Below are 232069 nucleotides of genomic sequence, written 5' to 3' on the forward strand. Positions count from 1 at the left end.
TCACTCTTTGAAGTCTTGCTCTAATCTCACTGTTACCAAGAAACTGTTCCAGATATCCCTGGTAGAAATCAGTCTTTGTCTGATTGCCAAGCGACATTTGTCCCTCTGTTCAACCCTAGGTCTGAGTATATCAACTTCTGCTTCTAATTTGTCAGCTTTTAGGGGCTGTGTCTAAGTTCCCCTGTCTCCCCAGGCCCTGTGCTACATGCTTTGAACACTTCATCTCATTTTATTCTCTTCAAACCCTACGAGGGTTGATGCGCTAACAGTCACATTGCAGGCAAAGAGGCTGTGCTCCAAGAAGCTGAGTAGAGCCAAGATTCACAGCCAGGAGGCAGAACCCAGAGTTGAACTCTTAACCACAATTTGATTCCATCCAGTACATTTTCTACCTACCGAGCTATAGTGCCATTCTAACTTGGGTCATTTGAGAGCAGGGGTCCCGATGTTTCACATGACCACCCACTGAAACATCACTGCATGCCCCCTCTTTGTTGAATGTGGGCAAGGAAGCCCAGGAGAGGAGGCTGAACGGGCAGGCAGGGGTTGGGTTCTAGGGGAAACACAATGTCAAGCTTGGAGCCTCCACCCTGGAAAGGATTTTATTTTTTTAAGTTTAAAATAAAGTCTATTAAGACTATTTTTTCAGAGGGTAAGGGGGGTGGGGGGTGGGAGATGAGGGTAAGGGGGATCAAATATATGGTGATGGAAGGAGAACTGACTCCGGGTGGTGAACACACAATGGGATTTATAGATGATGTAATACAGAATTGTACACCTCAAATCTATGTAATTTTACTAACAATTGTCGCCCCAATAAACAAATAAAAATTTAAAAAAAATTATTTGAAAAAAAAAGACTATTTTTTAGAGCAGTTTTAGGTTCACAGCAAAATTGAGCAGAAGGTGCAGGGAATTGGGGAACACCTCCTGCCCCTCACCCCCAGCCTCACCCATCATCAACGTCACCCATTAGAGAGGGACATCTGTTATAATGATGAACCTACGTTGAAACATTGCAACGACCCAAAGTCCATAGTTTACATTTTGGTTTACTATTGGTGGTGTCCATTCTATGGGTTTTGGATGAATGTATAAGGCCCTGTATCCACAGTTATAATACCTATCGTGTAGAGTAGTTTATCTGCCCTAAAAGTCCTCTGTGCTCCACCTATTCGTCCCTCTCGCCCTCCTCACCCCTGCAATCACTGATCTTTTCAGTCTCACAGTTTTGCCTTTTCCAAGATGTCACATAATTGGAACCATACAGTATGAAGCCTTTCCACATTGGCTTCTTTCACTTAGGAATATGCTTTCAAGCTTTCTCCATGTCTCTTCATGACTTGATAGTTTGTTTCTTTTTAGTGTTAAGTAATAGTCCATTGTCTGGATGGTCCATAGTGTATTTATCCTTCCACTTATTGAAAGGTATCTTGGTGGCTTCCAAGTTTTGGCAATTACGAATAAAGCTGCCATAAACATCTGTGTGCAGGTTTTTTTAGACATGTGTTCTCCATGTCTCTGGGCAAATACCACAGAGCACAATTACTGGGTTGTGTGGTAATTCTCTCTAGAAGTTTTCAGCAGTGTTGTGACATCCAGACCCACAGCTACCATTGTCAGTGCCTCCCTTGGATGGGAGCCAAAGAGAATCGTTTTGTTCCCTCTTCTGGAACCAAAGGTGAGGCCTTGCTCCTTCCTGCAACATTCTCTCCCTCCCAAGTTGAGAAGGGTGGGATGCAGGCCCCTGAGCCATCAGCCCTGCCTCTGGATTCTGGTCTTGAGGGTCGAGGATGGCAAAGGCTCAGCATGAGTGACCGTGGGAGGGGCTTCTCTGGCTGTCCCTCTCATGAGCACCCCTGCCCTGGAAGCCACCCTGTTTCCCTGTCTACAGTCCAGCTACCCACTCCAATGCCTCCTGCCCTGGGTCACACCTGGACCTGCTGCAGCCTGTCTCCTTTCAACGCACCCTACACATCACCTGCCAGAGAAAACTTCCAGAAACGGAGATTAGCTGAGATTGTCTGTCTCCTGCTCAGAAACCTTCCATGGTTCCTAGTACCTAGCTAATTGATTCTCAAAGTGTGGTCTGGGGGTGCTTTCAAGGGGATCCACAAAGTCCAAGCAAATTCCAAATCAATATGAATCTATTGTTTGCCCCTTCCCTCTCATTCTCCCACACGTGTAGAGCAGAATTTTCTAGGCACTCCATGGCATGTGATAATGCGACAGATTGAAGGCAGAGCTGATGTGAGAATCCAGCTGTCCTCTATTAAGCCAGTCATAATAGGGAGTTTTATAAATGTAAAACAGAGTCATGTTTCTCACTAGGGATGTTTATGGAATGTAAAGTTATTTTTCATAAAAATATGTCGTTTTGTTAAAATGCAACGGGCTTATTATTGTTATTTTTAAAAGGGATCAATAAATATATATTTTTAAAATTTCTCAGGGTTAGTTTCTTTTATGGCAAATACGCGTATCGATGGATGGTATCCATATAGACAAAAGCTCTTTGAGGTCTTCAATTTTTTAGAGTGGGCTAAGAACAAAACATCTAATTCCTGGCTGAGAGGATCATATCTAAACCACCCCTGCATGGTATTCAAGCCCTGACCCCCCTTGAACCTCACACATTTATGCTACAGCGGCGTCCAGGGCTTGTGGGGCCCCAGGTGACACTAGGTTGATTCTTACCTCTTGGCCTTTGCTCTTCTGGTCACTTCTGCTTGCAACGCCCTTCTTTCTCTCCCTGTCATCCTTTTAATTTCAGCTCATCAGCACCTTCTCTCGGAAGCCTTCCCTGACTGCCCCTTACCTCCTGTCTGGGTCAGAGCCCCCTCGTCTGAGTCGTTTTCTCAGCACTCTATTGTCTCTTCCCCCAGGAGGCTGTGTGCCTCTGTGACGGGAGCAGGTCCCTCGCTCAGCCCCTTCCACAGGAGTGGCACATCGCAGGAGCACAGCCCATGCCATGCTCAGTTGCTTCAGTCACCACGGAACTGCGCAGCACACAGCCTGGCTTAGCTAGCTACTCAACCACCTTCCTAATTTTAAAAATGCATTTTATTTCTTGCATAAACATTAACACAGAAATGTGTCAACCCCCCACAAGCAAACTTTTGTCCAATTTCAGCATCCCTTTTGAATTTTATCCCCCAGTTCCAGTTGTTTGTATCATTGTGGTTCCAACAAAGCACAGTTTTGAGATCTGTGGGTTTTTCGACTCAGCTGTAAAACACGGTATTTCCCAACATAAAAAAAAATGTTCAAATATGGTTGAGTCATATAACTGACTCCTCTACTTTGGGTCTTTTGGCTTTTCCAATGCGATGACGTTTATTCTAGCCCCATTCAAAGAGCAAATATTTAAAATAAGTGTCCATCTTCTGTCAAATACTTGCTGAAATGTATACACACTCTCATGGTAGGGTAAATAGAAAGATCCGGTTTGGTAAAAAATTCTGTGATGTGTTCCTGGGGTCATAAAATGTTCCAAGGCATAGAGTTCATAATTCTGATCCTGAGATGTTATCCTGAAGGATGAAGCAAACATCGGAAAGATCCAGCACTTATTTAACTGGATTAAACCTTCAAAAGAGCCTGCACTAGATTTTGGCACTCTAGTTTCTGGATGACTCGGGGTCCACTCAGGTTTTGCCTTCTTTCTTCCCATATATTCCTTTATGGAGGACATCTGCTCACCCCTCTAAGTGTCCTCCTCTTCCCTGAAGCCTCCTTCATGGGGTGCCACCACGTCCAGGAAACCCTCACCTCTTTTTGAGGTCTGGGTCGAGTGGGCGAGAAGTTGGTCCAGGCTGTGCCAGGCTCACAGCGGGAGAATGCTCCCTCCCTTCTTCACCGGTCCCCTTTCCCCCTCGTTAGCCTCATCGGTCAGCAGTGGGACCAAATAGCCTTGGCCCCACTCACCCTATGTCCTGGCTGCGCTCACCGAGGAGCCATGCATTTGGTCCATAGCCCAGCACTTACGTCCTCAATTACCAGGTATCTGGCCCTGGTTAACAAAACATAGTGATAAGTTTTCTATACCTGTCACCCCAGTCCTGGGTTACTAGAATTTTCCTGTTCATCCACCCAGTCAGCTGCCCTGGAGATGGTGTCTGACTGTGTACAGTCAAGAAGAGATTCATTCATTCATTCAACATGAGTTAGTACCTGTACTGCATCTTGTCTTTCTCTGGGCACTGGGGCTACTGAGAAGAAGGAAGTACCTGCCCTCAAGGATCTCACAGGCTTGTGGGGCAGAGAGATGAATAAGAAAGGTGAAAACCATGATAATGAGAGCTGACACTCTCTTTGTGTTGAACAGTAATGACAAGGGAGCTTGGTTAGACCCACAAGTCAGGAAGCACAGTGTCCTTTTTGGGGAAACATTGATGAGTAGCCCCCACTTAACTGCAAAGTGATTCTGATAAGCATGGTCCTACAGCTGACAAGGATTTAGCCAGCTGGGGTGGGAGAAGGAAAGGTGTCCCCAGTGGGTGGAACCACATGGACAAAGGCTTGCCACTGACTCAAGTTGGTTACTGCCTAAAGAAGCCCTGAAATTTGAAACCTCCTTGTGTATTTTTTTGTGGGAGGTGAGATTGTCACAAAATGTAGTCAGAAGGGTAAATTCTCTCCTTTCTTCCTTGGCTAGCAGGGTAAGCGCCAGCTCTGGATGACTTTGGATTAAGTCCAGCTTTGTCTCTGACCAGCTATGTGGCCTTGGGCAAGTCACTTCACTTTTCTGAGCCTCAGTTGTCCAAACACTGTCCCCCAAGAACCATTCACTGTATCACTCAGTAAAAATCAGAATTCAGTGGGATAATGTGTATAAAGGTTTAATACAGGCTTTTTCAACACTACTGACATTTTGGCCTGGGTGACTCTTTGTTGTGAGGGGCTGTCCTGTGAGTTGTAGGATGGTTAACAGCATCCCTGGCCTCTACCCACGAAATGCCAGTAGTACCCCTCGCCCAATTTATGACAATTAAAATATCTCCAGACATTGCCAAATGTTGCCTGGGGGGCAAAGTCACCTTAGGTTGAAAAACAGCAGTCTAATACAGTGCCTGGCATGTAGTAGGAGCTCAATAAATATTTATTCTCTCTTTCCCCTTTAAATCTGGAGAGAGCATTTGACTCTTGCCCTCTTGGAGCAGGAAGGGCCTTCAGGGGTCACTGTGCAAATAGGGAAACAGGACTTAGGGGAAGTTAGCAGCCGAATGTCACAAGGCATGTCATTGGCAGAATGAATTAGGTAGAACAGAGACAAAGCAGCCTTAATAAGAAGACCCCAAAACACAATGGTTTAAATAAGCTAGTTCATTCCTTTCTGCCAGAGAGCCTAGATAGGAGTTGTCAGGGGCTGCTGGAGCATCTCTGCCATTCTCAAGGCATGGCTTCTACCTCTGGGTCTCAGGCAGTTGTTCCACTTGTTCCCATTTCTAATTGGAGAGAAAGGAAGGAGGTCAGGAGGAAGTGGAGGGACTCCCCTTTCGTTTAAAGCACAAAATTGAATTTGCAGTATTACTTCTTCTTATATGCTATTGGCCAGACCTTAGTCACATGGCCACACTTATTGCAAGGGAGTCTGGGAAATGCAGGACCATGTGTCCAGCTAAAACCTGGGGCAAAAAGTGGAGAACGATCACTGGGGGACAGTCTTACCATAAAGACAAGGTGAAAACCCAAGATTTCCTAGGACTACGGTTCTCTTTACCACATCAGGGCTTTCATTAGTCAATCAACAAACATGAGGGTGGTCGTTGTAACAGTAAGTTCAGCATGTAGAGGCGGACATTCATCCTGTGTTCACTAGGTGTCAGGCCTTGGTTCAACACTTTCTACTCTTTGGCTTCTGTAATCCTCACAACAGCCTAAAGAGGGAGGTTTTACTGTTAATTTCATCTGACAGGTGAGAAAACACGTTCTGAGACGTGAAATAACTTGCTCAAGGTTTCGGGGCTAGAAAGCGGCAGGGGCTGACTCGAGCTCAGATATGCCCAACTCCTTGCCTCACCCTGTACCCAGCAGTCCCCTGGCATAACCTGAACTGAGGTCCTCACAAGAGAGCTCAGGAGGGCTGGCTCAAGGCCCCTCCAGGTCACCCCAAGGGTCCCCTGAAGTGATTTGACTCCGTGAGGCAGCCTTCTCCAACGGGGAGGCCCTTGGGGGAAGTGGCAGCTGGGTGCGAGCCTCTGTGTGGCCTTGACCTCTCTGAAGCTGAGTTTCCTGTGGAGACAAGAGCAATTGTGCAGAGTAACGAGATGACTGCTTGGCAAAATGGGCAAAAATTCTACGGACCTCTTGGCAGGAAAGTCAGAGGCCCTCTTGGAACGGGGAGGCTGCTGGGATGTGGAGGCAATGGCGAACATTAGTGTGTGGCCCATGCTGCATTTCGGCAGAGGTGAACGTGACTGTGGGGAAGGGGTGGTGTCCCCTTCCCTCTAGGGCAAGGGGGAAACTGAGGGCCTGCACGTGGGGAAGGAGGAACAGCCTCAAGTGGACCTCATCTGTCCTGAGCAGAAGAAAGCAGGGCCTGCTGGGGTCTGGGGAGAGGCAGGTAAAGTTTCTGGGAGCTAGGATGTCACCTCTTTGAGCAAAGGATCTCATAGCTGTGGCTCAAATCCTGGCTCTGCCCCTTGCTCACTGTGTGACCCTGATGAGTCACTTTGCCTCTATGAGCCTCAGTTTCCTCACTAGTCAAATGGGGACAAGAATGGTATCTCCTGGTATTGGAGTGTTGTGAAGAATTAATGAGTTCATGTGTGCCGGCAAAAGCAGCCCTCTACAATGGTGGTAGCTTTAGTATAAGCAGAGTAATGCTGTCTTGACTATGGCCTGGCACAGCCTGGGTTGAGCTAAGTTCTGGGATGTGGATGGAGGAGCCTTGGGTGGAGAGAGGGGCTGGTCTCCATGGACAGTTGAACCAGGGCCTTTGGACTCACCAGGCAGGCAGGGCTTTCATGCAGCCTGGAAGGTGGCACACAGGCTGTCAGGGCTGGGGATGGGAGAGACGGGTGAACCCTAGAGGCTGGAGACCATGGTGCTCTGAGGCACTGCTTGAAGAGATCTTAGCTGCAGTGGAACCCTAGCCCTCAGAGGACATGGAAAGGCAGGCTGGCATGTGGCCCATGTTCTGCCCCATACTCCTGGGTCCAGGCAGATCAGGTGTCCCCGGACCCTCCACAAGGCGTCTCAGAGTCCCTGGAGGGGAATGGAGGAAAGCACCAGGTAGGGTTGTTCCCAGAATATGACTGTCCTGTTCCCACTGCCTGCCTGGCCCATAGTAGGTGCTCACTATACACCCGCTGAATGTGTGAATGGATGAATCAAGGATTCTGCCACTGCCACAGACTGGCTGTGTGACCTCGGGTCAGGTTTTGGCCCTCTGTGCCTCAGTGTACCCATTTGTAAAGCAAAAAGATGGGCTGGATAGTCACAAATGTCCCTTCCATCTCTGGATCCAGGTCTCTGCCACCCTACTTGCACCCTTTACCCTCTCCAAATCCCAAATGGAAGGAATGCAACAAGTCACACAGGAAGATACAGAATTGGCCTTTATTGCTGGGGGCGGAGGGTGATGAACATAGAAACCACTGTCTTGACTGAGGAGAAGGAGTAGCTGAGAGGGGCCCTTCAGGCTGGGCTCAGGCTTTCATTCCAGTGGAATGGTAGCAGCCTCTTCCCAGAGGGAGATGCTACAGGAGAACACGGTCAAGCCACTGGGAATTCATCTAGAAAGAGATCGCAGGGTGTTAGGCCATTGACCATAAAGGAGGCCCTTATGGGCACCTGCTAGTCACCAGCCCCTGCTGTCCAAGCTCTTTCCCACAATACCCTGCAGGCTCTAAGGCCTTGGAGAAGGGACTGGCACCTGTGCTTTGGGGTCTTTCTCTGGCACCTGGCACTGAACCATCCTTACCCCCTCACTCTCCACATCTCTCACCTTTGGAGCAATGGCAGATGTAAAAAGACTGATCAGAGGCCAAGACTGGAGCCAGGGTTCAAGGCTCAGTATCTGGTCAGGATCGTGGATCAGTCTGAGATCAAGGTCAGGTCTCAATCTATGGCTAATATCAGGGCTCAGTCAATAACTGAGGTCAAAACTCAGTCTGCGACTAGGATCTGGGCTCAGAGTGTATGTGTGATGAAGGCTCAGGGTTCAGAATGTAACCAGAATCAGGGCTCAGCCTGGGACTAGGGTCAGCGCTCAGTCTAAGACTGAGATCAGGACTCTGCTGCTAGAAAAACAAGAGAATCTAAGCTTGCTTTGGCTTCACCGTAGGCCCCTGAGAGGGAGCCTCACCCTCCCTCAACATGGGTCACAGAGCCTGGCCTCTCACCAGCTAAGGGCATCACAGTGGTCCTCTTCATCTGCCCTCTTCAGGCAAAGATTTGTGGGGTTTGTCCCTGCTGAAGTTTATCTGGAGGAAAAAAATCAATAGCAGGCCTCAGTCTCCACGAAATAGAAACCAGACCCCGATGACTACCACTCTCCAGTGGGTCAGTCTAACAGCCATGGTACCTCAGGCATGTCACTCCATCTTTCTGAGCCTCAGTTTGTTCATCTGTAAAATGGGTACAATGATAGTACCTACCCCACTGGTTTTGTTGTGAGTATCTAATGAGATGGTGTCACAGAGCACAGAGTAATTGCCCAAGGAGCTGGATCTGTGACTATTTCCATAGAAAGGCCACCTCCAGGACCCTGACACATTCGTATACCTCATCTCTATTGCTCCAGCATCCCCAGCAACACCAGCCATGCCTGAAGACCCACAGGCCAAAGAAATCCCTCAGTGGCTAGGGAAGCTCCCGCTTCTCATAAGAAGGGAAAGAGAAGGGAAGGTGTTTCTTAGCAATGCCCATTGGATATTAGGCTCTTTATGCATTTTCTTTTAATCTACTCCTCAACCCCACAATCTTGTTTTACCTGGGAGGAAACCAAGTCTCAGAAGGGCAGAGCCACATGACCAAGGACCCACAGTTCTTAAGTAGTAGAGCCAGGATTTCAGCTCAGATCTGGCTCATCTTCTTTCCCACATCAGTCTGCCAGGCAGCTTCACAAGTTTACTGAGGGATGATGGTAGAGAGCTCTCAAAGGCCCACAGGACCCCCTCCATTCAGCAGGGAACCCTCCAGCCACATTCTCCCAACTTGCTCAGGACATTGGGTTTTTCTGCTTCTCCAGGGTCTCCTGACCAGACCTGCCTGTGGCGCAGGCACAGAGCTGCATGCCTTCCCTGGGGAGGCTGCACAGGGAACACCCCCACTTCCCAAGGCTGTGACTTACCGATAATGTTCTGAACAAAATCCACATCCAGGGTGGAGGCGAAGATGCGGACCAATGGGCACATCTGAGAGGGGGGAAATAGAGAGGGAGAGAAGAACCAGAGAAGGAAAAAGGACAAATCCATTATCAGCTGGGCACAAACTGCCAGCCACTCACGGAGATGCTCATCTCATGGGCTCTTAGAACCTTTGAGCTTTAGAATTCCAGAACAATGGAAACCTGGAAGTCCGAAATCTGAGAACCATAGGACACTAGAATCCTAAAACCATAAAACATTAAATTTTAGATTCTTGCGAATCGAGTGTTAACCTCCTAGAACTCTATACTCTCAGAAACCTTGAACTAGGAACCCTGGAATTTGAGAGTCAGATGGGGTGCTGGGAACTGCAGGGCAGTGTTCCTCACAATTTGGTGTGCAATTCCCTGGGGATCTTGTTAAAATGCAAACTCCAATTTAGCAGGTCTGGGGAGGGGCCTGAGAGTCTGCATTTCTAACAAGCTTCCAGGTGAGTCAGCCAGAACTGCTGGCTACAGGACCACAGTTTGAGTAGCGAGGTTCTAATTCAGTGCATCACAGAGCCACCTGCAGGATTTTTCTTCCATAAACCCAGATTCCCAGCCCCCTTCCAGAATGACTAATTCGGAATCTCTGGAATTTGGGACACACAGTATATACAGTTTTGTATGATGCCCAGGAATTCTGCACATGGTACATAAGATTTTGGATGATGTGCAGATGAAAAAACCTATTTTATAGGTCTGTGTTTATTTTTTAAATTAATTATATGATAAGTGATGGTGATTTCCATTCATGGCAGGGATTTAAATTTCCTTTTGAAAATAAATGTATTTAAATAAGTTTAAGTAAGCAAACTCTGTTGATTAAAGAAAACTATTAGCTAAAAAGCACATTGGTAGTACATGGATATGGCAAGTGCCTAAAGATCGGGACTCAGTGATTTCAGCTGTCAGGCTTCTGCTCCCCAGCCCTTCCCCCTACTACCCATCCCTCCCCCTCCCCCCAGGTCCCTCCAGGCTGAGTAAAGGAGGGCAGGTTCCAGCTGACAGCCCAGTGAGAAATTTACACTTCAGAAGGAAAGAGGACCAGAAAGCATAGCCAGGCCTGCAAATGTCACATTGACTCCCCACCACCACCACCACCACCAGACCTGTCTCTGGGCCCCCAGGAATGGAGGAGCACGCACCTGCTTCTGTACCAGGAAGGACACGGTCTTGCTCAGGAAGCTGGCCATCGAGTCCGCGACCTTTGTGGTCACATCACTGTGGCTGCAAAAGAGAGGGAACTCATCAAGCACGGTCAGGTGGGCAGAACAGCTTAGCAGCGGGGGTGGGAGAGGGTGGTAGATGGCAGAGCACCTTGAAGACGGGTAAACAAACCCCAGGCACTCTGAGATGCCTTTATAAGCACAGTGTCTCTATCCATCACTTAGAACCGTATGTCTGACCAGCCACTCACCCCAATACCTCATGAGAGTCTTATCACAACCCCATTCATTCATCAAACAATTATTTATAGAGCAGCAACTATGTGCCAGGGACCAAGCTAGGCGGAGACATGGGGTGGGCAAAGCACCAACTGGTACCAAAACATTAAACGAGTCTTGTTAAGCCTGGCTCCTTCCCACTTTCAGCTCTCAGCATAACTGTCATCTCCTCCGGGCAGCCCTCCCTAACTGCTCACCTCAGGGAGGGCTTTGTATCATAGTTCCCTGCTAAGTGTGCTTGAGGGCTCTTTATTGATGGACTGAATGCTTGCCTGTCTGCCTTTCTCTGAGGATAATAAGCTCCACAAGAACAGGATCCTTGTTGTTATCAATCAGTTCTACAGTGCTCAGAGCACTACCTGCCTGGTACATAGCAGGTGCTCAATACAGTTTTAGCTGAAAGAATGAATGAAGTAAACATACAATTAAATATATAATGATAACGTGTGACAAGTATTCTGTGAAGGGTGAGAGTAGACACCTTCGAGACTACTCTCAAAGAATCGGAGGAAACTTGTTTTAGATCCTAAAGGATGAGAAGTTTGTGGAGTGGGGTCAGGGGGAAGGTGTTCCAGGCAGCCAGAACACATGTGCACAGGTCTGGAGGTGGGAAAGAGCAAGTTAGAGGCAAGAGCAAAGGCCAGCCTGTCTGGAGCAGGGTGAGCAAGGGGACAGTGTAGTGATATGAGGATGGAGCCAGACCATGCAGAGCCTAAGTGGCAATAGGAAGGGCTTAGGATTCCATCCAAAGTGGAAAGAAAAGCCCTGAGAGGATTTGGAGCAGCAGAATGGAATGCCATTTTACAGATACACACACTGAGACCCAGAAGCAGCGTCCCGCAGGGCTCATGTTTATGAAGTTTCATCCCAGTCTGTCCAAACTAACATTAGGCCACGGAGCTTTTCTTTAGTTTTAGGGAGATCTTTAGGCAACAAGTGATCAGATCCCTTGTGGGGGTAGGGTGGATTAACTGTGCTCATGGCCCAGCCTTATTCTCTGCCAAAGCCAACCTGCCCCAGTCCTCAGCTTCCAGAACATTTCTCCTCTCCCAGCCACAGCCAAGGGTGCCTTTTCTCCCTCCACCTTCTTCCAGGAACCAAACCTACTCTTTCAATCGCATAGTTTAAGATGTAGATTTTGTGGATTAACAGGGATCAATGATTTAAATGAAGAGGATTAAGTTTTCAAGGTCTCATTTCAGAAATTTTCCAATGGGTGGAGAACGATCTGGGTACAATCTGCAATTAGAGTCCATGGTGAGCATGTACTCCGCTTCCCCCGTCCCAGCTGGAGGCAGAAAGGTAAATACAGGTGTTGTTATTGTTGATGAGGGTGATAACTGAGAATATTACATAACAATGAAGGGGTAATTCTTCAAGAAGACATAGCAATCCTAAATACGCATGCACTTAACAACAGAGCTTCAATAACCAAGAAACAAAATTCTGATAGAGCTGAAAGATGAAATAAGCAACTTCACAACACTCCTGTCTCAGTAATGGAAAGAACAGGGAGACAGAAAGTCAGCATGGATATTATTACTGAGAGCTTAGTATGTACCAGGTTCTATGCTGAACACTTGTATTTTCTCATTGGGTCAGCTCAGCAGCCTAGTAGGTATTACTGTCATCTTCAGTTTACAGATGTGAAAACTGAGGCTCCGAGAGGTTAAGTTGGTTACAAAGTTATAAGGTAGTGGCAGAGCTGGTATTTGAACCAAGATCTGTCAGTTTACAGAGCCTAAACTCTTTGTCACCACTGTGCCACCTCCCAGGCATAGAGATAGGGGTCCTCAACTCCTCCGAGAGCTCAGCTCTACCAAAACGGATGGACCTTACCTGCCCTGCAAGGTGATCGAAATGCTGTCTGAGTCACTGCTGCATTCTCCCAGGACCACTTTAGAGACGCCAGTCTCGGCATTGGTTTCAATTGTGATACCAGTCAAGAGGTCCAAGGTAGCCTTCAGGTTGACTGTCTGGCGAATGAGAGGCCTGCAGGAAATAAGATTCACAGTGAAGACGGTTCTAGAAGGACCTTCACCTTGCTAACATGGGTTCTTCCACCTGTGTGGACATTATCCAAAATATCTATGGATCATGTCAACATTGTCCATATTCTTTATGGGATTAACATATTTACATTAGGGGCTTCTTCTCCTGACTACGTGGGTTTGGTTTATATGAAATTTTTATATAGCACCACACTAATAATTAAAATTATAATAATAGTTAACATTTATTGAGCACAAATTGTGCATTAGGCAGTTTTAAAAGGTATTTTACCTGTATTAATCCATTTAATCATTACAGTAATACCATGAAGGAAAAGTACTATCATTATCTCTATTTTCAGAATGCGAAAACATTGGTATAGAGAGGTTAAGTAATTCTCCCAAGGTCTCAGCTAATGAATCATGGAATCAAAATGCACTTAATTTATAAAGGTTTTATCCACAGGTGCTCATTTTCCTATCTCTGTCTTTTACAGCAATTACTATACTTTAAAATTCTATTTTTCATGCATGCCCTTTATGGTATACGATACATTACTGTATGCATTTATCTGTAATGTCTCTGCTATTTAAAGAGCATTTTGAGAGACAAAATAATGCTGGAGAAACTTTGCCAACAAATTATAAGTGTTCATGTCTTCTCAATTTTTGCAAATTTTACAATTAGATAAATGTTTTGATTCCAGATATATATCTTTAAACATTTTTAAAGGTTAGAATCACAAAGCAGTGTGGAAAAGTACCTGATTCCAGTGTGGAGATCCGTCAGCTATGCTGCACTGCCCCCCACCCCACCCCAAACCCCAGATTCTCACGCATACTCACAAGACCAAGGTGACATCAGCGGTGATGGGGAGCCTCAGGGTAAGGCCGTTGCCGTCTGGAGTCAATTCGGCTTTGACATCCACAATGTGGGCATTGCTGATTTTCAATCTGCAAAAAGCAGAATTCCCCCTTGTCACTCCTCATGACAACCATTTGCTGAGCACTGCTTTACGCCAGTCTTGTGCTGGGCATTTGGGCCTCCCTAACCAGGCCTACTTTGGTCTTTCCCACAGCCCTCTTCAGAGGCTTGGTTGGCTCCATTTTATGGCATGGCATACTGAGGGTCAGAGAGAGGTGATTTCCCCCAACATTCGAAAGGGGAATAATTGCCAGAGCCATAATTTGAACTCAGAACTGTTTGACTCCACGTGTAGAGCTAGCGGGTGTGAATTCCAGTTTTCTCTCTCCTGAGCAGATTCAAGCTTTTATTCTCAGCTATATTTGGAGAAGAAAATCTCATTACTTGGAAAATGGAATTCAGGCACCAGCAAATAGATGGAGGTGAGAGTGAAGAGAATCTTCACCCTGGCCCTAAAATTACAGAACGTGGAAGTTCAAACCTATGCAGTGCCCAGACTGGCCCTGTGACGCTGCCTTTAATTTACTCAAGTTCTGGTGGACGTGGCCTTAGACCAACCTTAGCTCTGGAGGAAAAACAAGGTTTGTCACCTTTTTGTCTTTAATCTTAAACTTACATATCCCCACCAAAGATGTGTGTTCCATTTTCTAGGAGCAAAGATCTCCACCACGAAGCACCAACTCACCCCAAAGACTTGTACTTAGATGAAATGATATTAGAAATGGCATCGTTCACTGTTTTTTCAACTTCCTGGAACTTCTGCTTGGCCAGTTGCCAAAGCTTGGATTCCTGAAGCTCGGACAACTCGACCTTTAGTTTCCCAAGGGCAGCTGAAAAAACAATTGCTATTTAGCATTAGGCACCACTTATGAAGCAGTTACTATGCGCCAGGTACTAGATAAGACTATTTGCCTATGCTATTTCATTTAATCTTCATAACAACTTGATGAGGTAGGTATTGATATTATCTACATTTTACACATGAGGAAATAAAGAATGAGAAGTTTAAGAAATGTGCCTGAAGTCACACAGCTATGGAACCCCTGTTCCTTCCATGCTGCCTTCATATTGACATATACTCATTATTCATCAACAAAGTAATGAATCAATTGACCAGGAAATTGATAATGATTGTACACCAGATTCTAGTAGTGACTTGAGGAACTATTGCTTTAAATGAGATGTCCACTCTAGTTTGAAAAACTAAGTCAAATGAAATGGGAGAGTAAACTAAAATACAGAAAATCTAGAATCAAGGAAAAAATATGGCTCTAACTCATAAAAGTGGGAGTCCCAGGATAAATGCTTTGCAACAGGCCCAGAGAGCAATAATTCATACAGGAGCGGGAGGACATAGTGTCTTAATGGGAGGTCTCCAGAGAAAAGAGGGAGTAGATAGAATAAATGACATGGCAGATGTAAAATGGTGCATATGAAAAGAGTTAATGATATGTGTGTAAAATAATTCAAGTGAGAAACAATGAGGCAATTACTAACTCGAGGAAAAACAAAAGACCATACAAGAAAAGATACGTAATCATAGTACTGCAACTTGGCTCTGCAATGGACAATATCTACCTAGTCATAACGAAACAAATAGAAAATGCCAATTTAAATAAAACTATGTCTGGTCCTATAACTCACTAGGTGACCGTGACCCAGACACTTCTGTTTCTGAGCTCAGTTTTCTCAGCAGTGAAAATGAGAGAGTGGGTCCCTTCTGTATCTTTGAAGGTTGACTGAGCCCTGACAAGATTTGAAAGACAGTCACTTACAGAAGTTACTATAAAGGATGCTTGTCAATGTGCTGTTAGTATTTCCAGAAAATGAAAAGAAAACAAAGTTATTTTAAGAAATCAGAATAAAAAGGAGATACAATTAAATATAAAAGTAGGTATACAGTTACCTAGTCTAGGTAGAGTTAATTTCCCATTAGTTAAAACAAATCAATAAAAAAAAAATATTAAACAACCGGACAGGATAATATGCTAAGAATATGAACAAAATGTTTGTTAAAATATGTGAAAAGCTAAAAAATATTTTTTAAATGAGTGGATTCTTCCATAGAGAAATGTAAAGTGAAATGAATTACGATCTTTCATCTATGAGACTGGCAAAACCCTTAAAATGTCCATACCAGTGTCAAGGGAGTAGGAAGAAAAGTACTGTCATAGATTGTTGAAGAAAATGATAATTTAAGGGATCCTTTGTCAGCATCTACTATAATTTAAAATGTGCGTGCCTTTCCAACTTTTGAAATCTCACTTTTAGGAATTTATCCTATGCATATATTGGAAAAAGTTTACCATGATATAATATGTAAGAGGATATTTATTTAAACATTGTTTATAGAAAAATAATAAGTAAATCAGCCAGGAACTGAATAACTAACCACCTTTCCCAGGAAATCACCCATACAGGGCAGCCCCTGGTAATGCAGGCATAGTATCTAGAAGGCCGGCTTCTGGGTGACACCTATCATCACCCTTGTTGACTCACCGTCCAGTGTTTTGTCAATGGTCTCAAGTCCTTTATCGAGAGAAGGTCTCACATGGCTCACAATATCATCCAGTTTGTTGCCAAGATCCTCTAGAACAGACCCCGAGGTCCCCGTGAGCAGGCCGCACAAAAGAACAAATTTCCAAAGCTGAAACATCTTGTCCTGACACCTGGACATTCATGGGAGAAACAGGAGTGAAAATTACCCGGAGGGAAAAGGAATCTTCAATGAGCACTTACCACTCTTACACTTAACATTCCTTTAAGACAGATGTCATTGTCTCCTGTTTTACAGATGGGCAGGCCAGGTAAGAAAGCTAGAGAAACTTGCCCAGAGACACACAGCCAGTGAGTGGAGGAGCTGCGATTGGAAAAGTCCCACTTGACTACAAGCCCATGCTCTTTACACAAAGGTCCTTTCCACATGCTGGCTTCTTTGCCTGAAACATCTGTCTTTTTCTTTGCATTTTTTACCTAAATTACTTCTTATTGACTCTCTGGCTTTAGTAAGACATCACACACTCTATGAAGCCCATTCTAGACCCCTCCTCAGAGCTTAGGGTAGGGGGCTCCATCCCACCACTTTTCTGCTTTTGTTCTCGGATCAGAGTCCTGCATACCAATTACCTGATGACCTGTCTACCTTTTCCATTAGGCTGTGAACTCCTTAGAGGAGGAACTATGAGTTATTTCACTGTTGAATCCCCAGCCCCTCGTAAAAAGCCTGCACCTAATACAGTACAACAAATCACTATTTGCTGAATAAAAGTATGAACAAATAAACGAGTACCATATCATGACCCTGCATTGCCCATTAGTTTGACACTTCTCTGAATATAATCTGTATCTATCTCTTAATTTTCTATATTCAAAATATTAGCAATCCAAGCAGCCCTATCCCTCTGCCTCTTGCCCTCAAAGCCTTCAGAAGACCACGTTGTAAGGTACCATCAGGGGGAAGCCCATCACTCACAGGTTTGGAGGAGGATGCTCACGAACACTTGTTCTTCTGCACGGTCTCCTGGGATTCTTCTAGGTGGTGGTGGCCCTTATATTGGTGGCTACAGGATGGGAGATTGCCCATGGAAGCAAGCCCTGGTTCTGGGGCCATCCAAGGAGAGGCCAAAGAAAATAACCCCTGTTCAGGGTGAGCAGAGAGACTTCCATCCAAAGGTCACCTAGGATGCTTGAATTGAATGGATGGATATGGGGAGGACTTTCTGCCAAGACTAAGACCGGATTCTCATGGAGCCTCCATCTGCCAAATTGGTGGCCATTGCGGGTGAGGGTTGGGGTGAAGACTAAGAGTGGACAAATTAGAGAATTGTTAGTGAGAACCTATTGTGATCATCCATCTTAATTCTATCACCATTTGGAAACTGAGGCTCAGAGAGGGGAAGCAACCAGCTTGAGGTCACCCAGCAAGACATGGACAGAGATCGGACCAGAACTGTGACCCACAGAGAGTCACGGTCAGCAAGCAGAAAGGTCATTCTGCCCCATCCTTCTCGGTGTCTGTGTGCTTTCTATAGCATCTCTCACAGTGGAGCCAGCCTCAATTTGAATGTTTGCAATGATGGGGAGCTCACTACTCCTTAAGCCTGCCTATTCCATCGAGTTGGTAGAGTTCCTCCTGAGAGTGAACAAAATCTGCCTCCACTTTACCTCCATATGTGGGCAGCAATGAGGCCCAGAAAGGTTAAGCACCCTGCCTGAGGCTGCACAGCCAGTGTCAGGAGACACACACCACAGCCTTATCCCTGGTGTCCGTCTGCACACTTGCCCTATCCACTCTGCTCAACACAGCAGCTAGAGGTGTGTCATTCAGCTTAAACCCGAAGTCCTACCATGCCCTGTAGGAGCCTGTATCATCTGCTCACTGCCTCTCCAAACTCATCTCCAACTTCTTCCTCCGGGCCCCTACCTGTCTTTCTTCTATTCCAGAAGATTCTGACCTCTTTCCTGCTTTGGGCCTTTGCATAAGCCGTTCTCTCTGCCCAGGACTTTCCTCCCCAACTGTCCCTAACTCTTGTTGTCACCTCTTCAGAACCTCCCTGACTGCTGACCTGAGGTGGCCCCTCCCTGTTATCCCTGATTTCAGCTCCTCGATGGCTTCTTTCATAGCAAGTCAACACAATTTGATTTTTTTAAAACTTTTTAAAAATTGATTTTAAGTGTGTTTTTCCAGGACCCATGAGCTCCAAGTCAAGTAGTTGTTTCAATCTAGTTGTGGAGGGCGCAGCTCACAGTGGCCCATTGGGGATCGAAACGGCAACATTTTTGTTAAGAGCACTGCACTCTAACCAACTGAGCTAACCAGTCACCCCCACAATTTGATTTTTTAAAAACTTGTTCTCCGCCCTCAGCAAATTGTTACCACTCTGTGCTCTGAGGCTTTCCTCATATGTAGGCTTCAAAGACTCTGATCTGTCTCTAGAATGTTCCAAACCTCTCTCTAAGGCATCCTATAAAACCAGTCACTACTTGGGAAGGTGGTGAGGTCCCCATCACCAGATATGCTCAGAAATTGAAATAGATAACTGCTAAGCTCCTGTGGGACTTGACGTGACTATGAGCTATGATTCTAAATTGTCTTGGTCTATTGTTCAAAGACCACTGTGGCACATTTTTATGATTCTTCTTCTCAGGTTTTCTTTCTACCTGAGTCCAGATGGATATCTTTCCCTTAGGCTTCCTATATCTTTCCTTTTCTCACCCTCCCAACCTCCCAAGACCCCAATTTCGACATGCTGTGGCCCCCTGGAGCCCCAGAGTGCTGGGTGCTGTCTCTCAGCACGGACCACGCCCCGAACAAAGCCAGCATCTCCCACTGGCACTGGCTGCCTGCCTCACACAGCCAAGCTTGAGGTAACACTAATTAGAAGTTCTCATTACCTGGCCATGGGTCTGGGAAAGAGGAACCTATCCTCTCACACGCAGCTCAAAAGTCCTGCTATCTAAGTCGCCATTCTCAGTGTCACCCACCTCTCTGCAGCTTCACTGTCCCCAGCTCACATGAAGACAGGACTTTTCCACACCCTCAGGGGCCCCCGTCTGCTAAAGCATTTGGGTGACCCCCAAGTCTGGTCTACACTAGGCAAAGCTCCCAAAGTGGGGAGAAACCTTGCCCCCTTCTTCCTGAGGTCCTCTGGATCCCACTCCTCATAGTGTGTGTGGAATTCTTGAACAAGCACATACATACTGACACATATGTATATGTGCATGTCCACACACATGTGTGCCCATGCATGCAGGTGACCAAGGCAGTAAAGCTAGACTCATAGACAACATCTCCCTGCCAACAACGAGGAGAACTTTTTACAGAATCATGGAGACACGTTACCACTGTTCTGAATGGAAGGGCTCCCTACCCACAAAGGCGGATTTGGGGCTTCCCAGATTGCCTGGGTCTGTTTTTCCCCTTAAATACTTTAGATACAATTATCTGGCAAAGCCCATTGGAGAATGAAGCAAATACTAAAGAAATGAGAAAATATATCATTCAAGTGCCTGGATATAGCTTTGCCCAAAGTCATGTAACCCCAGACTTTTCACTTCTAATACATTTCTCCCTCCCTCTTTTTTCATTGTTGCTTAAGCCCCTGTGGATTGGATTCCTGTCACCGAAACCCACAGCAGTCCTGACGCACCCATTTGTAGACTCACATCAGTCACCTCCCTTCTGACGGCTGCTCGAAGTTCGTACACGACACTGGAAACATCGCAGACACCAAAGCCAGAGGAGAGCTTAGAGTTTATTAATTTAACCTCCTTGCTGGGAGGTTTGGGGAACCTATAGCTCAGAGAAGGAGAAAGGCTCATCTAAGGCCACACAGTGACCTTCAACCCCTCTTGTTTTTCTCTTTTATTGCATAACTTTTAGTTTTGTTGGAATTTTCTACCCTGGACTTAAAAAAAAAAAAAAAAGATTGAACAGAATTACCTAGGAAACTTGTTTAAAATACAGATGCTTGCACTCCAACCCTAAATAATTTGGGTCAGAGGCTCTGGGAGCCCAAAAGTGGCCTGTGTCCCCTGGGGGTTGCCCCCTGGGGGTTGTTGACCAGAAATGGGAATGACTGGACTAGATGACTCAAAGGTGCCTTCTGCCCAGAGTTCTATGAGCTGTGACCCCCATCCCAACATCTGGAGCCCCAGCTCAGCCTAGACATGATCCTCATAACCCTGCAGCCCATGTGCACAGCACTTTACAGTGTAGCCTGACTGACCCATAAGAGCACACTATTAATAATAACAACTGCCATTTATTTGGTACCTGCTGTGTACCAGGTGTTTTTCCTACTTCACCTGGTTTCATCCCCTCATAACCTTGCAGGGGATGTTACTGTCCCTGTATTTTGGATGAGGAGCTTGAGGCTCAGAAGGGAAGGACAACTTGCTCAAGGTCATGCAGAAAGGAAAGAGCAGAGCTGGGAAGGAAAAAAATAAAAATCTTCAGCCTGGCAGATTGAGAACTGCTATTCCAGCTCATGGCCTTCTGGGGGCAGCAGCGAGTCACATTCTTCTGCCCCCAGTGCCCGGAACCCAGAAGGTGCCTGGTAGGGCCTGGTGCTTTAGGTACTTTCGCCATCAGTCTTCACGACAGACAACCTGTGAGGAGGTTTTGAGCCCCATTTTCCACTTGAGGAAACTGAGATTCAGAAAGGAGAGGTGGTTTGCCCAGGCCTCACAAGGACAGAAACTGGACATTTGATTCCATGGCCCTTCCCCCCATGTCACACTGAGGCCAGCTGGCAAGACAGGAAAGTCCTTGGGCTTCAATATCCTGTTTATCTCCCGGCCTCTGCTGTTTGAGTTGGTTGTAACGCCTGGTGCATTGGGCCCAAGTCAACCTGAAACAGGCCACAGGAAACTCAGGTAGGTGCCCACTTGGCATTCAGGCACACTGGCAGAGAGCTCAGGAACATCCTGTGCCTGTCTCCTCTGCTCACCCACCTGAGACTCAGCAAGGACCAGGTGGGCCTGTCCTTCATACAAACGTGGGCAGGGCAAAGGGTGTGGTAGGACTGGTGGCTCGGGAACTAGCTTTCCTCACACTGACCATGTTTCCACTATTAGAGCACAGAGCAGGAAGAAGGCAAAAGCGTGGCTCCCCAAGTCAGGGCTAGGACCTGGAGAACCCAGTTCAGTAGTCTTACTTGGTGGTATTGGACCAGTCATCAAGACTCTTCCCTGGCTACATGGCACCCAGTTCCACAGTGTCTGAGGCCCTTCTTCCTCCAGGTGTCAGGCGCAGAGCTGAGGGCTATGCTGAAATCTTGTGAAGAGAGTTTTTCCCACCCCAGGAACACAGCCCAGGGGCTGAGTGTTATGTGGTGATTTTAGACCTGGTGTTGGCCCCAGGCCTCAGTTGCCCCATCTGTAAAATGGAGTCAACACCCCTGTGCCTGGATTCCAGTGGCAAAATGGAAACCAAAAGGGTGCCCAAAGGGATCTGAGGGGGGTGGTCAGAGCCTGGCTCTCGGGTTGGGTTCGAATCCTTCGTTCTCGCTGTTGTTGGCTGTATGACTGGATGAGGGGTGTCATCTCGCTGAACCTCAGGTTCCTTATCTGTGAAATGGGAAGAGCAACAGGACTTACTTCCCAGGAGTGTTGTGAAGATGAGGTGTGATAATGCTTGTGGAAAGGCTAGCACGTGGTAAGCCCTCAATACACGTTAACAACAATGATGATCTTATAATTATTGTTGGTTTCTGGTCACTTCACTTCTCTCCACCACAATTTTCCCATCTATATGTCAAAATTAAATGAGACAGGCATCCAATATGATTAGTGTTCAGTTAACAGGAACTACACTTCTCATTTTTGTGTGAAATGAGGACCTGATGAGCTAAAATGGGTCAGGCCTCCGGGATACCAGTGTCCACCAATTTTGACTCTATTAGCTGCTGGTGTATGTGTGACCTTTAGTAGGCACATTTCCTGAGCTTCAGTTTCCCTCCTGGGCCAAGTTAGGGAAGTCTGAAAACTGTGATCTCATGCATGACTGTGATTGATTGCAGGGACTGGATGGAGAATGCTCCTGGGCTTGGAGGGAACGATTGATTAGTGATGTCTGCCATGAGTTCAGGGGAGAGAGGAGAGAAGCACCACTTTGTCAGTGCCGGACTAGGGGATCTCTAAAGGGCCCTCCAGCTTGGTGATGGGCACATCTACACTGCAGGCTCGTGGACGGTAGGACTCTGATGCTGGGGGATGGAGGAGGAGACCCCAATCTGGATTCCAGTCTTGGCTCTGCTAATAACCTGCTTTGTGACTCGGAGCAAGACGTTCGTTCTCTCACAGGGTTTCAGTTTCCAAACTACAAAATGAAGGGTGCACGCAGAATAGAAGTTCCCTGCTAGACAGCTGACTCGTTGGGCTCTGAGAGGCAGTAAAGAGCATCGAGGGGCTACTTGCTGTGCTCCCACCACCCCGAGGGACCCCACGCTCTTGCTCTGGGCAGGAATGCCACCAGCTCCTGGGGCATGACCCCTTCCTGAGGCCCTGAGAGCCCAGGCCACAGGGCCTCATTCCCAGGGCCTGGCATACAGTACACACTCAATAAATATTTATTACAGCCTGCAGAAGCATTTTTCCCCTTATTGCGAATTAATTTTAAATGGACACATTACTTAATCTGTTCATTTTATAAGCCTGATTTTAGAGTTAGCGTTGGGGATGTGTCCCAATCTTACTACCCCTTGTTGGCTCTGTGACAATAGACAAGTGCCCTAACCTCTTTGAGCCTGTTTTTTGTTTTTGTTTTTTACCATAAAAGGAAAATTAAAATGGTTTCTACCTCACAAGAGCTGCTGTGGGGACTAAATGAGGACATGTCAATAGAAAGCCCAGCCCAACCCCAGCTGGAGAAGGTGCTCCATGAATAATAGCTACTATCATTGTTATTATTACTGTAATAAATAGTAGTGAGTAGTTACCTAGCATAGAGTTTAGGAGCCCAGGGAAATCGGGAGGGTGACAGGGGCAGCGTGTGCAGTACTTACAAGCATGACAAGCCTGGGTTCAAATCCTGGCTCTGTCACTTACTCGCTCTATGACCTTCCTCAGAAACTCAGCTTACTCATCTGTATAGTGGGTGCAGTGAGTATACCTACCTCGTAGGACTGGTCTGAAGAATACACACGTTAACATCTATAAACCCTGGTAAGCATTCTCTAACGATTTGTTATTCTCATTCTCCCTCTAGAATGTTTTAGTCCCTGCTGTGTCCTCAATGCCATAGCAGTGCCTTGTTCAATAAATGCTCATTGAGTCGTGTTTATTATTATTATACATGGACTAAGGACCTTGCCCACAGGTGACTTCCCTCAAGGGAGAGTGCTGTTGCTGTTTCCACATATTTCCATGCATTCCTGCCTCTCCCCAGACATTGGGCTCTTCCTTTGGGACCCACCTCTCCTTTCCCTCTCTGGTCCCTCCTTATTCCTGGCGACCCTAAGTCTGTGTCCTGAGAACATGGACTTGGCTGACCAGGCGTGCTTCTGCCCTCCCCTGGGTGGCCTTGGGGATCCCTAGCCTCTCTGAACCTGCTGTTTCTCTGTTCTGGGTGCTACTGCCAGGCCCACTGCTTGTCCAGTTTGCTGTGCTGGTGCGATGAGAGGCAGCCAGTCTGCGTCTGACACAAAGCTGGGCTGCATCAGCGCCCCTTCCCGCCCAGACAAGGGTGCACTCTCCAGACCCTCCAGGACCAGGGTGTGGGAGACCACGGAGGCTCTTGGTGGTGGGTGGAGAGGTTGGTGCTCTCAGAGGTCATCTGAGGTGTAGCCCGGCTCATCTGAGTCATCCCGGAAAGAGAGGCAGCGGCAGCTCCTCGTGCGTTTCACCCCTCTCCCCGCTCCAGGATACGGGCAATCTCCTGTGCGAAAGGGATTTGCCTTTCAGGGACAAAGGCCCCAGCCATGAGGGTCGTGGGATGAATTTCTCATTGAAAATCTCCAGCGAGGCATTAAAGATTTACTGTTTCAGGCGTGGGACATGCTAATCTCGGTGTGACACCTCAGAGTGACTGTTAATCCCCAACTGTGGCAGCTTCCTGGTTCCACTGACGCAGCCCTTAAGCTCTGAACTGGTATCTTTTTCCAAACATGGCTCAGCTTCCTGGCAAGAAAGGTCCATTAAGGTCATCCAGTCTCCTGAGACCAGAGAGGGCCAGCGAAGGGGCTGAGTAAGCACAGGGGCAGGTTCACGGCTGGGCTGAAGCTCCGCCTCAGGACCCCCTACCCCATTCCTTCTCCACGATTACAGACAGATAGATATGCCCCCACCGCCCGTCCATCCAATAAAATTTCTTTATTTTACTATAAAAAGTCTGAAAGGACTGTCACTTTGTTTTTTAAATCAGTCAGTTACAAATAATTCATCCAATTTATAATAGGCCTCACTTTCTCACAAGTGAGCTGCGTTCTCAGGAATTCTTGGCAAATAAGAAAGATCAAAAGAACAAGTGTTTTCAAATATACTGTCATTTTTATGACTGCTGCATATAACAATTAATAAAGTTGTCATAATGTTACAGCCTGAAGATCTTTAATTAAACTTCCAGAAATTTTGACATTGCCATTTTCTGATTTTGGAGGTAACACATTTTGTTTTTTCAACTCTCAAACATTTTCCTAAGCCCTGAGCTCTGCATCTAGAACACTGATTAGGTTAAACAACTCCCTCAGGTCCTGGCCCCTAGTAAATGGGGAGCTACTTCCCATGGCCTGACTGATGGACAGAGGGTCTTGTCCCCCCTCCACTCCTAGGCTGGGGGCTTCTTTCTCCTGTTCCATGAAATGTTCCCTGAGCACTTGGCCCAGTCTCCCAGAGAAAATTCAACACACAGTTGGAAGCGTCTGGCTCTTTCCCTGAGTATTTGAGGTCTGGACACTTTATTTTTTTTCACCTTGGGTCCCCCAGAGCTGACATAGAGTCTGGGCTAAAGTAAGAATCAAATGATGTTGGTGGGAAGAAAGAAGGAAGAGTAGATGGAGAGAAGGAGGAAAGAATGAGAGAGGAGAGAGGGAAGAAGAAAGAGGGAGCAGGAGAGGGAGGTCAGCTGTGTCCCACCAGACCAGAAGATATCTGAGGGCAGAGACCACATATTTCTGAGGTCCCAGTGCCCAGTGCAGGACCTGGCTTGACTAACTGGCATTGACTGACCGTCTATCTGTCTGACTGACTGATTGAATGAATGAATGAATGAATGGGCAAAACAGTGAGATCAGCAGCCCCTTGACTTGAGCAAGCTCTAAGTCCCTCCTGGCCCAGCTGAGCTCCCAGAATTGGACCTCTTCATCTGTCCTCACTCTGCGTCATACTCCAGATCCCTTCTGCAAATTGATCCAGACCTCTCATCCATCTATCTCATCCCTTCATTCATTCCCTCATTTGTTCATTCATTTAACAAATGTAAACTATTTTGTTCTGGGATCATTCATCCATTTGATAGTCATTTATTGGGCACCTCCTGGGTGCCATGTCCTGTGTTAGGGTCAAAGATGAGTGGATCTTGGTTCTTGTCCCAGACATGGGCCACTGTCCCAGGTAGCAGATGAGACACTGTGATCAGCTCAAGACTGGTAGGAAAGCATCGTCTCATCATCTACTCCTTCAAACAACTGAGACAGGTAGTATCCCCATTTTATAGACAAGGAAACTGAGGCACAGAGAGGCAAAGTGAGTCACCTATGGTCAAACACCTATAAAGTGGCTGAGCTGGGAAGTCTGGTCCCAGAGTCCATGTTCTGAGCCCCTCATATTATACTGTCATTTATATCCTGATAACTGGCATCCCCCTTGGCCTGTGTGAGCCCTTCAAAGATAGGAAGCATTTTGATTCATCTCTGTTTTCCTAGCATCACCCAGGCCAAGACCTGTGTCAGAGGAAGGACTTCATAACAGTGCGTTGGTTGAAGAAATGTGTGTTAGTCCTTTCTCCTCTGCTAAATTGGGTTTCCTCAACGTTAGGTATCAGGCGCTGCCGTCTTTGTGTCTCTAAAAGCCAGCCTAGGTGCTGGTTTGTGGTGGGTCCCAACAAACACTCTTTTGAATTAAAGTGAAAAGATTAAGTTAATTGATAGGCTGACCAACTGGCTGAATAGATGAATGTAAGGGATGAAACCCAGAATCCAGCAAGAAGAATCCAGAATCCAGAATCCCATCCATCTGTCCTCCCTCTCTCTTCCTTCCTTCCTTCCTTCTTTCCTTCCTTCCTTTCTTCCTTCCTTCCTTCCTTCCTTCCTTCCTTCCTTCCTTCCTTCCTTCCTTCCTTCCTTCCTCCTTCTCTCCCTCCTTTCTTTCCTTCCTTCCATTCTTCAGCCTTCCATTCTTCCATCCATCTGTTCATCCCATCATCCATTCATTCATCACATATTAAATATTAATGGAGCTTCTGTTCTGGCCCTGCCCCATGGCAGGCTCTGGGCCCCAGAGAACACTCATATGTGCATCCACCATCGACCCCACCAGCAGTGGGTGGACGCAAACATACACACCGACAATAACTTTCCACAAAGCAGGTAACGTTCTTGAAAATGTCTGCATGTTGAAAACCCCATGCAAATGGTCAGAATTTTCCCTCTTGCTGCTTCAGCGTCTCTCCCTGGCACAGAGCCCAGTTCTGACGAAAACCCTTCATAAACACTGAATTGGTTTGAATTGAGCACTTTGAGACTTGAAAGAGGATATGATATGACATTATGGTGTAGCTGAAGACAGATAATAATGAAAGAAAAAAATTGGCAAAATTCCCAAAGTTGGGGTAGCTCTGAGTGTGCTTGTCTTGCAGGGGCTTTTGGTAATTTCAGACCTCAATTTGAATCCTAACTGCTGCTTTCTAGCTTTGTGACCTTGAGAAAGTTACGTCATCTCTCTGAGCTGCCAGTCCTCATTTGCAAAATAGAGATCCTGATAGCCCATTTGCTAAAGTTGGTGTGAGGATTAGATGAGATTTAAGCCTGGAAAGAAGTTAGCCCAGTGCCTGGCACATAGTAAGTGCACAATAAAGATAATTCAACAGCGCCATGCCCGGGGGGAAGGATGAAGGGTAGGAAACAGCACAGGGTCTCTATCCTGACCTTGCTTCTTACCAGCTATGTAATTTTAGGCTAGGCAAGTCAGGTCTCTGAACCTCCTCTCCAATCGAGTGCTGATCCTAGCTACAAGGGACTGGGGGTGCATTAAATTAAAAGAATGCAAAGAGTCCTGGAGTGTTAGGTGAAAGCCATTCAATTAAAATGGGGGGAGAAAATATGAAGAAAATAGCGGAGCTCCCTGCCTTTCTTTGCAGGACTCAGGTCTTGTGGGATCTCTACTCGCCACCATTCTCAGGCTTCTCTGTGTCTTCTGGACCATCCTCAGGGCCTGCTCTCTGACCTCCCAGACCTGCTTTGCATCAATTCCTCCCAGTGCCCAGAGCCAGGATGTCACACCCCACAAATCTCCCCATCCTTCAGTGTGCCTCTTATAGGAAGCCCTCCTTGACTCACCCAGCTGGCCCTTCTCACTTTCTGCCATCTGGTTTTTGAACAGGTCTCTTCCTTGCTTACACACACACACACACACACACACACACACACACACACACACACGATTGTCAATTTTGGGAGGCCAAGGTCTGTCTGGCATTCATCTCTTACTTCTCACTATGGCCGACACAGAATGAGGTGAAATGTGTTTGTCAATTACATCTGTCAGGATTATTTGGGTTGCTTGTAATGGAAAACACGAGCCAAACTGACTTAAATGTAAAAGGAAGCCCTTGCCTCATGTAACTTGAAGGTCCATGAATTTCAGGCGTGGCTGAATCCAAGTGCTTAAAAGAAATCTCCCGGACTATGCTTCTGTCCATGACTTGGCTCTGCTTTCTTTTTCATTGGCTTCATTCTCAAAATGACACCCCCCGGCCCCCAAGGGGAGGCAGAGATGGCCACCAGCAACTCCAGGCCCACACCCTCTTTTTTTTTTTTTGAAATCAAAACTCTATTTTATAACTACAAGAGGTTATTTTTTTTAAAGCACAACAACATATTTATCATTTGTTTTTGTTTTTATTAGTTTCAGGTGCACAAAACAAAGTAATAGTTAGACGTTTATCATTTATATCCCTCACACTGTGTCAACCCCCCTCCCCCATCCACTACCCCTCTGACATCGCACACAGCCATTATATTATCTTTTAACGGCTCTAGAGAAAGAAGTTATCTCATTGGTCCAGCTAGGGTTGCATGCTGAGCTCTGAACCAATCACAGTGGCCGGGGTAAAGGAATACACTGAGTGGCCAATATGAAAACATTATCCCTGCAAAGAAGGCCGAGGTGCAATGGTCAGAGGGGCAGGAGGACAGGCAGGGGAGCATGGCCAAGGGAGGAACTGGTTTCAAGGAGGGGGAAGAGGTGTCTGTACTGCAGTCAAGTAAGATGAGGTTGACAAGGTTCCACTGGTTTCCTGAACATGGAGATCGTTGAGGATCTGGTGAGGGCTGGATTGTGGGGTGACCTTTGGAAACCAGGTGGGTGGAGGGCTGGACGTATCCAAAGCAAGCGTCCTGCTCAACGGGTGACCCATGGACCAGTAACAGCAGCCTCTGCAAAGGGCTTGTTGGAAATACAGAATCTTGGGCCCCAGCCCAGAACCGCACCAGAACCTGCATTTTAACAAGGGTTCCAGATGGCTCTTGTGCATGTTCAAGGGTGAGAAGCACAGGTCTGGGGAACTTGGCTGTGAAGGGGAAGAGAGAGGGAAGAAGGGAGCTGGAGGGAGTGTGGCATCAAGCGAGAGACCTTGATTCTTCCTAAGAAGAAAGACTGGAGAGAGTTTAGCTGTGCGTTCTTAACAATGAAAAAATTTAACTTTTTGCTCACAATGTGAAATTTCATTAATATTTTGCAGGACATTATTTCAAATTTGCATAAATCAGATTAACATCAAATGTGTTCTGAATGTGTTTATTGTCTGAAGGAATGAATGTCTTGGTGGGGATGTTTCCTGACAGCCTCCCACTGCAGATGCTTTGGCAACTGGAGGTGTCCCCAGGGTCATTGGTTCACTGGACCTAGGACACCAGGTACCGTGGGCCCTGCCCAGACTTGGGTGAGAATGCTGAAGTTCGCTCCACTTCCCTCTTCTCTCCCTTGTTTGTCCCCCCACATGGCTCCACGCGACTCTCCTCCAGGCCCACAGGGCCCTCGGGTTTTTCACAAGGATGGTTCTGGTAAAGGACATTGAGAAAACAAAGCTGTCATATGTGAGACCAGCCCAGCATGGCCTTGTGAGCCACCACAGTCAGCGTGTCCTCAGGCCATGGGCCCCCATGACATAAGGGAGGCCTAGAGAGGACTGAGCTCTGGGGTCACTTTGTGCAGGGTGTGGGGAGACCCTGTGGGGCTGGGGCTGGGGCCCTCCTCTCACTTGCAGGGCTCCCCACGCCCCAACCCTGGCACCTCTAGGATGTGGTCTCTTGTCTGTCCCATTGTGAGTTTCTCCCCAGGGCAGCCATAGAACCAGATTGGTGACAAAAGGCCCTTGTGTCATGTATCCCAATTCCTTATGGTTTCAGTGGGGAAACTGAGGCCAGAGTAGCACGGGGGACTCAGCAAGGACACGGTAGGGCAGTTGTAGGCCAGAACAAGAACCTAAGATGTCTCTCTTCACGGGGGCCCTGGACACCCCACGCATCCTTCTGCTCTCTGTCAGGAGACCTGGGTTTGAATATCGCCTTGCCTCATTCTAACTGTATGGGAAGGGGCTAGGCAGCCAACCTCTGTGAGCCTCAGTTTCCTTATCTGCAAAACCGGATATTAACAGCCACCTCCTAGGGTGGTTGTGAGGACCACATGAAGTGATCCATGTCAGGTGTATAGCACAGGGCTGGACATAGAACAAAAATAGTTACTAATCATAGTTAGTAGACTTTAGCTATTTGTTTATTTATTCTTGTCCATTTTTCAAATGGGGAGACTAAGGCACAGAGTGGTTAAATATCCTAGTATGTTGAAGAACTGGGATTTGTGCCCAAGAGTTCTGACTCCCCAGCTCACACATTTGGTCATAAGCACTTCTCTGAGCTTCAGTTTCCCCATCTTTAAAATGGAGCTAATGAGGGATGGCTTTGAAAATTAAACGAGATCATGAAAGCCACATGCTCAGCACAATGCCTGGCTTAAAAGGTACTGCTTTATTCAAATATCTTCGTAGTCTCAGTGTAAGAAACTTGGATTAGCAGCGTCATGGCTCCACCTTGTGGTGTCGTTTGGGAACTGCGCTTCCATCACCCAACCCCTACCCACCCTGGGAGCCTTGCCTTCTTCTTGTCACTCCTTCTACATGGCGGTGGAACCCCAAGGCTTTACACCTGTTTTGGGGACCTTTGAGAAAAAAACTACTCAACACTGAAGGATTCGGGGACAATAGGGATGGGTATGAGAAGAAACAACTTACTTTTAATCAGCCAGTTAATTAATTCCCAGCCAGGCTGGGAAGAATTTGTCCTGGGAAAAACAGAAAGCCCACGTTAATTGAGCACCTACTGTATGCCAGGCTCTGTGCCTCTCATTTAATCCATGCAACGACATTGTGATACAGGGATTACAGACAAGGAAGAGGAGACCCAGGGATGTGAACAGCTTTGCCCAGGTCGTACAGTGAATTGGTGGCAGAGCTGTTCCTAAAATCTGGACTCTTGACACTGACCCTGGACAGATGAGTGCTGGGAGGCAGAGGAGCTGTTGGTCCCAAAGTGCCTGAAGTTCCTATTTTGTGGAACAAAACACATTCCCCCCTATTCAGGACTTTCCATGAGTCAGGGGGGTGGCAGGCTTGTGTTAATCTTAGAGGAATCTCAGAGTTGAGGCCACCATGTGTCCCAGCATTCTGGGACCCCCATGTAGTGTGATGCCAAGAAACTAACTTGATTGTTTGTTTTAAATATTTAAACCAAGGGCAAAGGGAACAAACCACTAGTTTTTGAGTTTTTTTCTCTGTGCTGGACAAAAATCCAGACATCTTCTTATCTAATTATTATCCTATATTTCCTGCATACCAAGATACCATTGATTAATATACACATTATTTAATTTTACAGTGAGCTTTCAGAATTTAAAAATCAGGAGACTTCACATAAGAATTCAAATTTCAAATTTAAAATACAGAAAACTTGACAAGACTGAGCCCAGCCTTCTCACATGGCCACAAGAGGGGCTGCCCTCTTCAGATGAGGCATATGCTGTCCAGTTTGCCACAGTCCCCACTACTCTCTATTGCTTCCCTAAAATTGAAATTGAACTAAAATTGAAATTTTTCCTAAAATTGAATTTGTATGTTCTATTTCTCTTAACCAAGGCCCTCTTACTAAGTTATGCTAACTTCCTATCCCTAACAGACATGTGAGTTTGTGATCTCTGTTCTAAGGCATTGGGTTCAGAATCTGGGAACTAGAAAGCATTTCAGATACCAGGCAGTCGGATTCTCAGGCTAGCTTGCCTATCTTTTAAAACCCGTATTGAAATTGCACTGTAGGACTCCTTAGTGACGGCATCTATCTGTAACTTACAGCCTCCTTCTCAACAATGAAATAATGACCGCAGAGATCATCAGTTAGGTGGTGATTGAGTTCCCAGGCCAGACTGCAGACATTTTTTAAAGAATGAGCTGCTTGAAATACAGCACTACAGAATCTGATCAACCTTTAGCTCGTTGCTCTTAAATTAAGTAAGCATGCCGTTTTAGACCTCGTCTAGTGAAGCAAGCTTAGGTGTTCAGGGTAATCCACAAAAGTCTTTCTGATCCATCAATTTATCCTGTCACCCTTCGAGCCACCCATACTTCTCCCACTTATTCTCCCATTCATCTATCCATCCAACCATCTACTCATCCTTCTCTCTCTTATCCTCCAGTGTATCTCCAGGAACAACACTGCAGTGGCTGGCTCAATATTTGTTGAATAAATAAATGAACAATGATAGGTATAAGGCGGCTTCTACTCCCACAGAGCTCACATAGGCGTACGTACTCAGTTCCCACGTAGTGTGATGTGATGTGACAGAGATCCGCCCAGGATCTCTGCCCAAGACAAGGGGCCACGCAACCCTCTCTATAGGCAGAACGACTTTCAGAGATGTGTGCTTCTAGTGAGAAGCTATCCTCTTGTTTAGAAACCTAAGTTCCTTGAGGGAGAAACTTGGGCAGAGGTTGAAGTAAAAAGAGAGATGCTATGGAGGTGTGGTCTGCTGGTATCCTGGCTGTGGCCCCCACTGAGCCTGGAAACCACCACTGTGCCTGGCACTGCCCCTAACTGCACCCTGCGCGGCACGCAGCACTCCCCACACAGTGTCTACCCTACTCGCGTGTGGATCCCAGAGAAGACAGGCTGGCAGTTCTGTGGAGTGAGTGAGACTTGGCCTGACCTCGTCTGTGGGAGGGCTACGGGAGACCTCGATGGTGGAGTCCCTCAGGAAGCTGAGCAACCTGGACACACAGCAGTCGGGTCCCTGAGTTTCCAGGGAACCTCCAGAAGAGTACTAAGTATGAGTGGCCTGGGAAGTCCTGGCCAGGGCACACCTGGGCCCCAGGCCAGGCCCAGGGGCAAGTCACTAGGCTCACCTTCTCTACCTGTGCAGTGCAGGCAACCCTCTCCTCCCAGAGCAAATATTTAGGCCTCTTCCACCAGCTTCCCTCAAACTTGAAAACAGGCATTGGCATTTGTGGGTGAGAGAGGTGACCCATACATGTATTTTTTTTAAATGATGCCTGCTGTTCAGTATGTATTTTTAACTTATTTGTTTTTGAATATATATAAAAAAGTAAGTTAAGTTCTTTGGTTTAATATATTTTTGCATAGGTAATACAATTTCGTGGTTCAAGATCCAAAAGAAGGAGAAAGTACACAGGGAAAAGCCTGCCTCCCGCCAATCCACCCAGCTACCCAGAAACCCTGTTAGGATATGTGTGAATACATCACCTATGTTTCTTATGCCTCCTTCCAGAGATATTATATGCACATCCACATACATGCAATTTCTTTAACTTCTCTGAGTTTCTGCTTCCTGTTCTATGAAATAAGCATACTAGCAGTACCTACCCTCTAAGGTTATGGTGAAGAATATGAGATAATTCATAAAAGCCCTGAGCATGGTAGCTGGAATATCAAGCACACAACAATATTAGTTATCTTTTTATCAACATCATCATCTCTTTGGAGGACAATTTGGCAATATTCATCAAAAGCTACAAATTACACTTCTGAGAATTTCTAAGTAAATAATCGGAGATATAAACAAAGATTTATTAGTGAAGATGTTTACCACAGAGTTATTTATAAGAGTGAGAACTGGGAACCATCCAATTAAAAGAATGGTTAAAATGTATCATGGTACATCTCTGTGATGAAATATTTATTGCCATTCAAAATGGTGCTGACAAAGTCTGGAAAGAAGCAAACTGAAATGTCAATAGCCATTGTCTCTGGGTTGTGAATTTGAGTTTACACTTTAATTGTTTCCCCCAAGTTTGTTACAACAAAACATACAAAAAATGGCAGGAAAAGAACAGATTTACTCTCACATCTATCTTACTGTTAGCCATCTCTCAAAAGCCTCTGTGTGTAGGCAGATATTATCAGGAGTTCCTGGCCAATGGAGAAGTAGCCAAAGGGCGTTTTGCTAGTTATTTAAAAACTGCCGACTATCTCCAGGAATTTTCTTTTATCTCCCCTTCTCCAGCCATAAACAAGTTACTTATCCTGGGAAATTGGTAGTGGGAAACTGCTGTGAAAGTCCAGTTGGAGGTTGGATAAAGAACAGACCTTCCAGATACCTGGACAATGTCAACAATGATTTTGAGCCTGCAGTATCGGAAGAACGAGGGGAAGTGAAAAGGCAGGAATTTCCAGTCTCCTCAATTCAACACTCAAACTGCGACGGGGCCTTTCCTCCATCCTGGGCCCCTCCCGTCCTTAACCCAGATTTCCATTCTAAGTCCCATTCCTACTCATACTAGACCAGGAAAGCATTAGCCAATAACTGAGATTTTTTTCAGTTCATTAAAATGCTGAAGGAAAAAACTTAGCGAATTTGAAGCTTCAGTTGCTAACAATGGTGTTGGCTTACAGCACAGATGCTGTTTTAATCACTGGGGTAGTAAATAATAACTAAGGTACCAGCTGGGAAATGCTTCTGCTGTACCCTTTCTTGGTGCTAGTTCAGTAGAGGCTTGTCCAAGGGGGTGCTGGCGGTGGCTTCACAGTTTGGAGGAGGGCGCAGTGCCTGATGGGGCCTTCCAATGTCAACTTTCCACACTGGTGAGTGAGACTCTGACGCTCACAGCATAAGTGGTATCTTTCAAACACCTGGAACCTTCACTAATCAATGCATTTTATTGCTAAAGGACACAAACTCACCAGCTATTGAATTTCCCAAAAAGAACTGTGCTCTTCAGAACATCATTGATGCCAACAAGACTCCCATATCCACGGACGCCCCCCAGAGAACGCTTGCAGAGCCGGCTTTCCAAAGCCAAGGACCCAGATGCCTCCAGGAGGTGATCTTTGCCAACAGGTAAGGTCCTGTTGCCCAGGAGGTAAGCCTTTCCCTCTTTCTAACGAGATTCTGGTTGTTGAGAATGATGGCTCCAAGTAGCCCTTCCTGAGCCGGAAGTCTCTGTTGAGGGCATTTGTTTGGCTGAGAGGGTTTCCAGACCCCATTTTGACATATTCTCATGGCTCTGTTGAACTGGGGGAGGCAGTGCACTGCCATTGACTGGACTCCTATGTTGGGGAGCCCTGCCATCCACTGTGCTTTTCACGGGGCCAAGGTCTCCAGATGATGCTCCGCCAGGGGACCCGAGGGGTCAGGAATGTCACGTCAGAATGACCATGACCTAAAGATGACCCAGCCTCAGACTTGCCATAATCATTATGTGACCGAGTTCCAGAGTGACCATAGCCAAAATATAGTCCAGCCTCAAACTGACCAGAATCTATGGGTGATGCAGTCCCAGAATCAGTATAATTATTAGCTATCTTTTCTGCAAGCGGAACATTTTCTCCTGATGACCTAGCCCCAGAGGGAACATAGCCATCAGACGGTCCAGAGGATGACCATTCATTGACCCAGCCGCAGACTGACCCATTGTACCAGACGACCTGACTCTAGGCTGATCCGTTCTATTCATTGATCTAGTCTTAGGTTCACTAAAAGGACTAGCTGACCCCTACCCGGGTTGGCCATATCCTCCAGATGATCTTACCTGAAGCCGACTGTCACCAGCAGATGTTCCAGGCCCAGGATGACTTTTCATTGACTTTGCTCCAGATTGAGCATTCTCTCCAGATGACTCTGTCCCAGTTTGAGTATACCCACTAGATGACCTATCCCCAGTCTGCCCACTCCTTAACCCCATCCCCGACTGACCAAAACCAACCGCTTTCCCCGACCCAGGCTGATCACCCAGTAACACTGCTGTAGACTGATTATAACCACCAGCTAACCCAGGCCCGGACGGACCAGATAGTAACCCCGCCCTAGACAGACCATAACCACTAGATTACCTAGGCCCAGTGGCTCCACTCATTGACCCTGCTCCAGGTTGACCCAAACCTCCAGATGATCCATGCCTCCAAATGACCTGTTCCAAACTGACCTTGGCCACCAGATGACTCGGCCCAGTTGGACCATAACCATTAGCTGAGCTTTTGCCAGTCTGACCACTCCTTGACACTGCCTGAAACTGACCGTACCCTCCAGAGGACCCAGTCCCTAGCTGACCATCACCATCAGATGGCCTATTCCCAGTTTGACTATAACCCCCACACAACCCAGGCCCTGACTGACCAGTTAGTGACCCTGTCTGAGACAGACCACAACCACAAGATGACCCAGGCCCAGTTGGACCCCTCACTAACCACGCTCCACATTGACCTAAATCCCTCGATGACTCAGACTGACCACACCCTCTAAGCGACCCAGGCGCTAGCTGACCATCACCGTCAGATATCCTATGTCCAGTTTGACTGTAACCACCAGATGACCCAACCCCAGCCTGACCAGGCATCGCCACCCTAGACCTGACGGCACTTCCTAGAGAAGCCTCCACAGGATGGCCACTGCCTGAAACACTCGTACCCCCCACACCTAAAATGCCACGTTGGTTTGATGACACGTAGTCAGAGTAACCAGGGCTCTTCATACCCTCTTGAAGGTATCGCTTTCCAAAGGGGGTCACTCCTTTGTGGCCTAAGGATCCTCGACTGACCACATCACTTTTGTCAGCAGAGCCTTGACCACTCATGTCACTGTGACCAGAGTTACCCATAGTGACCTGCTTGGCCACATGGGTTCTCACGGGTGGAGCAGGAGTAGGCCCAGCTATTCTGACTGGGGGTATGGTCAGCAGGTTGGGTTTCCAGGGCAGGGCTGGGAGCATACTGGATTTCTCAGGCTGGGCACTATACTCAGTGGACTATTCAGTGTCAAAGTCCTTCAAATAAACCTACTCCTGGTGATTCTCAGGGGAGTTCTGTTCGTAGAAATGGGCAGCTCCTCTGCTACTTGAACTGCGGGTGGCCCCAGCGTCTGCTTGTTGCTACTGAGAAGGCCCAGGCCAGCCACACCACCATTGCCAAACAGCGGGCTATGCTACACAAGGCCTGCTGCCCAGGAGACCTCCTTTTACTGTCTGCTGGGACAGAGACGCAGGGCTGAGTCCAAGGCCATACCCTCCCACTAGAGACAGAGGAATGAGGAGCTCAGCCCAGAACCAGCTCTGTGGTCACACCCAGAAACCAGGATAAGAATTACCCTTGCAAATTTAGAACTTGCCAGTTGCGGGAACTTGAATGTCCCTCCGCGTCTCTGGGTCTCCGATTCTTCCCAGGCACTGGTCCTGGCAGTGCCTCCCTAATGGGCAGGGAGGGTAACTTGCAAACTGTAAAGGGTGGTGCCCACTGAAAGGTTTTTGTAGCCATGAGAATAGGACGGTTGGTTTTTCTGTCACCATTCACTCAACCTCAGTGTGACTCTTCCAGGGCCTCTCCTGGGGTGAGAGAAATGGCATTGGGAGAGGAGGCCATGGCGCAGAGAGGCAAAGGGGCTTGGCAAGGTCACAGAGCAAATCGGTGCTAAATGAGGAGAGACCTGGGTCCCCTCAGCCCCAAGGGTCTCTCCCAATCCCGCTCGCTCGTCCTTCCGAGGCACCCAGGCTGTACAGAGTGCCCTCAGGGAGCCACTGCTGTGGGAATCTGGAGTCAGTTGCAAGGTGACCAGACCAAGGGGTGTGTGGGCTGGGCAGGCTGTGTGGGGAGGGCTGGTTAGTCTCCAGCCCTGCCTGTAGGCTCTGTGCCCATTTCATGCCTCCCTCAGCAGGAGGAAGACAAACAGCCCCACTGTGTAGGTGATGCAGGCCTGAGAGACCCCGTGTACCAGGCTGGGTCAGGGCTGAGAGCGCTCAGAGCTAATGAGCCAGGGTGGCCCCTGCGTAAGCCCCTTCCACTCTCAAAGCGTCAGTTTGTACCATCTGTGAAACAGGCATATCAGGAGCTAGAGACGTACATCTGGTGGGTGGGGGAGAGTGGGGGAGGTGGCAGGAGGTTTATCTGCTGCAGGTGGGGAAAACAGCCTGGCCAGTTCTCACCCCGACCTGCAGCCAGATCTTCCCCAGAGTCTGGAGGGGGAATCTAAGAGGCCCTCTTTTCTTTGACTGTTCACAGCCTCAGGGACATACGCAGGGCCTCGCCCTAGAGCCTTGGAAGACACACTATGACTTTTAGTCAGAACAACCTCTGCCCGAGTGGACTCCAGACATTTTTGTTTGTACTGAATAACAGAATTTTTACAAACCACATGCCTCTCACATCTTCTTCCCTTTAGCAGGACATAGGTACATAAAGGACAGAAATCATAAGCATAGAGCTGGAGGAATTTGTATAAAGTGAAGCTTTCTGTGGGGCGTGCGCTGAATTGTGTCCACCTGCTGGATGGATATGTTGAAGTCCTAACCCCCAGGACCTCAGACTGTGACTTTATTTGGAGATGAGGCCTTTAAGGAGGTAATTAAATTAAAATGAGATCGTGAGGATTTACCCTAATCCACCACGACTGGTGTCCTTATCAGAGGAGGAGATTGGCACTAAGCGGGGAGAAGGCAAGCCAGGGAGTATGAATGGTTCAGAGGAAGGGGGAGAAATTTTAGATGCACAGGTGAGAGGAGGCCCCACTGAGAAGGTGATTTAGAGTAAAGACTGTGGGAGGTGAGCGAGGCGGCCAGCACTGTATCTAGGGGATGAGCTGCCGGGCAGAAGGGACAGCGTGCACCAAGGCCCTGGGGTGGGAGAGGAGCCAGTGTGTTAGAGGAATGGTTAGAAGGCCATCAAAGATGTCACGAAGTTAACAAGTGGGAAAAGAACAGGGGACAATGTTGGACAGACAAGGCATCAACACTATGTATGTTGATTAAAAGTGTTTTCAAATCTCCTTTGACCACAAGGCACTGTGTATTTATAATCATCTTTTCGATTGTTATCATTACAATTAATGGTCATATGCAGTCTTTAAAATTGTAATAATAATTAAAAACAAAGTTGTATTGATTTGGAAGTGGGTGTTTTAATGAAGCGGATGAATTTTTTTCTAATTGGTTCTTTTACCTGTGAGTTAATTTACTCATTGCTGGAGGGAAGCAGGGTTCGGCACCCATGAGAGACTTATTTTTCATTTTTAGAGACCTAAGAGCTATGCAAAACTTTCTGCTTATTTGCTTCCCAGCCTCCCTCGCCTCTTCTGGTCACTCTGCAGGACCCCAGGTCTGACTGGGTTTGAATGTCACCCCCTCGTCTCTGTGGCTTAGGTTAGATGCACGTGCTCTGAAGTCAGGACAACCTACACTGAATCTTAGCTCTGGGAGGCCTCAAGTCACCTCTCTCTGAGTCCCAGTCTCCTTGTCTGTAAAGTGGAGTTAATGGCGTACCTGCTACAAAGGGCGGTTGTGATGGCCGAGTGAATTATATGCCAAGAGTTTATCGTGATGCCAGGTACCAAGTAAACTCGATCCACTGTTGCCGTGATTAGTGCAAAGAGCCCTGCAGGCGAGGTCAGGAGGCCTGGGTTGTCATCAGACGCTGCCCTGTCCTCACCAGGTGGTCTTGGCAAGTCACACCCTTCCCATGCCTCAGTTCCCCTATCTGTGAAGTGGGAATCCCACTTCCTGCTTTGCCTCATGGCTCCCAGATGAGGGTCAAATGAGATCACAACAAACATGCTTGGTAACCCTCCAGTTGGGAGAGGGGTTTGCCCAAGTCTGAGAAGGAGCAATGGGGCTTGCACCTGGCTCCCTGGCAGGTGATAGCAGCCCAGAGGTCAGATGCTGGGTGGGGGCCGAGATCCCAGGACCCACGGCCTTGGCAAAGGTTTCCAAGCTCAAACATGACCCTCCATACAATAGAGCTGCCTAAATTCAAAGGATAGTAGGGAGGGGCCGCTATCTTACTCATCCTATATCCTGACACACAGTAGTTACTCAATAAATAATTGTCGGATGAAGGAGCAGACCTGTGGCCCACGTGCCATCTGGGCAGGGACAGGAGCTGGGAGACTTTTCTGGTCCAGAAAACCAGGGAACGTGGTCCTGAACCAGGACAGTGACATGGTCTTAGCAACTTGGAGGGGGTGGCTGTGGCAAGTCTGGGTCTGAAGGCTCAGGGCAGGTAGAGGGAAGACAGAGAGAGCTGTGAGGATGCAGCCTGAGACACTGGGTGGGTGGAAGGGAGTGATGCAGAATTCCCCGGGGGGGCAGATGCATGCTCAGGCCAACAGGTGAGATGTCAGTATTCAAGTGGGACAGAGTGGGAAGAAGGGTCCAGAAGGGTCAGCTCAGGGCTCAGAACAAGGGCTCCTTGGAACTGGGCCCCTAAGGCAACTGCCAGGCTTGTTTTTCATCAAGCACAGGCCATGCCAGTTTCCGCATTTGCCCTTTTCCAAGGCACCTCTTGCCTGGGAAACGACTGGGGCTGGGAGTTGACAGCTGAGCTGACTGTCACAGTTGGCTTGTGCCTCAATGCAGAGCAGATGGACAGACTCCTGGGGCTTGGGGGTTCCCTTGAAATACTCTACAAGTAGGTCACACCCAACTGGGTTCAGAGCTGAGCACCTATAATGTACCCAGCACCCCACACCAGGGTTTTCAGGTTGACTGTATCCTTGAGTCACAGACACTAAGTTCACTCCAGAATCGTGTACAGATCCTTTGAGAGCAGGCATGGGTACCTTGCTGGAGTGCCTGTGTCCAGTCAGAGAACGTGAGGTGTGGCAGAAAGAAGGCGGCAGCTGGGAGCTCAGGGGCTCCTCTGTGCCTGAGCGCAGACCTCAGGGCGTGCTGGTGGGGAAACTCAGAAGTCCAGGCCTCCAACTGGGTGGGCACGTTCTTTCACTTTTCACAAACCCTCTGGGCTTTCCTACGTCTGTACCTCTACTCACTGTGGTGAAGTGAAAGAGAACAGGTTCTAAAGTCCAACGTGGGCCACGTTGTCATTCCTCCACTTAGTTGCTGTGTGGACTTGGGCAAGTCACATAACCTCTCAGAGTCTCACATCCTCATCTGTGACGTGAGGAGAATACCTCTTTATCCTCCAGAATGGCTGCGGGGAGTTCACAAGATAATGGGCAGGAAATGCCTGTCCCTGCTCCTGGCACTTGTGAGGCATTTAATACCTAACAAGTGGAGGCTTCCCTGTCCATCCTCCTTCCTCTGTCAACCGTGACCTGTGTGAATGGGTTTAAACTCAGAAGGTCAATTCTCCGCTCCATGCTTTGCCTGACCCAAAGACCAACCCAATACTGCCAGAAGTCACAAGGTTATTTTTATCCAAGGAGCCCTGGGCTGGGACTGTGGGTCCTGCCTTCTCTAAGATTCCCAAATGGCTTTGAGAAGACTGGGGCCATTCAGGAGGATGAACAGGGCAGAAAAGGTTTTGGGACGTTTGTACTCAAAGAGGCTCTCTTGGGCTGGGCTGGTGCTGGCACAGGGGAGGGAGGGCACACTTAGAGGAGAAATACTCCTGTAGCTGGAGCGGCACAGAGTATGGGAGCCATGGCCAGGGAATTGGGTCCATCATGAGGTTCACTGCTTTCCAGATGAAATCGTTATCTTGTCAGCAACCTCCCAGGTCACCCGCCAATGGATGTCCCACCAAATGGACCAAATGGACCACTGGAATATAGATGACCACCACCTCCAGGCTGAGCCAACATGCAGAGAAGTGTGTGGGGTCTCTCTCTCTCTCTCTCTGTCTCTCTGTCTCTCTCTCTCTGTCTCTCTCTCTGTCTCTCTCCCTCTCCAGCCGTCTTCTGGCTCTGTTTGTTAACCCCCATAAGACCACCACTGCCACCACCCCAGCCATCACCACCACCTGCGTGACTAGAATACTGCTTTTTCTGGTAGTCAACTTACAATTGAGCTTTTAGGTGAGGGGTTGAAGGTCAGGGTAGTGAAGCTAGGAAGGAATGATGTGAACTTCAAGAGGCAGTAGTCACTCACAGGGCTCCAGGGCATTGTGACAAGCCATTTCGATGGAGCTGGAAGGGCCTTTGACTAAATGAGTGTAACATAAGTGACACTATATGACTTCCAAACCTACATCATAAAAATGCCATGCAGCTTCCATTTTCTACCCTTGGGATGTTCGCTTTTAGAACCCAGCACATGTACAGGCCACGTGTAGGTGTTCTGGCTGACAGCCACCATCAGCCACCACATAGGTGCGTGAGGAAGCCTCCAAATGATTCCAGCCCTGCCATCAAGTCACCCCCAGCTGTTCTTCCCAGCTGAGGCCACAGACACACTGGAGCTGAGATAAGTTGTCCAGAATCTGGGAAGAAACTGAAATTGTGTTTTATGCCACTGAATTTTCAGGTGGTTTGTTACTCAGGGTTAGCAGCAGAAATATCAAGTAAGTGAACTTTTTAAGGCGTTTCTAGACTGTTTTTTGTCAACTACAATAGAAGTTGGACATTCGTGGGGTTCGGTGAGAAGTCTCATTGAATGTCCTGCCATGATATCTGCGGCCCCCCAGGCCCCCCTCACTCGCATACAGACCTGGAACCCCTGCAAGTTTGAGAAGCAGCCCTGGTTTATCAGGGAAACCTCTGTATCCTCCAAAGCTGGTGCAGATGTTTAGTAGAGGTTCTTCTCCCTGCTCAATTTAAAACAACTATTCATTTGGTTTTGTCATTGTCACCTCAGGCTGCAGTGATGGTCCGAGGCCTTTCGTGGGTCAGCAGCACAAATCCCATCAGGCCTCAGGCCTCTGTTAGTACCTGTCACTGTCCCAGAAGTCCAAGCATTCTAGACCATCTATTGTCCTTTGGGCCCTCAACCCCATGCTATTCTGTCCAAATTCTAATTGACCCAACTCTGGCTCTTCCTCTTTCTCTAGTCTTCCCAATCTTTCCATTTTCTCTCTTTGAAAGTAAACCTGAGCATGTCCTTTGACTTTTCAGAAATCATAGCCAGTGGAAAATGAAATGAATTCTGTAACCCCAAAATTTCCCCAAAGGTTTTTAAAATCTTTTCAAAAATTGAATAGCAGAAAACATTAAACGTGTTGAAGGATGTGAGTGCATTTCAGTGTCTAGGAAGAGGGGTGAGGAACCGACGGAGGGCTCCTCCCCCACCAGAGGACCAGGGTACAGAGGGAGCTGGAGAAGGGGCTGGGGGTAGACCCTGCAGGGCTTGTGGGCAGAGGTCTGGATTTTGCTGTGGGTGCCATGAAAAGCCCATGGAAGGGCTCGAAACAGGAAAGGGAGGTGTTTGAATGTGCAATTTAAAATCCCAACACTGTGACTACTGAGTGGAGAATGGAGAGTAGGGGAAAGAGAGGAAAAGGGAGGAGGCTGGAGCAGTGGTCCAGGGGAGAGATAATAGGAGCAGGAACAAGGTGGAGGTAGAAACAGAAACAAATGGGTGAATTCATGCAGATGTATAGAAGGTGGTTCTAACATAGTAGAAGTAGGGCTAGCTCAACCATGACCCACTGGCCTTGGAATCCAGTTCTGGGCTTTGTCCCCATATGCTGCCCTCTAAGGTGGGACTTCCTCCCCACTAGCCCTTCTCAGGGCAAGCTAGACAGGAAGTCCCACCCTACTTTTCTCTGAGCCCTTTAAAGCAGCTACGGTTTGGGTGTTACCAAGGAGACCAGGGAAGACAGAAACCCCAGACTGAGGGAGAGGTGATTGACTGGAAAGGCCCCTAGAGGGGACTCTAATGATGTGTTTCCTTCTCAGAAAGGTATTCCCTGACCACCCAATGGTGCCTCTCCCTCCCCGGCCCCTCCCTGATATGTGTCCCTGTTTATTCCCTTTATAGTCCTCAAGACAATCTCAAAATAGCCTCTTTGTTTACTTACTTACTTATTATTTTCTTTGCCGTTATTGTTTAAAGTCTGTCTTGTGGACTAGAATCCAAGCTTCATGAGGACAGAGTTGGTAGGCATTCGATGAATGAATGAATGAATGAATGTATTGAACCAGACAACCCAATCGTTTAGCCCCCTATATTTAAGTGACAAGAAAAAAAAACAAAACGAGGAGGGGGAAAAAAGTCTTTTTAAAAATCACTAGAAGGGAAAAGAAATATCTTAATTGTGTAAAAGGGACTTTACAAGTCACAGTGTTAAGCACCTCAGAAAAAATGATCTCATTTAAATATCCTCACACTCATCTTAGAGTGTGATAATAATAATAAATTGTGTTTATTATTATATTACAACATATTATATTAACATTGTAACATTAATGTATTATGGTTATCGTGATCCGTTTTACAAATGGGGACATTGAGATTCAGAAGGCTGAGGACCTCATGAAGTTCACCAAGTAACGGAGACGGAATTTGAACCCATCCTCCTAACGCCAAAATTCTTGCTCTTTAATGACTTCCTGATGCCACAGTTGTGCCCAGTGATGTACAAGACTGTCCTGCCGGCAGGGGAACCTCTCTGTGGAATGCTGTCTGATTGTTTTTAATATGAAGAGACTGGCTCGTTCTCTCACTACCTGGCAGACAGGGTTCCCAGGAGTCTTGGGACGGGGGTTAGGGCAGGGTTGCTCTAAGCAGACAATACGTGGCCAGGGTCTAGGTTTCACTGAATGTACAGTCACTGGGCTTTATTTAGAAAATAAGGACATGCTCATAAAGAACTGATTTGGGAGCCTTGTTGTTCATTTTCTAGGCTGCTGCTGCATCTGTGCCTCCCCAGCTTGGACCGGAAGGCATGAGGTGCCTTGTATTTCTGCAGAATCTCTACGGCAAGAGGAACCTCACCCCCCTCGGCCACAGGTCCAGCCCCCCCCCTACCTAGAATGACATGGGAAAGTGAGGAAGACATTACTTATGCTCACCAGCATACTTGGTTTTCATCCCCTTCCTGGGCATAGGAGAGGATCACACTTCCCTACCCCTTGAGGTCAGACAGGGTCATGTGACCTGCTTTGGCCAATGAAATGTGAGCAGAGTGAAGTGCCTCTCTTTCTAGTAGAAGCATTGAAGTGCTGGTGCATGATTCTCTCTGTTTCCTTTGTTCTGGGGACTGCACAGCTTTGGGGCCAAATTCAGCCTAGGGCTTCCCTTGCAACTTATGAACAGAGGCAGGGTGGTGAATGGTTAGGGCATGGGCCTTGGAGTGAACTCATCAGATTCAAACCCCTGCGGTCTCACTTTGCAGCTGTGTGACCTTGGGCATTTCTCAGTGCTTCAGTTTCCCCATGTGCCAAATAGGTTCTGGGACCTACATCATGGTGCTCCCATGAGGTTAAACGAAGATCAAGTCCCAAAACCTCAGAGCAGAATTCAACAAACATGAGCGCTCTGGAGGATGGGGCAGAAGGCAATCTTTGCCCCTTGCACCTCTCCCCTGGGACCTGGAATGCACCCATTCACCCTTCTGGACCTGAGTAAGTCACACGCTGGGAACCAGAAGAAGAGGGGATGGAGAGAGGGAAATTGAAAGCTGAGAAAGGAGAGGAGACCCTTGTCATCATGGCACACAGGAGTTAGGCTATAAGAAATCCCTCTGGCAGTGGAAACCTGATGATTTTGAACTTGTAGCTTCTGAGTCCTGGTCCTTCCCATGTTCTGAGGAGTGGTGGGGGAAATTGAGGCAAGAGGTATCAGCCAAGTTGAGCCCTGAACAAAGGCAGTGAGAAGTGAATTCAAGCCCCCTCCTGCCTTCGCAGGGCCCTCAGAGGTATCTAACATTTTTCAGTCATAAACTGAACCAATTCTCCATCTAGTTGTAGCTTCAACTGCTAGGTGCCCCCTGTGCAGCCATGGAGGGAAGAAACACCCAGACACTGAGGGCGGGTTCTTCATGGAGACATGTCCCGACTGCAGGGAAAGTGGAATCTTTTATTGAAAGCGTAAAGTACACAATGTAGGGTCCAGCATGGAGTCTGAGAGGTCTCTGTCCTCCAGGTGGGCTCCCTCCCCCTGGGGGCTGCTGACCGTGGGGTGACTGTGGGTGGGATTGTTTGCCAATGGGAGCAACGGCTGGATCTTTTCTCGGGGTGGGGCAGGTAGGCAGCGGGTTGGAAGGCTGGGGAGGGATCTCTTGTGGGGGCTGAAGGGACTTGGGGCCAGGGACTGGGTCGGGCCAAGCCTTTCCAGGGCTGCTTCTGCCTTTTTCTGGGGATGCAGCTGCATCTCGGCTTCTGTCATTCAGGCACTCAGCACCAGAAGGTCCTTGGAGGGCAGAACAGAGAGCCCAGTTAGTGGGTGGGGTGGCTTCTGGCTGCGGCCTCAGCAGTCACCTGCCTTTGGATCAGGCAAGTCACATTTCTGGGAAGCCGTAACTCTGAGCAGGGAGACGAGTGGGATCCAAGGGGCCTGAGGATCACCCCGGCCGTGCCATTAGCTTGCCCTGTACAGGGGACATTGGGCAAGACACTTCCTTCCCTGCCCCTCTTCCCATCTCCTTCTTCCCCCAAATAAGAAAAGCAGGCCTGAGCCCCTCACCACACTCTTCCAAACCTCAGTTTTCATAACTAAAATATCAACAGCAAAACTAATAATAAAAGTAATAGATTTGACCCATAGACCAAAAGAAATACCCATGAGTCTGCACTCATGGGTATGACATACATAAGTGAATAAATAAATAAATGAGGAAGAAGCGACAGCTTTTTCTTACAGCAGAATTCCAGCTAATACATGTAAAAGGAATTATAGAAATAGAAAATTTCTATAATTTTCTAGAAACACCCCAGTAATAACTTGCAGGCAAACACCCCAGTAATAACTTGCAGGCAAGAACCACGAATGAATGCAAAAATTAGTGGGAGAAAGTGTGATGAAAACCAGGATATTTGTATAGTCTGAAAGTATCTACCCAGGAGATATTAATTACAAATAGAAAAATAGTAACTTAGGGGAGAACACCTGTCAGGAGCCACCGTAACCGCATGGTCAAAGTCAGCGTCTCCAGAAATAAGACGAGGACATCATGTGCTCCAATATGGTGCACTGAGAAGGGCACAGCATCACTTTGGTGGCGTTCTTGCCAGAAATAGAACCTCAGTGTAATCATGAGAAATATCAGTCAAATCCAAATTGAGGGACATTCCCCAAAACAGGCCAGACTCATCAGAAATGTCAAGGTCGTGAAACACAAGAAAAGCTGAAGCACTGTCATAGATTGGGGGATACTAAGGAGGGGTGACAATCAAATGCAAAGTGGGATTCTGGATCCTGAACCAGACAAAGGACATTAGTGGGAAACCTGGTGAATAAGGGCCGCCAATTAGCTAATACAATAGCTTAGTACCAGTGTTTGTGTCCTGGTTTCGATCATTGTACTCTGGTTATATAAGATGCTAACACTAGGGGAGGCTGATGGAAGAGTATTCTGGAACTCTCTGTACTATTTTTGCAATTTTTCTGTAAGTCTAAAATTATTTCAAAATAAAAACTTAAAATAAATGACTCATAATAATAATAATAATAATAATAATAATAATAATAGCTACCATTTACAGAGGTCCTACAAGACCCTCTGAGTCTTTCTTTAAATCAGTGGTTCTCCACCTTTCAGACCCAACACCCCATTTTACATTTTATTACATGTCCTTGTGTTATCTCTTTTATTATACTGAAATAAAATTCATAGATTATATGATCTACTTACACATCTATTTTAAAAACCAGTATAATTCCCTTACTGGAATACAAAGAATAAAAGGTAAGTAATTTCTAACAAAACATGTATTTTGAGCTGAACTACTCAAGCATGATTATTCAGGAAAGAAAAATTCATCCCCACTAATGTCAACAAGGCCCTCGGATCGGGGAGGGGGCTTGTAATACAACGCCAGTTGAGAACCACTGATTTGAGCTCCATTATTTCAGTGCAAACCCTACCTCTCACCAGCTGGGTGACCTCGGACAAGTGGCCTACGCTTTCTGATAGCCAGGTCTTTCACCTATGACGTGAGGGCAAGCATCAACCAGGGTCGTGGTAAGGCCCAAAGGCATATGAAACAGGGCATGGGGCACCGCACATGCTCAGTAAATGGTAGAAATCGTGATGATAACGGTGATGATGATGCATTTGTGCCAGTCCCGTTCATCTTTCCTAACCTCCTTATAAAGATGAATAATAACAGTTAACACTAAAATGCTGTATCTCATTTAATTTCTCACCAGAAACTCCATGAGGTAGGTATTGTGTTTCCCCATTTTCAGAGGAGGAAACTCATCTGATGGGTCAAAGCAGTGCTGAGGTCCTGCAGGAACTCAAGAGAAGGCACCAGGACCGGACCCCTGTGGACTGTCCCCGAGCCTGCATGTGACACCTGCCCACAGGGCCCATCTAAAACCACTGCCACCTTCCTTGTTTGCTCTCCTAAGGTGGTGGGAGGTCAGCCCCTGAGCCAGGGCCAAACTTGGCCTGAGTGTGTGGAGCAGTGCAAATGGTGCCACCTGTTGGAAAGGAAAATGTCAGTCTCGGGCAGAGGTTTGTTCCACTTCTGGGACTGTGTTTCAAGGAACTAAATCCTGAATCCAGAAATCGTTTCATGAACCAAGATGTTCACTGCAGCATTCTTTATTATAATGAAGGCATTGATAGTGATGGACACTTCTAGAATGCCTACTATGTACCAGGGGCTGTACACAGCACTTTGCACACAGAACCTCATTTTATCCTAAAAACTGCCCTATAGGTAAGTACTATGGTTAGCCCCTTTTTACAGAAGAGAAACTGAGACCCATAGAAGTTAAGTAGCTTGCCCAAGGTCACCCAGCTGGAAACTGGCAGACTCAGGATTTGAAACTCAGGTCACTGGGCTCCCGCCAGTGCCCTCATTCTTTTATCCCAGTGCTCTACTGACCCCCTGATCAAAGCCATGTTTAAAAATAAAACTCCAGAAAGATGGGAATGAAAAACAGGAAAATGATCTAAGTGGTAATTATTTCTGGGTTGCAAATATATATATAATCTTTTCTGTATTTTCCTGAACACATGTTTTTATAGCAGAAACAAGACCACCTGCATTTGAATTTCAAGGAAGCAGCCACAGTCATAATTAGCAATTACTTCGGGAATATTTACCCAAAGGCCCATCTCCCCACTGGCTGGGAGAGCTTTGCAAGGGCCAGGATTATACATGTTTTGTTCACTGCTGTATCCCCAGCCCCTTGTTGGTTGGCACACAGTAGGTGCTCATTAAAAGTTTTCCCAATAAACAGCATCACACTTCAATTTTGGGCACACCCCTCGTTGCTCTGAGTCTTAGTATTCTCATCTGTAAGATGGGGCAATGTCATCTGTTGTGAGGACTAGATGAAATCGTGGATGTGAAAACTTCATTTGAGGCTTCTTAACAGCTTTATTTCTTATTCCTTCGGCCCCATCCTTTGAAGGAAGAGGCCCCTGTTGCCCCACCCTTCCCTTCCTTTTTCTTCCTCCTCCCAATTCCTAAGGGTGGAGGGGAAAGAAGACAAAGTTTTATCTCCTCTTACCTCCAAGACGTCAATGTCTGCATTGCTGAAGTCGATGTTAAGGATTTTGGGGAGAGGGACACCAGAGCCCAGCACAGCTGTGGAAAAAAACCCAAAAACAGTCAGGCATGGTCAGCGTGGCCAAGAGGTGTCAGCCTATGGAAAGCCGCCAGGATTTACAAGACGACTAGACATTTCATTCATGCCTCTAGGTGTTCGTCCTTGTCCTTCCTCTTGCCCAGAGGACACTCCCTCACCCTTGCCTGCCTGCTGAGATCGGAGTCTTTCCCAAGACTCTGTTTGGATGTCACCTCCTCTATGAAGCTTCCTCCACCTCAGGCCAAGCAACTCTGGGCTCCTGTTGCTCCTCCAAAACAAACAACTCATCACAGAAATCACAAAATAATAATTCTGCGTCTCAGCATCCGTCGCCTCTACTAGACTGTGAGTTTCTGCAGGCAAACACTGTGTCCCCAGAATCACCCAGCCAGCCCTGGGCCAGGCACTGCAGAGAGAACAGAAGCTTGCTGAATGAAGGCATGGAAGGACGCACCTGGGGCCCCAACAAATGACGGCTATGGGATGTACTGTTTGCTTTTAGATGGTCAGAGCCTAGGTAGACTGCTAGTAATATTCTAGGGAAAAAAAAAACTACGATAGAAAGAAGAGGAAATGAGGAAGTGAGGCAGGAGAGGGTAGGTGGGGGAACTGGATTAAATGAATTTTAAAAGACTTCCTGATTCCAGCGGGACGTTTCAGAGATCTGGGGACGTTGTGAATGTACCCCAGAAGAATATATTCAATGTTTTCCTAACTTGCTTTCCATGGAACCCTTTTCTCAGACTATCTTATGGAACTAATTTTCCATGGAAACGTACTTTGAGAATCGTGGATCTAATCCAATCTGTCACTTTTGAGGATCGTAAATTGCATTATAGTGAGACTGAGAAACTTGCTGTTCCACCACCTATTAGTGACCCGGCCAGGACACATGTCTCCATGTCTTGCCTCCTCAGTCAAGCCAGCCAAGCTCAGCTCCTGCTGTCATCCTCTCCCACTAGGAATGTGCACGGGCTTTGTGACCAGCCCTTTTCCTGTGATTGAGATTCATCCTCCTCTGGCGACAGTTGCCAGAATAAGGCTCTGTTTGACATCAAGAGCTTTCCAAACAAACCTCGGCTGCTACAGCTGACACCAGCCCTCCTTCCCCCTTTCTTCCATGAAGCAGAAGTGGGGAGAGAGGTTAGGGCCAAGTAGCACGAGGACTTGGGGACAGAGGTTTTCAATCCCAATGGAGTTGGTTACCCAATTGATGGAGCAGCTGTCCCAGCTTCCAGATGGCTCCACAGTTTAACAAGTAACTCTGGAGAGGCAGAACCAGGCTCTGACTTTCTCCTTATGAAGTTGGGCAAGAAAACCCTCTAACTGATAACATGGCTGCCTCAGGTGGATTCTGGGTTAGGAGGTTGGGGATATGGATGAGAACAACTTGAGCTTTATCTGTACTGATCGAACTTTTTACAATAACAATGTGCGCATGTAGTTCCTGTAAAAATAAACACGTGATTAAAAATAAGTCAGGAATGTAACAAGGTGACTACACTTAACAAAACTGAACCATACACCTAAAAATGGCTTAGAAGGTAAATTTTATGTTATGTGCATTTACCACCACTAAAAATAAACACATAAAAAAATAAATCAGGAAATACCTTGGACTGTACTGGGAAAACAAGTGGGAAAAGAAGAGTTTAGAAGGAAATATACTCAGATGTTGAGATTAATCTCTCCTGGAGGTCAGATTTTCTTTTTTAAACTGTTCTGGACTTTCTAAAATTTACACACATATAATTTTAATGTACAATCAGAATTTGACACAGATAATCAGGAAAACAAAACAATCGGTGAAATAAGAAAAAAATAAAGCAAAAGCGGCAGATAGGGAAATTGTTAGACCCTTGGGGCAACACTTGCATCAGAAGCTCAAATAAATAAGCTTAGAATGAAGTTCTCAGAAACACTAGTGAGGTAGAATGGCTGTGTGTCAAATATCCCCAACAAACCAGTAACCACCAGGTTAGGCCATGCACCCCCAGGAAGCCCAGGCACCCTCTCTCACCATTCATCGCAGGCAGAAATGCCAAGTTGAAAATCTTCCCAACCAGCATCTCCATGAGGCCAACCTGCAGGGAAAGAATGAGAACTCAACCTAGGCAGTGGTTTGCTCTGATCCAAAGGACTGAGGCCCTGCCCTGTGGCCCAAGCGGAAGCTACAGAGCTGCTCTGGGAGAATCTGGGAGCTGGCAGTCAGAGATCCTGGAGTGTCCACCCAGACTCCACCCTGGAGTGTCCAGCACCACTGAGCTGGACAGCTGCAAGGCACATCTGGTCCACCTGCTCTCTGTCCAGATGGGAAGGCTGAGACCCAGGGCAGCGCCAGCGCTGGTCCAAGGCTCATGGGAGGCAGGGACTAAGGGGGGCCAGTTCTTCCCCAGGAGGCACAGAGCACGGGGTCTCTAATGGCTCATTCTGAAACCACGACGGTGTCATGGAAGGCCCTTGGGCCCGGTAGACAACACTGCTGGTTTCCATCCCAACTCAGCCTTCATGGGCCTCTGAGAAGGTTCCCTCACTTCTCTGGCTCTCAGTTTTCTCATCTGAAAAATGAATCAACAAGTCCAGCTTGCAAGAATGCCATGAGGATTAGGAGCAGATCATGAAAGTGCCTGGTCTGAGCCTTTTCGTATATGATTTCTCTTAATTCTCTAAGCCTGGGTTTCCACGTATGAAAGTGGAGTGAATAATCCTTCCCTCATAGGGTGGTTGTCAAAATCAACTGAGTTCCAATATGTAGAAAACCTGCTGAAGCGTAGTGCCATGTGGTACTACAGTGACAAGAGCACGGGGACTTACTTACATCCAGCGCTCTCTCTTACTAGCTCTGTGACCTTGGGCAAGTCACTTAACTTCTCTGTATTTGACTCCCTTATTTGGAAAATACGCTAATAATTGTACCCAAATCATTAGTTTGTTGTGAGGATTAAATGAGAAAAAATGTTTTAAAAAATAAAAGCATAATCGCTTTTGCTTCTCAAATATTCACTAATTTCACATTAAGTGTTAGCATCTTTTTCTACTTGGAGTCCAGAGATTCCCGTTCTAGCCCCAGCTCTGCCTCAATCAGCTTTGAGGCACGTCACTGTCCTACTCTGGGCACCAGTCTCTCCATCTATACAATGAAGCTGGTGATCCCAACTCCATGGGTTGTAGTTGTTTGGGTTTAAAAAACTCAAAAATTTGACTTTCTCTGTACATGTGGAAATCACCCAAGCTTGTCCTAGGAAACAAGTGTCTGTTTCATTGTCAATTTAAGAAAAGAAGGTAACTTCTAAAGACTTAGGTCGGGTTGGGGACCCAAGAATGAAGAGTTGAAACAGATTAAACTTTAGAATATGGGTGTCTCAGATTAGGAAAGCAGAATTCCAGAACATGGGGGTGAAAGGTTGGTCAGAAATAAATCCAAGTCTGTTTGTATTACAGATGAGGAAACCGAGGCTTAGAGTGGGTTGGTATTACCAAGGTCCTAAGGGAGTCAGTGGCAAAGCAGAGCCGCCTGATCCAGAGAGGAAGAGGTCCCATAGGACATGGCTGCCCTCCCCACATCCCCACCCTGGAGTGAAGGAATTTGGGCCAAGGGGCTTTCATGGGGTCAGTCAGTTAAAATGTGACAGCCCCACAGGTAGAGTTGGAGCTGTGAGTCTGCACTCTGGCCATCTCTGGCTTTGTGGGCCTGTTCCCCCACCTGTGAAATGAGGCCTGACAGCACTGATGTAAATGCTTTGGAATTCAGAAACCACCCAGGTCCCAGCCAGCCTCACGGGGATGCCATTCCAAGAAGATCTCGCTCTGGGGCCGGACCTTGGTACTTACATCAAAATTGCCCACGTTTGAGGTTCTAAGGTTGAGGCTTGTCCTGCAAATAAAGTCAATAGCCAGTCAGAAGTAGTGAAGGCCTGAGAATCACAAAGGGCTGCAATGTCACTAAGCTATCAGAAGCCCCTCGTCAGCATTCTCACAAGGACCTCTCTTGACCGGAGGGGAATTAATAAGAACAATGCTGGTCTCCAAGTGTTGAGCAACAACCATGTGCCAGACACGATGCCAAGGCTTTATATACCACATACTTAAGGCTCAAATCATAGCTGCACCACCCACTAGCTATATGTCCTTAGCCAAAGTACTTAGCCTCTCTATGCCCCAGTTTCCTCCTCTGCAAAGTGAGTGGCTGCAAGGACTAAATGAGGTCATTCAAGTAAGGCCCTAGAGCCTTGTCTGGTTCCTGGTGAGTGCCAAGCACATGTTGGTGACCATCACTGCCTTGTTTAACCCTTTCAGCAACCCTGTGGGAGAGGAACGTGAGGCTCCGGGGTAATTTGCCATGGCTACAGAGCTTGGGAGGGAGAGCCCAGGATTTGCACCCTGAGCCTGTGCTCTTGGCTGCTGTGCTATTCTGAGCAGGAAGGACCGAGGCCTGGGTTCGAGGTTTCGCTCTGCACTGTGAGGGCCTCAGTCTCGCTGCACCTGAATCTCACCTGCAAATCGACAGTCCTACCTGAGAGGCCAGAACAGACTTGCCTGTGGGGCAGTCTTTGGAGCCGTTTGGTGTCCAGCAGGAGAGAAACAAATGTTTTATTGCTTCCCGAGTTCTACTCCCATGCCTCCTTTCCCCTCGGCCCCTCTATCTCCAACCCCCAAGCTCTTTCCTGCCCCTCCAAGGTTGTCTGCTCTGGTCTTGCTGCTCTTCATGCAGTTGGCCTCTTCACCTCTTCCAGGCTGTAGGTTGAACTTCACCTCCTTAGAAACTCCTGGATGGTTCTGACGAGTATCATTAGAGTACCTCCCATTGTTGGGCTTGATAAATATTTGTAGTAAGAAGAAAAACTTACAATGAACGAGGCACATCCTGAAAATTTTCCGTACAATCTCATTTATCTTGAGGTGGGAATAATAATATTTACTTACTGCTATAGGCTGACGTCAAGAATCAAATGAATTAAAACATAGTGAAGGCTTAATTCAATGTTTGGCACATAAAGCATCCAATAAATAATATTATTATTATGAGTCCTATGAGGTAGGGGCGATTATTCCCATTTTCAGATGAGAAAATTGAGTTTCAGAGAGGCAAAGTCACTTGGCCTACATCATACAGCCAGTCAATGGTCTCACTGGGATTTGAACCCATACTGCCTGGCTCCAAAGCCCACGTTTGTAACCATTCAACACAGCTCTAGGTTAGACAGACCTGGCTTGGCTCATAGCCTCTCACTATACTCACTGTGTGGCCCTAAGTAAGTAAATCCACCTCTCTGTGCCTTACTTTTCTCTTCTTTAAGATGGGAGAACGATAACCCTGACTCCGCAGGACCATTGGGAATTAAGCAAGACAACACAGAGAAGTACCTACTGCCAAAGCTCGGCCATTGTCATCGCCGTCACCGTTGTTATTATTGACGTTATTATTGTTGGCGGTAGGTTCTTCCTATGGAGCTCAGGCTGCACCCACCCTGACTGACTCGTGTCACTGCCCATTTTCACCTTTGCAGCCTCTTGGATTTATCCAGCCCTGGCAGCCACACCAGGAGACCTCTAAGCCCTTGCTGGGGTCCCTCCGTGAGCTGGCACCAGACACGGCTGCACCAAAGAAGCCTGTCTGACCACAGGAGCCGCAACCCACTTACTTGTCCAGCTTGGCGTCAATCATGAGCTTATCGTCCTCCACGGAAAACAGGGCCAAGAGTTCTGTGTCCTGGAGGAAAAGGAAGGAGAATGAATGAACTGTCGCTGCCGTCATACACTGACTGGCCATTGCCAGGCGTTGGCTAGGAGCTTCGTTAACACTAAACATAACAGCCGGCTATTCCCTGAGGTCATAGTCAAACCCTTTTATAAGCCAAGACCCCCAACAGCCTTCACCACATAATGGACATCTCCCCTCCGGAGGGAAGGGGTGAGGAATAATAAACTTCTTTAACTAACTGTTGTTCACCAGTACGTCACAGAAAGGGCCGAGTGAACACTTCACAGAAAGACAACTGTCACAGGAAGCCAACAATTGGCACGGGCTGTTGCTCCGAGCTGCCTCAGGGGGCGTGGAGTGGCCTGCAGCCTAGGAAAGCTGCTTCAGGTGAGTAGATGGGATTGGGCATTATCTCTGTCAATCATAATTGCCCCGCCCCATGGAGGGAATAAGAGGTTCAGACGCGTCCCCCTCCCACAAACAGAAGCTTTGTTTTAGGAAAATCCCTCTGCTTCCCTGTCTGCCCTCAAAATAAAATAAAATAAATTGGTGTTATGAAAAAAAGGAAGCTCCCAGCAAATTCAGGTAACGTTACTAGTAATAACAACAATAACAATCATTGGGATGAGGGAGAAGGGGCTCTAGGTATATATAAGGGACCCGTGTGGGCATGGAAATCAGTCCATCCATTCCTGAGAAAATGGCCTTTGAACCAAGGCCTGGGGATATGTAGGACGTGGCCAGAGTGTGAGAGCCGTCCAGGGAAGAGCACGTCCAAAAGGCCCGGGTCAGGAAAGAGGTTGGCAGTAGAGGACAGAGAGAAGGCTAGCGAGCGAGGAGGTGAGAGGACTCCAAGAGCCTGGAGTGGGATGGAACTAGACCAGGCAGCGTAGTGGGCTGCAGAGGACTTGGGGCTGCATCCTGGGGGCACAGGGAAGGGTTCTGAGCAGGACCAAACGAACATGTGGACGGTTGATGGAAAATCTCCACGCAGTAGGGACTAGTCGACAAGGGACTGGATCGGGGCAGCCGGCTCCACTTCTGGGTGAGAATCAGCCCTTTTAATCTCTCATTTCACGATGAGAGACCCCTGACCCACATACACTGGGACTTGGGATGCTCCTAGACGAGAGGTGGCTCATTGGTCTCGAGCCCTCAGAGGAGAGACTGGGAAGACACAGAAGATGGGCCAGAACCCAAATGTCTGAGTCCAGAGCTTTAACCCTGGAGGGGGAAATGGCACCTCATACAACACATTCTTTTGACAAATATTTACTGAGCACCTACTATGTGCTGGACCCTGGGCTAGACTCTGGGGATCTGGCAGTGAAGAAGACAATTCACACCTGTGCCCCCCAATAAACTAACAAACAAATGCATTTTATAATGTCAGGTTAAGGAGACTAACAAAGTAAAGCAAGGGAGGCAGAGACAGAGAGAGAGATGGAAGGGTGGAGATATTTTAGACAGGCGGTACAAGAAGACCTCTCTGAGGAGGAGAGATTTGAGCGGAGACCTAAAGGAAATGAGAGAGTGAGCCATGCAGCTATCTGGGGGAAGAGCATTTCAAGCAGCAGGAGCGGCTTGTGCAAAGGCCCTGGGGTGGTACTGTGCCTGGCATGTTGGAAGAAAGATTGAGGAGCTGAAAGGTGAGCAGGGGCGATCTTGAAGGACTTTGTGGGCCACTGTGAGAGGATTGGTTTATGCTTCATAATTGAAAGCAAGCCTTTTGAGAAAAAGAGTAATATAATTTTAAGAGGATTCTTCTAGAAGAAATAGTTGTGGAAATTGTATTTGTATCTGTCCCCTGCTAGGTACGAAGGACAAGAGGGCCAGTGCCATCTGTCTAGTTCCTTCCCTTCCTCCAGCATCCAGTAGAACGCATAACACATAGTAGGTACGCAATAAATATTGCTGATGGATGACCAAAGCCTACTTTGCCACGCACTGTGGTACAAACCCATGCGAATAATAATAGCTGACACTTCTGAGCCCTTACAGTATGTCAGGTACCGCTCTGAGCATCTTATTAATGTCCTACTGCCATTCCCATGTGGTAGAGAAGAAAATCAAGCCCAGAGAGGGGAGTGACGTGCTCAAGTTCACACAGCTAGAAGAATGGGTTTGAAACAGATCATCTGACCCAAAGCCAAGATTGTAGTCACTATGGTGGGGATGGGGATTTGAAAGTGTCTGTGGACTACGATAGACCACGTGGTTACCCACACCCCCAGATACTCACGACATCAATAAGGCAGATAGTGGTCTCGACGTCATTGGGTTGGGACACCAGGACCTCAGAGGTGGCAAACACCTTCACCAGTGCCTTGTCCTTCTGCAGCGTCACTGAAGGTGGGTTTGGCACCTGGATCCTGATAGTGAGTGGGTGGGACTCGGGGTACTGCTGGAACACCTGTGAGTGGACACCAGGCTGGAGTGAGCGGGGCCCTGGGTATTGGAGGGTCTCACACTGGCTACTTTTGGACCCAATAACATCACTTATGTCTTACAAACCACATGCAAAGGCTCCAACCCGCTGCTGGATTTGGGCAAGGAGCTGCCCTCTCTGAGCCTCTCATATAGGATTATTGTGAGAATTAAATGAGATGATGTCAGCAAAGCTTCGAGCTCAATGCCTGATGCATAGAAATGCTCAAAACCTGGTACCAAGTGAGATGGGGTCACCTGGACATTCACGACATCAGTGAATTATCACAACTCCATAGGGTATTTTTTCTCCCTGTTACAGATGAGAAAACTGAGGCTCAGAGGGAAACACCAAGCAAATTGTCCAAGGCCAGCAGGAGAGTTGCGATTCCAGCCCAGGTTTGTGTCACTCAGAAGCCCAGGCCCTTTCTCCCTCCCACTGTCTCTAGACGCCCCACCTGCAATGAGAAAATCCACAATTCCAGGGTGTCTCACATATTTATGCTCCTTTAATATATTTAAGAAAATTGTTCGTAGGACCAGAACCCACACAGCGGCATTGCATAGGGAAGTTTCCATTTAAATGGATTTTTAAAAAAGTAACTCTGTGGTCACATGAGGGCGATAGTGACCACTTGTTGAGTTTGGTCTCTCTTCCTGCCTCCTTTCAATTCCACCCAGAACTAGACAGGACAAGTAGACAAAACATGAAAAATGTCTCAAATGGCTGTAGATCACAGCAATCTTTCACACCTGTATAACGCTTACTACGTTAAGAAGCTTTTTTGCTGCCAGGTGCCTGGGAAAAGGACTGGGATCAGAAAGGCCTTTGTTCCCACTGTATAACGGCCACTGATCTGACAAGAGCGCATTTGCTCGTTAAAAAAAAAGAACTTGTTATTATTAAGAAGAACAATAAAGAGTTAACCTTATCAAATGCCTACCCTTTGCCTGGGTTCTAATCCCAGGTCCGTAGCCACCCTGTGAGGGGAGCATTGTTGCTTCCATTTTCCAGGTGAGAAAACTGAGGCTCAGAGAGAAGTCATTTGCCTAAGGTAGCATGGTTGGGATGTCTGTATGGGAATTCAAATTCATGTTTGCCTGCTCCAAAGATCTGACTTTTTCTCTCGAAGCTACCATGTACCTACATGTGCCCTATGTCAACATTTCCTTTACCCTCCTAGATGAATCTGTGGAACAGGAGTTAGCATGCTTTTTGACAGATGAGGAAGCTAAGGCTCAGATGTATTAAGATTCTTGCCCAAAGACACACAGCAAGGAATTGGCCAGGCCAGGTTAGACCTGGGCAGGCCGGTCCATACTAGAGCTCAGGAGCTTTCCACCTCAATCCTCTGTGCCCCCTCTCCTAAGGGTCTGGCCTGCAAGCCTTTGTCACTGCACTCCCAAGGGGGGGGTCAGAGCACCCCACCCTCATGCTGAGCACCTTCCCTTCCAGCCCGCCTCCTGGGCGGAGGGTGAGGCTGAAGGCAAGGGGACACTCCCGCTTTGCGTACCTTGGGAATCAGGGCTCCCAGCGTGGATGTGGTGAGTGGAGGAAGCTCTTCGAACTGCGGGATAAGAAAAGAGTCATGTGAGTCCCCGAGGCTATGGGATCAGACGGGAGTTGCTAACACAGTGATTAACTCCTACGCACTCACAGACAACTAGTCGGTGTGTTGTCTCCCCCTTAAAGATACCTTGGGAGGCCCTACCTATCCAATAGCGGCCACCATGAACCGTAGCTGTGCTGTGGTCAAGCCGCGTAAGCTCACCACAGGCATGACTTAGAAGGCAGGAGGCAAGACCTGACTCTTGGCCCTCTACAAATGTCATCCTGGGTTAAAACAAGGTGAGCATCCGCGAGTGCATGTGCATAACCTGGTGTCCACTAAACGCATGATTCTGCCATAGCCCTGAAACACCTGTACTATTATTTACTTAATATCTTCTTTAAATCGGCTTACTTTTTAAAACCTCAACTACTGAAAAGTGGAAATCCAGTGTCACTTTACAGAGATGGCAACTGTAAAACTAAGTGCAATAAAAACAAAGCAATGCCCTTATGTTCTGCATGGATATTGTTGTGTGTGGAGGGGTATGAGCATGGGTTAAAAAGAGGACACTTAGAAGTGCAAGAGCGGGTTAACTACATATGGGCACACATTGGAGGCTTTCCTCTGAATAGAATCAGACCTTGACATAATTTGTGTGGTGGTTTTTTGGAGAAAATCTTGTTCTTATGAGATACATACTAAAGTTTATGGAGTGAAATGTTATAATGTCATCAAAAAAAAATTGTTCAACAATAGATGATAGATAGATAGATAGATAGATAGATAGATAGATAGATAGATAGATAGATAGATGATAGATTAGTTGGATGGATGGATGGATGGATGGATGGATGGATGGATGGATGGATGGATGGATGAATAGGTGGGGGGTGGGCAGATGGATGAATAGATAGATATGAAGCAAAGATAGCAAAATATTAACTGGTGAATATAGGTGAAGGATATTTGGGCATTAATTATTCTATTTTGCAACTTTTCTCAAGGCTTGACATTTTTCAAAAGAAAAGGTTTGGAGAGAAAATGACTCCGGAACTAAGAATATTTTATTCTTATGTATCTTTTAGTTACTTAGTGTCGGTGTTTATCAGGTGAAAGAATTCTAAACATTTATATAGAGATACATATAAATGAATAGATATTATACTTTTAAAAAGGGATTGGAATACAATTGAATAGAATTGAATAGGGAGAAACTGTCTCATCATGTGATTTGCTGTTGTTGATCACCATGTCTGTGAATCACTTAAAGCCTCCTGGGCACCATGCACTGATGTACCTGACACACATCCATGAATTGGAGATGAGCCAAAGGGTGGCCAGTCTATAGCTCTCGCTTTAAAGCAATTTCCTCAAGGCCCTGGGGTCTAGAGGACAAATAGGGAGCTGTTGCTGCCCAGCCTGCCCAGCCTCCAGACAGCCTCCAGACGGGGCCATGACTCACCATGCCGTCAGTGATGTCAATATCCAGGGCCCCTTGCTTCTGCAGGAGAGTCAGCACCGAGCCCAGGAAGTTGGCAGAAATGGCCAGTTGGGAGTTGGTGTTGTCGCCCATCGGGGGCAATTCTGGCATCTTTTTCCTGGGAGCCATGGCTGGCCGCCCCAGTGGGTAGTCGATGAGGCCCCCTCCAACCTCCCCAACCAGAGTCTGGGGCAGCAGAGAGGAAAAAGGTCACGAGCAGGGGCGCAGGGAGCGGATTAGAGGGGGGAGGCTGAAGGCTGGGGTGTGGCCCTGAATCTGCCTCCAGCCAGCCTTCCTTGATTAAACCTACTGGGTCTGAGTGGCTCACTTACGGCCCCCAGCTCTTCTTCAATTTGTGATGGAATGGAGCCTCTTGCAGTTCCTACTTTATGACCATTTACAATTATAGCCATGGTATATTACGATATATTTTAAATACATGTATGACATCGATTCTTCGCCCACCCCCGGCTCTGCCATAATGAGTTAGTGTGTTTATGCACCCATGCAATACACATCGGTGCATCTACTCTCTACAGACCAGGCTCCTCCCCACGGCCTGCAAAGCCCTGTACACTCTGCTCCAGGGGGCCTCTCCCCCTCATCTTGAGCCACTCTTTCCCTCAACCACCCTCCACCGTGCAGCCACCGGGGCCTTGTCAGCCCCTGCCACCACCTCAGCAACCCCACCATGACTCCTCCCACACTCTGTCCCCTCCCCCACACTCCTCTCTTCTTACTTCCCGTTCATCTGGCAACTCAAGTGTCACCTCCTGTAGGAAGCCCTCCATGATTCCCCTGGGTACGTCATATCCCCTACTTTAGACTCTGAGAGCCGGGGACCTTCTTTCACAGTGCTCACGATCTATAACTGTACATTTGTTCGAGTGATTCTTGGATGGCCTGTCCCTCCAAAGGACTGCAAGCTCTGCTGGGACACAAGTTTTGCTTAGGCACCACGGCAACTCCAGTCCCAGCAGTCCGGCACACAGCAGGGAACAAATATCTCTTGAATGACTATGTGTTTATGAATGTGCTAGGTGAGCATGTATATGTGTGCACAGGTATGCTGTGTACATGGGAGCATGAGTGTGTGCTTGTAGCTCTACATGTGATGGAGCAAGTGGGGAAGCAGCCATGTTCATGCAGCCCAGGGGAAGTACGTGTGTGTGCGCGCCCTGTGCCGTCAGGGGCCAGATTCAGGGGTGTGCTGGAGCCAGCTCACAAGACCTGATTCCGCACGTCTCTTCCCAACTTTATGTTCAGTGAGTCATGTTGGTAGCTTGAAATTGGCCTGGTGGGAGGATCTGCACCATGGAAATCAGCACATGCTACAAATCAGGACTTTTTCTTTTGAATATGGAGAGCCGGTTGTTAACGCTTACCAGCACACTACAGACCAGATTCATTCCTCCAGGAAACCCAGGTTCATAGCCACAGCTCTAATAGCTAGAAGCCAGATTGGGTTAAGATCCAAGGTTCACATTTATTAGCTGTGTGACCTTGGGCAAGTGGCTTAACCTTTCTGTGCTTCAGTTTCCTCAATAAGAGTGGCTATCTCATATAGTTGCTGTGAGGTTAGACTAGGAATGTGCCCGGGACACAGTAAGTTCTTGGTACGTGTTGGCTGTGATTGCATTTCTAACACTCCTCCTAGAAAGTCCTCATGTACTCATATGAGGACTTGTTCAAATGTTGCTTCCTAGGCATTCAGCAGAAGCCCTGGGGGACTCTCACTGTCACCCCTGCCTTGGACAGAGCCACCTCCCCTTGCTCGGAAGCCCAGGCACTCACGTTGAGGTCCAGCTCCAGGAATTCTCCAGTCACAAGTGGGAGGCTAGAGAAGGTGTACTGAACACTTCCCAGTATCCCCAGAGGAATCAGAGCTGTAGGCAAAGGATGGGGTCACAAGGAGGTCCCCTTACACTCCCAGAGACCTGCCTTCTTTGTGATCCAAGGGGAGGGGGCAGCAAGGCTCCAGCTCCAGACACCAGGGAAAGAGCAAGGATTCTTTGTTCAAATCCCAGAACTGCTTTTTCCTTGCTGCTTGACCTCGGGCAAGGCACTGCATCTCTCTGAATTTCAGGTTCCACCTCTGTAGAACAGACTTAACATAATTCCTTGGACTATATTGGGGGGGGTGGAAATGAGATCCTGGATATTGATAAGCTTTGTAAACTGTGAAGTGCTGTGGACCCGGGAAGAAGTTTTAAGTTTCTACAACATGGTACTTCATTGGATCTGGCCGTCTCCCTGACTGCTTGTGATGAATAGTCCCACCGCCTGGGCTCCTCCTCCCTTGTTTCTGGCCACAAACGGAGAGAATTTTCCTTGTCTGGGAAAGCCATCCTCAAACTGCCTGGAGTCACAGAGAAATGGGAGCCGCATCAGAGAGGGCTGCCCTGTACGGCTGTAGAGGTTGTGCACTGCACAACTCCGGTGCCGCCATTATGCTGTGCTCTATATGAAAGGAGGTCCCTGGAATCATGCAGTGCAGGAACTGCACAACCATATGGGGTAGGCTGGCCTCAGCAATGTTCCCTGGGTCAGGACGTGGCGTTGGAGCCTGGTGCTGAGGACCTGGACGGTCTCCATGGTGTCTCCTGCTACTCATTCTCCAGTCCTTCTAGGGGTTGAAGCCGACCTCTTTGTTTTAGAGATGAGAAAATGGGATAGAGTCTCTCCAAGTCCAAACATACTAGGGCAGAGCCAGGGCTTAAACTCAACCTCCTGACTCGCAGTCCAAAGCCGTAGTCCCCTGGGGCCAGTGGGGAGCCTCCTTCCCCTGAAACTTGGGGGTAGTGGTGTTTGGGGACAAGAGGAAAGGCCAGGTAGACTCTCTCTCAGGGCATCAGTCACACAGCACTCCAAGGGCCAGAGGGTGGGTCTGCCGCCCCCACCACCTTGGGCCCTCCTTCCAGACATGGCAATGTCCCTGGCCTTCCATAAGCTGGGCCCCAATCACGTGCTAATAGATGTTGGCCGAATGAAGCAAAGCAGGAAGGACTTACAGTCCACGAGACCCAGTTGGTCGTTGATGAGACCCAGCACCACGTCCACAATGGGGCAGAGCTGTAGGGGAGAGAAGGCGAAGGTGAAGTTCTGGTGACAGGGCAGAGGTTTGGGGAGGGAATACATGAATAATAACAACGATGGCTAATGTTTACTGACTTGCTCTGTGCTTGGCACTGTCCTCCCCACAGCCCCATGGGGAGGTGCTCTCATAATCCCCATTTTACAGATGGGAAAACCGAGACTCAGAGAGGTGATGTGATTTGTCACACAGCTTGGAAGTGCCCAAGCTGGGATTCAAACCCAGAACTGTGTGATTCTCAAGTTCCACTTCCTTATCCCTTTATTAATCTGTCCGTCCATGTCCCTTGGGGTCCTTCCCAGACCCAAGAACATGCCCCCGCCCCCTGGCTCCCTCCATCCCTCTGGGTCACCTGCATGCCCACAGGGATGGAGGTTGTACTGTGGCCCTTCTGTCTGGGGTAAGTCCGTGCTTCTTCCTCCCCATCCCAGGATAGGTTCTTACCAAGTCAGGGAGGACATTGGCCAGGACTCGGTTCACTAAGTTGTCCACGAGGTTGGGGAGAAGCCTGAGGAGAGAGGAGCGGGATGAGGAGAGTCTCGCGAATCTTGTCCACACTCAGGGTCCTAACCCAGGCTCTGTCTGACGAGCGAGAACCTGCTAGTGCTGGAAATTATTCTGAAAGCTGGAAGGGCAGTGTACCTTCACCTCAGATCTGGCTGGGCAGGCTACCCGGCCAAATTGCTTGACTTTCCATTCATTCATTCACTCATCCATCCATCCATCCATCCATTCATTTATTCATTCAACAAACAAATGCTTCTTGAGCTCCACAATGGGCCAGGCCCAGGCTGGGATATTCCTGATTTGTAACTGCAAATGTCATTCCCTCCTGCTCATCTGTTCCCTAATGGACTCTTTGCTGCAGCTTTGCATAATCTTCCCAAAGGGAAAATGAATGTATTACTTTATCCAAGCACTTAGCATGGTATCTTGTGCATAGTGGATGCTCAAGATATGTTTACGGAAGGGAGAGAAGGAGACATACTGGAGGAAATTTGTGCCCATGTGGTCAGTAAGAGAAAACAAGGTGCTGAGAGTGGGAGATATGATTCGTTCTACAGACAAGGAAACGGGGGTCTGGAGAAGTGACCCAGAGCAAGTACTCAGTCCATTATCCAGCTCTTAACTCACTCTCCTAAATAATTAGTTAAGGGAGAAAGAGATTGCTAGATGCCTAGACAAGACACACAGATGGACAGACAGACAGACTTGTAATGCAAGTACTTGCTTCCTGAGGCCCTGCAGTGATGTGAAGATGAGGGAAACATGGTTATGCTAACACAAAAGTATGATTGACAGCTTGACCCCTTCAAAATCGGCCCCCGCAACCCTACTGAACACTTGTCCTGCTGTGCCCCCACCCAGGTTGTAGCTGATTGCCCAGTGTGGTGCCTGTTTGACAAAGCAAATAATTTTTTTGAGATAAAATCCTAATTAGAATATTTCTCCCAATCTTATTAGGTATTTTGGTCTCCTTTGTAAGTGGATTCGCACCTCAAGAGGCCTTGTCTTGCTTCCAGTTCTCCGTGGATGCTAAGGCCCGTGAGAATGCACATGTGTGTTTATCCATGTGTGCGTGCATGAGCATGTGTGCACGCACGTGTGTGTGTGTGTTGGGGGAAATCGTTTGAAATTAATGTATATATATTCATGGCACAGAGTGTTTTCTCCTCCTGGGAAATCATCCAACAGACCACCGGCCCACGTGTGAAATGTAGGTAAAAGGCCATTCATTGTTACCATATTTGTCAAAGCAGAAGTTTAGACAAATTGCAATATCTAGCAATAGGGACCTGGGCCAGTAAATGGTGGTTCGTCCAGACAATGGAATATTATGCAGCTGTAAAAAGTTAAGCAACGGGGCAGCTCTCAATGTTTGGATACAGAAAAGTCTCCAAATAGAAGAAAGGAAAAAAGAAAAGTGCAAAATGGTGCAAAAGAGTATGTGCCCATTTGTGTTCAAAGGAGGCTGGGGAGTGAAAGTCTACATTTGTGTTTGTTTGTACAAAGGAATTGGAAGGTGAGCTTGGTGGGAAGGGGGCAGATGGAAGGCGGGCTCGTCACTTGTGCCTTTTTGTCTTTTTATGTCTTTGAACCATGTATTAGCAACTACATTTCCTGGTGAAAATGTGAATTTAAAAATCTGTGAGGCTTCTGTGTGTTTCCCTTCCCTGCCTCTCCTCACCAGGGGCCAATTTTCTCTGTCTCCACCCACCCTGGAGCAGAAACAAAAACTCAGAGAAGCTCACATGAATCCAAAATTCTTGAGTTCAAGTTGCACAATGAGTTTTTCTGCTCCCAAAGTCTAGATAAAATGAGGGCTGGGAAGATTGAGCCAAGAGATGGATAAGTCGGGAGGGGAAGGAGTAGATGGCCAGAGGCCTCAAAGAGAAAAGCCAAAGAGGGATCTGTCATGCCGAGGACCAGGGAGTGAAGAGAAAGGGACTCAGCTCTGAGTTGCTCTGATGTGCCCTCATCTAAGACCATCACCTGGGTGCAGCGTACCGGCCAATACACACACACTTGAAACCTCTCTGGTCAGATGATGGGGACTTGGTCACTTTGTAGGGAGGGTGTAATAGAAAAAACTTACCCCTTGACCAACGTTGCAGTGCATAGAACCAATTGGGAAATTTTCTGATGAGTTGGGTTGCCAATGGACACAAAATGTGTATTCAGAAACTCTTAAAATGTGCCAGATTCCATACTGGTGTTTTACATTCATTATCTCTTCCAAAGGGGGAAAAAATTACCCCCATTTCATAGGTGAAGAAACTGGAGCTCAGAGAGGGCAACAGAGTTGCTCAAAGTCACACAGCAAGGAATTGTAGAGCTGAGGTTTGAATCGCAGGATGCTTCCAGAACCTCTGCTCTTACCCATATGGTTTGCCAAAGACAGACCACTCCAACGTCCCCCAAGGCACTCCACTGCCTGCTTGTACTCACTGAGGTTTGAATCGCAGGATGCTTCCAGAACCTCTGCTCTTACCCATATGGTTTGCCAAAGACAGACCACTCCAACGTCCCCCAAGGCACTCCACTGCCTGCTTGTACTCACCCTCGCAGCAGCTTGACTTTGATACCCCCCAGGAGGGTGTCACATCGCTCGATGACCAGCCGAGGGTAGCCGGTGCGGTCCATGGTCAGCCGGACCTTGGCTGTGATGTTCACCTCCACGGCGATGTCCAGGAAGCCAATGAGACTGGAGGAGACCACGGGGCCAGGGAAACAGTGTCAACCCCAGCCTCCAGGCAGCTTAGACTCTCTCAGACCTACCTGGCACCTCACACCCTGCCCTTTTGCCCTTACTGTCCCTGCCCCTCGCTATCATGCCTCTGTTATGCCCCTTGCTCACCTCTAGGGCTCCCAAACCAGAAGACTTCCCTGGTCCTTCAAGTTATCCATGAACAAATTTATGTCCCCCTTAGTCTGTGACAGCTTCAAAGGCTGTGGTCAATAAATGAACTCTATGTATACATTTTGGTTTCCAAGGTGACCACCAATGACCTAACTTTATAGACATGACCTCAGTCCGCGGGGAGATATCAGTGCAAAAGTCCGCCCTCTGAGGTCCTCTGATAAACACGTACTACGTGGCAGGCACTCTCAGGGAGGCATCTGCTTGCCTTCCCTCACTTGTGGCTGTAGCCCCTTGGAAAAGGAGGTGTCATGATGCCCATTGCAGGTGAAAACACTAAGGCTCAGTGACATTAGGGCACCGGCCTGAGTTCACACAGCTTAAAAGAGAGTCGGGTTTGACCCCAGGCCACCACCTGACTTCAGCCTCCCAGATCTTAACCATCATGCAGGCTGCCCTCACTGCTGACAGGTACCGCAAGAGCCCAGAGGTATAAGCCATGCACGTGGTGGTAACACATTGATTAGACCTGATTAGTCTCTGCATTACAGAGAAAGAGGCTGAGGTGTGCAGGGGGGAACGATCTGCCCAGGAGCTCCAGCCAAGACATAGGGTTCTGGGGTCCCCTCCAGGGCCAAGGGCACACACCTCTTCCCATTGATGGCCACACGGGTGTACAAGCTCAGGTAGACACCCACGCCGGGCAGGAGCCGCACGGACACCCGAGGGAGGGTCAGCTCCACGATGCGCAGCCTGCATGGGACAGAGAGCAACAAGACAGCAGTCACCCCCGCTGCCGGTCACTCCACTCACGTGGGAGCACCCTCCCTCCCACCCCACTTCTCTGCGCCCCATTCAGTCGTCCTGACTCTAAAGAGACCTGAGGTTTGTGGAAAACACAGAGAAGTTAAGGACAAAAAAAAAAAAAAAAAAAAGCCACGACCCATACTTCCACTGCCCGGAGACCCACTGTACATTTCCACGTATTTCCTTTGGATTTTTTTTTTTTTAATTTAAAGAAACTATTCCTTTGGCTTGTCCCTGCCCCTCTTTGCCTGGTTCCCTCCTACACATTCTCAGATTTCAGCTCAAGGTCCTCCCTTCCTCCAGGAAGCCTCCCCTGATCTTCCCCACTATACACTTTCGCAATTCTCCATGAACTTCTTACCACTGTTGTAATCGTATGATTATTTCCAGGCTTCTTTATCAACGCCCATATACCCTCCCAGTCTGCAAGCTCCATAAGGACAAGAGTTATTATGTCTTTTCTTGGCTAACTCTGGGCCCCTGTCTCCAGTGACAACACAGTGCCCCAACCATAGTAGGAGTTCTAAATATTTGTTGAATTAAAGGTGAATAGGAAGAAGAAGCTGGGCAAAGCTGAAATTATAATATATATGAGTGATTTCGGGTCCTTGGGCTTTTTCCACCGAAACTATAGTACTATGCCATTCTGCAGATGAGGAAATCGAGACTCAGAGACAGAAAAAGAACAGCCCAAAGTCACACACAAATATAAAATGCTGAGCTGAGACTCAACTTCAAGACTGTTTAATGACAAGACCCCAAACCATACAATTTGGGATTCTCAAGACGTCCAGATTCTCAAGCCCTGGAGTGTATGGGGCTCTGAACACTGTCCCTCCTCCAACTCTAGGCCTCTGGGGGTGATCACCTCTGTCTGGAGGTTCATCACAAGGGGTTTGATAGGGAGAACGCAGCCCCTCCTTACCCTGTGATTCCCTGCACGGTGTTCAGGATGCCGCCCTCGCCGAGCACGCCCAGAATACCCCCTCCTCCGAGAAGTCCTCCGTCACCAAGGAGACCACCTCCGCCGAGCAGGCCCCCTTGGCCCGACAGGATGCCATCGGCTGCCAGCGTGCCCCCACTGCCCAGCAAACCACCTGGGCCCAGTGCCCCAGTGGCTACACCGGGTGGGATCTCTCCTGGCCGCAGCTCTCGCCGGTGAAGCCTGCCCATGGTTGCTGCACCTTCGGCTGACCTATACCGCCCATGGACCCTGTGGCTGCCATATGCATTCTCAGCGTTGCGGTAGTCACCATTTCGGAGGTCCCTGATCCTTCCATCAGATTCAAGGATCTCCCCATATCGGTATTTAGCCCCCAGCTGAGCAGTGTTGTCATTGGTCTCGATGCGACCATACTTGTAATTACCACCAAGCTGGTTGCCATTTGTAGGGGGGGCATCTCGAACATGGAAATCGTTGTAGGGAACACCACCAACACCTCGGGGGAATTCAGTGCCTCTGTAGTCATCGTAATAGTGTCGGCCACCACCCAAAAGACCACCACCACCACCCAAGAGACCACCACCACCGCCACCCAGCAACCCACCACCACTACTGCCACTGCCACCCAATAAGCCTCCTCCAACTCCACCCAAAAGGTCACCGCCACCCCCTGCACCCCCACCACCAAGCAAGCCCCCCAGAAGACCACCACCCCCACCACCTCCATGTCCACCAAGCAGGCCCCCCAGGAGAGGCCCACCACCGTCACCACCAGCTTTACCCATGGGCACCTCTCTCAGGGCTGAGTGGAGAGTATCGCTTTGCTGCAGGGTGCCTGAAACGGCTGCAGAGAAGCAAGGGTGTCAGTCAGGTGAGTCAGAACAGGAGCCTGCGGCCCTTTCTTCCCCTCTTGCCCCCAGGCACCATTTGGAGCACAGCTCGGCTCGCTGGGCCCCACTTCTCCCATAGGTAAAATGCCCAGGTCCAATGGGAAGACTCCTGCAGACCAATCCAGCCCTGACATCCTGGTGAGCTCCTTAGCTGCTGTCTTTGACCTGCTCTCACTTTAACTGGATCTCCATGGTGTTCAGCCAAACCTGGATAGATTTCCTTCCTCACCCTCCCTTCCTAGGACTCCACACTTCACAGCTTATAAAGTCTACTCCCTCATGCATATCCCAACTGATTTCTGGGACATAGTCAAGGCCAGAATTATTGTCCCCATTAGATGGATAAAGAAATTGAGCCTTGGGACATTCAGATAGGAAATGATCTCATTCTTCATTCCCATAATAACCTTGGATGGGAATTGGGGCTGGGAGAGTGTCTTTGTTTGCCAGATGACAAAAGTGAGGTCCCAAGGATTAGAGGCAGGAATAATTATAGCTCCCGTTTTTGAGGGCTTTCTATGTACCAGGAGTTGTGCTAAGTTTTTAAAAGGCCGTCTCATTTAATTCTCATATCAGTCCTCGGAGAGAGGGATTACAATTGCACTCATTTTGCAGACGAGGAAATTGAGGCTCAGAGAACTCAAGTCATGGATATAAGGTTACACAGTCAGTATTTGAATCCCAGGAAGGCTCTTAATCACTGCTCTCTCTACTGCTTCATGTATAGAGTCCCCAATATGGTATCTGGTATATAGTCGGTGCTCAGGAAATGGTCACCAAAAGGAAAAGGAGACACTAAGGCCCAAAGAGGAGAAGTCACCCATCCACCTAGTGTAGAATCTGCCAGTGAAGAAGAGCGTCTTTGGGGACTTTCGGAATTGGCTGGACTGCCCTGCCCACCCCATGCCATCCCCTACCCCCTGCAGGGCTGGACTCACCATTGCTCAGCACTTCTTTGGTAACCCTGAGGACGGTGTTTGTCTCTTGGGGGATGCCACACACAGCCACCACGGACAGAGCAGCCACATACCAAGCTGTCCACATGCTGGCACTACTTCCCTGCTGAGGAGACCTTGCATCAGATGGCCGTCGCAGCCATCACCACCCTGCCAGCAGGGGGAGCTAGGGACCCCTGCCAAGAGTCATAACAGGATCCTGCGGCCCAGATACCGGGGAAGTGGACCACAGGTCGCACAATGGGGCGAACTTCAGGATCTCTGATACCACCTTCTGGGTTTTGCAAACTGAAATAATCGAGATACAAAGCAGACCGATGAACCAAACTGTCCCAGAGCATGGGTATTTAATTCTCTCTCAAGATGAAGTGTCCAAATGGAGCCTCAGGGAGAGAGGTCACAGGGATTCCAACCAAAACAGCAATCTAATAGCAGGCAGGCTCTGGGGAAATGTCTCCAGCATCTACCCATCTATTCACCCCCCAACCCATCCATCCTTCCATCCATCCATCCACTCATCCATCTACTCATCCAACCATCTTTTCTCTCCCTTATTCATCCATCTATCCTTCCATCCCTCCATGAGCCAACCAGCCAGCAAGCCAGCCATATATCCATCCATCAATTCTTCCATGAGTCCATCCACCTGCCACCCTTCCATGCATGTCGCTTGCCAGCAAACACCCTTCCCCACCTCTTTCTAGGAGATAGTTCTACACCATTTGGTTAAGAGTAAGGGCTCTGGATCAGAGCTTTCTGGGTTCTGGTCCTTAGGCAAGAGACTTTACCTCTTTAAACCTCTGCTTTCTAATCATAGCACATTGTTTCGGGTATATAATAGACACTCAATATAAACAGCATCTATTGTTACTGTTTTGGAACTATTATTTCAGACCTCCAAGAAGTAGGTCTTAAGTTATGAGATAAGGGGCTGAGCTTTGAGGGATAAAGCTGCACTTTGGGATGAGCTGGACAGCCTCTACTATCTTTATCCGTCCCAGTCTACCCATTTACCAGCCTCAGAAAATCACCCTCTGGGCCAAACTGTGAAATTGTTTGTTCCAATCCTCTCCATGTATGCCCCCTCTTCCCTTTTCCCTGTCTCCATTTCTCTTGAGGTTCACTAAGGCTCCAAGCTTTTCCCTGCTTCCGTCTGCTCCCAGGAAAGTATCAGAGGCACTCATTTACACTAGAATATGAAGGACTAATATGTGTAAGGATTTTTTGTTCTGTCTTTCTCACCTCATCCTAACCCCACTACCCATAGTTCTGTGTTCAAAGAAGGGTCTCCACTTTCAGTTAAAAAGATGGGCACCAATGAAGGGATTTCTGATATCCGCCAGCAGCAGGCCTCCGCCTCCCCCTACCAGCCCAGACACCGAAAGGGTAAAGGGCTCCTTCTTACCCCTGGGCGGTCCCTGCAGCCGTCTTGAGAGGTCCCGTTCACCGGGCCCTTTGCTTTGGGCTGAGTCTGGTCACAGGCACCTTATATATCAGCTGGAATTTTGAGTTCAGACCCAGAGAGGGTAACACCGTAAAATTACAAGGGGCCAGAATCCAGATTTGCTCTGCAAATCAGGCATTGAGCCCAAACCGCAAGGGTTTGTGGTTTGTGGCTGATTCCAAGAGCTGTGTTCAGCCCCGGATGGGGTCACATGAGCTGGGGTTTATCAGCCCCTGGTCGGGATACATTCCTGGAGACCCCAGCTAGCTGCCCCGATGAGTAAACTGGAAACACCCCCAAATACATCTGATTTCCAGCTTTAAGGCAGGCAGTGCCCACTCCAGATGACCCGGGCCGGGAGGATATGCCCAGACTGGACTTAGCATCTAGCCAACCCAGGTTCAAACCCTGCTGAACCCCCAGCTCAATGCAAGACCTTGGGCTCCCCACTTCCCTTCTCTGGGCCTCTTGTTATTTCCATCTGTTAAATGGATATGATAGCTGCCTCACAGGACTGATTTGAGAGTTCAGGGAGATGTATATGGATCTGACTTCAAATTTGGGGCTGGTGTGAAGAGAACAAGCAGCGGGGTTTTTTTTGACATGCAGGGCTTTTTTCCCCCAGTAATTCATTATGAAATGTTCACACATAGAGTGTAGTTGAAATAATTGTACAGTCAACACTTATATACTTGCCACCTTATACCCACCAGCTACTTCTACCACTAAAATTGTGTTATACTTGCTTTATTACGTACCTATCCATCTCTTCGTTAATCCACCTTTTTTATGTATTTCAAAGTAAGTTGCAGGCAACAGTACATTTCCCTCTAAACACTGAAACATGTATATTATTCTGATTCTTGTCCTTCAATGTAAAATTTACATACAGTGAAATGCACAAGTCGTAAGTGTTTATTTGTTGAGTTTTGACAATTTTATACAGCCATGTAGCCCAGACCCCTATCTCAGTCTAGAGCGTCTCTGCCACTTCAGAACATTCCTTCCTGCCCCTACCCAGTCAGTGCCTGCTCCCATCCCTCAAAGCCAGCCACTGCCCCCTCCAAGACCCACTGGGACACAGCCCAGACCTCTTCCTTGGCATTCAAGGTGGATCTGCCTTCCACACTCAGTCCTGCTCTTGCCCCAGCCTCCCGCCTCTGGGCCTTTGCACATGCCATCCCTGTCAGCTAGAATACCCTTCTCCAGACTCCACTGGTCAAACTCGTGCAGAGATGTCAGCTGCTTTGGGAAGATTTCCGTGATGACCCCCAACCTTGACCCTCCCTCTGGACCATTCAGGGGCCTCTGCAGCCCATACTGAGATGGTGGTACTCTGGGAAAACCACGCAAAGCAGGCCCAGGCCCCACTCCCAGACCAGCACAGCACAAAGGCCAGTGTAGTGAATGACTGAACGAATGCTCTTACTTCCGGGACAGGGAGCTCTCTGAGTCCTGCTTGTTTCTCATCCCCCAGCCCCAGCCTAGGGCTGACCTCTGTGTTTCATGGATGCCGCCTCCTCCCTGCCCCACTAGGTTTCCCTGTGAACTCCTCTGGAGTGAGAGGGCATTTCTCTCTCCCCACCAAGGCCCGCTCTCAAGTCAGGCTGAGAATAAATGTGTTTCCCTGAACTCTGCAAGGAGATGCTTCCTCCTCCCTCGCTGGAAGCAGGCACGGTTGACGTCAAGTTTGCCGATGTCACCACTGGCTCCTGGGCCGGTCCCTCTCTGGGACCCAGTTTCCCCATCTGTTTTGGGCACATGAATGGAACAGGCTCTGGAGCTGGGTGCTAGGTTTGAATTCTGCTGCCAATTTTCTTCAAGTTCTGTTTCTTTGGTTTTGAGTTGGTGACCAGGAATGACCTGCCTCAAAAAGATGAAGAGCGACTTAATTATGCACAGTGCTGAGAATAGGGGCTGGCACACAGTAGGTGCTCAGGAGATGGTATTTTTATCCTCATCAACCCAGGTCCCTGCTAGCTCCTTGTGGCAGCAAGGCTGTGAAAGCCGTGGGGTATGAGGAGGTGCCTCAGCCCTGGACCTGGACCACCTTATGCCTCCACCATCTGGGGGGCTTTGAAGACCCCCCACCACCTGTGGGACCCCAAGAGGCATGCACACCTGTTTGTACCTCCCACCTGCTCTATGCACCCCAGAAGATCATTTTACCTCCAGGGACTCAGTGTGGCCATCTGAGAAGTGGGCATAACTGCACTTCCCCAGCAGGGTTTCAAGGATTCCATAGGAACCATCCAGATTGTGCCTGGAGCCTCATGGGGGCTCAGCCCCCTTTCAGCTCCCCATTGTCTGGCACTTAGTGTGATATAAATGCTTGTTAAACAAATATATTACCTTTTAAATTGACATACAATGCAAAGAAGGCAATGTGCCTTTCCCCATGGGGATCAATGCACATTGTAAACTGTAGAGGGCAGTGCACACGCGAAGGTGGTTGTCAGTCACTGGAGGCTCTGTGCCCATCGTCAGTCCTGAGACAAACCAGGCCCTGGTGGCCACGAGGCTGGCTCGCCCTCTGGGGCCCCAGGAGGATTAGTGTAACTCTGGCACCAGAGAGATCACCTGGGCTTAGTGTCCAAAAGGCACCTTTGTCTGCAACTGGAGGGACAAGGCTCTGGGAGGTGACTCACCCAAAGATGACTCAGCCAACAGGGACCCATGGGGGAGGGCTCACGCAGGGGGCCACAAGGACCAGGAAACAGAAGCAGTCCCACTACCAACTCCTCCACTCAGCCTTTGTCTCCCTCATGAACTGTCAGCCTCCAGGGTCAGAAGCTCAGCAGAGGTGTTCTCTGCACATCTTGTTTCATTTCCCCACCCTAAGTACGACACTTCAGAGCCTGGGCTCTGGAGTCAGGGGCCTGGGTTCAAATCCTGACCTCATCATGTCCTGGCTGTGTGGCCTTGGACAAGTCACTTAACCTCTCTGTGCCTCAGTTTCCTGAGAATGAGGGTAAAAACAGTTCCTAGAAAGCAGGGTTGATTCAAAAAGTCAATGACATGATGTATCTAAAGCACTTAGAACCGTGTCTGGCACTTAGTAAGCATACAACAAATGCAACCAGAATTACTTCCATAGCATAGCAGTGGAAAGCCCAGGCTTTGGAATAGGGTCAGAAGTATCTGGTTCAAATCCTGGCTCTGCCACTTAGGAGCTATCCAATTCCATTTCTCTGAGCCTCAGTTTCTTCACATGTAAATAGAGTGATCACACCCACTGATTTTGGCCACTATGAAAATTAAGTGAGCTAAGGGGGTGTGAAGCATCTAATGCCGTGTCCAGTATAAATAAGTGCTCACTGGAGGTTAGCTGCTCTCATGGTTACTCTGTGCAGCCACAGGACTCACCGCAATGAAGCGGATACTGTCCATGACCTTAAGGAGCTCTTGATCAAGTGGGAGAATGGGTCGCGGGCAGTGACAATCCAGTGTGGCAGATGCAATAACGGAGCCTGCCTAGGGCATGGGGAGGCTGGAAGCCGTGTGTGCCCTGCATATTGAGGGACAATAGGAGTTTGCCCGGCACACTTGGGGACAGAGAATGCACCAGGAAGAGGGAAGAGCTGTTCAAAGGTCTGACTACCCATCATGCACGTTTACACGTGCCAGGCACTTTTCTCAGTCCTTTACAATGATTGTGTCATTGAATCCTCAAATGATCTATGAGTGAGTCTTATCGTGTTCCCATTTCACAGAGGAAGAGCCAGCGGCACAGAGACAAGCCTGATCCCTCTCCATGCTCCAGGAGGGATCAGCTGAGTCCAGATCATAGGCAGCCTCGAATGCCAGCCTGGGAGTTTAGATGATTTCCTGTTGGCAGTGAGAATCCAGCCATCGAGGGGCTGTCAGCGGTGGTGAGAGATGAGCAGATGAGGTCAAGGATGGGCTAGAGGAGGGTGGGAGGGAAGAGAGGGGGGTGGGAAGTCAGGGAGGGGCAGACGGGTGAGAAACGAGGAGGTGTGGGTGGAGAGCAGGGAACAGATGAAAGCGTGGTGAGGACTTAGATGCAGCCGTAGCATGAGCTAACGGGTGCTGAGGGCTTCTTAGGGGCGAGTCACATCCCGAGTGCTAGCTAACCCTCAAATCTTATTACTCTCATCCCCTAGTTACCGATGAAGAAATCGAGACTTAGAGAGATTAAATGATGTGCCAGACGCCACATGGCTAGTCAGCAGCTGGGATGGGATTTGAACACAGGCAGCTAACTCAAGCCACTCATTTCACCGTTGCACTGTCCTAGACAGGAGTCATGAAACACTGCAAGTGAGAAAGGAGCCAGAAGTAAATCCTAACATGTCACTCAGTACAGGGCCTGGCATTTAGTAGGTGACAAAAATTGTAGGGTGGGTGGATGGAAAGGAGGGAGGCGGGGGGGAGGGAGGAAGGGAGAGAGGGAGAGAGGGAGGAAGAATGGATGGATCAGGGGATGGATGGATGGAAGGATGGTCACAGAATCACTGTATTGGTGGACAAACCTCGAGATGGACTCCACCTTTCCTGTGTGCCCCCAAGTCCTCTGAGCCAGTTCCCAAAACTTTGTTGGCACCTCTTCACTCAAGTCCACACATAAGTGTCACCTGGTAGCCATTCCCCAGAACCAAGGAGGCCCCTCCTGAACAGTGGGGGAAAGCCCAGAAGCAGGAGGCAGGACCCCCAGTTTCCCATCCCAACTCTGTCGCTGTTGGCCTTGGGCCAGCCAGGCCCCTCTCTGGCATCAGTGCCCCCATTCGCACTATGAGCCTTTGGCACAGCTTTGTCCTGAGATGTGTCCTCAGCTGATGTGCAGCCAGTAGGAGTCCCTCCAGGGCAGGACTAGGTTTCACTCATCCTTGCTTCCTGGAAGGCTGGCTCCTTTTCTCCCTGGAAAACTCCTATTCACCTTTCAAAATTCAACTCAGACGTCACTTTTGAGAAATGTCTCAAAATCAGAGAGACAAAGACAGACAGACAGAGACCCAGACAGACTCAGAGAGACAGAATGAAAGATAGAGGTATTTAGAAAAATAGAGAGAAGAGAGGAGGGGGACACGGGGAGCTTGAGGCAGAGGTAGAGGAAGACAGAACAAGACACAGAGGCTTCCCAGGCCAACCAGGTAAGCTTGGGATGTAAAGTTACAATGAAGAGGCCCCAAATCCCCTCACCTCCCAGGAACCCCTGCCTGGAGCCGGGGAGGGCACTGGAGGCAGAGGCCAAGGTGGCCCCTGTGTGACCGGGGAACAGACCAGCCAGGAGGTGTTGACACAGAGGAGTAGTTTATTGAAAGCTCAGGACTGGCCACCGAGGCCCCAGAGCTCTCTCTGAAGCAGAGTCCTGTGGGTGCCCTGCAGTCCCCAGACTAGGGCTGAGCTGCAGGGCCAGAGCACATGCATGGGCCTGGGTGGATAAGGGACACTTATACTGTCACCAACATAGGCTAGAGACTGGTAGGGAAATTGAGGCAGAGTAGGCAGGTGGAAGGACTCTGGCAGTCAACAGGGAGGGATGGTGGCCATCTCTCAGCCTCAGGATGCCACGGTCAGCACAACAGCATTCTGCAAGGAGCAGCAGTTCTCGGTTAGGCCCTCTGAGTCCTCGTGCCCAACCCCCCCCCGCCACGCACCTCCATCCCTGCAGCCTTCTCTGTGTCCCCTATATTCATGCCCTGGGGTTAGCACTGTACCTGGAACACAGCAGGCACTCATTAAATGAATGAACAAATAAATGAATGATGAGTAAATGACATCCAGTGTGGAGAGGTCACTGACTTCAGGACTGAAGTTAAGAGACTCAAGTTCAAGTGCCATTTCTCCTGATAATTTACCATATTGCCTTGGGCCAGAAATTTGACCTCCTTCAGCCTGGGTCCTCATCTGAGAAATGGGACCAGAACTCCCCGCTCTGCCCACATTCCAGAGTTGTGCTAAGACTCAAAGTTGTTCTGGATTGAAAAGGATTGTGAGGCCATGTCAATATGCAGCAATAAAAAGTGTCATAATCTGTTAGCCATGCCTGCCACAAGCACAGGATAAGGAGAGACAGCATGTTTTTCCACCCCTGGATCAGAGAGACTGTGACTCTGTGAGAGTGAATCTGAGATTACATCCTATAGGCCAGACATGTCTGAATTCATTAGGAAAGAACTCTGTGATAGATTGACAATGTCTGCCACGGGCAAGTAAGGAAGGAATGGTAGCGCCTGTGTCATCTATTTGCCATTCCCAAGTTAAGCAATTTGTAATTCCCTGAGTAAGTTAGAAAACGGTGCTGGAACAAACCCGATGATGAGGCAGAGCACTCCCCTCCTGCGTTTCAAGCAGGGCTCTCCCAAGATGAGCTGAAGGCCCATCTAGACCACACGTGCACAGGAAACTCACCTCTATGATCTCCAGGACCGCACTGGCAAAATTGACATTGAGAACCTTCGGCAGGGGAATCCCCACATCCAGCTCCACTGCAAAGAGGGAATGGTTGAGAGCAAAGATACGTGGAGGCCCAGGGCGGGGCCTGTGACCCTATTCTACCACTTTCCTTGAGTCCGCCCTTTCTCTTCTTGCGGACTCAGTTTCCCTTATTGGCAGAGACCTACTCATCCTACTAAACCCAAACAAAAGCACCCCTTTTTTTGTATCGTCATTAGTGGCTCCCCTCAGCAGAGCCTCTGTGAGGTTCTGTCAGTCCCTTGCAGACTCTGGGTCATCAATATTCTAATCATTTGTTTATATGACTATTTCCTTGTGGGTTGTGGACAGGACCCAGGTCCAATAGCTCTCGGGGCCAGAATCTGGAGTGACGTAATCCATGTTGTTTGAGTGAAAACCTGGGTGCCTCAGTTCCTGCATCTTAGAAATAAGGATCAAGCCCTCTCTGGCCTCAGTGTCTCTAGCAGAACAATGGAGAGAGGTAACAGATTCAACGATTCCAAATTGAGACACTCCTCGTGTCCAAGAAGACCACAGAGGCCACACGTACGTACCATTGAGCTTCGGCACATATGCCACCCGGACCACACTACTGAGCCATTCTTCTAAACGAGATGCCTGCAACAGACCACGGGGAGGGTGGGGAGGTGTGGCTTCACAGGGAGCAGTGCATCCCAGAGACGGAAATCCGGAGGTCCAGCTGCCCTAGCCTACCCCACGCTTGAGGACACAACTGCTGGTGGGCTGTCCACCAGTGACCCACAAGGGGACTCTCATTTCGGAGGGCTTCCCTCTGGGCCCTATGAACTTGGAAGAGCAGCCTTACTAGAGGAAGGGTCTGTGGGGCCTGTAGGGGGGTCTGTGCCTGAAAAAGATTGAGGAAAATGTGCCCAGCTCCAGCAGAACTCTGTGCGGTCTGATCTTAAAATTCCTATCAGTTTAGGACCCCTTAGAATGTTCTAGAACCTGAGACTATTGTGAGATTTTAGAACCTCAGAACTCTGTGAGAAGCAGGAAATGAAGGGCTCTACGGAGCTCTGAAATTAAAGCTTTCTGAGTTCAGAAACCTTATTAACTTGTGTGAAGTTCCAGAATTGTGAACCCTTGTGAGATCCTAGACGTTTACAACTTTGCAAGGTTCCAAGACCTTGGAAGATCATGAGATTCACTGTCTGAAGGTGATTACTATTTTACATACACACACACCCACACGCACGTGCCCTGATGTTTGTCCATTCTGGCTGGTTGGGGCAGAGTCCAGACTGAGGCCAGCTCAGGCATAAGGCTCGTGTCTCATCACACCGCCTTTCCACCCCCGCTTGAAGACCCTCACCACCACCAAGCTGCTCACCCTCCCAAGAACTTACATCAAAGGTGTGGACAAAGGAGGAGGCCAGCTTGACACTGAGCCTGGTGGAGAGAAGAGAGCTGTTGGGGGCCTCAGCTTCCCCCGACCACCTGCTGAGTGGTGCTCTGTCCCACCCCACCCCACCCCACCCCGGCCTGCCCACTCCTAGCTCTGCAGCATCAGGAAACATGATTAGAGGCTCAACTTTGCCTCTCTCCAACCTTGAATCAGAGATTCGGTTTTCCCACCTGTAAAATGGACCCGGAGGGATCTAACCTCCCTCTGAGATATCATGACCACCACCCCCGACTCCATGGACCTGAAGCCTTGGTCTGACCCCCAGTTGTTTGACCCTGGGCAAGTGGCTGAACCTCTCTAAGGAGTGGTCCTCCCTAGACTGAGCATTGGACACACTAAAGCAGCAACCCATCAGTGGATCACAGCTAGCCCAAACGCAGGGCCAGGGCCAGAGTCTGGACACCGATCTCTATCTCCTAAAGGCCTGAGGTATGAACTGCCACCGGGAAGAGGAGACAAACCCAGGCAGCGGGTGAGGTTCTAGAAATGGGGCAGCGGTGGAGCTTTGCAGCGGGGGCAGTAGTAAGTAGTCCAAAGAACCTGCATGGGACCTGAAAATGGGGTCAGGTGAGCACCGGGAGCCTATGGCTCAGGATGGGCAGATCTTAGAGACCCCTAAGAAAGCCCCGGCATCCAGGGGAGGGACAGACAAGTGCCAGGCCCCAGGCCCCAGTGAGAGCACTGGGCCTGGAGAGTGGGGCCCAGACTGCAGACCTGCTTCCAGGGACAATCCACTGTGTCCGCCTAGGCTTTGCCTGTGTGAGGAAGGACAGGCATCACCCTCTGGGTTAGTATGATGATCTTGAGGCCTAGTTCCCACGGGGGTGGAAGATTAGAGAATTAACCAGTCCGCGTGAATTACAAAGCATTTTACACCAGTCAAGGACAGTTATCTCCCTGGCTCGCCTCTGGGACTGATAACTCAGGAGTTTGGACTCCACGTCCTGGCAGCAGGCTTATCTCCAGGACCAGGTTTTGAGTGGGTGCAGTGAAGAAGCCTGCTCTGTCTGGATCCGGTTTCTCTGTGCTCCAGATGCCTCAACTGTAAAATGGGCTAACACTGCCCCCTCCCTGGCAGGTCCTGCAGGCAAACAAGATGCTGGTAAAACACCTGCAATTTAGTTGGTGCCCAATAAATGGGAGAAGGTTCCTGCTGCTTCCTAACTCCTGTTCCTATAGACAAGGCCCAGGATCCCACGTTACCGTTCCAGGGACAGTGATAGATGCAGCTTCGCGGCGGAAGGAGTCAGCTGGGCATTTAAAGTCATAACCTGTAGGGGAAGAGCAGGCAGAGGTTACACTCAAATTCAGCAGAAGGAGCTTGAAGACGGGTCTGCCTTGGCCAACAGGTGAATTTCCAGCATCCATTCCCTCCACTAACCCTTACTGAGGCCCTACTGTGTGTTAGGGTCCATGCTGGGCTATAAGGAGATACCCTGAAGGTTCTGGTGGTTGATCATCAGGGTATTAAAACTGATGGTGATCAGTGTTGTTCGAGAGGAAGCCCTGGGGCTGCAGGAGCTTGAAAAGACCCTCAATCCAGCCTGCAGTGAGGCAAAGAAAGGCGTCCCCAATGAGGTGACAAGGGAGCTGAATCTTGAAAGATGAGGAGTTAGCCAAGGGAAGGGGGCAGATGGCATTGCAGGTGGTGGACCCTGCACAAACCAAGGCAGGGAGGTGGGACCTGGTAGCCCTGAGTACCTGAGACTTAGGGCGCCAGGACAGATGAGGCAGAGAATGAGGCAGAGGGTGAATGGTGTTAGGCCATGGGGAGCTGGGACAGAGAGTGAGCAGGGGAGGGACCTGTCTTAGCCCAGGCGCATGTTTGGGAAAACTCGTAGAGGTGAGGTAGAAGGGAGCAGACGGGAGCTGGGGGGCCAGGAGGATGCTGGAGAGTCATCCAAGAGAAACCTGAGCCCAGAGGCTGGGGAGATGGGAAGTCATTCCTGAGACCCTGAAGAAGCAGTGGACAGGCCTGGGGCCCGGTCACATGTTCAAAGAGGCAGGAATCTAAGTGGGCACTCAGGTCTCAGCTCAGACGATGGCAGTGAAGCAGTGGAACTCCCTGTGCTGTGCCACCTGAAATCAGGGGGAAGACAACCCCCCAGCAGCCTGGAGAGGGTCATCCCCACTCAGAACCCGTGCTGGGCTCCCAGATCTCAGCCACTCACCCCATTTAGCTCAAAGAGAGCTTCAGGGGTCCCTGCAGGGAGGTAGGACAGCACATGGATGTTGGCTGGGATGGAGACTGTGGCCTTCTTGTTCTGGAGCATGACTGTAGGTGCTTCCTTCACCCGCAGCGAGAGCAGGAGCTGCTGGTCTGGGGGCAACTTCGCCAGGGCCTGGAGAGAGGCAGAGGCAGAGCGGAGGCATGAGGGCAGCTTCGATGCCCTACTAATAAGAGAATCAGTCAGCGAGTCAACAAACACTCATTGAGCACCTGCTGGGCACCTGGCACCATGCTGAGTGCTGAGGTGACAGCCTGAAGCAGACAGGCCTGGTCTCAGCCCCCACAGGGCTGACAGTCAGGCGGGGAGACACCCACCCATGGAACAACCGAGTTAGACTCTCGCTAGTCCTCTAACCTGCCAGGCACGTTCCCACCTCAGGGCCTTGGCACTTGCTCTCCTTTCTGCCTGGAAATGTTTTCCCCAGATACCTGCCTGGTTCCCTCCCTCATCTCCTTAGCCTTCTGCTCAAATGTCACCTCCTCACAGCCCCCAGTTTAAAAGCACTACTTCTGCGCTCCTAACCTGCCTTCGCCACTCCATTCTCTTTCACCTTCTGACCCTGTGTACCTCCTACTTATGTATTTGTTCAATGACTGTCACCCCCCCGACCCCCAGAATGGCAGCTCCTTGAACACAGAGGCTATTGTCTACTTTTGCCCCTTCTGGATGCCCAGCACCCGGCACAAGGCCTGGTACATAGTAGGTGTTCAGTGAACATTAGTTGGCTGACTGAATCACACAATCAAGAATTCTGAGTCTCATAATCATGACATCATGGAATTACAGAAGTGCTGGAAACCAGAGTCACAGAAGCTTGGAGTTACTTGAATATTGGAATCTGGGGGACCAACTCCTGAAGCCCAGACTTCCAGAGTCGCAGGATCATACAGCTGGGGAACCACCAAATTCCACCCTCGTGTATCCACAGACTCTGAAGCTACAGAACCAGATTCAGAACTGGGGCTATGGGGCTTTGACACCACAAGGCCAGCAATCGGAGAACAAAGGCTTCAGCTTCCAGAGACAGGCCCAGGCTCCCTGAACTGGGGAGATATGGCCCAGCTTGCGGCATTCATGGGTCCCTGCTCCTGACACCTCTGCCTCTCCCAAGTCCCTCTCTACCATCTTACAACTCCTGCCCTCAGGAGGTGCTTCTGAATGTCCATCCCCCGTCTCGTCCCTTGCCTGAGACTCCTGTGCCCTTTAGCCAAGAAGCAGAGGCCCCAACCACACTCACTAAGGTTGCTTTGAATCATCACCTTCAAGGATTCACACGGTTTTTCCATATCCCCAAACTCTGTTTCCCTCTCCATCTTCTCTGGTACAAAACCAGATCTTCTGGGCCTCTTTCCAACCTCTATGAGAACCTGCCGTTATGTAAGGACCTTGTAGGAGTCATTTCAACTTCAGTAAGAATTCAGACTCGTAGCTGGAAAGCATCTGGTCCAGCCCCAGTTCAATGGACAGGAAAGCTGAGGCCAAGCCCTTCAGTCATATACTGATGTCCACTAGTCAAACCTCCCTGAATCTTCTCCCTTTTCTTTCCTTCCCAAGGCCAGTGCCCTGAGTCTTCTCTCTGGAGACAGAGAAGACCAAGATGAAGTAAGGCAGTTGGGGGCAGGGGACTCAGTAACCTAGAAAGAACCTTCTGTGCTCTCCCTGATAGAAAAGGAACAGCCCAATTGACTTCGGGGTCAGTTAAACCCTAGTCCTTTCCACTCTGCTATCAGGAAAGGACACAATGTCAGCCATTCACATTTTAGTGTGAATTTAAATTCAACATTCAGTTGCAGCTATTTGGAGAACCGTCTTGAGAAAGATTCTGGAGTCCATTCAGGCTCATCAGGAAAGAGCTACCAGGATCAGAGTTCATGAGAGCGCCACTCACCTCAGGGACAAACGCCGCGAGGTCCGTAGTTGTCAATGGCACATTGCGGGGAACCTGTACCCAAGATCAAATGAGAGGAGCAGGGGTGAACACAGAGACAGGACAGGGATCCCTCAGCATACCCAACGTAGTTTTGTTCATACCGCACCCCTACCCCCATCAATTACATACACATCTCTACAAACATTCATGTTCCTTTCTTTGGCCAGTGATTACTGAGCGCTTACTACATGCCAGGGTCACGCTCAGCACCTTTGTTAATTTCACATTTACAACCGCTCAAAGATGTGGGCGCTGTGATTACTCTCATTTTACAGATACGGGACCTGAGGCTCCTGTCCAGGCCCGTAAGTTGCTAAGCGGTGGCACCAGGATTTGACCTGGGCAGGCTAATTCCAGAACCTACAAACTACGCTGCCTCAGATCACAATCTGAAGGCCAGGAATCTGACCCCAAACATTTTTGCCTTTTACCTAAAAAGCATTTTCAAAAACTATGAATTTTTTCCACTTTTACAAATCAGGAAATTTCATATAAATTTGCCAGTTTGGGGCTGAAAAATTGGAAAATGTAGTCACACTGAGCCTGTACCCCCGCCCCACCCTTGGAGAAGCTGAGTGGCAGCTGCCTGAGAAATGAGGTGCAGGCTCCCCAGTTCACTGTAGTCCACCAGGCCCGCTTCCCTTATTCTGCTAATCGATAATGGCCCAGCCCCCTGGGCCCTGATGTTGGAGACCCCTGAACTACACATGTCCACTTCTCAGAACAGACCCGTTCACACAGGATAAACATACAGACGCACTCTCTCCTGCTCAGAAGAGTCCCAGACTCTCACCCAACATAAGGCTGTCACTTGGTGGGGGTGGACAGCACCTGAGGATAGCGCCTGGCCTCTGAGATTCTCTCTCTCTCTCTCTCTCTCTCTCTCTCTCTCTCTCTCTCTCTCTCTCTCCACACACACACACACTCACACACAGGCTGCTCAAACACATCTCTCACCCTGAGAGACTCTGCCTGGTTATGACTGCCACCTCTCTCCAGTTAGAAGACACCTGCCTCCCAGGTCAGGAGCCTGTTCCTGTGCTTTCTGGACCATATATGCAGGAAGTGAGTGATGAACCCATGTTTGCTTGGGTCTGAGCTGCAGGTTGGGTGGCGGTAGGGGTAAGGGTAGAGGCAAGTGGCTTTAGAGCCCACTGCCTTTGGAGAAGGCTGAGACCAAAAAAATGCCTCTGGGTGAGGCTTCTGGGGGCTGAGCCTTCCAGACCTGTGAGGGGTGAGAGGGTTCAGAATGAAAGCAGAGAGATCTCAGAAGCTTCAGAACAAATGACCTTTGGGTCCAACCCTAGTTTTCTTTTCTTCAACTCAAGTCTGCTCTTGGGATGGCAGTAGAAACGTTAGCCATCCACACTTGAGTGTAAAATTGGGCTTTGATTCTAAAAGGGCTCATCTGGTGCAAGGATGGAACGTTGCTCCATTTCCCATACCAGTTCTGACTAATTGAAAGTCACTTCCTGGAGCGCCCTGTGGAGAAGGATTCAGATTCAGAGTTAGATTTAGCCACGTAGAGGGCCATTATCGATCAGCAATGTTTGCCGCAGAACAAGAGTGGGCATGTGCGTGCTGTAAACTTGTCCAACTCTGTCAATTATAGGGAAAAGGGCCCATCAAGGCTGATCAATGACAACGTGACTGAGTCCTGGCTAGCATTACTAGGGCCCAGCAGGGCAGGGTGCCGCACTCACCAGCTCTGGGGTGATGTCTATGTCAAGAGCACCGTTGGTTTGCAGGAGCCCAAATATGGTGTTGAAGAGGTACAGAGGCACGGTCACCTGGGACGTGTGGTTCTCCTTGCGAGGCACCTTGATGGGTTTGGGGGGCTTGGGGAAATCGATTATGTCACCAGCTGCGCTCTTCACGATGGACTGCAGGGGCAGGAGACAGGACATGGGAGGGTCTCAGGGCTGCTCACCCATGTGGCTTTGACCCAGCACCTCCAGTGTGGCCTCCGCCAGTACCCCACCACACCCCAACAGTGGGCAGGGCCTTGGAGGACACTCACGTTGATGTCCAGCTCTATGTACTGGTTAGAGGTGAGAGGCAGGGTGGCCAGAGTGAATTCCACAGACCCAAGAGCCCCAAGGGGCACCAGACCTGCATGACGAGAGGAGGAGGAAGACCCCATGAGCCCCAGCCCCAATAATAACAGGCCCTACTTCCATTTATTGAGTGCCTAGCACTCTACTAAGTATTCACTTGGGCACTACTGTCATCCCCATTTTACAGATAAAAAGCTGAGGTTCAGACAGAGGAAGCCAACCAGCCCAAAGCCACACAAGCCAGAGTGGCAAAGCCAGGATTCCCGTCTTCCAGAGCTGGTGTCACTAACCACATTGACACCCTACCTTTCTCACATAATGTCACATATAGAGACATATCTGTCCCAATTTTTCTTTCCTTACCCTGGCTATGACTTTTTATACTTTTCAAAGCCCTTCTGTGAACACAAAAGGCATCTATGTCTCCATAAGGCTCAGAGAGACTGGGGGCCACTGTGGCTGAGGGGCCTTAGGTTCCTCATTTAAACTCTCTGGGCCTCAGTCACCTTGTCTGTCCAGATAATAACATCTGCCTCATGTTTCTGACAGTGCCAGACACACCACAGGTGCTCAGTACGTGGCCAGCAGCCCCCAGCAGATGGAGACCTGCCTGGCCGTGAGTGCCCACACCTGCTGAACCAGCCTCAGCCCAGACGTCCCCCATTACGCCTTCTCAACGTGGTGACCTCATCAGTTTGAGGAGGAAGTGAAAGGACCCAGCATTCTGCCCTTTCCTCTTCCCCTGGGACCCCTACCCACTGGGGTAATGGGAGGAGGATAGAAGAAGGGGCAAAGAGGAGGGGGTGGGACCCCAACTTACCCAGCACAGTCCCCAACAGCTCATTCACCACACGTAGCACACTGTCCACCATAGGGCACAGCTGTGTCCAGAAGAGACAGGTGTTACAGGAAAATAAAAGTGGGCCCCAAAAGTGGCACAGGGGACAGCTGTGTTTTCTACAAATGACTTGCTATGTGGTCCCAAGGATCAGGCAGAATGTGGAGACAGAAGGAGGACACACAGGTGGGCGGCACGGGCAGGGCTGGAGCTTGACATGTTGGAGAGTAGAATAAGTGGGGCAGAGAGCCCCTCAGAAAACCTCAAAGGATGCTGGGAGGATAGGGGCGACACATTTCAGAGGCCAGTTGGGACGTGTGGACAAGGCTTTCCCCTGAGGGGGCAAAGGCAGCTATTCCCTCTGAGATCTCAGGCCCCTCTTGCCACCCAGATGGGCACTGGGAGACCTAGCCTGGGCCCGGGGCGTCCACTACACACATTGCCGTGTGTTTACTGAAAACCCCTGTGCTGTATAAACAGGGAGCAAGTGGTTCGGCTTCCAGAATCCTGAGTCTGGGAACCATAGAGCCTGAGTCCCACAGCCCACCAGAGCAGGAACCGCAGAAGTGACCCAGTCCAGCCCCTTCCTTTCACAGCAGTGGCTGAAGAAGAAAGATAATCCGCCAAGCTGTCCTCACAGAGGCAAGAGAAGGCTGCCTTTTCACGTAAACTTGGGGCCTGGAAGTCCAGACCTCTGGGGTCAGGAGGTCACAGAAATGAGAGGAGGAGACCGGAGGGGCTGTGAGGGGTGGAAGGAACAGCCACCTCGGCACCAGCATGTGACCTGCAGGAAGGAGGGTCCTTGCAGCCAGGGTGGCCGATTGCACAAGAGGAGCTAGAAATAGGATTATTAAGAGAAATCTCCAATCTCTAAATGCTAGTAATTAACTCGTATTTTTAAAAGCTTTTTGAGTCACATAAATCCTGTCTTGCCTCATGTTGTCCCAGCGATTCCAGTTAGGGGACACAACTTAGATGTAATCACCTCCCTTATTGAAACCCACCTGCTGGGAGCTTCCCTTCTCCCTGTGAGCTGCTTCCCACTGACTTCTTCAAGCTCAGGGCCGTTTTCCCAACTTCAGGCTCCCACACCCTTGCTACCTCTACCATGTCTTTCACAAGGACTCACAGAAGAGGCTCTGTCAGGACTGGGGGTTCAGGGGCCTGACTGCCCTGTGCGGCTGTGTGACCCCAGAAAGCCCCTCCTCTCTCTGGTCTTGATGAAATGGGCCTTTGGCCAGACCAGCTTTTCTCAAGTGTGGTTCGTGTCCCCTGTGGAAGCCAGAATGGCTGGGACTGGTCATGGACAAGCATTCTGGAGCAGTTTAATTGTAATATGTTTCACTTGTGATGTATTAATATACAGGCATGTGATTTTCTGGACATGATTGCCAAACACAGAGCTCAGCTGAAAATCACTGAGTGACCCCATTTTAATTCAAAGCTAGATTAAAGCAAAGTATAAAGTCAATAATAATACAGGTGGCGAAGGCAGAACAGGGGGTAAATAAGGGACCTGGATTTGGGAGCAGAGGACTCAGGTCATCTGAAGCTGTAAATTTAGGACTAAGGAGGGATGGTGCCCGTTCCCCTACAGGCTCACAGGCCAGGAGGCTCCTGACTGGCAGTGGGGCGGCCAGGGCAGGATTACCCAGTGGGCGTGGAATGGAAAAACATCCTAATCCTGCCTGGCGCCCAGATTTACTCAAAGCTGGGGGAGGACAGGCATAGCCTGGGGGGAGGGGCACGCCTGGCCCAAGGCCCCCACACTCACCAGTTCCGGCAGCACCTTGAAGAGTGTCTGTTCCACGACCCCAAAGAGCTGCGGAGGCAGCAGCCTGGGCGGAGTGAGAAGCATGAGGATGTGGCCACCACCCGGGGACAGTGCCAACATGGGTGCTGGGGCAGGGTGGGCACTGGGGGCTCTAAATACCTCCTGTCTCCATTCTTGGTGGCATCAGCTGGGGCTTTGCCGACTGAGTTTAAATCTTGGTTCTGCCTCACCATGGGGCCCAGGGGAGGATTTCAGTTTCCCCATCTGTACAGCACCTGCCTTACCGATTTGTTGCTGCTGAGATTACATGGGAGTGTGTGTGTATCAGGTATCAGTCTGTGCTCAATAATATCTGCTCCCTTCATGTCCTCTAACATTTGTAGGCAAGTGACACTTGGGCCTAGAATAGCACCTGGCTTTTAGAGTGAGGGTTCAATAAATATTTATTGAATGAATATTTATTGAACTAATGAATGAATAAATGAATGAATGAGAGGGTGGTCTGAGGGTGAGAAGTACACGTAGATGGGCTCAGGTCTGTTTGGAGACCGTGGAGGCACAGAGGGAAGGGTGACAACCACAGAACCACAACCACAGGACACCAGCACCATCCTGCTGGCCATCCATTGACTCCCTCTAGCCCAGAGAGCAGGATGGAGAAGCTGGGGTATAAAGCATCCAGAGACCCCACCTGGAATCCCCTTATTAACGCCCTTCTGGAGATAGGAGCCACCCTGGTTCACCCTATTCCTGGGCACTAACACAGAGCTGTCTGATTACCCATCTCTTCTCAGGGCCACCTAACAAAGAGGGGATTGAGGATGAGATTCAGCCTGGAATGTAGAAATTAATGGTGGAGACATAAAGTGTGAGGCAGGGGAGGAGGTAGGTGTCACTGAGGGTGGGCACAGAGAGATGGGGAAATCCCTGGACCTGAGTCCAGAGACCAGCCCACCTCCATCCCCGCCTCACTCTGTGTGTGTGACCTTGGGCACTTCCCTTGCCCTCTTTGGGCCTCAGCTGCCCCACGGAAGTGATGATTTGACACAGTGTGAGGAGGGCCACTGTGTCCTGAACAGTTGGGGGAAGAGACAGATAGGAAAGTGCCAGAGGCTTCACGATCATCAAATGTAGGTCCTCATTATACAAATGGGGACACTGAGGCCCAGACAGGGGAGGGAGTTCTCCTGGGGTCACATAGAAAGTTAAGGGCAGAGCTGGAGCTCTGATGTGCTAAGTGCAGGGACTGAGATGTCTGCAGATCAAGGGACGACAGGAGCTCCCTGCTCTATCTGGGAGAGAGGACGGCAGGCTCCCGGGAGCCAGAGAAGGAGGAGCCCAGGAGTAGGTGATGCAAGCTGTGGGCTGGGCCAGAATTCCAGTCTGTGGTGGGTTTTAGTCTGCAGGTCTGCGCAGCAGGTTGAAACCACGGGATGGGCGGGAGGCGGGGTGAATTCAGGCCCCGCCTGGCCGGCCGCTCCCAGGAGACCCCCGAGAGCCAGGAGATGGTGAGCCCGAGCTGATCCGGACGCGGGAACTCACCCAGAGAGCACGCTGATGTGTCCCAGGAGCGTGCTGCAGCGCTTAAGGATGAGGATGGGCGTACCTCGCGCGTTCATGCCCAGAGCCACCCGCGACGACACGTTCACCTCCGCTGCCAGCTGCAGAAGGCCGCCCAGGGGGCTACGAGACCCCATGCTGGGGGCGTGGCCAGGATGCCAGGTCCCACCCACTAGGGCCGGCCTTAGCCACGCCCACCTCGGGGTGCGTGCACCCTGATAAGGGGCGAGTTGGGTGGCCCTGCAAGTGGCTTTGTCCCCATGCCCTCCTCTCACCCCGTCTCCCTGCATGTCCCCTATTTTGCATGTCCCTAGGCCCTCTTCCCCCAACCCCTCCAGTAAGCTCCAGGCAATGGGGTAGGGGGTCTCCAGGGAACATGAGATGGAAGTCCCTGGGGGTCAGTGGGATGGAGGTCTCTGGGAAGGGGTACAGGGGTGGGATCCAGGGAAGAAAGAGTAGGGTGGGAGTCCCTTGGAAAGGAACTAGAGTGGGAGGAAATAGGGGGACAATGGAGTACGCATGGGGAGACAATAGGGTAGGGGTCCCCAAGGGGCAGTAGGTGGGGTGGGGAGCAGTAGGGTAGAGGTTCCCAGGAGCACAACTCACCCAGAGCCATGCAGGCGCACCTTGCTGTGCAGTTTCAGCTGCACCCCAAACCCTGGCAGCAGCTTCAACGACACCTTTGGCAGTGTGAGTTCCTCGATCTTCAGCCTAGGATGGGAGTCCAGGGCAGGGCCACTCATTTTTTCCCCACTTCCACCCTCCAGGCTCATGCACAGGCAACTCAAGTTGGTTCTCAAACATAGCTTCCCATAGTTACTTTTCTCTGTCCTCTGGGCTTTTGCCCAGGCTGTTCTCTCTGTCTGGAACCCCTTTCCCTTGATTCTCTTTCCACTCTGCTTCCGCCTTCAGCTAGCTGATGCCTCTGGGCTCTCCTGATTTCAGCTAGGGTGCCTCCTCCTCCAGGAAGCCCTCCTTCCAGCTACTCTGACTCAGGCAAATGCCCTCCTTTGAGCAGCTCCCACACCCTGCCTGGGCCGCCTCCATCACTGCCCTGAGCTTACGGGTCATCACTGTTGGACTCAACCTCACACTGGGGCTCTTTGAGGCAAAGACGATGTCTGGTTCATGTCTGAGGCCCAGCCTCATCCAGCAGGGACGACTCTACAGTGGGAGGGAGACTGAAGCTATTAATAATAATAATAATAATAATAATAATAATAATAATAATAAATAGTTAATACTACTGAGCATTTAACTGTGTGCCAGCCTCTTTTTTAGCTCCTTAACGCAAATTAGTTCACTGACCTGGCAACAACCCCATGAGTAGCTGGTCATAGTGCAGCCAGTAAAAGCCAGACCGTTCAAATCTTAGCTCTACCACTAACCAACTGTGTGACCTTAGGCAAATCACATTGCTGCCCCATGCCTCAGTTTCTCCATCCGTAAAATAGAGATATTGACAATTCCAACCACAGAGTGACACATAGTGATCCTTGAGCAATGTCAGCATCAGCCCTTATCGTCTCCCTTTCCAGCCATCCATTTGCTGTTTTGAGAGCTGGGCATCCATTCCCTCTTCTCTCCTGCCAGCACCTCATTTCCTCCTGTACAGTGACCCTTCCCCATACCCTGGCTCCTGGCCTTCCATCTTCAATTTGGGGCCTGTTATTTGACCTTCCCCTGATTCACCACCAGCTGTGGGCTGTTTCCCACCTGCTTAGCGCAGGCACTATGACCTGTGATTAAACACCCAGACACCGTACTACCACCATTCCCTAGCTAGGTGAACTTGGGCAGGTCTCTTCACTGCCTGAGGTCTCAACCTCTTTAATTCATTACCTGCCAATGAATTAAAAGGAAACAAGCTCTCTTCTATTCCCTGAACTAAAGAAAAGACCAGGCTTCCTGTAGGGCTCACAGTAGGTGGGTAGTCAAGAGGCCACTCTGTAGGGACTTACCCAGAGAGTTCTTCAACGATACCAAAAACCCCTCCGTAGCCCAGCAGGCCACCTCCGCCGAGCAGGCCTGTGGAGCCCAGGAGGCCCTGGTTCACTGATGTGACTGTGCCCAGCACGTTTTGTAGAATGGGCCCCCCGATCAGAGAGTTCTGGATGGCTGCAGAGAAGGTGGGGAGAGATAGGTTCATTTTACAGGTGGGGAAACTAGGCCCCAGAGAGGGGCAGAGCCTTGCTCAAAGTCACACAGCAAATCAGGTTTGAAGCCAATAGCATGACTGGTGCTCTTGACCCTGGGCTGCCTCTGTAGCACCGAAAAGGAGGATAGAAGCAAAGAAAGGAGGCTTGATCGAGTGACTGCAGATTGTGAGAAGGGCGAGACAGAAGGGACCCCCTCATGGAGGTTGGGGCAGGTGGGGGTGGCCTCCCTAAAGCATTTCCTATTCATGACTCCTCCACTCTATCCATGAGACTGTTACTCTGTCCCATTGGGCCCTGGAGCACTAAATGTCTAGCAGAGTTCCCGCACCCCAGCAAGGTGGGGCAGAGATACTGGCCCAGCCAGCACCCTTCCCTTGATCTCCTCAACGCCCCCATCCCCATTCCTGAGGAAGACAGCCCCACATGGCCTGAGTCCATCTCCTCCAGTCCACCTTTCAGAAGAAAGTGAACTGATCACCCACTGGAGCCTGCAAGCAAATCCTTAAGCCCCTAAACTCTCTCAGCAGTTGAGAATTATAACCTGTTCTCATCTGTTCCTGAAAGCAGATGCTCTAAGCATATCAATGGAGTTGTTTACACTACAACTCCCCCCACTGTGGACCCCTCACAGACTGCCCACTGTGGGCTCACCTTTGCCGAGTTCATCCTGGTCAATCCGAGCAAGCGTGCCCACCATCTCAAGCAGTCCCTGGCACGGAGTCGCCAGACCCCAGAGGAGAAGTAGGGACCACACGCCCAACATCGTAGGCAGCACACCTATCAGGGGTGGAAGCAGGGAATCTAAGGTACTCCTCGTGCCCAAGCCTTTCCCCTCCCTGTGCCCCATCACCAACCTGGGGCCTTCCCACTAGCCTAGTACAATTCAAGTCCAGCTTTACTCCCAGGAAAGCCCTCTCCATCCAAATGCAAGTAGTGGCTCACGTGTGGATAGCACGGTACAGCTTCCATTGCACTCTACAGTCTCCAGGGCACTTTCCAAGCCTCTCCCTCATTGGATCCCATTTCACAGATGGGAAAACTGAGGCCAAGAGAGGTGGGAGACTCGACTGAGGTTACAGAGCTAATTAGTGACAGGGCCAGAATTTGAGCCCAAGTCTGTCTGACTTAAAATGTCCCATTTCTCTTCTCCTCTTCTGCCTCCATCCTGAATCATGCCAAAGAAAGAAATGAGGTGGGAGGTGAGAGCATGGCTGACTTACTAGTTTCACAGAGTAGGATTTTTCTTTGTGGAGTTCCATATATACTTGCTCAGTCACATACTTTATCTTCTCATGTGACCCCTGCTTAAACTCCACTCTCCACTGCTCTTGGGATAGAACCTAGGTTCCTTACCTGTACCCACTAAGTCCCTACCTGCCTCTTTGACCTGGTCGGTCTTAAACATGACAAGCTCCTTCCCACCCAAGGGGCCTTTGCACAGTCTGTTCCTTCTGTCAGGAAGGCTCTTTCTCTGATTCTTTGCATGACTGACTCCCAATGCTTCAGGTTCTGAATACATGCCCCCTCCTTGGAAAACCCTCCCTCCTTAACCATGTCTAAAGGAGCCCGTCTGTCACTAGACATCACCCAGAATATTTATTCTTAAAGCGTTTTTCACAATTTGCAATTATGCATTGTGTTTGTGTCCCTGCTCTCCTTGTAAAGTCCCAGAGGCAGGGACTATGTCCAGGGCCCCAGGCATGGTTGTATACTGAAGGGGGTGCCTTTTGAGGGGTGCCTTTTGAGGGGGGCCAGAGGGGATGGAATTCCAGTCCCACTTTGCTTGCCCACCTTTGCCCTGGCGCTGGCTGTGTCTGCCCAGAGAGAGCATCTTTTCCTCATTTGCACCAAGGTACAAATGGGCGCCATGCAAACCAGTAGCAGTCTTGGCAGTGTCTGTCTGCTTTCCCCACGCGTGCTTGTCCCAGAATGGCTCCAGTAAACTCAGGGTCTCTCACAGAAGGAAAGATTCCCACAACGGGAAGCCAGTCAGTTTCCTTGGCTTAGAGAAAAATGGGCATCCCTTGAGCACTGTGATTCTGTCCTCAGGCCACCCATCCCTGCTTTTTCCCCTTTCTGAGCCCCAGTTTTCCCATCTGTAAAATGGGCTTTTTCTCCCATCACCCTCCAGGCACCCCCAGTGCCCTCCTAGCGTAAATTCTTTCTGTTATTCAGATAGGACAGCAGGATGGTCTCAGGGTCAATGAATGGTTGGGGGCCTGGATAAGGCCAGAGCTACTGCAGGCTGCCTTACCCACTCCTGCAGCTCCACGACAGGTAGGTGGGGGTTCTTGGCCTCCTGTCAGCTCCTTCACCCTCTTGGGCCTAGGAGCGGCTCTTATATATTCACAACAGCTCTGGGGACACAAAGGGGGCACAGCCGCCAGAAACCCGTCAATGTGTCATGTCAGAAGCAAATTGCGGTTTTCCCTGCAGGCCTAGCTAAGCCTTCCTTCTGGGGAGAGAGAGAAGGGGAGTTGGGGAGCTGGGGTGGGTGCCTAGGATTGCAGAGGCAGCCTCCTCCCCCAAGAGCTGGGGACAGGGGTGGAGCATTCAGCCCACTCTAGGGTCTCCCTCCAGGGTTCCCCAGGGTTCACCCCAGTGACACAGAAGCCACCCTGCCTCCCCACCTACGCCAACTAAGGCATAGGGAGGGAAGGAAGGAGCTTAAGTCTGCTGGGTCTTCTAACCCTCTGCCACCCCCCACCCCAGGCTTGGCATGGAGCCGACCCTGGGGCCTGGAGTGAGGAACTCTGGACTGATTTGAAGGAGGGGTACCAACTCCACCTCCACCTCCCAAATCCCAGAGCAGGCTGCTTTGTCCCCTTCCTGAGGCTGGTGCAGATGATGGTGGAGAGAAATTCATTTATTCATCCATTCATTCATTTTTCAGCAGGCATTTATGCAGCACCTACTGTTTGCTGGGTGCTGGGGATACAGCTGTAAACAAAAGTGACAAATCCCCTGCCCTGAAGGAAATGACCAGTGAAAATACAACGCAATTAAACATTTTTCTAGTAGCCACATTTTTAAAAAAGGTAAAAAGAAACAAGTGAATTAATTTTAATAGTGTAGTTTATTTAATCCAATATATCCAAACTATTATCATTTAACACTTAATCAATATGAAATTATTAACAAGATACTCTACATTTTTTTGCTCATGCCAAGTCTGTGAAATCCACTGACAGGACAGCAAATTTGGACTCGCCACATTTCAAGTACTCAGTCACCTCATATGGCCCTCATATTGGACAGCACAGCTGGAGGGAACAGATAAGAACATGATACAGTACGTCAGAGGCTGATGACAGAAATAAAGCAGAGGAGGGGGTGCAGTTTTCAATATAGTGGTCAGGGAAGGCCTCGTATTGGAGCAGGAGGAGGGAGAGTGAGTCAGGTGGATGCTGGGGAAGGGCAGGCCAGGCAGAGGGAAGGGTAAGTACAAAAGCCCTGAGGCAATGTGTCCAGGAACCCCAGGGAGGCCTAAGTGGTGAAGGGGAGTGGGGGCACATAGGGCCAAGGAAGTGACGAGTCCCGCAAGTTACCGTACAGACTTACAGACTTTGGCTTTTATTTGCAATTCTTCTGCAGGTACTGGTTCACACATCGCCTCCTCCAGGAAGCCCTCCTGACCCCCAAGCTGGCTATGACCCCACAGCCTCCTGGGATTTCCTCTCCCAGAGTCTGACATGCTGGACTGTAACTGTCTTTCTGCATGTTTGTGGGTCTGTCTCCTGCACGGGACACTCAGCTCCTGCCTGGTGAGATGGGAAGGAAGGGTGGTATTTGCCTCGTTCACCTCATAACCTTGGAACCCCTAACAATGCAACGTTCATCCTGATGACTTCAGAAACTGAGTCAGGTTACTCAACCGCACCATACTTTTTCTAAAATAAACTTTTTATTGCAATAGAAAGCCCATACGGAGAAGGGCCCAGATTACAAGTGTACAGCTTGATGAATTTTCACAAACCCAGTACTCTAGAAGCCCCGTGGTACCCCTCCAAGTCACGGCCTACCAAGGATAACCACCGTCCTGAACTCTCACACGATGGGTGAACCCAGTATGCTACTGAGGGTCGTAGAAATGAAATGGCACGTGTGCAGTCAGCATGCGGCTTCCCTCACACACGATGTCTGCGAAATTCCCTCACGTGTGTGAGGCAATGACTTGTTCTCCTTTGCTGTATACCACTCCGTCACGTGAACACACCACAGTTTGTTATCCGTTCTCCTCTCTAGGGGCACCTGGATTTTCTAGTGGTTGGTTATTAAGGAGAAAGCTTCTATGAACATTATTGTCACGTCTTTCTGAGTACATATGCTTTCTTTTTCATTTGGCAGGGGTAACTCGTCAGGAACAGGGGTGCCAGACCGTAGTGCTGCATGAACACGTTCAGCTTTCCCAAATACTGCCAGGACTCTTCGAAGTGGCTCTGCCACGGGGACTCCACCAGCAGCCTGGGCAGTCACTACTGCCCCACTTCCCACCAGCACTGGGTATCACCAGTATTTTTAGGCATTTGTTTGAGGGTGGAAGCTCGCACCTGGCATTTATGGAGGCATTACTGTCTACAAGGCACTGACTTGTGTGAATCAGTATAGTCGCCACAATGGCTCGTGAAGTCAGCACTGTTATTATCTCCCCGTCTTACACTCGAGGAGCCACAACTCTGCAAGGGGAAGCCACTGGTCCAAGGTCACACAGGAGTCCAGCCAGGCCGTCTGACTCATCATCTTAAGCACTGCCCAACCTGCCTTTTGAAAGGGAGGAAGATGCTACCTAGTTTCTGGCCTGTTTTATCTTTCCCAGTTCCTTCCAGACTCAACTCCAGAGGAGACTCTCACCCCTACCAGCTCCCCAAGCACCTGCAAGCCCCCTCAGGCATGGAAGCCAAGTCAGGCATTGGGCCTGCCCGTGAGAAGGGAATCATAAAATACACATCTTTGCAACCATGACTCAACAGGCCAAGGAGAAAGGGCCTGAGAACTGCCATATTTAATAAGTCTCCAGGGCAATTTGATGTGCAGCCCTTTTGAGAGCCCTATTGAGAGTGACGGGGAGCCAATGAAGGGATTAGAGGTCGGAAGGGACTCAATGAGGAGAAATATCCCTGGGCTTTAACTCCTAGAGTGAAGGCTCTGGAGCTGGAATTCCTGGGCTCAAACCCCAACTCTGTTACTCACTATCTAGTGACCTACCTCACTGAGCTGCAGTTTCCTCATCTGCAAAATGGGTTGATATTAAATGTGCCCACCTTCACCTGACTGGTCTGACTGTGAGGACAGGCATCCTGGCAATGGACTTTGGGGCATCAAGGGAGGGGTGCCAAGGGTGCCAGAGAAATTCAGACCAGAGATTTGACAAAATTCAGAGAAATTCAACCAGATCCCTGGAAGGCTTTCCCAGAGGTACGTGCACTGAGAGGGGGCTGGGAAGGCAGAAGAAGTGTGGGTGGTGACTGGTGTGGACACAGATGCCGGTCATCTTTGTCCTCCTAGGTGTGGGCTGCCTGGCAGGCCCCTCCGGGTTGATAGCTATGGGCCCAGGATCAAAGACCTGGCTCTGCTCCCTTCTTATCTGTGACCTTGAGCCAGTCGCACACCCATCTGGACCTTGGTTTCTTTAGAGGAGGATGATGCATCTATTTTTGAATGTGGTGTGAAGAAGCAAGGAGGAGACTTGGACTCCGTCAGATGGGATTCAAGTACCAGCTTCAAACCTGCGTGCCCTCTCAGAGCTGCCACTTCCTCATCTAGGATGGGGAGAATCTTGAAAGGTGAGCAGTGCCCACAGGCACAGAACTGCCATCATTGCGTCCCCAGGAGGCGGGGTCATGGTACAGGGCTCCCCTTGCCAGCCCAGCCCCCATGCCCTGCCCGGGGTAAATCTGGGGTAACTGACACTCAAAGAATGTTGAAATCAGATTAGAGATAAGAGCGGCCAACCCCTCTGTCATTTTACAGATAAGAACACTGAGGTTCAGAGAGGAACTGCGGTTTGTCCAAGGCTACGTAGTCTGCCGCTGGTTGCGCCAAGGTGAGAACCCAGACTTCCTGACTCTTACAGCTTTGTGCATTGGTTTCTCCATCTGCGCACTGAGCCTGGGGAAGATGGCAAGGTGGCTTTAGGTGGCCATTAATGGGCTGTGTGAACATCCAAGGGCAGGATTTGGGGAATGAAGGGGGTGTCTCTGACATGCCTGGAGTTGGGCCTCAGCCGCCCATGGATTACCCAGGCGTCTATGTCTGCCAGGCCTGTCTCAAGGCTGCTATTGTTCCAGAGCCAGGAAAATGATGCGTGACGGAATTAGGGCTGACAGTGAGGGACAAGGGGACGGCCCTGTCACCCAGGCCAAGGCAAGGGAGGGCCCTCCTTCCTCTGCGGCCTGGGCTTAGGTCGGGCTGCGATGCGGCTGACCTGCTAGGGCCCCGTGGGCCCCACAGGCGCTGGCCTCATGACCAGGCCCCTGGCCACACCATCAAGACACCTGTGTGTGCCCGAGGTGACGCTCTCCCCTCACAGACCTACTCAGACCCCCCACATACAAAGACTCACCCCCACAGAGACAAAGACATTCTAACAAATTCATGCAACATCACTCAGACACCCCACCTGATACATGGCCGCCATCCCAGTAATTTCCAGGGCTGGAGCACCAACTGATCACGGAAGCCCTTGATGTGCATTTCTTTTTCAAAGCTAGGGGTATTTTTATTACATTCCAGCAAATAACAGTGATTTTTCAGGGTTCATTTAGGATACATTTATTTTAAAATGTATTTTAACTGTATTATGTATAAACACACATTTACTTGTAAAACGAGTCAATGTAAAGAATAGTATCGGTGTCAATCCCAGGAGAGGAGATGGAGCAAATATGATAAATATTGGGAGCCAATCCTCACATGAATGTTGTCTGTGACACAAGGAGACACCGTCGGCAGAGGCAACATACGAGTGAACATGGAAACACGCAAACATGGACGGACGCCAGAGGTCTTCTCACACGCAAACCTCCACAGCTGGACATTTGTGTCTGCACAGACGCTCCAGGTTGCCCTGATGCATAGGCCGTTTATACACTGACAGCTGCTCCCAAAAGCACATGCTGCTGGGACATGGTCTTGCACCATTACCCTCCCCCACTCCAATACAGACACGCCTGTTCACATTGCTCGCGGCCTCAAAAGCTCACCTCTGGCTAATATTTATTGAGTATTTATTTTGTGCCGGGCACCGTTTCATGATGTAATTTCATTTAATCCTCATGACAACCCTGCAGAGTTTGGTAATGTCATCATTCCCATGCAGGTGAGGAAACTGAGGCTTAGAGAAACTGAGGCACACAGCAGTGAGGAGGCAGAGCCAGGATCCGGACCGAAGCAGGCTTGCTCCAGAATTCCAATCCCATCCCTGCCCCTGACTTACCAGGTGGCCTAGGACCAGTTGTTCTACTTCTCTGGGCCTCATGCTCCACATATTTGAAATGGGGACAGTTCTCATCTCCCTCAGCTATTGTGAAGATTAAAGGAGGTGACACAGGAAGGACTCTTGGGAGCACACTGGGCCTTCTACAGGTTCCCTATGAATAGGGCCATGCTTACGTTACCAAGATTTGGGGGCAAGCAGCTAAAGTGAGGTGGGAAGAGCTCTGCCACTTCCTAAATTGTGTGACCTTGGGCATGGCAGTTGACCTCACTGTGCTTCAATTTCCTCCTCTGTAAAGCGAGGATGGCCATGGTGCCCTCCCCTCACAGGGTTATTGTGTGTATTAAATGAGATAGTACAAGTAAAGCCCTGACTATGGCACTCAATACATGCTCAAGCCTGCCCCCACGGCTGTGACCAGCTTCCCTCAGAACCCAAGATGGTCCTAGACCCCAAAATCCACCAAAGGAGAAGAAAAGCCACACGTTGATTTGCTACAAATAACGAGGTCAAAACATTAGATGTTTGTGAGGGCCTTTCTCCTTTTTATTGCCAAGGCCCCAGCCCAGGGCTGCCCTGTTCACTCCTTGTCAAAGGAAGCAGCCAGCTGTGGTCGGGGGCCCAGCCCACCGGCTTCAATCAGGGTGTCTTCCTGGGGTGCAGCCAGGTAGTGGCGTGGAGGCAGCTGGCAGGTGAATCCTGCCCCAATCAGTCCAGCTTCAAGTCCAGCACCAGGGTGTTCTGGCAGGAGGCAAGAGATTAGGTGGGGGTAGAGAGAGTAATGATGGGGGCCACCCAGGCACAGGATGGAACGGACCAGGGCCGTGGCCAAAATGGAAGCCAGCATGGTGTTTAAGAACAGAGAATGAATTAGGCTCACTTGTGACCCTTCACCTCTCTGAGCCTCAATTTTCTCAACGGTCAAGTGGGGACAAGCACCTCTACCTCCAGCGTGGAGAGATGGAATGAGCAAAATGCACATTTAATGCTCCGAGCACAATGCTTGGCATGCAATGTAAACCTAATATTTATTGAGCACCTACTGTATATGTTTAGGTGAATTATCTCAATGAATCATTACAACAACTCTCGGAGGTGGGCACCCATCATATCATCCCCATTTTCAGCACAGAAAAATAGAGGCATAGAGAAAAGTGAAGTAATTTGCCTGAGGTGGCAGGAAAAGAAAGGAGCAGAATTCATGTTTCCTTCTGGGGATGCCCCGAGGGGTGCAGGCTCTGAGGGGTGGTGAATTGTTAAAGGGATTGCAAGGATTGTACTGATGGCCCCTGCCCTCCTCAGCCCTACTCCCTCCAGGTTGAAAGAGGCAGGCTTTGGCTCATCACTCATTTGCCAAAAGTGTTGACTGACATGGCCTTCCCCAGCTCCTTTCCTCACCCTTACTACATCCAGCTCTGCCAGGTTGTAGTTCATGTCCAGGAAATCCGGAAGTGGGAGGCCGACGTGGAGCACATCTGAGAAATACAGTAAAAGCCATTTCAGCCTGACTGCTCTAAAATTAATTAAGGAGTGGCTGCCTGGAGCAGAATAAGGGGCAATAGTGCAGTGATTGATTCATGATGTCTGCCCGCTGAACAGGCATAGGAAGCATAGGCCAGATCACCACGTATTTACAACCCAGGTCTGGGTCATGATCAGGCGCCAGATGTGGGGTCAAGGGTCAAGGATCTCAATTGTGACAGGGGCCTTTGTCCCTAGACAGGTGATATTAAGTTGACGGTAACCGCAAGGATTCAGCAAAGGCCATCCACTCCCCTTTAGACTCCGGCTTCTGGAGTCAGTGGAGGGGCTTTGAGACCACTCAGGTGTCATCCCTTCCTGCTGAGAGTGCTTCTTGGCACGAGCGAAATCAAAGCCTGTTGGTGCCCTCACCATTGACGGCGGGGATGTAAGCTTCTTGGAGAAAATCAGTGATGAAGCCAGTCAATTCCTTCTCCTGGGGGAGAGAGAAAATACACACATCCCATCATTCCATTCAATTCAACAGATTTTTTTCAGCCCTCACTCCAACTGGATCTGGGGACTCTAGGAATGAATATTAGAGACATCAAATAATTTGTTCAGCCAGCATAAAAACTCAGCCTGACCCCTGTCTGGCTGTAGGTTGATGCCCTTCATCTCTGCTTAATCCCTGTTAGGGTGACATGTGGCCCTTGGGTCATGGTGCAGGCATGGGGGAATTCAGGAGACACTGGGTGGCTTGTGGAACCCACTCCTGTTCCTACAGAAAACTCAGTAGCTTTGATTCACTATTTCTCTTTACCTCAGTTTCCTCATTTGTGAAAGCAGAATATAACAGCACCTACTCACAGGTTCCTATGAGGATTCCATGAGTTTGGGTAAAGCATATAACACAGAGCAAGTGCTCAGTACGTGTTGTTGTTGCTGTTAGCACCCATTGGGTCAGGCTCTATACTGGGCCCTGAGTCTACAGAGACTAATAAAAATGACAGCTGGGCCAACAAGCCAGCTCAGGCTGCTACGCAGGGCAACATTTTAAAAATCTATCCAAGGAGATGCCCAGATTCTATCCAGAAAAGGAAATAGGGGCTCAGAAAGGCTAAGTCACACAGTAAGTCAGGAGCTCCAAACTCCACAATGACCTGCTCTGTTTATTCTGCATTCTGCCTCCATTTCAGGGCTCTTCCCAGCAGTCCCAAGAAACAATAAGCCCAGTCTTACCAGACCAGGCAGAAACACTTGGGACACTTACATCGAAGGCACCAATCGATGAGGACCTCCGGGACAGGCTCAGTAATCTGTGGGGGAGAAGGAAACAAGGAGGGCGAAGCTGTTATTTGCATAAAGAAAGGCTGCTGGAGGAGGTATCATTTTAGCTGGGCGCGACTGACTGACAGGTGGGTTTGGACAGCATGGGCAAAGTCCTTTTATTTTATTTTATTTTATTTTAATTTATTGTGGTGACAATTGTTAGTAAAATTACATAGATCTCAGGTATACAATTCTGTATTACTTCATCTATAAATCCCATTGTGTGTTCACCACCCAGAGTCAGTTCTCCTTCCATCACCATATATTTGATCTCCCTTACCCTCATCTCAAAGTCCTTTTAAATGGAAAAAGGCTCCTGGGCCCATAATCAGATTCACTGTGCAAGATCCTAGGGGACTAGTGGGAGCAGTGGTGGGAGAATTTGACAGGAGCCTTGGGTGCCAGGCTCAGATTTGAGAAAACAACATGTAGACAATGGGAAGCCATTGAGGGTTGAGAGCAGGAATAATAACCAGAGCAGCCTGGCAGTGTGGGGGATGCTGGATGGATCAGGGAGAGACCCTGCAGCAAGGGAACAAGTGGTGCTGGCAATGCCCATTCAGTGGTACAGCGATGCCAGTGGGCAGCAGACGCCTACCTGTCCAGGGAGGTAGCCATCTGCAGCCGGTCCTCACTCACTGAGTACTGGATTTTCAGGTTAAAGTGCTGGTGTGGGAGGGAAGCAGGAAGAGAGTAGTGGGCTCCCCTCAGGACTGGGAGAACCAGAGGCTTCACCATCTTCCCAGCACCACCACTGCCAAGACAACAGGGCTCTTCCTCTGTGACCATCCCACCTTCAGGAACTGAACCTGGCAGTTTCCCCATGCCCCCAGCCCAGGCTCTTCACCCCTCCCTGTATCTGGCCTGTTTGTAGATTCCTGCACACACCATGTTCTTGTTCTAGGACTTTGTACACCCTGTAACCTCTGCCTGGAGGACCTTCCATCACCAGCCTCCCCAACACCAACCCCTTCCCCACCCGTTCCTGTTCAACCTTCAAAACATAGCTCAGGCATCACTTCCTCTGGGAAGTCCTCTGTGATTTCCTCAAACTGGATTTGGGATCTCTCTAGGTTGCCAGAGTCTCCTGGTTGAGCCCTTCGCTGCCCTCCAATGAATGTTGGAGGGAAAGAGGGAGGGAGGGAGGGAAGAAGGAAGGGAGGGAGGGAGGGAAAAGAAAGGACTAAACTATTGACCCTCAGTTTGTTGATCTTTCTAGACATTCAAAGGTTCAATGGCAGAGCCAAGGAGCAGATATCAGGTGACAAGGTCTGAGAGGTTAGGACCACACAATTGAGATTAACTAAGAAACTTTCAATCCATTACTTGTCTATCAACTAAAATCCTACCTTTCAAGAGGTTGGGCCTAAATGGGAAACGGATTCCACTCACAGTTTCCAGGAGAAAGAGGGGTACAGGAGCCTTGCCCCGCCGCCGAACAGCAAACATCTCCAGGGTGCCATGGAGGTGCAGCAGGCTCTTGCCTGTCTTCATGGAGACTTTGGGGGGCTTATTTATTCTGATCTGAGTCACCAAGGGCTTCGGCTTGGGATAGGCCTCAACCACCTACAGAAACCACGTCCAAACCTCAGACAAGTGGCTTCAGTTGAAACCAGGAGTTCCTCATGAAATAGGTGATTCTATCTAGGGCACAGGAAGTACGGCATGAAAAGGCTGGGATGTGTCTATCAGGAAATAAAAGGAACAAAACAGCCAATCTGGCTATTTCTATATTGGACACGGAAAGTACAATGCACAAATGCTGAGCTGTTTCTATGCTGGACCCAAAGGGTACCTTATGGAGAAGCTGGAATGATTCCACATTGGACCTGGGAGATGTGGCATTGAAAATCTGCCTCCCAAGTCCCTGTCCCTTTGACTGGAAAACAGGGCAGGGCAGGACATAGTGGTCATGGGTAGTGGGGCACTCACTTCAGGGATGAAGCCAGCCAGTGTCTCAGTGGTTTGAGGTGGCAGCTCACCAATCTACATAATGAAAGTCAAAGTTAGAATTGCTGAAGTCTTCCCTAAACCATCCTAACAAACATCTCCTCTGACTCAATAAGGTGTGCCCTCTGAAGGTGTGCCCTTCATCAAAACACTTGTCACTGTGTGACTAATTAGATAATGAACTCCGGGGTAGCCCTGTGTTGGCTTACACACTGGCTTGCACATTGCAATTCCGAGAGCTCCTAGTACAAGGTCAAATGCTGAGAAAATGTTGTTGGATGAAAAGGGCGGGGGCAGATAGATGGAAGTGAGTAGATGTAATGGGCTGGGGGGCAGGGGTGGGTGGATGGATTCACGGATAGAGAGATGGATGGGAGAAAAGGGTAAAAAGATGAGAGGGAGAGTGGATGGGAGCATGGATGGTTGGATGAGTGTTTATGTAGGAGAATTAATAATAAATAGATGGGCAGGTGGATGAGTAGGTAGAAGAAAAGAATGAAAAGAGTGATGGATGGGTGGATGGGTAGATAGGAAGATGGTAGATGGAAGATGCTGATAAATGGGTGAAAGAATGGATGGATTAATGGGTGTAAGGATGGATGGAAGGTACATGGATGAGTGCATGGCGGATGCATGGTAGAAGGATGAATGGATGGATCAGTAGGGATGGATGGTTAGATGGATAGACAGATGGATGGATGGATGGATGGATGGATGACTAGGAGGATGGGTAATAGAGAGTTAGGTGGGTATATATGGGTGTTTGGGTGATAAATGGCAGATGCATTGATTCACTCATTCAGTCGTCTCAGGTCCTATTCTAGGTGTTGTGTGGATGATATGAACAAATGGATGGATGCCAGCTGGAAGGATAGAGCTTAGGGATGACCATATGGAAGGCAGATAGGCGGATGGGTGTATGATGATTGGACAAAAGGAAGGTAGATGACTGGCCAATGCATGGGAGTTGTAGGTTGATGAACAAATAGCTGGTTGTACGGACAGGTGAATAGATGGATGAGTAGATGGTGGTTATATGGACAGAGAGATGGTAGATGGTGGGGTGAGCTAATGATAGAACCCTAAATCAGTCCTGGCATCTCCTGGTCCTAGTGTGGCCCACACCCCAGGGTAATTCTCAGAATGGACACACCAGACAGGGACTGTCATTACAGGGGGCAGGAGCAGATGGGGTGCAGCTTTGGGCAGCTCACCATTGTCTCGTGAACGTTCAAATCGAAGGACTTCTGCAGAAGGGCAAGCTCTGCTGTGAGGAAGGCAGCTGAGAGCAGCAGCTGCGAGGAGCCTTCAGCATAGTCCTCGGGGAACCCAGGGGCCACGCCGGCATCAGCAAGCTCAATGGTGTTGCCCTCTTGCTGCTGCACCACAGGCTGTGGGACAGTGGAAGAAACTCAGCCTTGGCCATGAGGGACTGTGGACAGGGGTGAGTCTCCGTCCTCCAAACCAATGGCACTCAAACCAGCCCTCAGCCAGCACTCGCTGCACTCAGATGTTACACTCAGCACTCAGATGTTACAGCCAGAGCAGGCTACAATGGCTCAACCTTCCCAGGGAGCAGATGGGTAGACAGAGGCCTGAGAGGGTAAGGAAGTCAGTCACTAAACCACTGGTGGTTTCTCCTACAATAGCTTAAAGAAACCCAGTAATCTGACTCTGGTTGAGCCCTCATTTACACAGAATGTGTTTTGTTTTATTCTCAGAAGAAAGAGATAAGTGGAAAACAATGCAGGGTCTATAGGAACCATGCTGAAGGAAGACTTTGCAGGGAGGTAACTTTTCAGGATTTCTCTTTCCCTTTCCTGGAAGATGCATCTCACCTTGTCATCCGGGGCTCTGGAGACCTGGGTGAGGACCTAACTCTGCCACCAACTCACAGTGAGACCCTAGCCAAGCCCTGTCTCTTCCTGGGCCTCAGTGTTCCCATCTGTACTGTAATGGTGAGGTGCAACTGGCTGAGCCACTCATTGAGAGAAGAAGAGAGCCTTGGGAGAAGGTGTAAGTATGGAGTCGGCAGTCCCGGAAATCAGCTCAGGGACTCAGGGTTCAAGTTGAGAGCAGAAAAAGGGATCGGGCCCCAGTGTGACCATACTCTCATGATGGGCCTGGTCTGTAAGGGCTTGAGGGGCCCTCCCACTCTCCAGACAGCCCCCACCACTCAGGCCGGTGACCCTGAGACCCCAGGCCCCAGGTGACCGCTGGCGCTTACACTGAAGTCCACTTGGATGTAGCTGGCGGTGGTGGTCGGTATGGATGTCAGGACATACTTAACACTGCCCATCTGGCCCACGGGAATGGGGGCTGTGCAGAGAGGAGGTTCCACTCAGAGAAGTGCCCACCCTGGGGCAGCCCAGAGAAGCCGGCACCAGCCAGCTGCCACCTGAACCTGGCCTGGGTGCCAGGGACTTTGGCCTTCTGTGTGACCCAAGGCAAATTACTTAGCATCTTTGGGCCTCAGTAATTTCATCTGTAGAATGGAGACCATGGTGCCTGACCTGGAAAATCATGCCCTTTGCCATCATTCTGCAGGCACTGAGCTTGAGAGTTCACCAAGGGTTGTCACAGCTCAGTTCTCATCACAGACTGGCGGGGTCAGGATTATCAGCTCCGTTTTACAGATGAGCAAACTGAGGCTCAGAAGAGCAAAGTGATTTATCCCAGGCCACACTGCTAGGGACATGAACCTGTCTTCCATTGGGCTTTCGTCTCCCCACACACTGGGGAACCTGTGGACCCCGAGATGATGGAGGCAACAGATCCTCTTGGCAAAGGAAAGAAGTAGTCCCACCCTTGGGATTACTATTCAGAGTGCAACGTGTGTGGATGAGCTCACAATGGCTGCTGTCATTGGGATATGGGGGTGATGGATAGAACAGTGGGTGAAGGGCTGAGAGGCGAGGACCCCAGAGACCCTCAGAGCCTCAGATTTTCCATCAGGACAGACGCCATGCCCTTGGACCTCCTCTAATCCCAAGGATGGGCTGGGAGCAAGCACTTGAATGGGGAGTGGGGCATCAAAGTCCTAATGCCCATTCTAATGTCCCCATGTGGGAGCAGGGCATGGCGAGGACTACTCACCATTCAGGTTGGCCCACTTCTTGTTCACATACACCAGGACTGCATCAATGGCTGGACACATCTGGAAGCAGAGAAGGTGCTGGGCTGAGGGGGCCCCAGCATGGAGGGCCTCACTCCTCACAGCTGAATGGTACTCCACAGGGAGTCCCAAGAGCCCTGGCAGGACAGGAAATGGAGGTGCAACTGAGGCCACAGTCACATGGAAAGTCAATGGCAGAGCCTGGACTAGAACTCAGCTCTCCTGACCACAACCTGCTAGATCAGTGAGGACTCATTCCCCAGTGACTGGAAACCTGGGCAGGGTTGGCAAACTGTGATGTGCGTGCTGCCATGTCCCCTCCTGTGCTCGTGGCAGACATCACTAGATGATCACAGCACTCTCTCCCACTGAGCCAGCCACAGCCTCAGAATCCTCCTCAGCCAATACCAGTCAATCAAGGTCGGGACCTGAGATAAAATGCACTTGCCAGCCCTGGTCTAAGTACTCCCGCGGATGAGGGGAAGAGGCGTGCTCTGGGCACTCACCAGGCCAGGGAGAACTTTGTGCAGAGTGCTGTCCAGGAACTTGTTGATAACATTAGGCATCATGCTGGACACAGAGAGTGGGGACAGGGGCACAGATGGCAGGAAGTTAGGCACAGGACAAACAGGGCATGGATAAGGAAGTGCAATGACTCAGGAAGTGGGGATGCTGGGCCAGGGTGACGATGTGGACCCAGCCTTCCTCCCCAGTCACAGAACCTCTCACTTGCTAGGCAGGTTGGTCTTCACGCTGACCAGGGTGACCTCACAGCCCTCGCTCTTGAACTTGGGGAGGCCTGTCTCCTCATCCTGCAGAAACCGATTGGTGGCTGTGATGTTCAGGACCACGATGATCTCCATGTTCTTACCTATGAAGCTGGAGACGAGGACAGGCAAGTATCATGAGCATCTGCCACTGTGGCCACTAACCTTGTCTCCTCTTTGCCCACATTCTCGGCAGCTCCGGAAGGGGAGAAGGGTGGAGGCCCACCCTTACAAGACTGGAAAGGGGATAGGACATGCCCAAGGTCACAAAACAAGTCTTTCCTCTTCCCTCTTGTTTTTGTGAACTCCTATACATTCTTCAAAACCCTGCTCAGCTGTCATCGTCTCTGATCCCCTCACCCTGCCAATACTTCCTGTAGCCCCAGGCTAATTATTTAATCTGTGATCGTCTATGCTCAGTCCTGGTTCCCATCAAAGTTAGGAACCAAATTTGCATCATCTCAGACCACAGCGCCCACATAGTATGCAGTAGGTACTCAATAAATGTGTATGTAAGGGTGCAACAAAGAAGCCATTCTCCTTCTCTCCTCCCCTCACCTGCCATACTCACCTCTTGCCAGTAATGGTCATGCCGGTGGACACGCACTGGAAGATGCCCACCCCAGGCATGAAGCTCAGAGAGATGACAGGTAGTTTCACGTCCTTCACTTTCATACTGGGAGGGGACAGACATCCACAGCAATGAGAACCAGGCAGGTGAGACCTTGCCAGGCCCCCAACTCGCTCCTCAATCACCTTGCTTGGGAGGCCTTGGGTAAATCCCATACCCCATGTAACCAGGGTAAGCCTGCCTCATGAGACCATCATGAGACACAAACAAAAGGCTGAACAAAATATGAACCAATTTGTGCACAGAAAACACTCATCATGTGTGAGTCAGGATATCTGGCTGACTTAGTGACCTTAGTGGCTGCACTCTTCCCTTCTGTGGGCCTTAGTTTCCCCGCTGGCAAAATAGGGAGGTTTGCTATGATCAGGGTTTCTCAACAGGGGCACTCTTGGCATTTTGGGCAGGAAAAATTTTTGTTGTGGGGAGCTGTCCTGTGCACTGTAGGATGTTTAGCAGCATCCCCGCTTCTACCTACTAGAGGCACTAGATGTACCTCCCCAGCCTCACCCCTGCAAGTCATGACAACCAAAAACGTCTCCTAATATTGACAAATGTCCCTGGGAGGCAAAATCACCCCTGGTTGGCAACCACCAGTCTGAGATCCAGGGTAACAGTGATGTGGCACATCCACTTTCACCTGCCCATCCTGGGCTCTTGGCAGACATTGCTAATTGATCCCAGTCCTATTTCCCGCTCTGTCCAGAGAGTGCCTCCCCAGTATGTCATGCCAGTCAGTCCTTAGCCATCAACCCCATAGGGCACTTGCCGTGGAACCAATTTGCTTCTGTCGTTAGATGATTGTTGATACCTTTCCTGCTCTGCCATTTGAAGATTTTTTCGTTTAATTGCACATACATTCAGTGAGCTCCTGCTGCATGCAGGGAGTTGGAGTTTGACTTTTCAGCCTCACTTCCTCCTTCCAATGACCCTGCTCACAACAGGGCAGAAATTGTCCCTGGTGGATGACTGAGGAGACCGAGGCCCAGGCAGGAGCAGTGACCTTCCCAGGGTCACAGAGGGAGCCAGCAACAAAGCAGGGAAGAGGTCCTATGCCCTGCCCTTGCTCTCCCACCTGCCTTCTCAGGTCCAGGCACAGCACTCCCCACCACCCTGTGATAAGCTCTCACCCCCACTCCAAGCGCCTCCCCTGCTCACTTGGTGATGCCTTTGATGGGTTTCACCCCCGGCTGTTTCTTGCCTGCCTCAGCTGCCATCTTCTCCAGGATGTGACTCTCCTCCATGGCACTCTGGACCTCTGGATCGGGGAAGGGTCCAGAGAAACACTCAGTTGCGCTCCTTACTGCTTCCCTGTCCCGGGCCAATCTCTCAGGTAGCCCAGGCCTAGGCCACATACAAGTGGCACCACTATATGCCTCACAGTCACTGTGGCCCACCCTGAGCTGGGTGATCCAGGGACCCAGAGATGAGTCATGCCAGCCCAGGTCCTCTTCCAACCTCATGGGGAAGACAGAGGGACCAGCAATGACATAATAAGTTCAGGCTGCAAGAGGAATCACATGAGGGTTTGGGCCAGCAAAAAAAGAGCTGGGGAAGGCTTCCAGGAGGAGGTGACATGTCAGTTGGTCCTCGAGGGAGGAATAGGAATTTTCACCAGGAAGCAAAAGAATAAAGGGGCTACTCTGGGCAAAGGGCACAGCAAGTGCAACAGTGGGGATGGTGGGGGAAGTGGCACGGTGAGGGAAAAGTGAGAAATGCAGCTTGGCTGCAGAGTGGGGAGGGGCATGACAGGGAAACTGGAGCAGTTTGCAGGGGTCACATCATGGAGGCCTTGAATCCCAGTCATCCCGGTGATTAGGGAACTCATCTGGGATCTTGTTAAAATGCAGATTCTGTGCCTGAAGCCAATACATTCTAATTCCCCAGGCCTGGAGGTCCCAACCCCAAATGACACTGCCAGAAACACCTCCATATTCATCATGAGCTAATTCCCAGAAAGGGGACAAATACTGAGCTGGTAGAACTGTCATTGTCCCTTGGCACCTGGATGTGACTGCATTTCCCTTGACGTATAGAGCTCAAAGGTAGAAAATGAATTTTACTCAAGTCCCTCCAGGCGATTTTACTCTATTTCATTTGATCCTGCCAGGTAAAGACTGGTCACCCTATTTTACATTTCTTTACATTTTACGTTTACAGATGAGCAAACAGCAACACAGAGAGAGTAACACAGAGAGGGTAAGTAAAATGCCTGAGGTCACACAGCAAGTTATTGGCTGAGCTGGGATTTGGCTTATGTCTGTCACCCCCACAGCCCACTTGCTGCCATCAGGGCCAAGGAGAGGCTACAAGGAAACAGGATTTCCAGCTGTGGTTCAACCTTGTCGGGGGGCCTTGGGAAAGTCACCCCATTTTTTCAGGAATAATAATTGCATATTGCTTATAAGCTTATAAGTGTATTAGGAGGACCACAGGATACTCAAGGCCATGCAAACATGAACAGTCACTTTGTACCTGCCACCGCCCCCTATCCATCCCCCTCCCCCACACCCAGGCCTGCCAGCTCACCGTGATTCATAATGTCCATGCCCAGCCGTAGCAGTGCCCCGGGGTCAGCTTGTGTGCGGGTCAGCAGGCCACAGAGTGCCAGACACAGGATCCACAGCATGGCTTCACCTGTACCATGGGGTCTGAATTGGGAGCAGACCACCAGGCCCTGCTCCCCCTGGAGACCTCCAATGCTCCAGAGCAGACTGGGCCCTCTGAATGAGCTCCAGCCAATTCAGCAAATCTTATTACTGCCTTCCAGAGGGGTCAAAGAATGTCCAGATTAAACCCATGGCCTCTGGAGTCACCCCAGGCCGGTCACTTCCCCCCTAAGCCTCAGTTTCCTCATCGGTGGGCACGATGCATTGTAACCAGTCTCCACTATGGGGTGGGTGGGAGGTTCAGCTGCAGTTTTTCATGAATTCAAGTGCAGTTCAGTGCCTGCCAGGCAATGCTGGGGTCACAGAGAGAATTCCAACCTGGTCCTGAGTCAGGGAATTCCCACCGCAGCATGGGAGTGGGGGAACCCCCCAATTCTCCCCACCTTGGTACTACAGCCAATGGCATCCCCCACTTCTTCCAGCTCAGTCTCACTTCCAAAAATCTCAACTCACAGCCCCTTAAGTCTCCTTGAGACCTCGCCTCACCAGTAGGGAAACTGAGGCACACACCCACGGTCTCATAGCTAGTGAGTAGAGAACTGAATAAGGACCTCATTCAAAGTTCCCAGAAAAGCCTCATCCCACCCCTGGACCCCCGGAAATCCCTTCCTCCTACTTACCAAGACCTGAAATTCTCCGAACCAGAGGCCAAGCGTTTATTTCAAGATTTAGTTGTGGCTGAAAGAATCAAGGAGGAGAGACAGGCCTGGCCTGTGTTACCAGGGAGAGGGAGCTCCAGCTGGATTTCTGCTGACAGCAGGCTCAAGCCACTGAGGGTTCCGCTGGCCCACAAACAGAGAAGGGTGCCTACTCTGAGCCCGTGTGTGCACGCAAGCAAGCTTTCATTCACTCATTCAACTTGCATTTACTGAGTGTGCCAGGCAGGTCAGGCTACGAGGTAGACACGGCAGAGATAGATCTGCTGTCCCTGAACACTAAAAAGAAGCAATAGAGTGGGATACTCTTGTGTGTGTCTGTGTGTGTGCACGCGCGCCTGCTGGGGGTGGCAGGTAAACAGGGAGGGACTCTGAAGAGGACATATTTAGGCTGAGACATAAAGGATGTGAAAGTAGCCAGAATTTAAAAAGCCAGGGGTGACCATTCGAGCCTATAATCAATATTTACGAAATGAAAGTATGTGTTTCTCTCTCATCCCATTCAATTTTTAAATATCTCTCTGGGCTTGACAATAATCAATCGTGGTGTTTCCTTACATCCTGTGAATACACACCTGTGTGCCATGGGTATGTGCTAGGTACACACACCCCCAATACCAAATCTCTTTGAAAATCATTTCCACCTGGACTCTGGAGTTCAGTGCCAGAGTGACAGAGCTGGGAGGAGCTTGCTGAAGGTCTCCTCCAGCCCCAGCCCCATCCCCCACTTGGGGAGACAGTGCTACCCCAGTTCCCCCCATTCTCGGGCCAGAACTGATGCCAGGTGTTAAGGCCACTCTGGGCAGGATTTCTTGCCCTCTTAGAATACTAAGTGGCTTGAGGTAACATGGTTGGCTAGGTGTTTCTGAGACCAACAGTTAATGCCAAGGTTTTGTTTCTGATTGTGCTTGTGTTTTTGCCCAAGCTGCCTGACCCTCTTAGAATGTCCTCTCCACATCCATCCATAACCTGCTCATCCCTCAGGTCCTAATTCCAGCCTTTGCCCTCCCACCAGGAAGTACCCCCTTAACCCCCAACCAGCCCCATCCTCAAAGGTCACAGTTTGCACCTGACTGCACACCTAATCCATCCCACCCCAAGACGAGAGTTTCCTGCTGCTCCCAGCAGGAAAATGCTCACACATTTTCCTCCACCTAGAATCCCTCGGTCCCTTTCTCTGCTTGGTAAATGTTTCTAGATGCACCGACCCTCCTCTCCATCCACCCATCCCTGCCCCGTTGCCCCAGCTCAGCTCTGAGCTCCTGCCAAGCCGGACTTCTCTGGTCTCCCCTCGGCCTCAGGTGGGGCCCAAGGAGGCCCCCCATATCTGCTGTCCCCTTGATCTTGCCCAAGTCCTACAGCATCTGAAGGTTGCCATGCCCTGTGGCTTCCTATCAGGTGGGGAGTCCTGGGCAGAGGTCAGGGCATAGAAACAAGCCCTGGCCCTGCCACCCACTTTCTGTGTGATCTCAGGCAAGTCCCTTCCCCTCTCTGAGCCTCGGTGTTCTCATCTGTAAAATGCCAGTACTGGATAAGACACTCTCTGGGGAGAGTTCCACAGGTGGGGCCTGTCCTTACCTTGCCGAGCCTGGGGATGTCCTGCAGATGACGGACCCCTGCGTCTGGACTTGGGGATGAGGAAGCCCTTATATTTGGGAGCCTGATTAGCTGATTGGATAATTAAGGGTTGAATAAGGCCCAGATAATTATCTAGAGGCCTGGAGAATAGGAGCCCCAGTGTTCACGTGACGCTTCGGTCTGTGCCAACGTAAATAGCACAGAGGATGAAGGTGTCTGGGGAACCCGGTGACTGCAGAAGAATGGGCCCTGGGCGGTGGGGGGTATGGTCACTGGAGTGGGCATCAGGGCTCACGTTGCCCTAGACCCAGAGCCTCCCGAAAGGCTGGGCACACAGTTGGAACTCATCCGTTTCTTCCACAAACATTTATTGAGCAGCTGGGACTGTACAGGGCACTGGGGATGCCTCGGTGAATAGACACTCGGGCTCCTGTCCTGAGAGGGCTCCTGGCACCTCCAGGGAAAGATGGGCGCTCCATAAGTCAGCAATCACAAAGCCAGGTCATTCCTGGGGAGGAAAGGGTGATGGCAGCCACTGAACCAGGAGGACAGGCGGGGAGGGAAGAACGCGGACCCCTGGGGTGGGGATGTTGGAGCCAGCTCTGCAAGCCAGGGGAAAGGGGTCTCAGCAGGGGGCCAGCAAGTGCAAAGGCCTGGGACACGTTGGCTAAACCACCGGGCCTCGTGCTCCCCCAGGGAGTCACGTATGAAGAGCTAATCGTCCAGTGGGGTAGCCTCAAGATGCTCTTGGAAGAGATGCCAGGTGGTGATAAATGCTAGGGGGTGGGGGAAGGCTTCTCTCAACGTTCAGAGCTGAAAGGCAATGAAGGCAGGATGCCCACAGGGCCACACAGTAAGCTGGCCACAGAGCTGGGACTAGAACCCAGCCTTGGGGTGCCCAGCCTCCGCTCTGCTCTCCATGAGGCCCTTGGGAGGCCCGGCTGGGGTCACCTCAAGGGTAATGAACAGTCCTGGGGGGCTGCTGAAGAACTAAGGTGTTCCTCATCCGTCCCACAGGCAGCTCACAGGTCTGGAAGATCGAGAAAGCGGCTCTGTCCATTTTGTACATGGAGCCACTGAGGCAGGGGGTTGGGGCAAGGACCTGCCTGAGGTCAGCGGGGCTGAAATCAAGGTTGGACAGGGGAGAGAAGGACCCAGGTCAGCCCAGCCAGTCTCTGTCCTGATCTGGGCCCTGAGCCGCAGGAGCCAGTCTACAGATAGCATCGTTTTATATCTGTGGATCTGCCCCTAGCGACAGTGGGCCAGGCTGGCCTCACCTCCTCCTCCAGCAAGCAAATCCACCAGAGCGTGCCTGTGGTCACTTGGCCCTCCCTGCCTCCTCCCAGGGCCGTCCTGGGTATCGTGCGGGGACGCAGAGGTCGGAAGGACATGGGGTTGGGGGAAGCTGGGGAAACTCCCTTGTGAGGATTCAGGGATCTGGGCCCCAGCCCAGCCACTGCCTTCACAAGCTGTGTGGCCTTGGGCGGCCCCCTCAACGTCCCTGGACCACTGTTTTATCCTCTTTATGATGAGAGGACAGAATAATAATAGTAATTCTGGGCAGGAAAAGGAACAGTCATGCCATCCCCTTTTCCCTTAAGTTCAAAGTAAAGTGGTCCCAACCAAGTTCCAGTGGCCAGATAGGTGGCAAGCTCCCTACAAATAAAATTATTTTAAGGAAACAGAGTCTTTCCCGGGGTGCCCAGAATGTGGTCCCTCTGCGACCTAGCAGCTGCACCTTGGGGACAGCCTTTCTGCATGTGGCCCTTACCTAACAGAAACCAAAGACCTCACCAACCCCCATCTTTCTGGCACATCCACTCTGACGGCCTCTTGCCCACCCAGTGACCGGACTCCCTTTGTCAGAGCCCTGCGAGGCCACTCGTGGAGCAGCTGCTACATCTGCAAGCACGAGCCCCCTCCCCGTGATGCTCCTCCCCTCACACCATGCCACTTGCACTCTTGCACGTGGGCTCTGAAGGTCTTTGATGCCTATGGTTTGCCCAGCAACTCCGGGCCAGCTCAACAGTACCCTCTCCAGTGCGGTCTGAGCTCCTCCACGTTTTTCCTTCCTTGGGAACTCTCCCTCAGCCCCGGGGTACCAGAGTTCCCTTCTAGCATAGAGTTACTCGTTCACCAGATAATAATTCCTCATATGAAATGTTCTCTGTTTAAGCTACTATGTGGTTTCTACCTGCTGACTCGACCCAGATTGCTGGCCTCTCAGCAGCCAGCGGCCAGCGGCCAGCAGGCTCCGAACTGAATGACTGAATGGTCCCTTAGGATCTGGCCCGGCTCTCTCTGACCAGAACACAGCTTTCGTCTAGGAACAGAGCTTGACTCAGATGTTGTGTCCCCCTCCTCTTACAAGAATATATATCATAGATCCAGACACATCGTGGGTACAAAGACCTAGCCTGTTGGAAAATGATTGATAAATGGGTGGATGTGTGAGTGAGAGGATGCAAGGACCGAGGAATGGGTGGGTGCGTGGATTGACAGGTGGGCAGATGAATAGATGGGTGGAAGGAAGGAAAGAAAGAAGGGAGGGGAGAGAGGGAGCAGGGAGAGAAAGGGAGGAAGGGAGGTAGGGAGGGACAGAGGGAGGGAAGGAGGGAGGGGGGAGGGAGGGACAGAGGGAGGGAAGACAGAAGGGAGGGAGAGAGGGAAGGGAGGAGGGAGGGAGGGGAAGAGGGAGGGAGGGGAAGAGGGAGGGAGGGGAAGAGGGAGGAAGGGAGGGAGGGAGGGAAGGAGGGAGGGAGAGAGGGAGGGGGCAGGGACATTTGGATCTTTGGACTGAAAGGCCACTTAATGGATACGACCTGCACATAGAGCTCACGATGTTTTTCTAGGTCATTACTTCCTTTATCGACTGTGTCTGCATATTAAAATTTTTGTCTCCGTATTCCAAACTACCTAGCCTTGGGCTGAGGCTATGTGAAGTCCCAATAAAAGTGGGATTAATGGATTAATTAACTAAGCGACCACATGAAATAAAAGCCATGCTGTCCTGAGCAAAATCCTGAGGCTGGATTTTACAGTCTCCCCCTTTCCACTCATCTCCTCCCCACCAAGACTCTGGGCTGGTCCCAGGCCCCTCAGCCTGTCACACTGAGACTTTAGGGATGAACCTATCACTCGTATGGCAGGAAAGGTGTTACGCAGAACCAAAGGCTTTGCTTACTGATGGCAGAAATTCGGGCACATTTTACTCCCCGGGGAAACATGAACAGAAAATGAATTCTTATATCTAGGCAGGAAGGAATAGTATCTCTGGCTAAGAGACTAGCTTATGTAGGGGAGAAAATCACACGGCTTTGGTTGCTAGTGTTTGCATCCTCGGTCCTTCTCCAGGTCATCTTGTTGTATATGACCTGCTGGGTTTGAAGAGCTTTTGGAGGGAAAAGGAATTAGACATATTTGGTGAGGCCATAGGCCCAAAAGGCCCAGAAGGCCCTGCCTCCTCCAAACAAAATACTTGCTCATGACCTGAGTAAACCAAAGATGGAGAAGCTGCCTGAGAATGCAGGAAACTCCCCATCACCTGAGACTCGTGACCCAAAGGTAAACCCCAGGTTGGGGTGCTGGTGATAGAAGATAGAACGAGACATCTTATGTCTGGATTCTAGGAAGGTTGCAGTCCTCGGGATCCAGCTCTGAGATTCTGGGAGCATTCTTCTCCTTGCTGGGCCTCAGTCCCTGCATCTGTGAAATGGGACTCCACACCCTGCCTGTCTGACTCACACAGCTCTTATGAGGTTCTAGGAATAAGATGGGATGTGACACTGTAGAGTGGAAAAGGCATGAGACGTGCCACCAGGTAGGGAGAAGGGCCTAGATTGTCACCATGGCATTCATAACTTCCAGCTCTTCCGTGTTGTTCTCCAGGGTTCTCTTTCAAAATATGAGCTCCCCTGGGCATGGAGGTGATGGAGTGAACAGATAAGGTCAACAGAGATGTGGTCACATCTTCTTCTTCTCCCAGGCAGCTTTGGTGGCTCCAGGGACAGGCAGGAGCCAGGGACAGCAGGTAGGGAACTGGCCTTAGGTATGCAGAGAGTTCACTGGGGCTGGCTGGAAGTCACAGCTCAGAGAAGGTGTTTAATGCAAGAAAGAACAGGTCTGTACAGCCTGGAGGAGTGATGTGCTCCCCACAATGAGGGAGATGAAAGAAGGAGGTGGGGGAGGTGAGAGAAGAGGGCGGGGAGAAGCGGGGGAAGGATAGGATGGGAGGAAGTGAAGGAGGGAACCCATGCACGCAGTGAAGATTAAACAGCCCAGCTGGGCCATCCAGCTTGCTGCAGATGACTAAGTGTGGCTTTGCCTCAGTTTCCCAAGTGGCTTGAGGCAAGAGGGTCTCCAGAGCAGGGAGCTGGCCCACTCTTAGCTCTCCCAGTGGTCCCGCCTCAGCGCTGGTAAAGGAGTCCACTGGATACCACCACATAGCCCTGAAAGGCAAAGAAAACCACGGGCCAGGTCAGAGGCCACACAAGGACTGGTAGGACCCCCCAGCCACCCCATCAGCCTGTCTCTAAATTCATGCTCTGCCACTCTTGCTGTGTGTCCTGAGGACAGTCCTCTGCCTCTCTGAGCTCAGTTTCCTGCTCTGTCACTTGGAGATGGGTACAGCACCCACCTCAAAAAGCTACTATGAGGATGCAGTGAGATCACGCAGGCAGAGCCCTCCGCATGGTGCCCGCTTTGATGCGTGCTCCAAACATGGTCGGTGCCACCACTTTTTTATGGCTGGGACTCCAAACCACTGAGTGCCTTCTCCAAGTCCAAGTCTCCCCAGTAGAGCCAGGCATCCCCCATGTGTCCCTTCCTCTCTGCATTGCACTGCAGAAATGTCCCGCAGGGCCTGCTGATCTGTCATTCATTCGCTCAACCCGTTTTCATTGAGCCTCTACTACAAGCCAAACCCTGTACCAGGTACTGAGGACCCAGCAGAGAACAAGCTAGACCTTGCCCCTGCCCACGTGTAACCCCTACATGGTCCAACGCAGTAGTCATTAGTCACAGTGGCTAATTACATTTAAGTGAAATGAAATTTAATTTAATTTAAAATTCAGCTCCTTAGTTGCACTGGCCACATTTCAAGTACCCAGTAGCCACGTGTGCCCAGTGGCTGGACAGTGCAGAGGTCCATCCTTGCAGGAAGTTCTACTGGACAGTGCTGGTCTAGAGACTTTTAACTTCGGACCCAACTGGCTGGATTTGTGAATGTCACGGTGGGTCAGCCACTGACCACGCCTGTTTGGGGACGTCTTGGGGAAATTCCCACTAATCACCCTGGCTCCTCCATGTGCCTATTCTTCCTTCTTAGGGCAGTGGGTATCCCCAGTGCCTTGGGACCATAGTTCTTAAGCAACAAGGGCCCCTTCCTGGAAAGACATCAGTGGAGGGGCATGAATAACACTCAGACGTTGGGCTGGAGGGTCCTTGGCTGAGCTTTATGTCCTATGCATGTCTTGTTGAGTGAATTAGGAAGAATATTTCCTTTTTATATCCCAAGTGAAACAGAAGGAAGTTGTAGAATCTTACCTTGGGCAATGGGCAAAATTTCACCCTGGGGCCACAATTTCTGATCAGCGAAAGTGATTTTAGAAGGGTCAGGAAGCCCGTTCCCCACCCAGCCTGCAGAGGTTTATGTACAAAGCTGGAAGGACCCCCTCTGCCATCCTCCCCTAGACACCAAAGGGGCTGTGCCTACCCCGGAGTACAGAATCAAGGGATAATTAAAGGCTCTTGAGTGTGGCCTGGTGTGATATTTGATGAGGACTCAAGAGTGGGTGAAACCCTCCCACCAGTGGCTCTCGACATCCTGAATTTTGCATCTCATTGCAACTAAGGATTCATGGCATGGTCTTGGCAGGAGCAGGGAGCACCCCCAGGCCTGGCTGACCCCAAAGCCCCACTGTTCGCACTATAGGGAGAGAGAGAGGTGACCCCCACCTCTCTGAGCCCAGCCTCCTTCCAAGGGTGGAGGAGGCCCCTCTGGTCACACCTACAGACTCTCACCTCAAGGACAAAGACCTCAGGGGTAACATAGTGGAGGTTGACCACGTTGGGGAGGGCAACCCCCATGTCCAGGAGAGCTGCAGGAAGGAAAGGAGTAAACATGTTCAGCTGGGAGGCGGTGCCAGAGCACAACGTGGAGCGCAGCCAGTGCTGAAGTCCTCTGTGCATCGTGACACTGAGTTCCAGACACCCAGGAGGGGGCGGCCATTATTATCATACCCATTTTACAGAATGGAAAACTGAGGCTTCAGGAGGGAAAGGAACTTAGCTAAGATCATACAATTGCTAAACAGCCAAACCAAGATGTGCACACAGGCAGCTGGACTCCACAGGCCACCCTCTTAATCTGTGAGCCTGAGAGGTGGGAAGGGGGCTGGGACTGAGCCTGGAGTGGGTGTAGCGCAGGAGGGGAACAGAGGGGCCATCCTGGGGTGGAGGGCAGAGCTCACCATTGAGGTGGTCCAGCAGGGGCTTCTCGAACACGGTGCCCACAAGCGCACGCAGTTGATCCGTCTGCAGCCGCGGAGCCAGGGAGATGGGTAACCATAGGCCCACCCCAGTGAGGGGCCGGGAGAAATGGACAGGCAGGCCACATAGACACACAGATGGCAGAGGCACAAGGGCAGGGAGGAGGGCAGGTCACCCCTGTCCTGGCTTCAAGCAGAGCCCAACAACCCCCTGCGGCCAGATCAGCCTTCTGAGCAGCAGGCACCCAGGAACTGCTCGCCTGAGGGGAAGTGTGAAAAACCAGCCCCTGGCTGACTGACACTTACAGTGTAACCTAAAGGTGGCTGGCAGACTGCCTGGTGCCAGAAGGCTGCTGCGCTGTTGGTGCTAAACGATGGACACATGGGCTGACCATGGATAGACGGACGGGGGTACTGACTGACAAGCCAACCAACAAAGGCTGATGATGGTAACTCAGCCATGTCATGTGACCAAAGGCACAGCAACGCGGTCTGACGCTGACTTGTCTGATTAGCAATGGTCTCAGTGACTCTTGGCTGGTGAGTCACTGCCCACCAGGCAGGATGACAGGCAGGCCAGGCTGACTGACCCCACGGAAGAACCAAGGCTGACTGACCAGCTGACCAGCGGACAGAGCCCGGAAAAGGCTGACTGTCAACGAGTGGGTCCACTGCCTGACCACTGTCCTAAAGCACCCCAGGAGGAAGGCTGGCTATGGCGGCACATACAGGTGCCACCTTCCCCAGACCCAAGGCCTGCCCTACCCAGTGAGGGGGGCTCTGGGGACCCCGACCCCACACTCACATCAATGAAGCCCACATTGGAGGAGGCCACGGTGAGCTGGACTTCCCTGAAAGGGAAAAGGGAGAGTTAGAGACAGGACCCAGGGCCCACCCCCAGCCCCCAGTACTGCACCTACATTCCAACCTCCTCTGACCCTGTGACTGGTGGCACCGTGACGGGTGGTTGAGGGCCCACTGTACAGAGAAACACACTGAGGCTGCTGGGTCCAGAGGCCTTGCTTACCCTAGCACAGACGTGGTCCCCTGAAGCTTCGCTTTGGACATGGAGAGCTGGAGGCTGAGGTTCACTCCCTGGACATGTGGGGAGATCAGGGTCAAAGGGCACAAAGCCACGTGGGCGCTTTCAGCTGGCCACCAGTGACCCCTGCCTCCCACCCATCCCCCCACTCATTCAGGTGTTTGGGCATCACAGGCCATTGTGGGAGGTGAACAATAACCTAAGTAACCAAACAGGATGCTTTCAGAGAGTAGTAGGAGCCACAAAGGCAGAGTGGTGGCATGGAAAGGGTTACTGAGGACCATCTTTCTCAGGGTTTAAGCTGAGACCTGAAAGATGAGGAGAAGCCACTCATGCCAAGAGCCAGGGAAAGAGTGCCCTAGGAGCAGGGTACGACATGTGCAAAGGCAGGGATGTCCCGGCACATTGACGGAAGAGCAAGGAGACCAGTGCGGACAGAACAAAACAAGTGAGAAGAGTGAGGCAGGAAGTGAGGTCTACTTGAGAGTTGCCACCCTCCCAGACAGCCCCACGCAGCCCACTTCACTCACCACATTGAGGGAGAAAAGGGACTGGAAAGCCGAGTTGGAGGCCACAGCCAGGACTTCCACGAAAGGCTGCAGCCACAGTGTGGCGTTGTTGGTATGGAGTGTGACCACAGGCGTGGTACCCAGCCTCACCTTGAGCACCATGGGCATGGGACTGGGGAACTGGCGCGCCACCTGGGGAAGCGGAGAGGGAGAAAGGAAGGAGGGCACCTGGAGACCAAGGCTAGATGGTCTCTGTCTGTCCTTGTCATTCCTCTGATGTTGATCAAGCCACCCTTTGTACCTGACAAGCCCACAGAGACGGGGCCGCCACAGACCCCTGCCCTCGGGGATGCCCCGTCTGGGATAAGAGGCATGAAAACAGGCATAGCCTGTGTGATCTGTGCTAAAAGGGAGGGACACTCGGGGGCCATGGGAGCTCAGGGAGCCTCCTAGACCAGACTAGGGCTTTGGTCCTCCCCTAGGAGGTAATTCCCAAGCTTGCTCTTGAAGGTGGATAAGGGAAAGGAAGCAGAAAGAACACCCCAAGCAGAGAGCAGTGCTTGAGCATTTTTCCACAGGGAAAAGAAAGTAGCGTGATGTCTGGGCAAGCGGGGCCATCCCTGCGATGGAAGGGGTGCAGATGTAAGAGTAGATGCTGAACCCCACTTGGAACAGATATGAGTCAGCAGAAATCCTACAACCCAGAAAGCCTCCCAGCCCAATCCTGGTTCTTGGCCCCTGATATGACCAGAAATGTCACCAACCTCAGGGATGAGTTGGCCCAGCATGGAAGTGTTCAGCGGGTTGTCATCTGACTTCTGAAATCAAAACCCCCTCAACACCATGACAAAGTTTAGGGCAGCCACTCCCCAAGCTAGACCACCTCTTGTCTCCCCCAAACTCCCGTTTAACCCTTCAAACAGCCACCCTGTGGCCCCAAAATTCCAGCCGCCCCACCCACCCACAGTTGGGCCTCGGTGGGCTCTCCCTCGGCTGGGCCACAGGGTGCGCCTGCCCCATGTGCCCCAGGCAGCAGGTCCGGCCCTCACCAGCTGCCCTGTGATGTCCATGTTGAGGGCACCAGCCTTCTGCAGCAGCAGCAGGGCAGAGTCAAACAGGTCCTGGGAGAGACCCACGGTTGCCATGGTACTCTTGATGCCCACATGCTCTGGCAGCGTGAAGGGGGTGGCATTCACGGGCAGGACAATAGGCTTGCCCAGCAGGAAAAGAACAGCCTATGGGGAGGTGGGGGAGAGGGAGACAAGCAGTGGGGCATCAGTAGGGAGGTGACTCCATCATAGAACCTGGGCTCTGAGATGCCACCCACCCCAAGATGCCATATGTCCAGTCTCACACCTGGAAGGCTGTTCCAGCTTCTCTCCCCTCAACTTCCCTGCTCCTTTAAGAATCATCCAGAACATCAAGGACTCCAGAGGCAACAAGCCTCCAGCTCTGGGCTGACAAGGAGGAACTTACGTTGATATCCAAGGAAATGTAGTCCTTAGTGACGTTGGGAGGATTGATCATGAAATAGCGAATCTGGGACTCAGGACCCACAGGGTTGAGGCCTAAATGAAAACAGAATAAAGAAGAAAAGATGACATACTTAGCATCACCTACCAGCGCCTCATTTCTGCAGGAGAATCAGTTATCTGACTAGGTTACTTAGGCAGACCCAGCCCAAGAAACAGAGAGGGGGAAAGACTCTCGAGGAAGCAAACTAAAGTTGCGAAGTGCACACACCCAAAATTCAGGCAGTCACAACCTGTGGACTCTTAGTTTAGACACAATTCTAACAATTTTGGTTTCTGCTTTCCCACTGGATAGAAGACTAGAGACCCCAAATTAGAAGGAAGGAGAAGGGTCACACTAGGCACAAACACCCCCTGCCAAAGGCAAGAAATAACGACAGAAAAAGAAGGGAGCTCACGTTTACCAAGATCCAGATATTTGACTTATACTGTCTCATTCAGTCGTCACCACAGTCCTGTAAGTGTAGGAGCACATTTTACACACACACACACACACACACACACACACACACACACACCACGGTATCAATGCCTCCTACAGAAACTCAAAAGGCACAGGCCCCTGGGTCATTCAGTGCAGAGCACAGCAGTGCCTGCACCCCAAAGACCCTCAGGAGGTCTTGAAGGGAGGTGCAGCTGAGAGCCCAATTCCTACATGGCGGGTTCCCCCAAGGCTCAGAATATTCTGACTGAGAAGGTTACAAAGCATGAATCACTTGCAGGAACCATATCTCTGGTCATGGCGAGGTTAGACAACACGGCAGGTGAAGGCTCCACCCCACTGTCAGGAAAGCCAGTAGCTCCTCCCCCTAAAGACTCAGGATACCATAGGTTTTAATGCAAGTGTGTGTCCATTTCAATTTCTTTCTGATTTTCTATTGTCTCTTCTGGATTTAATTTTATTTTCTCTAATATTTTGGAAATTTCTTATAATTGTAAAAGCAGTATAATATGATCAGTGGTTGTCAAAGATTGGGGAGGGAAGAGGGGGGCAGCTCAAAGGAATTTTAGGGGCTGGTGGAATGTTCTGTATCTTGAGTGTGTTGGTAGTTACGTGACTGTATGCATTTGTTAAAACTCACAGAAGACACTCAAAAGGGTGAATTACTCTATGTCTTAAAAATGAATAAAAACATTTAAAATTTTAAAATGATAATACCTATTCATTATGGACATATAGAAAATTTTTTTGAAGATGGAAGTAATATAACCTCGAATCTAATTTCTTTTTCAGTATTTTCTTTTACAAAAATAAACTTTTCCTTCTCTCTCTGTAAAACTGGAGTAAAGCTATATATAGCTTTGGTCCTTTTTTTTTGTCTTTACAGAATGACATTATACCTTAGTTGAAAGAACAGGCTCTCAAGGCAAACTGCCTCAGTTTCTTCATCTGTAAAATGAAGCTAAAGACACTACAGTAAATATTAGCTTTCATTATATTGTATTTTCCCAGGCATGTTGCTTGGTGATTAAACGCCCCTTTAAACTATGCTTTTTAATGGCTCCTGTCACTCCGTGCTCTAGGTGTACATGACTCATGTAAACAGTCCCCCAAGGCTGGACACTTAGATTTCTTTTACTTGACTTGTTTAATTCCTCAAGACGCAAGCAAGGGCTGGTTTTTGGTATGAACCCAATTACAAGGAATCTTAAAGGAGAAAACACTGCTGAGGAGGAAGAAGGGAAGAACTAACATTTGTGGAGCCTATTGTACCCCAGGCACTGAACCTGTGCTTGTAGCAACCCATGGGGTAAGCAGGGATTTTGATCCCCATTTTTTGGATTGGAATGGTTAGGCTCAGAGAGATGGAGTTACTTCCCTAAGGTCACACAGCAAGTGAGCAGCAGGGCCAGAATTTAACCTCATGTCCTTCGTTTCCAAATCCAGTTTCCTTGACCCGTTGGTACCTCCTATTAAGGTAATATGGAGGTTGGGCAGTGAGGGGAGTGGGGGAAATCCAGGAATGTTCCCCAGACAAGGTGACTTTGAACTGGGCTGTGAAATGTGGGCAGAGCAGTGGGTAGATGTGAGGAGGAGAAAACCAGGGTGAGCTGGTGCATGGATGGCTCTAGCACCGTGCTGAGGATTTCAGACTCAGAGCCTCTGGTTTTCCCATCTACAAATTGGGGATGATGATGTCATCTCATAGGACTGTTGTTAGAAGTTTGCACAAGAAAGCCAAAGCTGCCTTAATATCAAAATATTCATTGAAGAACTCTCCACTATGGATAAAGGTGGACCCTGCCAGGCATCCCTGCTGGCTCCCCAAATCCTGCCCCCACACCCCTGCACACCTGTCCCAGACTGTGTGAGAGTTAGAAGCAAACCCCTGACTCAAAGGCAAAGCCAATGGACTGATTGCAAAGTGCAACTGCCAACAGTCACCAGCTCTGGATCTCACAAAGTCAATGACAGCGGCGTGGGAGAAACACTAGACTCCCAGGCAAAGCAAACAGATGAGAGAAGGTGTGCTTCAAACAGGAGCAGCTTCCAAACAGGCTTGTGAGAAAACAGAGGAAGCCCTGGATTATGTTCAGGGCTCACCGAGAACATATCACCCCCAAATCTACAGAGAATATATTCTTTGATCAGTCTGTGGATGGGTGGGGAATTGCCAGTGTATTTGGTAAATACTGATAAACACATAAATCGCTAAAAAGAAGGTGATGCTGACCTACTTTCATAGCTTTTCGTGTCCTGTTGTAAGATGAAGTCCTGCCAGAGCCTCGCGTGGGACGCACTGCGGCCACAGCTCTAAGTGGACTCTGTGGACCAGCTGCAAGCACCCGGGAGCCCAGCTGCGTCTGTGGTAGTGGAGGAAGGTGTGTGTGGTGGGGCGGTGACCAATGACTGATGGGAGTGAGTGGATATATACCCCAGCTCCTGCCCCTCGGGGAGCTTGTTAAGAGTGTTCTTCTCAGTCTCCAAGAGCCCCCCAAAGGGAGTGAGCCCCAGGAGCCCACAGCAGTAGCTGCTCCTTAACACACCTTCTGCCCGTGTCTCACTGCTTCCCTCCGCACCCAGTGGCCCGGGGACCACGCTCATTTGAGCCACTTGTACTAACATCCTCACCTCAAGGTCTGTTTCTGGGGCGATTAGCTAAGACAGTAGCCTTCTCCTGGTATATTCTTAGTACTCCCTGGATAATGGGGACCCCCTGAAAAATCCAGAGGTGGGACAAGCCTGATGGAAGATGGAGAGGAGACAGAGCCTTGACTCTGGGTGGTGGGTGGCCCCTGAGAAGGGAAACAGAAGCAAGGGCACTTGGGAGCAGAAGAGCTTGAGTTCTGTCAAGGACATGTTGAGTGGGAGGAGCCTGTGGGACTTCCAGGAGGAGGTGTCGGGAAGGAAATGGAATATAAGGGTCTGAGCCCTGAGTGGAGGGGAAAGGGAGAGAGTCGGGCAGAGTCTGACAAAGAATGTAGGAGATGAGGGAGCAAAACCAGAGGAGGAAGTGGGGCGTCGGAATCTCCAGGCAAGGGAGGAGGCAATTACAAGCTGCATGTGTTCCCCCTACACACACACACGCACACGCACACGCACGCACACGCACACGCTAAGCATTCCGAGATGTGGTTCTAGAATTTAGAGATTCACAGAATTCATCAATAATTGTTCAGTCATCCTACATTGACCCCCCAGGGATCTACCGTGATCCAGAGGGGGGCTTAAAGGGTCTTGGGGGCCCCAGAGTTCTCCTCCCCTCTCCCTGGGCTCCCAAGTCTTACCAATTAAAGTGCCCAGGTGGACATTGAGGCCCTGCACCAGGTTGGAGATGCCCAGGCACAGCTGCAGCAAGACAGAGGAGGCGGGGTTAGGGTGGCACTCAGGGCTGGGGCGCAAGGCTGGGAGGGTCCAGGATCCCTGTCTAAAAGCCTCCCCCAACCTGGACATCAAGGCCCGGGATCCCTTCCTTCCTCCACCACCCAGAGGGCATCTTCGGGCACCTCCTCTGAACACTAGGGTGTCAGAGGGGAAGTTGGGGACCGTGGGCATCGAGGAAAGAACAGGGGCCGTGAGACACAGCAGAGGTGGCCACAAGGGGGCCTGGGCAACCGAGGCAGGGAGCCTGTTGCATCAGGGCCCAGAGGGCCAGCTGGTGGGAGGGTGCTACCTGCGGTGTTGGCAGGCAGTGGTCAGCAAGCCAGGCCAGGGAGACTGGAGTTCTCCGAGGCACAGTGGCAGCCAGAGAAGCGTGTTAAGCTGGGGGTCACTGTGAGAGAAAGTGGGGCCGAGGAGAGAATGCAAGGCCAGGGTGGTCACTGTCTGGTCCAGGCAAGAGCTGGTGAGGCTGAGCCGGGTGAGGCCAGGAAGCAGGGGAGTGGACCAGGTCTGGCTATACTGCCTTTAGCCCTTAGGCCTCATTTTTCTCATCTGCAAGATGGGAATGCTGAGGCCTGCCTCCAGGTGGGTGTGGGACGGATGCAGGGGTTCATTTGGCCTCCACTACTGCCCCTTAAAGGAGTTGGAGGTGAGGTGGAAAGGGGCAGAGATGGAGACCCAGCTGGCTCCCCCTCGGCAGAAGACCCCTGGCCCCTGGGGCACCGTTTCTCACCTAGTCAGCCACAGGCAGCTAAGAACAAGAGCTAAAATAGCAACAAGAACAGCAGCACCCACTATGTGCAAGCTGTCCTAAACCCTTCATGGCTGTTAATTTGCTCAACCTCAGGCCAGCCTATCAGGATGTTTACTGTGTGCATTGCTGATGTGGAATCAGGAGCCGTGGGAGGTTACGGGGACCTGTCCAAGGTTCAAGCTGGGAAGGAGCGGAATCAGGATTCAAACCCAGGCCCGACCAGACATCGATCTGGTTCCAGTGCCCGTGCCCTTGTCCACTTATATTTTATCTCCTTTTCACAAGCTACGTGGGCTCTGAAAGCATTGCCCCCGTCTCGCCCTCTAGTATGGAATTAGGGCTGGCCCAAGAGAATGAGCCTCCCTCCTCTGCCACCACCCCCAAACCCGCCCTTGTTTGAGCCTCCCTGTCACTGCCCTGGACCATCACCCCAGTCTTTTCCCTGCCCTCATGGGAAAATTGGAGGAGCTTCCTGAAGGGCCTTCTATAACCAACTAGATAGATAGATCATAGATAGATAGATAGAGAGATAGATAGATAAATGCTTGAGAGCAGTAACCATCCCAGTCTCCCCATGCCTGCATCATTCACCACACCTGCTGAGGTAAGCGATGCCCTCCTTCCCAAGAGGTCTGGCAGGGGATCCTTTACCTTGTTACGCAGGACAGCTTTGATGTGCTGCTGTACCCGGACCAGCAGTGCGGGAGTCACGCTAAGGGAGAGACACGGGAAGGACTCCTGAGCTCTGGGTCAATGTTTGCGGTCCTGTCTCTCTTGGCAAAGCCGCCAGTGTAATTTATACCCAACTTTTCTCTGGGGAAAAGTCCAGTCCAAAATACTCAACGACCTCACAGCCAGCCTCCGCCCACGTGTGGGAAAGTAGAGACAAAATGGAGGGGATTCACAGGCAGTGAGTTAGTCAGCATTTGAACCTGGCTCCAGCATTTGCCAGCTGTGTGACCTTAGGCAAGTCACTTAACTGCTCTGTGCCTCCATCTGTTCTCCTGTAAAATGGGGGAAATACTTACACCCTCCTGGCAGGGTTATTGTGAGACAATGCTCAGAAAGGGCCTGGAACATGAGCAGCACACAGCAGGTGCTCTGGAAGCGGGAGCTGCTGTTAGTGTTAGATGAGGACACGAGAGGCCACCTCATACGGTGACAGTTCGGCAGGTCCCAGCCCCCTAGGCCTCAGACTCCCCATCTATGCAGAGAGGGGGAGCCCTCTGAGGTCCCTAATAGAGATAAGAGCCCAGAATCCCTTCCTGAATAGTACATTAAAGGCTATAGTGTGCATTGTCACATGGTGAGGACACAGGCTCTGGCTGCACACTCACTGTGTGACCTCGGGCAAGTCCCTACCCCTCTCTGAGCCTCAGTATGCTCAGCCATAAAACGGGTGTAATAATGGGGGTCTCAGACCCATTGTGGCAATTGGATGAAGGCTTGAGTAGGAAGGTGGAGAAATGGCACGACAGCCCAGCACCCACCTGTGGTTGCCATGCAACACAATGGCATTGCTGAAGAGTGAGAGGCAAGAGGAAATGCTGACCACGGGGGTCCCGATGGAGCCCTGGTCCACGCGGGCATCGGCCAGCAGTACCACGGGCAGGATCAGCTCCAGCGGCTCTGGGACGCTGCAGGAACATCAGTCCTGAGCCCCAGCTGCACCGCCCAGCAGGCCCACCCTGACCGATTCGAGACATTGGAAATCCCCAGCCCATGCCTGCCCTACACTTGACACAGGCAGGACCCCCACTCAGCAAGAAATGGTCGCATCTGACCCCCCAAACTCCACTTAGGGTCACAGACGTTACAGCACATGGGTATGAACTCTGGCTCCCCATATCCTTTCACTGTGAGACTCTGGGCCAGTCATTCCTCATACTGAGTCTCAGTTTCTTCTTCTGTATAATGGACATAAGGGCTGCGCTGAGTTTTCTATGAGGTAGTCGTGTGAAAACACCCTGCTTGGAGCCTGTCCCACAGTAAGCACTTATAAAATAGTAGTGTCAGGAAATAGGAGTTAAAATAAGAGATCCCTTTGAAGGCCTAGTTCATAGTTTGAAAATTAAATGCATATAAAGTGACTGATGGACAGAAATAATTCTGATAGCTATATTATTGAGTACCTACTATGTGCCTTGCACTGTGAAAGAGGGGACGTAATTGTAATTACAGCAATGAATCCATTCGCTGCAACCCTCATAGCCCTACTGCGAGGTTTCATCCAACTAAAGGTGTTGGAGAAGTGAAATGACTCTGATCATCCCAGGAAATCCTCCTGACCCTCCCCCAACAAAGAGAGTCACTCACCGAAAGACCTTGAAAGTAAGATTGGCTGCTGCCAACAAGCGTACCCCAAAACCGTCAATGAAATTCAGGTGGAGGTGGGTCACCTGGACATTCAGAATCTGAACTCTGCAGGATAGGAATAGAGGTGGCAGGGTTTAATGGGGAGCCTTAAACCATGGAATCAACTCTGGTGTGGGTGCCCTGAACCATATCCACACTGTGGATTTTATAAAGGACTTTCTGACTATTGGAACCACGCGATGCGGAATAAGTAGTGAGCTCTCCATCATAGGGGGCATGCAAGCCATGTATAGACAACTAGCTGGCAGGGAAAGTATGCAGAGAGGACCCCAGTGCTGGATGGGAATTGGTGAGGTGATTTATCAGGTCTTGGAGGGATTTCAGTATCTGACTGAAGTCTGGACAGCTGGGAAGGTGGGAAAAGAAAGCCTTCAGGACCTACAAAAGGCAGAAATCCCCTCCATAACATTCTAGTCAACAGCTTTGGCTTGTAGCCCTCCAGCAACAGGGAGCTCACTCCCTTCAAAGATGCCTGTTCTGATTGCTAAGCACTTTCCAACTAATTTTTTATTTCTTTTTTTCCCTAAATGAAAGTCTTTTTTTTTCCTGCACAGTAGTAGTCGGTAGTGATTCAGCTACTACAAACGGTATAAATTTTAAAAGTCACATCAAAACTCCACCCTCAAGCCCTCTCACTGTTAGTATTTGAGTGACATCCTTCCATAACTCTCCTTAGGATACAAGCTGACCGAGAACCTGTTTTCTTTTCACTCGACAACCATGCTGGATGTGTTCCCACATCGACAAACAAGGACCCTCCGCGCTACAGGTAAACAGTCATTTGCTGAGCAGTGGGGTAGGTAGTCCTTTATGTGGCAAGACTACAAATCATTTAGGAACCTCGATTGTTAGGTATTGATGTCATTGCCAGTTCTCCACCGTTATCAACCACGCCGTGAGCAGCATCCCAGCCCTATCCTCGGGGCTTCAAACTGGGGGGCCTTCTAGCCAGCAGCTTTTCTTACCCACCTGTATTAAATGTTTTTAAGTTAGTTGCCATCATTCAAAACTTGATTTTTTTATATATATTTCTCTTAGGATTCCAGAGAACTGGCAATAGTGAGTCTGTGTCCCCACATGGATGGGGACAATTGGCCCAACCCCTGGAAGGGTCTGAGTTTGAGACACCCCCACCTACCTCTGTCTTTGAGTCTCCATGCATTACCAGGGGGTGTGGGGTAAATTATACTCATATTTGTGGCTAAATTCAGTGTCTAGCTTTTGGAGGCAGTAGCCAAGGGTCCTGCCAGCCCTGGGGATTCAGAGCCACAGTCTTGGCCCCCGGAGGCCGAAATCTACTAATTCAAAAGTGCCAGGCCCCCCTGTTTCCACCTTGGTTCCATTTCCTAAATCCTCTGTGACCACTCACCTAATAGGTGAGAGTATCTAACCTGGTGAGGGAAGCCCTCATCTAGCTGATGGGGAAACATTCACCTATATATGAGGGTACTCACTCAGTGGGCTGGGGCATTTTTCCCAGAGGGTGGGAGGACTCACCTGGCAGGTGGGAACACTCACCTGATGAGAGGAGCAACCTTATCTGGAGAGCGGGAGCACTCACCTGGTTGGCTGAAGCACCTCTCCACTCTGGTCCAAGAAATGTGGGAGAGTGACCTGCAGGGCCCGCTGCAGAGGGGCTTTCCCAATTTCAGACACTGTGGCCAGAGGAGGGTGAGGTCAGGCTGCCCTCAGAAGCCACCCAGGAAGAGCACACCACCCACCATCTGCCCTGCACCCTGAGCAGAGAGGACTCACAGACTGGAAGGGGTGGGCTTGTCCAAGGGCACGCAGGGGCCAGCTGGCTCCCCACTAGCCCTCCCTGGGTGCTCTCCTCACACCAGGGCTCCAAGGCATGCCTTTCCTCTCTTGCTCTGCCTCTCCAAATCCTACTGTCTACCCCATTCCTCAGAAACAATAATACCCTTTGACCTTTTGCAAGACTCTGATGGGATCCCACTTCCTCTGGAACGTCCCCGAGTCCCCAAGCAGAGGGGCCCATGAAAGGGGTTAGAAGCTGAAGACTCTGGAATCTCTCAGATTCTGGGTGCAAACCCCAGCTCTGCTACTCACTACCTGTGTGGCTGCTCTGTGCCTCAGTTTCCACACCTATAAATTTAGTGGTCATAATGGTACCCATCACATAAGGTCCTTGCCATGGCTCAGTGCACAATCAGTGTTAGCTCCCTCCGTTGCTCTCTATTTTGGGGATAATAATGGCTATCACTTCTATTGGGCCTCCTTTGTGCCAGGCCCTGTTCTGGGGGCTTTGCTTTTCCTCACAATTCTGTCTATGGCACAGGTACTGGATTATGCCCAGTTTACTGAGAAGTGAGGACACGTGGCAAGGGGAAGTCAGATCTGGGCTGACGCACCTGGCTCCCCAGCCCTTGGACTTCCTCGTGTACCTGTGCTGCTGGACATAGGGAGATGCTGATGAAACAGGAGTGGAATTAAAATGAGAGGTGGTGGTGCTGCCAGGGAGCGTGGGATGAGCCAAGAGGCCTGAACTGTGCTCAGACTCATGTGTAACCTGGGGAAGCGCCTGTGCCTCCCTCGTCCTCAGTTGCCCCAGACCTGAGCATAAAGGTCTTTATGCTCCCAATGCCCCTCTCCAGCCTGACCATCTGTGGCTGAGCCAAGACTCACACCCAGGCCTCTGGACCTGTGCTCCCCAACACAGGGCTTGAACTCTGGGACTTGCAGACAGGGATTTGAAAGACACCATTAAGAAGCCACTCAACCTGGCCTTGGAAAGACCTCTTTGCAGAGGCATGGGCCTCCTGCCGGATTTCTGCCAAGAACAAACACAAGCAGGTACGCCCGGAGGGCTCTCAGGGACAAAGGAGGCTCACGTGGCACAGGCGGAGGGGGGTGGCCTGTGGAGGGCAGTGGCCGCCTGTGTCTGCCAGTCGGCATCCGTGCATGGCCCCGTGTTCCAGGCACACTCGAACACGGATCACTGACCCCTTTCAGCGCCCGCCCGTCTTCCCGGATACAAGGTCCCAGAAGGCTGTGTGTGCACCAGGGGGCCCTGCTGCTTCTCTGCTGCTTCCCTCTCTCACTGCTTCCTATGCACCCTGGGCCAGTGACAGTCCCTTCTGCTGTCTGACCTGCTGTCTGACATGATCTAAGTTTGGTCTGGCCTCGGGGCAAACAGCTTCTGATTTCTCACCCCTGACCTACCTTCAGTAGGACCCCAAAAGCCTCCCCAGGGGCAGCTGGAAAGGGAGGTGTGCAGATTTTGTCCCTTCCTGGGCCTAAGTTTTCTCACTGTGCCTTCCCCAGGGGGTGGAGCAGATTCACTGGACAGCGGTCTTGCCCGAGATGGGCCGGGTCAGGGGCTGGTTCTTGTCACTGTGAGCCCAGCAGGGACCTAACTCCATGCTCCCTGCTAGTCATGCCTTCCCTGGCACATGTGTGCATGCAGGCTCCCCACGCACACACATACAGCCAGGCTGTGAAGCCACACCTGTATACACACATCCAGGCACCATGGCACTTGCACATGTGCCCATGGGTAGGCACCCATCCAACACTCAAGTACACACAAGGGCCCATCTCCATGAATTTTCAAGCTCCGACACACACAAGTAAAAGTAGCCATTCAAACCGACACATGCCCACTCGACTGGACCTGTGAGCAGGCACACTGGCATATGGGACACCGCATACAGCCGCACTCAGGAATTCACCTAATAAATATTTGTTGAACAGCACTGTGCCAGGTGCTGTCTGGGAGCCAGGGACACAGTGACAGAGAAGATCCGGACCCTCAGGGGGCTTTTGAGTTCACACATACCCATGCACACTTAGGATTGTACACACACAGGCAAACATGGACTCACGTGCACACGCTCATGCTCAGATACACATGGGACAACCCAGCATCATGTCTCTTACCGTAACTCAGCACGGCCTTGTTGAGTCTGACCACGGTGCCCGGTATGGAGGTGCCAACCACGGGCAGCAATAGAGCCAACAGCAGGCCCAGCCCGCATGCCCGAGCCATGGCGTCCTGGCCACTGCCCCTTAAGATCTGTGGCCTGGGGTGGGAACAAGCATCGGGGAACTTGTCCAGAATGCCCCCCCCACACACGCAGCCTGGAGGTCACAAGCTCTGAGTGCTGATCCCGCCCCTGCCCCAGGCCCCGCACATCAGTTTAGCATCTCTGCATTGGGAAGACTCGCTTTCCCCTGCCTGCTTCGTCAGGAACTACGAAGGGATCTGGTCTGGAAATGGCCCCCAAGGCCCAGAGAAGACGTGGCCTTGCCTAAGGCCACAGAGCAAACTAGAGCTGGTGCAGGACCCAAGCCATGCAGGAGGAAGTCGGTGACACTCTCAGATTGGGAGACGGACAACAGCTTCCTGTCCCAAGGAAAGAGTCCAGGCCCACCATCCTGAGACCCAGGGCTGCGTCACCAGATCCCAGGAGTCCAGCCCCGTTTGACACCCTAGCCCCCCGAACCCAGCCAGGGGAGGACCAGGGTGGCTCCTATCCTCATCTCATCCTGTGCCAGGTAAAGAATGTCTGGAAAGTGGGGCTCTTCACAGCCCCCTGGCCTCTCCTGACCCAGCACAGCTGATTGGGCAGATCTGTGCTCAACGGGGAGAGAGGAGCGAGGCGGGAAGGAGAGGCCACTGCCCGGAACGGCTGCGTCCCGGCCTGTGAGGCCACGCTCCTCAATCAATGGGCAGCACTTCCCCAGAGTCCTACAGCAAGACCAGGGGTGGGCCCCTCTGCGGAAGGTAGTTGGAAGTAGGGTCTCCATTAAACAGATGGAAAAGTCGAGGCTCCTCTTTGGAGGAGTACCAGTCCATTCCCAGTCCTACCTCAGGTGGTTTCTGGAACAGGTAGACTCTGAGACCCAGCCAAGCCCTCCTCTGCCCCACGCAGGTGCGGAAGCTGCTTTATGAGGCTCCCTGATATGGAGGGCCCACCGGGAAGGGATGTGGGGAGGGACAGGTTTGCTTGTGGTTGCAAGTGTTTTCCTTGCAAACATGGCCTGTGCCAGAGTCTCATCTCACATGGGCAGTGGGGCTGCCACGTAGCCAGGCCCAGCTGCCAACCACTGCAAGACCCTGGGGTTGGGCAGCTTTGGAGCCTCAAAGGCCAAAAGATCTCTGGAAGGAGGGCTGCTCCAAGGAGGGTACCCTCATTACCCCAGACCCGTGAGGAAGGGGATGCCCAATGTCAGGGGGATGGCTGCAGTACCCTCTCAGGCCTGGTGCCGCCACGCTAGCCCAGAAACATCAGCTTTTTCGGAGGAGCAGGAGGCTACCTGAGCCTCAAATCCAGGGACTGACTGAGCCCTGATCCTGGTCACACACTGAGCCCTGATCCTCATCAGACATTGAGCCCGAACTGAAAGGGCAAACGGACAAGAGGGTGTGGATGACCCAGTCCCTGCTACGTAACAGCCCAGCGTATCCCACTCTCCAAATGCACATTTCACTCACAATGGATTTAGCCCATTCTGTCTTTCCACACTACAAACTCCAGGCTCCCCCTGGGCTACATGGGGCCCAAAGAACTGTGTGCACATAAAGGAATTTATATATATATATAGAAGGGTTACGTGTGTGTTTATACTATGTGTGTGACTGTGTGTGCATAGCCGTGTACACATGTGCGTGAGGCCATAATTACTGGCATCAGAGGCCAGTGTGTTTGTGTGCGTGTGAACATGAAATGGGCATGCTGACGTATCGGTTTATGTTGTTCCATGCCTGTTTACATGACCCTATATGAGTGCAGGTGTGGGGAATTCTGTGTACAGTATGTGCATGTGGGCTTGGTACACTGAGTGTGTCTGCGGATCTGTGCGTACTCAGTGTTAAGAGCACGTATAGATGTGTACATGTGTATAGGGACTATTTCCTGGTATTACGGGGTGTATATGTGTTTGTGTGTGTGCATACATGTGGGCATGGGAGGTGACGGCATAACTGCAGGGAAGACCCCTTCGTTTCTGGCTCGCCTGGGGTACAGGCACCAGGGACCTTGAGGACTTCTCCCACACCAGAGCCCTCCGTGGTTCCCAGCCACTCCACACCAGCCCAAATACCATGCCCAGAGCCCAGGCCCATCTTGTGCTGGGTCCCCACTAGTGCCCACAGAGCTGACGAATCCACAGACACCATTGAGCTCTCCGCTGAGAGGCTAGATCTCACCTGGACCAGACCTACTTCCTAGCCAGTGTCCCCTGCCCTATTCTATAGGCAAAAAGAAGGAAAAGAGTCACCTGCATGCTAATACCCTACTTCTAGCCTCAGTTCCTCCATTGCCTAAGCCCTGCCCTCCGGGCCATCACCGTAGCTGAGGCAAACAGCAGACTCAGTGTACAGGGGCTCAAATATTGACCGAAGTCACTCTCAGTGTTTGCTCTCCGCATGAACACTTCCTCTTCCTTGGTATTTCCAGCAAAGGGAACACTGGGGGACAGCCAGTAGACACAAAGGAGGGAGATTCTCTCCGGCCCCACCTCCCTACAGTAACGGCGAGAGCATTTTCAGTGGCACCTGCTCCGTGCCAGGTGTTCTGCCAGCCACTTTACCCTCATCCCAGGCATGAGAGCTGGTTCTGCTCACCTGTGCAGTCAATGCCTGGAACATACCAGGTGCTTAAGAAGTATTTGTTGAATGAATACACGAATGTACAATTGAAAGACCCTTGTAACAATGATAGTGGCAGCATTTCAGGGCTTCCCCTTCACCAAATATTCTTGCGCGTACTGTATTAGTTTCCAACTGCTGCTATAACAAATTGCCACAAACTTAGTGACTTAAAACACAAATTATTATCTTTCAGTTCTGGAGATCAGAAGTCCAAAATGGGTCTCCCTGGGCTAAAATCAGGGTCTTTCTTCCTTTCTAGAGGCTCTCAGAGAGGATCTGTTTCCTTGCCTCCACTCGTTGGCTCATGGCCCCTTCCTCCATCTTCAAAGCCAGCAAGTTGGGCTGAGCCTTCCTCAGGCTGCCGTCTCTCTCCTCTTCTGCCTCCTTCCACTTATAAAGACCCTTGTCATTACAGTGGGCCTACCTGGATAATCTAGGATATTCTCCCATCTCAAAATCATCTTATTAGCAACATTAATCCCATCTGCAAGCTTTAATTCCCCTTTGTTATGTAACCTAACAGATTTACACGCTCAGGTTTTAGTACACAGACCTTTTGGAGCGATCATTATATTCAGCTCACCACAGGTACTTAGCCTGCAATTTGAGCAACTGCCACCAGGGGGCAAAAGTGAATTCATTTCAGCTTCACACTCCAAATAGGTTTCCATAGGTAAGGCTGAGAGAAAAAACATAATCATACATGTCCACTCTGTTAGGTTCTTATTTTTCCCCAGCAAAACGTGAACTTTATTAAAACAACAACGCACATACATTCTTTTGTGTTATGTAAAACATCCCCCAGTGAGAAGCCCAGCAGTATAACACGTATTCACATACAACCAAGGAAGGTGGCAAGTCTGGGAAGCTTGGGGCAGGAAGGGGCCAGGAGCAACAAAAAGCACGGCCTGGATATTGGAGCCTCAGCTCTCACCCCTGCCAGTCCCTGAGGCCCTGGCATGGCCCTTCCTGTCTTGAGGCCTCAATTTCTCCAACTTTAAGGTTGGTCAGAATGGGTTCCTCTGAGAGGAAGTTCCAGGGCTGAGCTGGAGACTGGGCAGAATACGCCCCCCCCATGCATACATGCTCTATGAGGTCACAGTGCCAACAGCTCCACTTGACCCAGGCAGATTCCACAGGGCACCTTCCAGGGAACGCTAGGAGGCAGCAGTATCAGCCACTTCCTCCTTGCCAACCCCCAGAGAGCCCCACCATTCCCCCGTCCTAGAGAAGGAAACCGATGCCACGCTCCTCAAGGAGCCCCAGGGACCCGTGTGACCCACTTGACAATGCAACCCACCCCTGCAGGAATCCCAGGCCCAGAAGGTAAGGACAGCAGCTCCTCCCTCTGCCTAGCCCTTTACAGTTTACAAAATGCTGCCCTCTCGTTGGAGGCGAGCGAGCATTACTGCCTGCACTTTATAGATGCAGCAGCTGAGGTCAGAAAGGTTTGACAGTGGCTTTCCTAAAGTCTTCTAGCCAGAAAATGGTGGGCCAATCACCCTGTTGGCCAGTGTTGACTGATTGGCAATTGTGTGCCAGGCACTGGGCAGTGTTGGGAGCACAGTGTTGTGCCTGGATTTGGGGTCAACCAGACCTAGATCTGTTCCTGAGTCACAGGCTGGGGTCTTGAGCAAACTTCTCTGCAACTCAGTTTCTCGATCGAAAAGGTGGGAACACCACATAAAATTCCATTGTGAATCTTGTCAGTCCCAGGGTCGTCCAACGCAGCCGGAACGCTTGCAGGATAACAGAGGAGTCCTCGCTAAACACGCGTGAGCAAGGAGGGGAGAAGCGAGCCCTGGGGTCTTCGTGGACAGTGAGGGGCTGAGGCTCCAAGATGTCAGATGGGCAACCCAGGATCACCCAGCAAGGAGCAGGGCAGGGGACAGGGATACTCTCACCAAGCTCTGGGTGTTCCCCAGGGGTCTGCAGGCACCATGTCCCAGAGGACGGCAGTGACATAACAGCTCTATGTTTTCTGCAGACGACGACTTCCTGCTGCCAATCCGTCTCAGTGGCCCACCCCCAGGCCTGACTCAGTGCATCCTGGGATGCATGTGTATGTATAAACTGAAGAGCCGCCTTGGCCACCAATGTGGCCCTGGGAAAGGGCCCAGCCTCAGGCCACACTGACCTGGGAGGAGGGGGTCAGGCCTGTGCTGGCTCAGGGGAGGGAGGAAACCATAGGGGGAGCTTTAGAGGTCTTCCCATCAGAGGGGTTGCGGTGCCATTCCAGCCAGAATCTCTTCAGTGGTTGGAGCAAGGGAGTTATGAGGGAGACTGGCAATTTGGGGGAGGAGCTAACTGTCAGCCCTGCCCTGCTCTGCCACCAGCCTGGCTGCTGGGCCAGGAGGCCCTGAGGAAGGCCTGGGAACGGTTTGATGCAACCCACCCTCACTTCAGGAACATGGTTCTGACCACAGCCTAAAGATCAGTGTACTTTTATGTTCCTCCAGCCATCCCTCCACTTATTCATTCACGAAGTCGTCTATCCCACTATCTGTTTACGTATCGATCTGTTGTAATACCCATGCAGCCCGTGAGTTCACTCATCCATCCATTCACCGAGCCATCCTGCAATTCACCCATATATTTATTTGGTAATATCCACATCCATCCAGTCACCACCCATCCATCCTTCTATCTTTCCTCTCATTTTCCATCCTCTCAGCCGTCTTTCTATTCATCCATCTTCTAAACCATTCTCTTACCCACTCTTCTGTCCATCTACGTATCCACCCACTTACTCATCCATCCCGATTTCCTACTTTTTGCCTAGCTCCATGCTGGGCAATGCCAGGCACCTAGGAGGAACCAAACAAGAACCCTGTTCTTGAAAAGCTCCCAGTGTCTACATCCCAGACGTTTTGTGATCCTGTGTCACTATTAAGTACCTATAACTGCCAACTGCAAGCAGTACTCATTTATAGGACTCATTCCAAGCTGGCACTTACCCATAAGCAGAGCAGGGCTGCCCTGAGCTCAACTAGCAAGTCGAGGGGGTCTCCCCACTCCAGGGTCTACCCCAGCCCCAGGACAGTCAGTGAGTCATTGCAGGATAAGGGTGCATCTATTCACTGGTCTCCTGTCTCCTCTGCAGCCTGGATCACCTGCCTGGCCTGCTTCCTGAGGACTCAGGCCCATCAAGTTCTATTCAACAACTGCAGGTGAGCAGGGACAGGTGAAGGGAGGGTGACGGAGGCTGGGACTGTGCAGCTGGTGACTATGGCAGCCCCCTTACTGGTTTGAACCTCCCCTCGATCTCCAGACCAGATGAGCTATCCCAAACCTGGCTTTTATCAGATCTCCCTCACCCCAAAACCTACTGTGGCTCCCCATTGCTCCAGCAGCTCAGCCAGCAGCCCTCTGAAATCCTGCCCCACCCTTTCTTTCTGAGCTGCCCTCATTCTGCTTCCTGCTGGGGACCTGTTGGGCCAGCGAGGCTAGGCTTCTCACTCCCTGAACCCACTATTTCTCTTTTATCATTATTATTATTAGTTTCAGATGTACAAAACAATGTAACAGTTAGACATTTATACCCCTCACAAAGTGATAACCCCCTCCCCCAATCTACTACCCCTCTGACATCGTATACAGCTGTTACAGTTCCACTGTCTCTATTCCTTATGCTGTGCTCCACATCCTGTGACTATATATATATATAATTATAGTTAACATTCATCATTATTCAGCTTCAGCTTCAGGTGTACACTGCAGTGCCTGGACCCACTATTTCTATTCCCACTTCCACACCTTTGCACACACAGTTCTTGCTGCCTGGAAAGCCCATCCCATTCCTCCCTCTACCCTTCCTGCCCCTGCAGTCTTCTCTGAATACTTGCGGAGCTTTCCACCTCATTCATTCACTTGAAGTTTTATGCACTCAACATTTCCTTAATGCCTACTCGGGGCTCAGCCTTGGCCCTCATCACTCACAAGCTCCCAGTCAGGTGGGGAAGGCAGACACCAAAACCAGTGCCAAGGTGGGGGTGTGGGAAGTGTGACTCCAGAGGTCACAGGAGGAGGGGACATTTGAGCCGAACCCTGAGGGATGTGTTCACCAGGAGAGAAGAGGGGAGGGAGCAAACAGTCCATAGATGGAGAAAGAGAGTGATGAGGACCCAGGAGACCACTGTGAGTTGACCTCTGATGGCCCCAGATGCTGGGGTAAGAGCTTTCTTTTCCTCTGTGATGCTGTAGAGCCATAGGACGTGGCCAGCATCTTGGAGAGGGTGTCGCTGCCCAGAGAAGGACCTGCCCCTCAGGGTGGGAATGGGATGAGGGCCAGACAGAGACTGGCCAGCCTGTTCAAAGCCCTGCCTCACCTTCACCACCGCTTCTCTGTCTTCCAGATGCAAGCTGCTCTTCCGGAAGCTCATGGAAAACACAGGTGTCCTGGTCCTCTGTGCTTTTGGTGCGTCCCGAGGGCCCTGCCCCATCCCAGGTGGAGGCATCCCTGACTCTCGCCCACTGTAGGGAGCGAAAAAGTGAGGGCTCTGACACTATGTGACACTGGATGAGACACTGCCTCTCTATGAGCCTCAGTTTCCCCACTTGTCTAATGAGTGTTGCTGTGAGGATTAAATGAAATGATGGCCAAGAAAATTTTTGAAATCTAAGAAAAGCTTTCAAAAGTGTAAAGCTCTCCCCAAACCATGTTATGATAACTATTCCTCCCTGTCTCTGGGTTTCTGTGGCTTCCTTCCAGCTACCACCACCTCCTCCCATGTCACAGCTCCGCTTTCTCAAGCAAAGGAATCCCCTCTCTCCTCTCAAACGTAAGGGGAAGGGGGTGAATTCCCTAGGAAATTAGAAATTCCTAGAAAACTTAACTCAACAAATTAGATGCTTTTAAAATAACCGCTTTGTCGAGATACAATTCACATACCATAAAATCACAATTTTAAAGTGTTTTATTCAGTCATTATTAATGCATTCACAAAGTTGCACATTCATCACCATCATCAACTGTCAGTATTTTCACTACCCCAAAAAGCAACTCTCCGGTCCCTGGCAGTCATGCACCATTCCTCCTCTCGCCAGATCTAGGCACCACTAATCTATTTTCTGTCTCCATGGATTTGCTTATTCTGGACTTTTCATACAAATAGAATCATACAACATGTGGTCTTTGTGGCTTCTTTCACTTATCATAATGTTTTCAAAATTCACCCACGTTGTAGCATATATCACAAGCATTTCACTCATTTTTATGGCTGAAAATATTCCATGGATGGATAGGCCACGTTTTGTTTATCCATTCTTCAGTTGATAGATACTAGGGTTATTTCCGCTTTTTTGCTATTATTAATAATGCTGCTATGAACATTCCTGTAAAATTTTTGTGTGAACATTTGTTTTTAATTCTCTTGGTATAAATTACTGATCATATGGTAACTCTATGTCTAGCTATCTGAGGAATTGCCAAAGCAGCTGTACCATTTTACATTCCCACCAGCAAAGTACGAGGGTTCCAATTTCTCCACATCTTCATTAACACTTGTTATTGTCTGTCTTATTTTAGCCACCCTAGTGCGTGTGAAGTGGTATCTCATTGTGGTTTTTATTTCATTTCCCTAATGATTAGTGATGGTGAGCATCTTTTTATGTGCTTATCAGCCTGTTGTATATCTTCTTTGGAAAAATATCTATTCAAATATTTGCCCATTTTTAAATTGGGTTATTTATTGTTTAGTACTGAGTTGTAAGAGTTTCTTATACAGTCTAGATTCAAGTCCCTTATCAGGTAATATGATTTGCAAATATTTTCTCTCATTCTGTGGGTTGTCTTTTTATTTTTTTGATAGTGTCCTTTGCAGCACAAAATTTTGTAATTTTGATGAAGTCCAATTTATCTCTTGTGCTTTTGGTGTCATATCTAAGAAACCATTGCCTAACCCAACACCATGAAGATTTACTCTCGTGTTTTCTTCTAAGATATTTATAGTGCTAATACTTACACTTAGGTCCATGATCTATTTTTGAGTTAATTTTTCCATGGTGTGAGGTAAAGGTCCAATTTCATTCTTTTGGATATAGATATCCAGTTGTTTCCACACCATTTATTGAAAAGACTATTCTGTTTCCCATTGAATTGTCTTGGCACCCAATTGAAAATCAGTTGACTACAAATGTGAGGGTTTATTTCTAGACTCTCAATTTTACTCCATTGATCTATATGTCTATATGTTTGCCAGTACTACACTGAATTGATTGCTATGGCTTTGTAGGAAGTTTTGAAATCTAGAAGTGTGAGTCCTCCAACTTTGTTCTTTTTAAGACTGTTTTGGCTATTATGGATCCCTTATGTTTCAATATGAATTTTAGGATCAACTTTTCCATTTCCACAGGGCTGGGGGAGAAGGGCCATTGGGAGTTTGATAAGGATTGCATTGACCCATAGATAAATTTGGGAAGTAGTGTTAAGTATTGTTAAGCTGTTAAAAATACTAAATCTTCCGATCAGTGAACATGGGCTGTCTTCCCATTACTGATGGATATCTCTGTCTTCTTTAATTCCTTTTAATGTTGTTTTATAGTTTTCAAAGCGCAAGATTTTCACTTCTTTTGTTAAAATTATTCCTAAGTATTTTATTCTTTGAGATGGATATTATAAATGGAATTGTTTTCTTAATTTCATTTTCAGATTGTTCACTGCTAATGTTTAGAAATTCAATTAGTTTCTGTGTACTGATCTTGTATTATGCAACCTTGCTGAACTTATTTATTACTTCTGATACTGGGCAAAACACACAGCCTTGAACACTTTAGGATTCTGTATGCAAGATCGTGTAATCTGCCTTTTATTTATTTTTTCTTGACTAAGACCTGGCTGGAGCCTCCAGGACAATACTAAATAGAAATGGCAAGAGCAGACATTCCTGTCTTGTTCCTGATCTTGGGAAGAAAGCATCCAGTCTGCTACCATTAAGTGTGACGTTAGCTGTGGGTTTTCATAAATAGCCTTTATCAGATTAAGGAAGTTCCTTTCTATTCCTAGTTTGTTGAGTATTTTATCATGAACAAAAAATAGGCTTTAAAGGCTTTTATTAATGGCTTGAACAGTAGAATTTCAGGCAGCACAGACATCATAAAATGCAAGGAAGCAACCCCCTTTTCTTCTCTTTACCAATTATCCCCAGTAGGATTGGGATAGGAAAGGAAAAAGAGACATGGATTATTTGTTTTATGTAAGACACGTCACATATATGATATCATCCAATCATGAAATGAATATTACTGTTATCCCATCTTAGAGGGATAGAGAGGTTAAGTAAGTCGTCCCAAAGTTGCACAATGTTAGTAAGGGGCAAACCTGAGATTTGAACCCAGATACCTTACTTTCAGAACCCAAGCTCTTAACCTTTCATCTTAAATGGCTAATTCTTATTCCCCTGGTCCCACAGGATTCTGGATACTTTCTATGCAGTTACCATCCAAAATGGAAGTCTGGCAGGTGAGTGTGTGCTCTCTTCAGGCCCCACTGCTGACGAGCCTCACCCCACCAGTCAATGTCACCTCCATAAGTTCCTCTCATTCTCACCACATCTGGACCCTAATTAATTCCTGACTCATCCCAGCTCTAAATCTCTGCCTTTGCCATGTCACGCACCTGGAACTCATCTCTCCCACCAAAATGTGACTTTCAAAAACCAGTTGTAATAGTCACTCCTACAATGCCTCTCCTGTCACTCACTCCCAGAGGTGACCTGTCTTTCCTCTATCAAGGCCCGTACCTAAAATGGACTGGTGACGATGGGGAACACGTTTCTGTCTCTATTCAAGGCAATTTGTTTTTCTGCTCAAATGAGATGAGACCATTTGCTTTGTGGTTCCTGGGGAGGAAGAAGGAGGGAATCAGTGATCAGAGCTCCCTATCTGAGGACAGCAAAGAGTCTCAGAAGGCCTAGAGAGAAAGGAGATCTGAAGAACCTGTCCTTCCCTCTTTCCTTCTCCCCTTATGAGCTACTTCATATCCTTCAAGATCCGGCTAAAATGTTACCTCCTTCAGAAACACCCAAGCAGTGGTGGTCACATTCTCCTCTCTCCTTCCACAGTTTTCTGTAATCGTGAATGTAATTCTCCATAAAATTGACTGTTTCTGGCAGCCTTTGAAGGCAGAGCCAGGTCTGATTCATTCCAGTAATGTCTACATTAGGGCCAGGCACAGGGCTGCCATTATCAGTGTTGGGTGACTGTGTGGTCAGATGGGTGTGTGAATGGAGAGATAATGGATGGGGAAAGTGGTTGGGGGGGTGGGGTGGGAGTGAGTAAATGGATGAATGAATGAAAGAATGGATAGATGGGAGGACAGATGGAATAAATAGGTGGGTAAATGGATGGATGGATGGTTGGATGGATGGATGGGTGGATGGATGGTTGAGTGGAAGGAAGAACAGATGAGAGGGTAAATAGTTGGGAGGGTGGATGGATGGATGGTTGGGATAGATGGATTTATGAGAGGGCTGATGGATAAGGTAAGGTAGATGGATGGGAGAGTAAATGGATGAGAAAGTTTGGATAAATGGAGTAGTTGTATGGAAGAGTGTGGGTGGATGTGTGTGAGGGTGAATGGATGTGGATGTGGATGAATAGATAAAAGAGGGTAAATTGGATTTTTGGTGGCTAGTAGATGGGTGGATGGATGGAAGAGTAAATAGGAAGTTAGGTGAATGGATGGATTTATGGTTGTGGGAGAATGGATGGATGTAGCCTTGTTGGGCCCAGATTAGACCATCTGAAGGAGATCTTTTGCTTTCCTCAACACCCCACCAGGATGACAGCATACATAGTCCACTGCAGAGCTTGAGGTAAGAAGAATCTGCTAAACAGTTCTATTAACACCTGAAAACAGAGCTCTAGCCAGGGCCTAGTGTATACTGGCTAATAATGTGGGCTCTGAAGTCAGACCAACCTGAGTTTAAATCCCAGGTACCATACTTTCTACCTGGCTAATCTTATAAAAGTCATTTTACCCCTCTTGGTCTTTGACTCCCATTTATGAGACGGGGCATAACACCCACTTTGCTCTAGGTAATTATGGGTATTGAAGATGTATACTATCTTGAATAATTCCTGGCCCCTAGGTAGTGCTCAGTAAATAGTAGCTGAGAAGAAATTTTAACCTGGTGGCAGCATTCTTAATTGCAGACAAAATACTCAGGAATATTTGGAAGGAATGAGCTGAATTTAAGGATATTCCAAGCAGGAAGAAGAGCATGAGTAATATTTTAGAAATAAGAACGTGCTGGGTCCAGGGATGGGGCCAGGGAAAGGGAAAAATGTGAAGCTAGTTTTTTGTGGGCTACTGGCAAAGTTAGAAGCTGAAGAGTGACAATAGCAGCATCACAAATCTGTCAATTCATATTCTCACTCCTTTGAAAGAATGTATCAGGAAAAGGTGCGAGATCACACTGGGGAAATCCAGGACCTCCGAGGTAATATGAACCAGCTCATTGCCAAGCTCCAGGAGATGGAAGCCATGTCGGATGAGGTGAGATGCTGGCTATTCTGCCCCTAAACACCTAACTTCTCTCTTTGTTGCTCTGTTTCCCTATATCCCAAGTTTTGGTGGAGCACATCCTCCATAACTTCCTGGAAAAGAGTAAATGAAATAAGAGGTATATTTATTTATTTTTAGAATTCACATATTTGAAAATGTCTTTATTCTACTCTTGCCCTTGATTGATAGTTTGGCTGGGTATAGAAGTCTAGATAGGAAGTAGTTTCCTCTGAGAATTTTGAGGGAAGTCCACTATTGTGTTCTAGTTTATACTGTTGCTGTTGAGAAGTCTAATGGCACTTTTATTATTGGTCCTTTGAGTGTGGTCTTTTTTTTTTTTTTATCCTTAGGAGATTGCAGGATATTCTTTTTGTACTCAGTGTTATATATTTAACCTGCTTGGGTGGATGCTGAGCTTATCGAATTTATGAATTGATGCTTTTCATTAGTTTTGGAAAATTCTTAGCTACTATCTCTTAAAATCTTTCTTCTTCCTCAAAAATCTATCTAATCTCCTGGGACTCCAATTACATCTATGCTAGACCTTTAGACAATTATATGTTCCACATAATTGCTATATTATTACCTGGTTTGTTTTTTCATACTTTTTCTCTAATGTCCTTAAGTTTTGATATTTTCTATTCACATTCCCTTAGGTTCACTAATAATCCTGTATTCTGTTCTGTCCAATCTAGTGTTAAATCTTTTCATTAAGTTCTTAATTCCACATATTACATTGTTTATTCTAGAATATACATTTGATTCTTTTTTATAGATTTTAATTCCATGGTGAAACTCTCTAACATTTCATCTATATTGTTCATCTTTTCTGTGATTTTATTTAACATACTGGTCATAGTTATATTAAAATCTTTGTCTGCTAAATTCAATATCTGGATTATCTATGGTCTCCTCCTATTTTCTGTTTTTGTTCTTTTCTTTTCCACTTTGAGGTTATCAATCATACAGTCTTGATGGTTTTGTGTCTAGTAATTTTTTAGTGCTTTCTGGATATTGTATACAAAGAACTGTAGATACTCCAGATAATTATAACTTCTATCAATGAGAATTCTCCCTTTTCTTTGTAAGGAAGACAAAGAACACTGATCACTTCTATGTAGACATACATTGAGCTGGTTCAGACCTAGATTGTAATTTTTATAAGATTTCGCCAGAGGTTTTCAGCTTAACCCTTTAGCCATTCAGCTTCAAAAATTTGGTAAATGTCTTGATGAGAAAGACTGACCATATGTTTGAGGCCTTTCAATGTTCCAATTTTGTCTCCTAGCCCTGCACAAATGCAAAGGTCTGACCCTAGCGACACCCTTCTCTGCCAGGAGCAAGCTTGGATTCTCAGCCTCTAATTGTGCCCCAAATTGGTTTAGTGCCCCAAGGTGAAGTGCAGCTGTAACTAACTCAGTTTTGATTTACAACTCCTTCTAGGATAGTGGTTCTCAAAGTGTGGCTCTCCTATCAGCAGCATCAACATTAGTACCTGAAAAATGTTAGAAATTCAAATTAATGGGCCCACTCAGACTACTAAATCATATACATGCTCTGAGGATGGGAACCAACTAGTTGTATTTCAACAAGCCCTCTAGGTAATTCTGATACATACTAAGGAGAATCGCTGTTCTAAGGCTTTAATCTCTTGCTTATTTTGGTGGGGAGAGGAGGGCACTCCCTCAAAGGGACCTTGTTTTCTAAGCATTGTTAGACTGGAAAGTTTTACTTTGCCTTTCAGAAGCTTTCAAAGTAGCCCTTTAGCCTCTTCCACAGCTTTGGATTTCAGTTAACATTTTATGGGGGAAATTGGCCAGATTTGTGGCTCCTCTGGTCTCCAATGTTATCCCTTCAGCCCTGTATGACTGTCAAAAACATTGCTTTTTCTGTTTCACCTGTTTCACCTGTTGTTTTTTCTGTTTCCATAGCAGCTCCTTCCTTGTCCGGCTTAAGCCGAGATTCTCAGCCCATACCCAGAATCATCAAATGCACCCAGGGACTTAAAAAAAGAAAAAAAAAAGCAACTTTGTTAGCTCATGTCAGAACGGTTCTCCCCTCTCTAGAATCTTAGTCCATCTGGTCCTTGCTGCTGCCATAGCTCATCGATGGCTTTAAAATATGGTTTAGTAAACCACCTCGCTTTTCCTAGTTGTTTTTAGTGGGAGCATTGGTCCTCTGTAACTCACTACATCTTACCTGACATCTGAAATGATAATGTATCGACAGGCTGGCCGCCCTTGGGGCGCTTTCTTTCTGGAAACTTATGTCCTTTAGTTCTAAGAAATGTTCTTGAATCATGGGATTAAATGAGTGATTTCCAGCCAGCCCTGGTTGCTCTGTTCTCATTTTTGAAACTCCTATTAGTTGGATGTCCAAATGCCTGAACTAATCCTCTGGGGCTTTTTTTCTCTCTGTTTTCCTCTCTTTGTCTTTTTGTTCTACAGTTGAGAAAATATTCTCAGTTTTATCTACCAAACCTTTTACTGAGTTTTTCATTATTCCTAACATATTCTGCATTCCTAATAATTATATTTTGTTCCCCGGCTGTTCCTTTTTATAGAATTCTATTCTTGTTTCACGGATACAATATCTCTTCTTACCTTTGGAGCTCAAGCAGGTCATCAACCTCTCTGAGCCTCAGTTTCCACATCAACAACATGGAACCATAATCACTGCCCTGTAACACCCTATTGTTCTAGTTACTACTGCGGCATAGCAAACCACCACAAAACTTAGTGGTACAAAACAACCATTTTATTATGCTCAGAGATTCTGTTGGTCAGGAATTCAACCAGGACACTGCTCTGTGACATCTGGGGCCTCAGCTGGGAAGACTTCAAGGCTGGGGGTGACTGGACAGCTGGGCCTGGAATATCTGGGGTGATGCTCACATGTCTGGAGCTTGATGCTGGCTGTCAGCTGGGAACTCAGGGCTGTCGACAAAAGCACACAAATGTGACCTTGCCATGTGGTCTGGGCTTCCTCAGAACATGGCGGCTGGCTTCCAAGAATGAGTGCCCCAGAGAACCAGGCAGTGTTGTATCACCTTTTAGGATTTAGGTCAGAAGTCACATAGCATCACTTCTGCTATAATCGCAGGCCCACTCATATTGATGCAGAAGGAACTTAAGTCTCACCTCTCAAAGGGGAGAGTGTCAAAGTCACATTGAAAGAAGTGTGTGGAATGGAGAACATTGTTGCAGCCATTTTTGGAAAATATATTCTGCCACAGCTGTGAAGAGTGTAATCAAAATAATAACTGGCATTTATTGAGCACCAAATGTGCTAAGTGCTCTACTGTCTTTATCTGACAGTAGAGTCTAATGGCTAAGAGCCTGAACTCTGGAACCAAACTGCTTGGCTCTGCCTCTTACCAGTTGTGTGACCTTGGACAAGTTACTCTTTTGTGGCTCAGTCTTCTCATCTTTAAAATGGGAATTATAATCGTACATACCTCCTAGGGTTGCTGTGAGGGTCAAGGGTGAACATATGTGATGCTGAGAAGTCCTGGCATATAGTAGGAGCTTCACAAGTCTTAACTCTAAGTGTTACAACATTGGGCAGTGGACATGATTATCGTCCCATTTTACAGATGAGAAAATTGAGACTCAGGGGGGCAGTAATTAGCCCAAGGCCCCACAGCAGTGGGTATGAAAGCACTGAGTAAATGACCCAATGGGTTGGGTGAGGGTGGCTCTGTGTCCCCTGGGATTCCTCACAGTATAGAGGCTGGGTGGTCGTGTGCATGGACAAGCTATAGTTTCCACAGGCAGGGATAAGCAGTTAGGGACAAGAGGGTGTTCTGCAGCCGCCTGTCACCTGGTGTGAACACACCTGTGGCCCATGATCTGTAAGAACACACCAGTGCACAGCTTGTGTTTTCTGCCTTTTCAGCAAAAAATGGCCAAGAAAATAATGAAGATGATACAAGGAGATTATATAGAAAAGCCGGACTTTGCCCTGAAGTCTATAGGTAAGGAATCCCCGGCCCAAATCTGCCCACCTCGAGTTTCTTCAGAAACTCTTCAGAGGGTGGATTTCAGTTCTGATCTGGTGCACCTTCTGCTGCTGGGAAGTTCATCCTCAGAGCTAACCTCTGCTCCCCAGCTGGTTTTCTTGCTATGCTTTTCTGTTTTCTTCAATGGGGGCTGAGGCAGGGCGGGGAGACCCTCCGCCGCTCCTCCACCAACTCACCTTCCTCCAAACCTAGAGATCTGCAGAGCCATCCCTGTCCCAGGTTGGGGAGACTAACTACCTAGAAAACCAACACAGGCCCAATTACAATTGGGGACTGGTGCTTCGGAAAAATAAAGCAGGTGGCTGGGATAGAGGGGGCCTTGGGCAGGGAGGTGTCGGGGAGGACATTTGGGCTGAAACCTGGTGAGGAGGGAAAAGCATTCCAGACACAGGAAACCTACGTGAGAGAGGCCCCTGTGAGCATGCAGCTGGAGCAAGTGAGGGTGAGTGAGAGGAAGTGCGGTGGGGCCCGCAGGGCAGATTGCCCGGCCAAGCCGCACCAGCTGACCCAGGTGTCCCCAGGCCCAAGGCGATGTGGGGTCAGAGGTCCCTCCTCTGGAAAACAGGTATAATGGTAGCCATAGCAATGACAATGAGGCTGATGTGAGTGCTGACACTGCACGAGGAACTGCTTGCGGACCAACGCTTTGGTGTATTAACTCATTTTGACCTCTCAACAACCCTGTGAAGTGGATGCTATCTAGCATTACTACTACTATTGTTACTATTGTTCTTCCCATTTCCCAGAAAAGAACACTGAGGTTCAGAGAGGGCCAGGGACTTGTCCAAAGTGCTCGCCTAGCACATAGTCAGTGCCCAATCAATGAGGCTCCCCTCCACCAGGCAGAAGCCGGGGCTGCTCTGCTGAGTCCCCTTCCACCCCTCACACAGGGGCATCCATCGACTTTGAGCAAACATCAGCCACATATAACCACGACAAGGCTCGCTCCTACTGGAACTGGATCCGCCTGTGGAACTATGCGCAGCCCCCGGACGTGATCCTCGAGGCAGGGGGAATGGCGGGACAATGGGAGAGTGTCAGGGCTGTGGTCAGGGTCTGGGGACAGTAGCTGGAAGCTGAGGCTGTGGGTAAGGGTGAAGGGAGAGGGGCCTCGAGTGGGATTCAGGGTAGGAGCAGGGAACAGAGGAAGGGGACAACTGAGGGGGAGGCTGGGAGTAGACAGGAGGCGAGGGCAGAAGGCAAACCCAGCAGGGACCACGGTGCTGGGCAGTAGCAGGGAACAGGCACAGGGACAGGGACAGCCTGCTTTAGCACTAGAAGGGTCAGAGAATCCTCAGGGCCCCAAGCAGGCCCCTCTCCTCACTGCACAGAGCTGAGGGAGGGCTCATCCTTGCTGCCAGCAGTCAGGGAAGCTTCCCGGAGGTGGTGGTACTCGAGTGAAGCTTTGTAGACAGGAGGACCTGGCTCATCCAGGAGGGCCAAGGAAGTCTAGGGGAGCCAAGGTGGGATGAGGAATCCGCCCTCACGACCAACCCAGCATAGTCCCCTTGCACCTGCCCCTTCCAGCCCAATGTGACACCTGGCAACTGCTGGGCCTTCTCGGGTGACCGCGGCCAGGTGACCATCCGACTGGCCCAGAAGGTCTACCTGTCCAACCTGACACTGCAGCATATCCCCAAGACCATCTCACTGTCGGGCAGCCTGGACACTGCCCCCAAGGACTTCGTCATCTACGTGAGTACACCCCAGCAGGGAACAAAACTTACCTAAGGGGACAGCCTCATAATGGCAGTATTCCAGGCATTGTGATAAACTGTGCAACCCATGCAGGCTGGAGGGGCTGGATGAGCCTTTGGCAAGCCTGGGAACGGCCAGGGTCAGGGTCAGATCTCGGCCTGCAAGGATAGGGGATAATCAGCTACCCTATTTCAACCCAAGCTTTTCAGAGCCGATTTAGTCTTCAGAGACCACTACGCCCCACTTGACTGATAAGGAAACTGAGGTCCAAAGAAGGGTCAGGGAAACTCCCAAATCCTACAAGTCACTAGCAGAGTTAGAAGTGGACCCTCAGCCTTCTGACTCACAGTCCAGTGCTCGTTCATATCCATTACTCTGTGCTTCAATGGACTGGTCCCCAAAAAGGTCGGGAGCTTCCCATTCTAAGAGGTGTGCAAGTCTGCTGGAGAAGGGTGGCACCCTCTGAAGACCCTCCTGTACCTGACACTTTCTCCTTGGTTCTGAGTCCACAGGGCATGGAAGGCCCCCCAAGGGAGGAAGTGTTCCTGGGGGCGTTTCAGTTTCAGCCAGAAAACATCATTCAGATGTTCCAGCTCCAGGTACCTAAGAAAAGCGACCTGTGCTGAGTACCTACGGGATGCACAGTGTGTGCAGGGCTTTACCCAGGGGGCTCCACTTCATCCCCAACACAACTATCACTCACTCACTTGACATATGAGGAAACTGAGGCTCAGAGTGAGGGACCCACTGTCCCGGGCCAAGCGCGGGACCCCGAGGAGATCCATCCAGCCTCCGGCACTGCTCCATTTCCCTCGTCTGCCCAGGAGCCCTCCTGGGGCAGCGGATCAGATGTTGAGCAGGAGGGGCGTTTGAGACTAGGGACGCTGGCTTCAAACTTAGTGTCTCTCTACTGGGAGATCCATTGTCAGCACCAGGTCCAATCACAGGTGGGGAAGCTGAAGACTGGAGGGGAGGGAGCTGGAGCCAGAAGCCCCGCGGGATGACTGCAGGAATGGCCCTGAGACTCGGCGAAATGTCTAGGCTTGGGAACCAGGTCAACACTGGCCCAAATCCTGACCTAACCACAAATTCTGTGTGATCTGGGCCATTCCCTTCCTCACTGGGCCTCAGTTTCCCCTTCTGTAATTCCCTGGGAGGTTGGCACATCTACTATGTGCCAGGTGCTGGTAAATCGTCCAGTCCAAGATCTCCTTTCAAACTCACAGCAACCCTGGGAAGCAGATATTACCATTCCCGTCTTACAGAGGGGGAAACTAAAGCCCAGATGTGCCAGGGCCCCGAAGCTGGGGCACTTTCCCAATCACAGTATGTCTGTCCTTCTGGCCTCAGAACCTTCCATCCCAGCCCCTGAGTATCAGCGTGCTGTGTGGCCCTGGGACTGTCCATTCCCCTCTCTGAGCCTCAGTTTCCCCTCCTATGAAATGGGTCCTTTCTATTCCCAAATGCTCGTCTGGACAGGCAGAGTGGGGGCTAAAGGGTGAGCTGCCCATGTCTGTGACTCTTTTCCAGAACCAGCCCTCCCGGACTTTTGGAGCAGTCAAGGTGAAGATATCAAGCAACTGGGGCAACCCGCGCTTCACCTGCCTGTACCGCGTGCGAGTGCACGGCTCTGTAACCCCACCCAGAGATCAGCCTAACTGAGCCCCTATCCTGAGAGAGATTAAAGTTTATTCTTCACGTCCCAGCCCAAGTCTGTGTGTCTTTGGCCCCAGAGAATGAGAGTGGGCTAGCATTTGATGTCTGAGGCCACGGTTAGCAATTGTCGATCATGTGCTGGGTGCCCATGTACCCTCACAACAGCTCCATGAGGCCCCATTTCACAGATGGGGACAGTGAAGTTTCCGAGCAACAAAGTGACTTGCCAACCGTCAGAGCCAGGAAATGGCAGCACGAGGATTCAAACCCGGGCTGTCGGATGCCTGTACATGAGTAATCTCCCTGGCTTCAAGTCGAACTCTACCCCTGACCCAGGTGTGACCTTGGGCAAGACCCAGCCCTCTCAAGGCCTCAATCTCCCCATCTGTACAATGGGGACAGGATTATGGCTATTATAGCAGATAAGGTGGGAAATGGGAAATCCCACCTCTGCTCACCTTGGAGTGTTTCAACGTCATACAAATGATTTACTGTGCGGCAGGAGGCAGGACACACACCTTCTCTGGACCTCAGTTTTTCCAGGTATAAACATTTCTGTTCCCTTTTGTGCATCAAAAGACAACTTCAACAACATAAAAAGGCAACCCCAGAATACGAAAAAAATATTTGCAAATCACATATCTGATAAGGGATTAATATCCAGAATATAGAGAGAACTCGTAAAACTCAGCAACAAAACAAAACCCAATTCAAAAGTGAGCTCAAATCTTCAACAGACATTTCTCCAAAGATATACAAATGGCTAAGAAGGACATGAAAAGGTGTTCAATATCTCTGATCGTTAGAGAAATTAAAATCTAAACTACCATGAGATACCAACCTACACCCATTAAGATGGCTACTATAAAAAAAAATAGTAAGTGTTGAATAGATGTGAGGAAATTGGAACCCTTGTACACTATTGGTGGGAATGTAAAACGGTGCAGCTGCTGTGGAAAAAAGTATGACAGTTCATCAAAAGATTAAAAATAGAATTACCATATGACCCAGCAATTAATTCCACTCCTGGAATTGAAAGAATTGAAAGCAGGGTCTCAAAGAGGTATTTGTACACCCACATTCGTAGCATAATTCACAACAGCTAAAGTGTGGAAGCAAACAGGCGTCCGTCAATAGATAAACAAACATGTACATACTATAGCATATTATTCGGTCTTAAAAAGGAAGGAAATTCTGACACATGCTACAACACGGATGTAACTTGAGGACGTTATGCTAAATAAAATAAGCCAGTCACAAAAAGATAAATACAGTATGATTCCAATTATATGAGATACATAGAACAGTGAAAAGCGTAGAGACAGAGGGCAGAATGACGGTTGCTAGGGCTGGGCGGGCGTTGGGGAGTAATTGTGTAATGGGTACAGAGTTTCAGTTTTACAAAATGGAAAGAGCTATGGAGATGGATGGTGGTGATGGTTGCACAATATTGTGAATTTAATACCACTGAACTGTACACGTAGAATTGCTAAGATGGTACATTTTATGTTGTATGTACTTTACCACAATAAAAATTGGAAAAAAGTTATAAAATACCTTAAATCCTGTACAGGTTAAAAATCTGAGATATTTTTGGAAACTGTCAGGAAATCTTATAAATTCTGATGCCACGTTCCATGTCATTACTATATACTATTAGAAATGCAGATTTAATGTGTTTACTACGTTTCTGTTCCCTAAACCAGTCACTCATATTTTGCACGCATCGTCTTTATCATAGCTGAGCCCCACCTGTTACAGTATTTCCCTGAGAGTTTACAGAAGTTAACCGCCAGAATCTATCATGACTACTCCACGCATGGAGCTGTCAGCACAGAGCAGAGCACACAGTAGGTGGTTACTGTCAACCTCCCGCCCCAGGCAGGTGATAGGAAGCCCAGTCCTCTGGGAGGGAGTGCCACTGACCCTAGGCAGGGCCCCAGAGTGGGGCAGGTGGCCAACCTGGAAAGGGCACAGGGACTGGAGCCTGCAAGGGAGGGAATTCATACAGGCAGGGGTAGGCAGGCAGGTGGGGAGGCTGGCATAGGTCCAGCTGGGCACTAAAAGGGCAGCTTGTCTCCTGGGAGGGCACCTGGACAGGATTTGCCCTGCTTCAGGATCTGCCCTTCTGGCCACCCGCCAGGCTCCTCACCAGCCCTGTGGACCCTCCAGCACCCAGCTCCAGGGCCTGCCCTCCAACGATCTCCAGGGTGGGTAGGCTTCAAGGGGTCACCTCATATTCCTGTCACTCCCTGCTGTCTCCCAGCAAGCAGTGGACCTGGGAGCCACACATGTTCAAGCAGGCACTATTACCATAGTTTTTATGAGAACCATTCTCGTCATTAAAAAGCCACACCATACTGAGATTCGATGAAAAGCGAACCTGTAAACAGCCCACGTCTTCCCCCAAATGCTTCTCCTAGTCTCACTCCTCCAGTTTGTTCTACATGTTTTCTTCCCGTCATTTGTCTTTTAACTTTTTTTTAAAGTGCCTTTTGTTTAACAGATTTTTGTGTGTGTGAAAACTTTATGTAGCTAAATCTGTCTTTTCTTTTATGGCCGCTAAGTTGTATACATTACAAGAAGGACCTACACAGTTCCAAGATTATAGCAATATACTCCTATATCTTCTTCTTCTAATTTTATTTAGATAGATAGACAGTTAGATAGATAGATAGATAGATAGATAGATAGATAGATAGATGGATGGATGGATGGATGGATGGATGGATGGATGGATGGATGGATGGATGGATAGATAGATAAGCTCTTTAGTGCACATACAAGGTTTGGATATATAAAAGCTCTTTAATGCATGGTGTGAGCTAGGGATCTAGTATAATTTTTGCTAAGTTATTACCCAAAGGCCACAATATGGTATATTACTGAATAGTGCATCTTTCCTCCGTAGCTTTGAAAGAGTCAACGCACAACTTCTGGTCTCTTCTCCGCTTCATTTAGCCTCCTGCCTTGTGCTGCACCGCATCATACTCTCCAATTCCTCTCGTTTTGGAATATGTGCTATAGCAAGAACCTCCCCCCTCTTTATTTCTCTGTTGCGCCTACACTTGTCTTCCAGGAAAACTTTAGAATCAGCTTATCAAGCTGCATTTTTAAACAGCTGGACTTGCACTGGTTTTCTGGATTCATGTATGTAGAATAAATGATCACCAAGATTACTGTCTTGGTTTCTTGGCCATGGCAGTCCTTCTCTCCCTGTGACATGGAATTTTCCCTCCATGTCTTCAAGTTGTCCTTCAACGTTTTTAATAAAATGTCCTTGCTTTCTTTATATGAATTCTGCACTTTCCTTGTCAGGGTCAATCCTGGGTATTTTACCAGCTTTAGGGTGATTGTAAACAGAATCCTCACCCTCCGTATCATTGTCGGTGGTTAAAGCTGCTGTGGAGAAAACCCCTGCTGTTCAACACACTCGTGTGCCACTCGGCCCTCCACGGTCCCCACCCTCTTGAGGGTTCAAGTAAATTCTTCCCAGAGTTCTCGGAGGACGTTCATCTCACCCACAAGCCCTCATTAATGCACAAGTATGTTCACACCCGTCACCTCATCTCCCTCACTGCAGGGATGGAGCCCCCCCACAGAGGAGGAAACTGAGAGGTAGAGGGACTTGCTAAGGTCTTACAATGAGTCATGGTGGCAGTGCAACACCAACACAGACCTTCCAGGCGCCAAAGTGCATGCTCTCCCACAACCCTTCCCATAGTAACTCCAGATTCCAGTAGGTTTGGGAGGACCGACTGAGGAGCCGTGACTAGAGAACAGGATTCCTGGGTTCTGGCCCAGCTGCACCCTGGAGAGCAGGCTGATCACTCCCTGCCACCACAGGAACACTGAGACCTTCACACAGACCACTCGGAAAAGCCAGAGCCGGTAGGTGCTCAGTCCACGCAAGCCCTGTTCTTCATGAGAAGTACCCAGGCCGTGTGGCTCAGGCCCCTGCCTGCGTTATCAGGCCCCTCTTTATTCACCACAGGTTGACCTTCACCTGTCCCATATGTGTAAGCCCCCCACACCACAGCCCCTGTCCCCCAAGGTTGATAGGCTCTGGGTTGGGCACTACAGGTCACAGTGCACTAGAATAGGGGCCGGGCCCCGAGAGGACCCCAGTCCCTCCCAAGGTCCACAGCAGAGACCTACTCAGCCCAGCAGGAGGCAGGGGCCTGTTCCAGCCGAGGAGGAGCACATTTCTGGGGCACCATCCTGCCGGAGAAGAAAGGTGTCCCCTACATTTTGCTCCTCCACCCCCATCAGCCCCACAATGCACAAAGCTGGCCACCTGCCCGCCATTCGGCCCACCCACTGGACTGAGACAGAGAAGTGGGCAGCCAGCCAGGGTGAAAGACAGCCAGAGGTACAGTATGCCAAACCACCCACAAGGCTCCCGGAGTGGCGCCTCTGATAAGCCTAGCTGGAGCCCCAGGATTTGAGCTAATCTGTTAATCCCTGGACACCAGGCCAGGTAGGGCTGGGGCAGGTAGGTGGGGCCTCAGCTTCTCTGAGACTCAGAGACCCCACCCCTGCCCCGTGCTACCTCACTGTGTGATCTGGAGGGAGTGTGACCCTCTTAGCTTCAGTTTCCCCAAGAGATGCTAGTCCTCACCTCCTCCCGGCCAGAGGTCCTGGTGTACAGAGCGCCAAACCACCCCCAAGTTTGTCAGCTGTGGTAATGGGTATGAACCCCCACATATAAAGTGAGGAAAATATCACATTCTTTATTTCCTCAGATCAAATCTGGCTCTGAGCCCCCATGCACGCAGGCCAGTGGTCATTTTTCAGGTCACTGTCACCTTCCCAAGTCTCCTTGGACAGGAGGGACCGAGGTTGCTGGTCCCCGTATATCGTGGTCACAGTGGAGCACTAGACAACCCCATCCAACCCTCTTTTTTTACCTCTTTTGGAGTCCAGGGGCTATGGGAAGCTCTGAGTGGCCTGACTGTGGTGCCTGCAGAAGCCCCTTCCACCTTCCTAGGTCTGTGGACACTCAGAGGCTGTGTGTCCTGCTCCTGCCCTCAATGGCAGCAAAGAACCTCCTGCTCTATTCACTTCTGATGCACTGACCTGGGGCAGTTCACTGGGGCTGGGTTCCAGGAGGGGACTGACCTGGGGAAGGAGAGCTAGGCCAGCCTCCTGCCCAGTGTCAGTGAGCTTCTGCCCCCCGACACACAGCCCCAAGTCCATTGAGCCCCTCAGCTTTGGCAGTGGGTCTGGAGTGAGAAAGACGAGGAGGGGGAGGCCTAGGGGCTCAAAATAGCAGAGCTCCCCAGTGACCCCTCCCTTCCTACCCTCCAATCTGCCCACCATGAATGCCACCAAACAGCAGTGTGGCCAAGTGAGGGATCGTCTCCAGAAGGCCCCTCTGGGACAGGACAGAAGTCCTCAGCTGGCCCTTTCCAATGGCAGGTGTCATCATCCCAGTAGGCCCTGAGACCCTGGGCTTTGCAAGGGCGGTAAGCAATGAAAATGACAAATAACTAGCATTTTTCATGAAGGGCTAACCCTGCGGGGCCTGGAGCTAGGCACTTGCTGTATGTCACCTTGTCCACTTCGCCCAGCAGCCCTGTGAGGGAGGTGCACCTGGAGGAAATGAGGGGGCGTGGCGTGTGTGGTCACAGCTCCTGAGCTTCAGAGCTGGAGGCCTACCTGGGAGAGGAAGTGCTGGTAGGGGTAGGGGTCCGTGGCTGTGAGTCCACAGGCAGTGTGACGCAAAAGGCTTTAGGGCCCCTGTAAGCTGGTCTAGGTAGGTCTTGCCTGGAGCCCCAGTGAGAAGCTGAGGGAACACCCCCACTCCATATTGCCCTCCTGGGCAGAGCTGGGACAGAGCATGAGGTTGAAGTGGATGCCACCCAAGGAAGGACTTTCTAACAATCCAACTCTGCGGGAACTGAGCCCCCCGTCCCAGGAAGTATGCAAGCACGGGTGAGGGGGGCTTTGCTTGAGAGCTCAAAATTCTGTGGATTCTCTAACCTGCTTTTAGATGTGGCTCCTCCCTGCTCCTCCCTGAGGGATCCTCAGCCCCGGACTATCTATTGAGCACCACGCATTGGGACACTGATATTTATTTGAATCAGCAGCAGAAGCTGCCTCATTTTCTAGATGAGGTTTGAAGAGATTAAGCCCCCAGCCCATGGTCACCTAGCCAGCGTGGGGCAGAACCAGAGGCACCCAGGAGTACCGTGGGAGAGGGGAGCCAAGCGCAAATCCTGCTCTGGGCTTCCATACTGAGTGACCCTGGGCAAGTCACTTCCCCTCTCTTTAAAATGGGGGAAAGCCAGCCCACCTCTCTGGAGCTCAGTGGGGCTCCCAGTGCACAGGGCCTCAGGACAAAACCCAGAGAGTTGAGCGAGACGCCTCTGCCCCCCACACTTCTGCTCTGCACATGGGCACATCCCACCACCTCCACCCCGTGGACACCTCTCCCCAACCCTCATCCACTGCACGGTGCTCCACCATCACTCATATCAGCCTCCTCCCTGGCCCGCTCCCCTCTGACCACGTCGCTCCCCAGCTCCAAACCCAGCGAGGCTCCCCTCTCGTTAGGTGTAACCTCCAGACACCTTTTCAGGATCTGCAAGGCCTTGCCTGCCTGGCTGACCTCCTCTCCTCCGCTCCTCCCCCTACACCCCCACGCCACCACTGCTCACTTGGCTCCCACCACCTTGCTGCTCCTTGAACACTGACTTCACTCCCATGACAAGGCCATTGTCTCAGCAGTGCCCCCACCTGGGACTCTCTTCCTCCAAAAGTTCACCCAGCTGGCTCCTTGGTCCGGCAGGTCTCTGTTCGGATGGCAGGCACCTCCTCAGAGAGTCCCTCCATGATCACGTGTCCTGATTAATTCCCTGTCACTTCCCACCCTATCTACTGTCTTTCCCACTCCCTGTTTATTAACTCCTGTATCAGACATTACCTGATCATTTTTACTATTCTTCCTGGTTTATTGCCTGTGAGGTCCCTGAGGGAGGCACCATGTGGGTCTTATCCCCACTGTGTCCCCAGAGCCTCGCACAGAGTCTGTCACACTAGGTGCTCCACAAACACAAGCTGGATGAGTGGACGGCACATAGGAGGCGTGCTGATACCCTGAACTGCCTCGCAGTTGGAACAGCCCAGGCTCAGATTCTCAGCATCAGGGACTAAACAAGGATGCTTATTTGCAACAGGGCACTGATATAGCAAGAGGTTTGTGAAGAAAGGGCAGGCCTGGCTCGGCCTGGCCTCCACCAAGTCCCGAGGGGACACTCCTTGAGCATCCTTGCTAAGTCTGGGGTCAGGGTCACAGGATCAGCATTCCCTGGCGAACATGGTGGTTCGAATGGGCAGGAGGGGACAAGGGTTGGAAAGTGGGAGGCCTGGAGCCCAGCCAAGTCCCTCTCTGGCCTCAGGTACCAGGTTTATACAATGGACAAGCCACTTCCTGCCCTTTCAAACTCATCTGCTTGATGATAGGTAGGAAAAGCCTTCAGAGAGGCAGAATGCCGCCATTTCTAATCCAGGGGAACTGAGGCACCTCCCTCCCTGAGAGAGAGCCCCAAGTTCCTGCATGCAGGCAGGCTAAGAGTCGAGGTGTCCATGCCACGGGGACTTCCTTGGATAATCTTCACAGTGACGCCACCAGCTATACCCAGGACATTGGACAGAAGGATCCCGGACACCAGGCAGCCTGCAAGCCTCAGGCATTGGTGCAGACCAGGCCCAGACACCTTGCCCAGCTTCTGACAGCTTCTCCCCTACAAGTCTCTGCTTATTTAACCATCTCTCCTGATCCATAACCCTCCTGGAACCACCATCAGCCTGAATTTGGATTTCACCTTGCCAACATTTGCTCAAACCTGTTGAGAAAGCCTGGGTATTACCCAAGCCTGTGCCTTCTCTAGGTGGGGGGCAGAACAGCAGAGGGGCCATGAGGACTCAAGGCTCCACAGTGCAACGAACTCTGCCTGTTGAAAACGAAAACACCAACCGGAGAATCTCGTTCCACCAGGGGGCGCTCCCTCCCCAGCAGGATTGCCCTGTCTTGTCTATTCTAGGGTACAGCGTCCATGAATGCCCCTTTTCCAAGGGGAAAAAATTCATTGAATGTACCCATCAATTGTGAGACATATCCCAGTTTCTTAAACCTTTTTAAAATTGGTTTTCAATACAACTTTAAAATTATGTCTGAGAATTGAAATCTGTATTGTTAAAAAGCCCTTAAGGGGGCCGCCAGGTGGCTCAGGCAGTTGGAGCTCCGTGCTCCTAACTCCGTAAGGCTGCCAGTTCGATTCCCACATGGGCCAGTGGGCTCTCAACCACAAGGCTGACGGTTTGACTCCTAGACTCCCGCAAGGGATGGTGGGCTGCGCCCTCGAAACTAGCAACTAGCAATTAGCAACTGCTAGTGGACCTGGAGCTGAGCTGCGCCCTCCACAACTAAGAGTGAAAGGACAACAACTCTACTTGGAAAAAAAAAAGTCCTGGAGGTACACACTGTTCCCCAATAAAGTCCTGTTCCCTTTCCCCAATAAAATCTTTAAAATAAATAAACCTCTTAAAATAAAAATAATTTTTAAAAATGTTTTTAAGGAAGAGCAGCCCAGAGGTCCTCTTTGCACACCTCAGAGGCCCCCACAGCGAGCTCCTGGCCGTCAGTGTCTGCCACCCTCTGATCCTGGCTACCCATGGCCCCCGGCCCCCACCCTCTACTCCAACCCCTGGGTCTCCCAGGGCCAGTCCTGCCTCCACAGTCCATCCTCACTAGGTAGCCAGAGGGAGCTTTTCAAGATACCAACGAGACTGTGTTGTACGTTTTATTAAAATGCCCTCAGGATTCCCAAGAGGAAAAAGCCAATGTGACTGGTTTCTCTGGGCCTCCCCGACTGCCTCTCCCCCCTTCTTTCACTGCACTGAGCCTCACTGGTCTCTTCGCAGAAAACGCCAATTCATTCTTACCTTGAGGCTCCTTCCCTGGATGTTCCCTCTGCTGGAAGACTCCGCCCCTACTGCCCCTGAAAAAGACCTCCCGGCACTGGTCTGGAAAGAGCTGTCACAAAGTGCAGGTACCACTGTTCACCAGAGAAGCGCCTGTGACTGTAGGCTTGGCATCCCCCCTCCCTGAGTCCCAGGCTGCTGCCTCGGGCGATGGACTCATGAGGCATGTGTGTGTGTCCTGGGGGGCAGGTGACCCACTGTTCTGGGTCTGCCCCTTGCTCCCAGAGCACGGACACTGGTGGCGCTCTCCCCTCGGGGAGCTCAGCCACAAGGACCCCCCGACAGCCACCACATCCTCTTGGGCCCCTTGACTGCCTGGAAGGGGCCCACCTGCTAGTCAGGCCCTCAGAGCAAGGCTCCCCCCAACCCCCTCCCAGGACCCCTCATTGCCTTTGATCTTTGCTCCTGCAATGTCCCACCCCTTGACTGACACCATCCCTTCTTCCCTGCCAATCCAAGACCTGCCCTCCCTTCCAGAACCTAGTCAAAACCCACCCAGCATGGAATCCAGAACGAAGCCCAGAGACCCAGAGCCAGTTGGGTCCTCTGCCCCGTCCAGCATCTCCACCAAAGGTGGAGCATCTCACAAACAGGGTCTGTAGTCCCTTTGGGGAGAGACACTCCAAAATCCAGCCAGGGCCAGCAAGTAGAGAACACACAGCCCCAGAGGAGGAAAAAGCAAGGTGAGAACAACCTTAGAAGATCTCCCAGAAGAGGTAAACTTTGAGCCAATAGTCATGAATATTTATTGGACAAAGAGTTACCCAGTACCTGCGATGTGCCAAGCACCGTGCCAGGCATAGGAACTATGAACAAGACAGACCTTGTCCTGCCCTGGGGGAAGGGACACTGTGATAAGTAGACATGCAAAGAAGTACTGTGATGAGAATAAAGTAGGGCAGGGCTTAGAGAGGGCAGGGGTGTCTGGCATTGAGGGGATGATTGAGCAGGGCATGGAGGAGGCCCCTGATGCAGAGCAAGCCCTTCTCAGGCAGAGCAGACAGCAAACACAAAGGTCCTGACTGGCTCTGGGCTTAAAGGCTTCCTCCTCCAGAAAGCCATCTCGGATTGCTTCTCCTGGTCCCCACTGCACCTGTACCCAGTCCCATGAGTTCCACCTGCCTCCCCCTGGATGTGCAGTGCTTATGAGAAGATAATCTGGTGGATAAACTGAGCAGAAGATGCATCCACACAGCAGTGATCTGTGTCGCCAACGGGAAAGGGCTGAGTACGCCTCACCCTGGTGTCCCAGTGCCCAGGACAGTGTCTGACATGCAGCGGGTGCTCTGTAAGTGGTGCCAGAAACATGGAAGTACCAGAAAACATGGCCAATGATGGCTTCTCTCTGACGACAAGGATGCCCCGACATTCCCCTTGGTGCCCTCATGCCCCATTCTTGGTCTGTCAGTGGGGTCATGAACCCTCAGCCCAGCCAGGCCCAGAAAAACTGCTTCCCTGGAGATAAATCGTTGCTCCTTTCGCTGATTGTGAGAGTACGTGATAAGGGCAAACAGGAGGCATGTGCCTTCCTGCTTCTCTCAGGAGTGGCGTGGCAGTGTGGCCCTGGATCCTGGAGAAGAGGACCGGGCAGGAGCTAAAGGCAGCCTTCATGGGCGAGGTCTACAGTGAATTGTGATGGGCCATTTGGACGTCCCCTGAGGAATGCTGTCTGCCAGCCTGGATGCCAAGGTTATGGGTCGTGTGGGTGTGAGAGCATGAGGGAGGGAGGGAGTGTGTGTGAGTGGTGGGAGGGTATGAACACGTGTGTAGATGGGTGTGTGCCCAAGTGCACACAAAGACAGAAAAAAATCTAGAGGAAAATGCACCAAAATGACTCTGGGAAAGAGAATCCAGATGGTTTTTATTGGCTTGTATGCTTTTTCTATAGTTTTCTAATTTGCTCTACTCAGCCTGTGCTACTTCTAGAATCAGAAAAGAGCTAAACTAAGTCATTTTTTTAAGGCCATGGATGCAAAAGGCAGAGAACAGATGGAGAGGAAGAGAGGTGTAGCTCCGTGGACACCTGGGCCTGGGAAGAAGGGGGACGGTGATGTGGGGTGCCCAGAGAGAGGGCCTCCAACCCTGCTTCCTCACGCCCAACTCCTGTAGGACATTGGCTTCCATTTCTCCACCACGGTTCTCAGCTCCTTCTGACCCTGATACTCTTGAGCTATCTGCCCAGTATCCCAGGCAGGGCCTGCGCCAGGAGCGGCGCAGGCAGCAGGAGAGACAGAAGTCGCTCACGTCTTGCCTAAGCTCAGCCCCACCTTTTGTCCTGGGGCCTGAGATTCTGCATCTTGGGCACCTGCTGCTTGGAGGGACGGCCTGTGAACTCAGTGGCCAGAGACAGAGCTCCATGTCTGGCTGCAGCTGGGGTAGGAGTGGGCATTCAGACTCCACAATTATTTTAAGTGCCTACAACGTGGCAAAACTGAAACCTGTGGGCAAATGCAGTAACAGGTTGCTGTGACGGGCTAGGTCCATTGAGGGAGGGCTAAGTCCCAGAGTCAGGCAGAAGCTCCGCCAGAGGTTGGCATGTCGGGGCCATGTCAAGATCTCGGGACCTAAAGGAGACCTTGAATCTCCCTTCAGGTCAGGGCTGTAGAGAGGCTTTAAGAAACTCTTCCAAGGTCTGGTCATTGCCATGTCTCTTCTTCTCCCCCCACCCTCCACCTCTGAGTTTCAGAGGGAGCGTGGCCCTGCCGATACCTGACCTTCTGGCCTCTGCATCTGTGAGACAATACGTCTCTATTATTTTAAGCCACCGGGTTGTGGTACTTTGTTACGCGCGCCCTGGGAAATGGACAAGGGGATGGATTATATTGGGGTATAGCATGCAAATGGGCCCCAACAACCTCGGCTCCTGGGTGCCCCCTGGCTCCTTACTCCGAGAAGCAAGCCTTGGAGAGCTCAGTTTGTCCACAGCAAAGAGAATATGGTGGTGCCAGGGAGGAGGCACAGCGACACAGGGGACACCTTGCCGGAGAGTAGAGGGAAGCCTGTGCTTTCACACTGGGAAGTGTGAAGGGAGAAGCAAGTGGAGAGGGGGTGAGACGCCACATAGTCACATCTCAGGGCTGAGCCTGGGGCTGGGTGGGAGGGGCTGCGGAAATACAGCGTTAGAGAAATCCCAGGACACCAGGCCTGCAGCCCACCTCCCACAGCTCTGGCACACCCCCGCCTAGCGCGGCACTGTGGGTGCCACAGGCCACAGGTAATGTGTCCAGGGTACCCACATGCCCCAGAATGGGATGTGGAGCAGCCAAAAAAACTAGTGGCCCAGCAGAGACTTGGACAGGTACCTCTGGGCCAGAGGGGACAATAAGCCCATCTGACACCCTACAAAACCTTTACAACATTTTGATTATATTCCCCAAACTGTCTTTCATATCCCCAGGGCAATATTGTCGTTACCAATCTGTGCTTTCTTATCCCCTGACCTTCTCCCTCATCCCCACCCACTTCCCATCTAGCAACCATCAGTTTTTCCTCTATATCTCTGAAACTATTTCTGTTTACTTTGCTCATTTATTTCAACATATTTTAAATGATTATACGTCATTTACAAAACATGGCTACCACAACAGAAACATGGGCAAAGGACATGAAGAAGCAATTCACAAAATTATACATGGTCAATAAAATAAGGAAAGATGTTAACATCATTAATAAACAAATGTGCCTTAATTAAAATCAAAAGAAACCATTTATATCTAAAGATCAGCCAAAAGCTTTTTTTCCACTTTGAACATTTATGTATTGAATTCCTTCTATAAGCATGGCACTCTGATAAACCCTCAGTCAGATGAGTATCGCTAATAATATAAATACTGTATGTTGCGAAGGATAAAGCAAAACAGGCTAATAAAGTGCAAAATTGTATAAACTTTCTAGACTGCAGTTTGGCAGTATGCATTAAAGGTCTTAAAAAGATTTATGTTCTTTTACATACTATTTTCTTGGGATAAACTACCAGATGTGCAGATAACAATTACAAACAAAAATAGTTTTTGGAAAAGAATATTTGCTCTATCATTTATATAGCTATTAAACACAGCCTTGTTGAAATAGAATTCACTCACTTAAAATGCTCACTTCATAGAGTTTGCAAACACTATCACAATCAATTTTGGACCGTTTCAAACATACAAGTTTATATAAATGGAGTCATATAATTATGTGGTCTTTTGTGATTGGCTTATTTCACTTACCATAATGTTTTCAAGGTTCTTTATGTTGTAGTATGTATCAGTATTTCATTTCTTTTTTATTATGGAATAATATTGCATTGTATCAATATACTACACTTTATCCACTCATCAGTTATGGACATTTGGATCCTTTACACTTCTTGGCTATTATAACTATATGCTGCTATAAACATCTGTGCATAAGTCTTTATGTGGACAGATGTTTTCATTTCTCTTGGGTATATGTTTAGGAGTGGAACTGCTAGGTCATATGGTAATTTGATGTTTAACTCTTTGAGGAACTGCCAAATTGTTTTTCTAAGTGGCTGCACCATCTTACATTCTCAACAACAGTGTATGAGAGTTCCAATTTGCCCGCATCTTAGCCAACACTTGGTATTATCTGTAGCCATCCTAATGAGTGTGAAGTGGGATCTCATTGTGGTTTTGATTTGCATTTCCCTGATGGCTAATGATGTTCAGCATCTTTTCATATTCTTATTGGTGATTTATATATCGTCTTTGAAGAAATGTCTGTTTAGAGCCTTTGCACATTTTGATTGGGCTATTTGTCTTTTATTGATGAGTTACAAGAGTTCTTCATATATTCTGGATACTAGTCTCATATCAGAGACATAATTTTTAAATATTGTCTCCCATTCTACCAGTTGCCTTTTCACTTTCTTGATGGTGTCCTTTGCAGGCCAAAAGTTTTTAATGTTGATGAAGTCAAATTTACCTTTTTTTTTTCTTTTGTTGCTTGTGTTTTTGGTGGCATATCTAAGAAACAGTTCCTAACCCAAGGTCATAAAGATTTCTCCATGTTTTTAAGAGTTTTATAATTTTAGCTCTTACATTTGGCCTATGATCCATTTGAAGTTAATTTCTACGTATGTCTTGAAGTATGTTTTTGTGTATGTTGTGAGTTCATTCTTTGGATATTCAGTTTTCCCAGCATCATTTGTTTAAAAAGACTATTCTTTCCTTGATTTGATTGTGTTGGCACATTTGTTGAAAATCAATTGGCCAGAAATGTGAAGATTTATTTTTCCATTCTTAATTCTATTTCATTGACTTATGTGTCTATCCTTATGCTAGTACTATACTACCTTTACTGCAGCTTTGTAGTAAGTTTTGAAATTAGAAACATCAAGATTTTTTTTTCTTTTTTTTGCTATTCTAGGTCCCTTGCATACCCATATGAGTTTTAGGATCAGCTTGCCAATTTCTGCACACACACACACACACACAAAAATGCAGCTGGGATTTTGATATAGATTGCACTGAATCAATTTGGGAAATACTGCTATATTAATAAGGTTAAGTCTTCCAATCCAGGCACATGGGATGTGTTTCCATTTCTTTAATTTTTTTCTCAACAATTTTTATAGTGTTCAGAGTATGTTTTACACTATTTTTGTAAATTCATTCCTAAATATTTTCTTTTTGATGCTATTGTAAATGAAATTGTTTTCTTAATTTTATTTGCAGATCGTTCATTGTTAATGTATAGAAATACACTGATTTTTGTATATCGATCCTGTCATGCAACTCTGTTGAACTCATTTGTTAATTCTAATAGTTTTTTAGTGGATTCTTTAGGATTTTCTATGTACAAGATCATGTTGTCTGAAAACAGAGATAGTTTTACTTCTTCCTTTCCAGTCTGGATGCCTTTTATTTCATTTTCTTGCCTAATTGCCCTTTCAGTAAAATGTGAGTAGAAGTGGCGGGAGCAGACATCCTCATCTTGTTCCTCATCAATGGTGAAAGAATTTATTAATCTTTCACCATTAAGTCTGATGTTGGCTGAGTTTTTCATAGATGGCCTTTATTAGGTTGAGGAAGCTTCTTTCTATTCCTTGTTAACATTGAATGTTTTTTATCAGGAAAGGGTGTTGTATTTTGTCAAATGCTTTTTCTGCATCTATTGAGATGATCATGTGTCTTTTCTTCTTCATTCAATTAATATGGTGTATTACATTAGTCGATTTTGAACATTAAACCAACCTTGCATTTCTGGGATAAGTCGCATTTGGTCATGGTATATAACTCTTTTCATGTGTTATTGAATTCAGTTTGCTAGTATTTTGTTGAGGATATGTACATCTATATTCATAAGAGATAGTGGTCTGTAGTTTTATTTTCTTGTGATGTCTTTGTCTGGTTTTGGTATCAAAATCATACCGGCCTCTCATAGAAAACTCTTTTGGAAGATTTTTTTGAAGAATTGGTGTTAATCCTTTTTAAATATTTGGTAGAATTCACCAGTGAAGCCATCTGTATCTGGGCTTTTCTTTGTTGGAAGTTTTATTACTAATTCAATCTTTTTACTTGCTATATTCAGATTTTCTATTTTTTCAGATTTTCTATTTCTTCTTGAGCTGTTTTGATAGTTTATATCTTTCTAAGAATTTGTCCATTTTGTATCATTTTTGATAATGAAAAATTAGAAACTGCCCTAACGTCCAACAATAGGAAACAAGTTAAATAAAGGATTGTACCTCTATAAAGTGAAATATTTACTTAATCACTAGAAAGTCTGACTTACAAGAATATTTGATGATATAGGAAATTCCAGTTACATTGACTATAATCCCAATTTGTTTAAAACACATCATTATAAGAGCAGATGGTCAGGAGCACAGATTCTGAAGCTAGACAGACTTGGGTTTACTCCCAAGTCCAAGAAGGGCAGCTGTGTGAGCTCAGACGTGTCCCTCCAGCTCTTCAGTTTCGTCTTCTTGATCTGAAAAATAATATCTCCTTCACGGAATCATTATGGAGACAAAAATGAGATGATACACAAAAGCACTTACACAACCCCTGAAACATAGTAAGCAATAAATAAATGACCCAGATTATTATAATGATTATATTAACATTACAAAGTCCTCACATACTGACTGCATGGGTGACCAATTCCCAACAGATTTTAATGCAATGAAATTCTCTTCTTACTAAAACTAAACTAGACATGATATGTTTGTGCAGAAATTCAACAAGACACCTAAGACTACAAGAGGGCTATCAAAATTACAAATGCATAGAACCCTTTGACCTAGCAATCCCACCTCCAGGAATTTATCCTACAGACTTTTTTTTCCACACATGTAAGATAACATTCATTATTCACTTTTCTTTAAGAACACAAGACTGAACACAACTTCAATTTCCCTTCAAAGGGACTTACATCAATAATATATCCTATGGTTTACTGCACAGCTATAAATCAGGTCTCTGACGGAATCAGGTCTCTGACTCCTCCCCATAGAAACCTATACTCCATGGAATTTATCTTTATAAATGAAGCTATTGATTAGTGTCTGTATCCCCCTCGAAGCTCCAGGAGGCTAGAGACCTGCTTATACTCGTCCCCAACACTTAGCACAAAGCCTAGAACATACTAGTCTCAAGGAGTGTTGAATGGATGAACGCGCAGATGAAGCTTTGGACATTACCCGTCACTAATGTCCTGTGTGGTGTTCCAACCACCAGCAAAGCTAAGGTTGCAGGAACCCATGTGAAGTAGAGAGAATAGTCAGCTGCCCTCACCTCCCACACGCGCCCTTGCTACTCACACGTCATAAGTGATTCCCTTACTCCATCCGGTCGTGTAGAATACTTTGTTCATATGGACAATCCCACTAACCTGCTGACGATAAAGGAAAACAGAACTCTACGGCGCCTCAGAGAAACCGTGTCTTCCCAATTGTGCCAAGCAGCAAGCCAAACTTCTCCATGCGATGAGCATTCTCTAAAAGGGATACCACGCATTTTGCAGAGCGTTCTCACATCCCTTTACCTCAGTTAATGGATTTGGAGGAGCCAGATAGGGTAGGGATCCATGTCCATTTTATAGGGGATAGCTGGAAAACAGACCGGTGACGTGGCTAAGGTCAAATGACTGGGTGATAGGATCGGCATCTGTACTCGGACCCCTGGCTTCCTGGCCAGGTGCTCCTTCTGAGTCGGTTAAAGGACTGTGCCAGAAAGGTTACTAATGGGCTCGAGTCCGAAAGGGGGACAGCCGGCTTTGCTCTGTGCGCCTCCCACAGACTGTCCCTACAACCCTGTGAGGCATTTCTCACACAGGGAGAGCCACTGCTAGAAATGCCATCCCAAGCGCTCACATGTAGGGTAAGAAGTGCTAACAAACTAAGAGCAAGAGCAGCTAACATTTGCGAAAGGCTTATGAAGGACAGGTGCTGGCACCTAGCTACACGCGAGGACACGAAGGCTCGGGGAAGCATCAAGCTAGCCGTCTATGTGCACAGCCTTTCAGGGGGGGCATCACAAATAGTGAGCCCCAGGTTCACAGGATCTGCGCTTTGCTTCTCAAGCGGCCCCCTGGCCCCAGCTGATGGACCAGACTGACCTCCAGCTTGTCCGAGTGGGGGAAGGTCAGCAGGCACTTGCCAGGGCTGTAGTTCCACATCTCCACGGCGCCGTCATGCAAACCCGTGAGCAGGCACTGTTCTGACTCCTCCAGGGCGGTGGCAGTCAGTTCCACGTGCTGGTCACCAGTCACAGAGAACTCCATCATGCTCTTGCCCATCGAGATGTCCCACACAGTCACCGTGCCACTCAGGCAGCCACTCACCACCTGCAGAGGAGCGGACAACTGGGGCTCCACCACAGGAGAGTGCCCCCACTCCCCAGGGCAGCTGCCACCTGTCAAGGCTGGGGCTAGCCCAGCAACGCCTCCAGGTACTGAGAAGACAGGCATTCCGGCACCCCTGCGGGGGCCAGTTTGGTGAAGTCCCCTTTAACTCAAAATGGCATTTATCAGAATCTATCCAGATAAAATAATCTCTAATTCAGAAAAAAAAAAAAGTTTATTGACACATCATTAATCATGGAGGGAAAAACACACAGGAAATATACTAACTGCCCGCTAAGAAGGGAAGTGCTGAGAGTAAAGATGGTCACTCCACTCGATGAGACATTTTGCTGCCATTACAAGTGTTACAATGCACCAATAGCAGATGAGGCTATTTCAGACCAACCCTCCTGCTGAGAACATCTAGAAAAGCTGGAGGGGTGCGGTATTAAAACTGTTTGAAGGGGGCGGCTGGCTGGCTCATTTGGATAGAGCACAGTGCTCATAACACCAAGGTCGCCAGTTCAATTCCCACACGGGCCAGTGAGCTGCGCCCTCCACAACTAGATTGAAAATAATGACTTGACTTGGATCTCATGGGTCCTTGAAAAACACACTGCTCCCCAATATTCCCCAATAAAAATTTAAAAACCTGTTTGAAGGCACTGAAGAGCCCTAAGGTATGTGGGGTGGTGGTGCCAGGAGCCAGGATGCAAGGGAAATGCTGAGAGATGGACTCTGGCTTCATGTGGCCCAAGGCCACCTCTGCAGCAGACACAGGTTGCCCTGCCCAGAGCCCAGCCCAGAAAAGGGGTTCCAGTGGAAGTAGGCAGGGGGCCCAGGGGCACTTTCTGTCCCCTCAGCTCCAAAACCAAGTGCCCACACGATGTGCCCAGTTGCTTTGCCCAGCCTAGAGGTCTCACAGGGTACGAGGCCTCAGTGGGGCCACCCCTTCCTCTCAATCACAAATGACACCCTCGTCTCCCTTTCTAGATGGAACCTTTCCATCTACTGGCTGCTGGTTGTCCTTACAGCCCACTAAGCTCCCCTCTTGTCACAGGCCCCCTGCCACCCTGCACAGTCAGCCCCCGTGCTTCCTTCCGTCTGTCCGGTCCTCTAGGGTCAGGGTCAGGACAGACTGCACAAGGGCAGCAGCTAAGTGAAGCTCATACATAGTGTGCATATCCAGGTCTCTCCAGGTTCTCTCCTTCAGAGGGGCCACTCAGGTGTGGCCCTGCCTGCCCGGAGTTCACGAGTTAGCAGGAAAGTCACATCAAAGTGACAGGACAGAGTTATGAGGGCCATAACTGAAGGGAGCTTGGAGGGGGGCTCCTAACCTAACTATGGGGGTCAGGGTGAGCTCCAGGAGGGGAGCCTAGAGGATATACAGGTTGGGAAAAGAGCAGAGAGCAGCACCATAGAGGGTGAAAGGCTGGGGGCCTAGGGACAGTCTTCCAGGAAATGCCAAGAGACGGGAGCCTCATGGGCCAGGCCACAGCGTCTAGCAGCTTCGTCCTCACAGTCTCGGGAGGGACACAGTCTCGGAAGGTGACCGTGCCGTGGGTAGGACTTCAGACCCAGCCACAGTGGCCACCTTCTGTGTGCAGCGCTCGCTGAGCAGGTGCTGCAGATGAGGGTGTTGGCGTTCTTGAGGAAGTGGGCAGTGGTGATGGGGCCGTTTCCCAGGGCCCAACTCTTCCTACAGAAGGACTGGAGGCATATGTAGTCCTGCGTGACCCACACACGGATATTCTGGAGGACAGAAAACAGGCAAAGAGGCTGAGAGCTGCCCCTGAGGCCTTGGGGTGTGAGCAGGGCCAGGGGCACAAGCACCTCCAAAGAACACCCACTGCGCTAAGTGTCTGCACGAACTACAACCCGGGGCAGAGATGTTCTGATGTTCAGACGAGGAAATGGACGCTGTCTTTCCCCCACGCCCGGCCTCGCCCCAGGGCCTCTGCCCTGCTCGAGCGGCTGACGCTCAATGGGGGAGGACCAAGCAAGGCAGCACGCACCCCTGCAGACCCTCACGGCTTCCATGCCAGCCAGGCAGGACACAGAGAGTGGCTACCAACACTGTTGCCCAAAAGGCCCACCTGTCCCCAGAGGAGCTCCCTCAAGTTCATCCCAGGTCGAGGAGCTGTCCCTAGAGAGGCCCCACGGAAGCCCCTCCAGGATGCTCGTGTCTCAGAGGCATGGGCAGCGAGCTGGAGAGGTATGGACTGGAATCCACACCCTGGCTCTGCCCATGGCAGGCTGACGATTTCAGCAAGCCCGTCCCGGTCCCCTCACCCCTCCAGCCTCAATCCTTCAGCAGAGCCCATGACGCCCAGCTCCCAGGGCTGCCGGAAGAATTCAACAATGTGTTGGGGAAGGTAGGAGGGTAGCCTGGGTAATTCAAAGGGTCCTGCCAATTCTCAATTACTGAGTCCCAAAAGACACCAACTTGTCCCCTGAAGGAGGGTAGCTGGAACCACTGGCTGCATCCCCACACTGGCCAGAAGGCCCACCCGAGACGCCCAGCAGACAAGTGGTACCCTAAACCAGTAGCTGCTGTGGAGCAAAGTGACAGGGGCCCTGAACTAGTGAGCCCCAGGCATTGGGGAAAGTTCCAGTCAGTTTCTGACAGCCAGGGCCGTCGAGAAGGAGTCACTAGAAAAGCGAGAAGTACAAGTTTGGGTCTGGGGGAGGAGTCGGGCAGGGAAAGGGCTCAAATGTATTATATGCCTACTGTGTGCCAGACGTGACACTGCTCTTTTACCCCCAGTTCTCCTCTAAACCATTTGACAACCCATTCTATGATGAGGTGACTGAGACTCAGAAAAGGGAAGGGCCTTGCCCAGAACCAGAAAGCAAGCAACCAGTCTGGGCACCAGAAGTCAGCTCCGGTGGACTGCTTAGAGCTGCGCTCAGGGCCTTGTGGTGACTCCACCTGCGCACCTCCCTCTAGGCCTCGGGCCAGGTGTGGGACCATGGGCAGGGCGGTCATACCACTCCCCTGGGCCTCAGGTTCTGCCAACTTCCGGTCCCCTGGCTGGCCAAGCTATATTATTGTCCCCAGGCTTGTGTCTCTACCAGGAAATAGGAACTGGGGAGAGGGGGGTGTCCCACACAAGGGTGGCACCTTGTCCTTGGAGATGCTGAAGAGGGTGCTGCACCTCTCGCCGTTCACCAGGATGTACGTCACCGAGGTCTGATGCCCCTTCATCAGCCACACAGGATTTTTCAAGAAGAAGGGGTTCCACAGGCAGATGACGGGATCATAGCCACCGGTCACTGGGGTCGAAAAACAGGTACCAGCCTCTTGGGGCCTACGCTGGGACCTTCTCCTGGGGCCAGGCCTCAGACCCCAGTCAAGCCTGGCAGATGGGGGCGTCGCTACCATATATCCCTCTGCTCCTCCCACCCCGCCCCCTCCACCACCATGCCAGTCAGAGCCCGTGTCACCATACCACCCCAGGTGCCCATGAGTGTGGACCAGAGTGGCAGGAGAGGAGGCCAGACAGAGGCCAGAGGCTGCGGGGCCTTCTCCTCGGCTCTGATGTGCCCCATGTCCCCGGCAGCCCTCACCCCAGTTCTGCCAGGCTCACAGCTTCTGCGTGCATGAAGATTACTTACCCAGGAAGTTCTTGTCTGGGCAGTAATCAAAGCAAAGAGTCCCTTTTCTTAAATTCAGCACCGAAAACCTACAACAGCAAAGGAAGGATGGTAGTGGCCTCAGGGGAGCCTCTGGAGCCTGGGGTGGGGAGGAGCTGGAGTCGGGCTGGGGGTTTGGGGGGAGGCTGGGAGAAGCCACTACGTCTCCATCCAAGGAGGGGAGCAGCCCCAGAAACCTTGCCCAGGGCTCACCCTGCAGCTGAGTCAGGGCCTCAGGTCTCAGCCCCAAACCAGTAGCTCATGGAGGAGGTACCCACCTCTTGCCTACAGATAAATGCAGCCCAAAGCAGGAGCAACTACTTACAGATGTAACACATTTGCCTCGTTCCAAAGGCAAACTTTACTTTTCTATTTTCCCAGTCACATCTGAGAACTTTATTGGACACGACTTGGGGCCCAGCACACGGCCCCGCAGAGGGAGCGGAAGGATGGTGGTTCCATCTAAGAAGTCTCAGGGCACATGCGAACCCCACAAGGTGACATTCACTTAAGATTATGATATAGTTGGGAGATGGACAGCTGCTCCAAGACGTGTGAACAGGTCAAATCTTTATAAATAAACATCCAGTGAAGAGAAAATGACAACTCTAATTCACCCGTATACAGAGAGCACTCTAGATGGGTAGGGGTGGCCAGGGGACTGCAAACTCACTGGTCAGGGACCTGGGTGGGTGATGAGTGGGCCCATATGTCCACAGCACGGGACGGGGGGGGGGGCAGGCAACAGACGATGGGCAGTAGGATACTGCACATTTACAGGACCAACTACGGGGGGGCAGCTGCCCCGTGCGTGTGTGTCAGGCTGTTCATTCTGGAATGAGGAGCGGGTGGTCTTTACAGCATATTCTGTGTCTGGTGGGCTTGGAGAGGGGCTGCTGTGTGGAACGGATGAGGGCAACAATGAGACCACGGAGACCCAGCACCTCCGCGAAGATGAGAATCAGGACCATGCCCACGAATAGTCAGGGCTGCTGGGCAGCGCCCCTCATGCTGGTGACCCCCACAATGCCAGTGGCAAAACCCATTGCCAGCCCACTCAGGCCCACACTCAGGCCAGCGCCCAGTTGGAGGAAACCCCTATAGAGACTGATGCCTTCATTGAGGGAGTTGGCGACGAGGACCGCTACCACCAGGCCCTAGATGGCAACTACGCCAGCCATGACCCCTGGGATAACGGACTTCATGACCCGCTCTGGCTGCATGACCGACCTGGCCGTGATGCCGGTGACACTCTTGGCCATACAATAGGCAGCGCCGACGGCACTGAAGACCATGGCGGCTGAGGCACCCATGACCGCGAAAAACGAGGCATACTCGGGGCCGCTCTTGGCCTTGGACATGTCTCGATGGGGAGGGAGTGAACTCAGCTGGCCAAGGTGAGGACGAGAACCAGCCGAGCAGCAGGCAGGTGGCAGGCAGGCGGTGGGTGGGGAGTGAGAGGTGAGAGGTCTGGTGGCAGCAAGGCGATCTGCCGGCAGCCGTTGTGCTCTAAATACCAGACCAGGCAAACTTCACTTGATCTTCACCTCAACTATAGTGGGACATGTGTCCCCCCACCCATGACACTAATCAAAGAGGGGGGAAGGAGTTCTGGGGCCAAGGAGGAGGCAAGAAAGCTCCTGGGTGTTGTGCCCCTGCTCTGTGCTGCTCCCAGCGCTGGGTGCTGTCTCATGTGTCACCTGGACCCCTCACACAACCCTGAGAGTGTCATTAGCCCTGTGCCACGATGAGGACATGGAAAGGAGAAGTTAAGGAGCTTGCCCATAGTCACAAGGCTGGTAAGGTAAGGGGTCAGGATTCAGAGCAAGGGTGGGCTGGAGGCTCAACTCCAGGAAAGGAAGAGATGCAGCAGGTCTGGATGGGGCTCAGGGGGCCAGGGTGACCCAGGCAGTGTTTCTGGGAAGGTCAAGTCCAGCAGTGCTCATAGGCCCAAGAGCCCTGAAAGCTCAGTGCCTTTGCACATGCTGTTCCCTCTTATCCACACATCCTGTCCTGCCCCCTCCTTCTACTTAAACTCTCCCTTCAAAACTCAACTCACCCTTTGTTGAGTAACTATCTGAAAAATTTGAAACATTTATTTGTAAAGATATATGTACCCTAATGTTCATTGCAGCATTATTCACGGTAGCCAAGACATGGAAACAATCTAACTGCCCTTCAATGGATGATCGGATAAAGAAGATGTGGTACATACACACCATGGAATATTACTCAGACATAAGAAGAGATGAATAACTGCCGTTTGCGACAACATGGACGTATCTTGAGAGTACCATGCTAAGCGAAATAAGTCAAACGGAAAAGGACAAGAACCATATGATTTCACTCATATGTGGGATATAAAACAGAAAGCAACAGATGAACAATCAAAACAAACAAACAAAAAAACCCATAGACACAGATAACAGTATGGTGGCTACCAGAGGGGAAGGGGGGTGGGGAAAGGTTAAAGAGGGTGAAGGGGGTCAAATACATGGTGATGGAAAGAGACTAGACTTGGGTGGTGAGCACACAATGCGGTATACAGATGACATATCACAGAATTGTACACTTGAAATTTATATAATCTTATTAACCAGTGTCACCCCAATACATTTCATTTCAAAACCCCTCAGCTCAAAGGCCCCCACTGTAGGGCACCCCAGCCCTTTAAGGCAGCATGTCCCTCACTGAACCTGCCTCTGAACTGGCTCCTCCACCACTCCTGGTGTCATCCTGGAGGGTCCCTCTCCTCACGTCCATTATCCAGCCAGTTCCCAAATTCCACATCCTACCGCAGCCCTGGCCGCTGCTTAGTTCAAGGCCCCCCTTCCTTTCTGTTGTCAGCCTCCTAGCGGCCTCTTAACCTCCAGTCTTGCTCCCCTCCAACTGCTCTCCCCTCCACAGACAGGATTCCCTGAAAAATTAAAATTTCAGGAAGAACGACTGACTACATGACTTTCATTTATCGTCAAACCGGATACATCCTTCTCCACGCGTATATGTGCAGAGCCATCTTCGGAAGAATGGTCACAAAACGTTACCAGAAATTATCTCAGGCTGATTCACTCATTCAGAAGCCATTCAGTCACTGGCTTCTACACCCTTCCAGGATCATCAGGGCCATAGATACGACGTCCCAGGCTTCACGGAGCTTCCCTTCTAGAGGGAAGCAGCCTAAGCAAGTAAATGAACTGAGACGGGGAAATGGACATTTACAGATCATGGCAAGTCCTGCAGGGAAGTAAACAGGTGGCTCTGGCGGCATAGCTGAAGGAAAGCAGGCCTACAGGTGGCTGCGGTGCAGAGAAGGATCTGGAAGGTCAGAGGGAATGCAGAGAAGAAGGTCACTGCGAACAGTTCAGGTGGGAGATGAGTGTGTTGGTAGCAGAACTGAGAGAAGAGAGGGGAATCAGGGGAAACACTATGGGTCAGTCCACACATTCAGCACAGGTCCTTCGCACCCTGACCCGGCTCCTGCATCAGATTCACCGCAGGCTCCGACTACCCGAAGTACTCAGCTCAGGCCGACTGCGGAGAAGCCAGACCCTCAGGGCCACACTGCCTTGGAGGCTGAAGCCACTCCAGAGGCAGTGTTTGGGATGGCAATGCCGCGCCCCACCTGCAGAAGCCTCGCCTTAAGAGGCCTTCACCAGGAACGGGAAACCATCAAGCAGTCAATGGTGCCACCTGCCGGCCGTTATGTGTACAGCATCCTGACAGGAAGGAAAGGTGTGTGGGCACATGTGTATATTCTTCAACCTACTCCCAAAGTGTATCTCAAATCCCTCCATCTCCACCTTACTGGCCGACTCCAGGCCACCATCATATGTACTCTGCATGACTACAATGGCATCCTCCCTGTTGTCCCCATTTCCACTCCTGCCCACACATACTTTACTTGCCACAGAGTAGAAAGAAGGTGCTCCTATACGTCAGACTACACCATTCGTCTGCTCAAAACCATCCTAGAACGCTGTTTATAGCTAATTCCAAATAATGGTAAAAAGATATTTTTGAGACACTTGGGAAAAGATTAACTTAGACTAGGTACTGGTGATATTAAAATATTACACTATTTTCTCTACTTTTGTGTGTTTGTAATTTTTCATAATAAAAATGTTAAACAAAAAATAAAAAAAAAACAAGAGCATATGAGGCAGAGAGGAGCAATGCAAAGGCCCTGGAGCAGGAGCATGCCTGAACCACACGGGGCCAGTGTGGCTGGAGTGAGAAGGTAAAAGAGATGTGATCAGGAAGGCAGCAGGGCCAGACACAGGGGGCCTCGTGGCCACAGTGAGTTATCCCACAGATAGCTTCCTACTGAAAGTTCCCCGTAGAATCAGGCATTCTCCAAAGCCCCTTCCTCCAACCTGCAGTTAGTTCCAGGACTTGGGTGGGAATACGCACAGAGTACTTTGGTTGATAAGACACTGATCTTATACTGAGGTCAAAGGCCTGCTCCAAGACAGTCCCCTCCCCCACCTCAAGCCTCTAGTTTCCAGTCTGTAAAATGAGGAGTTGGACTAACTTAGTCCTACCATCCCAGAACTGAACTTTCCTCTAGAAAACAACCAGGACAGGAAGGAACAGGCCGAGATGGGGCCTAAATGGCACTCCACCTTCCCACTGTACCTCACCCAGCTGTTCCCACAACACAAGCCTCAAATTTCCTATTGTTCCCCCAAGACAAGGGGTATGCAGTTCATTACTCAGCCTGCTCAGGAGCAAACATCACAGACCCAAAGGCTCCACTGGGAGCCTGCTAACGACCTGGGACAGTAGGAAAATTGCAGAGGTGAGGGAAACCCCGCCAAAAGAAACCCCAGGAGAAAATACCTACTGCAAAGTGCAGAGTGAAAGGCGCACGCACGCTAGAACAATAGAAATGGGACTTTTGATAATGGAGTGACAATGGGGTTAGATAAGGGGAGGAGTGGCACGGGATTCCAGCTTTATTTATAATATTTTAACTGTTTACGTGGACAAGGTGTGTACACAGACTTGTGTGACTAACAGCTGACGTTAAAGGGAGGCAGGCCAGTAGGGAGGAAGGGAGGGAGGAAAAAAGGAAAGGAAAGAACAAAATTCACTCTGGGATAGAGGAATCTAGAATGAAGGAAATAGATAAGGACTCTCTCCAAAAACAAGTGCTGCCAGTTATTGAGCACGTACCACAAACCACGTTCAGCAGAATAATCCTTGAGGTAAGTCAAGTGCGGTTATCACTCCTTTTATAGACGAGGCAACTGAGGCTCACAGAGGTGAAGCAACTCACATTCTTTCCTTTGTTTAGAAAATATTTTTCTGACTGCCTACTTACACTATGGACCGGCTTCTATGCTGATTTTTGCATAGAAATTTGTGGATAAAAGAGGCCCTATTTTAATTTTGCTGCTGGTGGCAATGCCAGAATGATGATTAAAACCAGACTTCATGAAAGTTTGTGAGGAGTCACAAGGGAAAAAAATGTGTAACTATGTATGGTGATAGATGGTAATTAGACTTATTGTGGTGCTTATTTTGCAATATATACAGATATCGAACCATTGTTGTGCACTTGAAACTAGTATGTTATATGTTAATTATGTCTCGATTTAAAAAAAACAGACTCCAAAGCCCGTGCTCTAACCACCACAGCCCACTGTTGACCCACAGGACACAGTGCTTCCTTGGACCTGGTGTGATCTACAGGATACGGCACTGCCCACAGGCAATGCCACTGTCCCCAAGGTGAGCCTGCCTTTGGCAGGGATGGCCACATGTGGCTGAAATAAAGCCAGACCCCTGTGGCACTGTCACCACCCACCTCCCTCCCAGCCCCACCACCTTAGCCTGGAAAAAGGTGCTTCTTACTTGGGGTTCTTGGGGGCTTTGGGTAACAATATTGTCAGCACCAGAGAGGACTTTTCAGTGGCCGAACAGGACGACACCAGGTTCATCTGGGGAATGAACTGGACCTATTGACACCAGTTGGAATGGAGAGCCTGGGAAGAGGGCAGCAGTGGTAGGAGACCCAACCCAATGACAGGCTGCCTTTCAGGCCTGGCCTTCAGAATGTGGCAGGTGTTGGGGGCTGGAAGCACCCGGAGATTGAGTCCAATGCCCTTCTCGTGATCACAGCTCTGACCAAGTGATAGCCCTAGCCCAGGTCCTGTGACCAGGGGTGTGTGGCCATCGCTTGTCAATGAAAAGGCTTCAAAAGCACTCAAGCTTTCTGTCACATGAACTCTTATTTATAACTTACAGGACAGGTCAGTCAGCCCCCGACTAATACTGTCTGTTGCCTCATCCCAAGGCGGGAGAAAGGATGGATTAGAGTCTACATAGCCCACTATCCCCCATCATTCATGGAGACCCCCACAGATTAACCTATGCTTCTGAGCCTCACCGCTGCCCTCCATGTTCATCAGGACATGACAACATTATCTGGTACGACTTGGGCAACAAATGACCGAGACCCACAAGGCAAGGAGTGGTCTGGCTGGACAGGCTCTGAGTTCTCGAGCTCCAGCCCTGTGGTCAGACTCAGTGCTTGGCCTCCCAATCCAGAGATTTTCCTCCCTGAGAAAAGAATGGAGGAGTTGGAGGGGTCGTCAGGCCCTTAGCCAGGTTTTGTATGCACTGTCTCACTGAGTATCACGGTGAAGGGACCAAATCCAAGGCACTGAATGGAACCTGGGACACTTAGCAACTTGGAGGGAAACCAAGCCCACGATGAGATTCCCACAGACAATGGAAAAAAAGAGTGCTAGTGTGTGACTCTTCCTGAGAGGCTTCCATGGCCTGAATGACCAAACCTGCTCAAAAATAAGCATGAGGAACCCTGGACCCCGCAACTCAGATGCCCTCAGTATCAGATTCATTCATTCGTTCATTTGTTGAACAAATATACTGGGAGCCACCAAGCCCCAGGCACTGGAGACAAAACAGAGCACAGAACATGCTAAGTGCCTGTTCTCAAGGAGCTGTCAATCTCAGGAGAGTGACCGGACAAGGTACCAATGGATGAACAATACAAAGGTGGGAAGTGGTAAGCTGTGATACTGGGATTTACAGTAAGAAATATATATATATATATATCTTATAACACAGCCACGAATTGAGCATGCTCATCCCTATTTGATTAAGGGAACTGGACACAGAGAAGTTAAGCAACTGGCTAGAAGTCACTCAGAGCTAGTCTGTCCAACTCTTCCCAAGTCGACACACTGCTGGGCCCACCTTCATGTTCGTCCCCAGCTTCAGTCAGCATGTGGCATGGAAGGTCTGACACTCCAGCTTCATCTGCCACTGGTCTTTGCCCCCAGTTCGGGCACAGAGCTCCTAAAACCCTGGGAATTTCCTAAGCGATAAGAGCTATAAAGGTATCTTGCTATTTATAGCAATCCCCTTTCAACCACACCTGAGTTTATGTTAAGGAGGTGACTTTTGGAAAGCACCTAAGGATGGGGGCTAGTTGCCAGGGGAACCAACCATGTGACTGAAGAGTTGGAACTTTCAGTCCTACCTCCTGACCTCCGGGGATAGGAGAAGGGCTGGAGGTTGAATTTAATCACCAATAACCAGTGATTTAATCAATCAGGCCCATGCAATGAGTCTCTGTAAAAAGTTCAGAGAGCTTCCAGGTTGGTGAACACGTGGCGATCTGGGGAAGAGGGACGCTCGCCGAGGAAGCTCCAAGTGCCTCCCCGTATTCCTTGCCCTACACATCTCTTTCATCTGGCCATTCCTGAGTCACATCCTTTTATAGTATAATCCATAATCTAGGAAGTAAAATGTTTCTCTGAGTTCGATGAGTCACTCGAGCAAATTAATCAGCCCTAAGGAGGGAGGAGACTGTGGGAACTTCCTTTCTATAGTCAGTCTGTCAGAAGCACAGGTAACGACCAGGACTTCTGACCGGCCTCTGAAATAGAGGGCCACCTTGGGGGACTGATCCTTACTCTGTAGGATCTGCCACTGTCGGAGTTGAACTGAACTGTCGGACACCCAGCTGGTGTTGGAAAATCGCAGGATGGTGTGGGGGGAGAAAGCACACATTGTAGTTAATGTCAGACTCCTATAAGAGTTGCGGGGTGAAGGGACAAAGGCAGAGGCAGGCAGTAAGGCGGTTCCAGGCAGATTGGTTAGGGACTGGAAGGAAGCAGAGAGGAGGGCATACAGGTACCTAGAGGAGGAGTATTGCAGCCTGAAGGAACAGTACGTGTTAAGGCCTTGAGGTGGGAAAGGGCTTAGTGTGTTTCAGAGAGAAGCTACTGGGGGGATTCTGAGCAAAGGAGGGACATGTCTATATTCCCATCTCATAATTCCTCTGGCTGCTGAACAGAGAAAGTATTGAGTGGAGGAAGGACGTGGGGGAACAGCTCATAGCAACTGCAGCCATTCAGGAGAGAGGTGATGTCCGTCGGGACCAGGGCTGAGCAATGAAGTTAAGCAACTGGCTAGAAGTCACTCAGAGCTACTCTGTCCAACTCTTCCCAAGTCGACACACTGCTGGGCCCACCTTCATGTCTGTCCCCAGCTTCAGTCAGCATGTGGCATGGAAGGTCTCATCTGACACTCTAGCTTCATCTGCCACTTCTTTTCTGATCCACCACTCAGCTCAAAGACCACCACGACCTCCCTCCCGTGCCAATTCCCAGGGTGGTACAGAGTGACCCGGGCAGGTTCCAGGAGGCTGATGAGATAAGGACGTAGCAGGCCCACTGCTGTGTCCAGGGCAGGATCCAATTTCTGTTTAGCCAGTAGGGGACGCTGTCCCACCAAGCTTGGCAGGAAGTGTCACTGAGGTCTGGGAGCCCCTGGAGAGTGTCCTGCTCAGAAACTCTGGCTGGAAGCCCAAGAGGCCACTGTGGTGTCCTGGATAGAGGGGGTCAGTGTCCCTGTGGGCTAGGGCCTCTGCTTGCCTCGGCCTCCTCTACATGGATCAGAGCAGCCTGGCGGCCCAACACTGTGCATTGAAGGTTCCATCCTAGACAGGCCCTAGGGCCTCAGGATCCGTGCCCCTTGGCAGAGCAGTCGCAAACAGCATCCTTCAGCATTTGGTTGTATTGGGAGAGAGCCCAGCAAGCGGTTCAAGTACAGACTCTGGGGCAGACTGCCTGCCTGCCTGAGATGTCAGCTGCCAATTACCCACTGTGGGTCCTGTGCAAATGCTTCACCCCTCTAAACCTCTCCTCCTCCTCTCCTACTGGGCTGTGACAACAGTAGCTCCGTCCTGGCAGTGGGTGGGTGATGGTAGGACATGTGCCCAAAGTGCTCAGCATGTGAGAGCTCAGTAATGGTCGCTGTGCTGTTCTCACATATGTGGAGCCAGGCTCCACAGAGCCTGCTTTCAGGGCAGCCGCTACACCGCACCCCTACTCCCCAAAAGGCAGCTCACAGCCAGAGAGCAGAACCCTCCTCACGACCATGGCGGAAGTTAGCACCAACATCCCAAGGCCCAGAGTGGGTGAGTGACTTCCCCAGGGTCACACAGTTGGCACAGGTTCATTCTTCCTGGGATGAGGAGAGTCCTGAAGCCCCACCCTCCCTGGCTCTTACCTGCACAACCTCCCACCTTCAGAGAGATTGCCTGTCTCCTCAGCCCCCTCCTGTCTCCTCCTGTCATCCAATCTCCCTGTGTCCCCACAGGCTGCTCTGAGCTGAGTCTGTGTGTGCACTGCTATCTGAGCTTCTGCAAGAGCAAGCCTTCCGAGGGGCTCTTGAGCAGGGAGGTGGAGAGAGGGAAGAGCACCCTGGAACAGGGCCTTCCCCCCCCACATTCCCCAGCATCTTAGCTACCCCATTTGGAGGTCCTGGGGAGGACTCAAGGGTTGAACAGCCCGTTGGTCACATTGTCGGAGGTGAAGACAATGACGTTGCCTTTGGTGTCCCCAAAGCAGAACACACCCCTGTGATAGTCAGACCTGGGAAAGAGGGAGACAGAAGAGGCCTTGGAGTCAGCTGTGTACCCCCTCCCTGGCTTCCAACACCTTCATCCACCTTGGGGTGAGGGCTCTTCCTACACGACTTTCTAGCCTTGCTTTCAACAGCTGACAAACGTGAGCCCAGCGGCCCAGATCCAGACCATCAGAGAACCAGGTCCAAAAGAAACCAGGGTTTTCTTTTTAAACCAAACTAAGTGAATCCCTCGTCCTCCGGCTGTTCTTTGTCCATCCCCCTCCCATTGGACTGCAACGTTCCCAGAGTGCTCAGCCACAGCAGGACAAGCTCTAGCAGCGTTTGAGGACTGACTGGGTTGGGGTGGGAGAGGAAGAGGGGCTGTCAAGGCCTCTGAGAGACTGGGAAAGGTGACCCCGAGAGAGAAGCAACTTGGGGGGGAAGGACATAGGCACACTGGGCGGGAATCTTTGCAGGGCCTTTTCCAGAGAGGCTTTCTGGGGGTCCCAACACCACGAATCTCCCAGGAGACCTACCAGTAGTCCATGACCAGGACACAGCCGTCCAGATCGATGAAGGTGAAAGCCCAGGCACATTTATAGTTACTAACATCAAAGAACTCTGGGAAGAGACAGAAGGGGAGGCAATCCATGCTCACAGTCAGCTCGGCAACAGATCTGTCCAAATGCAAAGGCAAGACTCCCAGTGGCCGAGAGGAGGCCGGAGCAGCTGCCGGGGTCTCACCTATCTTCTGGTCAGAAGACGCAATCGCAACCAGGTTCAGGTTATGGAGACACACCATGTCGATGACCCACATCTGCTGGTTATCGAGAGGCAGGATCTGGTTAAGCTGGCCAGAGGAAAAGTAGAGGAGACCTGGGCTGGGAAGGAGTGGCCAGGAGAGTGTACCAGGAGCACAGGGGCCCCATGCACCCTCTCCTGCCACCCAAGGCCCTGACGTCAAGCAAAGACCTGGAATGGCGCCCAGTGCAACCACTAATGTTGGAGCCTTGGATAAACTCCATAACCTCTCAGGGTCTCAGTTTCCACATCTGTAAAATGGGCTCAACCTCTTTTTAGAGCAGTGTGAGAAACTCATGCAAGTTTTAAGTGTGTATAGTTTGTGATCCCAGGATCCATTTCCAAGACACATCTATGGACATGTTCACATGTACTCACAGAGTAAGGGCAGACGCTGCCACATGGCTATGACAGCAACAGGCCAGAGGCCACCAGGGAAGGACGGCTTACATAAATCCACACCACGGGACACCACCCAGACATGAACAGTGTGGGAGCTGTGTGCATACCAATAAAGAATAGTTGCCAAGATCCATTATTAAGTGAAAAAGCAAGGCAAAAAGCAGCATTATAATGTGCTATAATTTGTGTATTTAAAAAGAAAGGTGGGATGTATGCATAGGCTATCCATGGAAGAGTACACCAAAGCTGGTCACAGCAGGGAGAGATTAACTTTTGACTGTCTGCCCCTCTGTATGCCTGAATTTCCCCCCCCCAGTTTTACTGAGATATAATTGACATATAACATTATATTAGGGTTTTTTTACTGTTTGTTTGTTTTGTCTGAATCTTGTTTACCATCTGGTGGTGTCATCTGGTCCAAGTGGCTTATTAAAGAAAAATTGTCCTGCCAGGTTGTGAGGAATAAATGGAATCATGAAAGCTAAAGCAGCTAGTGTGCCGCCCAGCACCTGGTAGGAGTTTGGAAGCCATGGGTGCCCTTCCACGCCCTGGTGCCCGCCTCACTTAACACTGATGCAGACAGAATTTGCACTGGCCCTCCAGGCGGGGCCTGCCATGAGTGACAGCATGTCAGCAGAAATGAGCTGCTATGTCCAGGGAAAGAGGAGGCCAGCCTGACAGGCGGGGTGGAAGAAGATGGGAGATGGCTTAGGGATGGCCAATTTGTATTTTCCTCCCACAGGCTCTGAACTGAAGAAAGCGGAGAGGGGTTTGATCTGAAAAAGGAGGGAGGGGATGTTGGAAGGCAGTTCCTCTCGGTGGATATTCGGAAGGGATGGTGAAGGCAGGGGCAGGAAGCAGGCTGTTCCGTCAGAACCCAGAAGCGCCAAGAGCAGAGGCCTGCACTAACCGCTGGGGCAGTGAGGACGATGAGCCAGGGCCCCCATGAGGGCTGTCCTCGCCCAGGGCTGGGGTCTAGTCACACACAGGGGAGGTGACAGTAATACCTAGCACCTCCGTTTTCAGAAAGAAACCGAGAGCCCTAGGGAGCTTCAGTGACTGCCCAAGGTTGCACAGCTAGTAGTGAAGCCCAGCCCCAGCGCGACTCCACGGCTTTCCATCGGCATGACCATAGGTGGGCAGGGGTTGCTCATGGATCGTGCGTGGCAGCTCACTCTTGACAAAACTGCTTGCCAAAGCAGCCCCTCAAGGTGGGATGCCCAGGTCTCCAGGGCCCTCCAGGGCAGCCTCCTTCTGTCCTCCTCAGCCCTCCTGGGCTTTGGCCCTTGAGGGCACTGAGCTCAACCACAACCAAGAGTTCTATTACGCGAGTTTCCCCCGTCCCCCATCCCAATAAACACAAGAGAAAAAGAGGGTGGAATGTGCTAGAAACCCTGGCCTCAGGAACATGAGTGTGAATGCCCCTTGGTCCTGAGTTACCAAGTGTAGCCAGGAGAGTCACTAGACTTCCCAGACCTTAGTTCCCTCCCGAGGCAACTGGAAGGAAGCGGGGAAGAAGGGACCAACCAGCACCCTCCTGCCCCAAGGCATTACCCATGTTATTACAACTGGGAAATCCTCTTACAAAACCCAGTTACAAAAGGAAAGGCTGCTAAAAGCCCTCATCGCTGGCAGCATCTCAATAAGCCTTTCTTCTCTAGAGAGTGTGCCTTCCTCATTTGCTGGAGGATTCTAGACTCGTCTGTCAACACAAGTACACAAGCAGGTTTGCCTGAGTGTTTTATCACTCACTGCGCTTGGCCAGGAGCTGATGACATGACAATAATGATGATGTCACTGTTCCCTGGGTACTTGCTGTGTGCCTTGACCTGCTCCAAGCACCCTGCACGGACTATGTCATTAAATCCTCCCAACTGCCCGGGAGCGGTACCATTACTACTCCATTTGACAGATGAAGAAGCTGAGGCATAGAGAGGTATATAACTGGCTCAAGGTCACACTGCTGGAAGGTGGTGCAGTTGGGATTTTTTTTTTTCCCTAACCCTAACCCTAAACCCTAAACCCTAAACCCTAACCCAAGCAGTTGTGATTCTAAGCCAGGTGGTCGGGCTCCAGCGCCCAGGCTGACAACTACTGTGATTTCCTGCCTGGTGCTGGCAAAGGATTTGAATCAGCAGGACTTGGAGAGGGAGTGGGTGTGACAAAGAAAGGAAAGGAGGCTGGTGGATATGCTGCCATTACTGAGAAATAAGCCTAGTGGGCAGAGAGGCCTACAGCGAAATGCAGTTTGGACAAACTGGGTTGGAGGTGTCTGTCAGACATCCAAGTGGAATGGACATCCAGGTGGAATCCTGCGTACAAAGAAAAAATGTGAGGCTCACAGTCCCACCGTGAAGCCAAAAGCTGGGCCCAGGAGCTGTGACTGCAAGTGCAGCCTGCCCAGCCCAGGAACCCCGAGAAGGAGCCTGTGCTGGGTCTGGGGTGCAGAGGCTCTCTGACCACCCCCACATTGTGCTCCATGAGTGGGTCCCACTCGCCCTAAAGGAGCTGATCAGCGAGAAGGACTCCGACCAGACCTGCAGGATCCCATCCTTGGTGACAGTCAGGAAATGCCCAACTTTCTTGAACCGCTGAATTAAAAACTCTACTTTCACCACCTCACATCCGTGATTCCTGTAGGAAGCGATGAGAGGGAGAAGAGCCCAAACAAAAAACAGAACGAAGACACAGAGGAGGAAGGACTACAGCAGGCAGGAGGGGCTTTGCTCACACGCATGCACGCGTGCACACACGCACACCCGAGAAACTCTAGCAGGCTCCGTGAGATGTGGGACTCTGCCCCTCCACCAAGTGGATTGCCACCATTATCAATAATGGCCAAAAGGAAAAGAGACCCACATATGATGCTTGTGTGAGACGGGGCTCCCAGAGCAGTAAGCTTATCCTGTGAAACAGCCAGTCCGCATGCTTATGATGGGATGGGTCAGATGAGACAGAGAACAGAGGTCTTTTGCAAACCTTTTATTGGAAAAATGGTCCTCAGAAGGTGAGCAGAATGGGCCTTGTGACTGAAAACTGAAATAACAACTGATTCCAGCAACTGCTCTACTGCTCTGGGGCAGAGAGCGGAATAAAGCCCAAGAATGAGAGGAAAGTGGACAAGGGGGCAATGAGAAATCAGGGGCCCATGCACACAACTCTTCGTCTCCAAGGACATGCCCTGACACAGCAAACAGCTCCTGGAGCAGGCCTGGCCTTGCAAGCAACCACGTCAGCCATCCCAGCAAGCTTCAAGTCTACCTTCCAGTGGCTTCTTTCCAGCCCCAAAGTTGGCTAAGCCAGCTATCTGGCAATTAAAGGGCACCGCCATTTTCACTTCCTGACACAGCACACTCTCTCCCATTTGATGTGCCCACACCTCTGGGCCCCAGCAGGGCAGGTAATGTTACCTCACCTTACAGGGACCCAGGGGATAACCACTGGCTTAGAGTTATGTCTTGGTTACCAGCAGAGCTGGAACTAGAACCCAGGCAGCTTGATCCATACCCCAGCCAGGTCCCTTTCCAAATGATGTGACCTGTGGTTAAGGATAACCCAGTCACTGTGGAATTCTACTGCATTACAATCTCTGCAGAAGAGACGGGAAGATGTGTATCTGGACATGGCCGTCCTCTCTCTCTTGCCCTCAGCCCACAGCTCTGTCCAGACCCTGATGAATATTCTCAATCACCCCTCCAATCATCATCTCCAATTCCGCCTCTTCTGTCAGGGCCAGAAACTATGAGGAATAGACACAACAGGTGAGAGCTATGTAGTGAGGAGAGCCCTAGGAACTGTCCCCTCATGATGTCTTGGTTTCCTCATCTACACAATGACAGCACCTCCACCTCCTAGGACTGTGGTAGGATCGAGAGATGTGTATTTGGTGAGCTGAGCCAACCTTTAAAAGCTACCCTTTCATGAAGGTCATTTGGCTATTTTCTGCACCAAGCTGGAAATGTTCTCTGGGTTTGTAGGTTGAGCAAATAAACAGGAGAACGAACATAGGGACATGCTTCTTGACAGTTTTTGTCCAGGCCCTTTAAGCACTCTTGGGAATCTAAATGTCCCAAGGAAATAGACCAGTGAAGGCTTGGCTATATCAAGCAAAGTTTCCATGTCAAAATTTATGATTACAAAATCTTTTGCCATTCAAATTTATTGGCTATTCCTCAGTTAAATCTTGACCAAATTTTTTTAAAACTTACCCTTTCATGGTTTTCATTTAAACCATCTTGTCTATTAAACTCCAGGTTGCTGAGGTCAGGGACCATTTCTAGTTTTTGGTGCTCCCCATGTCCTGCTTCTGAGGACGGACCCACCACAGCCCCTCCTAACCTGGCCACAAATGTAGGTCACCACACCTTGTACCAGAGGTCCCAGCTCCTGGCCCCGGGCCACCAGAACAAGGCTGTTAACAGCTTCAACCAGAGGTGGGCTCCTGAAAGGGAGCCAGTGGCCTACAGGCAGCCCAGCTCAAGAGAGCTGGGCCCCCAGCCCAAATCACTGGCCTACTCCTCATTCATAGGGTGTTTTAGGGGTGGGAGCAGACAGGGTCACGGCACAGAAAGAGGAAGAGGAAACAGGAGGACCACAGGACACAGGGAGGAGGAGCCACAAGGAAAAGCAAGCCAGCAGGGCCATGCAGAAATCAAGGCAGGATCAGAGCTGCATGCTTCAGGAGTGATAGAGAGGCCTCTCCAGAGGACTGCGGCAGGCTCAAGGAGCAGTGGCTCTTTCCTGCCGTGGCTCTTACTCCCTGTCGCCTCAGGGGAAAGCCTTGTCCCCGCTACGTGAGGTATCTGTGTTCTGTGGATGAAACTGCCAGACCCACTCAGCACTGGCCACAGGAGGAAGGAGGAGGAGCAGTGTTGGGGGCATAGGGACTGGGAGGGACAAACAGAGCATCCCCACCACTTTCATTTTACCCCTCTAAGCCTCGGTTTCCTCATCTGTAAAATGGGGACAAACCCCTACCTAATGCTCACACCCACCTACAGAGGCTGGGAGGAGCTAAAGGACATCAAGCACCAGGCCCGGTGCCAGACCCTTGGTGGCCCCCACAAAGAGTGGCTCAGAGACTTAGGAAGGGGCGATTGCTGCAGGGCTGGCGTAGTCCTGTCCAGACACACCCTTCAGTCCAGGGAGAAGCTCCTTACAGGGCAAGGATCCTCATGGGCAGGTGGAAGCACAGGTCGTACTGGCTCTTCCTCATCAGCTCCTTTCCTTGGAACTCGCGAATCATGTAATCCACAAAGTTAGGCTACCTCGGGAAGAAACACAAGACAGGGAGGGTGTTGGCCCGACAGTCTGAGCACTGGGCTTTGGGAACCTACGCCCAGCTTCCAGCGTCCTCCCCCATCTTTCCCAGATCCTTCCAAGGGGCTCTGGGAGCCCTCTGAGGCTGGCCACGGGAAGCAGCCAAGCAACAGAGCTGTTCTTGGATCTGGATTGGGTAACGGGCCTGAGTATTTGCGAAGACAGCAGAGCAGTACTTCTCTTCTCTGTGCATCTCTGTAATGCTAGATACATCTTCACCTCACTTCCACTGCTGTCTCATCTGAATTTCTTTGTTCACCCCACTCTATGGATAATGAGGCTGTGCGCTTATAAGTATAGATGAGCTGCCCCGGCTCAACTATCGAGTTAACAGCAGGGATGACCCGTAAGCCAGGCCACTAGGGCGATTCCAGATCTACTGATCAGCCTCATAACAATACGGCCACGGCCAAAACGGACCAGCAGGTGAAGATATAACCAGAAATAGGGAGATATTTAAGAAAGAACATTGTGTCAATGGCAGAGAATACTGGAAACGTTTATTGTAGACTATTAAAAGAAATGAAAGGAAAAAAAACCCAAAACCAAAAAGCACCCCCTGTCAGCCAAGGGGGTATGATGTTCCGGTTGACACATGGGCTCCTGAGGTAAACTCCCCATGTCTGAGACAGGCTCACCTGCTACCTGGCTCTGCAACCCTGGGCAAGGTTCTTAACTTTTCTGTGCCTCAGTTTTCCAATCTGTCAAATGGATGTAAACAACAGTACCTACCCTATGGGATTCCTGTGAGGTTTCTGTAAAATAATACCTAAAATGCTTAGCACAAGGCCCACTATAAATGCCGGTTATCATTGCCTTCATCGCAAGGTCAATACGGCAGACAACTTTTTGGTACTTTTCTGTATTCTGTATTCTTAAAATGCTATATAGTATATGCTCACTGTAGAACATTTAGAATCAGAAAGAAACAAAAGCATTATTATTAATGTGCTCTAAAACCCTGACATTTTTAGATTTAACAGCCACTGATGTGCCTGTTGCTGAGTGACCACAAGGATCCATGAGATGGTTGTAGCAGCAGCTGGAAACCCCTAAGCTGGACGGAGGCTGGTGGCAGAACAGCCACGAGGCAGGTGGAGGGACCCTTCTGCTCACTGCTGTGCCCTCAGTCCCACTCACGCAGGGGCCACTCACGTTTGTTACATTCTCCTGAACCCAGGGAGGGGAATAAGCTGCAATGATCCCACAAAAATCTCAGGAGGGCCCCCTCAAAGACTGGAGGTTCCCTCTATCCAGCATGCACCCCAGAATCCACAGGAGGCTTTCTGATGTTGTGACTGCCCCACCTTCAACCCTCCACGTGCTGCTCCACTGACCAAAGACTGTACCCTCCAGCCTCCCTGCAGGCAGCAGGGGGCGCCCTCCTCACCCAGGTGATGAAGCCATTACAGTCTGTGTCCACCTTCAAAAACAGTGCCTCTAGCATCTCATCTGACACATTGTTCAGATTCTTCTTCATGGCCTTAATGAAAGCCTTCATGTCCAGGGTTTGAAAAGAGAGAAGAAAGAACAATGTCCACTTTGGCACAGCTCATCTGGCCCCACCACTGACCACGGAGTTCTACGGTGTCTGCGTGAAGAGGGAGGACACACAGAGAGTCATGTTTGCTGAGTTCTCTTTCGCATCATCTGTTTAACGTTCAATCACCCCACAAATACTGACTGCACACCTTCCACTGTGTTGGCCCCATGATGGAGGGGTGGGAGGGCGGCAGGTAGTAAAAAAGATCAAATCCCACTTTCGAACGAATAAGACGGACCAGGCATCAAGTCAAAGAAAACTGACGAAAACTCAAAAAAAGAAAAAAATAATGGCAACAAGAAGACGTAAATTCAAACATATAGAGAGGTGAAGTGCAATTAAGTACAGGCAATTAAAACACAAACTGGGGGGCCGGCCCGGTGGCTCAGGCGGTTAGAGCTCCGTGCTCCTAACTCCGAAGGCTGCCGGTTCAATTCCCACATGGGCCAGTGGGCTCTCAACCACAAGGTTGCCGGTTCAATTCCTTGAGTCCCGTCCACCAAGGGATGGTGGGCTCTGCCCCCTGCAACTAAGATTGAACACAGCACCTTGAGCTGAGCTGCCTCCTGGATGGCTCAGTTGGTTGGAGCGCAGGCTCTCAACTACAAGGTTGCGCGGGCTCTCAACTACAAGGTTGCCGGTTTAAAAAAATTTTTTTTTTAAATGAGGCACTAAGACCTGGAACCAGGACCAAAGCCATTTGGCCAGGAAATTCCAGTACTTAGAGCAGTGGGGGCGGGGAGCCTGTAGTGGGGTAGGCCATGGCCTCCTAGGCCCTTGGACTCCTTAGCTGATGGAGAGGGACAGGGTTAGAGGAGGAACAGAGTGGGACACCCCATAGCTCAGGGCCCAGGGCAGGGGCCCTTCTTGCCTGAGTCTAAGAGAAGAACTGTACTGTCAGTATGTACAAAATCATTAAGCACAGAGAAAAATACGGAAGGACACACACTCGGGTGCTGATATGGGTTATGGGGAATTGGGGGCTTACGTGGCAAAAAAAGGTGGGCAAAGAATAAACGAATACAGAAACGTCTGTACTAACCAAAGGCATGTGTAGCAACACATTTATATAAAGCAGGAAGTATGGGAATGCATACAGAAAATGAGTACGTTTCATTTTGCTTTAAAGTCTTGACAATGAAAGTTACTCTCACCAGTGAAGGAGCAAATGGCCACTGCCTGCCTCCTGGTGTGCTGCCCTCAGGACCCATCACCTCGGGAGTATTACTGACAAACATGCATAAACTGAACCGAATCAGGAGGAACCAAACCCAAACTGCAGGGCATGCTACAAAATAACGGATTTTACTCTAAAAATGTCAGTGTCATGAAAAACAAAGGCTAATTAAAGGTGACTAGAGAGGCCCACCAACTAAAGGCAATGCGTGACTCTGAACTGGATCCCAGACTGGGGGGAAAAAAGGCCTAAGGGCCATTATTAGACCATTGGTGACGTTGGAACACAAACTCTACATTCTTAGATATCGAATTAACGTTATTCCCTGCTTTTGCTACTGTACTGCGGTTATGAGAATGTCCTTGTTCTCAGGAAACGTACACCTGAGTATTTACGGGTAAAGAGGCACAATGTCTGTCTTTTCTTCTCAAATGGCTCAACAAACACAATGATAAAGCAAATATGAAAAAATGATCACAATTAGTCAATCTGGGCAAAGGAGAGTTCTTTATACTATTCTTACAACTATTTAGAAAACTTTATTTCAAAACTGAAAATTTTATGAGAAATAAGTGTTTGACCAGAGGAGAGGAACTCTATGGAGGTGCATGGACTGAGCCAACAAGTGGAGAAAAACACCGGTGGAGGGTAGCAGACACCCAAGAGATAAGGCCACCAGTTAAGAGTAAGCAGCAGACATACTAGTGCTCCAATACTGGAGGGAAGGAAAATTCAGGTGTAGAATTAAATGTCTGTTCAGAATTAGAGAACAAGCAAGATCAGGAGAAGCCACAGCCATTGGCTGCAATCTATTCCCTAAAGTTCACCTGCTCTGGGCAGGAGGGGGTACCGTGCCAACCTGGAAACAGGAGTGGAGTTTGGAACGGCCACTAACCACTAGGGAAGCATGCCAGGGGTAGGAGGGGAATAACTGGTTTGCTGAATAGTTTGTAAGAATTTGTAGAGGCAGATGACTGAAGGCTAAAGGCCAGTAAAGCTGTCCTGGAAATGGCGGAGATGCCGCCTGCTCAGCCTTTGATCTCAGGCAAATGTATGTTAGGGCCCAGGTGTTCCATCTTTTACAGATGACTTTATCCCCAAACCCTCACTCACCCTGGGCCCTCTTGCTCTCCCCAGCTAATCTTGCTGGCCGTATCTGACAGAGACTTATTGGTTTTTGACTTCTGTCTGGCGTGAGACATCTTGGCAACGGTCCGAATCCAAAGTAGCTCCTCTATGAAGTCGCTGTGGAACTCTGGGGGCTTCCACCTCACTGCAGTCAGCTGGCCACACTGAGAACTGGGAAACGAGACAGAATTCTACATGCAGAACACAAAATGGAACATGAGAATCCATCCCACAAACCAGAACAACACAGCCGTTTTTCCTCCAATTTGAGACATTCTTTTTATTGATGAAGTTGAACTTACAGCAGACAGTGACAGGAGCTACAGCACACACAGCCAGGACAAGTATGAGTACAAAATGACCCATAGGACAAATACAGCACAGAATGCCCATCTCTTGTGGAAACTGTGGGAAATGCCAGGGAGTCTTATGATAAAGCAGGGTTCACCAAAACCAAAAGGCCAACTGGCCTCCACAGTTGGGACAGGGAAAGGCACAGCAGCTCTCTTAACGTGCCCTCTGAATGAGCTCCAATTCTTTGCCTAGGGGATGGCTACAAGACAGGATAGCACTGTGTATAAGAAGGGGGTCTTGTAAATCCAGAACTCAGAGCAGGCCTGGAACTTTGTGCAGCACTGTTCAATCTTGGTCCATGGCACAGAACAGAAGGATGAATTGGCCAAAGGTACATCTCTTGGGGAATTTCAACCAGGGACATCGAGTCCAGATGTAAAGATACGCAGCTAAAACACATTTCATGATGACCTAGATGCTACTGAAATGTTAACTGGCCACCACACACGACTCTCTCCCCAGACCTACCCCACAAAGAAAACGCCAACATACAGAAAACAATTCTGCTCCCATTTCATCAATAACGGAGAGAAAAGATTCTGTCACACCACAGAACATTAAAAGAGTGTTTCAATGAAATGTCCTAAAAGATATAGGTCTTTTAAAACAGTTTTATTAAACTACGTATTAATAAACTAGAAGGTTTAAAAAAAAAAATTTAAAAACAAGGCTGATGGCCCTACATTTGACTGTTTTTTTTGGCTCAGTGCAGTGCTTTCATTTTCCAATCCAATGGTATCTTTCTACCTACAGAAGTCCCTGCATTTAGTAATATTTTTACATGGGCCTAAAAAATGCTAAATTCTATTTTTCCTTCCCGGGGAAGAAACATGAGAGGAAAGGGGAAGTATTAAGATGCATTCTTTTAGGTAAGGAAAGGTTCAGAAAACTCCCACCTAAAAAGAGTGAAAATATCATCATCAATAACTCAGGTTAAAAAAATAAGTAGAAGGAAAAAAACCTCCTAAACCTCTGCACAAAAATATTTCTGGAAAAAAGTTTCGAGTCCCATCTGAGTCTAGTTCAGGCATCACTTGAAAATCCTAAGGCGATTCTGATCCCTAAGCGGGGAGATGGGATGCTGCCAGAGCGGGCGGCTCTGGCGGCCAGGGCTGCAGTGACACAGACACAGTTAACTGTCCCAGGGAAGGCACCTCCACCGCACTCAGTGGCAATACCATACTGTCCTCTCCAGCTTTACCACTGTGGGTTTTAAAATGTCAAAACGTGTATCCTAATATACAACTATGTATGTCAATTATTCCTCAATAGAGTTTAAAAAAAACAAAACTTGTATGCTTCTAAATAATTCTTCAAAATGTTTAAGATGCAACTTGACAGCCAAGAACAGAGGCTTTTTCCTTTTCAAGAACGAATAAACAAGCTAGAATCTGACTCAAGAAAAAAGGCAGATTCTCAATGTGGCTACTTACCTATCCATCTCCTCCCCAAAAAAGAAAGGAAAACAAGACTGCGGGGAAAATATTAAGTCAGAGTTAAAAATTCTCAAAAATTATTTCCTTCAACATCGAATTATTATTTCTCCTCTCAGCCTTTAAAATTAATAGGGAGGGAGGTGCACACACAGCAGCAAGCTGAGATAGCCTATAACAAACTATAAAAAACACAAATGGTTTATTCCACTCTTCCAAGCAAGGTTTAAAAATATCAAAGTAAAAACATCAGTCATATATAATTACACGTTTAACTCACATTCTTTTGTAGAAAAACATATAAAATACAAAAAATTTAAAAATGGTGATATCAGGTTAGAAACCTTGAGAATGGTAAAACCCAGATGACCCTGAAGTATGCTGGATCTCAAAGTCACTGGAACTATTTCAAAATATATAAATGGACCCCATTATGAGAAATATAAATAGCAACACGATAAAACACCCGTGAAGCAAGCAAGAGGAAAGAAATCTGAAGGTCACTGGAGCTTAGACTAGGATAAAGCATGACAGAGACCTGGGTACGTCTAGATTCTTGCACTACACGGCACTTTGGGGATGGATGTATTAGCAAAGCTCTCCCTGCAAAGCTCTCCCTGCAAAGCTCTCCCTGCAAAGCTCTCCCTGCAAAGCTCTCCCTGCAAAGCTCTCCCTGCAGCCTGTGGGAAAAGCCAGACACGTTTGCTGAACCACCTGTTACTTCTCCTGTCAAAAGCCTCTTCTTTCAGAGTCAAAACTTTATTAAAGTACAAAAGCTATACACTTTACAATTTCACCGTCAGTGAGGTTTTCCAGAATTTCTCATGTAAAATATATGTAGCTGATGCTGAGAAACATTGTGCTTTTCTTTGAACCAAACTGTCCCTGAACTGATGAAACTGGCCTCCAGAGGCAACACTTGCCCGAATGTTGCCTGACTCTCTCCTGCTCCAGTATCATTGGATTTTACTAACCTAAGTAACTTTTTCTGGCCCAGAAGGGATCTGGGGGAAACTACCCTCACTCATGGCCTCACTGAGCCAACGAAAAGCCATGCTCTACAGACGGGGGACATGGGGCCTGGAGGAGGACCTTGGTCTCAACTCCTGGTCCTTGGTCACCTGACCACAGCAGTCTCCCTCATTTATTTTGGTAGAGGTCTGAGAAGGGCTCTAGCCACATTCTCCCTTTATATATTGTCTACCCACTTGTATGCTTGACCTTAGACTTAACTTTAATAGTCTACACCGCAACCGTGTTTCCCCAAAAGTAAGACCTAGCTGGACCATCAGCTCTAATGCATCTTTTGGAGCAAAAATTAATATAAGACCCAGTATCATTTTACTATAATATAGTGTGTGTGTTTGTGTGTGTGTGTATATATATATATATAGTATATTATAGTACATTATATAAGATATAGTTTAAAGTCCTGGATTGAGGAGCCTAGAAATCTGACCCTAAGGCTAGACCTGCTTACCTAGATAACCAAATGAATGAAGCTACCCGACTACAACCTCAACAGAAAGTTTCTGTGCTCCAAGGACTAAGATAACATTACTTTCCAATTCAGATTAAGCCAAAAAGGAAACAGACCTTCACGAGTTACAGCTGCATAACAATCTGGCTGAAGTCACGTGGGTTAATGGTTCTAACTAGTCAGTTCAACGTAAAAGGAGAGAAGCGCTCCGTAGACTTTCTTTCAGACCAGGATTCTGCACACTTAGTTATATCCTCACACATAAAAACTATGAGGAAAAGCAGCAAGTGTCAGAAATAAATATGAACTCATCTGATTTCAAATTTTATAAATGGAATGTGTAAATTCAAAAATATGACATATTTCTAATTTTAAGTCAACACCAACAGTGCCAACGCAGCAAAATGACTGGACATTCACAAACACTGACTACAGGCTCAGATTCAGCATGGGTCAAAGCAATTACTTCCCCTCTGTTGACAGCAGTCAGATTTGGGTCACCCACATACTAGGCAAGCTAATCTGATGAGGTTGAACAGGCTTAATGCCTAGATTGTTTGTAGACTATGGTAAACATCACAAAAGGAGGTCAAGTCAAATCTTAGAAAACAATCCTTAAAGCAAAACTTCTCTAGTCTCTTGGTTATAGCAAAAGAAAACTGCTTTCTTTCCAACACCATATTACATTCTTGAAGAAAACACAATTTTTTAAATTAGTGAATCTGAATTATTGAATCACTGAAATTTCCTTTAAAAGAAAATGGTGGAATGTGTGTTTAGACCTTGATTTTACTTGGGAAAAAAACAGTGAAAAGCATAGTCTGAGAACTGAAAGGAGCTGGACTCATCAATACCACCAAGCTGGAAAAAAAAAAAAAATTGAAAGCTCTTGTTCCTTATTTTACAAAATACTCCAAGTCTGTCTTAAGGAACATCCTCATGAATTCTCAAGATACAAAAGCCCCTGCCCTAAGCTCTTCTGATCTAGAAACAGAACTTCAGACTGGACCTGAAGAACCCAGGAGGGAATGCCTAACGTCGTGGTTGCTCTTTTCTGTCAGTTCATTCTGATCCCCACAAGCAACCAGTGAGGGAGGCACTTCAGCCCATGTCATCCCTGTTCTGCAGGCAGAACAAAAAGAGAGGTCAATCAGCCCAAAAGTCATAAAGCTCGGAGGGACCTGCAAGGACTAACTCCCCCCAGAATCAGACTTGGACTTGGAGGGCACACCTAAGGCCAAAGTACAGGTCTGAGGACTACATCAAGTCTGGGTCACCTGAGGTATACAGGAAAATGCAGAGTTTTCAATCTCCAGACTTGGCATTTCTGAGGATGGACTTTAGAAATACATTATGTCAATCAAGTTCCCCAAATGATTCTGAAGCCCATCGGTTTGAGGACCACCAGCATGAGTGAATTCTAGATCCAAATCCAGCCAGAAAACCCATTTGTTTACCTATCCTCTACACAACACAGAACTTGCCAAGCAAATCAAGCAGCTTATTTAAGTTTACCGCACCAGTGACCTAACCTGAGTTAGTCACGTCAAGACTTTATGTGCCTTAGCCTAAAGAGCCAGGTCAATGGACTTAGGTCAGAGGTACAGTGTCAGCTTCATTCCTTCCAAGGTAACTTCTCAGTTGACATTACTCAACAGTATCTTCAAAAACTCCTGGAGGCATCTTCTTGTAGATTACCAACACACATGGTGCCAAATTCCTTCTCAAGGTGCATAACATTTCAAGGAAGGTCTCATACCATTAACTTCTAGAGAAAATAATGTGGGTGTAACCAGCCAAAATCCTCAAATTGGGTATACAGAGTGTCCATAATTGTGGTGGTGATCATACAGAAAACCGCCTTCTGCCCGTTTAACTTTACTTCATATTGGAAATGGCAGTAGTCTCCTTTTGAATTCACTTCTTATGGCACAGAATTTTAAGAGGGAGGAAAAAATGGTGACAATTTCAGGTTTGTTTTATAGATTAAGAGCGTGTTCAGTACCTTTGAAACATACTTTCAAGAAAAACAAACCAAAATAAGTATCGCCCCATGGTCCTGCTGTGTATCGCAGGAGGAAACAGTCTAAAAAGGCTTCATGGCTGCCACGTCAAGCCTTGTACTTCTGAAAGACCTCTCATAGTAATATGAGAATGTAAGACAGCAGGAGGCTGAGAAATGTAATATGAAGAATAGAGAAAAAAAGACAGGCTTAGAAATAAACACATTTGAAAAAACAGTGAAGGATTTTTAAAAGATCAGCCCTAATTTAAGAAAGGAGCATCAGTACTTTGTCATTTGAACCTAAAAGAATATACCCAGGGCAAGACAAATTTCAGAAGACATGACACTCTTGAAATACAGAATTTTATTTAGAAACTGTTTAAAGTAGAAAAAAACCCTGTCAAGAAAGACCAGGTGGAAAATGGTTCCCAATAAAATGGAATTTAGGGCAACAAAAGTCTAAAAGGCCACGAAAGAGAAATAGCACCACTGTTATTTGAACAATGGCTAGTTAACTTGCATTTTTGGCATTGTTAATCACTGAATCTGGGTTTTCCTCTGAATTCCACACATAGCATGCACTACACAACAATTTATCATAAAATACCTGCTTTCTACACACATTTTAGGACAAGCTACCACCGGAAACAAATCAATACAAATACATCAGGAGTTGAACAATCTCAGTAGTGGGTGACACACATTTTGCAGAATTCTGCCAAACAAAGAAACTGAGTAGGCTGTGGGCAAAGCAAATGAGGGAGCATTAAGGAATGAAATACTTTAAATATTAATAATTAATTCAGACACGGCACTGTATTTTCTGCAAAAGAAAATTAACATTTAGGAACACGCTAACGAATTTTATCTCCAAAGAGATTAGTGCACTGGCAAAGTATTCCGGTAACAGGGGAGGGCTGTGGGACAGCAGGTACCAAAAACAGCCAGCCTTGCAGATCCCAAGGTAGCGATGGCCTGCCCTGATCACTCCCTTTGCCAGACGTCCAGAAAGAACTTACAGCATGATCACCTGCCTGCTGAACTTCCACTCTAAGCAGCAAACTTGAAGGAGCCAAAGAGGAGTCCCCAGTGGGCAAGGGGCGCAGAGAAGAGAAACATGTTAAATGTAAACTTAAAAGACAGTAAAATGGGACACAACCCCCATTCAAATCCCAGAGATGTGGGCAAGCCCCCCAAAAGTAGTTGTTGGATTTAAAAACTGAACACACCTTATTTCCCAAAAAAACACGATACATAGAAATTTTAGGGGTAATTGGAAAAATCGTCAGAGAAATATGTTCAATGAAAATCAAGTTATTCAACTTCAGGCTGAAACACACCCTCTATTCATTCAGGCCACAATACTTCTTGCTTCTTAGCAGAGATGCTATTGGCCAAGGACACCAAATGGCTCTACAGAGCAACATTTTAAACTTTCCTTCTGGGCCAAGGTTACGCCTACGAAGATTCAAGCAGCCCTGCAAGGCCTGTGAACAGCAGGTTCCAAGGTGTGGCCCCTCCTTCCCACACGCAAGGTCAAACACATAAAATCTCCTGTCAGGTTACATTTTACATTTTGAAATATGGAGGCATATTTTAAATACTCTTAAGGCATTTATTTATTAAAACGTTCTCTGCCAAGATTTCACATTAGCTTAAAATTCAAATCAGTCTTTACATTTCTCTACTGAGGTCTCCACCTCAGCACATCGCATAAAAACACCTTCTCCAGTCATCAGCATTACCACCATCCATTCGGGGAGCCCCATGGTCAGCCTCTTTGTTCCCTAGGTGAACCAACTAGATGTTAATACTGCTCTGCTACAAGGTAAAAGCTCCTAACTCAAACTTATTGGAAAAGGAGTGAAACTTCTGCAAAGTGCACTTTAAGAAGAGGTACTTTTTGCTTATGAAAAGAAACCAGTGAGTCCTCTAAGAATAATAAAAGGGAGTATTTTACAGTTAAGCACATGATTTGGAGTGAAGAATTCAATGTTGCTCTGATGGTCCAGGCTGTTAATACTCTTCTTGTTCCTCCTGGGGGCCCCCTTCGTCAGGTATCACAAAGCCTTCCTAAAACGGGAAAATGAGAAGGGAAAGCTATTACTCAACACTGAACGATCCGTTTCTACTGGGGGTTCACTTTTCTCTATTTAAAGTCTCTCAAGTCAACAGTTCTTCCCGTCTCTACCACACACTTGGCATGTACTGGCACAAGGCCAGGGGACCGCTACTTTACTACTTAGGCGGTGGAATCACATTTCACAATCAAATTTACCCTCAAACTTTTGGGGGTGATGGATGTATGTAAATTCTCTTGATTACAATGATTTCACGCATCATCAAGGTGTACTTAAATACGTGTAGTTCATGTCTCTTATACTTCAATAAAGTTGTTTAAAAAACAGAAAAGTCACCCTCAAAAATCCCTGAGGTCACCATAAAGTCCCACAGCATCTCCTCTCAATACACTGTCTCTGCAGCCAGATTTTCCTTAATGCATTCCTCGGACTGTACTGAGGAACCATGCACGCTACTTAGGAGTGTTGCGGGTGTTTTTAGTGTTTACACAAAAATCTCCTGTGCAAAAATAGCTGCAAGACTGACCCAACATTAGTGGCATGGGAAAACAGCAGATTCATGGCTCCCACCTCACACTCGCTCCAGGGCATTCTAGCACATACTGGCTACACTAACATAAAAATTAGACTTCCCTTTCAACCACCATCTTTTTTTTTTTTTTTAACTAAATTTCTACTGCGGATTTACTTAAGATATGACCCCACTAGAATAATATGCAGACTAGACCAGGGACCCTTATATCTTCATCGTTTGGCACAGGGCAAGCCTAAAAGAAGAATTTATTTAACAAATTATCAACTTTTCAGTCATCTGTCTTATCCCCCAAATTCACCGTTTAAAGGATAGCGTTATTAACAGCATTGATATTACCTTATATTTGCATACTGCCACACATACTACAAATCACTTAGATATATACTGTAGTTTGATCCTACAGACCTGGCTAATGCAGGAGAATTATAAGTAAATAAGCCATTCAACAGTAGACACAGTAAGATACCAAATTCTAGACCTAGGGAAAATCAGTCTTCCCTGATCAGCTAACGTCATGATTATTATCAGCAGATTGGGCTGTGTAACACACATGGCTCCCAAGTACCTTGACCACAAAGCACTTTGAGGGAATGAAAACCCGGCACCCTCCTGGGAGGGAGGAGCAAAGGTGGGCAGCACACATCAAAAAGGGACCACGTGCCTGGTTCTCCAGGGCATGCCTGGGCCCAGATCAAACGGAGACAAGGCAGGGGCAGGGCAGGGGGAGTGGGAATGGCAGGGTTTAGGAACGTTTTGTGGCACTCAACATCTATCAGTGGCCACAAACTACAGAATCAGGGCAAGTCAGCCACCTCCTTGTCCTATTCTGGCCTCAAAAGCACACGGACCTCAAGCAAAGGCTGAAGCTGGGCAGAGGTGCCCTCTGGCTGACTCTGGGGGATCAAAGATGAAGTCCTTTGATGAATGCTACGCTGGAATACGACAGGCATCAGCACTGAGTTTGCCGAAACCAACCAGATAAAAATTCATTTTCTCTTAGGTGGCAAAATGGCAAGAAAATATCCTCATGTCAACACATACATCTGTGGCATAGAGAATGTCCACAATCCTCTGCAGTACAGGGTTGTTTTCCCCCTCGTTCTCCTGGCAAATCAATTCAATGTTTCTTAGCTTTCCAAAGTAGAAATCTCTCTCTTTCTCCAAGTCTTCGACAGTGAGTTTCAATACGTTGACCTGCACAAAACATTAAAAAGGGTGAGACACCTGGCATTTGTGTACCAGTATCGTAACAGACAAACTTCTAACCCAAAAGGAGATGTGGTCTTTCATCAAACTCTCTAACACGGACGAAAGCCCACTTTAGTTTAAGGTAAATAACAGATAAATAACATGGGCTTGTTCACAGTCACCTTGACTATAATAATTCCCAGGAAAGGGCAGACAATAACTATACCATGAAACAAGCAGGAACTTCTCACGGACTGAGAAAAGATCCAGGAGGAAAAATTATGAGAGCCTGAGACAAAGAGGGAAGCCAAATCCAGCCAACGTGGTGGCTAACAACCATAAATTGAGTCGTTACCCAGGCATCGGTCAATCGAGTCCAGGTCTTTCTGCGTGTGGAGGTCAACGGAAGGAGAGGGTCTGGTCCAGGGGAACAGGGTAGGAATGGCAAGGCAGGAGGGGGAAGACTAGCTAAAGATGACTAATACTAGCCAAAGACGCTAGAAGTGAGGAAGGGCTGGGCATGGAAAACTCAATGGTTCTTCCCCCCCCCCCCTCACCCATATACTGCAGGCGGGGTGGGGCGAGGGGAGGCCAATCCTGACCCGAAAGAAAAAAAAGCATCCGCTTTGGAGACGGTCCTTGTACCTGTCTCTCTCCCAAGAAGAGCTGAGTCTCAAAAGGGAGAGAAGACAGCAGAGGCAGGGAGCAGACCCCATCACACTCCACTGCTGGCGCCCTCCATTGAGCATATTGTCCCCTCACCACACATGTTGCAAGAGCCTTCAGGTGCTCTCATCTCCAGAAAGGGCCAATGAAGAAGTCAGTCAATCTCAGAGCTTAGGCCAGGACTCTAGCCAAGGGTAGTAAGTCATAACAACTCTCCTGGTTGGTCCTCTGTGTATTTTAAGCGAAGTATATCTTCGTTCCAGTGTAGTCAAATCTATGACACGTGAATTCACTTTAACTCTCACTGAATGCATATTGTGCAGCATAAAATCCTCACAGGACTTACAGGCTAAGGCCACACTGAAAGTCATGCCAGGAAATCAAAGGAGCAGCACCCGAGAACAATTTGGATACCAGGGAATTTGAGAGCCAGAAGGCCCCACAGAAATCAAGTCTAACCTTCTGAAGTTATAGCTGCAAAAACTGAAGCAAACAGCTCATCTAGCTTCCCCACAGCCTGACGAAGAAGCCAGACATACCACAGGGATGTCCCAAGTGGAAGGAAGCTCCCCACTCGTAACATGCAGTCAAGGAGCATCCAGAGATGAGTAGCCACCAGGACTATTCTGTCAAACACTTAACATCATGTCCATCATCAAAGACCTGAAGAGACCAAACCAGACTCAAGGTTCTAGACAGCCCTTTGCTATTCCCTTATCAACCAGAGAAATCACTTTTAAAAACAACTGAAAGTGTCAATAAAGTTACTGCCATCACCTAGGAGCCAGCAAAACTAAATAGTCCATTCCTCCCTCCCCATTCTCATTACCCCTGCTTTAACCGCTGCCAGTTGCCTCTCCTTAAACCATCAGTTAGCCCCAGAGTGCAGTACAAAAGGGGACAGAAGGACAAAAGTTGACCAATCCCAGCAACAGGAAACTGCCTTAGATCTTCAGCTCCAAGATCCAAGAGCCTGAGAAGAGGCCTTCTAATCACATTAGTGACTGAGAAGGAAAGGGAAGTCAAAATAGCTTAAAAAGGTATGCTAACTTGGAGCCCACCTATATACTCATTTCACTAGTGCTTCCCTCACAAACCCAGTAAAACCTTCTCTGGCCTACACATCATCCAGGGCACAGACCCCATCCTTCTGTGCCCCACCTGTAAGGCCAAAGCAGCATGCCTCCTTGGTATCACTCAATAACTATGTATCCACAAGAAACTCTCAATAAATATACACCAAGTCACTGACTTTCACCTGGCACTCCTCTAAATGCTTAGTTATGAGGTTATTAAAAATCAGTGGCTAGTAATCAGTGTCACTCTTAGAAAAGAACCTTCTCTTGTAGTAAAGTAATAGATGTAACCTAGGAAGCCCAAGAAGAATGCTTAGGACCCTCACTGGACAATCTGGTAGCTATGAGCCATACATGGCTATTTGAGCCCTTAAAATGTGGCCAGTGCAATTGAGATGAGCTGAAAACATTAAATACACACAAGATTTCTAAAACCTGGTATAGTCTCCAAATGTAAAACATCTCATTGATAATTATTTGTATTGATTACACGTTAGAATGGTATTTCGGATATACTGGGTAATGTGTTATTCGAGTAAATTTAACCTGTTTGTTTTTACCTCTTTTAATGTGGCTACTAGAAAATTTCAAATTATGTATGTCTCACATTTCTGGTTCACATTCTATTTCTACTGAACAGAGTGCTGCTCTGGACTAAAATCAACGAAAGTACATTTCTCCAGGATGACTTAAGAATGTGGAATCACTGAAGATCCCCCAAGGATATGAAGACTACAAGGTAATTTGTATAGAATACACTATTTTTCTCTTAGCCTAAAGAGCACATCTGGCTTTATTTCCCATATTGGTCGTGTCCCCGGGGCCGCCATACTTTTGTTGAGGGCCACAAATTCAAATACTTTCAGGGGCCAGAAAGATGAGCCAAAGGAGTCAGTAATAGGGTGTGGTCAAGACTTTGGTAACCTGGATAGAAGCTGAAATACTTCATGTTAAAAAAAAAATATATTAAAACCCTGTGCCGACCAAAGTACTTCTGAGACAAGCTGGGCTCAAATCCCAGCTCAGGTTACTTAACCTCTCTAAGCCGCAGTCTTATCTGTAAACCCTCACAGAGCTAACACAAAAGGAAAATTAAAGCGCTTAATATCAACAGTGTAATGGCATACGCGCTCTAAAAATGTCAGCTGGTTTTGTTTTTATTATTAATGTTCGCATATTCTATACACATTAACACTTGTGCACAATTTTAAAACTAGGATTTATTAAGAGAATCATCCAAAAGCCAACAAATAAAACAACTAGAAGGATTAATGAGAAAATATCTAAAAGTCTAACATTTGTTCTCATCCAGAGACCTCTGACAGGTACCTTGAAGGCTATTAACTATCCTGAAAAAGACACTTCACCTCACTGACCTATTAAGAACAGAAGAGCAATAGGCTTTTTATACCAGTTCCTCTCTCAACTTGAATCTCTAGGGACCCAGGATTTCAAGAGAGAAACTGTGAACTCCATTTTTGTTTTTAATTATTCAAAAAGGAACTATATTTTCTGTCAGAACCAAAATTCAAGAAACACTCTGACTCCCACAGAACCCTGACAGCATTCCAGATTTTCAACAGGGTTCCACTGCATAGGTGGGTTTCCGAACTCAGATACTGGATTCTGTCGACTTAGATGCTTAGATTCCAGAAATGCCTGACCCCTCATTTCTACCTCCGTCTCCTCGCTCATACTCCACACACAGAACCCGACGTGCTCACACACGTCACAACAGTACTGCTTCAGCGAGCAGACAAAGCAGGTCCTCCCACAAGAACACAGACAAGCCTCCCCCAGTCAGTGCAACAAGCGCCCTTCCCCTGCAGTGACTGCCATCTTGCACGCGCGAGGGGCCTACCTGCTGCAGCAGTTCAGCTGCTTCGTCCTCCCCGTTGCCCACACCAGGATTCCTCCGCACCACACCTGCGCCAGCCTTAGGGGTTCTGTGTGTTGCAATGGGCCTCTGTGGAGCTGAGAAGAGTAGACATCTTTTTAAGAGCAGAAATTTCAAGACAGAAAGAACCCACCAGACAACATGAGGAGGCTGTGACCAACTGCCCTCCACAGTAATGAAGTGAAGGGGCCCAATGTGAAGAGCCCAGCATGCATGACAACACCCCCAAGATTGCCCAAAGTGGTTTTTCACCCTAGCAGCAAAGTTAAGTACCAATTTTAGCCACAATTTTTTGTGTCTGGGGTAAGTCCTTCTCTGAAGTCTTTTTGCCACTGGCGTGAATAGAACTATTACCTGGAAGAAGCACACAAAGTTGATCTACCTTAACCCAGTTCCAACCAAATCCACGGGCAAGGCTTCATGGCACAAGGCAAACTTCCCGCCAGGGGCGAGCTCACAGTCCTAGCTGTTGCCAGGCACCCACAGTTTCCCATCTGGAAAGCATGTTGCCTCCTAACTCAGAACCTCAGGCTCCTTGCATTAGGAAGAGCAGCGGGGTAGAGACTCTTCCTAATCCAAAATTAATTACTTCAAAACCCTTATCTTGCTCACCTTTTAGGTGTTTGGAAGGGTTAGGAGAGAAAAGCAGCAAACTGACGAGGATTCAGACTTCCCTCAGGAGCAATAGTCAAAAGCAGACAAAAACAAGGAAAAAGTAGTAAAGGGGCCAACCTATCTACAAGTTAAAATAATCAAAACTGGGCTACCTCAAGGCCAATGTGTCATTCATGATTTTATTCATTCATTCGGCAATTATCTTGTAAAGCTTGTACATTATGCCAGGCTTAGAAATAGCTCATCTTCCTGACACCCCAGATGACTCAATAACCATAAGGTCTGTCACCTACAATAACAGGCATTTCCTCTGGATGATCTCTAGTGGCATCTCCAGTATGTGTATCTCTAGAATGTTTATCCCGAAGACTAACTGCTTAATGCACATCTCTGCTTGCCTGTTAGTCACATCTGAAACACGAAATGTGCAGGGTTATCTATGCAGTTCCCTATTCTAAATAGCTCAATAAAAGTACTCAATATTTGGAGAGACTGGAATCCTCGTGTACTCTGCTGATAGGAATGGAAACTGGTGCAGCCACTTTGGAAAACAGTCTGCAAAGGGTAAACAGAATTACCATCTGACCCAAGAACTCTGCTCCAAAAGTATATACTCTTGGATATGTACCCAAGAGAAATGAAAACATATATCCACACAGAAACTTGTATTAAGAATGTTCATAGCAGTATTATTCATAACAGCTAAAAATTCAAAACAACACAAATGATTAACTAATGAATAAACAGAATGTGGTATAGTCACACAATGGATTTAGCCATAAAAAAGAATGAACTGATACATGCTACAACATGGATGTTGACAACATGCTAAATGAAAAAAGCCAGACACAAGAGACCACATGTTCTATGATCCTATTTATATGAAATGCTCAGATTAGGTAAACCTACAGAAAGTGTACTGGTGGTTGCCTCGGTCTGAGGAGGGAGGGGAGTTAGAGGAAAATGGGGTATGACATTTATTCGGCACATACCAGGTTTCTTTTTGGGGTAATGAAAATGTTCTAAAATTGACTGTGGTGATAGTTTAACACATCTGTAAATATAATAAAAACCACTGAATTGTACATTTTAAATGAGCGAATTATATGGCATGAGAATATATCTCAATAATGCCGTAACAATTAAAAGGTACTCAACTGTCCTCTCTACCTACCAGATCAGCTTCCCTCTTGAAGTACTAAGGGACCTTAGCTAATGTTCTTGCCACCTTCTGGAAAAGGAGTTAGCATCTGTAGAACATCCACCCTACCCCAAGGTATAGGTGTATTCTACTGCAAACACATCTTGGGAAACCTACCTGGCCAAAACCTTTTAGAGAAAGTCTCTAAAAACAGCCTCCCACCACCTCCCAAATTCTGCTGGCATCACCGCAAGCCAAAGCCACGTAGCAGCTAAAGTTCTCGGGAGGGCAGGGAAGCTGGAAGTAAGCACAGGAAGCTGGCCTACAGACAGGATGATGATGCAGAGCCAAGAGCAGTCCTTGAGAGACTGAAAAAGCTCCTTCAATTCCTGGGAGCTTAGGTGTGGTTGTAACATCCCATCCTAGGGTTCTGAGAAATGTCCTGGTGTCCTAACTAAAGCTCTATTTTATGTGACCTAACCTAAGGGGTTCCTATAACATACAACTAAAGAGCACTGGCAAAACTGCATGCCCACAGTAACTCATTCAGGCCTCAAAAACAATTCTCTGGGGCAACCAAGTAAAATTCCCATTTTATAGCAGGAAACTGGGGCAGAGGCGAAGTGGCTTACTCTAGGCCAGAGACCTAAGAACAAACACAGGTCTGCCTGATGCCACACTCCATGCTCCTGCCACTTGGCTGGGATTAGGCTCCTTAAGTTCCCTGAGCCTATGGCTACTCAAAAAGTTCTGGTTGAATGAATGAATACCTGGAATGCTATTATTTGGAAATAGTGTTTCTGTTTTGTCTTTTTACCTGCACTGCTAGAGCTGAGAGGTTTCTTCGGTTTGTTCAGAGCTGGAGCAACAAGGGAGGGAGCCACTGCAGTTTCTTGACCTTGTCTGGCAGCTACAGGGTCATAGTCTTTTCCATCATAGTTTGCATCAAAAAACTTCTTGAACCACTGAACGAATTCAAAATTGTCCTGAAACTTTCCTTTTACTAATTTGTCCACAGGAATTATCTGCAGAGAAACATCAAGACTGTTTAGCCTAAAGCAAGAGGTTTTTGGCAAGCGTCAAACATGTCCATGCATCAAGTCAGTATAAAGCTCTGCCAAGAGGAGAAAAAAATAGTTCAGAGGCAAGAACTTACTGCTAAGTAAGCCCCTGGAATTTTAGAGAGCAAGTTTCATTCAGTTTGCCCTCCATGGAGTACTTCCTCCGCCAACCTCCTCCCTTCTAGTGCATCAAAAGGAATCAGAAATGCAAAAAAAAAAAAATACCATATCTAAATCATATACACACTTCTAAACACATCCTAAGATGTGTCATTCCACTGTAAAGAGTAAATCTCCCATGTAACTTGCATGGACAGTGTGTGTCACAAAGTATGAAATTCAGAGCACAAACTAACCACAGGTATCTACAATGAACTGTGTTAAAGAAAATTCTGTCTTAAAAATAGGTCAAGGTGCAGAATCAGTCCCAGAATGGATTTCTTCAAAACGGTATGTTTTGCAAGTAATTTCAATCCTATGAAAACATATTTTAAGGACTCTGTAAATTTATTATACAAGATTACTGTGTTATCTGGTATTACTTCAAATCGTTGGACTATTGGGGCCAGAGCTTAACTATCTTTTAACTCTTCAAGGATTCCAGTTGTAATGGTATTTTTATGAAAAAGAATATATATATATATACACACACACACACACACACACATATACATATACATATATATTATATACATATATATCTGTGTGTGTGTGTATCTATATATATGAACTATATCTGCCCCTGAGCAAATAAATATAATTTTCAAAAATTACTTTGTATGACACTGAAACATTTACAAATAAAATGTTATGTCTGAAAATCATTGCAAAAGAATCCAGGAACGCAAGAGGTGGGGTAGAGGTATAGCTGAAGCACAACTACCCATGAGTTGATCACTGCTGAGGTACGTGGGGGATCACTGCACTATATCTGTACTTTTGTATACTTTAGAAATTTTCCTTATTCAAAAAAATAAAATTCTATAAAAAGAAAAAGAAAAATTACTGTATATAAGCTACACCTAGTTTTAAAATTATGCCTGGTAACTAAAAGATGTTCTTAAAATACAAATGAATACTTTACATATTGTACACAGACAAAACTAAAATAAAGACTGATTCAAAGTAAATAAAAACCAGACACACCACCAGCATAATTAGGGAGTAATTATAAGCATTACTAAAAAAATGTTTTCCAAAACAAATGGCTTAAAAGGATAAACGCTTCTAACTGGGCTGGGGGTGCTGCTTCCATTTTGCAATACAATTCTGTGCCACTGAAGGATGGGGAAGCGTTCTGAGAAACGCACCGTTAAGTGATTCTGTCACTGTATAAACATCAGAGAGTGCACGTGCACAAATCTGGATGGGACAGCTGACTACACACCTAGGTTATATGCTACAGCCTATTTACTGCTTCGAGGCAATAAGCCTGTTCAGCATGTTACTATACAGAACAGGAGATTAAATCAAGCACAAGAGAAAACGATGCAATCGAGAGACGGGTTAAACATGGGATGTACGAGGCTGCTGCTGGAATGACAGGCATAAAAGTTTTACAGCAAACTTTTTTTTGTAAGTAGAAAGAGTATACTCTACAGTAACAATTAAAAGTATAGTACAGTAAATACAGAAACCAGTAACAGTCGTTTATTATCATTATCAAGTATTATGTACTGTACATAATTATACGTGCTACATACTATACTTTTATATGACTAGCAGAGCAGATTTATTAGAATCATCACAAACACTTAATGTGTTGTGCTACGACATTACGATGGCTAAGAAGTCAGAGGAATTTTTCAGCTCCACTGAAATCTTACAGGACCACCATCGGATATACGGATATGCAGTCCTTCGTTGACCAAAACATTGTGTAATATGGTGTATGACTGTAATCTATTACCTACTAAAACAGATAATATTTGTCCTAATGGAGCCTGAAGGACTGTGTTTCTGGTACTTTCAAATAATGTTGGGGGCAAGAGAGAACTTCCCAACACCCACCTAGGATCTTCCTTGTACCTTGCTTTTATAAAGCAACTATTTCTGGAATCTTCTCTATTAAAACTACTTATTCTACTATATGGTATGCTTTATAGAAGTAAATCCAGACATTAAAAGAGTTAGATCTCAGATTGAGATTAAATAGTAATATTAAAAAAAAATTAAAAATCACAGGTACAGATTTACAGGTTGATTCCTCCAGAGAGCTACTAACTTCATGATGAAGAAAGACAGCAAGGTACCTGGGGGTAGGAGAGCAGAGGGAAAGTTAGCTCCCAGTAAAATGTATGTTAACTAGAGAAAAGGTAACTATAAGTTGGGAAAAGAAAAAAAGAAAACGTCCCAAGTCATGGGCCAGCACCTGTATCCTTAGTAACAATCACTAATTAAGAAACAACCTAAATGAAAGAATAAAATTTACTTACTTTGTCAACACCCATCCTCTTAAAACCTGCTTGTAGTATTTTGAAGTTCTGGATGTATTCGTGTTCTAGCTTAGCTTGGAATTTCACTTTCTTCAAGGCAATGGAGCCAGGGAACAGCATGTCCATAAACTGACAATAGGCAGCCCCTGAATGCAACAGAAGAAAAAAATACACACGAGGTCATTAAATGCTATTATTAAAGAAGCAGTAAACTTTCACCCAAACCCACTTAACCCGTGTACAATTTAAGAAGTTGTAAGGTGGACCTACAAAACCCAAGTTTCATTAACCACTTGTTTTCAAAGTCATTTTTTAATCAATAACAAGACTGGTTTTACCTCAGGTTCTATAACACACTTGAAACTTGCAAACCTATGGTGAGGAAGAGAAATAGAATATTTCTATGAAATTTTAAAACTATTTTTATTAGATACCAGCGGAACAATAACATGACCACTGCAAAGAGAAACGAATGCCTAGAAGAGAAAAAAGGGAACTAGGTGACATTTTCTGATTTTTCACAAGGACATACCCTCCACCCCACCAGCGGGAGGAGAGATTTCCCAAGTATTTCAAAGATCCATCTTCTGACCTGGGTTAAAAAAAAAATTTTTTTCCCAAGATGTCTGTCTTCCAGCATTTCAGGAATAAACTTAACTATGTTCATTGCAGCATTATTTTCAACAGCCAAGATATGGAGGCAGCCTAGGTGCCCATCAACAGATGAATGGATAAAGATGTGGTACATACCATGTTTCCCCGAAAATAAGACCTAGCCGGACAAGCAGCTCTAATGCGTCTTTTGGAGCAAAAATTAATGAGTCTTATATTAATTTTCTTATATTAATTTTTGCTCCAAAAGACGCATTAGAGCTGCTTGTCCGGCTAGGTCTTATTTTCGGGGAAACACGGTACTCACAGGTTATTTTTCCAACACCTACCAAACTGCACTCTCCTAATACAGGGCAGGCTTCCCTGTACACTTACTACCCGCCCATGGCTAATTCACCAGGGAAGGAGGCAAGAAATCCAGTGACCAGGTAGTAGGTGTTCTGCAGAACTTGAGACTGCCACAGTATGTATATTCAACTGACTTCAAATCAGGCCAAACTAGCTCCCTGCCAGCTCCAGCATAAAGTCCCATTATCATTATTTTTGGAAGAAAATGCAATGAGAGCAAAAGCACTTCAGTAACCAGAGTGATATTCTTAGTAGAAAGGAGCATCCGAAAATGAAAGTCTGATTTTTGAAGTGGCTGATTTATTTACTCATCCAAAAATCAAACAAACAAAGAAATACTGAGGGAATTCCATGTACCAGGCACTACATTAGCAATATTTATAATTTTAAAAAATAGGAACAACTAACAGTGTCCTAAATCCTAGAGGACAATGACCCAGTGTCTTCAACAAGCTAATAACATGAAGAGGGGTAATTGCTATATTTTAAGAGACTTAAAAATCATAATTTACGGGCTGGCCCGGTGGCTCAGGTGGTTAGAGCTCCATGCTCCTAACTCCGAAGGCTGCCGGTTCAATTCCCACATGGGCCAGTGGGCTCTCAACCACAAGGCTGCCGGTTCAACTCCTCGAGTCCCGCAAGGGATGGTGGGTAGCGCCCCTGCAACTAAGACTGAACACGGCACCTTGAGCTGAGCTGCGCTGAGCTCCCGGATGGCTCAGTTGGTTGGAGCGCGTCCTCTCAACCACAAGGTTACCGGTTCGACTCCCACAAGGGATGGTGGGCTGTGCCCCCTGCAACTAGAAATGGCAACTGGACCTGGAGCTGAGCTGTGCCTTCCACAACTAAGACTGAAAGGACAACAATTTGAAGCTGAACGGCACCCTCCACAACTAAGATTGAAAGGACAACAACTTGACTTGGAAAAAGTCCTGCAAGTACACACTGTTCCCCAATAAAGTCCTGTTCCCCTTCCCAAATAAAAAAAATCTTTAAAAACAAAAAAAGAAAAGAAAAAGCAAGATACAAAACTTATCTATAATGTCTTTATATATGTAAAAATACCCATCTTGATATATACGCACAGAAAAAAGACTAGAAGGAAACAATTAGATTAAACCATATGAAATTACTGTTTTGTAGATCAAAAATAATAGTGGCCATCTCTGAGGGATGATACTGCATGCATTCTATTCTTTAAATATTTATTTATGTACTACACAGTGAATATTACTTTTATAATCAGAACTCCCCCAAAAGAAGGCAAATGTTTAAAAGAAAAAAGTGTATCAGCTGCTTTATACAAAAATACTGAAAACTCCTGGCCTATAAATGTCCCAGTTGGGTACAGAACAGGTTAAAAGGGGCCTTCCTTCCAACCTCTGCCTTAACAAAGGCTGGCAACCCAAGCAGGGCTAGAAGAGGACCCCTCTTAAATGGCTGCTATCCCAACAATCTGCAACGGAACAGGCCCACATAATCTGTGGCTTAAGGATGCAGACAGACGTAGGGTAGGACCAGCTGTGTCAGGGCATCAACGACCAGGTCTCACTGACTGCCACAGCCCCACCCCACCAGGATCTGTGCTTCAAGCAGAGAACACAAAATAAGGGCACAATGCAGCCCCTGCCCCGAAAATTAACAATTATCTCAAGTGCACTGGCTCTCAACCCTTTTGGGTCAAGGGTTCCTTGGAGAATAAGATGAAAGTTGCAATCAACATTCTATACAGAATAGATGCTCCCCTATCAGGAAACTCCAGATGAAAAACTCCCAGTGTTTAAACTCAAACACAAGAAACACTGACTATTAAATGTAAGTGGTTAAAGCTTTAGGGGATAGGTGAGGCTTGACTTCTCCTAAAGGACGAATACAATTTTGAAATAAGAGGGCTGTGAGGACATTTAATACAGACATTTAAAATCATCCTCAAGATATTTAACATGGGAAAAGTAATCCTATTTTAATTTTAAAAGCAGGAAACAAAACTGCACAACACATGTGTTTGTATATGTTACTTACTGCAACAACCTGGAATACCAATAGACTGGAAATAAACTAAATGTCCATTAACCTGGGACTGATGCAAGGAAATTTCTGTACTGCAGCCATAAAAGAAAATAAAGTGGTATCTGATATTCGGATGTGGAACACTCTCCAGAATATACAAGATTAGACACACTACCATTTGTGTAAAAAGAGGAGGGAACGAGCACACACGTGCACGGACGGACGGACACACACACACACACACACACACACACACACACACAGATGGACGCCTTTTTGCTTATTCCTACACAGTCTCTCTGTAGGCTACTCAGCTGGTAACACTGGTTTCCTCTGGGGAGGAAAACTAGGTAGCTGGTAGACCCAATTAAGAGGGACACTTATCACTGTTTCACCTTTTTGTTCCTTTCAAATTTTAAACCATTTTGAGAATTTCAGTTATTCAAAAAACAAAAACCAGGGCCGGCCCGGTGGCTCAGGCGGTTAGAGCTCCATGCTCCTAACTCCGAAGGCTGCCAGTTCGATTCCCACATGGGCCAGTGGGCTCTCAACCACAAGGCTGACAGTTCAATTCCTCGAGTCCCGCAAGGGACGGTGGGCAGCGCCCCCTGCAACTAAGATTGAACATGGCACCTTGAGCTGAGTTGCTGCTGAGCTCAAGGATGGCTCAGTTGGTTGGAGCGCGTTCTCTCAACCACAAGGTTGCCGGTTCGACTCCCGCAAGGGATGGTGGGCTGCGCCCCCTGCAACTAGCAACGGCAACTGGACCTGGAGCTGAGCTGCGCCCTCCACAACTAAGACAGAAAGGACAACAACTTGACTTGGGGGAAAAAAGGCCTGGAAGTACACACTGTTCCCTAATAAAGTCCTGTTCCCCTTCCCCAATAAAATAAAAATAATAATAATAAAAACCATATATATAGTATGTCAATTATGTTGAAAAAGCATAGGAAAACACAGAAAGTGTAAACTTGGGCAAGTTGTTTAACCTCTAACCTTTGTGTGCTTCAGGTGCCTATCCTAAAATGGGGATGATGGTCCTTACCTTCCAGATTATATATGTAAAGCACTTTGGAAAATGCCCAGCCTATCATAAGCACTCAATAAATAAGGCCACCATTAGGAAAAAATACAGCTAAAAGATAACAATGACCACATCACTAACTTGTGACATTACAGTGGACTACGGTTTTCTTAATGTTTCGGTAACAAAGACTTAATCACTTATAATCAGAAGAAAATAAGTTTCTTTTCTTTTGTTTTGCTTTAATTAAGGCAAAGAAATTAAAGAGATGCTGGAAGAGTTAAGCAAAAAAGTTTAAAGCGATACTTCCTTGAACACAGGAGTGACTCAACAAGAAAGGTCTCTTGCAAAGCCTGCAGACTAATGTGGTACAAGAGAGAAGTGGGGGCAGGGGAACCTAAAGAGAACCTCAGTGCCCAGTCAGGGGGCCATTGTGGCAGCAGTAAGCAAACTGAGAAGGGGCTGGATCCAAAACACCCTTCAGAAGAGATACAGAACTTTGTGAATTAGCTTCAAAAGATGATTCTCAGGCCGCGAATCATCTGGAAGAAAGGTAAAATCACAGCCCCAAATGGAGTGTTTGGAAAAGGGAGTCCAGTTGAGGAGAAAAAGTGGGGGAAGCCTGGTTAGGAGTGTGGTCACACATCCTTCAGAGTAGCACGGACAAGACTGATACGCTGTTTTACAGAAACTCAAGGACTGGTGGGGCTACACGATAAGCTGAGGAAAAGGAAATCTAGCCTTTGCGTGGGAGCATCTAAACACCTCTCCGATTCTGTGCAGCACACACCTATGGAGGAGGCCAAGCTGGAGCGGAGAAGGCAAGAAGAGAACGGGGAGCTAAGAACATTCAGTGAGGGCCACGCGACATTTCCAAAGCACGATGCTGGGCCCTTGAAAAAGTACAGAAGGGCCTGAATATGGAATGGAACTGTGGGAACAGAGGGATGGATGACAAAAAGCAACGAGCATCCTCTTTCTGACACAAGCAACCCCTCATCAGAATCCTCTCTGAGGGGGCGGCCGGATGGCTCGGTTAGAGTGCGAGCTCTGAACAACAGGGCTGCCGGTTCGATTCCCACATGGGCCAGTGAGCTCCGCCCTCCACAACTAGATTGAAGACAACGAGCTGCTGCTGAGCCCCCAGAGGGGCAGCAGGATGGCTCAGATGGTTAGAGAGCAAGCTCTCAGCAAGGTTGCCGGTTCAATTCCCCCATGGGACGGTGGGCTGCACCCCCTGCAACTAAAGATTAAAAACAGCAACTGGACTTGGAGCTGAGCTGTACCCTCCGCAACTAGATTGAAGGACAACGACTTGGAGCTGATGGGCCCTGGAGAAACACACTGTTCCCCAACATTCCCCAGTAAATTTTTTTTTAAAAAATCCTTCTCTGTGATCAGATTTGTTTACTTGATGACTAGCTCTCCAAAACAGGGAGACTACAGAATGTAATGAATCTTAAAACAACCTGCTAACTGTCACTGAAAGTTATCCGCACCGTATCTCACTACAAGAGCCAAGCAAAGACTCGTTTCACTGTTTTGGGGGGTGGGAGAGCCCACAATACGAACAAAACCAACCACTTCACAGGCAGCCAGCACATCAATAGTACAGGACCGCAGAACTCTGTCCTCTCAAAGGAAAAGCCCTTCCTACCTTTTACAGCTTGTGTTAGGTAGAGAACTCTGTCTGCTTGACCCTCGTCTCATCAGAGGTAAGACCAGGAGGCACCCGAGTTAAAGGCTATTGGGATTCTGCTTGGGCCTCAGTAAATGCAAGGATCTGAGGAGCCTCCCTTTCTCTGTGACTCCAATCCCCTGGCAGCAGGCCTCTTTCAGGGACACAGTATCTGCAGCCCATCCTGTTTGGTCTCATACTGGAAGCTGAGACCTGGTTTTCTAAACATTAATGTGAAACACAACACAACCAACTACATACGCTAAAAGAAGCCCAACGCAGATCTCAAGAGAAAAAGTTATGAATGAATAAAAGTTTGTTCACAAATCACAGTTAAGTGTCCCCCCTTTACTACTTTCTACTGGGGAAAAGTACTTTATCTAGTATAAGAAAGTGGCAGCCAGCAGGCAAAGTTGAAATTCTTCACAGATTTTTAATGAGACGGTATCGGTGTAATTATATGTAATTTACATTTAGCTCTCTTCCAAAATCTTTTTTCAAAAAGATATAATATTTATATAGGAGAATGAGTGTAGGCTGTGTGATCAGAAAACTCTGGGTTCAAAACCAGGCTCTGTAAGGCATGAGCTGTGCCCCGTGGGCAGTCTCATCACCTCTAAAATGAGGATGTGCCCTCCCTCGAGAGAGCTATATTCACTCCCAGGGTCTGGTAAAGAATTCCTATCTGACAGCTGTTTTTACACATGGACCAGGTCCTACTACCCCAGTTTATAGATGGGGAACTAGAATATTAAGGGAGTTGTCCAAAGTCACATGGCTCAGAGCAGACTGAAGCCCCGTCACACACAGTCCTGACGACAATGACAGCTCCCTGTCTGAATGAGATAAATCTGGAGCCTGATCAGCACATGTACAACTTATCTACACATGAAAAGAGATCTCATTTTCCAAGTAACTACGTGAAATATACTTTGGAGTATATTTACAGAAAGAGGTAAATTTTATGGAGAAATTGCTGGTGAAAAAAGCTCTAATGAAAACTAGGATGACCTCATCCCCACATTAGTCATAAATCACAAGGCAAACAAGTGCTTTAAAAGACTCCAACAAATGGCGACGTGGAGATGAAACTGAGGAAAGTAACAGAAAATGGGGGGACAGCAGCCCAGATCAAAGGCTAACCACCTATGCCTCTGACTAACAAAGTAACTCGTGTTTCGTCAGCATGACTCTTTGGCACCACTGTTTCACTGAACCGTCTTCACATAGAGCCTTCCTCTGACCATCTGTAAAACTGGGATTAAGCCTCAAAAAGGAAGTAAGAGGGGCAAAGGAAACTAGGACACAGCTACAAAATAAGGAAGTACACAAGCTGAATTCATTTTTTAAAAATCGTAGAAACGAGAGAAATCATTTTAAATTGATCCAAATGGCACCAGTCGGTAAAGGAAAAGTCTTAAAAGTAGGGTACAGGAGTTACAGAGCATGGGCTTTGGATGTGAATGAAGGTACAAATCTCAATTCTGTTCCTGGTTGTATAACCCTGGACTTGTTACGCAATTTCTCTAAGCCCGTTTCCCCATCTGTCAAAGGGGGTTAATAAATACCCCTACTTCATGGAGGTACAGTGAAAATTAAGAGATATTTGAAAAGCATTTCTATAATCCTGGCACATAAGTGTTCAAGTAAACGATTGTGGTCACTACTAGGATAAGCTGACGGTTTTAATTCTCTATCCCACGAACAAGATAAGAATTTAAGTAGCAATAGGATACACATTTCATCTTTCTTCTGACATAGTCTTGACCCCACCTCCTGTCTTGTTTTAAATCCAGTTTTGATAACCCTGACACATTCCTTATGCCAGGGCAGTCAGGGGTAGTCAGCAAAACTCTCAAACGGTGAAACAGGAAGTCTTTTGAGGAAGTACAAACTGGTAACACCTTAATGAAAAATACCAAGAATCTATAAGGTTCTGGGGTGGCAGTTAGCTCAGTTGGTTAGAGCGCAATGCTCTTATCAACAAGGTTGCCGGTTTGATCCCCACATGGGCCACTGTGAGCTGCACCCTCCACAACTAGATTGAAACAACTACTTGACTTGGAGCTGATGGGTCCTAGAAAAGCACACTTAAATAAATAAAAGTTTAAAAAAAAAAAAACACTATAAAGTTCATACCCTTTGACTGAAATTTCGTTTCTAGGAATCACTGAAGAAATAAACACAGATAAGATTTATGTTAAAGGATACTCAACCTACCAGTATTAGAAACAACAGAAATATTAGAAACAAGCCTAAATGTCCAAAAGTTGAGAAGATATTTAACTCCAGCATATCCACAGAAAGGAATAGTAGATAGCCATTAAAAATAAGTATTTCCAAGAGAGTTAATGATACTAAAGAATGTCCACAACATAATGTTGAAAAAAGCTGTAATATATACAAATATACATGTGCACAGAAAAGTAAAGAGAGGGCCGGCCCAGTGGCTCAGGTGGTTGGAGCACCGTGCTCCTAACACCGAGGTCGACAGTGGCCAGCGTGAGCTGCTGTGAGCTGACGACCGGCGACCGGCGGCCTCAGCCGGGAGGAGCGCAAGGCTCATAATACCAGCATGGGCCAGGGAGCTGCGTCCTCCACAACTAGACTGAGAAACAACGGCTTGAACCGGAGTTCGGGGGAGGAGGAGGAAGAAGGGAGGGAAAAAAGAAAACTAAAAAGAAAACATCCAAACAGTGGTTTGCTCTGAATACTGAAATTATCTGCATTTTTTTTCTTTCTAGTTTTCTAAATGTTATACAATTAGTATATACAGAAACAATATGTTTTTGTTCTTGTTTTAAATCATTACCCCTCTGCCAAATTCTTATTAAACAGAAGTTTGATAAAATTGTGAAATGGCATTTGCCTGACTTTGGTCTTGTGCTACTTGGAAGAAGAAATGCCACTAATAAACTAATATAGAACTAGAACAATTACCATTATTGTCCTCAAACAAAACATTTCAAATCTGGATGCAAAAGCTCAGATGGAGACATTAGGGCTAAGTTGCAGGCCTCAGAATGCAGTCCTCCAGCGGCAGATGTAGACTCGCAGGCCAGAAGCAGGTTCTTTTTAAGCACAGCTCTTTTAAGAGCTGCGAAGAAATGGGGCAGCCCTAACATAGAACCTGAACCTGTGGCCTTTGCAGTCAGATCCGGAGCTGCATGTTCCTGAAGGACCTGCAGGCTTTCCTGGAAAAGTGGTCTAGTGGATTTCTCTTACCTGAGCACAACTGTTCGACCTTTGTCAAATTCAACTGCAGAGACTCATTGATCCACGCCAGCATGTCATGTCGACTTAGGTTATCGCTGGTGACTGACGTTGAATATACGTTCACTGCCATCTTCTACAGCATGTGAGGAAAATAGAAAGGTTTGCATTATTAGGTACGCAAGGAAGAGCAAGCATTTCCTGCAGGAACTCTCAATTTTTAAACTTTGCCTTCTTCCCCAAAAAGCCAAATCAGACATACTATGATTCATTCCAGCCATGAAATCCACTGGATTTTCACATAGAAACATGACCTGAATGAAATGAATTGCCCAACACCACCAGTCTAAAATTTAGGTCCCATTTTAATGTGATTAGTATAACATTTTAAGCTATAAGAGACACTAAGGCATGATTAAATGCTTTATAAAGAGAGGCTGCTGCACAAACGAGAACGTTCTCTGGTTCTCTGATTAGAAAATGTCAGTCCAAGCTTATCTATTAACGTCAAAATGGTTACAGTAGTTTTCTTCAACAGTGGGCTTTTTAGTAATTCCCATTTTGTTTTCACTATTTTCCAAATTTTCTTTAAGGACTATATCCACTTTTATAATTAAAAAGAAGTAAGCTTTTTAATAACCTAAGTACTACAAAGATGGTGGGTGGCAAATGACCTTACAGTGAAGAGCCTTCAGTACTAATTCGCTGTGAGCCACCTGGGGACGTGGGAGGGCATCCGAGAGCCTACTGAATACCCAGAGCTTCACAGACACTGGTCATTAACCCTCACAACTCTCTGCAAGCTTCACTTCATTCTCTTCATTTTACAGATAAGGAAAAGACTTCCGCACTGAAGCCCTGGGATTTGGCAGCCAAGCCTGCCCAGCCCCGCTGTCCACATACTTTCCCTTCACCCTCTGCCAGGCTTTCAAACTCAAAACAACAAAAACACATTAACTTAAACTGCTATTAAATGTGGATGCCATCATCATCCTCACTCAGTCTACACGTTTTCCTAGCCCTGTTCTAGGGACCGGGAAACAGAAGCAGGAGAGACAAGTTGCCTGTCCACAGAGTTCACATTCTAGTAGTGGAAGTTTAACACTGACCAAATACACAAACAAATGTCATTTCCTATTGACCAAGATTACCTTGATTGCTGAAGAAAACAGACAGTGGGAAGGGAAGACTCAAGCAATCTGAGGTAAGGGCAGACTAATCCAGATCTAAATGAAACGCCTGGGCAGTTGCCATGAGGACATGTAACTATAAAACACGGGATTTCGTACCGACCTTGACTCTTAAAATTTTCCTCACTTCATGAGGCACCAGTATTACCAATGGGGGGTGAAAAAAACTCAGCAAATCTGGAACCACCACGAGACCCCATGCTTTCTTGGGGCACTTCATCTCCTCCACCTCGTGACTACCGTAGTATACTACGAGTTGTTCTTCCCCCACACGTCTCCTGCACTGGCTGCTGCATGAGTCACACAGCTACAGAATGAGGGCAGGAAGAGATGGAGATCTACCCATCTAAATACCCTTTTTATGAGCAAAGATGACTGAGGTCTAGAGAGGTAAGCGACTTATCAGGGCTGTGCCCTCACATCCCATATTCACCCACACAGCACTTGGCACAGTGTTTTGCCTACAGTGGGCTCTCAGTCAATGCTACTTGTTTTCAGGTTGGCAGGACAGTGTCAAAGAGAGAGAAATCTATATAAACCTTTTTTCAGAAAGCAAACCATCAACACTTACATTCTTAAACTCAAAAGATAAAACTGTTATACAAGAAGCCAGCACAATTTAGCTCCTGACTCCACTGGGAAATTAATCCCTATAAATTAATCCCCACGTTCCCACAGCACTTCAAACCTCTAAGACAGGCATTATCACACTGGATTGTCATTATCTCTTCATTTCTGAATCATTCCCGGACCAGATTTGGGCCAGAAAGCAATTTACTCTATGCAAAGAGCTGAGAATTTCAAGCCAGGAGGACCTGGATTTGAACTAGAGGCGTCATTCATTAGTTGTATGACCTTGGGCAAGTTAGTAAACTTCAATACACCTCAATTATCTTGTGAGTTAATGCCACCTATCTGAAAAGGCTGAGGTGAGGTTTAAATGAAAAGGTACATAAACTACTCAGCATGCTACCTGACATAACAGGTATTATTAGGTCCAGGGCAGGGAGGGACCTTGTTGCACTCATTCTCCCAACTCCAGTGCCAAAAACAGAGACCTGCCATACTCTCTCTCACCTGGGTCCACTGCAACGGCCTTCAAATTACTCTCAATCTGTTCTAACACAGCAGCCAGAGAGAATTTTCTGAATCACAAACCAGATCAAGTGTATCCCCATTTTAAAATCCCTGAATACATGACATGCATATTATGAGCAAAATGCTATTATCAGGCACCAAGGAGAGACACATCGGAACAAAAAACAAGGTTCTAGGCTGAGCACTGGTAATCTATTTTGGCGATATTCATACATACATCAGGTATCGTGTGTGTCACGCTACCATAAAATGTAAGCAGCTAATTAATGAAGCCACATGTGTCTCTTGACCACACCCCAACTCAGAAAACGTTAATGGCTTGTCATAATTTAAAACTATTTCATTAGCAGTATATTAATACCTGGTCCCATACAATCCGAAAATTCTGCAGAAACTAAACATATATGGTGAGGCACCCTGTGGATGTGCAATAAACATCCACTGACTCAACCAATTAATTGGCTCTTCCAGGCAGTCAAAATAGAGCCCAGTTCTCAGAGCTATTCTTCCTCCACAGGATTGATTACATTGCTTGGCCTCAATGGAAGACTCCATGACCACCACACAAAACTGACCATTAAATACCCTCCTTGATCCAGGGTTTCACTGCCTCGAAAAAGCTCCTTCTTCCTCCCGAGTTCTCTCTCCTGAAGAAATTCTCCTAGCAGGTTCCCAAACCCATTCTGATTCAACGCTAGTGATGACCACCCTCTGACTTTCAAGGCACCATATTGAACCCTAAAGAAAGAGGTGGCGGGAGATGCTACCAGAAAAAAGTGGATGTGACCCTGGATAAACACTTCAGCTTTCTGGATCACAAATGGCTTACCTGTGAAAGGTGAAAACAATATATTCTACACAAGGTGGTGGTGAGGATTAAATGAGGAAACACTTCAGTTAAAAGTACATCATGTCCTAAACTTCCCTATGTGACAGAACTGTGACAAGCACTCTGACACACCACCAAGGGCACAGTGGTATGAAACATGCTAAGTATGGACCTCAGGGAGGCAGCGTAATACAGAGGTTAAGAGTCTGGACTCAGGAGTCATGATACGGGTTTAGCCACTTGCTGGACAGCAGAAAGCATTACCACTTCACCTCCAAGAATCTAAGTCCACTCATTTGCAAAATGAAGATAGTATCTCTTAAGAGCCAGAGTGATATTAAATGACCTAATACCACATCAAGCATTTAACACAATGCCTGGCACAAAGCAAGCACCCTATTAGCAAACAGTAGTATTACTACTCTTAGAAACACACCATTAAAGAGGTGGATGCCAGGCCTGGAGTACCTTCCTTCAACGAGCCTCAGGATCCTCATCCCCCAAATGGGGCAGAGGCCAAGCGCTGCCCTGTTAACACCCCAGAGCAGCTGTCTTCCTAGTGGTGATTTTAAATTCTCTTGTCTGTATACATTTTCTTATTTCCTATCTGTCTTCCCACCACAGTGTAGGCTCCTGGAGAGCAGGACTTTGCCCTCCTGGTCCTGGGGGGTATAGCCAGAGCTTACTACAGTTCCTAGCACCCAGTAGGCGCTCAACAAATACCCAATGAAGGAAGGAGTCCATTGAGCTGGCTTGCTTTTTGTCCCGCACCGCGTTAGAGCTTTCTATGCGTACTATTATCACTGTCCCCATTTCACGGATGAGGAAACTGAGGCCCAGAGAGATAAAAGCACCTGCCCAAGATCGGTCGCACAGCAGGGAATCAAACCTAGGTTTGAATCAAAACCCGAACTCTTACCATGAGGCGACACTGCCTCCTACAGTGGGGGTCCCCAGAGCTCCCAGAGGGACCCACTTCAACTATACACACCCCCTTATCTGGGCTGGCCACCCCGGAACCTCCCGCCACCGCTGTCCGGGTTCCACACTTCGGCCACGGCCCAGAAGTCCCCACGCGGCGTGGGGCAGACCCTATTTCCGGTCCGAAGCCCCGCCCCCCCAGTAAAAAAGAACGCGCGCCCCCCAGCCCGCGCGCGCCGGGTCACGGCCCCGCCCTTCCCCCCACCCAGACCGAACCGTACCGCCGTGGGGAGCGTCCCGGGCACCGCCTGCAGTGCCCGCAGGCGTCTGCCCGGCCCGAGGCCCACTTGGCCGCCCCCCGGCCGCCGCCCCGTGCCCGTTAACCGGCTCACCGGCTCTCGGGAGAACCGCGTCCACTGCTCGTGCCCGGCTCCGGTTCCGTCTTCGTCTCGTTCAAACCGCCCGACCCCGCCCGCTCGCGCGATGACCTCACACGCACCCCCCCGTTACGCGTCGACGTAAAGGTTAGTCACAGCCCGCCGGCTCCTTTTATAGAGAGAGACTCAGCGCGCGCCGGAGGCGGAGCCCGGTCGTTGATTGACGGTTGAGGCGCCCAGGGGCGGGGCGCCGACTGCCGGGGCTATGCAGCCACGTGCTCTGCCGCAGCCCATGAGATCCCCTCTCAGGCTGGGTGTGACTCCGCCTAGAAGGCGGGACCCAGTTACAAATTCTCCACCCCGTAGCCAAAAAAATAAATAAATAAAAATTGGTTTTACAATGAATTTCTACAAAAATGGGTTATAGGATAATAAAGATACTTGACAGGAGCTTTAAGGAAAGACTTAAGTCATCTCAGAGACATTCTGTGACCACTGTCTGTAATGACCCTGTTATCTCATCATTCATTTATTTTCTTGGTAGTAGCACCGTATGAAGTCATTTTGTTTGTTTATACCTTTATTGTCTGCCTTTCTGTAAGTTCCACGAGAGCAAGGATCGTCTCAGCCCTGTTCAGGAGACTTGCTGAAAGAATTACATCCACTTTACAGAAGAGGAAACCGAGGCTCAGGTCAACTGGCTGAGCAGCAGAGGCTGATCCAGGTTTCCAGCTAGTTTCCTGGTCTAGTTATTTATTCATGTGTTCAACAAATATTTATTTTCCCTCGTCATTCATGTCCTAGGGATTTGATGGTGAGCAAAAACCAGACATAGTCTCTGAGTTCTTAAGTTTCCAATCTAGCAGGGGAGGCAGAGGACATAACCAATGACACAAGTACTGTTTAGTTACAAACTAGACTTAGTGCTAGGTAGGAGCGGTATGTGGCAAGGGTGACGGCACCTGCATTGTATGGAATAGGGTCCCAGAGGCCTTCTGGGCCAGGTCTCACCTAGTTAGTTACCGAAGCCTGGGGAGATGTTCAGGGAAGAATGGGGTGGGGAGTGGGGCAGGAGCTGTTTACCAGTTTGGAGGCATTTCAATATTTTAAACGCCAGTACTGCTGGTTGTCTCTCTGTTATATAGTGCTCCAAGAGTACATCACAAGGAGACTTGACCTCACCTTAGTGTAGGAAAGCTTCCCAGAGATGATACTTGCCCTAAAAGATGAGGTGTTAACCTGGCAAGTGTTGGGGTAGGAGGGGGCAAACAAGAGGATACAGCAAAGAGCCCTGTAACCAACCAAGTGATTCTAGCAATAGTAGTTATATTAGCATTATAGTAAATTGATATGAAGCATAATCAAGTAAAGATATTCAAGTACACTTATGAATATCCTTACCCTCCTTTTATACATGAGGACATTAAGTTTCCAACAGGCTAAGTGAATTTCATAAGTAGCAAAGCCAGCAGGTCTGGATTCAAATACTGACTCTGCTAGGAGTTAGAATTAAATGAGATGTGTGTAAAGTTCTTAGGCCACTCCTAGTACATTAGTATGTGCTTAATAAATGTTATTGATGTGAGACCCTTTTGATTGTCAATATTCAATTAATGTCAATTAATTATTGTCAGCATTACCTTGTTGGGGGTCAGGACATTCGTGTGGGGGAGGAGACCAGTGGAGAAAGCCAAGTCAAAAAGAGCCTCAAGTGCCAAACTAGGAGTTTGGATTTGGTTCTGGAGACACAGGGCATCACAGGTTTCTGAAATAAAACTCTCTACCCTCCCAGGAGACAGCTCCCAAAGAGGTGGGAGAGGGCTTGTGATCTGCTCAGAGTACACTCTCTTCCCTGAGAAGGGGATTAGCCAAGGTTATCTGGGTCAGATTAAGCCAGGGTAAAAAGAAAAAAAAGGATTTCCATCCAGCAGGAGGAATAGCTTTGGAGATTGTAATAAGCATCTTTCAGCAACTGTTTTAACATGTAAATTAATCTCGTTATCACAGATAGAAATTGTGAGTCTCCAAAAACAAAACAAAAAACTGTAACTTCTAAGGCCTGAGTTTTCCAAATGTGTGACAAGTTTACTGAACTCAAAAACGGTGTTGGGAGATTTCAGCTGCATTAAGGACCTCACAAGCTCATGAAGGAGACAACTACAAAAATAAGAAATTATAATAGAGAGCTTTGTGCTGGGATGGAGTCTTCCATCTATCCACATGGAAGGAGGGCTCAAGATTATGGAATGGCTCCTAATCCTGGGAACAAAGGAGGCTTCCTGGAAGAGATGAGACCTGGAGGACTAGTCTGGCATGGGGCAGAAGGCTATTCCAGACAGAGAATAGCATGTGCAAAGACTCAGAGTAAGCAGTCACCAACTCCAGTAATGTCAACCTCTGTTTTCTTACTGCGATGCTAAGAGCTCAGGATGATCCAAAGTTCATAGCAGAGTAGGTTATAAGGCCTGCAGCGCCAGGATTTATACACTGCTATTTACATATATCATAATTAAGTTTTAAAAATAAAAATTAAGCAAATACAGTGATTCTGGAATAGACACTAATCTATATACATATTATATATATTATTTGTTTTTCTTCCTCTATAAAGACATTGGAGCAATTGGCAAAATGTAAATAAGGTCTATAGACTAGATATATAAGTGAATGAATGTTTATTACCTGATCCTGATAAATGTACTGTAGTTATGTAAGAGAATGTTCTGGTCTTTACAAAATACACAGTGAAGGATTTAAGGGTAAAGAGAAATCATGTCTGAACCTTATTCTCAAATGGTTCAGAAAAAAATAATAGAGAGGACGACAAAACAAATGTGGCAAAATGTCAACGTTTGAGGAATTTGGGTATTCAAAATTCTTGTGTTATTATTGCAACTTTTCTGTAAGTGAAATTATTTTAAAATAAAAACTTTATTTCTAATAAAGTTAGAAAGAAGGAAGAAAGGAAAGAAGGCAGAGAAGAGGAAGGGGAAGAGGTAAGGTAGGCTGTAAGAAAGTAAGGGAAGGAAGCAAGAAAGGTAAGCAAATTGCACCCCAAGCTGCAAAGGGCAGCAGGTTATTTCAAGCTCCAGCAAAACACACACACACACACACACACACACACACACACACACACACAAATTAAAAATAAAATAGATGCAGGTGAGGCCACGAGAAATAGCAGCAGACCTTGGCTTCACAGAACAGATTCCAACTCACAAGTCCTTTGCCACTAGCTGTGTGGCTTTGGGTCTGTTCTGGGTCTCAATTCTCTTATCTATAATCATGATAATCACAGCCTTACTCCAGGGTTGCTAGGAGGGTTCTCCACCAGCAATAAAGCAGCTACCATTTGCTCAGCACTCCCTACCCACAAGCACTCTTCCATGCACTTCACGTACACTTCAGCCTTAAGTTGATATTATCCCTGTTTTACAATTGGGTAAACTGAGGCAGAAGCTATGGCACACACCCAAGAACACAAATCAGGAGGGGGTGAAGCCAGGATAGGCACCCAGTCAGGCTGCAGAAAAGAATCAAGGACCAAATGCAGGCCTGGAACGGACGATCATTCAAGAAGCAGTTGGCAGGAAAACCAGAGAAACTGAGGTCAAGTGGGAGACCGTGTCTGGTGCTGATCCCCCACCAAACAGCCATGGAACAGTCCAGAGGCCAGTCCCTGCATCTTCAGGCAAGGTCATGTCCACTCTCATCCCTAATAAGTAGCAAGGGGACCCCAACATGTGGGGCACGGTGATGGACACAACTTCAACACCAGGTGCTGCCGTTGCTGTCGCCCCGCTCCTATGCAATGCCTGGTAGAGTGTTACCATCCTTCCTTTTTAAAACTTCAATACATTAAAAATGCATTCATGAATATTGGAGGCTACCGTCACTACCAGAACCATCATTAACACTGCATTGATTAATGGCTTGCCTTATCACAGTGCCACCCAATACATGTGACGGCTTGCTGCATGCCAGGCACCAGTAAAGCACTGTACTTCGATCATGCCCTTGAACACGCATAGCAGCCCTAGGATGTAGGTAGGATTTATGATTCCCACCTTTTAGAGATTAAAAACAAAACCTCCTCGAGTTACCTGCCCAAAAGTGACCCTGGCAACATGCCAGACCCTGAATACAACCCAAGAAAACTGGAAGACTGCTTCAGAAAAGGACGACATGGGATGCAAACTCCAACCCTTACTCCCGAGAGGAATGGTCATCACATTCTCCCCTTGCCGCTGAGTCTGGCATCACTAAGATCCGAACCTGGCCATCTTGAGGAAACAAAAACCTGTTTTTTGGAGGGGCCCCCACAGCCCCTCCAATGCCTCCCCAAGCCTGTCCCACAAGCAGGCCAGGACACCCAAGGGCGCCTCACCTGGAAGGCTCGTCCATCTCCTCTCTTGGGATTTTGAGGCCAGGGCTTATTTTGCTTCATTCTGTCCTGGCATTTGGTGCAGCACTGTTCACAAGATGGCTTCACAGGGCAGCCAAGGCCCCTGGGGTCTCAACACCTCAGAGAGGAGTGCCAGGCCCGCTTGCTAATTGCCAATTGTCTCACCATGGCAACTCACACCTGGGCTGTTCTAGCCCAGCAGAATCGAAAAACAATTGGTTTCTCATTCTCCTCTCCAACTCTGGGCCAAACCATTTAGGCACACAACTGTAATCATGGAGGTAGCTAGGATTAGAACCTAGTTTATAGTTGAAGAGGCTCAGAGTTGCCAACTCCAACTAATGTTCAATCGATACACTACACGTGCATCCCCAGATACACAACTTTCTCCCTCTACATGCACCAGCTGACCAGTATTAGCCTCTGGAGAGGTATTTAAATCTTTGTGGGCTCCTTTTCCCTGACCAAAGGCTAGAGATAGTGAGACAAAAGGATTATGGCATGATGGGCTCTGAGATTGGGACGCTTGGCGGGACTGGGTGGCCTCGGGTAAACTTTAAGATGGAGTTGCAAGGTTAAGCTTGCAAGATCAACAGGTACACGCTCCACCCAAAAAGCTGAAGCCAACGGCAGCTGTTAGAACTGTGGGGCCACTCCCAACCAGTCCTTTCCCTGGGGCCAGGTCCTCTCCCTGAATATGTCAGAATTGCAACATGACAACTTGGGAGGAGTGGAACAAGGTGCTGGAGAATCCCACAAAGGAATA

The 232069-nt window shown here is 48.6% G+C and overlaps 8 protein-coding genes and 1 pseudogene across 9 annotated transcripts; 1 reads left to right on the forward strand and 8 right to left on the reverse strand.

The window, feature by feature from the left end:
• Positions 1-7547: 7547 nt before the first annotated feature.
• BPIFA2 (BPI fold containing family A member 2) lies at positions 7548-17314 on the reverse strand. Its single transcript, XM_033095005.1, has 9 exons — positions 17192-17314; positions 16219-16388; positions 14405-14549; positions 13641-13748; positions 12643-12795; positions 10504-10585; positions 9299-9362; positions 8349-8429; positions 7548-7739 (listed from the first exon to the last, which is right to left on the reverse strand). Exons 2-8 carry the CDS (start codon positions 16373-16375, stop codon positions 8389-8391), a joined length of 750 nt encoding a protein of 249 aa, XP_032950896.1. The 5' UTR covers positions 16376-16388; positions 17192-17314; the 3' UTR covers positions 7548-7739; positions 8349-8388.
• Positions 17315-45651: 28337 nt separating this feature from the next.
• BPIFB4 (BPI fold containing family B member 4) lies at positions 45652-70600 on the reverse strand. Its single transcript, XM_033095077.1, has 16 exons — positions 70495-70600; positions 69448-69510; positions 68649-69162; positions 67565-67669; positions 66617-66760; positions 64000-64063; positions 63473-63533; positions 62256-62347; positions 60444-60647; positions 58943-58996; positions 57244-57414; positions 54943-55010; positions 53132-53174; positions 51321-51384; positions 49223-49299; positions 45652-45946 (listed from the first exon to the last, which is right to left on the reverse strand). The coding sequence occupies exons 1-16, from the start codon at positions 70598-70600 to the stop codon at positions 45923-45925; spliced, it is 1854 nt and encodes a 617-aa protein (XP_032950968.1). The 3' UTR covers positions 45652-45922.
• A 6646-nt stretch (positions 70601-77246) lies between these two features.
• On the reverse strand, positions 77247-94649 carry BPIFB3 (BPI fold containing family B member 3). The gene is made up of 16 exons (XM_033095195.1): positions 94603-94649; positions 93000-93125; positions 92151-92307; positions 90796-90900; positions 90172-90312; positions 88630-88693; positions 86838-86898; positions 85981-86072; positions 85664-85843; positions 83919-83972; positions 81971-82141; positions 81003-81070; positions 79741-79783; positions 78928-78991; positions 78329-78405; positions 77247-77506 (listed from the first exon to the last, which is right to left on the reverse strand). Exons 2-16 carry the CDS (start codon positions 93109-93111, stop codon positions 77477-77479), a joined length of 1419 nt encoding a protein of 472 aa, XP_032951086.1. The 5' UTR covers positions 93112-93125; positions 94603-94649; the 3' UTR covers positions 77247-77476.
• A 5842-nt stretch (positions 94650-100491) lies between these two features.
• On the reverse strand, positions 100492-112435 carry BPIFB6 (BPI fold containing family B member 6). The gene is made up of 16 exons (XM_033095484.1): positions 112326-112435; positions 111566-111673; positions 110195-110294; positions 108980-109084; positions 108371-108520; positions 108148-108211; positions 107623-107683; positions 106754-106845; positions 105741-105917; positions 104509-104562; positions 103969-104142; positions 103175-103242; positions 102518-102563; positions 101677-101740; positions 101182-101258; positions 100492-100524 (listed from the first exon to the last, which is right to left on the reverse strand). Exons 2-16 carry the CDS (start codon positions 111663-111665, stop codon positions 100492-100494), a joined length of 1365 nt encoding a protein of 454 aa, XP_032951375.1. The 5' UTR covers positions 111666-111673; positions 112326-112435.
• A 5214-nt stretch (positions 112436-117649) lies between these two features.
• Positions 117650-135386, reverse strand: BPIFB2 (BPI fold containing family B member 2). Its single transcript, XM_033095025.1, has 16 exons — positions 135295-135386; positions 134364-134506; positions 132025-132118; positions 130404-130508; positions 129578-129724; positions 128739-128799; positions 127240-127300; positions 123455-123546; positions 123028-123213; positions 122743-122796; positions 122000-122170; positions 121455-121522; positions 121233-121278; positions 120410-120473; positions 119961-120037; positions 117650-118387 (listed from the first exon to the last, which is right to left on the reverse strand). Exons 2-16 carry the CDS (start codon positions 134470-134472, stop codon positions 118346-118348), a joined length of 1377 nt encoding a protein of 458 aa, XP_032950916.1. The 5' UTR covers positions 134473-134506; positions 135295-135386; the 3' UTR covers positions 117650-118345.
• Positions 135387-138319: 2933 nt separating this feature from the next.
• SUN5 (Sad1 and UNC84 domain containing 5) lies at positions 138320-153965 on the forward strand. The gene is made up of 13 exons (XM_033094286.1): positions 138320-138405; positions 138796-138854; positions 139067-139141; positions 140183-140249; positions 141435-141496; positions 144489-144538; positions 145858-145892; positions 146467-146575; positions 150482-150560; positions 151496-151611; positions 152133-152300; positions 152816-152902; positions 153834-153965. The coding sequence occupies exons 1-13, from the start codon at positions 138320-138322 to the stop codon at positions 153963-153965; spliced, it is 1125 nt and encodes a 374-aa protein (XP_032950177.1).
• Positions 153966-170714: 16749 nt separating this feature from the next.
• EFCAB8 (EF-hand calcium binding domain 8) lies at positions 170715-193272 on the reverse strand (the record flags this gene model as incomplete). Its single annotated transcript, XM_033095485.1, is given in 11 exon segments — positions 170715-170789; positions 171516-171876; positions 173299-173492; positions 174865-175016; positions 175359-175426; positions 181233-181452; positions 185163-185287; positions 185798-186111; positions 188963-189098; positions 191624-191727; positions 193174-193272. Coding segments are annotated over 11 exon segments (1848 nt in total), but the record flags the coding sequence as incomplete, so codon positions are not given.
• On the reverse strand, positions 176078-177490 carry LOC117015925 (V-type proton ATPase 16 kDa proteolipid subunit-like; annotated as a pseudogene).
• A 4839-nt stretch (positions 193273-198111) lies between the features above and the next one.
• Positions 198112-227052, reverse strand: MAPRE1 (microtubule associated protein RP/EB family member 1). 2 transcript variants are annotated; one of them, XM_033094819.1, is made up of 7 exons: positions 226520-226539; positions 222496-222619; positions 213599-213744; positions 210920-211127; positions 208311-208423; positions 204561-204713; positions 198112-202976 (listed from the first exon to the last, which is right to left on the reverse strand). In XM_033094819.1, exons 1-7 carry the CDS (start codon positions 226520-226522, stop codon positions 202920-202922), a joined length of 804 nt encoding a protein of 267 aa, XP_032950710.1. In that variant the 5' UTR covers positions 226523-226539; the 3' UTR covers positions 198112-202919. The 2 variants fall into 2 exon arrangements, with proteins under 2 accessions (XP_032950710.1, XP_032950711.1); XM_033094820.1 differs by lacking the exon at positions 226520-226539 and adding an exon at positions 226914-227052 and having other exon boundaries at positions 201249-202976.
• Between the last annotated feature and the right edge of the window lie 5017 nt (positions 227053-232069).

The sequence above is a fragment of the Rhinolophus ferrumequinum genome, chromosome 23 (assembly GCF_004115265.2).
Source record: "Rhinolophus ferrumequinum isolate MPI-CBG mRhiFer1 chromosome 23, mRhiFer1_v1.p, whole genome shotgun sequence".
NCBI lineage: Eukaryota > Metazoa > Chordata > Mammalia > Chiroptera > Rhinolophidae > Rhinolophus > Rhinolophus ferrumequinum.

Bases quoted from the DNA above. Each gene is read 5' to 3' on its own strand.
- BPIFB2 (XM_033095025.1), bottom strand. From the start codon at position 134,472: ATGGCTCGGGCATGCGGGCTGGGCCTGCTGTTGGCTCTATTGCTGCCC. The intron at 123,547-127,239 runs GTAAGACTTGGG...GTTTTCATTTAG, and splicing joins CCACCTGGGCACTTTAATTG to GCCTCAACCCTGTGGGTCCT. The intron at 120,038-120,409 runs GTGAGCTCTGCC...TCCTTCCTGCAG, and splicing joins CCTGCTGGACCACCTCAATG to CTCTCCTGGACATGGGGGTT.
- BPIFB3 (XM_033095195.1), bottom strand. From the start codon at position 93,111: ATGTTGGGCGTGTGGTCCCTACTTCTCCTCTGGGGTCTGGCGACTCCG. The intron at 90,313-90,795 runs GTGAGTTGTGCT...GGGGTCTCGTAG, and splicing joins GTGCGCCTGCATGGCTCTGG to CCCCCTGGGCGGCCTTCTGC. The intron at 85,844-85,980 runs GTGAGTGTCCTC...CTGCCCCTGCAG, and splicing joins ACATAGAGCTGGACATCAAC to TCCATCGTGAAGAGCGCAGC.
- BPIFA2 (XM_033095005.1), bottom strand. From the start codon at position 16,375: ATGTTTCAGCTTTGGAAATTTGTTCTTTTGTGCGGCCTGCTCACGGGG. The intron at 13,749-14,404 runs GTGAGTTGGTGC...TGCTTTTTGCAG, and splicing joins TCTAAGTACAAGTCTTTGGG to ATTGAAAATCAGCAATGCCC. The intron at 12,796-13,640 runs GTGAGTATGCGT...TATTTCCTGCAG, and splicing joins GCTGATGTCACCTTGGTCTT to GCCTCTCATTCGCCAGACAG.
- BPIFB4 (XM_033095077.1), bottom strand. From the start codon at position 70,600: ATGTGGACAGCTTGGTATGTGGCTGCTCTGTCCGTGGTGGCTGTGTGT. The intron at 58,997-60,443 runs GTGAGTCATGGC...CTTATCCCGCAG, and splicing joins TTGACATCACTGACGGCATG to TTCGAAGAGCTTCCTCCACT. The intron at 55,011-57,243 runs GTGAGTATCTGG...CTTTTCCTCCAG, and splicing joins CTATCTGCCTTATTGATGTC to GACACAGAACTCTTGGCCCT.
- MAPRE1 (XM_033094819.1), bottom strand. The intron at 213,745-222,495 runs GTAAGAGAAATC...TGTTGCATTCAG, and splicing joins GGTCGAACAGTTGTGCTCAG to GGGCTGCCTATTGTCAGTTT. The intron at 211,128-213,598 runs GTAAGTAAATTT...GTTTCTCTGCAG, and splicing joins AGAGGATGGGTGTTGACAAA to ATAATTCCTGTGGACAAATT.
- SUN5 (XM_033094286.1), top strand. From the start codon at position 138,320: ATGCCACGCTCCTCAAGGAGCCCCAGGGACCCGTGTGACCCACTTGAC. The intron at 141,497-144,488 runs GTGCGTCCCGAG...CTGGTCCCACAG, and splicing joins CCTGGTCCTCTGTGCTTTTG to GATTCTGGATACTTTCTATG. The intron at 152,301-152,815 runs GTGAGTACACCC...CTGAGTCCACAG, and splicing joins CCAAGGACTTCGTCATCTAC to GGCATGGAAGGCCCCCCAAG.
- BPIFB6 (XM_033095484.1), bottom strand. From the start codon at position 111,665: ATGCTGTGGATCCTGTGTCTGGCACTCTGTGGCCTGCTGACCCGCACA. The intron at 108,212-108,370 runs GTGAGAGGTTCT...CTCTGTGTCCAG, and splicing joins AAGACCAACCTGCCTAGCAA to CATGATGCCTAATGTTATCA. The intron at 106,846-107,622 runs GTGAGTAGTCCT...CTCTCTGCACAG, and splicing joins GAAGTGGGCCAACCTGAATG to CCCCCATTCCCGTGGGCCAG.